This window comes from Schistocerca serialis, chromosome 3, assembly GCF_023864345.2.
Source record: "Schistocerca serialis cubense isolate TAMUIC-IGC-003099 chromosome 3, iqSchSeri2.2, whole genome shotgun sequence".
Taxonomy (NCBI): domain Eukaryota; kingdom Metazoa; phylum Arthropoda; class Insecta; order Orthoptera; family Acrididae; genus Schistocerca; species Schistocerca serialis.
Window position 1 is genome coordinate 458,457,541 of NC_064640.1, and position 288,358 is coordinate 458,745,898.

Sequence of the window (288,358 nt, forward strand, 5' to 3'; positions counted from 1 at the left end):
AGTGAAGTAGAGTTAAAAGCCTTTCTGAAATATGAATTTGCTCCTTACCCAATGTCCCTATTCTCAGAAAAAGGCATGCGAAAAAGAACAAAATCTTCATTCTACAATGCCTTCGTTCCAGTGGAAGATGTGAAGTCAGGTGGACCGAGTAAATTTTTTGTCATTGATGGATGGTACCTTATCCACAAAGTGACTTGGACTCGAAATTTTTGCTTCAAGTCAGTAGCCCAAAGCTATGTTTCTTACCTGCAACGTCATTTTGGATCTCAATTTGCTATTGTATTTGATGGGTATCCATGTGAAGGAGACAAATGTAGCACAAAGAGCGCTGAGAGGATTCATAGATCCAAACAACATTCTTCGGTTGACGTTGTGGTTGAATCAGAGATGGTGAACCAAGTCCCTCAGGACAAGTTCTTGTACAACGAACGAAACAAGATGCGTTTGATCACACTTCTTAAAATGGAATTTCTGGAGTGTAGCATTGAAGTGCACCAGGCATAAGAAGATGCTGACGTTATAATTGTAACATCTGCCATTTCAAGAACCAAAGATTTTGGAAGTGTTGTCATTGTAGGAGAAGATGTAGACCTGCTTGTGCTCATGACCGGTTTGTGGCAAGGAATTGAAAACTTATTTTTCTTAAAGCCAGGAAGAGGAAATGCAGAAGACAAGTGGTTTTCCACTGCATCTTACAAGTTTGACGGTGAATATATTCTGTTCACTCACGCCTTTAGCGGATGTGATACAACTTCTGCTTTTTTTGGTCAAGGAAAAACTAAGTGCTGCAATATTGTTGCGAAAAATGAACACCTAACCTCAGCGCTTTGCGCGTCCAATAAACAACATGCTACCCGTGAAGAAATAATAACTGCAGGAGAACAGGTTACTATCGCATTGTATAGTGGAGGTGTCAGCAGTTCCCACACACTAGACCATTTGCGGTACCAGCTATTCGCCAAGTCTGCCACAAAAAGCAAACTGAATCTTGCACGGTTGCCACCTACACAAGATGCTGCACAACATCATTCGTTGCGGACTTACCAACAACTCCAAAGTTGGATGGGAAACTGGGAACCTCCTGAGAAATAGGGCTGGGATCACAGTGACCACGGTCCAATACCCGTTATAATGAGCCAAGGCTGGCCGGTGTGGCCGTGCGGTTCTAAGCGCTTCAGTTTGGAACCGCGTGACCGCTACGGTCGCAGGTTCGAATCCTGCCTCGGGCATGGATGTGTGTGATGTCCTTAGGTTAGTTAGGTTTAAGTAGTTCTAAGTTCTAGGGGACTGATGACCTCAGAAGTTAAGTCCCATAGTGCTCAAAGCCATTTGAACCATTTGAATGAGCCAAGATCCAGCACCTGAGGCACTTCTTCACATTGTTTCATGCTCATGCAAGCTGAACTGTGGCGGAGCGTGCTCCTGCAGAAAAGTGGGTTTGAAATGTTCCTCATTTTGGAAGAAATCTATTGGGGTCACCTGTGAAAACGTACCAAAATTTTTATATGGAGACAATGAAGAAAATGTTATGGAGGATGTTGAGGAAACCGCTGACGAAACCAACGAAATTGCTGAGGCTGACTCGCTGTTTAAAGAAGAGGTCAATCTGGGATCAACTCTATGTACAGACCCTGAATCCGTAACTCAAGGTATTTCTGGTGACACTTAGGAACCTGGTCCATCAAAATGTTGGAAGTGATGCTCATATCTGTCTCAAGTGCGTTTAAGTGCGATATTACAAGTATTACACACCCAGAACTGTCAACATTTTTTAGTAACTGACAATACATTTTAATTGCAATAAAGCTACTTATTTTTAATGTCAACTGTGTGGCTTTTAAACACAAGACTAATTACCTACCTAATTAGGTTGCCTATTGCAGCTAATAATAGTTCAGTTTCCTGAGACAATTTATTTTGTGTGCGTGTGTATGTTTGTGTGTGTGTGTATGTGTCTGTGTATGTGTGTGTGTGTGTGTGTGTGTGTGTGTGTGTGTGTGCGTGTGTGTGTGTGTGTTTATGTCTCTTAATGATGTATTTTTATATTTATAGTTTTACACACACTATGGCTGAGGTGGCCCATAGTGAACTTCAGGTAGTGATGTAAGAATCACAATAGTTAGGTGCCCAGCAATCCTCATGTTGCATACAGAGAAATTGAATACCTGAAAGTGAGGTGGTAAATTCCAACTTATAACATGATGTATAATGTATTTATGCTACACAGACAGAAACTGAAAAAATAGTGTTCAAAAATAAGGTATCTTTTCACTATCTTCAAAATTTGAAAAATTGGTATTTTTTGAGGCGCTGTAGCGCCATAGATATTGGGAATAGAAAAAAATGGCAAGAATCAAATTTGTAGAGAATTTTGTGCTCTTTAAAAAAGAAACTAGACGTTAAAGTGATAGGAGCAAATGAAACTGAGATATTTTGAAAAAATTGAAAAAGTCCGAAATTTTTGAAGTTTTTTGACCGCAAAAAGTTTTCCCAAGCGAAATTTTGTTGGTAAAACTCGGTTTTCTAATCTTTCCAACCATATGAACGAGTTGAAAAAATAAACTCTTCTACCCCACCTTTTGCAAGGTATATCTACTATTTGACTGGACTAACAGCACAGTTGACGCTGCCTACCGTGAGAACTGCATAGCGTTAACATTCAGTCGATACGAAGATTCACACCCTCTATGAATCTAAACAATTCATATTAGTTATTATCCGATTTTGTTCAAATTTGGTACACAGCGTTTTGTTATTACTGGAATGATGCTGTCAAAATTTCAGATTTTTATTTATTATGGTTCTGGAGATAAAGAGGATTACCTAAAAGTCCTAAAACCTACGCTTGTTTCTTTAAACCAAGTTAGGAACAATAACAGATGGACTTTCATTATCATTTAAAGCCATTCCAATGTTATCAGTGCATAAAAATCAGTTAATTGGAATTTTCTTTACAAAACTTTAGTCACTCTGCATTATGTAATACAAAAATCGGTCAAAATTATTATTTGATTATATTTTGCCCTGTGAGTGCGTGAGAATAATTGAGAGGGTGTATGTGGGACATACGTTAAAATTTAATATTTCATTTTTCATAAAACCTTGTACAAACGAACCGTGGGAAAGTTATGTTGCAACCAAGATTCAGGTGACATACTCGTATGTCGGTGTCTGACTGCTTTCGTATAAAAGCAGCCAAAGTGGAAGTTAGAGGCGAGCAGCCGACCCGAGCGGAACGCTGCTCTCTGCACCTGGCGTAGCTGCCCGCTGATAGCTCCTCTGAGTGGTCTCTAACAAGCTGCAACTGGCGTAGCTGCCAGTGACGCTCTACTGAGCGGCACGAACCCGCGCAAGCCGCCTAACGCTTTCGGGCGCTAAGTGGCAAGAGCTTCGGCTCAACTTCCTGCAACTTCGGTTGCAAATCTCCCCAGCGGGACTCTCCCGTTCTTTGGTAGGGTTATCTCAGTGTCAGGGGCCCGTTCACGTCGGATAACCCCGCGCACTGTAGGTCGCTCTTTTCAACCCGCGCTCTCTTGCGCCGCGCATTGCACTCCGCGCAGATAGGTCGTAGGGACACCCTTCTTCTGTAGGAACACGATACACAGCGCTTTCGCTAAAAAGCAAATATTGTCGCTTCTTGAAAAAGAGCAAAATTGTCGTGCATCCATCCTTCCCTATCCAAATAAATAAATAATCCCGAAACAGCAAAGATGTCCGATCTTTCCTGTGCTTCCCCACCACTCACCCGCAGCAAAGCTGCAGCACAAGAGGCGGTAATGCCGGCTACTCCCGCCATCATTTCCGTCCCACTGTCCACCTTCCAAGAGCAGGTTGCCTTGAAGGACAAACAGATCGCGGAACAGCTGGAGCTGATCGCAGAGCTGATGGGCAGTGAAAACACACAAACAGAAACACCCACACCACACACACAGGCACCTGCTGAACAACAGAAGGAAATGCCCCCTATTTCACCTCTGGCGGCCCAGGCACCGACAGAACCGGATCCAGAGCCGACAGAGGACACAACAAACACAGATGAAGACGGGCCGTGGCAGCAGGTCGGCCCAAGGCGCAAACAGCAGCCAAATACGCAAACAAGTGAGCCCACAAACTCACGAGGCAACGGCCGAGCGCTGCTGCCAACACCATCTACATCACGTACAAACAACAATAACAACACAGGGACCAACACAAACAACCCTGCGACTGCAGCAACCACAAATATACAAGCAGCTACGCAGAACACAAACAACACCGCGACTGGCTTCCCACCGGTCATCATCCACAACTACGGAGACCTAAGTCTCCTAAACAAGGAATTTAACAATCAGCACAGCCCCACAACATACTACTCTAAGCTCACCGGGGAACACGCCGCACTGTACGTGGCGAACAACGCAGACTACACAAATCTACTGCACTTTCTCATAAAAAGGAAGGTAGAACACTTCACGTACAGGATAGTCCTGGAAAAAACACAGCAGTACGTGATAAAGGGGATAGACTCACGAACCCCGACCGACACAGTACACAATGAACTCTCTGCTCTCGGGTGGGAGTGCATTCGGGTAAACCGAATGTCAGAGTTCGGCACAGCGAGACCGTCTCATAACTACATGGCGGAGTTGGCCAACACGGCCAAATCCCGCGACCTGCTGAAGTTAAAGCTATTTCTTCACATGGTCGTAAATGTAGAAATTTACAACACGCCGCGCACCCCCCCAACAATGCCACAACTGCCAGCGCTATGCGCACGCGGGTATCAGATGCGGTCTCGCACCCCGCTGCCGCATTTGCGCTGGCGGTCACACAACCCAACGCTGCAAACTCCCCCATACAGCACCTCGCAAGTGCGCCAACTGTGGTGCTGCCCATCCGGCAAACTACAGAGGGTGCATTGCTTACAAAGCAGCTCTGAGGCGCAAAATCGCGAAACATGCGAAACCTACGGCCATCACAGTTCCAAAACAGCCCCCGCGCCCAGTAAGAAGTGGAATATCCTTCGCTGGAGTGGTCGCTGGCAGTCCCAGCAGCGCGGGACGGTCAGAGGAGCCCCAGAGCTCAGAACACGCTCAGCAAACACCCCCAGCAACAGACACACAACAGACAAGCACAACGCCAGACACCACACCCGCACCGGGCACACCACACGAAACAAGCAACAACAACACCCTACCCCCTCAGATCGCGAACTGCAGCCCACCACAGGCTACAGAAAACACACCTACACAGGGACAACCACAGCGCCAGAGGAGGAGGAGAAGGAGAAACAGCCGCAGCACGAGGAACACGACCACACCACAACAACTACACAGGCAACAGAACACCAACACCCACGAATACATCCCGGACACCAACTCAACACGCTCAACTGGACTAGCTTCCAAGCCACTATCACACCGCTTTTCACACTACTACATGGATAATACACCACACCAGCCCCGAAACGCAGACTTAAACACAATCACACAGATCCTGTTTTGGAATGCCAACGGGATCGCAAGCAAAAAAGCCGAGATGGCCGCGTTCATGGAGCGAAAGGATAGCCGAATCGCTCTTGTGAACGAAACACTGCTTACGCCTCGCAAACAACTAAACTTCCCAGGTTATTGCGTCTATCGTACCGACCGAGCGGATGGCAGGAGGGGAGGCGGCACGGCAATCATCATACACAGAGACATAGACCACACGAACATCGAGCTCCCAGCACTTGAAAGACTAGAGGCTACGGCCGTCAGGGTCAAGTTCAACGGAGCCAACACCACATTGGTATCGCTATACAATCCTCCTAATAACATAGTAACACGCGATATCAGCACAGTACTCAACATAGCACCGCGGGTAATAGCCGCCGGAGACCTCAACGCAAAACACCCTGATTGGAACTCACGAGTACGAAACTACATTATACTTGGACCGGACGTTCCCACGTTCGTGCCTACACAGGCCCGACATAGGCCAGACGTGTTAGACATAGCCCTCATAAAGGGCATCACATGTACACTCAACCTAACGGTTGAAAACGATCTGGACTCAGACCACATGCCTGTAATACTGCACATGGAAGAGACACTGCAGGACATCGAACCACGCAGGATGCTCAACTACAAGCGTGCGAATTGGGCACTGTTCAAGGAAACGCTTGATAGTCGCATTCCTGACACACACGAAATTAACAACACACAGCAAATCGATGAGGCTGTTGAGGCTCTCACAACTGCCGTCCAAGACGCAATGACTGACGCCATTCCATTCACAACACCAAGACAACACTCGACGGCCCTGCCCCAGGAAATCCTGGGCCTTATCTCAATGAGGAATCGCCTCAGGAGATACTGGCAGCGTACCAGGCGCCCGTTCTATAAACTGCACGTCAACAGACTCAAGGGCATAATACGGAATAAAATTCAAACATTCAGAAACGATCAATGGGGACAGAAACTCGCTGGGCTGGATACCACACGTCCTGGCGTGTGGCAGCTGGCCAGACACTTCACCAGGGAGAACCATTACATTCCCACGCTACAAGGACCAGACGGCCCAGCCTACTCCGTGACGGAGAAGGCAGAGCTTATGGCCACAACACTTGCAGCGTCTTTCATGCCGAATCTGGTTCCTTCAGACCCAGTATTCACACTTGAAACGGACCCGGAGGTTACACGACTTGTAGCCCAGCCCTCGCGAAACGAAATAAGACGTACTAGCACAAATGAAATCACATGGGCTATCAAGCACACCAACGCTAGAAAAGCCCCTGGGCCTGATGGCATTCAAAACCGTGTCCTCCAGGAGTTCACGGATAAAGCCGTAGAATACCTCACACACTTAACGAATGCCATCCTGACACACCAACACTTCCCTGACTTTTGGAAGGCGGCCAAGGTCCTGATGTTCAGGAAGCCAGGGAAAGACCACTCCCTCCCACAAAATTACCGACCTATCAGTCTGCTGTGCTCGCTCAGCAAGATTGTTGAGAAGGTAATACTAAAACGTATCACTAGGCATTGCATCGCCAACGACACCCTAAGACCGGAGCAATTCGGCTTTAGGAATCACCACTCGACAACACAACAACTCCTCCGCGTAGTTGAACATATAACACACGGCTACAACATGAACAAAGCCACAGGGGCCGTGTTCCTAGACATCGAAAAGACTTTCGATCGTCTCTGGCACAACGGACTCATACGCAAATTAAGCGAAGCTGGTTTCCCGGACGGACTCGTGCGTCTCATACACTCATATCTCACGAACAGATGTTTCAACACTGACGTGCAGGATAAACAATCAACACAACACGGTATCCAAGCTGGAGTACCCCAAGGAAGCATCCTAGGGCCCATCTTGTTTAACCTGTACATTAATGACTTCCCAGCGACACGAAACACGACGTTAGCCGTCTACGCGGATGACACAGCCATCCTCGCGCAAGACTGGAAACCGTCGAACATCAACTCACGAATACAGACAGCACTCAGAACAGCTGAGCCTTGGCTGGAGCGATGGCGTGTTAAAGTAAACGTCGACAAGTGCGAAGCAGTTCTGTTCACACGCAGACCGAAACTACTGCGCAAACACCAACACTGTAGACCGATAACACTACATACACGCCCAATACGTTTCCGAGAGAAAGTCAGATACCTTGGTGTCTGGCTGGACCGGAAACTTACATGGGGGGGACCACATCGAATACGTTGCCAACCGAGCGCACGCCAGGCTCAAACAGCTCTACCCAATGCTCAACAGGGCAAGCACACTGAATAGGAGGGTGTCGAGGTCCTTATACATGACACTGATTAGACCTCTGATGACGTACGCAGCTCCCGTCTGGGGATATGCAGCTCCCACACGACTGCGCCGCCTGCAGATCATACAGAACAAGGTGCTACGAATCATCAGCAATGCTCCACGCTACACACGCACCGTGGATCTTCACCATGAATACCGTCTTGATACCCTCAAGGAAGTATTCAAGAAACACGCCACACGACTATACAGGAACTCGAGACACTCGAACAATCCTTTCATCCTCACTCTGGGAAACTACGATCACAACCACAGGTGGAAACACAAGCGGCCAAAGACACTGCTAGCTAGGGCATAACCACCTATGGTAAACTAACATACGCAAACAGCGACAAACGCCGGTAAGCCCCTGCATATCAGCAACACTGACTGGCAACTACCAGCTGCTATTAGAGCCAACCAACAGGCCACAGCAGGGACACCGACGAGCTCGCCCACAGACGCACGAACAATCTGCCAACACTCCCTCACACTGTGCCTCCGGTATATGACCTATCGGACACAAGACCGATAATAAACCTAACTGTTGCAGGTTGCAGGACGCTGAACGAGGACTCTGTACCAGCACCCAGCGCCAGCCGCCGAGCAGCACAAACGCACAACGTCAAGGTATCGACATGCATGATACCCACTACTAACATAGCCTATCCTTGCACAACCTATCGCAGGCAGCAAGACAACCGCTATTGCTCTTGCCGCCCGACCTAACTTTCGCAGAGGTTTTTTTTCCCTTGGCTCTTGCTTTGGTACTTTTTTTCCTCTGCCCTTCAAACCGCTACCCTTCGTCAGATTTCGACCAATCTATCTCCAGATGAGCGCGTATTAATGGTTAATCATAACCAGACGTATGCAAACATCGCAGTACCCACATCCTGCGACACCTCACTTTAGTGAATACTAACCCTTATGCAGAGATGGCAGTAGACCTTTTGTGTTGGCCATCATGCCGGTGTGGGCGTGGAGGGGCTCCACCTGTTGTTAAAAAAAAAAAAAAGTTAGAGGCGGAATAAGTTTATTTATCAATTTGAAGAATATTTCGTACTTCATTTATTTTGATTAAACAAAATACAGCCGATCGGTGTGGCCGTGCGGTTCTAGGCACTTCATTCTGGAACCGCGTGACCGCTACGGTCACAGGTTCGAATCCTGCCTCGGGCATGGATGTGTGTGATGTTCTTAGGTTAGTTAGGTTTGAGTAGTTCTAAGTTCTAGGGGACTGATGACCACAGATGTTAAGTCCCATAGTGCTCAGAGCCATTTGAACCATTTTTGAACAAAATACAAGAATTTGAAGTTTTAAGGCTTAATTACTATCAAATTAGTGATTGGATAAGGTAAGATTTCCCGTGAAAATGATCTGGAAGGAACATTCTGATTGGTCGTTTAGATCAATAGCCAATCAGAATTAATCTGTTCCCATGCGAAAAGAGGAGTGGGCATATAGGCGAGTACCTCGAGAAGGGCTCTTGCTAGCCGATCTACGGATAACACGATGTCAGATCGCTCCTTAAAAATACTCTGTAAGATGAGGAAATAGTGAGCTAATTTCGGTTCGAACATATCGAGACTGAAGCGACTGGAGTTACGAACATTCTGATGAAAGTTTGGTGTTTCTAAGTTAAATAGTTTGAGAGATAGGAGCGTGTGAACTTTCTGGTCGTAGTAACAACTCTGCGTGTCGTGTTTCGTGCTCTGTACGGAGTATTTTGGCTAGCACCTCTTACGAAGAAGACCACTGAAACAACCGCATGTTTAACTCGCGAATAGTTGTGGGTCTGTGACTGGCAGAACGTGAAAATTAGTCGGATCGGACTTACTAAAATGTTGGCTGCTTTTTGAGTGAATGTTTGATATACAGACAGTGAACTTTGAATGATAACGTTTTACCATATTAAATACGGACTTGATAGACATTTCATGTGTTTCAATATGAATAATAAGCAGAGTTAATCTAATTTCAAACGCTTTTCTGCAAGTAGACTGAAGATCCCGATCGCCCGATTTTTTGATCATGAACTTTCAGGAGTTGACCTTCAACTAGAGTTACGCGGCTTCTGTGTGGTTGGTATTAGGTGGTGGTTTCATCAACGCTGCTTTACACTGCCTAGCACGTATCTGCCACCACAGAGTAAAGGGACATCGGCAAGAAGCCTATCGAGATAGGTGGACTGAACAATAGCATTAACAAAAACGTAGACGACCGACCCCTCCTCGTACACTGGCTAGAATCATGTGACCATTTTTGTTGATCAGTTCCATAACACAGTACAACATTTATTCCTCAGTGGTGATGCTCTGTGCAAAGACAGCAGGCCCCTGTTCACATAGCCTGCATTGTCCAAGATTGGTTTGGTGAGAACAAGGATGAATTGCTGCATCTCCATGGGCCACCAGTCACCAGATGTCAATATTATTGAGCCTCTAAAAAATGGCTCTGAGCACTATGGGACTTAACTTCTGAGCTCATCAGTCCCCTAGAACTTAGAACTTCTTAAACCTAACTAACCTAAGGACATCACACACAGCCATGCCTGAGGCAGGATTCGAACCTGAGACCGTACCGGTCGCGCGGTTGCAGACTGTAGCGCCTAGAACCGCTTGGCCACTCCGGCCGGCTGATTGAGCCTCTGTGATCTGGAGAGAAGGGTATGTGAATGCCATCCATCTCCGTCATCATTACCTGAATGTTCCATTATTTTATACAAAGAATTGTATAAAATTTCCTTGAAAACCATACAGGAAACTGTTTTGTATGGCAGCAGTTTTCCTACACCTTTTTAGGCATTGTAATCTATTGTGTTTTTGCTGTTTCCATATTTTTGTCCAGCCCTTACATGAGGTTGCTGTTAATGCTAGTATTGTTTGCCAGGTCATTAACGTCCAGCACAAATATCAGTACACTTCCCTGGGGCATCCTGAAGTCACTTCTACTTCTACCAATATCTCTTGATCCAAAATAAAGTGACATATCCTCCCTACCAAGAAATCCTCAATACTGTTGCACCACTGAACCTCCTTCCTTGGCAGCTGAAACCTGTGGCCAAGTTAACAGGAAATGTCAGTGAAGGTGGATGCAATATTCCATAGACAAATGAGACAGCCGGCCGGTGTGGCCGTGCAGTTCTAGGCGCTTCAGTCTGGAACCGCGTGACCGCTACGGTCACAGGTTCGAATCCTGCCTCGGACATGGATGTGTGTGATGTCCTTAGGTTAGTTAGGTTTAATTAGTTCTAAGTTCTAGGTGACTGATGACCTCAGAAGTTAAGTCGCATAGTGCTCAGAGATAGTTTAAGCATTTTTGAACAAATGAGACAGATGGGAGTCAACAAGATGTTCTTTTGCAGGAAACTACATGCAGGCTGTGTTGACGCAGCAATAATCACTGTGGGATCATACAGTAGCATAAGTTACCATACATTGAAGCCTCAACACTGGAGTCAGGACTGTAAAACCAATATTGCACCAAAAATACGGGAGCCAGTCTGCAGCACTGGTGACCTGTTTACCACAAGACCAAGCCTCGGACCACAACTCTGCTGTGGCCTATGTCATTCAGAATGATGTCCTGTCAAAATACGGGCGAGATGAGCCATAATAAATAACACCCATTTCAGCTATGCAGTATCCCTCTCTGCCCACAGCCAGCTATGAGAGGTACTCGTTGCTAGCGATTAACCTGAAGTGGGCCATCCAGTCTGCTATACTAGATGCCACTTCTGCTGGCTGCAAAACTATGAGCTGCGCCTAAATCCAGGTGCTACAGGAGCTGAAATAGTGCCTTCCAGCTGGTGGGCTACTTGCTGGTTCACTTCTATTGACTACAGAATGCCTACTTGGGCCTCCATGGTTCATGCTACCCAGATGTATGTGGCTGTTGAGCAGCCATTTGCCAAGCGGATGCACACTATGCTGCTGCTGATTTGCATTGTGTGGACACATACTATCTCTGCAGATCATTGTTGCAGCTACCTACACTGGGGTCTTTGATTCATTACTGTGCAGTTTAGTGTTTTCTGAACTGACCTGTGTGTCTGTGACAGTCAATGTGGCCAGCTTCTGCAGAGGCTAGCACAGTTGCCTGCACCGTGGCTCAAGTTCTGATGCTGTGCTCCTTCATTCATCAGGATGCCTACTGCCTGACTCTGCCCTACTGCAGTTTGCTTAGTGCTATGAGCTGGCTGAGTCATCAAAGGCTGTGCACTGAGTTCAGCACCCTCTCCACAATCCATGACTGGTGTTTGACCCTAGCTGCCAAATCTGACAGCACAATTGCTGTATTTGATGGAATAAATAAATGAATGTCTGTTCTACTGCTTTGATTTATCAGCAGACGTCCACCTGGATCCACAAGCTCGCCATCCCAGTAATCAACTTGCACCATCACTGCAACCTGTAGTGGAGTACCTAAGCCATACGAACCCCTGTTACAAATGGTGACAGAAATGCTGTCTAGAGTCAGAAAAAACTGACTCAATTTCGAATGACATTGACAGCTGCAACATAAAGAATCATCAGGACAGTAGCACATGTTGTGTTGGTATGTGTGGTGGCAACATGCCTGGATTGGCATATGGATTTGAGTGTTAAGTTTGTTAAACTAGATGAAAACTTATATTTGTCTCAGTTTAATGGAAAGACAAGAGAACACTATGCAAGCATTCATTTAGTGAGGTGTAAAAAAAATGTTCAGATGTGTGTGAAATCTTATGGGACTTAACTGCTAAGGTCATCAGTCCCTAAGCTTACACACTACTTAACCTAAATTATCCTAAGAACGACCACACACACCCATGCCCAAGGGAGGACTCGAACCTCCGCCGGGACCAGCCGCACAGTCCATGACTGTAGCGCCTGAGACTGCTCGGCCAATCCCGTGTGGCTTAGTGAGGTGTACACAGCAGTGGTATATCTATGCCAGTTCTAGACTACTTTGACCTTGGCCCATCAGGTTGCCTAAAAACCTAAGGAAATGAAGCCATCAATTGTCTTCAATGCATAATGTTATCAAGATGGCGGATTGTGGTAAATTTTAAAATTGAAGATGATGGAGGCAGGAAATTTAAAGTTAAAATTTGATGGATAGCAGGAAATTAAAAATATACAGGATGGCTGGAAATTTAGAAATCAAGGGTGGAAGTGGAAGCAAATATTTTTCAGGCAATCTTAGTGCTTCAAAATGCAAGATGGAATTGGCAGGAAGAAATTCTTTTACAGTCAATGACATAACAGTATTTTTTGCCAAAGCTCACCATATTCAAAAGTACCTAATTATACAACAATATTTCATACACAAATTTTATCAAAGAATTTCTTAAGCATGCACTCACATGGAAATGTTTATGTCACATAACTACAGCCTCATCAGTACATTTTGTTGCTTTTATGTTTCACTCACTCAGTGAGAAGTGTGTGTAGTATCACCTCAAGTGTTTCCAAATGGATGATTTTTTATATCAACGCCATAATGAGTCATCTTAATGATCATCTCCTATTAAACTGAAGGAACTTTCAGTATAATAAATAAAATTGATATACAATATCACACAATAAATCAAATTTAATGCTTTTACACTTTCACACCTACACAAAAATTACACTTAACATTCTCTTGCAGTACAATTCTCATTTTACATTTTCAAACATGCACAGTAAAATCAGTTATCACTTTCAAGTCAGTGGTGATCCTAAGCTATTGTAATCACTTTATCGGGAAGTATATGACATATTTATTGTCTTGTGTTGATAGACTTAGCTTTTCCAAAGTGTACTATATCATGTAAACAAGTTTTTATATTACTGTAGGCTACTGCAACACTGGTTTTTGCTCTCACAACAATGACCCCACACAACAGTCCCCCATTTATCATCTAGTTGGAAACATTAATCATTTTTAGCTGAAAAGAAGAAACTTTTTTAAAATTTATGAATAACAGTGCAAAAATGAAAAAACTCAAATGGTCAATGGAATTGATGGCTGGGTGTCCCCACGTGGAGAAGTTTGTCGAACGGAGTGCAAGTCTTTTCAATTGGTGCCACATTGGGCAACTTGCATGTCGATGACAATGAAAGGGTGATGAGGACAATGCAACACAGTCTCTGAGCAGAGAAAATCTCTGACCCAGCCAGGAACTGAAGCCAAGCAGGCTGTATGACAGTCATGCTGACTACCCAGCTAATGGGGTGGAATAATTATACAAAATGTTTGAAAGATGCAAGACATAAAACTAGCGACATTCCATGAAGGTAGATACAGAGAAGCTGCATTGATTGCAAAGCTAAATTTTGGAAATATTGTTATTTTTAATGAAAATTTGGTTAGTATTGAACTAAAAAAACTTAAAGTAGTGTTTGATAAGCTGATAGCAGTAGAAACGACTTACTTAGGTATTTAAAAGACCTATCTTATAGACTCTCATTATATATACATGGCTTCAACTGCTGCAGTGTTCTGCGGAGTCACAACTCGTTGTGCCTACCTGGACGAGGAGCATCTTCCACTTAAGTTACACCATTTGTGAAGTTTCTACTCCATTTGTAGACTTGCGGCTGTGACAAACATGCACTGCCATACTGAACCTTCATTCATAGATGAATTTCAATAGGTTTTGCACCTTCACTACACAAAAACCAAATAACAGAACGCTGTTCTTCCCTGGTGCAAGTCACAAGTGGGGGGCCATCTTTATACCGATACTGCGACAGTATGTGTGCATCTGCACTATTTTTTTTTTAGACAACATACAACATAGTTGTATGGAGATAAACAGCGATTAATTTACTTATGATCAATTATTCAAAATGATAGTCACAATCGCATTATTTATTATGCCACCAACCGGTTTCAACCCGCGATGGGTCATCTTCAGGGCAATTTACACTGTAAAGTTATAATAGCAGTAAGTAATCATGTATGTAATCTAAAAGCAATTAGTCAAAGTTACATAAGTAAACAGATTTTTGTACCCACTTGGTCGCTTGCTGGAGTCGTCACCCTGCCTGTGCATGGTTGGTAACTATGCATGGTTGGCTCTCTGCATGAGCTTAAATAACGGCCAACAACACGTGGGCAGACAGTAACACCCTCCACGGTGACCAATGGTAGTTACGTGCTTAACCCTCCCATTACCAAGCTTTTTCACACATCTGTTTTACCAAGCGGGGTATTTGGACTACCCCAAAAGAGTTTTGTGTTTTATTGCAATATTTGTTCTCAGATTTCGCAATTTCCATTGAATGGGTTTATTTAGCATTGAAAAACAGCTTTTCAGGTTATTAGCAGTATTTAACCAGATCACAGATACAAAGTACAAAAAAATTTAAAATCTTTCACTAAATTCAGTACTCAACGAACAGAAAATTAATAATCTATGTACCTCAACAGTCACTGCAGTAAAATAACACAAGACTTTTTTCAACTTTTCAGTCAAGTACATTTTACACTGCATGCACTTCATAGTAACAGTTTCTTCTCTGTATATATTACAAACAGGTTTCTTGCACTTTACACAACAAAATCTTGTTTTCCGGTCTTCGTTTCTCTTGCAATCTTGACGTCGTTGTGACGTTGGTAACTTTGAACACTGGGTCTGGATCACTGCTGTAGGAATTGCAATACCACAAGCTTTCAGTGCATCTTGTACATGTTTATGAAGACCATTGATATTTTTGGTTCTTTCTTCCATGTTGCCTTTGCTGAGTCCAAATGCCAGTTCAGTCATGAAGAGTTTACGTCGACTTCGGTTATTCTTCTCCCATTCAGGAAATCTTTGAATATACAGAATATATGCATTCAGTGCTGCAATATCTATCATTTCCATGAAGATTCTTAGTGGCCACCGCCTCGTTCCTCTAATGCAACTGTATTCTCTTGTCATTTTGTCCCCACTATCTACAGCACATTTGGTTTTGTTGTAGTGCAGTTTGATTTCAGGTTTGTGTTCACTTTCTTCACCACTCAGTTGTCTCTCATTATGCTGAGTAGAGAAAAGTATTACTGCCTTTCTCTTCTTTGGAACATAGGAAAGTAGGGTCAAGTCATTTGTGGAACCAAACATTGAAGAGTGAACTTCTCTCTTTCTGTTTGGTAAGAATTCCTTCGGAATCTCTTTCTTATTGGACAGCAAGATACCAACCAATGTCGTGTTTCGTTTTAGTAGTTCAGCAGCCAATGGAAAACTGGTAAAAAAATTATTAGTTGTTACACCATGACCATTATTCAGAAATGGTTCCTTCCATCAGATCCAAACCAACTCTCTGTCTTTGATTCACTTCCCGAGTATTGTCCACCATTCATGTGTAAATTTGGATCCGTAATAAGTAAGATGTCTTCAAATCAGCACAAACCCAAATTTTAATGGCATACTTGCCAGGCTTGCTCTTCATATAAACCCTAAAAGGGCAGTTTCCTTGGTACGTTGCTAATTGTTCATCAATAGTCACGTATTCGTAAGGATCGAAGTTCTTGCACAAGTTAGATTGAATTTTGTAGAAGACTACCCCGATGGCTTGTAGTTAGTCCTTGGTTTCTTCAATTCTCTGTGCTCTTGTGTCTCTGCTGTCAAATCTCAAGAGTTTCAGTATAGACAAAAATCAGTTTCTTGACATGGCAGTAGAAAAGAATGGTTGCCGAAAAGCAACATTACCGCCCCACAGATCAGAAGCATTTGTGCGATGTCCATGAATTTGACCAGCACCTATTAGAATTGATAATACAGCGTACACTTCAGTTGCATTTATATCTCTCCATGTCGTTTTGTTCGAAGAATGAGCTGCATTCCACAAAGAGATTACTTGTTTGGCTTCCCTGTTCATTTCTTCTACAATGATGCTCACGATTTCTGGTAAGATAAATAATAAAAATGACTCTGTTATTGTTTTGATTGTTTTTCCATCATTCACTGGGTCAGGTGTTACATTCAAAATGTTGCGACGTCGACACCGCCCACCTCTTGGTGGTTCACTAGAAAATTGTAGTCCACTTCTAGAAACAAACAAATCTCCAGTGTCTTTGTCATCTTCTTCTTCTTCTTCATCCTCTTCTTCTTCTTCTTCTTCTTCTTCTTCTTCTTCTTGTTCACATGAATGTGTAGTGCCTTCTGATATTTCATCGGCTTCATCTGATGCTATGATATGGTCTTTGGCAAGAGGTTCCAGGAATTCATTCAGTTCATTATCAATGTCCCCTTCATTTTCATCATCACTGACATCAGAATTGTATAGAATTTCCATCATCTCTTTGCTAGAAAGTCATTTAGGCATCCTTACTTGCAGATGAAATACTGAGTTGTGTAATGTCAGCTCAACAGTGAACGTCAAATTCAACTCAACAATAGTAACCAGCAACAATAACAAACATTGGATCTATGGCAAAACTCAACAAAGAAGATGAATAACAGATATATTTCCCAAAATCTTCTTTTTCTACAAATAAGAAAATAAGACGTTTCATACCAAGCGGGATAGTCTCACAACCCCACCAATAAATGACTTGAATAACCATGATAAAGCCAAAAAAATTAGTCAGTCGTGAGTGTGAATTCAACATCAATCATTTTAGTACAAAGTCATGAAACCACAGGCATGTGGCCCTTCAGAAAACATTGCTATAGGGAAAAAACAACATGGGTTAGTCAGAATACCCCACTTGGCAATGTGAGGGTTAAGCAAGAAATTGCATATTCTTAAGTTTGCTCCAGTTGCAATATAAAACATAATAAATAATAAATAAGAAATATAACTAATTAAACCTTGAGAAATTTACAATTATTTAAAATTCAGGTAACTGTTGTCTCATTCATTTGTCACATCATTTATGGATAGAGTAGAGCCCTCTATCTTTTGTGGTAGGGACACCGTTGCCATGGGCAATGGTATATATCAAGTGCCCCCTAGCCTGTGTGGTTGGAATGCTGTCATCATGGTAGCCACTTCGTATAAGTCGTCTGCTGTAATACCATCTTTGTGCAGCGCTCGTTGTTATGGTAATGGTGTACCATAACCATTCTTCCACCATGTTGTTGTCAATCCAAGTGGTCTTCTGCTGCAGCATTATCTTTGCACAGCATGTGTCGTCGTGATGTGTTTGCTAGTCCATAATACATATACAGTAGAAGAATATGCTTAATTTTACAGTCTTTAAAATGGGCAAGGAGAGGAGTAGGAGTTACATGTCTCCATGTTATACCATCTCAGTTTAGTCTTTACAGAATCATTATGACACAATTTTTATGAATAATACTTATGTACATGAGTGTGTGTTTCATAATCTTACAGCTAATTGATATCAATGGGATAGGTCCTATACCTATCCGGTGACTCTTCTTAAAGACTTGAATGGCATGTGCATTATTTCAGTCACATAGGATACTCCATTGTTTCAGAGACCTCCAATGACCTTATGTTAGAAAAGGATTAAGTTCTTCAGTATTTCTGCTGTAGAACCTAATGCAGAATGTGGAGCTTTTTTCAGTTCTGCACTCTTTTATTTCTTTATTTGTAATTTTTTGCACCCATGCAATGAGGTAAATAGAAACTGTGTTTTAATTTTCTTTGGTGAAACAATTAAAGAAGACTGATTCAGTATTTCTGCCAGTATTGCAGTCTTCTGTTAAACTCTGTTCTACACCTCTATAAATTTCTGTCATATCAGTGAATATCATTTCTGTTCTCTTCACTAACCATTTTTCCACTAGATGCAGCACCACAAGTATATTATGAACTTTTTTGTAAGAGTGCTTGACCTGAATGCAACAGCAGTTTACTTTTACAAAGTTTCTTTTATTACCATTATTATCTTCACAATAAATGAAATGCAAGCTCAGTAAGTTAATAAATGATGAATTTACTGCACAAAAATTGTGGCATTACAACCACTTACATGAATCTGACTGGTGGATGATGCATAGACACATTTAACAGTGCAGAGATGCCACTAACTCTTGAGCTTCCTATTTTTTCCCAGCTAAAGTATTGATTAAAAGAGTTTGTCACTTATGCAACAACATAAAAACAGCAATGTTAATTTTCATAAAAAAAATAATAAAAAGAAATATACAAAATGATATCAAATGAGAATGAAGCTATAGATTATTAGTTCATCCCAAACGATGAAAATCAGCTAACAAGTATTCAGGACATCATTTTTTTTTCATTTTCTTGTTAGACCAGTTTATGCTGAGAAAACCTGTTTCAACCTGTTGTCCTTGATCTTCAGACGGATCTTTATCCTCTGGAGGATTTTAATGTAGGTATTAACCTGAAACCCTTGTTTCTCACATGCATAGGGTATGCTTTTACATTTAAACATTTTCTGTATTTCTTTTCAGTTATTAGTCACATTGCTAGTTCTTCCATTATGAGGTCATTTCTGATTATATCTTACTCATTGCAAACTCTTACTTACATAAGAATATCCATTTCAGACCTTTGATTCTTGGAGTCCAGGAATCTGACACTCAAGATACATGGTACTTATCACTGGAATTCGCCTTGAAACCTATCAGCTTGAGTGTAATCTTGCCATTTATTTCATGACCTTCTCCTGTTATCTGCAGTAAACACTTCAGCACAAATAGTAAGTGACAGCTGTGGTGAAGCTTCATGTATGAAACAACAGTAAGAAGCGTTACTGTGTCAATAATACATCAGTGAAGTAAAATGCTGATTTACTTGGTGTATTTTGTTGTGGTTATTGTGTTTCTGCTTCTTTTACATCAAGTTGTGCCATACAAATTCAATACTCTTAGGACTCACATATTAATTGATAAAATTCCTGGACCTAAAGGTATTCCAATTTTAGGAAATGCATTACAGTTCAATGTTCCAACAGAAGGTGAGTTAAAAAATAATTATCTGTCACTATAAATTGATAAATATGGAAGCTTAATTGTCATTTGGGCATTCCACTGGAGGACATTAACAAACGTGTGCATTGCTGCTTGCTAGCAAGCTAATAGCCTATGGTGAAAGTAGATATATCTGATTTTTAACATATTTAACTGTTTATATGAGTTTGTACTACATCTATTTAATTTGTAAAGCTGTTATTTGGGTGTATTGAATGATGACATTTTACTTTACCTGAAGTGTGGATCTGGTTGTAATTCATGATTACAATTATAAATTAAATATAGAACATTTTCAAGTTTGTTGTTTTGCTTTGAATTTTAGATCAGATAATAATGTATTGCAGATATAAACACGTACATGAGTCATACAACTTTATAACATTTCTAACAGATATTTTCAATAATTAGAAAATATGCTTTTGTTTCTAAACTTTACCTCAGTATATATGACCATCAATAATGATTAGTATATAACTAGGACAAATGCGGAAAATTGCAAGTATATCAATTATTTTGTAAAGAATTTGGAGTGAGTCTTTATCACAATAAAACAACTTTTGGAAAAAAAAAATAGACACAGGGTATGAAATAGATCAGTTTGCAGAAGCACATTGTCTTGTGTAGGGTTTGTGTATTAGCAAAACATATGGTTTAAAACTATTTTAAGTACTGAGGCAAATACCTTACAGCTGTCAGCTCACCCAACAACATCTTGAGGAAGTCATTTTCCCAAACAACAGCATTTTGTAATTATCACTGAACTGTAAAGCATTCTACCGCCTATTCATAATGGATAAGAAAATGGAAGTGATGAATAAGTTTAAAACTGACTTTGGTTAGAAGATACTTGTATCCACACTAGGCATGACCAGAATGTATTGACTGTGAGCAAAAAGCTAACTGCACTGAAATGATGTTGATTCCTTGAAAAGTTTTTAGAAAAAAAATGAGCCTTAACTGATTTAGCTAATGATGAATGTGAGTGTGAAACAAATATTTTTAGAAGGCCTATACCACCTGAACTTATTTAATCTTCCAGGTGCTTCATTCTATGCATATTTCTCAAAGTTCCCATATTTTCAACAAAGACTATGATGGAATATTTGTGTTCTTCCGTATCACTATTTCTTGATTTTATTTCTTAATCATCTGTTATTACATCTTGTATATCTATATATCTACCTCTACATCTACATCTACATCCATACTCCGCAAGCCACCTGACGGTGTGTGGCGGAGGGTACCTTGAGTACCTCTATCGGTTCTCCCTTCTATTCCATTCTCGTATTGTTCGTGGAAAGAAGGATTGTCGGTATGCCTCTGTGTGGGCTCTAATCTCTTTGATTTTATCCTCATGGCCTCTTTGCGAGATATACGTAGGAGGAAGCAATATACTGCTTCACTCTTCGGTGAAGGTATGTTCTCGAAACTTTGACAAAAGCCCGTACCGAGCTACTGAGCGTCTCTCCTGCAGAGTCTTCCACTGGAGTTTATCTATCATCTTCGTAACGCTTTCGCGATTACTAAATGATCCTGTAACAAAGCGCGCTGCTCTCCGTTGGATCTTCTCTATATCTTCTATCAACCCTATCTGGTACGGATCCCACACTGCTGAGCAGTATTCAAGCAGTGGGCGAACAAGCGTACTGTAACCTACTTCCTTTGTTTTCAGATTGCATTTCCTTAGGATTCTTCCAATGAATCTCAGTCTGGCATCTGCTTTACCGACGATCAACATTATATGATCATTCCATTTTAAATCACTCCTAATGCGTACTCCCAGATAATTTATGGTATTAACTGCTTCCAGTTGCTGACCTGCTATTTTGTAGCTAAATGATAAAGGATCTATCTGTCTGTGTATTCACAGCACATTACACTTGTCTACATTGAGATTCAATTGCCATTCCCTGCACCATGTGTCAATTCGCTGCAGATCCTCCTGCATTTCAGTACAATTTTCCATTGTTACAACCTCTCGATACACCACAGCATCATCCGCAAAAAGCCTCAGTGAACTTCCGATGCCATCCACAAGGTCATTTATGTATATTGTGAATAGCAACGGTCCTATGACACTCCCCTGCGGCACACCTGAAATCACTCTTACTTCGGAAGACTTCTCTCCATTGAGAATGACATGCTGCGTCCTGTTATCTAGGAACTCCTCAATCCAATCACACAATTGGTCTGATAGTCCATATGCTCTTACTTTGTTCATTAAACGACTGTGGGGAACTGTATCGAACGCCTTGCGGAAGTCAAGAAACACGGCATCTACCTGGGAACCCGTATCTATGGCCCTCTGAGTCTCGTGGACGAATAGCGCGAGCTGGGTTTCACATGACCGTCTTTTTCGAAACCCATGCTGATTCCTACAGAGTAGATTTCTAGTCTCCAGAAAAGTCATTATACTCGAACACAATACGTGTTCCAAAATTCTACAACTGATCGACGTTAGAGATATAGGTCTATAGTTCTGCACATCTGCTCGATGTCCCTTCTTGAAAACGGGTATGACCTGTGCCCTTTTCCAATCCTTTGGAATGCTACGCTCTTCTAGAGACCTACGGTACACTGCTGCAAGAAGGGGGGCAAGTTCCTTCACGTACTCTGTGTAAAATTGAACTGGTATCCCATCAGGTCCAGAGGCCTTTAATCTTTTGAGCGATTTTAATTGTTTCTCTATCCCTCTGTCGTCTATTTTGATATCTACCATTTTGTCATCTGTGCGACAATCTAGAGAAGGAACTACAGTGCAATCTTCCTCTGTGAAACAACTTTGGAAAAAGACATTTAGTATTTCGGCCTTTAGTCTGTCATCCTCTGTTTCAGTACCATTTTGGTCACAGAGTGTCTGGACATTTTGTTTTGATCCACCTACCGCTTTGACATAAGACCAAAATTTCTTAGGATTTTCTGCCAAGTCAGTACATAGAACTTTACTTTCGAATTCATTGAACGCCTCTCGCATAGCCCTCCTCACACTACATTTCGCTTCGCGTAATTTTTGTTTGTCTGCAAGGCTTTGGCTATGTTTATGTTTGCTGTGAAGTTCCCTTCGCTTCCGCAGCAGTTTTCTAACTCGGTTGTTGTACCATGGTGGCTCTTTTCCATCTCTTACGATCTTGCTTGGCACATACGCATCTAACGCGTTATGTACGACGGTTTTGAACTTTGTCCACTGATCCTCAACACTATCTGTACTTGAGACAAAACTTCTGTGTTGAGCCAACAGGTACTCTGAAATCTGCTTTTTGTCACTTTTTTTTAACAGAAAAATCCTCCTACCCTTTTTAATATTGCTATTTATGGCTGAAATCATCGATGCTGTAACCGCTTTATGATCGCTGATTTCCTGTTCTGCGTTAACTTTTGCAAATAGTTCGGGTCTGTTTGTCACCAGAAGGTCTAATATGTTATCGCCATGAGTCGGTTCTCTGTTTAACTGCTCAAGGTAGTTTTCAGATAAAGCACTTAAAAAAATTTCACTGGATTCTTTGTCCCTGCCACCCGTTATGAACGTCTGAGTCTCCCAGTCTATATCCGGCAAATTAAAATCTCCACCCAGAACTATAACATGGTGGGGAAATCTACTCGAAATATTTTCCAAATTATCCTTCAGGTGCTCAGCCACAACAGCTGCTGAGCCAGGGGCCTATAGAGACATCCAATTACCATGTCTGAGCCTGCTTTAACCGTGACCTTCACCCAAATCATTTCACATTTCGGATCTCCGTCAATTTCCTTCGATACTATTGCACTTCTTATCGCTATAAACACGCCTCCCCCTTCACTGTCCAGCCTGTCTCTGCGGTATACATTCCAATCTGAGTTTAGGATTTCATTACTATTTACATCTGGTTTCAGCCAACTTTCTGTCCCTAGTACTATATGGGCGTTGTGACCGTTTATTAATGAGAGCAGTTCTGGGACCTTTCTGTAGACGCTCCTGTTGTTATTCCCTGTTGCATTTTGCCTACTCCTACCTTGCTGCGTCTCTTCGGTCCTAGGGAGGGGATTCTCTAACCTAAAAAACCCCCATGTGCACTCCACACGTACTCCGCTACCCTTGTAGCCGCTTCCGGCATGTAGTGCATGCCTGACCTATTCAGGGGGAACCTACATTTCTCCACCCGATAGCGGAGGTCGAGAAATTTGCACCCCAGATCTCCGCAGAATCGTCTGAGCCTCTGGTTTAAGCCTTCCACTCGGCTCCAAACCAGAGGACCGCGATCGGTTCTTGGAACGATACTACAAATAGTTAGCTCTGATTTCACCCCGCGAGCGAGGCTTTCCGCCTTCACCAATTCCGCCAACCGCCTGTACGAACTGAGGATGACCTCTGAACCCAGATGGCAGGAGTCATTGGTGCTGACATGAGCAACAATTTGCAGTCGGGTGCACATCATTTTGTTTGCAGAAGTCAGTATATATTCACTCACTGTTTTCCTTCCTTTTTTTTAAAATTCATATATGCTTATATACGTAAATATAGCTATTTCATGTTTAATATTTCACACTTCTCCCAATTGCTTTATTTTTGCTCATGTGTTAGGACAGAAGATTCTAACTGACAGTACTGGTAATCATCAAATTTATGCATAAAATTACTTCAGGTGCACAGATATTAATTTCTTAATTGTGGAAAAAATTCAATAAAAAATTCAGAATGTTAAATGCAAACAACACATATTTTGGAGAATGAGATTCTATAGTTGAGTTGCTGTAATGAACATAATGGAAAAGTGAAGCCAATACATGTTTGTGTTATTTACACAGCCAAATCAAAGAATTGTTTCTGCTTGTACCATGAATTTACTTTGGTGTTTATTTATCCTTATGTAGTTATCTTTATTCATCCAAGGATAATCCCACAGTGAATAGGATTTGCCAAGTTAATACAATGCCAATAAATAGGCCAAATATAATACACAATGTACATAACATGCTTTAAGAGGGTGGGGCAGATAGCCTACGGGGACAGGACAGAAAAGTTTTACCATCTGATGTTCTCCCTTATGAAACAAAAAGAAATGGATAAAGCGCTCGATCTTCTGGATTTATTATATGACAGGCCTGAAAATGATGTGTGAAGAAGCAAACAGATATCATAGAATGTATATTAATCTCTGGTTGTGATCTAAAGTTAAAATACTTCTAAATTGCACCAACATGTTATGAGAAATATTAGTTTCCAAGTCTTAAATATCAGACCTACTCTAAAACATCAGCTTAGAGTTTAAAAATTGGAAAAGACTTTGTTTATTTCCATAAAATGAGTACTACTGCAGCATGTTTAATACTGGTTCAGATGTAAGTTCACATCTTGTAAGTTCACATCGGGCCCTTCTGTAGCCTAATTACAGAAAGTTAGAGATATGTAAAGGGGTTTGTAATTAGTATGAAGCAAATAATTCAACTCCTAATCTTAAAAAAGTCATTCAGCTCATACTGCACATAAAAACAGTTCTTGCATTATTAACGTGCAAAAATAAATTCTAGGAAATGTTGAATATTCTCACTACCTGTTGTCTTATTTAGTGAGATTGTTGGATAATAAAATGATATTACAAATTAGAAGCATAACATACACCTGAGACTTAGCACCTCCATGTGAGTTTCAGAGTAGAGTTCTGAATTCTGATCCAAATTTTGTGATCAAGTTGTCACAGAGATGAGATGGAAGATTATGGCTGTCCATAATAACAATACGAAATAAAAGATTTTCTTTTTAGCATTACCTACTAAATTGTCATAATATCTGTGTTCTGAAATTATGTGTCCATGTTAATACTTACGGGATAATGTAGATAGTTAAATTAACATTCACATTGAAAGTGCTCAGGTATGTATTTTCCAGAAATTTATCAGCATGTTAACGTTAACATCAAGACTGCTGCATTAAGTAAAAAGAACTTGAACACTGTAAATGGAAAAGTAGCAGTATATCCAAATTATCATATTTCTGGATGACTGTAATATGTATTTGAAATAGTTGCACTATACTTGTACATTCATAACAAATAATATGTGTTAATGATAACATATGACACATGAAAAAAAAGGCTGTTGGCTGATAGTGTGCCATAAAGTTGATAGTTACTGTTTCTGTTTGCTAATGTATGTGAATCATTTCACATACTTTGAGCGTAAGAATAACACACAAAAACAAGTGACACATATCAGTGATAGGATGCCAGTTCATACCAGAAAGCTAGAATCCAAAAATAAATTAAAAGCAGAATTTAAAAAGTTCTGCACAAACAATGTTGATCAATAACATTTTTCTAATAATATTGCTACTAAACCAAAACTGAAAACATTATTTTCATGCTTTAACATTTAAGTTTATTTTCATATCAAGAGAACAGCTGTTATCTGATGCACAACCTTTGTGGAATCATTGTTGTGATTAATGGGATTTGTTGGTTAGGGATGCAAAAATAAGGGCCTACAAAGATCCAAATATGACTTTATAATAACAGGAGCTGACATAGCAAGGTGGAGTCACTTTACTTTCTGTCATTCTACTCCTTAACATATTTTTTTCTTGTCTTTCAACTGATTCTCCTTATACAAGCACTACACACTCATCAGTGAGAACATTATGACAAGAAAACTAACAACCGGAATGTCCACCTTTGGCATGGATAACAGTGGCAACACCTCATGGCATGGAAAAAATGAGGCCTTTAGTAGGTCACTGGAGAGTGTTGGCACCATATCTGCACACAAAAGTTACCTAATTCTTATAAATTCTGGGGAGGGGGCAATGAGCTCTGACACTACGTTCAGTGATATTTCAGATGTATTTAATCAGGTTCAGAGCTGGCAAGTTGGGGGGCCAGCACACTAACTGGAACTCATCACTGTATTCCTTGAACTATGCCAACACACTCCTGGCCTTGTGACATGTTGCCCTACCTTTCTGATAAATGCCACTGCCATCAGGAAACATGATCACCATGAAGGGGTGTTCATGGTCTGCAACCAGTATACGATACTCCTTGGCAGTCATGGTGCACATGTGAATGTTCCACACAATAGAGCCACCACGAGCTTGTCTCTGCCCCACATTACAGTTTCAAGGAGATACTCTTCTGGAAGATGATGGATTCATGCTCTTCCACTGGCATGATGAAGAAGTTATTAGGATTCATGTGACAATGCAATTTTCTGCCATTGCACCAATGTCCAATGCTGATGGTCATGTGCTCATTTCAGTCGTAATGGGTGACGACATGGTTTTAACATTGGCACATGTGTAGGTCATCAGCTGCAGAGGCCCATCGTTTGAAGTTTCCTATGCACTGTTTGTTAAGGTATGCTTGTACTCTGCCCATCACTAAAATCTGATATTAGTTCTACAACAGTTCACTGCCATTCCTGTTTTACCAGTCTGCCCAGCCTTCAAAGTATGAAATCCATAATGAGGGGTGGCTGTGTAACCCCATGATGTCTGTTTGTGGCCCCACTTTGGTTTCACCAAGTGTTGAAGGCATCCACCACAGCAGCTGTCAAACACCCAACAAGTCATGCAGTTTCTGAAATGCTCCTGCCAAGCCTCCCAAAAATCACAGTCTGCCTTTGGTCAAAATTAGATAGATTGTGCACCTTACCAATTCCACACACGGACAGCATGCTCACTGATACTACATGCGATGGTCACAACATTCTAGTTGATCAGTGTATATACTCAGTGTACAGATGGTTTCTAGAATATTATTCATGCAGTACATTGTGTAATGTTGCTGTCCTCAGCACAGTTGATAATTTGTTGATGCCAATGACCTTATTAATATTCCATAAAACAATTTCCTCTGAGATAAATCATTATTTGTAGTTACCTCATTAGCATATAATTATCAGAACAGTGTTAGCTAATAAAAGTTTCTTCACAAAAGGACCTAACTTAGTGGATAATCCCAATTTTGAACTTACCAGTAACCAATTAAATTTTTTCAAAAACTCATTGTTTTAGGAGGTATTCTTAATTAAAGTTTGGCCACACCCATAATTATCTTTGCCAGTTGAGCTCTTAAACTCATTTATTCCATGGTTATATGAGGCACAGGCAAATGAAAACTGAAGACCCATCACAACAGGACCATGAAATGGTTCCATTCAAAAGTATTCACCACACACATTAAGACACTTCACCTATTGGCGTATGAGATAATCAGTTCCTGTTTTATAGAATTCAGTCAGCCACTGACATGTCCACAACCACACCTACTCTTGCACTTTCTTATCTGACTGAAATAGATATCCACACATGTATTTCTTCACGATGCAAAAAGATGAAAATCACACCATGAAAGATTTGGGCCATATGGAGGCTGTTATCAACTGAATAGCATAGCCTTCATCTGATCAGCAGGGTAGGCATTATCATGTAACAGGCTGATTCCACCTGACTGCGTTCATGGGCATCTTTACTGTATGGCATGTGACAGTTTCTGCAACGTGTCTTCATAGTACTGCACATTGATTGTGGTTCCATGCCTGAGGAACCCAATTAGCAGAGAGCCTCGGCAGTCAAAGAAGAAGGTCATGATCCTGCCTGTCCTCACACTACCAATTTGCAAAGGCTACTCTTCAGCGATTTGGTTGGAAATACTGCAGCATCCTCCATAAAGGGTGGATCTTTCACTACATAACTTTAACAAATTTGGCAACATGTAGAAAGATGCATGGACATCAGTTTCTGCCAGACAAGGAAGTACAAGATGGTTCAAATGGATCTAAGCACTATTGGACTTAACATCTGAGGTCATCAGTCCCCTAGACTTAGAACTACTTAAACCTAACTAACCATAGGACAGCATACACATCCATGCCCAAGGCAGGATTCAAACCTGTGACCGTAGCAGCAGCATGGTTCCAGACTGAAACACCTAGAACTGCTCGGCCACAGTGGCTGGCGAAGTACAAGAGTGGGTGGATCCGTCAGTGGATGATCCTATTAAATGGGAATTGACTGTCATGTCTCCCAGTGGAATAAATGTCTTAAGGCATATGGTAATTACTTTTGAATGGAACCATTCCATGGTCCCATTGTGGCAGGTGTTTGGTTTTCATTTGACTGAACCTTATACTTTTGTTGCCTTAATTTTTCTTAACCTGGGTGTGCCTTTGGATATTCAGTTAAACCACTAATTAAAAAATGAATTATACTAGAAAAATTATGAACATGGGAATTATACACTTAAGCCAGTAATGCATCATGGAGGCATACAGTATGTCATTCAAATAGTACTTAAAACTTTAATATTTTTCTTTTCATCTTGCGCAGAGTCAAACCAAATCATTTCTTGGAATCAATAGATCAACAACACTGCTAAATATTTGTCTTGTAGTAAACATTTTAGTTTAATCATTAAATTCACAGAATATCATTATGACAGTCTTTTCACACCCCACACCAATCAACATCTTCAGCCCAGAATTAGCTAGTACAGTGTTAACACTTGTAGGAAAATACAGGTCCCACAGTCATCAAGTTAACATCATTCAGTAACTTATGTTTGATTAATTTCTTTGAGTCAGTCTGTGAGTAACTTTCTTGCTGTTGGCCAAAATATTTATATTTTATTGGAAGTGTCTACCTGTGATTGACATTCTATGTGAGATCTGATACTGTTCATTGAGTGGTCATGTGTGATAAAAATGTGGAAAATCAGTCAAGTTAAATAAATACTGTGTTGCATCAATTATTTAAAAGCACATTAATGTGACCACCTGCCATCATGGACATCCAGGAATAGAGTCAATGAGTTTCTGAAAGGTACCAATAGGGATGTGGAGCCATCTACTCTAGTGCCATGGCTAGATGCACTAGGTTGGAGATCCACGGTACAAACAGCCCCATCAAAGTGGTCCCATAGATTTTTGACTGAGCTTAAATCCGGGGAGTTTGGTGCCCAGGGGAGGATGGTAAATTCATTCTGGAGCTCTTTGAACTATGCACGTGCACTGTGTGCTGTGTAAAATGTTGCACTGTCCTACTTGCTGACACCATTCTGCCAAGGAAAATCAAACTGCATGTAGAGTTGAACATTGTCCTCAAGGACAGATGCATACTTGCATTGATCCATTGTGCCTTCCAGATGGTGGGATCACCCATGAAATGCCACAAAACATTCCCCAGACCATAATGCTCCCTTCTAGCCTTGAACCTTCCAATGATTGTTGCTTGGCCAAGTTCCAACTGCCATTTGTCTGACGGAGCACAAAACATGATACATATGAAAAGGCTACCTATCACTGCTCAGTGGTCACCCAGTTGTGGTACATGTGTGCAAATGCCAGTCTTCATCACCAATGGAAAGCAGTCAGCATCAAACATAGGCTGTGGTCCCATTAATGGGACTGGACCATGTATAACACTGACATATAGCAAAATAATGGACATTTGACAATGAACTACCGAGAGGAGTCATGAAATCAAAAGAAAGATATGTTCCAAAGCATAGACATACTTGCTGGAAAAAATGCAACAACCTCAAATAGAAAGTGATTTTACTGATATGTATAGTAAGAGGTAGTTCATCAATGTAGGAGTATATGATAACAAATTCAGACCAAATGAAACGTCACAGTGAAAGGTTCTTAAAAAGTTGCACCAATACACAATGCTTTCCCCACTGGTGGCAATGCAGGCGTGTATTTTCACATGAAAATGGTCACAAAGGTACTGAATGGCATCCTGAGGTAGACTGTCCCAAGCTACTTGTGTCTTTGTTGCAGTTCAGCACTGAGTCTTATAGGCCCTGTAGAACGAGTAAGTTTCCACTTCATCATGTCCCATTTGTGCTCAGTTGGTGAGAGATCTGGCAATCTTGGTGGCCAGGGTATATTGTGTCACAGCAGCCATCTGTAGATGTGCATTGTCCTACTGAAATCCATGTCACTTTCCTGTCATACCAATGGCAGTAGCACAGGGATAAAAGCCTGTGCAATGTAATGGGCAATGGTTACTTTACCTTGCAGTAACAACAAATGTGACTGTGAATTGTAATTGATAGCTCCGTAGACTGAGGCCTAGGACTGGACCTGGATGTCATGGGCAAATGCTCTCAGGAATAGGCAGTTCATCAGGTCTTCCCTAAACACCTGTCTATGTCCATCACTCACATACAGACAGAAGACAACTGAGTATCATTCCGCTCTCTAGTCATCTCATTCACAGCACCAAAGTAGCCATTCTTGATGGTGTCATTGTGCCAGTGGTAGCCTGGCCAGTGGCACAAATGATCTTAATCAGTGGTGGCTAGTGAGCATACATTCTGGGTGTCCACAAAGTTTTAGATTTTTAATGTGAAATTAATAGGGTCTGCTGTAGAACAGTTACACTTATCAGCAAGTTTATACAACTACAGGCACTGCCAATAATATTAACAACAGAAATAATAATAATAATCTCGTGGAGGCCCGGGAAAAGAATAGGCCTCCGGTATGTTCTGCCAGTCGTAAAAGACGACGAAAAGAACAAACCACTAAAAGGGCTAACCCCCCTTTTAGTGTGATTATTTGGTTCAGGACAGAACTAAAGAAGCCTCGGACAAGCGCCGTCATGGTCGGGGATGATGCTTGAACCCTGTGCCTGCCCACAATGGTAATGACACTGCTAGCCAACTGGAAAATGATTTAAATCCAAATAGAGGTGTTTTGCAGGATATGCTTCCTGCAACCACCCTAGAAGGAAAACAAAGACAGAGGATGAGATGGTCGGATGAAGTTAATCGACACCTCATGTTCTGTTATTACCAAGCAACAAACCTAGGAACCTACACAACTGGATACAGATCATAAGTATACACAACATTTATTGCCAGATACCCAGAATTAAAATTTTTAACAGAACAACGACTAGCTGATCAGATCCGTGTAATAATAAAAAATAACAGGATACCCCAGTCAGAATTAGAAAACATCAAACAACAAGTACAACAAATACTGGAACAAAATAATGTGCAATCAGAAGAAGAAGAAAATACAGTAATGGACTAAAACGTCCCAGAGAAAACAAATAAAGAACAAAACGCATCAATTAAACAATCAGAGGAAAACGAAATCTTAAGACAGCCACCAGAACAAGCACAAATAGAACATGAAGTGACACACATGTTAGATATAGAAGAAAAATTTCAGTTGACATATATAGAATACAAAGATACAAATACAGACATTAGACCATTCTTGCATAGACCACCAAATAACCCACAAGTCGGAACAACAATAAAAACTATCAACACAATCATACACAACAAAATAAATGAAAATACAACTATGGAAGAGTTACAACTGCTGGTTTATGTAGGAGCACTCACTACACTAAATATACACACTAGGCAGAGATCAGAACCAACCAACACACAGAAGAAACCCACAAAACCAGCATGGCAACACAGGCTACAGATCAGAATAGAAAAACTGAGAAAAGACATTGGACAGCTAACACAATTTATAAGAAATGAAATATAAGGCAAAAAACAAAAAAGGTTAGGTAAAATCTCACAACAAGAAGCGATAGAGCAATTAGATGAAAAGAAGCAGAAATTACAAGCATTGGCCAAACTACTTAGAAGATACAAAAAAAGTGAAAATAGAAGGAAACAAAACCAAACATTCAACACAAACCAAAAGAAATTTTACCAGACAATAGATAACACACACATTAAAATAGACAATCCACCAAACATAACAGACATGGAACACTTCTGGAGTAACATATGGTCAAACCTGGTACAACATAACAGGCATGCACGGTGGATACAAGCAGAAACAGACACATACAAGATGATACCACAAATGCCTGAAGTGATAATTTTGCAACATGAAGTCACCCAAGCAATTAATTCTACTCATAATTGGAAAGCCCCCGGAAAAGATAAAATAGCAAATTTCTGGCTAAAGAAGTTCACCTCAACACATTCACATCTAACTAAATTATTTAACAGTTACATTGCAGACACATACACATTCCCTGATACACTTACACATGGAATAACTTATCTGAAACCTTAAGATCAAGCAGACACAGCAAACCCAGCAAAATATCACCCATAACATGCCTAACAACAATATACAAAATATTAACTTCAGTCATTACACAGAAATTAATGACACATACAACACAGAACAAAATTGTAAATGAAGAACAAAAAGACTGCTGCAAAGGAGCACGAGGATGTAAAGAGCAACTGATAATAGATACTGAGGTGACATATCAAGCTAAAACCAAACAAAGGTCGCTACACTACGCATACATTGAGTACCAAAAAGCTTTTGATAGTGTACCCCACTCATGGTTACTACAGATATTGGAAATATACAAAGTAGATCCTAAATTGATACAGTTCCTAAACATTGTAATGAAAAACTGGAAAACCACACTTAATATCCAAACAAATTCAGATAATATCACATCACAGCCAATACAGATTAAGCGTGGAATATACCAAGGAGACTCATTAAGTCCTTTCTGGTTCTGTCTTGCTCTGAACCCACTATCTAACATGCTAAATAATACAAATTATGGATATAATATTACTGGAACATACCCACACAAAATCACTCATTTGCTATACATGGATGATCTAAAACTACTGGCAGCAACCAATCAACAACTCAACCAATTACTAAAGATAACAGAAGTATCCAGCAATGATATCAATATGGCTTTTGGAACAGACAAATGTAAGAAAAATAGCATAGTCAAGGGAAAACACACTAAACAAGAAGATTACATATTGAATAACCACAGTGACTCCATAGAAGCGATGGAAAAAACAGATGCCTATAAATATCTAGGATACAGACAAAAAATAGGAATAGACAATACAAACATTAAAGAAGAACTAAAAGAAAAATATAGACAAAGACTAACAAAGATACTGAAAACAGAATTGACAGCAAGAAACAAGACAAAAGCTATAAATACTTATGCTATACCAATATTGACCTACTCATTTGGAGTAGTGAAATGGAGTAACACAGACCTAGAAGCACTCAATACACTTACACGATCACAATGCCACAAATATAGAATACATCACATACATTCAGCAACAGAAAGATTCACATTAAGCAGAAAGGAGGGAGGAATGGGACTTATCGACATAAAAAACCTACATTATGGACAGGTAGACAATTTAAGAAAATTCTTTCTAGAACGAGCAGAAACTAGCAAAATACACAAAGCAATCACTTATATAAATACATAAATACACCACTGCAATTTCATAACCACTTCTACAACCCTTTAGATCATATAACATCAACAGATACGAAGAAAGTAAATTGGAAAAAAACGCATCCAACACATGGCTAAGAAAAGGCAATATATACAGTGAGATGGAAGGATTCATGATTGCAATACAGGATCAAACAATAAACACCAGATATTACAGCAAGCATATTATTAAAGATCCCAATACCACAATAGATAAATGCAGACTTTGCAAACAACAAATAGAAACAGTAGATCACATCACAAGCGGGTGTACAATACTAGCAAATACAGAATACCCCGGAAGACATGACAATGTAGCAAAAATAATACATCAACAGCTTGCCTTACAACATAAACTTATAAAACAACACGTTCCCACATACAAGTATGCACCACAGAATGTACTGGAGAATGATGAATACAAATTATACTGGAGCAGAACCATTATAACAGATAAAAAAACACCACATAACAAACCTGACACCATACTCACCAATAAAAAGAAGAAATTAACACAACTAATCGAAATATCCACACCCAATACAACAAATATACAAAAGGAAACAGGAGAAAAAATTGAAAAATACATCCAACTGGCTGAGGAAGTCAACGACATGTGGCATCAGGGTAAAGTTGACATTATACCGATTATACTATCAACTACAGGGGTCATACCACACAATATCCACCAGTACATCAATGCAATACAGCTACATCGAAACTTATATATACAACTACAGAAATCCGTAATTATTCATACATGTTCAATTACCCGAAAGTTCCTAAATGCAATATAACATATACCGTACAGTTAAAAGGAAGTGACGCTTGATCAAAGTCCGCATCACTTTCCATTTTTGACCAGACATAACATCTGAGAAAAGAAAGAAATAATAATAATAGTAAGATGCATAGCTTATCTGACAAAAGAAATTATTGTTTTTGTGGAATTTTGTTGTTTCATACATAATTAAGCACAGTTTAGGGCAATCACAAAATAATGTGTAAGCTTTCACAACTCTCCATTTTGCATTTTTGTGTAACTGTGAGTTTTCATGCTTTTACATTTTTTTGATAAATGTACAACATCCCTAACTGATGTATTAGTTCACGAATTTGCTTCTGGGCTCAAAATAAAACATTCTTATGCTGCACCCACACAACAACTGGTGCTAATTGTATACTTTCTTGTTAAATATTCACTTATAAACATGCTTATTTAATTTCATTACTCTCTCAATCAAATCAATCAAAGGATCTGTTCTCAGAAGCCCTAGTTCATTTGTGGCAAACTTTTCCTGGTAATTTACTTTTCTGTTCCCAGAATGCCTGCAGCAGAGTTTGCACTGATATGAAACTTTCTGGCAGATTAAAGCTGTGTACCAGACTGAGAGTTGAACTCACAGGTTTACTTTTCTGTTAGCATTTAAAATAGATTCAATGGGTTCATGTTTACACTGCTGATTCCCACACAGTAAACAACCAACTCCAAAACAACGTTCCATTTGTGGAAACGATTAAACTCAAGCAGTAATGTCTACCAACATGGTAACTTGATTAGAATACAAATGAGGCAATGACTTCCATAAGTCCCTAAAGGACACAACCATTGATCCTACATTTAAGTGAATATCAGAGAAACCACTGATATAGCTTTTTGTGAATTTTCATGTATACAGTGTGGGCCTATAGCACAGATAAACCTGACTCACCATAAAATCAACAGATTTCAGAAGCATGAATAAATGCTACAGTCTCACAGTTGACAGTGATGTGCTTTAGGACATTATGATACTCAGTGCCTCTAATGGCTGAAGTTATTAAACAAGAACATACGTATTGGTGATGCATTTTTCTTGTTATTTTTTGTTTATTCATGTTCTATTATCGTTATTTCCATCTTGAATATCCTGATTACATATGCAGAGTTAGTTGTTTTAAAAACTGTTTTCCACATGGGATTATCATTGACCTTATATATTTTGAGTCCTTAAATTACTTAAATTTGCCCACAATTTTGATTTCCTATTCATCTGTTGTGATTTTGTTTATGAGTGGTGGTCAGTTTAGATAATTTCTACATTTTTGAAGGATACTTGAAGACCAGATTTCTGTAATGTTTCCCGTAAAGAAAGGTATGAAAGCAAAGAACATTCATGCTGATTTCCAGAATACACTGGGGGACTCTGCTCCTTCATATTCAACTGTTTCCGAGTGGACAAACGAATTTCAATTTGGTTGGGAGAGATTAGATGATGATCTGTGCGGTGATCAGCCAAGATGTGTCACAACTCCAGAAATCATTGCAAAAGTGAACAAAATGGTCATGGAGGATCGACGACTGAAAGTGTGTGAAATTGCTCACACTTGCCAGATGTGATCTGAAAGGGAATATCATATTTTAACTGAAGAATTAGAAATGAATAAATTATCTACAAGATGGGTGCCACAACTCTTTATGCTGGATCAAAAATGCATGAGAATGGACACATCAGAACAATGTTTGGCCCGTTTTAGGAGAAATGAACTAGATTTTTTGTGCCAGTTTGTGACCACAGGTGAAACTTGGGTGCACTACTATACCCCAGAGACAAAACAACAGTGAAAGCAGTGGAAACATCCTGATTCTCCACCACCAAAGAAAGCAAAGACAATTCCTACGGTGGGAAAGGTCATGGCATCAGTGTTCTGGGATGTGAATGGGATTTTGCTTGTAGATTATCTCTCCACTGGGCAACTAATTACTGGATAGTACTATGCTAACCTCCTGGATAAATTGCAACAAAAGATACACACAATGGAAAAATTACATGAACTAAGGTATGAATTGTTGCCATGCCTCCCTTATTCAGCTGATATGGCTCCGTCAGACTTCCATCTCTCCCCAAAACCAAAAATGAAGATTCACTTCAAATGAAGAATTGATAGCTGGAGTTGACAACTATTTTGCAGGCCTGGAGGAAATTCATTTTCGAGATAGGATCAAGGCACTGGAACATCGTTGAAACAAATGCATTAATATACCAGAAGACTACATTGAAAAGTAAAGAAGTTTCAGTGATGTAAGTACGTTTTTTATATTCTGTTCCAAGAATGTTTCAAACCACCTTCGTATATTCAAAGCACAGTTGAGCAGCAGTGTTAAACCTGCTTTATGCAGAATGACTCAGAGAAATCTCCTCTGAACTTTATTTCAGATTTGGTTGGGGTCAGTTCTATCAATTTTACAAATTCTGGGTTTAAGATTTTATTGTATGGAAGGTCACAGACACATTCATATGCATTCTTGAAATACACAAAGATTACTGCCAGTGTCTTGTTTTGTTTCCTGTGATATTCCATTACTAATTTTAAAGTAATGATATGTTCTGTGCAGCTTCACCGGCATCTGATGTCTCCCTGGTATTCACCTACTTCTTCCTCTTCTTGTTGTTTAATCTTGCCATATAGAACCTTGTAAGTGCTGTCCAGGAGGAGTTTACTTCTGAAGTTATCTTGATTCCTCTTTTCATCTTTCCTGTAGATTGATAGATTATAGCTATGGTTCAGTCATTTTTCTGTTATCCAAATTTTAAATAGACTCAGGTGTAGGGAATGGACACTGTAGTCTAACTGGTAGGGCACTAGAATCTGGGCCTGGAGGTTCTGAGTTCATTCCTGTCTCTGGGGCGTGGGGATTTTTCCTCATTCCAGTCCTTCCAGGATGGCTTCAAGTTCACTCAGCCACCTATCAAATGATTACTGGTGATCTTTCCTGGGCACAACAGGTTGCTGGGCTCACCACTTACTCCCTCCTAGTTCCATGATGAGGAAAGGCTGTACTCTACCTACAATCAGGCCAATAGTCCAGTCCTATGCTTGTGTCACAGATTTGGCATTTTCCTTGTTACTACTTCTATTTTCCTCTCTTTTTTCTTCAGCAGGGCAGTTGAATTTTTGTAGTTCTTGCCATAGATATTGTCATAGCCTTTGTGATTGGTTTTGTGGTAGTTTTTTCTACTGATCTGATCAGATGTTTCTGATATTGCCTCTTGATTTGCTTGATAATTTGGTTGAATTTTTTTGATTTTTTTGAGGCCAATGACATTTTCTTCTGTTTTACTCAGTTTGAAATTTCAACCCTGTCTAATGTCTCTCCTCAAGAATTTTGTCATATTATGAAGTCCACCCTACATGTCTTTTCCAAGGGTTCAATGTGCCTAAAGTTTCAGCTTGTTATTTCACAACTGGTTTTCATTAAGAATGAAAACATGGTCCAGTCACGCTACTAGCTGATGTCAACCATTCATCATTTTCAAACACTTGTCACAAGCCTCAAGCTTCACACCATATTTGATTAAACAGCCAGTCCATATGTAATGGCAAACATCATTTCCATGAGAGTGTGCAGCACAAACACGATCACTATCAACATGGATGAGTTACAACTGAATGTAGCAGTAGTAGGCTAATGCATTACACATAAATAGCAGCAAGACAGAAAACATTCTATTTAGTTTAAATGCCCCAAAACTTGAAAACAAATCAGTGAAACTTCTTGGAATCAATATTGATCAAAGTCTTATCTGTGAGCACATATAGATAAATTATACTTCAGACTCACAAATGTGATATAGCTGCTGCATAAGCTGAGAGACCATGTTAGTGAAACTTCTCTGCTATATGTATACTTCACTTTTTTTAATTCCCATCTGATAAATAGAATTTAGCTATGGGGCAATTCAGCCTGATCTAAGACTGTATTTAAGTAGCAGAAAGGGGCTATCAGTTGGGTTGTGAGACTCACACCAAGACAGTCATATAGACATTACTTTAAGGAAATGAATACCATTTTCTTACATTAAACGATAAATTAGCTCTGGTTGATATTTTCTGTGATCTATCTAAAGCATATGACTGTGTGAATCACAGTATTCACCTAGATAAATTGAAGTATTATGGTACTGATGATATAGCCAACCAATGGATAATGCCGTATCTAACCAAAAGAATGCAGAAAGATGTACTTAGCAATTCAACCAGTATAGTTTGTGTATGTAATTTTGATGGGAGAGAGATAATGTATAGGGTTTCCCTAGGCTCAGTCTTAGATCCACTATTGTTCTTCATATATGTAAATGATCTTCTCATATACAACAAGCGGAATGAGTTCTTTTTGTAGATGACAAGAATATTGTAATCAACCTAAGCATACATACAGAAACCGAAGAACTGGCAAATAATATTCTTCAGAGTCTCATTGACTGGTTTTCTGCAAATGGCATCACCCTCATTTATGAAAAGACATAACATACTCTGTTCTGCACATATACGGGTACTACACCAATGATAAGTGTAAGACATGGCGAGAAAATAATAAATAGGTTGGTAGCTTCTAAACTGTTAGGTGTTCCTATTGATTAGAATTTAAACTGGAAAAAGAATATTTTCGAAACTCCTAAAACAACTTAGCCCAGCCACATTTGCATTTAGAATCTTTGCAAATCTTGGGGAGAGGCAAATCAGTAAGTTGATACATTTTGCATATTTTCATTCAATAATGTCATATGGTCTTCATTGTCCAAAAACATACTATAAGAATAATATGTGCCACTTACTCACAATGATCTTGTAGACATGTTTAAGAAGGTGGGAATTTTTACTGCTGCTTGATAGTATATTTATTCCCCCATGAAGTTTGTTGTAAATAATCCACTGCAGTTTGCAAGGAACATCAGTGGCATAATTACAACATCAGAAGGAAAAATGACATTTGTTACTCCTCATAAAGGTTGCCTTCAGCACAAAAAGGGGTGTACAATGCTGCAACTAAAATGTTTGAGCATTTAGCAGTTTGACTGACAGCAAACTAAAATCTTAAAACAAACTGAAAAATTTTCTCCATGACAACTGCTTCTATTCTGTAAAATAATTTCTGTTATTGTAATGTGTAAAAGATGGTGGGTAGAAATTAATAGCTCACATCTGTATTGTTAAACAAAATAAAATAAAAAACCTTATAAATATTCAGCATGTAGCCATATTTACAAATTAATTTGCAATGTGAATGTAAAATGACTCATTTGACATCATTACAATTTATTGCACAAAATGATTCATGTAGGAATACCATAATGTAGTAACTACATATATATATACAAGTTTTGTATATGGACACTGATTGCATGTAAACATTTAAAGGTGAATAAACATTGTGTTCTATTCTATAAATATTCTGTTCTGTTCTGTTCAGTAAGTTATTTGCTGGTGTTGCTCATTACATGATTTATAACAGCCTCTCTCAACAAAATTAATGCACACAAGCACTCAATCTTCAGGCCACAAGTGGCCCATCGGGACCATCTGACCACCGTGTCATCCTCAGCTGAGGATGCGGATAGGAGGGGTGTGTAGTCAGCACACTGCTCTCCTGGTCGTTAAGATGGTTTTCTTTGACTGGAACTGCTACTATTCGGTCGAGTAGCTCCTCAATTGGCATCATGAGGCTGAGTGCACCCCGAAAAATGGCAACAGTGCATGGCGGCTGGATGGTCACCCATCCAAGTACCGGCCACACCTGACAGCGCTTAACTTCAGTGATCTCACGGGAACCGGTGTATCCACTGTGGCAAGGCCGTTGCCAACAAAATCAATGAGTACATGAAAAAAGGGTCTGCAGTTCAAAAAGCAGGAATTATGGCTTTCCCTGATCTGATACTATCATGCCCTTATTTGAAACATTTTGTTAACTGATTATAGGATTTAGAATAAGGTATCTTAAAGTATTTTTTTTACAAGAAAAAAGAAAAAAAATTGTCTTCTTTAGAAATGTTAGGATTATACCTAGATGGATTTTATGGACATTAATCTCTCTGTGGCGTGCAAGCAGTGCAGATCATTTAGTTATTTATTCATTCATCCATGGACAATCCCTTAATGAAAAAAGGGTTAGCATTATAGCTGTATTATACAGAAACACAGAATATGTAAATATCTTTGTCAGGATAGAACAGGTGGTCGTCTGTGGCCTCACTGAAGGAACTATCATGGCATTTGACTGAAATGGTTTAGGAAAACCACAGACAAACCTAAATCAGGATGACCAGACAGAGCAAACTCCATCCTCTTGAGTATGAAGTCAGTATCTTAGCAAATGTATTGTCTCATTCGACTGATTCCCACTGTCCTACCTTCTCTTGATTGTTCACAATTTGCACCAAAAACATAGTTTTTGACTGCATTACTACACACAGTATATCTGCTCACTGGTGACTCCAGGACCATTAATTAACATGCATGGCTCAAATCTTCTCTTCACTCCATTTAAAACCGAGTCAGCATCCCCCTTGGTAAGTCAGATGTTGAGCTCAGGAGAATGACAGGACATTACTATCATGCACTGTAGATCTTGGCATCTTTGCTTATCAAAACATTGAATTGAATGAAATTTTATTGTCGTTTAGCTATTACAGCAATTTGACAAAGTCAAGTTACTTAAATACAAGTTATACAGCATATATACATGGGTTGAAGATCAATATGTCACTATTGGTTTTCCATATAATACAATATTTAAAATCAAATAATATGAAAAGCATTGCATCATAAATTACTCAGTTAAAGAAATTATACAAGTTATACAGCATATATACATGGGTTGAAGATCAATATGTCACTATTGGTTTTCCATATAATACAATATTTAAAATCAAATAATATGAAAAGCATTGCATCATAAATTACTCAGTTAAAGAAATTATGCTGAACTCTCCAAACTGGTACCACTTTGATATTTTACAGTCATAAAATTCCTGAAGTGAGTAGCAAGGATTTGCAGCTAACCAACTGAATAATTTGTCTTTAAATAAATCAAATGGAGCTTATACCCATTCTAGTGGCAGTTTGTTAAACATCTTCATACCCACCACTTCATAGCTGTTCAGTGATTTGGATAATCTGTAGTAAGGTATGTCAAGATGGCTACTATTTCTGGTTCCATGAGAGTGTACATCTCTTCTACACTGGTATTCTGATAAGTTGCTTTTACATGCAGTAGGGCAGTGTAAATATATATGTTTATAACAGTTAATATTTAAGATGATAAACAGTGGTTTGCAGTGGGCCAGTTTATCACTGTTTGTTGTAATTCAAATTACTTTCTTCTGAAGTACCAAAATGTCCTGAAGGTGTGAGCTATTGCCCCATATGAAAAGCCCACAAGATATAATGCTTTGAAAAAAAGCAAAGTAGGCTGGTCTTACATAGGCCGCAGGTACATGGTTTTTTAAATTCCATAACAAATACACCACTCTAGATAGCCTTGCACTAATGTATTTAATATGTGGCTCCCAAGTCAATTTACTGTCTATAACAATACCTAAGAACTTAACACTATCCATGAAGTCTGCTACTGGCAGATCTCTTAAACTAAATACAATCTTTTGAATTTTACTCTCATTAAGCAGGAACCCATTAGCTTGAAACCAGACTGATGCTTATGATCGTATACTATAATGTGACAGGGTGTTATAATTGTTCAAAATGCTACTTTTAGCCCTCTAAGTGATTTTTAATTGTGTAGCACATGTTACTGATGAAGATTACAGTGAAGCACCAAAGAAACTGGTAAAGGCATACACACTCCAACACAGAGATATGTAAACAGGTAGAATATGGTGCTGTGGTCAGCAATGTCTATACAAGACAACAAGTGTCTGGCACAGTTGTTAGATCAGTTACTTCTACTACATTGGTAGGTTATCAAGATTTAGGTGAGTCTGAATGCGGTGTTATAGTTGGCACATGAGTGATGAGACATTGCATCTCCAACATAGCAATGAAGTAGGGATTTTCCCATACAACCATTTCACGAGTGTACAATGAATATCAGGAATCCAGTAAAACGTCAAATCTCTGACATTGCTGCAGCCAGAAATACATACTGCAAGAATGGGACCAACAACGACTGACGAGAATTGTTCAGTGTGACAGAAGTGCAACCCTTGTGCAAATTTCTTCAGATTTAAGTGATGGGCCATCAACAAGTGTCAGTGTGTGAACCATTCAACAAAACATCATCAATATAGGCTTTCGTAGCTGAAGGTCCACTCGTGTACCCTTTATGACTGCATGACACAAAGCTTTATGCCTTGCCTCGGCACATCAACACTGATATTGGGCTCTTGAAGACAGAAAACATGTTGCATGGTTGAACAATTCTCCTTTCAAATTTTATCAAACAGATGGATGTGTATGGGTATGGAGACAACCTCACAAATCCGAGGACTCTGCATGTCAGCAGGGGACTGTTAGAGCTGGTGGAGGCTCTGTAATGGTGTGGGGCATATGTAGTTGGAGTGATATAGACCCCTGATATGTCTAGGTATGACTCCAACACATGCCACATACATAAGCATCCAGTCTGATGACCTGCATCCATTCTTGTCTATTGTGCTTTCCAAGGGACTTGAGCAATTCCAGAAGGTCAATGCAATACCCCACCCATTCAGAACTGTTACACGGTGACTCCAGGAACACTCTTACGAGTTTAAACACTTCCGCTGGCCACCAAGCTCCCCAGACATGGACATTATTGAGCATATCTGGGATGCCTTGCAATGTGCTGTTCAGAAGAGATCGCCACCCCCTCATATTCTTACAGCTTTATGCATAGCCCTGCAGGAGTCCTGGTGCAGTTCCCTCCAGTACTACTTCAGACATTAATCGTGTCCATGCCACATCATGCTGCGGCACTTCTGCATGCTTGCAGTGAACCTACAGGGTATTAGGCAGGTGTACCAGTTTCTTTGGCTCTTCAATGTATTTTAGCTGCCTTTTGAAATAGACATATTTTAGTAATCTTTCTCATTGCTTTGTGAAATCTGTTATACATTTTATCCACTGGTAGAACATTCTGTTTTAAATTTTTGATTTGATTTTGCTTGGAAAACACAGATCTGAACTAACTCTTGTTCCATGATTGTGTGTAGAACTATTAGTGAAATACTTATTAATTTTTTCCCTGATATGCAGAACAGAGTCATAGATGTATTCACTTGGTGCAGTAGGGATAACCAGTTTTTTAAGTAGTTCTTTATGATGAGTTCAGCTACTGTTTCAGTTATTATTCTTGTAGCCCATTTTAGCACTTTGAAAACTGTGTGCATGTTTTGCATCTTTGATCCCAAGAAAAGAATCCCACAGCTAAGAACTGGGCATAAGTGGGAATAATGTGTCACCTTAAGACATGGCTAGAACCCTAACAGCATAATATGCTGATGACATTCCTTTTGCCAGAGTTTTTGTGTGCCCATTCCATGTTCACTGACAATCAGTGTTCACCACTAAAAACGCTGTGTTTGTTACACAGTCTGTAGGTTTATCACATACACTCAATGATACAGAGTCGTTTTCCCTCTTTGTGCTGAAGTGCATGTTGTTTTTTTCTGAAATGTTAATTTGTTATACAGAGTGTTTCAAAAATACATCCTTACAACAAAACAAAAAAGTTATATAAACATATGTCAAAACCCTTTGTTTTTGAATTATAAACATGCATGTGTTCATCAAATCATGGACTACAGCAACCTTTCAAATATCCTCAAGGTTTTGAATGGTTTCACAGGCTTCCATGACACATCAAAGAAGAGTTTCTGCATCCAGATCATCTGCTTCATATGTCAATTATTTAAGGTGGCAAAAGAGGTAATAATCCTAAGTACTGATGTCACGGGAACATGTAGGCAATGGAACTGATCCTCTCCTACCTCTTCATCTGTTATGGTATATAACAACCAGTGCATCTTGAACACTGAGACTGAAAATGTGCTGGAGCTCCATCATGCATGAACCATGTCTCCTCTTATTTGTAGGGGCACACCCTCTTGTAGGTTTTAGAAGATGTTCTGAATAAGTCCCTGGAGGGGCAGCATATGTAAGATGGTAGAAAAACACTATAATAAATGAAAAGCACTATACTTCTGATATTCTACATAAGCAATACAGTGCTTTTCATTTGTCATTGGTATATATCAAGAATACAACTTGAGCCAATAGCTTCACCATTCTGAGGCACACCTAAGTTTATCTGTGTCTTGTCTGAGGATTTCTTTTCAAAATTTTATCATCAGCAGGTGTGTTTAGTGTCTCTACCTTTTGAATCCTATTTTCCATGTCAGATTGGAACCACTCATTTGCTATTCCTCTTACACCTAATATTTCTAGTTTCTTTAATAGTATTTTGTGGTCACCAGAATCAAAAGCCCTGGACAAGTGTAAGAATATGCATGTAATACAGTTATCTTTGTCAAGAGCTTCAAGTATCACTTTTATTAACTCTGTTATCATTGGTATTGTACTTCTCCCACTTAAGAAGCCAAACTGTGCTTTGTCAAAATATTTCTACTTATTCCTGTATATCATTAGTATATTTTTCATGACTGATTCAATAAATTTTTGAAATTGTTAACAGTAGCGAAACTATGTCTCTAGTTAAATATACACTCTGCATTAGATTTTTTTAGTAAGAGAACAACTCGTGTGTACTTTAGGGTCCCTAGAAAAGTACCTGAACTAGAAGACACATTTACTATGTTGGTTAAGAGGGCTTGTATACTGTCTATGCACACTTTTGGAACAAAGACTGGAACCTCACCTGTTCCTGCTTAATTGTCATTTATAATTTTCACTGTTTCTTTCTGACTTCAAGTTCTGTTGTGGGAAACAACATTGTGTTTGCAGTGTAATTCATTGTGGGTGATACATGTGTTTTAGTAAACTTTTGTTGCAACATCTCCACAATACCAGAAAAATAGTCATTAAGAAATTTTGCCAATTCTGAGGATTTTCTATTACTTAACTCCCATTTTTGATTTCTATGTTACTTTGTGTGTTTAACATTTCCAGTTTCATGTTTTATGACACCCAAAACTGATTTGCTTTCATTTTCTGTGTTATATATTATTTTGTCATTGAATGGTTTCTTTGCAGGAAGCAGCATCACACTATATTTATTTCCATAACCATGATAGTAATTTAGGAACTGTGGATTAGTGCAATGCTTTTGCAAAGAAAAGAGAAATTTAAGTGTCTGGGAGGACTTTTTAATTTTCTAATAGCAGCAGTTATTCTATTTTCCACAGCTGCTGTTGTTGTGATGGCTGCTTTTAGACATACCTCCTCAAAAATTTATTTAAACAGTGTGCAAAATTTAGAGAACTTACATCTGCATTGCTTACCATATACACTTCATCCCACGTTTGTTTTGCCAATGCCCTAGAAAAAGTATTTAATTTGAATTCCGAGAAGATCCATTTGTAGTCCCACAGTTTTGCAGGTCTTTTTCAAGCTTGTCTTTAGCATTATTACCTCACAGTAATGGTCAGAGAGGTCAAGATCTTTTATAAATACTATAGAATTTTCTGTGTCAATAACTGTAAGAATATGGTCTAAAATTGATGCTGAACTTATTGATAACCTAGTAGCAGTGTTTACTATGTGTGCCACGCCAAAATTCTTCAGAATGTTTAGGAAGTTATTATTAATTTCACCCTCAACACCTGTATTAATATTCATGTCTCCACATATTATTATGTTTGTTTTGGTGGCTGAGACTTTCCAGGACTTCAGTCAATTTGTTGAAGAAAGTGTTCACATTACGATTAGGTTAGTAGTACACACACAGAACGATTGACCTTTTATGGTTGCCTAGCTTTGTTAGGAAGGAGAAGGCCACATTTATCAGTCATAATCCCATTAATTTTTATTATTCTTGCATATCTAGATTCGGCTGTAAATAGCCATTTTTAGTGAATTTGAGCTACAGTCCAACGAACTCATGGCAATACATGTCATGATACATTCCCACTTGTGCTATGTATGCGCAAGGAAACTGTGGTGGCTGTTTACAGCAACTTGCTGTAAACAACTGCCTCAGTTTCCTTCTTTCTGCCTGTACACCAATAAGATTGTGGTGTCGATCCATGAATCAATAGGCCAAAACATCATATGAGTATTATGTCTTCGAGTTGATCTTTGTTTTTGTATACTTCCAGGACCTCAGTTCCTGCCTATTCCTCGACCTGAACGTTTGTCGTGCAATAAAAGTATTGATGATTAGAAGAGAGAACTGTGGTCATTACCTTACCACCTTGATATCTCCTTCAGTGGTGACCCCAAAGTTCGAATAATCCGTCGAACCAAGTACAAAGTGACTATCGCACCGGCTTCCGCGTGGACCTTTGTCCGCTACACAATGGCCTTCTACAACACGCCACCACCGCCCAGTTTTCACCAGCAATAGCAACTAAATTCAAGCACGCAAGTTGTAGTCAGTGCCCGACATGAATTTTCGCAGTCCTATAGCCTCGAACCAAAGGACCTCGCCAGGTGCAGAGGTTTTGAACATGACGCCAGCGATCTCCGACTCCGTCTTTGTTAGCCCTGAAGTGCTTCAGTTTTCGCCGCACAGCAGTACAAAAAACCACTACACACTGATACTGAACTTTAATGCAAGTACTGTAAATAGTGGGGAGCATATTTTTCATAATGTGCCACAACAGGACGCCTTTTTGAATATGCAAGCTCCACATGTGTATCACTCCGCACTGGTTGCAGGCTACATGAATGACATTCGCCAGCCTGTTACTTCGAGTGTTCATCAGTGAAGTAATTTGAGCATGTGAGGTTCCACCAAGCTCATCAGTGACTCTGTGATGGACAATTTTGCTGCAGATGTGGACGACCAATTGCATAATAACCTGTCGAGCAACTGCTGTAGCCACTTTGACCTTCCACCGCATCAACCGGTCCTGCTTCACTACATGCCAGGCTTCCTGCTAAAGGATTTCGCTTCCCCTCCAGCTACTATGAACACCGTCGGCATGTCAGCTTCCTCTCTACCGCCCTCATGATGCAGAGTTAACTTTGACTTGCCTACTCCTGCGTCCGCGAGTGGCTGCCTGCATTCTTCGACTGCCAGTTCGTCAAATCTATCGAAACTTCCGGCATTGAGACCTGCCCACCTGGAATTCTGGTTCAACCTGGTCGAGCAAACTTTCAGTGTATGTGCACTTGATGACAACGCCAGTTTCACATACCTCATGAGCCACCTCCACGACTGTGTCGACTCAATTTATGACCTGGTTAAGTCACCTCCTCCGAATGAGAAGAACGCTACAGCTAAACAAGCAACACTGGAACGTGTCTCCAAGACAAGAAGAGAAAACTTTCAACAGCTTGTCTATGAAGAACACCTCGTCCCAGCTGTGGCGATGCCTTCGACTTCTCGTCAGTGAATGCGACATGCCAAACCCCACGCTCACCGAAATTTGGATGGAAAAGCTGTCTCTGTCTGTCCAAACAGCCATCTCTGCCTACGAAGATAGACCAAATAGCGAACGCTTGCACGCCACCGACCGAGCTTACTCCGCTCTACTACGTGAATGCCAGTTTCCAACCACAACCAGGGCCCCAACGTGGACGCCCCACGTCTGTCAAGCTCGCCACACTACCGGCACCTTTACGTCTGCACAACAACAGCACATCTGACTCCGTGGAAGACTCTGGGCCGCCACTGTCTGACCACTCGCAGGAGCCGACGTCCACCCATAAATACTGTTTCTTCCATGCAAAATTCGGGGAACAAGCACGCAATTGTAAACTGCCATGCTCCTACCCAAACTTCAATCGCAGGTAGGCAGTGGCGCCACCTCCTGCAGCTTAAACAACAGGCGCCGTCCCACACTCCATTTGGTGTCCAACACTAATGCTTCAAATGGACAAGTCTACATCCGCGACTTGAACTCTGGCACAAACTTTCGCATCGACACGGGCGCAGATGTTTCCCTACTTCCATCTCGCCTTTCTACCAAAAAGATCCGACTACACAAAACAGTCCTACATGCTGTAAACTCATCTAGTTTGTCGTGCTTAGGTTTTACTTCATATGCAGTGTCCCTCTCGCCTGAGTACAACCTGAAGTGGTCCTTCCTGGTGGCTGACATCGACGATCCCATTTTGGGTTCAAAATGGTTCAAATGGCTCTGAGCACCATGGGACTTAACTTCTGAGGTCATCAGTCCTCTAAAACTTAGAACTACTTAAACCTAACTAACCTAAGGACATCACAAATATCCATGCCTGAGGCAGGATTTGAACCTGCGACCATAGCGGTCACGCGGTTCCAGACTGTAATGCCTAGAACCACTCGGCCACAGCGGCTGGCCCCATTTGGGGCATCTACTTTCTACGACACCACAAACTGTGGCCTGGCCTCATCAAGAATACAGTGTTCTACCACCCTACGCAGGAACACCTACCATGTGCTTCATCGAGTGTCAATAGTACTGCTCAACAGGTCCACCTGGCTAGGAAGTGTAATAACCCCTCCTCCGAGCTCTTGTCATGGACCAACAAGTGGCTCACGGAGCGTGTTGAGTCTAGCATTTGGAACAACTTGAGCTCAACGACTTAAGTAACAAGTTATCTTCGGCACGGCAGCAGCTTGCAGCAGACATCGCCATGGCAACACACAAGGTTAGTCAGTGCCACTACAGTGTTCTCGTGCCTGAGTGCATTTGTGACCATGTGCCACATAAACTGCACAGTGTCCACACTCCCACCACCTCTACCTGTGTTAATTCGAGTGCACATTCATCCTCCTCCTCGCTTGGGCAGCTAACTTCCCAGGCGGAGGTTAATGTTTTTGATTTACTGCCATCAGCTGCTCATTCGTGCCCACTACCGCCACCAAGCTCGACAGCGGCACCTTCAATTACTAATAAACAGTGTACCATCCTGGTTTCGCGTAGCTCACTTGTTTGCCACTTCCAGCCACCCAACAGGTGGCACTTATGCAAACTTTCGCCGTCTGCACCACAACCCAGCCTAGCGGCCGCTGTGCACACTATACCACACACAGTCGCCTCATGTACCGCGTCGTACGCTTCCATGGTTACAGACGGCACCGCCCACAAACTTCGCTTGCAAGACGGACCGCCTATCTCTTGCCGACCACACCGTCTCAAGCCAGAACTCATGAAAGTGGCTCGCGAACAAATAGATGATCTCTTAACTGCGGGCGTCATTGAACCATCTGCCGGTTGCTGGGCCTCGCCTATCCACTTCGTCACAAAAAGCGACGCACCTGGCGTATGCTTGGCAACTATACTAAGTTGAACTCTCGTACTATCATAGACAAGTACCCGGTACCTACCGTCGCGGATTTTAACCATGCTCTTGCAGGCACCAAATATTTCTCGGTAGTGGGTTGTAGGAGGGCCTATCATCAAATTCCGATGGCACCAGAGGATATTGAAAAGACAGCTGTTACAACACCTTTCGGTCTTTTCCAGTACCAGTTCATGCCCTTTGGACTCCACAACGCTGCACAAACTTGGCAGAGATTCATAAACAAGGTGTTGTTTCATCTGGATTTTTGTTTCGTTTACTTGTACGGTATTCTTATTTTCAGTCCTACTTTGCAAAAGAACAAGGAACATTTGCAGATTGTTAAAGACACTCTTATCGCTGCTGGTGTTGAACTGAATAATACGAAGCTCCAGTTACACCATACTTTGGTAAGATTCTTAGGCTACATCGTGTCAGCTAAGGGCCTCACTCCTCCCGAGGATAAAATCAAACCTGTTTTGGATTTGCCACGCCCTCACCCGTTTAAGGATTTGCACAGGTTCATCGGAACAGTTAACGATTATAGGAAGCACTTGCCTGCTGCAGATGAGGTTCAGGTTCCCCTAACAGACACCCTTGCTGGCAAAAATACGACCAGCATCCACCCGGTTCCCTGGACCCCTGCCATGGAACAAGCTTTTGACAAACTGAAGCACCTACTAGCAAACGCAGTGACTGTTGCCCACCCTCATCCGAACGCTATATTTTTTATTACCACGGATGCCAGTGATACCACAGTAAGTGCTGTCCTCAGCCAAAACGTCAGAGATACTACCTCTCCTTTGCAGTTCTTTTCTAAGCTCAACGGCACTAAAAAAAGTACGCAGCCTTTGATAGGGAGTTCTTGGCAGTTTATGAGGCTGGGAAACACTTTTGCGCCTAGTTTGAGGGCAGGGATATCTACATTTTAACTGACCATAAACCTTTGGTTGCTGCTGTAAAGAACCCCCCGACTGACCCTCCACCTAGACGCTTCCATCATTTGGACTTTATATTGCAATTTACCTCTGACATACGATACATCAAGGGTGCACATAATGTGGTCGCAGATTTTTTGTCTCGTGTCAGCACTCTCACAACTCTGATAGGCCTCTCTAACTTGCCTCAGCTGCAGTCTGGTGATACGGACACTATGGACCTTATTTCCGGACACAGCTTGTCACTCAAACCTGTGCGATCCACCTTTCCCGGTGTCATAGGCGAGGTTTGGTTAGTGTGACGAATCAACTGGTATGCTGTGTCCCTTCATACTCAAACCTCTACAGATACAAGTGTTCGACAGATTACACATCCTAGCTCATCCAGGTGTGAAAGCCTCTACCAGACTTATTTCAGGGCACTTCGTCTGGCGTGACATGCGTTGTGACTGCCAAGCCTGGGCTCGTGCCTGCATTCCGTGCCAGCCAAATAAAGTTTTGCGGCACTCATCGCCCCACTAGGCAGCTTCACCGCTTCTCCCAGTCGCTTCCAGCATGTTCACATCGACTTGGTGGACCCCCTCACCCCCTCCGAGGGTTACAGATATATGCTATCCACTATAGACAGAACCTCTCGTTGGGTGGAAGCTGCCCTACTACCCAATATTACATCCGAATCAGTGGCACAATCCTTCATAGATACTTTGATTTCACGCTTTGGCTGCCCTGTTTACCTGAGGACCGACCAAGGCCGTCAGTTTGAGTCTGCCTTGTTTTCTGAACTATGTAGGCTGTGCAGCATCAAGAAAATTCATTGAACAGCATACCACCCCCCAAAGCAATGGCCTTGTGGAACGTTGGCATAGGACGCTTAAGATGGCCCTACATTGCCATGGCCTCCCTTGGACAGAAGCCCTGCCATTCGTCTTACTCGGTTTGTGGACCACTTTCAAGGAAGACCTTAAAGGCTCAGTGGCCGAGTTCGTCTACGGCCAGTCCCTTACACTGCCAGGCGAACATGTTGCTCCTACTCCAGTCGCCAAACTGACCGAACTGCCATCCTTGGTAGAACAAGTGACATTACACTGGAACAAGCTTCAATCCCCGCCCCCTTACAGCCACACTCCGCTGCACAAATATGTTCCCAAGGCGCTTAACACTTGCGAATTTGTGTTCCTTCGTGATGACACTGTAAAAGCCTCATTACAGCCCCCTTACACAGGCCCGTACAGAGTTGTCAAATGAACCAGTAACACAATGAACATTGTAATCAAGCGCTCAGTAACTACTGTCTCCCTTAACAGGATTAAACCTGCTCACGTCGAGTTTTCACCTACCTCACCCACCGTTGAAGAGACCACGCTCTCTGGCCATCCTCGGCCTTCTTCCTCTGCTCATGATTCGAGTAAAGTCATGCCTACACCGGCCCTGTCAACGAGCCCACACTCATTCCAGGGTTTTCTGCCTCCCAGCTCCCATAGCAGAGGCCCCAGCTCCCAGGGCTCAAATATAACAGTTCCATCTTCGTGCAACAGCACACCGCACTGCTCTTCTAACCGGTGCAGCCCGCAGGTTCCTGCCACGCCCTCTCAGACCTCACCGTCTGACACTCACCCCTCTACTCGCAGCACACGGCCCTCACCGTGCTACGGCTTCCCCACCTCAGCATACCTCTCCGTTAGCAGGCGCCACTTACAAGCTCTCTACTCACGTTCATTCTAATGACATTTGTGGTTTATCTGTCGTCATTAGTGGTGATAACGCATTAGTGCTGCTTGCGTGTGACAATTTGTGTGACTCGTTAGGTGGTGGGTCACAACATGTAGTGAAGTGTTTCAAAATCTCTTGAAGTGCTACGTGTGGCAACCTATGTGCTTATGTTAGGCCAAGTGGAAAGGTGATCATTAGGTTCCATGCCGACGACACCCTTCCACACCAGCGCTCCCACACTGGCCGATGACTACGACCGTCGATGTCGCTTCAAGACATCAGCATCAGCATTCCAGGATTTGCTCCGCGCTCTCCTCCCACACGGCCCGTGCCGTTAGATGCGGAGGAACTCACTGTAACCACTTAAACTCTCGCCAACCCCCCCACCTTCGGGTACATACTCCATACTGCAGGGGGGGAGGGGGGGGGGGAATGTGGCATCAATCCATGGATCGATAGGCCAAAACATCATATGTGTATTATGTCTTCGAGTTGATCTTTGTTTTTGTATACTTCCGGGAACTCAGTTCCTGCCTAGTCTTCGACCTGTACATTTGTCGTGTAATAAAAGTATTGATGGTCAATACCTTACCACCTTGATAACTCCTTCAAGATCATGTGGTGACATGTACTGCCATAAATTTGTTAGATTGTAACTGAAAAGCACTGAAGATTTCCAGAATGAGATTTTCACTCTGCAGCGGAGTGTGCGCTGATATGAAACTTCCTGGCAGATTAAAACAGTGTGCCCGACTGAGACTCGAACTCGGGACCTTTGCCTTTTGCGGGCAAGTGCTCTACCAACTGAGCTACCGAAGCACGACACACGCCCGGTACTCACAGCTTTACTTCTGCCAGTACCTCGTCTCCTACCTTCCAAACTTTACAGAAGCTCTCCTGCGAACCTTGCAGAACTAGCACTCCTGAAAGAAGGGATATTGCGGAGACATGGCTTAGCCACAGCCTGGGGGATGTTTCCAGAATGAGATTTTCACTCTGCAGCGGAGTGTGCGCTGATATGAAACTTCCTGGCATATTAAAACTGTGTGTCCGACCGAGACTCGAACTCGGGACCTTTGCCTTTCGCGGGCAAGTGCTCTACCAACTGAGCTACCAAAGCACGGCTCACGCCCGGTACTCACAGCTTTACTTCTGCCAGTACCTCGTCTCCTACCTTCCAAACTTTACAGAAGCTCTCCTGCGTAGGAGACGAGGTACTGGCAGAAGTAAAGCTGTGAGTACCGGGCGTGAGTCGTGCTTCAGTAGCTCAGTTGGTAGAGCACTTGCCCGCGAAAGGCAAAGGTCCCGAGTTTGAGTCTCGGTCGGGCACACAGTTTTAATCTGCCAGGAAGTTTCAGCACTGAAGATGGCTATTTATAGCCAAAATCTAGATATGCAAGAGTAATAGAAATTGATGAGACTGCAACTGATTACTGTGTGCTTCTCCTTCCTTACAGTCTATGGTTGTTGTTCACAACAGTTCCTTAAGGAATCAATATACCATTCTTAGTTCAACAGGTGAAAATTTGAAATTTTTATCTACACTAGTTGGTACCATACTTTCTCTAGCTTTAAAGTGTGTGCCACTTTTAATACACACATCAACAAAGGATTTGCATCACCCTTTTATTTCAAAATTCATGGCACAAGAAACAAAACTTATGTCTGAGGCACATATATACATTTTAATTGTGTCAAAAAAGCAAATGTTTGTGTAATGGCACAATCATCTGTTTCCTATAGGAGTTTTGTCACAGCAATCCTGAGCAACATCAATATGTAGTTGAATGTCCCCTTGCTTGGATGTAGGCTTGACTCCATTGAGGCATATCATTGACGAGATCATAAAACTAGCCCTGATCCAAATTGTTCCAATCTTGAATGGCAATTCTGCATAAGTTGTGCAGAGTATGTAGTCTTTGTTGAGATTCAAAAATAGCTTGTTTCAGTAATGCCACACATGTTCAATTAAGCTCATATCTATGGAACAGACAGGTCAGCCCATTCTGGTGATCCTGGCATACTGAAGTAACATGTTCATCAGCACAACATAAGGAAAATGTTAGTTATCATCCATCAAGATGAAATTGTCACCAAAATGATAGCCAAACAATCCCACTATTGGTTGCAGAATGTCTTCCCTTTACTGTAGAGCAGTGAGTCTGCCCTCAAAAGCTGCAAAAAAATGTATGGTGACCCCATGTAATGCCACCCAAGGAATACCACCCCACCATTACCTTGTTGCACAAGAGGCATTTGAAAACAAAACCCAAGCCAGTCATGGGGTATCCATTCCTCATAATTTTTCACCCGTCCTTAACTGGGTCCATAGTATTGTGGTGTATGACATGCTGACTGTCATGGTCATCAGGAATTGAGAGCTGCATCATGCAATCACCTCACAACAGTTTGATAAAACACATTATGTCCCATAGCCTCTTCAAATGCTGAATTAAATCCTGAAGCACTCAGCCCATGGTTCCTTTTTACTCAAAAGTCACAGATCTTGACAATTTTATGCACCTGTCGAATGTGGTGGCCTGTGCCATGAAGTCCTCAACACTACCTGTCAACAGGAACCAATTCCATGTCCACACAACTTCACTTTGCCTCTGGTGCACATGCCTAATATCTTTCCAGGTTGACCATCCTTCTGTGCATAATGTGATGGTTTCAGACCCGACTGTTGGTCATGATTATTCTTCATGGCATGATGCACATTCACTCTACTGTTCCACAGATGTCTCCAATGCATGCCTACTAGTGTTTTACTTTCAAATGAAATGCTTAGATCCCTTTGAGTGCAGCATTCTACCCATAGGTAGTGCTCATGATAACTATGTATACGTTTACAAACTATGACAGGGATGACCTTCCAGTCAGTACAGGAACAGTCACAATAGCAACATACCTCTGTGACATATTTGGGTGATGCAGAACGTTTTTGGATGTGTGCATAAATACATGATCCCACATCCTTTAAGGGAGGTAGGACGTCAAACGGGCTGACTTGGAGCAGGAGAGGCATTTCCACTGTCTATACTTTTACAAATAAATTCATAAAACTTTCTATAGCATGACCAGGAAGGATTCAGAATTTACACTCACAGCAGTGGAAGTTCGAAAACATAAAATAATTTTTTTTTTACATGTGAAATTTCATCATTTTTTTCACTTACTAATAGCAGCATTTGTTCCTATAGGTACACTTTTCTTCATAAGTAAGAGAGATTCTTCGATGAATTTTGCCCAGCATACAAACCGTACTCAAAGGTGTATGAAACTCTACAATTTTACAAATATATTAAAAACTGTGGTAATAATTGATGTAACTAACTAGAAAATTTGGGTTTTTGCTAAACATGAAGTTTAAAATATAACAGCTCATTCGTTTTTTCATAAATTAAATAAATTCTAGAGTTTCATACACCTGTAAGTATGGTTTGTATGCTGTGCAAAATTCATCAAAGAATCTTTCTAACTTATGAAGAAAAGTGCATCTATAGCAACAAATGCAGCCATTAGTAAGTGAAAGAATGATGAAATTTCACATGTAAAAAAAAAATTTATTTTGTTATATTTTCGATCTTCCTCTGCAATGAGTGTGAATCCTGAATCCTTCCTGGTGATGCTGACAAAGTTTTATGAATTTATTTGTAAAAGTATAGACAGTGGAAATTAAAATCTCCTGTGATGCCTCTCCTGCTCCAAGTCGGCCCGTTTGACATCCTACCCCCCTTTAGGTAATTGATGTTAATATGATGACAGGTCTGTATGTTGTATTTCAGTGTCTCTGCAGCAGTGCTCTATAATGCATTTTATACATTAGTGTGTGAAATCATGTTATATTCCTGTTTATGTCAAACTCTTCACATTTTTTATCCTCTGCAAAAATAAAAATAGATGCTATCTAAGCAGGAAATGCAAATTACAGATATGTTTCTTGATATTTCATTGATTTTTTTCTTAGATCTAGCCATGTGGCAAATCCATCAGGCATGTGTTAAGAGTCATTTTTTCATGTAGACAGTGACTTCTTAGAAAACAGAAATTGTTCTGTGTCCACTGGCAGAATGATTCAACTACATAGTTCAACATTAAAATGGCGTATTTCTTGTAAAAATAATAATACATTGTCATTTAATTTCCATCATTTGGATGCTATATTTGTATGTATTAAAGCATGAACTAACATTTTGCGTTGAAGAAAGTTCAGGACTCACATTACAAAGGAGTGAAGTTCAATCCTGTTGTATTCGCTAAATCAAGTCTAGTGCCAAACATCCAAGGTAGCAGCAAGTGAATCTAATACCACAGAATGTTCATTGCTGAACAAGATTTCTGGCTTGCATGCTTTGCAACATATGTGATCACAAACAATTAACATGAGCAACACAATGTGAAACATGTCATAAACATTTATTTAAATAGTACATACATACAATACTCAACTTTTTGTGTTGATAGGTGCCTGACACTGAAGTTCCAAATTCTGTTCTCTAACTAATCTAACACACTGAAAGTGAACTATCTAATCCATGAAGTTCTGTTTTGACTGCTGTCTGTGGCAGGTATTAAGTTCCATCTCTGAATCTGAATTTCATTAGACATTTAGCATCGGATGAGCACTCATAAATAGTGACTGCAGACACAGAAAATCCTTAATTTTGTGAACATGATTTAAGTTTTTTTAGATTCCATCACTTACTTCACTAGCAAAATAAAATGCAAACTATGAACTTCTGCTCTCAGATATTTCTTGAAAAAGAAAAATGAAGGTACACTGTCTCTATTTAATTATTGTACTAGTTTAAAATTAAAAGACAGGGGTCAGTATGAGGTGTTATTGAAAATACCAAAGGCTTAAATTTCATCAGACTTAAGAACCTAATGTTTTATACAGATTAAAATGATCTTGAGTGGAACTGAGTTGTAAATAAAAAAATCCTATTAAAATGTTTTGTAAATTATGGAATAAATAAGAAATAAAATATAACTTTAGAAAGCTGTTATTGGATGAATTATAGAAATTAATACCAACTGATTGACATTTATTTTTGAAGAATGCTCTCTGTGCTACTCAGAACCCACAAGAGATTTCTACCCAGCATATGCATAAAATATGAGGGTGTAGAGAGAGAAGAGGTTGACAGTGCCAAATTGTTGGAATTATTAATTGACAATTACTTGTGTTGGAACATTAAAATAAATTTTTTTGTTTTGTGGTGTGAATATTGTCAAACAGAAGGTAATGTACAACTAAACAGGTGGAATATTTTGTCACTTTCATTGCAATATGTCATGAAGTATGATATTTGGGACAACTTCCCAAAAACCAAGCTAAAATCATCAAAGTCCAAAAGCATGAAACACAAATTATTTGTAGCATATTTGGAAACAGGCTACAGAGGTCTATTTGAAGAACTGAGATATATGCATAACTGTTTCTTATTTTATATCTGAACACAACTTATTTCTATTTCAAATCAACCACTGAGTTCTTGGAATCAATACTGAGAACAAGAAAATCTACACAAAGACATTAAATCCACTTAATTTGTTTAAAAAAGTGTCAATTTTCTAGGATCCCGTATATTCAGTAACTTGAAGGAACCCTGTAAAAAGTCTGCTTACTAATAAAGTATCATTTGAGAGGTTCTTAAAGGGTCTATTGGCTATGAACAGCTTCTACATCAATGCTGGATTTCTTAGGGGGCTAAAGTAATTGATGTACATATGGTAAACTGCCAAACTCTTTCAGCTAAAGTAACTTTTGATTCATTAAAGATAATTATGTTCTCTTTTCCTCTTGACAACTAGTGACTGACACCTCAAGAAGCAAAGATTAATGCACCTTACAACTTCATTTATTATTGAGATATAAGAATTAACTCTATTTGATGGAAGTATACTCCACTCTCCACAGAAACTTGCAATGAGCTGTTGTCATGCTAGAACATTAAATTTTACAAAGGTTTAAATATTTTTGTATCAAAGAAAACTTCATACTGCTCAAAATCATTCAGCCTGATTTATAGCATGATGATCTATCTCTCATGTATAAAACACAGGTCACTATTGAGGGTGATGTACAAATCACATTAACTTAGATTAATAATGCTAGTTTCCATGGAGAGTGGAGTAGACTTCCAGGCAGTGTATTATTCAAACAGCATAGGAAACAGCACAAAACTCCCCATATTAAACAAATTTTTACTTTGTAATTTCTTGTCAGATGTACAAATGAGTTATATCATTAAATTTTCCATATACTGATCTGCTATTGTGGTGCAAAAAGTACCATATACCCTTTTAAGAAAACGAAGTTAACACCCATATGTCAATAAGAAATGTAGTTGCAAAATGTGTTGACCTTTATTTGATGACCTCCTGTCATTTCATCATGGTGAAAGGAGATCACTAATATCTTTAATGATCCATAAGTATTTTGAAGTGAAAAAGCTAGGCATCGCTCCATATGTATTTAGCAGGTATCTCTGCTAAGAGTCACCAGACTCAGTTTCTCAGATATTTCAGCAAATAGTTACATCATGATTTATCAATGTTTTGGTAAGTCAGCCCAAACAAATATTGCTCATTGTGTATTTCGTGTGATGCCCAATGTCAACAGAAAAAATTGGTTTGTTTCTCATTTCAAGCAAAATGCTTTATGAAGGGGAATTTGATGTGCCCTTTGGACAGAGCATCTGCCTCCACAGCTCTGTGCTCAGTGTGGCTGGCTGCCATGTGCGGACCGAGATTCAACTCTCAGTATGGCCAGAAATTTTACCTTGGTGGGAGTAGTGGAACAGGATGTACTCAGCCTTGTGATACCAATTGAGAAGCTACTTGACTGAGTCATAGTGCCACTGGGTCTACTAAACTGACAATGGCTGGGAGTGTGGCCTGCTAATGTCCACCCCTTCATCCCACACTGAAACGATGCCATTGGCAGAAGATAACATGGCAGTCAGTTGGTCCCACCTGTGATGAGAATGATGGTGCTTATTATTATTATCATTATTATTTGATAGAGCAATGACAAATTAATTTAGTGGTCTATTTGGTTTACTTATGTATGGTAATGGGAATAGTAAAATCTAAAAGGTAACCAGCAGTCCAGGAGTGACTGAGTAGTGCTGATGCACTGTGGCAGGAGGATGACTTTGCAGTATGAGGCAGTACACAAGATAGGGCAATTCCTGCAAGGAAGATTTGATGAATAAACATTTAGCTTTATAACAAGTGGTATTCATTAAACTGAGTATCATGCTAGACCAGTATGAGACTGTTGTGCCAAATGAGAACATTTTGTTTGTGCACTGTTTCAGTACAATAATATGATTTACATAAAAAAGAATAGTGCATAGTTTTTCTGAGAATGTTTGGCTGCAATAGCTCACTAGCTGTCTTACATATTTAGATACGTGTGGTAAAATCTGTATTAGTCTGTGACTGTAAATATTATTAAAGTTTTTGACTTACTCCATATATTTAATGACCATTTCATTTAGGATCTGTGGAAATAATTGTGACTCATTAGTTCTATTGTAAGTATTATTTTGTATTTTTGTGTCTCTGATATGTTCCAACCTCCAAGCATTTCCTAGCTATGAGTTTATGCAGATAATGGTATACCTAATCTAAATCACATATATAATATGATAACAGTACAGAGCCCTACAACTGTCACACAGTAGTACTGACAAGGGGAATTCAGAAGAATCTCAGAAAACATTTTAATTTTAAAAAAATTTTGAAAAAATTATTTTATTGGTAATAAGCAAGGGTTATCATAAAATATCCATATGTATTATATAAGTGGATATATGTATGTTTGTACCTGTATGTATGCATGTATATACTTCTCTCATCTCCTCCTAAAGCACTGAAACAATTTCAACCAAACTTGTTACACATATTACTTACTGTTGGGGTAAGAACCATCTACTTCTCAAAGGGGTGTAGATGAAAGAGAAGTATAGCTCACACTGCACAAACAACCAGATTATATTCATCCAGTATTTGAGAATGAGAGCATTTAGTGACTTGCAATCAACTTTACACATAACATCAAACCTTTAAAACACTTTTCTTGCTGACTCCCTCCACAAAATGATGAAAGGAAAAAAAAAAGCGTACTACGTTTTCTCTGTTTATGCAGCAAAACTGCCACATCAGGCATACCTTTTAATTTATTAATTCTTTATTAATAACTTTATTTGCAACACATTTTGCAGGCACTATTCACATATGCCACTGAGTGTGTACTTGCAAAAATATACCATTTTATGATACATAGTTCAGGAGATATGACGCCATAAAAATTGAGCTGTGTGAAAATAAAACTGCAGGGTTAAAATCCCTAGGGATACAGGTGAAATATGTGTGCAAATATGTGTCAGATATGTTAAATATGTGTGAAATATATGAGAGATGTACGTACATGTGCAAAGGCTTGGGTAAAAAAATCCTTATAAGCCCCTGGATCAATTTCAGCTGAACTTGGTACACATATTACTTACTGCATGGAAGAAAATAATGTGGGAGGTAGAACCAGCAACCTCCTGTTGCGGTGAGAATGCTGTCATTTAATAAACAATTTTATGATTTTTGTTTTAATTTCTATTGATAATTTGTAGGAAAATGTGGAGAGAGAAGGGTGGAGGAGGAGATATACAGACAGAGAGGGGGAAGGAGGATATGGACACAGATAAGGGGATGTGGAGATGAACAGAGAGAGAGTGAGGGGGAAATGGACAGAAAGGGAAGAGGAGGACATGGCCAGAGAGAGGGGAGATGAGGAGACAGGGATGATGACGATGATTATTATTAATATTACTATATTTGGTTTTTGGGGCACTCAACTGCATGGTCATCAGCACCCATACAAATTCCTCACCTTATCACAGTCCAGACTCGCTACATGATAAAGAAATGATGAGGACACACAAAAACACAGTCCCTGGGTGGAAAAAATCCCTGACCCAGCAGGGAATCAAACCCAGGGCTCCACGATTCAGAGGCAGCAACACTAGACACTAGGCCATGAACAGGAGATGGAGACAAAGAGAGAGAGGAAAGGGGAGGAGATATACAGAGAGGGGGTAGGGGAGAAATGGACAGATAGAGAGGAAGGAGGAGATCAACAGAGATAGGGGGAAGAAGAAAAGGATAGTGAATGGGAAGATGAGAAAATGGACAGAGAGAGGGGAGAAGAGGAAGTAGATGGAGAAAGGAAAGGGGTGAAGATGGACAGAGAGGGAGGAAGAGGAGATGGACAGAGAGAGGGGAGGAGGAGATGGACAGAGAAAGGAAAGAGGTGAAGATGGACAGAGAGGGAGGAAGAGGAGATGGACAGAGAGAGGGGAGGAGGAGATGGACAGAGAAAGGAAAGCGGAGGAGATGGACCAGGTTTTTGGAAGGGGGGGGGGGCAGGAGAATATGGATGGAAGGAGGGGGAGAGTTGTTCACCAACTTTTGAAACCTTTAAGTTCAGCACTAGAATGAAGCACACTGATGGAATTGCATGTTGCAGGATCAGTGAATGAGCTGATGATTTTCAGGAAATTCCATAAATTCAGAATGGGAGTGGTCACAGCATACTGAAACATGTAAGGAAAGACAGACAGTAATGTTATAGATCTGTCATTAGCAATAATACTTCTTTAATCTTTCTTGATGAGAAGTTACACTCCTGGAAATGAAAAAAAGAACACATTGACACCGGTGTGTCAGACCCACCATACTTGCTCCGGACACTGCGAGAGGGCTGTACAAGCAATGATCACATGCACGGCACAGCGGACACACCAGGAACCGCGGTGTTGGCCGTTGAATGGCGCTAGCTGCACAGCATTTGTGCACCGCCGCCGTCAGTGTCAGCCAGTTTGCCGTGGCATACGGAGCTCCATCGCAGTCTTTAACACTGGTAGCATGCCGCGACAGCGTGGACGTGAACCGTATGTGCAGTTGACGGACTTTGAGCGAGGGCGTATAGTGGGCATGTGGGAGGCTGGGTGGACGTACCGCCGAATTGCTCAACACGTGGGGCGTGAGGTCTCCACAGTACATCGATGTTGTCGCCAGTGGTCGGCGGAAGGTGCACATGCCCGTCGACCTGGGACCGGACCGCAGCGACGCACGGATGCACGCCAAGACCGTAGGATCCTACGCAGTGCCATAGGGGACCGCACCGCCACTTCCCAGCAAATTAGGGACACTGTTGCTCCTGGGGTATCGGCGAGGACCATTCGCAACAGTCTCCATGAAGCTGGGCTGTGGTCCCGCACACCGTTAGGCCATCTTCCGCTCATGCCCCAACATCGTGCAGCCCGCCTCTAGTGGTGTCGCGACAGGCGTGAATGGAGGGACGAATGGAGATGTGTCGTCTTCAGCGATGAGAGTCGCTTCTGCCTTGGTGCCAATGATGGTCGTATGCGTGTTTGGCGCCGTGCAGGTGAGCGCCACAATCAGGACTGCATACGACCGAGGCACACAGGGCCAACACCCGGCATCATGGTGTGGGGAGCGATCTCCTACACTGGCCGTACGCCACTGGTGATCGTCGAGGGGACACTGAATAGTGCACGGTACATCCAAACCGTCATCGAACCCATCGTTCTACCATTCCTAGACCGGCAAGGGAACTTGCTGTTCCAACAGGACAATGCACGTCCGCATGTATCCCATGCCACCCAACGTGCTCTAGAAGGTGTAAGTCAACTACCCTGGCCAGCAAGATCTCCGGATCTGTCCCCCATTGAGCATGTTTGGGACTGGATGAAGCGTCGTCTCACGCGGTCTGCACGTCCAGCACGAACGCTGGTCCAACTGAGGCGCCAGGTGGAAATGGCATGGCAAGCCGTTCCACAGGACTACATCCAGCATCTCTACGATCATCTCCATGGGAGAATAGCAGCCTGCATTGCTGCGAAAGGTGGATATACACTGTACTAGTGCCGACATTGTGCATGCTCTGTTGCCTGTGTCTATGTGCCTGTGGTTCTGTCAGTGTGATCATGTGATGTATCTGACCCCAGGAATGTGTCAATAAAGTTTCCCCTTCCTGGGACAATGAATTCACGGTGTTCTTATTTCAATTTCCATGAGTGTATATTTTTGAAGATATTATCTGTTCTCAAAAGAACAGATACCATTGATGACCATGCAGCTTCTCTAGAATAAATGATAATTAATTGAAACCCTTAGCTGCCGACAGGTGTTGTTGATATACCTCAATAGGGACAGCTGAAAATGTGTGCCCTAACTGGGATTCGAACCCGAGATCTCCTGCTTACATGGCAGACACTCTATCCATCTGAGCCACCGAGGACACAGATGAATAGCGCTACTGCAGGGACTTATCCCTTGCACACTTCCCATGAGACCCACATTCCCGACTGTCTATTAGGAACATTACGTATGTAGATTGTGGACAGTTGGGAATGTGGGTCTCACGGGAAGCTTGCAAGGGATAAGTCCCTGCAGTCACGCTATTCATCTGTGTCCTCGGTGGCTCGGATGGACAGAGTGTCTGCCATGTAAGCAGGAGATCTCGGGTTCGAATCCCAGTTGGGGCACACATTTTCAGCTGTCCCCATCGAGGTATATCAACAACACCTGTTGACAGCTGAGGGTTTCAATTAATTATCAGCTATATTTTTGTTACTTTAAAAGAGTCAGGATATATTAAATACCCTCATTAAATGAGCTGTGGTAGATTGGAGACATAGGCACACTGATAAAGTAAGATCATTTTCAAAGTGAAAAATGGGAAAGCATGCCTAGCAAATTTTATTTCCTAACATCTTATATGAATAATATTCTCAAATTCTCAGGGTCCTGGTAGGATACCAATAGTGTATTTGTAGGGCTATTGCTGAGAGGATGCTGTCATTCAATAAGACGTTTTATGGTTTTTGTCTTATTACCTATTGATGATGTGTAGGAAAATATTCCAACACTTTCAACATCATTGTTTCAGAATTCATACCAGTCCTGAAGAAAATATATGATGATTATTATCCTATATACAAAATATGGTTCCTGGGTGTCGCCATAGTGTTTATTGGTGATCCAGATGGCGTTGAGGTATGGCATTTTAGCTTATCAGTTATCTCTGTTTATAAGAATTGCTATGTAAATTCTCTTAGAATTTTTTCATATTTACCATGTTATTGGCTGAGAAAATTTATGAGCAAATTCATTGTCACTATAAAGTTTACTCCAGCCAATGCTCAATAATTTATATTTTAATCAAAATTGTCTTTGTTTGGGTAGTAATTAATGATAGCCCTCCAAAAATAAATAAACCAATATTCATCAAAAAACAAAGATGATGTGACTTACCAAACGAAAACACTGGCAGGTCGAAAGTCGAAAGTCTTTCGACCTGCCAGCGCTTTCGTTTGGTAAGTCACATCATCTTTGTTTTTTGACAAATTTTTCCCACGTGGATTGTTTCCTTCTATTATATTAAACCAATATTCAAGTACATATACAATGACACTGCATTAACAAACCAAAAATATTTAATTTCAGTACATATTTAATAGCTTTTACAGCCACACCAGCCTATATAAGGACTTACAGTGGCAAGTCACCTCAATTGTCTAATAGGACTCTCAATGAAATGTTGAGCCCAAACATATTTTAGGGCAGTGACCAGCCAGCAATTTTTATGCTATAACTTTTAAATTTTATGTAGTTGGGTACTTTTAATTAGTTAATGTAATGCCATCATGTATTTACTTGGTTATTTTTTGATTTTTGTAGGGTTATTGACAATTTTCTTAGAAGTCTATTCAGTTCATTTGATTTTAAATCTTACAGTGAATTAAACAGAAATTGTGCACATCAGTTTTTAGTTACAAGTTAGAAATGGTTTTCTGTTCAGTATTACTGTTCTCTAAGGAATATTCTCTGAAGTAAGTTGTCCAAAAACTCATGTCACTTCTGATTCATGTGTCACTGAGGCTATAGAAATACGATAGTTAGTGAACATCTTGGATTTCAGTTTTCTGCTTTAACCAACTTTAACATTGATATATACACAAAAAACTAAAAACAGTCAGAATATGTTCGAAACATGAATTTGCTTCTTCTGCTGGAAAAGAAACTTACACAAACTGCATGGCTTTTATACTACATCTTACACAAGCAAACTGATTTCATTAACCGGCATATGATGTCAAGCACATAAAATAAACTAAAAGTTTTAGGGAAACACATTTACCAGCTTGGACACTGAATTCCATATAAATTATTCATCACATATGAATCATTGTAGTGTCTGAAAAATAGTATAAAATTCCTCAAGTATACCTTTCTTCTGCAGAAAATCCTAAGTAGTCAGCAGCATATTACAAAAAGTGATGATTACTTGATTCTGGAGCCATGGCTGTGCAAAGGACTGTTAACCAGCACAGGCAAGTTTTCTATACCTTCATGTACTTTGACATACTGATACAAATATTTCTTGAAATTAACTGACAAAATACTATGTTAATTATTGTTATTAATATGCATTAAACTGTTTTGGAACACTCTTATAATATACAGATTATCAATTAGTGACCATATTAATTCTGTTCCTCCATCACCTGTCTGAAGTCAGGAACCTACATCTACATCTACATCAATATTTCACAAGCCTTCTGATGGTGTTGTATTGTATTGTATTGTATTTTTATTGGTCCTGTTGTCTACATAACAACTTATGCATAAGACACAGGACACGTCAAGTTATAAATATACGGACAGGCTGAAAGTCATTTCATGGCATGCATATTTAGGGTTACAACAATACACTTTACACGTAAGTATTTATATAACACATTTCATTAATTTAAATATTCTTCAATGGAGTAAAAGCAGTGATGGTGTAAATATGATTTTAGAGATTTTCCAAATGGATTGACCTCAGTGATAGCTTTTATGTTTTCAGAAAGTTCATTACAAAGCTTAACTCCCATGTGAAAAGTACCTTTTTGGCACAGTGCTGTGCTGATTTGAGTCATATGTAAGTTTCTGTTTTGTCTGGTAAAGTGATCATGTACATCACAGTTTTTTTTGCAGTCTCCAGTCCTTGCCTATTACATTTAATTTAAAGAACAAAAGGGTTTCCATAATGTATACACATGGTAATGGAGGAATACCAGATTTCTTAAACAGGGGTTTACAAGAGTCTCTATGCTTGCACCCAAACAAGATTCTAATGGCTCTTTTTTATAGTTTAAAAGTGCTATTAGCTGTTTTAGAGTTTCCCCAGAAGGTGACCCCATATCTAAGACAAGAATGAAAGTACGCATGATATGCATTCAATACTGTTGGCTCACTACAGCATGATTTTAATGAACAAAGAAGGTAACATGTTTTGCTCAGTTCCGCATTGAGATATTCAATATGCCTATTCCATATGATGTTACTCTGCAGCCAAAGTCCTAAGAATTTGGTTTCAGTATTGTTACCAACTGGTTCGTCGTTGATAGAGACTGATGGGATAAATATGTCCTTGTTAGTAACATTGTGGAATTTTAGAGAAATGGTTTTCTTACTGTTTATTACAAGCTGATTACTCTGTGCCCAGCTGCTAAGTTGTTTCGTGGCCGTGTTTACTGTCTGCTGTAACTGTTCATCGTCGTCACCTTTTAGTACAATCGTGGTATCATCTGCAAATATGATTGTTTTGTGTGCACCTACATTTAAGCTTAGATCATTTATGTACAGAAGAAACAGGAGTTCCATTACTGATCCTTGGGGTAAACCACATTTAATTTGTTTATAGTCAGATAAGTGATTAGATACAGTTTTTAGTTCAATATTTGTGTCCTTGATGCTCACTGCCTGCTTACAATTAGTCAGGAAGGAACTGATCCACTTGTTGGGCAGACCTCAAATACCATATCTTTCAAGCTTTGATAGCAGAATTTTATGGTCCACCATGTCAAAAGCTTTTGACAAGCTTTCCTGTTTTTTGTCCATCAGGTATAGGATAGAATTGATGCACTCATAGACAGCAGTTGTTGTTGACCTCTTATTTCTGAATCCATATTGTTCATTACATAGGATGCTGTTTTTATTTATCAATTTCATAAGTTTCTCATGCATAACTTTTTCCAGTACTTTAGAGATGCAGGAGGAAATTGTGGTGGGTCTGTAGTTATTTTCATTGTCTTTATCCCCTTTTTTATATACAGGAATAACTTTTGATGTTTTCAACACATCGGGGAAAGTGCCTGCCTGAAGTGAGCAGTCACATAAGTGTGTGAGTACTTCAATTAAGTTTGATGCACTCTTCTTTAACATTGTTGCAGGTATACCATCAATACCTGCTGATTTGAAATTTTTTTAGTAATTTTGTTGCTTCAGCTACTTCATCTTCTGAAACAGAACTGTTAATAATACTGCCTTGTACTTTTATGCTTACTATTTGAGGAAGGTGGTCACTAAAGCCTGCATTGAAAATTTTTAGTGAGGTGTTGTGTAAACTCTTCTTGACTAGAAACTGATCAAGAGCTGTTTGGCAAGTTTCTGTTACTCGAGTAGCTGCTTTTACTTCAGCCTTTAAGTTGTAGGACGTTGCCAGGTTCAAAATGGTCTCCCTATTTCCACCATTCATGAGGAAATTGTGGAGGCTACTTCTAGTATCACTAACTGATAACTCCTTCCTATTCCACTCATGTATGGTGTATGGGAAAAATGATTGTTGGTAGGTCCCCGTATTAGCTCTAATTTCTCAAATTTTTGCATTGTGATCATTTCACAAGGTTTATTTGGGAGGAGGTAATATGTTGTCTGACTCTTCCTGGAAGGAACTCTCTAGAAATTTCCATAGTAAGCCTCTCTGTGATGCACAACCCTTCTCTTGTAACATCTGCCACTGGAGTTTGTTGAGTAAATATGTAATACTGCCACACTGACTAAATGATCCTGTGATGAAAGACACCACTCTTTGTTAGATATTATCTAGTTCTTCTATCAGTTATACATGGTAAAGTGGAGTTATACATGGTAAAGTGGGCAAATAACATTTTTCTTGAAAATCTTAGTGCTCTTGTTTGTACCTCCTCAATGCCTAAAATAAGATATGATTAGTATGAGCCTCACACGAAACTCAAATACTCCAGCTGAGACCTAGTCAAAGAACAGTGTATCCCTTGCTGCACCTTACTCCAAATTAGTCTCATTTTTTGGAAAAGGGCATTGTTTATTTCATATATTCTTTACCATTCAGACATGTTTGGTCATGCAGGAAGTCAGCTAAGCACTGTATATTGTGATGGTATACTGTTGCTGTTCACTTCCACCAACTCAGAACTCAGAACAGATTTTTGCAGTTTTGCTCCCCTTAAGAAGCTTGCAATGAATTACTGCACACCACCCCACTTTATCAATGAACTGCATCATGTTTCTAAACAAACAAAAAATTAATTAGAAAACTTTTTCCAGCTAATAATTAAAACTTTATGACTATCCCATGCAAATTTCAGGGGCTGCTACCCATGCAGATGACTGTCTGTGGATGAACAGAAGGTCTTTTTGGATTAGGTGACTCTCCATCCTGTGCAGATAATGGTAGCAATAAGACACCTTCAAATTATTACTGAAAGATCTACATAAATGCTCCAATCAGATTAAACTGTTAAAATTGTATTGATGAGTGGCCAAAGCCTTCAAAAGAAAGAAAAACACAACAGAATTTGAAGTGCCCTTAAAGAATAATGGAGATCATGTAATACTAGGTACAGACTTGAAATTTATAGCGGTGAAATTTTTTAGGTAAAATCAAAGTGTGTATTGAAATTATGGGCTAATGGGTGATGAAGGTAGTGTATTTGTTGCAGTAGAAATTGAAATCTACCAAGACCGAGATTGAAGCAGCAAACAAGATTGTTTGAGGAGGGCTCAGTATTAAGGGTGGGCATAAACTTTTAATTAGATCCCTATCAACCACCAGATACACACCCAGATGTATACAAAAACCTTGTGGAAAACTGCAGCTTGTTAGTAATGTCATCATCGTAGGAAACTTTAACCATCCAACAATCAGCTGCAAAAATTACAGTTTTGCAAGTGGTGGAAAAGGCAAGACATCATGCAAAATATATTAGATGCAATAGCAATGAATAGTTCAAAAATGGTTCAAATGGCTCTGAGCACTATCGGACTTAACTTCTTTGGTCATCAGTGCCCTAGAACTTAGAACTACTTAAACCTAACCAACCAAAGGACATCACACACATCCATGCCCGAGGCAGGATTTGAACCTGCGACCGTAGCGGTCGCGCGGTTCCAGGCTATAGCACTTAGAACTGCTCAGCCACTCCAGCCAGCAGCAATGAATAGACATGATATTTTTCAGGATGTCCATGTTGAAAGTGGTATCAGCAACCACGAGTAAACTGTAGCAACAACGATTACCAGATTACAAGGCATGGTTAAAACAAGTGGAAATATGGATGTGCTCAGTAAGCTGGATGAAAAGGTAATATGTCTTATCTCAAGGAGGAACTCAAAACATTTAGTTCTGGTAGGAACATGTACAGGAACTGTGTCTCAAGTTTAGAAGAGAAATTGACCAAGCACTGGGTTTACATTTGCCTAGTAGAAGAGTTTGTGATGGGAGGGCTCCTCTATGCTGTACAGTCTCTGTAAGGAAGCTTCTAAAGAAACAATGACTGCAGCACAGGAGGTGTAAAACAAAGCATGTGAGAATAGCTAGGTGGATTCCAAAGGAAGAATTTTTGGGTACAAAAAGGGCAATAAGTGAAAATTAACACAGTAGAATCTTATTAAAAGATCTCCCATAAAGCCCTAAAATTGCTGACCATATGTAAAGGCTTTCATTGGTATCAAAGACACTAGGAAATTATGACTGTGTGGTGACAGACTCTTGTGGTGTCTGTTGTGTAGCTCATGGGAAGGGGGAGGGGGGAAGTTGTTGGAACTGGCTGACTTCCTTAGTATCCCGCTTTCTTGTTTGTTGGCATCCCCATTTGGTGGGTGTACATACAATAATTCATTTATTTTATGAACATAAAAAGGGACCTGCAACTGCAGGGCCCAGATTTTAATGACCGAAAATACCTTGAAAATTACCACCAAAATGACATAAAATATTGATATAGTGACATGGAAATGATATAAAATATATGTAAAGTGAATTATAAAACAATCTAGAGTAACAAAAAACTTTATAAGTAGTCAGAACTGAAATTACCAAAAGGATAATTAATTTAAAATCAGTAAAGACTGAAAGATGAAGCTATAAAGACTAAATGTCAACTGCGACTTAACAAACATTTCAAAGCACTTAGTGAATGAGATGGCAGTGAAGACCCTGAACAAATATGGAGGGACATCAGGAACTTAACGACTGATGCCACAAAGGAAACAATGAAGAGAAACTCAGTTGACAAGATGGTCTGGTTTGGAAAGATATGCACTGATGCTTTGGAAGAGAGAAAGAAAGCCAGGAGAAAATGGCTGCAAGAGACAGATCTGGTGCAGGGTAAAGCACAATTTGAGGAGGTTCAAATAGCTACCCAAGCAACTCTAAGAAGAGTAAAGAGAAAGTATGTTAAGAACCTCATTGTTGAGTTGGAAGCAGACTTTAAAGAAAACAAGATGAGGGAAATATTCCAAAATGTGAAATTTTTTAATAGAGGGTACTAGGCCAGACAGAAATTTGTCAGACTCAGATGATAAAATTCTGATCAACAACAGTGAAATGACTGACAAGTGGTTCAACCAGTATCTCAACTGTAATGAATGCAAAATATGGCTATATTTACAGTCTCTAATCACAGCTGACACAGGCTGACCCCGACCCACATTGGATGAGTTCAAAATGCAAATCAAATGACTTAAGAATAAGAAGATGGAATACACGCTGGAATGAGCCAGACACAAGGTGAGAAACTTGCAGAAAGACTACACCACCAGATACAAATAATCAAGGCCAGAGAAGAATTATCAACAGAATGGAAACGGCTCTGATCTATCCAGTCCATAAGACATGTGACAAATGGAAATATGATGACTGCTTAGTGTATGCTACAAGATCCTGTATAACTGCCTTTCACATAGAACTAACCCTTGCAGAATCAATAATTGGTGAATATCAATGGGATTTTTGGCTAGGAAGGTCAACACTTAATCACATCTTCATTCTCTGAATGCTCACTGAAAAACTGAGAGAATACAGTACAGAACTACATGTTTTGTTTGTAGATTTCAAGAAGGCCTACACTGCAAGAGCCTATTAAGTTGTCTAAAAGAGTTTGGGATGCCACAGGAGCTCATCAGCACAGTAGAGATCTGCCTGAGCGAAACAAATGGTAAGGTGAACATGGAAAACTGAGTATCAGGTGACTTTGAAGTTGTGAAAGGTCTGAGACAAGGAGATGGTTTGTCTTATACTCTCTTCAGGTTTGTCCTTGAGAAGATCATACATGACACTTTGAAGCAGAACTTTGAAGTGATCTGAGTTGAAGGGAAGAACTTGTAATATCTAGCATATGCAGATGACTTCTGCTTAAACAACATCTCTGAAGAGGAACCAAAACAAATGACCATGGTACTAGAGATGGCTGCCAGCAAATTTGGGCTACTCATAAATAAAACCAAGATGGATTACCTCGTTATGACTCACCAATCACATCAGGATATGGAATAACAACAGTCACTGCATGTAGCAGACTGGTCCTATGAGAGGCTCCATGAATTTAAATAGCTAGGAGAACTTTCCACAGAGAAGTTGTCATAGAAAGTAGAGATCAGTGCCGGGATATAGGCAGGAAGCCAATAACACAACTGCTTCAGCCCAGGTGTCTGTTCCAGTTCAAGATTCAGCTATATAAAACCCTGATCTAACTTGTAATACCACATGGCTGTCAGACGTGGAGTATCTGACTGAAAACTGGACTTTCACAAATTCCTCATATTTGAGAAAAAACTGCTGCAGATGAGCTTTGGTCTGGTGTTTGACACAAACACCAATCAGACACAACCAAGAGCCAGATGAACTGTATCAAGATACCAATGTAGCAGGAATCATGAGATGCAAGCAACTATTGTGCGATGGACATGTTTCCCGAATGGAAGATGACAGGTGGACATTTAAGCTCCTGGATTTCAACCCTACAGGTTGGAGAGCTGTGCGAAGGCCAAGAAAGAGGTGAGGAGATGGCCTCCATGAAGACCTGCAACAGCCAATCATAGATGTGAATGGATGCTGGATGGCAGAGATGGATAGAAAACTATGGACAAGGAAACTTGTAGCAGCACATGGTCTGTTGGGCCTGATCATGGAAAAGTAAAATGTTTTTCTTTGAGAAATCTCATTCTTTGAAGATATATGAAATTTTTTTTATAACAATTGAAGACCCATTGCATTGTATGACAGTCACCATGCAGATGTTCTCAAAAGTCAGAGAATTTCTGTTGTCAGAAGCACAAGCTATTAGTTAGAAAAGCTTTCAATATTTGTGGAAACAACTGGAAGATGCACTTTGATATTTTGCTTTAATTCCAGAAAACAGTCTGAAAAACTAATGCATGAATATTGATATTTCACGAATGAACATTATATTTGGTACAATACCAATATTTTTCTGTTGGTACACATACCTGGTACATGTCAACAACCGTAAGTGACATGACAATGACAATAACCAGACGAAACATTGATTTACACTACCACGCAAAACTTAAGAATGAAAGTAAATTTTGCATCATGTGTCACTGAAAAGTAACTTTTTTTCCATCAGTCGTCTAACTGGTTTCGTTGGACATATTCCAGTCTCTATCTCCCTCTACAGTTTTTACCCTAAAGAACTCCCTCTAGTACCACAGAAGCTATTTCCTGAAGTCATACTGTCCCTTCTTCTTGTCAGTGTTTCCCTTATGGTCCTTTCTTCACTGATTCTGCAGAGGTCTTCCCCATTCCTTACCTGATTAGTCCACCTAATCTTCTGTAGCACCACATCTTAAACACTATCATTCTCTCCTGTTCCCATTTCCCAAAAATCCATGATTTAATACCACACAATGCTGTGTTTCAAATTTACATTCTCATTAATTTATTAGTCAGAGTAATGCCTGTGTTTGATAGTAACAGAAATATTATGACCAGAAAGACCCACTTTGCCTGTGATAGTCTGCTTTTACTGCCCTCTATGCTTCATCTGTCATGGGTTGTTGTGCTACCAAGGTAGCAGAATTCCTTAACTTCATCTACTTCATGATCACCAGTTTTGATGTTTAGCTTCCTGCTATTCTCATTTCTGCTTCTTCTCATTACTTCCAGTTTTCATCTCATTATTTCCATTTTTCTTCAATTTACTCTCTGTCACAGCTCTATACTCATTAGACTGTTCACTCTATTCAACAGATTCTATAATTCTACTTCTCCTTAACTGAGAATAGCTACATTATCTGTGAATATTATTACTGAAATATTTTCACTCTGGATTTTAATCACCTTCTTGAATCTTTTTATTTTATTTTATTTCCATCATTGCTTCATCTATGTGTAGATTGAACAATAGGTGCAAAAGATTTCATTCCTGTCATACACCCCTTTTAATCGGAACATTTACTTGGTTTTCCAGTCTTATTGTCTCTCCTTGGTTCTTGTACATATTGTATATTACCCATTGCTTCCTATAGCCTACTCTTATTTTTCTCAGAATTTCATACATCTTGCACCATTTTACAATGCTGAGCTGTTTTTCCAAGTCAACAAATTCTAAAAATGTGTCATGATTTTTCGTCAGTCTTGCTTCCATTATCAAGCGCAACATCAGGACTGCCTCTCTGATGCCTTTACCTTCCCTAAGCCAAGTTGATTATTATCAAATAGATCTTCAATTTTCTTTTCCATTCTTCTGTATATTATTCTTGTCAGTAACTTGGATACATGAGCTGTTAAGCTGATTGTGGATGATATTTTTCTGTTAGTATGTCACCTGTCTTAGAGATTCTACACACCAATTTGAATGGTCATATTGTTGCCACATCCATTAGCGATTTTAGAAATTCCAATTCAATATTATCTACCTCTTGTGCCTCATTTCATCTCAAGTCTTCCATAGCTCTTTTAAATTGTGTTTTTAATATTGGATCCCCTATCCATTTCATAACAATTCCAACACCTTCTTCTTCTATCATGTCATCAGGCAATTCCTTCCCCTCACATAGGTCTTCAATGTACTCTTTTCACCTGTTAGCTCTCTCTGCTGTGTTTAACAGTGGGATTCTCATTGAACTCTTGATTTGCCACCCTTGCTTTTAATTTCACAGAAGGTTGTTCTGACTTTTCCATATGCTAAAATAATCCTTCCCATGATCAAGAAATATAGGTCAATGAAATTTGGACCAAAGACAGAACTGCTGCAGTATAGTACAAAATGTAACTGAATGAAGTGCACAATGAGAGAGACAGAAAGGACACTTTTTCAAAGAGAATAATTACACTGAACTCACCACAATTCTTAATGGTGCCTCGGATGTTGCTAAAGGAGGGACATGGTTTTTAATAGAGTGTGTAATCACCCCAAACAGCAATGCATGCTCTGGGCTGCTGGCCACAAGGTCGGTAAGGAATTTTTGTAGTAGGGCTCTCTATTCCTCCACCAACACAGTTGAAAACTGTTGGATGATCACTGGAGCATGTGGTCATGCTGCAACATATCTCTTCAATGTATCCCACATGTGCTAGTGGGATTTAAACTTGGGCTATGGGCAGGGCAGTCCATTTGCTGAATATCCTCTCATTCCCAGAGCTCCTCTATCTGCACTGCTCAATGCAGTTGCACATTGTCGATCATAAAAATGAAGTCAGTGGGCAAATGCACCCCTGAAAAGAAGCACAGGGGGAAGGAGTACAGTGTCACAATAATGCTGACTGGTGAGTGTACCATTTTCAAAGATTTAGATGTCAGCAAATTCACGCAACATTGTGCCTTCTCACACCATAACACGTGAATCACCAAAACTACCAGTATTATGTTCGACAATATTCGTGGGTGCATTACATTCTCCCACCTGTCACCATATGGAGGTATGTCAAGAATCACTACTGAGACTGAATCTACTCTCATTCAAGAAGAGCAAATGACCTCACTGCTTGTTAGTCCAGTCACTATGTTCTTAGTACCATAAAAAATTTCACTGCATATTTCTTTCATTTACCTTCTATACTAGACTACACTGCAGCAGTAATTTCTACATATGGCCAAAGTTTCATTGAGCTGTGTTACTTGGCACTGACAAATCACTGGAAAGTTACTTTTATCTTTGAGTTTTGCACACTATTGTGTTTTCAACTTATAAATATATTTTTCACCAACATGGTTCGATTTTTTGTAGACGTATATGCATTGTATATGACCTTACCAACATTAAAAGGAAGTTGTGTACAAATGGTCATTAAACACAAACATGTAAAAATGAAGTAGTATCTTAAAAATAACATTATTCTTGAAAAATGAAATACAGACAGTACCTACATGAGGAAAAATGTGAAAGTAAATTTACGTTCATACAGCCTGATTATTTGGGATTTTATTACTTGTGAACAATGAGTAGTTCATAAAGATGGAAAGATTACATGCACAACAAACTCAAGGCATTACTAATAAACTACAATAAAATGAAATAAAGCTGCTGGTTGATTGGGTGATGAAACTACCATGTGTATTCATGGTCCCATTAAGAAGGATATCCATGGTGAGAGTTCTGTCTTGGAACTGTTTCCTTCTTAGGGAACAAAAGTCATCCTTCCAGTTCCGATGTCACTGGGTTTCCACATCTTCGTAAACCTCAAGTGGCTTTTGTCACTTACCATTTATTTTAGTATTGCACACAAAGGCATGACATTAATTTTCCTGGCACTGATCAATATGGCATGATTGTAATTGATTAGTGACTGATGCTTATCAAGATAGAATGAGGTGACAGAAGTCATGGGGTAGCAATATGCACATATACAGGTGGCAGTGGTATTATGTACACAAGGTATAAAAGGGCAGTGCACTGGCAGAGATGTCAGGTGACTTATATGAAAAAATTTCCAATCTGATAATGGCCACACGACAGGAATTAACAGACTATTCACGACTGGTTTGAAGAACATTCTGGACAGTTGTAGCAAATGATTTGGCCACCCAGATCACCCCACAGGAATCCCATCAAACATTTATGAGACATAATTGAGAGACCAGTTCATGCACAAAATCCTGGACCAGCAACACTTTTGCAATTATGGACAGCTATTAAGGCAGCCTGGCTCAGTATTTCTGCAGTGGCTCCTGATGATTTGTTGAGTCCATGTCATATCAAATTGCTGCAGTATGCCAGGCAGCAGGAAGTCTGGCATGATATTAAGAGGTATCTCATGAATTTTGTCACCTCAGTATAATGATGGCTTGGCTGTGATAGGTTGAAATGATAATGACTTGGAAATGAGTGGTCTGAATTCCTTAGCAGCCACAAATAGCACTTGAGCTCTGGGGCTTCATTACCATCATACACAACACGTTCCAGATGTGCCAGTTTCAAGATGCATGATTATAAAGATAGAAATTGGTTGCTAGTGTCTTGTATCATTGGAGGAAGGGTGGGATGCTCACTTCGAGGCCATTTCAGGAACCCCAATGAATTGAAATGAGTACCGGATAATTAGGTTTAAAAAAAAATTGTTTCAACTGTTGTTGAAGCTCAGCTTATGGAGGTATGGTTGGCTTGAAAATTGACATTAATGTTTGAAGCAGTCATCCAAGTAGTTTCTCTGATGGAGATTGTGCATCTTGTGTAGTTACCCTATACTGAGGGAGGAAGATCAATAATGCATTGTCTTTACTGTACCATCGAAACAGATTCATCATGTGTGACTTGAAAGTTAATACGAATCTTTCAGTAAGTCTATTGCCTCAAGATGACACAGTGCAGTTCTGAAGTGTTAAATGCCATTGGTTTCAGAAAATAGTTTAAGTCCCCGAGAAGAAAATTGTGTACGATTATCAGGGACAATAGATTTTGGCAAACCTTCAATAAAGATATTTGATAAAGCCTGAGTAGCTGTTGTTGAAGATATCAATGACATCAGTATCACAATTGGAAATTTGGAGAAAGCCTTGATGAGAATGAGCCAGTACCTTCTGAGAAATGGTCGTGCAAAATCAATATGCAGACATGAAGAGGGTTTTGATGCCTGTGGTCGTGGAATATATTGTCAAGGTGGAGATGAGTGGTATTTTTAACAAAAGCGCCATTCTGCTGACATCATTTCAGTGTCTTTGTCAATTTTTTCTGGTAGCAGTGCTCTCTCGGAATGTGTTTGGTATGAGTTATGCCCCAAAGCCATTGATGATACATCTGTGATACCTTAGATGTAAGCACTGTGGCATTAACCATTCCTGTCTTTCTGGATTCTGAATCAACAGTACCAGAATGACACCTTTGTTCACTGTAAGAACATGCCTCATATTCTAATACAAGTTAATTTTTGGTTGATTAGGTAACTTCTTATCATTAGGCCACTTTTTTTGATTGTACTGTGTGATGTCAGACAAAACAGCAAGTTTGGCATTTAAATTTGAGTTTACTGGGAAATTTTCCACAGTGTCTTGATTACTGATAGCAATTGAAAAAGAAACATCAGTTGATGAGCCAAATTTTTTGTCTTGCCCTGTTGGCAGATTTTGAAGCAGATCTGTATTTGTGTGCTTTGAGACCTGAATATAGTCTTAATTTGATAAAAGTAGTGCCCAGTGCTGCAAATGTTGAGCTGACTATGTAGGAACAACTTTTATGACCTCATGTTTATAAACATAATCATGAAATTTCTTCATTGCAAATATAACTACAAGAGCATCCTTCTTGATCTGATAGTAATTTATTTGTGCTACTGACAGAGTCTTGGAAGAAAATGCAATTAGTAATTCAGAACCATGATGTTGATGGAACAGAATAGCACTTATGCCACAATCTGAAGCACCTACAGCTACTGTGAGCATTTTGCTCAGATACTATGTCATAAGACATTTGGTATCAAGCAAACATTGTTTTAATTTGTTAAATGTGTGTTAGCATTCAATGGTCCAGTTCCATTTGGTGCCTCTTCATAGCAAGATGTTCAGTGGTTCTCTGATGGAAGATACATGAGGGAGAAACTTCTGATAATAGTTTATTTGTCCTTGGGAGACAGAAGATTTTTAATTGCATCACTATGTTGTAGTGTCAGCTTGATGTGGTGTGCAGACAGTATTTGTCCTGAGTTCCACACTTCGTGCTGACAGAAGATTCACTTATCTTTGCTGTCTGTGGGATTTTGAAAACAGATTTGAAATTCTGTAACACCTTCTATGATGTTGTGCCTGAGACAGTTGTGTCATCAAAGTAATTCACAACATTTGGAACTTTCCAAATCAATTGTTCAAACCTGGTGCACTGGCTATGCTAAAGAGTAAACTTTTGTAATGGTAGAGACTAAATGGGAGACTAAATGAAGTATTTATTACCATAAATCTCTGTGTGCCTTAGTCCAAAGGGATTTGCAAATATGCTTGTTTAAGTTGCAGTTTGACAAAGCACACACCACCAGCTAATTTTGACAACAGCTCTTCTGCCTTGGGAATAGAACATGAATCAACAATAGATTGAAAATTAACAGTCGTTTTGAAATCTTCACAGATGCAAAGTGAGCCATTCAGTTTCTGTACAACTTTGATCAACATTGCCCATTGTCTGTTGGCTATGGCTTCAGTAACCTCACTCTGTTCAAGATGGTAAAGTTCCTGTTTTACTTTATCTTTGACCACAAAATAAATGCTGTAAGTTTTGCAAAATTTCAGCACCATATTTGGCTTCAGCATAATGTGTGCCTTGTAACCTTCAGTGCTGCTTGTTGCTTGGGGAAAAATATTCATCATATTTTTGCAGCAACTGATTTAACTTTCCATTTGGAATATCACTTTGAATTGGAATCACTCCCTCATAATGGCAAAGCCCAAAGCACTGAAGAGATTCAGTACTAGTAAATTTGTTGCTTTGTTTGAATTTACAATCACAAATGTAGTGTGTTTCTTAATGTGTCTATACAAAACACCTGTTGAAAATTGTACTTTCACTGGAATCTCCTGATTGCTGTAACTGAACAGTGAACTTTGAAACTATGCTAACTCTGACATTCCTAATTTTAGGTATGCCTGCCAGTTAACAATTGAAATTGACAACCCTATGTCATTTTGAAAATTTGATTGGCGCTTTGTTAACTCAAAGAGTCACAGATAACAGACTGTTGTTGTGAGAAAAGATGGCATTCACAAGACATTTCTTCTGTGACAACTTTCAAACTTGCACATGTTTGTTGTGAACATTACTTGGCTGTTTATTATTATCCACTGCAGTGTGTTTGAGTGTCTTTTTTTTTTATTTGCTGTGATTCATTTTGCACACCTCAACCCTTTATCCAATCTTTTTACAATAATCACTGTTTGTGTTACAATAGAAACAGTAATCTCTTCTGTGGTTCACACCACAGTGTGAACGACTCAAATATATGCTCAGAACAGTTTACAAAATTCACAAACATTTACCTGGAAAGGAAGCAATTTAGCACTCTGAGAGGCTACTACGTGTAAAAATAGTTAAGCCACACAGTGTTGCCACAAAAATGAAAGTAAGGAACCATGCACTCTAAATCATGGAAAAGTAAAAAGTGTCCTGCTTCATTATTTTTCCCTTCACTCCAGTGCTGTTTCTTTCTACCCATTGCCCAATTCTGACAAAAATGTTGTGGGTTTGCTCCAACAAAATTCATTATTATCAAGTTCCTGTTTTTCTCATTACCAAAGTATTGGCAAAAAATCGTCAACAATTTTTAAAGTTTTATCCTTGCTGCCAAAATGTTGATACTTGGGAAAAAATCGTGAACAGTGTTGAAAGTTTTTCCTCATTGCCAAAATGTTGTGAATGCTGTCACTGAACGCTACTATCAATTAAGTCTGAACATCTACAGTAGCAGAAAAGTATTTGACTGCTATAGTTCAGTGAAGTTGACTGATAACATGTTTGCTAATCAAACACTTGTTTGACAGCGCAACACCATAACACAAATGTGGAAACACAGTAAGAAATCACCAATAATGTTAATTAAGAACATGCTACAACATGATACTTAACTTTGCCACAGTTTGGTGCATGATACTTTTTTTCCTAAGCCGAAAACACTCAGCTGGCGGCTACACGGGTAGCGGAGGTTGTGTGGCGAGGACTGGGCGGTTTTTTTAGGTTAGAAGGCCTCGGGAAAGTACGGGGTGGGCTGCAATCTCAAAGGGTGCATGGCAAATACAAGACATGCTTGGATAAAGGAACAGTCGGAATCGTAGTTGTAAATTGTTGTAGTTGTGCTGGGAAAGTCCCTGAGCTTCAAGCGCTAATAGGAAGCACAGAAGCTGAAATTGTTATAGGTACAGAAAGTCTGAAATAAGTTCTGTAGAAATTTTTACGAAGTCTCAGATGGTGTTCAGGAAAGACAGATTAGGCAGAATTGGTGGTGGAGTGTTTCTGTCTGTCAGTAGTGGTTTATCTTGTAGTGAAGTCGAAGTAGATACTCCGCGCGAATTGGTATGGGTGGAGGTTATACTTAACAGCTGAACTAAGTTAATAATTGGCTCCTTCTACCGACCCCAGACTCCGATGATATACTTGCTGAACAGTTCAGAAAAAATTTGAGTCTCGTAACAAATAAATACCCCACTCATACGGTTATAGTTGGTGGGGACTTCAACCTTCCCTCGATATGTTGGCAAAAATACTTGTTCAAAACTGGTGGTAGGCAGAAAACATCTTCCGAGATTGTCCTAAATGCTTTCTCCAAAAATTATTTCAAGCAGTTGGTCCACGAACCTACGCAAATTGTAAATGGTTGTGAAAACACACTTGACCTCTTAGCCAAAAACAATCCAGAGCTAATAGAGAGCAGCATGACTGATACAGGGATTAGTGATCATGAGGTTGTTGTAGCTAGGCTCAATACCATTTCTTCCAAATCCACTAGAAACAAATGCAAATGTAGACGAGATGTGGCTCAAATTCAAAGATATAGTAGCAACAGCAATTGAGAGATTCATACCTTATAAATTGGTAAGAGATGGAACTGATCCCTCATGGTACACAAAACAGGTCCGAACGCTGTTGCAGAGGCAACGGAAAAAGTATGCGAAGTTCAGAAGAACGCAAAATCCCGAACATTGGCTAAAATTTACAAACGCACAAAATTTGGCAAGGACTTCAATGCGAGATGCCTTTAATAGGTTCCACAACGAAAAATTGTCTCGAAATTTGGTAGAAAATCTGAAGAAATTCTGGTCATATGTGAAGTACACAAGCGGCAAGACGCAGTCAATAACTTCGCTGTGCACTGCCGATGGTACTGTTAGCGACGACTGTGCCGCTAAAGCGGAGTTATTGAACGCAGTTTTCCAAAATTCCTTCACCAGAGAAGATGAATGGAATATTCCAGAATTTGAAACACGAACAGGTGCTAGCATGAGTTTCTTAGAAGTAGATATCTTAGGGGTTGTGAAGCAACTCAAATCACTTGATACGGGCAAGTCTTCAGGTCCAGATTGTATACCGATTAGGTTCCTTTCAGATTACAATAGCTCCCTACTTAGCAATCATATACAACCACTCACTCACCGATAGATTTGTACCTACAGATTGGAAAATTGTGCAGGTCGCACCAGTGTTTAAGAAGGGTAGTAGGAGTAATCCATCAAACTACAGACCTATATCATTGATGTCAGTTTGCAGTAGGGTTTTGGAGCATATATTGTATTCAAATATTATGAATCACCTGGAAGGGAACGATCTATTGATACATAATCAGCATGGTTTCAGAAAACATCGTTCTTGTGCAACGCAGCTAGCTCTTTATTCGCATGAAGTAATGGCTGCTATCGACAGGGGATCTCAAGTTGATTCCATATTTCTAGATTTCCGGAAAGCTTTTGACACCGTTCCTCACAAGTGACTTCTAATCAAGCTGCGGGCCTATGGGGTATCGTCTCAGTTGTGCAACTGGATTCGTGATTTCCTGTCAGGAAGGTCGCAGTTCATAGTAATAGATGGCAAATCATCGAGTAAAACTGAAGTGATATCAGGTGTTCCCCAGGGAAGCGTCCTGGGACCTCTGCCATTCCTGATCTATATAAATGACCTGGGTGACAATCTGAGCAGTTCTCTTAGGTTGCACGCAGATGATGCTGTAATTTATCATCTAGTAAGGTCATCCGAAGACCAGTGTCAGTTGCAAAGTGATTTAGAAAAGATTGCTGTATGGTGAGGCAGGTGGCAGTTGACGCTAAATAATGAAAATTGTGAGGTGATCCACATGAGTTACAAAAGAAAGCCGTTGGTATTCGATTACTCAATAAATAGTACAATTCTCAATGCTGTCAATTCAACTAAGTACCTTGGTGTTAAAATTACGAACAACTTCTGTTGGAAAGACCACATAGATAATATTGTGGGGAAGGCGAGCCAAAGTTTGCATTTCATTGACAGGACACTTAGAAGATGCATCAAGTCCACTAAAGAGACAGCTTACACTACATTCGTTCGTCCTCTGTTAGAATATTGCTGTGCGGTGTGGGATCCTTACCAGGTGAGATTGACGGAGGACATCGAAAGAGTGCAAAAATGGGCAGCTTGTTTTGTATTATCATGTAATAGGGAAGAGAGTGTGGCAGATATGATACGCGAGTTGGGATGGAAGTAATTAAAGTAAAGATGTTTTTCGTCACGGCGAGATCTATTTACGAAATTTCAGTCACCAACTTTCTCTTCCAAATGCGAAAATATTTTTTTGAACCCAACCTACATAGGTAGGAATGATCATCAAAATAAAATAAGAGAAATCAGAGCTCAAACAGAAAGGTTTAGGTGTTTGTTTTTCCTGCGCGCTGTTCGGGAGTGGAATGGTAGAGAGATAGTATGATTGTGGTTCGATGAACCCTCTGCCAAGCACTTGAATGTGAATTGCAGAGTAATTATGTAGATGTAGATGTAGAAAACAATGATTTCTAAATAACTTTCTCTTGGCAGCCTATGATATTGTCATTACATTTTAACTGATGGTAATGAAGCAAACACTCTGGGGTTGTCCTATTACTCAGTTAATAGCGAATGCAAAATCATAATATAGTCTTCAGAGAGCTGTTTTGTGCTGACAGCAGGAAGCTGGTTGGGAACTGCAAGAATGTTTGCAGTGCATCATGTTTTGTGCCTATTGGTGGAAGAATTTCCATGTCTGCCAGTAAAAAGTGGAAAAATTGAGTCCCCAGTCAACAGTGTTACCTTTGGAGGCTGTCAAAACCATCAGTGAATGAGTACATTATGCTGAATGTCGTGGTGTGGAGGCATAAAGAGGTCTGGGTTTCTGAGTGCCATCTGGAGGCTGGTGCACAGAACTGAGAGGCACCAGGTGAGTGGTTGTTCCTTTGTGGTGGTAACCTCTCATGGTATCTGTTGTGTACCTCTTGCTTGGTACACAAGATATATCTTCTTTTCACTGCCCTTATCTCTTCACTTCATGGGGTTGGCTCATTGATCTGGAGTTGGGCATGTTAATGTTAGAGGGTGGCCAGATGCCCCTCCTGTCACCACCTCTTTCCTCCAGGATGGAATTCATGTTCCCCATCTAGTGTTATCACATGTGACAGTATAAAATGTTTTCATAATGCATATGAGTTTTATAACTGAGGTAGGGTGCAGGTTCCACCTGAGTTTTCAGCTAGTGAGATGCGGCAAACTGCCTAAGAATCGCATTCAGGCTGGCAGGCACACCGGGCCCTATCATTATGTAACTTTGTACATGTACACACCATAGGTAGAATTGTAAATGATTGGAAATTCAATTCTGTGTGACAACTAGAATCATAACTAGGGTGCATTAGTATTGTTTATGTTTAGTTCTGTTAACAGGTCTGATAGGTTCTATAAGGGTCATGGACAACATCAGGTGTTGAGGGGTCACTGTGAAGGACACAGAGATGAGAGACAGCATTATCAGCACCTGACAGAGTTTGAAAGTGGCCTCATTGTGGGTCTCCATTTGGTTGGCTTATTGAATCATGTAATATCCAGGTCTGTGGGTCATTTGGATGTGACAATGGCCAGATGTTGGACTGCACATAGAATGAGAGGTCAGTCACACTTGTCTTTAAGGTTCCAGTTGACCATGTCTGCCCACCACAAGGGAAGATTGCCAAATTATATACCAAGTACATTGTAACCTCCAAATATGCAACTGACATCCAAGAAAAAGTAATGGATTGCCTGTAACATTTTGAGTCATCTTGCACCAGTGATTGGAGACTATTAGCAGCCAAAGTAGGAAATTTTTGTGTCATGTATAGGCTGCCATTAACACCACCCACAAATAGATGCACTTAGATTGGTACCATGACTGGGAAGCATGGACTGCTGGTGAATGGCATTGCTTTTTGTTAAGAGTTCTGCATTACCCCAGATGGCCACCTTCGGCAAGTATGATGGTGACTGGAGGAGAGATTCAATTATTCCAATGTTATGGAGAGGAAAAACAGGATTACTCCTGCTGTCATGGCGCGGAGATCTTCAGGTCATGGCTGGTAATGACTGAGGGATCTCTGACAGCACAATGGTATGTTATGGTATCCTGCATCCTCATGTGTTACCTCTCATGCGACAGCCGACGATGCTCATCTGCATATGACACACTTCTCTATGAACTGTCTGAATTATGTTGAGGTAATCCTATGGCCAATAAGATCCCCAGATCTGTCAACAATAGAACATGTTTGGACCACCTTGGATGTTCAGTCCCTCCCAGTGCTAGTATCCAGGACATCAAGGACCAGCTACAACAATGAGGAGCAGCCTTTATGACACTCTTCCCAGCCAAATCAGTGCAAGCATTCAGGGCAGAGGAGTTGCAGCATTATACTGATAAATGGGCGCATACTGCCAAGCTCTTTGTAAATTTGTCTGAATTTTGTAATCATTGAAATAACATCACATACCATCTCAACCCATGACATTTCATTTCATTTCCTCCTTTTTCTTTTTTGGTTAGGCAGTATATTTACATTGAGAATAGTTGAAATTGTCAAAATCGAACAAAGCTCCAGGACCCAGAGGAATCCAGTCAGACCTTGAAAAGATTTCCGAGTTATAAAAGATTGGCAAGTTGCCTTAGAAGTTCAAAAATCTTAATTTTTGCACTTCAGAAAATCTACAGTTTTAATATACTATGACTACAGCATCAGTAAATCATGGTTGTAATCTATCAACTTATACAAATACTTGGGTGTAACAGTTTGTAGGGACGTGAAATGGGATGATCACATATGCTCAGTGGTAGGTAAAGCAGGTGGTACACTTCATAGCCAGTAGCAAGGTTCTGGAAGAATTCGGTAAGTCTACATGATTGCTTTCAAAGACTCATGTGATACATCCTAAAATATTGGTGAACTGTGTGAGACTTACACCAGAAAGGACTATCAGTGGATACTGAAAGCATACAAAGAAAGACAGCAGGAATGTTTTCAGGTTTTTTTGACCCAGGGGAGAGAATCTTAGAGATGCTGAAAAACCTGAACTGGCAGACATATAAAAATAAATTCCAAGTATCCTATAAGAGCCTACTCACAGAGGTTCATGAATCTAGGAATATATTTCAGTCCCCCAAGTGCTGCTCCGGCAGGGACCACAAAGACAATATTAGACTAATTACAGAATACACAATGGCATTTAAGCAATCATCCATCCCAAAGTTCATATGCAAATGAAACACAAAGAATCCTAATACTTGGTATAACAGGAAGTACCCTCTACTTTGCATTTCATAATGGCTTGCAGAGTATACATGTAGATGTAGACATAGACACACATGATTTCACTTTTGCTCAGTTGAAATACCAGAAGTCAGATTATATACGTAAAGAAACATGTGAAATGCACAGATTTTGCATTTTGCCAGTTTTGTGGCAGCTACTACACTACCGTATCAAAGATGAATAGTGTAGTTTAAGATGCCACAGAAACAGTGGAAACAGTCGAGGAGAACAAAGTGTGTTTCCTACATAAGACCACTAGCAATATTGTGTAAATAAATACTTCAGGAGCCTAGACTGAAGCAGCAACAGATATTTGACATATAAATATAAACACTGAAATACATACTGAACTCAAATATTACCTCTACCCACTACTGCACAGGCACTCAGCAAAATTGTTTGTAACAACAGGAAAACGGCCCCATCAGAATTTAGATGAAGTGCCAGTATGCATGCTGCAAGACTATACAAACGCTATAAAAACTCATATGATACTTCAAATAATGTTGTTTTTAGAGCTGGCCAGAGTGGCCAAGCGGTTCTTGGCGTTACAGTCTGGAACCGCGTGACCGATATGGTCGCAAGTTTGAATCCTGCCTTGGGCATGGATGTGTGTGATGTCCTTAGGTTAGTTAGGTTTAAGTAGTTCTAAGTTATAGGAGACTGATGACCTCAGCAGTTAAGTCCCATAGTGCTCAGAGCCATTTGAACCGTTTTTTGTTTTGTTTTTAGAGATCCTGAAACACGCAAAGTCCTGCCTGTCCAGAGGGAAGGTGTCCCAATGAATACATAAAATTATAAACCCATCTCATTACTTCCATCATTTTACAAAGGAACATAAATTATGAAGAAAAATAGTCACAGAGTACATTAAGATGTACATCTCATGAGTGAAGGTCAGTATGGTGAAAGATCTGGAATAAAACACATCACCAACAGTTCAAATCAAAAAACTTTTATGGAAGAGTTGAAAAAATGTGAATGTAATGATGATGATGATGATAATGTATTTTGGGCACTCAACAGTAAGAACTCCAGTGCCCATACTAAAATTCTATGACAGAAGTGTGTAGATAAATGTGGTCAAATAATAAAGAGAGAGAAATACAAAAATCATACATTTTGTCAGCAATAATCAAAAGTTTAAAAAAAGTTATAGTAGAAAGGGAAATTCATTGAAAATATTTAAAATGGTATAGCAGACAGCTGATTGCTGGAATAAAAAAGGATGAGTCAGCCACTGTGCAACACACTGAAATCTCCAGCCCAAAAGTTTAGGCATACTACACTTGTATTTTCATCATCTAAAATAGAGGTCAGATCATCATCTAAATTTGCTTCTGCCCTTGCATAACAATATCAAATGCATTCAGTGCCATATAGTGATTTGCACACCATAGACATTATGGAGAGGTGAGGAGGTGGGGGGTTATCTTGCTCTTAGTGGAGTGTGAAGCCAGGTGTTAGGGGAAAGTGCCCTATTCGCAAGTGGGTCAGGGTTACTTCATCTCGTTGATGTGACTGGTATACAGAATACCATGGTCAGATAAATGGCTTCATTGACCATAGCTTATTGTCCATCATGGAGAGTGAGTCTTCCTCCTGCAGTAGTATGGCTTTGTGACTCAACAATGAAATGACACTGTGCTGCGGATTGTCACATTGTGTTCCGAACAGGTGTCCATGGCTATCTTGTCTGCTTATTCATTTTTCCAGATTTCCATGTGCCCTGGTAACCAGCATAATTATTGCTACTTTTTCTGCTGTTGAAGACAGAGCAATTTCTCTTGCACTAACTGAATTATTTTCTCAGCTGGATACATTGGCCCCAATGCTTATAGGGCACTAAAGGGAATTGAGACAGGTGAGAAACTCTTTGCTCTGAAGACATCTTACCTGCTCCAGTGCTGTCAGGATTTCATTAAAATCTGTAGTAAGTGTAGTATATTCATTGGAAAGGTCAATCCTGAAAACATGACCGCACAGTCAAGGGATCCACCTCATTTTGGACCACCAGCATACACTGTTTTAAAACCGTGATACCTGTCTATAATGGTATAAGACAAAGATTGGCCGGTAAAAATCTGGAATACAGTCTTTTTTAGTATTTGTCAAATCTATAGTAATTCTGGACCTCTTTAGCAGCCAAGGTGAAGACCTGCTTCAATTTTCAAGATCAGCTACACTCATTTCTAAAAAGCAAATCCTATATGGCCTCACTGCTCACTGTGGATCATTAAAAAATTTTCCATTGGTGGCAAGCAACAAGGCATGCAGGTATGTTTGGTGTGGATGTTGTATATAGGCCATTGCACCACAATGAGTTGTTGACAGATGCTAAGCAGAAGCTCACCAGCAGGATCTAATGGCAGCAGTGGCCAGCTTAATTTCTTCATGATGCACCATGTCCAACATTTTTATAAAGGAAGATCTTGGAGACCCAAATACCATTCACCATTAATCAAGTGCAAATTTCACAAATACTCTGTAAAACTAGTTTTTTAAACCTGAATATCCCTCAACCTCAACTCACGAAAGTTAAAAACAGAATAAGATTGGTTAAAAAGGAGACACATAGACTTCTTCTTTGAGAAACTGGAACTTCTCTTCTCCACCCATTCCACCAACCTTACAGTAATCAGCAGCAACTGAAAAGTTATTATTGCTACACTGGAGGAGGAGATGAAGATGGAGAAGTTTCCATAAATAAATCTGGACAGGATTTATAATTGTCAATGTTACTCTGTTAATAACTATGTGACAGAGAGCCACACTTAAAGTTGTATCTTGAATAAGAAATTTAAAATTACCTAGCCAAAGGAAGGACTCTATAAAAATCTGAAGAAATCTTCAAAAGCCCCATTCATGGAGCTGTCTGAGGATATTGTGCCTCCAAATAGTTCAGTAGGCCTTTTTGATATATGCAGAGTGTCCCATTTGTCCTGACCACCCTAAATAGCTGTTTGTCCAAATGCAAATTATAAAATGTTTCAAGCAAATGTTCTTTAGTCATCAGGGGGACATCAATCAGCATGATTGCCTTTGTTGTAGCTTTGTTTTTTACAAAGATATGAACAGCTGTTTGACTTTTTAAAATGGTATCCTGTATTTTTTATTCAGTAATTCATTTCCTCTCCTAAAGACCTATTCAAAAATGTATCACAGTGTACCATCCACTGAAACACAACATTATTAATTACATAACACAACACTGACTTTGATCCTGGGGTCACAGACTCACCCACTTGCTGGAGTTGTCAGAAAACAAATGAAAACCAAGTAAAAACATAACACAAAATTGACTGTGACTCTCCTGTAACATTGCCCAGGAGTAGAACAGAGTGGTGGCTGTGGACACCAGTACACTGGTGCACTCATTAAATGAACGAATTATTTACTGCTTCCATTGTTGCCTGCTGAAGATAATTACAACCAAGCACAATACGTTCCTGCATGTCCTCTGGAGTTGTTGGAATATTACGATAGACAATGTCTTTAATGTATCCCCAAAGAAAAAGTCCAGAGGATTTAAATCAGGAGACCTAGCAGGCCAGGTAACTGTTCCTCCTCGACCAGTCCATTTAGCAGGATACCTTTGGTTCAGAAAATGATGTGCACACAAGGAATTATGTACTGGACATGCACCATGTTGATACTACGTAAGCATTCTGGTTCTTAGGGGCACTTCATTCAGAAGAGGAGGAAGAATTCATCTGAGGAAGTTGGCATATGCTGTGCTGTTTAGACTACCATTGATGAAATATGGGCCAATAATTGTAGTACCAAGCATCCCACACCAGACGTTAACTCTCCATTGATGCTGATGTTCCACCTGTCTAAGCCATTGTGGGTTGTCACTGGACCAATAACGCATGTTCCTTGTATTTACCTGTCCTTTGTTTGAAAAGGAACATTCATCGATAAGTAGAACATTGGAGAAGAAGTTCAAGTTGGTGAGAATATGCTACTGTGCCCACTGACTGAACTGTATGCGATTCTGGAAATCATTCCTATGCAATTCTTGAAGCAGGTGTACATGGTAAGGATGGAACTGGTGACATGTAAGAATACAATGTACACTGGTTTTAGGAATGCCAATCTTGTGTTCAAGCTGTATTGTGCTCACATGTGGATTCATAGCAATGGAAGCAAGAACAGTAACTTTGGCAGCTTTGTCAGTGTGAGTGCGTTGTCATGGGTTGAAACTTCCTGTTACCTGAAGTGTCGCAACAAGATGAGAAAACATCCATCAGGAAGGTGGGTTCTTGCCAGAATATCACTTTCTGTACAGTTCCTCTGTCTGCACAGCATTTTGCTTACCTTCAACAACAACCACAATAAAAGAGACATTATGTCAATGCTATTTGTAGGAAGGTCAGCCTTTACTGTATGCCTACTCTGCACAACAGTATTTAAAAGGACCACACTACTGTACTAAATGTACCTGTACATAAGAAAACAATATAGAAATTACTGTTCTGCTAACTTACATTCCCAATAGATAAGCAGCATTTCCACCTACTCTTTGTTAGTGTACATTCGACTGACACAACTCTTCAACTGATGATGGTTAATGGAATGATAGGTGTGCATTCTACTAATGTTTACATCTGTCCTCTGTCAATGTCAGCATGTGGATTTTTTCCATTACTCTGAGTACCTGCACTAAGTGCTGGAGCATCAACGTCAATGTTGTGTTATGTAATTAATAACATTGTGTTTCAGTGAATGGTACACTGTGGTACATTTTTTAATAGGTCTTTAGGAGAGGAAATGAATTACTGAACAAAAAATACAGGGTGGCATTTAAAAAAGTCATACCACTGTTCATATCTTTGTGAAAAGCAAAGCTACAATGAAGGCAATCATGCTGATTGATGTCAATTTCCAGATCCTGCAGGTGGGTCTGGAGTCTTCATTTCACATTAAGGCAGCCATTGGGTACCTCCCACCTCTCCCAGAAATACTGCTAATGATCTCCCATATGACTTAACTTTAGTGAAACAGTTTATGATATTCAGGAACTGTGGAACCATCACGAATAATTTAGTGACACTTTACCCTCACTACCTGAAAATCTGCGAGGTTCTCTGCAGTTGGCGAACACATGATGCTATGCAGAGATGCACTCCTACATGTGATTGTTGAGCAGTGTTTGTTACCCCACCTATGGAAGCGCAGTGTTTTTGACTGTCCTGAGGATTTTGGAATGACTGCTTCGGAGGCACAGTCCACATGTCTGATCTTTTGCGCTGAACTGTATCACGGAGTCACCGGAGGACATCTTCACAGTAGTCCTCTGTCACTGTTTGTCCTTCAGGTGCATTTTTGTGATGCACAATTCCACGGACATCAAAGAAGACAGTTAGCATCACCGTGATTTTGCTCCACACCTGCCACATTTTCTTCAGCCTTGGAAACTTGGGATGCTTCCATTGTGACAACTGTCTTTTTGTTTCTGGGTCATACCCACACACCAATGACTCATCTCCAGTTATCATGGTGTTCAGAAACCCAGGATCAGTGTTGGTGGTGTCCAGAAGGTCCTGTGCAATGTCAAAACGGAGGTCTTTTTGTTCCAGCAACAACAACTTGGGCAAGAATTTTGCAGCCACTCAGCACGTGTTCAGATCATCACACAAAATTGCATGTGCAGTATCTTTATTCACTCCAACCTCTTGGGCAATTTCCTGTATGGTCAAAAATGATCTGCCATCATCAAATTTTGCACCCTCTCAACAACAGCTGCACTGCAAGCAGTTTGGGGCCTGCCAGGAAACTGGTCACACTCTGCTGATGTGTGGCCATTTTTCAATTGGTTGAACCACTCCTTAATTTGTGTTACACCCATCACATCTTTTCCAACCACCTGCTGAATCTTAAAAATTGTTTCACTTTGAGAATCACCAAGCTTTTGACAAAATTTGATGCAGTATCTTTGTTCAATATGTTCAGTCATCTCGAGGGAATTGGTAGTCCAATGAACATGTTGTCTATTACCTCACTCAGTTACCGACAGGCAGTGACTGATGCGCTGGAAGGTGGGAACAAAATTCACGCATGTGCGTAAAGGTCTTCCTTGACAGTCTACAGTGGTGCTGTGCTATCATCTCTATTCTGCGCAGGAAAATCAAAGTTTGGATCCTTTTTAGACAGTCCTTGTATACAGTAACACAGTATGACACCTTTCCAGTCCAGTGTACGGCAACATAGAACTCTGTCAGCAGAGTGTTCTCAATATATATCTGTGATTTTCCCACAGAATTCAAGCATGGTTTTCATTCACCTGTATAAATGTCTGAAATACTGAGTGCTCCTTCAGCTTTGTCCATTAGTATGTGTGGTGATTCATCACTTATCTAAATGTTACTGTCATCAGCAATTAAAAATCTTTTTCCATGCTTTAAATTCTATTGAATATAATTGCTTTACAGGGTGTACCATTTACGTTAATCCCCCAAATAACATTTTGTGCAGAAGCAAAATGAAAATATATCAATAAGATGTTGTTTAACTACCAGTGGGACATTAACCAGCAAGATTGTGGCTAACTTGTAAATTGTTTATTAGAAAATATGAACAGCAGTATGTCCCTTTTAAATAGCACCTTATACTGTTTATTTGGTAATCAAGTTTGTCTCCGCAAGACTTGTTGAAAAATGTATCACAGTGTAGCATTCACATAAACAGTAGCTTTCACATAAACATGATGCTATTGGCAATGTAACACAAAACTAACTTTAAATCTCCTGTACTAGGACACATCCACTTACTGGAGTTGATAGTTAACAAATGGAATCACAAGGAAAATGAATACTGACATTCCCTACGGATGAATAGCTTTTCCACCTTCTCTTTGCATACACTGTACACGCACAAACTTTCAACTGAAGATGATTAACTGAATGACCAGTGTGCATTTTCATTGTGTACCCAGAGTAACATAACTCGTACATTGGCTGGAATTGACATTTGTTTACTGTCAACTGCAGCCAAGTATGAGTTACGTTACTCTAGGTACAAAGACATACTGCTGTTTGTGTCTCTGTAATGAAAGAAGTTAAAAGAAAGACAATTATTCTGGTTAATGTCTCACTAGTAATTAAACAACATTTGCTCTATTTTTTTACTTTGCTTCTCGACAAAAAGCTATTTCAGGTGGTCAAGACAAATGGGACAACACAAGTATTAGGAAAGTATTTGTTTCCAGATATTCAGGAAGCTGCAATAATATCAATCACATGGTGATAAATGTTGTTATGGAAAACATAACAAGCATACAATTTTTAGATTTCTTGCTGTCTCATATCTGCAGTGGGCCAAGTAGGGCCTATATTACAATACTGGTACTTGAAATGTGAATCACTGTAATATGATACACTCTCTGAGAAATAACCTCAGAATGTTCAAATGATCTTTAAACTCCCAAAAAGGTAACAAAAAAATAGCAAGACAGCTCAGTGCAGTGAGAATTTTGATAGTTCCATGTGAATATACCTGTCAAATAGTGATCTAACAAATTAATAAAATATGTGGGGAGAAGGTACAACCAGCATTTACATCTCAATAAGTAGAACAGACTTAAAGTCCAAACCATTGTACTCTAAAATGCAGGGAAATTGTATAACAAGGAAAACTGTGAAACATTATTTATTACAGAAATGTTACCTTACTGTCAATGATTACTTAAAATGGCATGCAAATTAATGACAAAAATGTTTGTCATAGATGTGTAATTGTCATAAACAAAAGGCATTTTACAATATGCTCTGTGGAATAGTTACAAAAGCCATATGAAAGTGTAACATAACATAATAAATACTTCATGAGCATCTGCAGTTAAACTACACATATTTCTTGATGATATCCATATCACACATATTGTCAACACATGGATAAATGAGTAAAAAATAAACTCTTTATTATAAATAGTACGGTCACAGCACACTACAGCATGATACTCCTGACAATATTTATTTATTTATTATATTTCCATTTTCTCTGTTATTTTCTTTATTATCCCTATCATATAGGCTTTGTAGTCTACATCTACATCTACATCTATACTCCGCGAGCCACCTTACGGTGTGTGGCGGAGGGTACTTATTGTACCACTATCTGATCCCCCCTTCCCTGTTCCATTCACGAATTGTGCGTGGAAAGAACGACTGCTTGTAAGTCTCCGTATTTGCTCTAATTTCTCGGATCTTTTCGTTGTGATCATTACGCGAGATATATGTGGGCGGTAGTAATATGTTGCCCATCTCTTCCCGGAATGTGCTCTCTCGTAATTTTGATAGTTCCATGTGAATGCAATGCTTTTACCCAAATGCCACTCAATTGTGATTTGTGTACTGAAATCCAGTTGCGAAATCTATAAATTGCTCTTTTGATGGGTCCAGAATGAGAACGAATCAATCAATGATGAATGAACAAATCAGACCAGTTGGGATTTATGTGACTGTTGTTCCTTGAAGCTATGACAAACTTCTTTAAGCATATTGGATGTTTACCTACCACATATTTAACTTACACAGTCTTTCTATTGTCTGACTGACTCCCAATGTGAGGTCAGGTGGTCTGTGTGATGTGTCCAATACGATGTAGATTATTTAGCAGCTGCAGATCACAGTGGGCAGCTCCTGCAAAGCAGGAGACATTGTCAAGTTCACCCATGTACTAAGTGCTACTGCCTCATAGTAGCTGTCCATATTTATCCATAAGGAAAGCTGTATTCATTTGTAATTGTAATGCGATGTCTCTCCTGCTGCCATAGAATCTTTACTGGTCTCATATTTTCTTTCACCCGTCATGTAAAGCCATCATCCCATACTAATGTGTTTAATATCTCTTATGATTAATGACCATCCAGCATCATTTAACACACAAGCGACTGTGACATCTCTGTCAAGAACACTCAGAAATGAAAACTGACTTTAAAATATTTTAATCATTGATTTATTGTTACAGAACTACAAGTAAAATAAAAAAAAATGGTGGAAATGAGATTAGTTAACACAAATAGGAAGACAATGTGTGGAAAGAAAAACATTTACCCAGAGAGTAAACTGATGATACAAGTTATAACTCTATTTACAGAAATGAAGTCCCATGCTTCTTGACAGAGCATAGGGGAACGATGCGGGAGACCTGCACTGCCATACTAGGCAAGGTCCTAATGAAGTGTTTTGCCATTGCCTTCGTCTGACCATCATGGGAATGAATTATGATGATGATGATGATGGTGGTAATGATGATGATGATGATGATGACGCAACAACACCCAGTCATCTCAGGGCAGGTGAAAATCCCTGACCCCACCAGGAATCGACCCTGGGACCCCGTGCTCGGGAAGCGAGAACACTACCACGAGATCACGAGTGGTGGACCACTCTATTTATAATAAAAGTAATTTAAATGATCAGCTGAGACTGAAGGCAATGGCTGAAATTGAAAGCAAAGAAATATATAAGAACAAGTAGTAGTAGTTAATGGGCAATCTAATAATGATGGTTTTAGACAGTTTCTACTTAGGAAATGAGGTAATGAAATAGCAGCTGGAGCTTTAAAGACACTGAGAATTATCTATGTAATGGACTGTATTCTCAGGCTGTTCAGTTTTCCTTGTGCCTGCCAATATTAACGTACCTAATACTTACCCATACCGACTTACAGAAATGAGAACGGAATCGGAATTGGATTCCTCAATCCCCCCCCCCCCCCCCTCTGCTCTGTTCCCATCTTCCACCAAGAGCTGCACCAGATACAAACAGAATGGATTGTAGAGGCTCCCAGAGTCATCAGTATGGGGACTATTTCTTTTGAACCTTCAGTCAGTCATGAAATCAAAACAAAAGTGAAAATCTAATGAATCTTGGCACAGATGTATTGCACTGTGTCTCAAGTGCACCCATAATTAATTTCAAGCTTTTATGTTATGAGAACACAATAAGCATGTAAAGATGCTTAGAACAACAGACTCTTGCACAAAGTGTGAAGTGCCTGCTGAGGGGTTCCACTTGATTTTATGCAACTCTCATAAAGTAACAGTCACATGTTTCCTTCTTCATGACAATGCTCAGACACACAGACACACACTGCAGGTGCAACAATGATGCTTCTGCAGCTATTTCAATGGGAACTGTCCGATAACCCACCATATTGCCCAGATTTGGCTCCCTCGTAAAAGTAGCAAATAAAACGTTTTTGATAATCACGGTGGTTTCGGTTTTGTGACTGAAATACGTCAACAAACTGCTAGAGTAGAATTATAGGCAGGAAACATGAATGCCCAGCAAACAGAGGAATCACAGAGGCTGTAATTATCTACACCAATTGTTAATTAATCAAAGAGGAGTTTCTGGAAATGTGATCTTAAGTAAAAGATGCTCTCCATCAGGAGAACCACAGGCTGTACATTTTCTGTGTTTCAGTGATATTCTAGCTGAAAAACTGTGTCATTGTAATGAAGTGTCTTTCTTGTTACCATAAAAACTTTACTGGTTTCACTGGACAGAGCAAATGTGAAGTGATGGAAACATACAGCTGCCATTAATAAAATCATTGACTGATAACCTACTAATTTAAAGTTAAGGAATTTAACACTTTACAGTAGAAGAGTTGCTCTGTTATTTCAGACAAAAAGTTTACTCAGACAGTTACAGCAGAGGTGCATAGTGGCTGCAGCAGTATTAGAAGCATGGATCCAGTTGAATAAACAATTTTTAGTCCCAGGCTGTACTACATATGGAGCTGCTTGATATGGTGGAGGAGGAGGAGGAGTAGCAATTCTGGTCAGAGACAATGTAATACACCACCCAACAGCCTTAACTTTGTATTCCGGCCAGTGACTACCAGGACTCAATTAGTCAATATCTTTAGTATCAGTGAACATTTATTCAAACAAGTTTCAGTGATTTCTTTAAAAAATAGGACCACTGTATACATTATGTGCAGACTATAATACTCACAACATCAGTTGGCACTGCATGTATGAATCTGTCCTCGCATTATTGGATAATAAATCTCTGACTGTTATGAGTGATGGCAGTCCAACAATGGTTATAGCTCCTGGGAGAAAAAAAATCTACATTAGACCTAACACTATTCTCCCCTTGAATTGCAGTAATGGCTAGGTGACAAGTACTGGAGGACTCTCTAAGATTGCATCATTATCCTATGCTAGTGGGAATGCCATCAGGCCCCAGATAGTTGACAATGACCTCCCTCAGGGAGCCATATTGAGTCCCTGCCTGTACATAGTGTATATGCAAGATGTTGAAAAATGTTACAATTCACTAGTGATCTTTCCTTGTACTTGACCACTTATTGCATTGAGACAGCAAAATAAATTAGATGGAAAGAGAATAATACTGGAAAAATCATCGATGATTGTTTTTGCACAAAGAGGAGTTCTGCACTGCCCAAATAGCATAAGGCATAGTGGAATAAACATCCCATTCAGGAATCAAGTTAACTTCTTTGAAGACAATTTTCCCCTGCATCTTTGCACCCTAGGATTTCTTGAGCAAGCTGAAGGATATAATTATTCTATGATGTCAGAATGTATGGGGTTTCTTTAAATGTGAGACTTGATGACAGTTTATTAGGCAATGTTTGTATTAAATTTTTGTTCAAGTTGTCTCTAGTCTCAGCTAGCCACATCCTTTATTGTTATGTTTTTCATTTTTTCTCTGATGAAACAGTCCTCTCTTTCAATTAGAAATTGTCAAAGCTTTTTTTCTGTTATTCCTCTTTAGATTTTGTAGCACACCTTGATCCATTTGTTACAAGATAGAAGTGACATTTCATGGTGTGTAGGGAACAGTTTTCATGTCTCCATTGACTAGCTTCATTTCTGAAGCCTGAGATGGAACATTGTCAGTCACAAGTAGAGCTTGAGGTGGCAAACAATTTTCTGTTTGAATCTTCTGACAGAGGAAACAAATTGTTCCTCAAAGCACTCATTAAACAGAGCACTGGTCATTGAATCTTTACTTTGATTTTCATAATAAACAGGGAGAGTGTTCATATTCATGTCGTTTATGGCATGTGGTATTGCAGACTTTCTAATTATTATGAGCAGTAATTTGTTTCTTGGCGCTGGCTGGTGTGCCCGTGCGGTTTAGACGCTTCAGTCTGGAACCGCGTGACCGCTATGGTCGCAGGTTCGAATCCTGCCTCGGGCATGGATGTGTGTGACGTCCTTAGGTTAGTTAGGCTTAATTAGTTCTAAGTTCTAGGCAACTGATGACCTCAGAAGTTAAGTCGCATAGTGCTCAGAACCATTTTTTTTTGTTTTTTGGCACAGCATTGCTACAGGCTAAAAGAGTAAAGTGTTGCTTATTCATTTTAAAATCTGGTGCAGATGAATTTTCTTTCAAAGCAAGAATTTTTGTTGGGAATACTTTGCAGTTCAGTCCAGTTTTGTCAGCGCTATACCCTAGCTGTGGTGAGTAGTTTTCTGACAACACTAAGTCTGGAAATTCATCTAAGAATGCATCTGTGATGGCAACACTGGCTGATAATTTTTGTTCACTTATTAACTGTCGTATCCCATGTCTCTTTTCCCAATGATATAACCAATACACGCAGCAGTAAATGTTAGATCACCATTCATAAATTTGTTCTGCTGCAATGCCTTTCTTGACTAAACCACAAGAAAGTTGCTTCATCAGTTCTGTCATACAGTGACATGGTGGAGTTGTGGCATTGTTTCAAAGTTTTTTCACTAGCTGTGTTGCAGAAGCTTTCAATTTTCCTCCAATTATTTTTCAGTAACTGATAGTGGCTTTCCCAGCACCAAATTCAATAGCCAATTTTGTAGCACTTCCCCTATTGCCAAGCCACTTAAGCACCTTCAGTTTTTCCTTTAATGTACAAGAAATATGTTTTCATTTGCTTCACATTGTACTATACAGTATAGCATCTGCTTTATATGTACAGCATTGACCTAATTTATGAATAAAAAGCATGAACACAGTACTGTATAAGTCAACCTAATTTATTCATTGTACTGTATGTATGGTATTTGTTAACAGCAGCCAAACAAACTGTGCTTTAACTCCTCTGAACACTCCTGCAGCAATCAGATACATAGTTGTATTGTTGTAAAGTGTTATGCATTGTATTTGCAACATTGTCACTTCCTCACATTGCAACATTGCCAGTTTCTCACAGTGGCAAACTATGTTGCCTTGTTGCTGGTAATCCAATACAGCAGCTGTATTTGTATATGTACAGTACATTTTCTTTGGATAAGCTGAACATTTTTGTTTCCAAACAGACCACACTCTCACTTAGTTTGGAATACTGGGGTTCTATTTGCATGCAGTGATAGTATCAAACACTGTTGAAATATTTATTTCAAGATTATGAGTAGAAGACAAAAAAATATGCAATAAAAATTAAACTTATCTATTCCATAAGTATCAGTATTCATTAGAGTATGAGTAAACAAAAGACAACTTAGAATGAATGTTTAATACTGATTATGAAAAATTTTTATTACAGGTACCAAATGGCATGAAAGACGGAAGTTACTGACACCAGCATTTCATTTCAAAATTTTGGAAGATTATGTACATGTATTCAATAAAAACAGTAGAATACTGGTGAATAAATTATCTGAAAATACTCCAGGTTCAACAGTGAATATTTTCAAATACATGACAACCTGCACACTGGATATTATATGTGGTGAGCTTACAACTTATATTCAGATTACTGACAAGTCACATATTTTGAAAAACTAAGCTTGATATACATGTTGTCAACCAATGAGGAGACCCAGATTTTTATATAGTTCTTAAAAGCCAGTTTCATCAAAATTACTCTTGGTGAACCTGGTTTTTAAGAATAATACAAGTTAAAGTTGACTTACATTTTCAATTTTTTTCAGTATTTTGAAAACCTATTTACTCATGGGTAATGATAACTTCTTGATCACTTGTTGCTCAGTTTCATTGTATTTTTAAATTATTAAAACTCTACTGAAGTATATCGTTTTGTGCAAAATAAAATCTTTCAAAGTTTTTGACCTGTAATTAAGAAATAGGAACTAAATAGAGTTAAATGAAAAGTAACAGATAGTACATAATATTTTGAACTGGACTGGTATAACTGACTCAAATTGTCTGCTGTACAAAGAAATGTAATGGGCAACTTTCACAATAGATTATTATGTGAGAAACATGAAGGACAGTGAATGTAAGCTGTGGGATTATAGCCACTCATTATCACTGACTTAACATTATCTGCTTGCCATTATTCAATGTTTTACCAAGTCATATTTTTCTTATATGTTCATTCTGTTAATTCCATGTGCTCTTTGCATGTGGTTATAACATTTCTATGTTTTGTCATTGTCTGCTTGTGATGCTTTGCCAGTATTGTGCCCAAATTAAATAGTTACTTTGGATCACAAAATTAATGTGCTATATTTTACTTCAGTTTTCAAATTTTACTTGAAACTCTATATTTGAGAGGTAAAGGAGCATAAATTCAATTTCAGCATTTTATGTTTAAGAACATACTTGGAACACTGACATACTGCATCATTTGTCAAGAAGGATGGTGATCAGTTGCAGCCCATTGCCAATTTAAGTTATCTTAAAAGAATATGCAGCTTCTTAACAAATCCTGAATCAGCCAGGGGTTGGTGCAGAATCAGTAGTGTATCCAGGATCTGAGATGGAAGGGAGGATCTTTGTGATGCAAGTGATGAAATAGTTCTGAAAGCGCACCATCAAGTTGCTTGGGGTGCATACAAAGTTGCTCTGGGTGTATGCACCACTAGCCAGTATCCATTACATGTTCTGGCTGTCTTCAAACAGATAATAAAATGATATGTATGTTTGTGTTGTGGAGCAAGATGTGAGTTTGGGTTTTGAGGATTTTTTCTGGTGGAGGGGAGGGGGCTGGACTATTGCCCTCTGTTGCCACTTGCTGGGTACATCGTTGAGCAGAACTACTACTCTTCTTCCACAAATGAAGTAGTGTGTGGGTATTATAAACATGGTCTTAAGGTTAAACTGCTGAAATTAGATTTATGCCCCTTTCCCTCTCAGGCACAAAATTTATGACAATATTTCAATAGTGTACAGTAATGTTTGAGAAATATTCTCATCAGTAAGTCAGGAACTTCAATGTTAATTTTGTGCCTCAGTACATACCATCACAGCTTACAGCTACATCAGGAGTTTATGGCTAAAATTAGAGTTACCATTTGTTATAACCTTTAATCACTAATAAATTGCATGGATATACAACGCAGAAACAATAGCTGGTTACATGCTACCAATTCCGTATCGGTCATTAGACTGCCGTGCCGTGACATGCAGCCGGCGCCATAGCTAGGTGGCGCTCCCACGCTCAGCCGAGTTGCAGAGCGCCTCTATCGCCTATTGCGCATACTGACGTGGCGGCACTCTTAAATGTCGTGGCACTGTCACAACACTTTTCCCCCCTTGAAAAAAAAACACACACTTCCTGGGAGACACGGACAGCGCGGAGACATCCATGGCCTCTTGGGAGGCCCCGGGAAGATCCCGCGGAGAAACACGAGAGTACGGTTGAAAATGTCCAGGACGGAAGCCCGTGCGTGGAACGTGCCTCCTGGACGAGATGATGGGTGAAAACTCTGGAGCAGCATCCATAGGTGTCATGGACCTGGGGGGTGTGCTCCAGCAAGATGGGTCGCGGAGAAGGTGGCGCCGCGACCGGGGCCGGGTCCGGCGTACTCGGAAGCGGTAGCGATGTCGGCTGCAGCAACACGCACAGGAGATCAGCAGCAGTGACAGGACTGGTTTCTCGGGCTGGTGGACGCAAAGGAAGGGGCAGTGGCACTGGCGTGGCCACCACTCATGGGCGCATCTGGTCGTAATGGCGAACAACCATGCCGTCGTCTGTATGTATTTCACAAAGCCGGCGGCCGCGAAGAGCCTTGACCACCCCTGGAATCCATTTAGGGCGAGATCCATACCCTCGTGCCCACACGTTGGCACCCATTGAGTATTTTCCCGCACGAGGGGACACAGTACAAGGCCTGACAGGGTGAAGCAGGTGGAGTAGAGTGCGCGGTTGGCGGCCATGCAAGAGTTCAACAGGGCTGCGATCACCCAGAGGCGTGAAGCGATAATGCAACAGAGCGTCATCTGTGGAAAAATCACTAAGGAATTTTTTCATCTGGCTTTTGAAAGTGCAGACAAGGCACTCGACCTCCACATTGGATTGTGGATGGAAGGGCGTTGCTGTAACTTGATGAATCCCGTGTCCAGTACAAAAATCATGGAAGGCCTGTGAAGAGAACTGAGGGCCATTGTCCGTGACGATCCTGGATGGAAGACCTTCTAGCGCAAAGATTTTGGACAGAGCCAGCGTTGTCACCGCAGTGGTGGGCGACGGACATCGAACAACAAACGGAAACTTCAAGAAGGCGTCAATCAACAGCAGCCAATAAGTGCCAAGAAAGAGGCTGGCAAAGTCAGCATGCACCCGTTCCCATGGCTGCGCCGGGTCAGGCCACGGAGAGGGCATTGTACGGGGTGCAGCCAGTTGTTGAGCACACTGACCACACGCAGCGACCATGTGGGCGATGTCCAAATCAATACCAGGCCAATAAACATGCCTGCGGGCCAGGGACTTAGTCCGAGAAACCCCCCAATGGCCTTCATGCAACAGTTTGAGAACATCCTTGCGAAGAGAGGCTGGCACCACGACCCGTGGAGGTGTGCCATCCGTAGCCAGAAGAACAACACCATCACGAACAGACAGACAAAGGCGCAAGGCATGGTAGTTGCAAAGGGGATCCGATGCCAGGCCCTTGGTCCTGTCCGGCCAACCCCGTTGAATAAAACCGATCACCTGACGCAGGACCAGGTCCCGCGCAGTAGCCGACGTGACCGGCGAACCTGTAAGCGGAAAACCCTCGACCGCACGACATTCTACCGCATCAATGTGGAAACAGTAGTTCATCTCGATCGAAAACTGGGTCAGGGCCCATCGGTAAATGCGACAACGCGTCAGCGTTGGCATGCTGGGCCATGGGGCGATAGTGAATCTCATAGTGAAAACGAGACAAGTATAAGGCCCAACGTTGCAGGCGGTGAGCTGCCTTATCCGGAAGCAACGCCGATGGGCTGAACAAAGAGACCAGCAGCTTGTGGTTGGTGATGAGGTGAAACTTAGAGCCATACAAAAAAACGCTGAACTTTTCTAGAACATAAATGATAGCGAGCGCCTCCTTTTCGATTTGAGAATAACGCCGTTGCGCATCATTGAGGGTCTTGGAAGCATAGGCGATGGGTTGTTCCAACCCATCCTCGTACCGATGGGCGAGAACAGCCCCTAGGCCATACTGGAATGCGTCAGTCGCCAGAACCAAGTGCTGACCCAGACGGAATGTAGCAAGACAAGGTGCCGACTGCAAATGAGCCTTCAGGCGGACAAAATCCTGCTCACACTCGTCGGACCAACAGAAAGGAACGTTTTTGCGTAACAGCTGATGCAGAGGATGAGCTACCGCCACCGCAGATGGAATGAATTTGTGATAATAAGCAATCTTGCCTAGAAACGCCTGAAGTTCTTTTACCGTAGACGGCCGGGGTAGAGTGGTAATGGCCGCAACATGCTGACGTAGAGGACGTATACCCTCACGGGACAAGTGGAAACCAAGATACACGATGGAGGGTTGGAAGAACTGTGACTTGTCCAGATTGCACTTCAACCCAGCCGAATGCAGAACCCGAAACAGTGAAAGTAAATTGCGAAGGTGCTCCTCAGTGGAGGCCCCCATGACAACAATGTCATCCAAATAGTTTATGCAGCCAGGAACGGAAGCCGTGAGCTGTTCCAAAAACCGCTGAAAAATGGCCGGCGCGCTTGCGACGCCAAACGGTTACCGCTGGTACTGATACAACCCACAAGGAGTGTTGATGACGAGAAATTCCTTGGAAGACACATCCAACGGCAACTGATGGTACGCCTCTGATAAGTCAAGTTTGGAAAAGAACTGGCCCCCAGTGAGCTTGGTAAATAACTCCTCAGGACAGGGAAGAGGATAAGTGTCAATGAGGCTCTGAGTGTTGACAGTGGCTTTAAAATCACCACACAATCACAGACTCCCATTTGGTTTAGAAACCACCACGATTGGCGATGCCCATTCGCTGGAGGTAACAGGAAGGAGAATCCCTGAAGCTGTTAACCTGTCTATCTCAGCCTTGACAGGTGCACGCAACGCCACCGGAATAGGGCGTGCCCAGAAAAACTTAGGGCGAGCTGTAGGTTTAAGAGTAATATGGGCTTCAAAATCCTTGGCACGACCCAGACCAGCAGAGAACACGGACGAGAATTCGGAACACAATCCATCCAGCTGTTGATACGGAATATCCTCAGATATGAGGTGCACGTCATCATCAATGGAGAATCCGAACAACTGGAAAGCATCATAATCGAACAGGTTTTCAGTGCCCGCATGATCCACCACATAAAACGTGAGGGGCCTAACAACAGACTTTTAGGCAGTGGAAGCATCAAACTGGCCAACAATAGGAATTTTCTGTTTATTATAAGTTTTCAGATTTCACGTAACGGGAGACAAGGGAGGGGAGCCCAACTCCAAATATGTGCGAGAATTAATGAGAGTTACTGCAGAGCCAGTGTCCACTTGCATGCGAATGTCTTTATCCAGAACACGTACAGTAACAAACAACTTATTTCTTTGAGAAAGCACACAGTTAACATCCATGTCCGATGCCTCATCCTCGTTGACAGGAACTTTAGGGGACTGACACACAGAAGCAACGTGGCCCTTCTTCCTACATGAATTACACGTGGCCCAACGTTTTGGGCACGCGGCCCTGTCATGCTGTATGAAACAACGTGGACAAGAAGGAAGTGCGGAACGAACCTGCTTCTGTGGTTGCTGTTTTCGCTGCGAGCGTGGCACCCAACGCGACGTTGTTGATGCGAGTGAACCGCCGCCACATCGTCGGTCCCCTGGGAAACAGGCAAATTGTCCGTGTCGAAAGTGGTCTGTATAGTGCCTACATGACACCACGCGTCTATTTGCGCACCAGCAGCGTGAGACACTTCAAAAGATTGAGCGATGCTTAGAACTTCCGACAACGACAGCTTTGGCAGTTGTAAGGCATGTTGCCGAACTTCTTTATCAGGAGCAAGCCGTAGAATAGTATCCCTAACCATTGAATCAGCATAAGACTCATGATGAGTGTCCATGACAAACTGACATTTCCTACTCAGACCGTGTAGTTCCGCCGCCCAAGCCCGGTAAGATTGATGAGGCTGCTTACGACACCGGTAGAACGCCACGCGCGCAGCAACGATGTGGGTGTTTTTTCGGTAATAGTTAGACAATAAGTCACACATTTCTTGGAAGGACAGAGAGGCAGGTTCCCGCAGCGGGGCTAACTGAAATAGCAGCTGATAGATCCGTGGGGGAATCCAAGACAGAAATAACGACTTACACATAGGAGCGTCGACAACGCCGAAAGCCAAGAAGTGTTGCCGCAAACGCTTCTCATAATCCTCCCAGTCTTCAGCGGCCTCGTCGTAAGGAGGGAACGGAGGCGGAGAAGAGGAAGACAGACGATGCGTAAGCGACGTCGACAACGCCTGAATAGCAGCTGTCAACTGTGTTTGTTGTTCAATGAGCGCTTGCATAAGATGTTCCATGTCTGCCCCGACACGAACACACAAATCCACAACGCAGGAACAAAAATATCCCATCCTCGTCGCCAAAAAGTGTTATAACCTTTAATCAAAAATAAATTGCGTGGATATACAACGTAGAAACAATAGCTGGTTACATGCTACCAATTCCATATCGGTCATTCAACTGCCGTGCCGTGACAAGCGGCTGGCGCCGTTCGTAGCTAGGTGGCGCTCCCACGCTCAGCCGAGTTGTGGAGCGCCTCTATCGCCATTTGCGCGTACTGACGTGGCGGCACTCTTAAATGTTGTGGCACTGTCACAACACTATTTGTTTTATTCTAGTGCAGTCAGTGAGTTGTCTCATTTATTTACACACACAGAATTTGTGTTCAGAAATATGTGTGGATTATGATACTACTTCCCTGACATGCTAAAATCTTGCACAAAACTTTAATATGTATTTGTTGTTAAGCAAGCTGTATATCTTCATGAACCTCTATTCATATTTTGTGCAAAAGAGAAATTGAAGAAAATATTACATTTCATAAAATATTTTTTTATGTCCACAAGTATTACCAGTGCTCGTGTTGACTGATTCTCATTGTGAACATTCAAAAATAACATCTTTAATGTTCACTCAATATTATTTGTGAATAACTTCACAGATGAGACCATGCAATTAAACATTTTACTTAAATGTAGGAACAGCTGGGTTAATAGGCCACTCAGGACATACTGATATAGATTGATCATAGTTTTCCTAAGCCATTATATTCTTACAAGTAATACATTGCTCTGCAGAGCTTTTGTGTAATGGAAACAGATTTTGCCATACAATAGTTCATGAAATTTAGCTACATTATGTTGCAATTTACATAATTCATCACGGCCATGGACATGAGATGGATAAATATTTCTCAGTTTTCTTGCTGCATCAGATTTTTTTGCATACACATGCTTTCAATGACTTCCTCTGTCATCATTGTCAGGAGTTAAATGACATACTAATATGACATCAGGTACTTTTATAAATAGTCAGCCAAATACTGTCATGAGTATGTCACAAAGTCATGGAACTTCCATATGCTATGTGATGGACATTAATAGTGGCATTGATTCTGTGAGATGGTGGATAACTTAGCTTATTTCCTTATTTCTCTGCAGCCTTTCATCATGTTCTTCTAAAAGAGGCATCAACATAACTTCTGGTAACATATGGAACTTTCATGACTTAGTCTGACTTCAGTGACATAATTGTGCCAACTACATAAGGAAGTACCACTCTGAAATCACCTATTTGTCTTTAATTTACCACTTACATGTGCATCACAGTAGTTCCATCATACTAATGTATAAGCAATGGTTGAATATAAAATATTCCTAAATGCAGGTTATTTTACCATTCCTGTTTTAATCTAGCAGCTTGCTTACTTGGCACACATCTCTGCCAATTTAATGTTACTCTCTTTTTTAATTTCATTGTGTAATATATTTTGTCAATGGTTATATTTAAATATTGTCTTAGTATATAAAATATTTAGAGGTGCATTGAGCGTTCTGAACTTTGAAATGACTTTCATATGCATGGACAGTTTTGAATTTGCATGAGAACCCTGTGTACCTTTAATGCAAAGGAGCAACCACAGCTAAACAAAGACCAGGCAGATGTCATGTACTGACAGACACGGTGGTTGTAAAAAATTGCATGAACCAACAGAAGGAATCACTCATGACTTCCAAGGTGTTACCAGCAGTCCAGCTAGTACAGTGAATGGGTGTACAGAGTTAAAGAAAATGCAGTACAATGGTTGAGCAGCTCCTCATAAGCCACACGTTTCTCTAGTCAGTGCTTAGAAACACTTGACGTGGTATAAAGAGTGATGCCATTGGATAGTTGATAGCTTGAAACAAGTGATTTGGAGTGATGAATCATGCTAAATCCTGTGTCAATCCAAAGGAAGAGTTTGGGTTTGACAAATTCCCAATGAACAGTACCTGCTGTCATGAGTATTGCCAACACTGAAGTACTGAGGAGGTTGTGTTATAGTATGTGGATTTCTTTAATGGTTAGGGTGTGGTCCCCTTATTATACATATAAAATACTACATAAAAAAGAATATGAAGACATTTTACAGCTGCATGGTGTGAGGCATCTTGTCAAGGTCCCCACAGCTCCCCCCCCCCCCCCCTCCCTCCCTCCGTCAGAGATTCAAGTCCCCCCTCGGGCATGCATGTGTGTGTCGTCCTTAGTGTAAGTTAGTTTAAGTTAGATTAAGTAGTGTGTAAACTTAGTAGGGACCGATGGCCTGAGCAGTTTGGTCCCCCAACTTCCAACATTTTACAGCATAGTGTACTGCCTACAGCTGGGAGGTGATGACTGTATCAGCATACGCTATGTCCTAAAACAGCATCTGTGAGGCAATGATCCATGAAAAATATATTCTTGAAATGTACTAGGACTGAACATAATTGAACATATCTGGGATGAGTTAGGACATCAATTTCACTCCAAACCCCAGGTTCCAGCATCACTACCTTCTCCAGTTTTGGCTCTTGAGGAAGAATGCGCTATCATTCCTCCACAGACTCCATTCAAAGTGTCCCCAGCAGAGTTCAATATGTCCTTAAGCTGAAGTCTGGATATACCTCACATTGATGTCCACTAATAGGCACCGAGCAAGGTGGCGCAGTGGCTAGCACACTAGACTCGCATTCGGGATGACGACGGTTCAATCCCGCGTCCGGCCATCCTGATTTAGGTTTTCCGTGATTTCCCAAAATCACTCCAGGCAAATGCCGGGATGGTTCCTTTGAAAGGGCACGGCCGACTTCCTTCTCCGTCCTTCCCTAACCCGATGAGACCGATGACCTCGCTGTTTGGTCTCTTCCCCCAAACCAACCAACCAACCAACCACTAATAGGCATCCAGGTACTTTTGATCAGATAGTTTATATGATCATTCTGCTTTGTGTAAAAACACAGTCACTCCTAAGTATTTGTTACTTGATTGACTTTGGTTGTAAATTATTAATCCTGTGGTTAAAGACTGCTGCATTTTTGCATTTCATGAAATGAGTGAGTTTGTTTTCTTACAGTAAGATGTAGTTGCCATATTTCCACTAGGCTGATGTTTTTCAAATATGAGAGAAAATAATATGACCTTGTAGGTAACTAAATACATGGTTCACTGAAAGTTTTGTGACATTTTGGGTGAATGTTGATTCCTCCATTTCCAAGAAGGTGACTGGTATTAACACCAGTTGTTAGTAAGTAATGAAAGTTTGACCTTGTTTGGCCTAATTGACAGGCTGCTAACAAACTCTGTCTGAACATGCCTCAGAAGTCCCAATGATACTGACTGACTGTCAAGTCATCCTCTGTTGAAAGGCATCGCTGGATGGAGATATGGAGGGGCATGTGGTTAGCACACCACTCTGCTGACCATTGTCAGTTTTTATAACTGGAGCTACTACTTTTCAATTTAGTAGCTCCTCAATTGGCCTCACAAGAGCTGAGTGCACCTCACTTGTCAACAGAACTTCAAAGACCTCAATGGTCACCCATCCAAGTGCTAGCCAAGCCCAACAGTGCTTAACTTCGGTGATATGACGGGAACTGGTTTTACCACTGTGTCAAGGCGATTGGAAATTAATAGTCTGTGAGTCCTTCATTTCTTTAGCTAAGCATGTTAGTTAGACAGAGGCATCAATGAAGCTGACATAGGAGTAATACTGTTATTAAGTTTTATGAACCTGATGTAGGAAATATGCAACAGGCTATTGGTGATTCTCCATCTTCCAAAGACATGCTCTATCATGTGTTAATTCATTCAATCAAGTGTGATACTCTCTCGAGTCAGTTTGGATGAATTGGTAAGAGCTGAAGTGTGTTGCTGCACTTAGCATCAAACTGAATACATGTTTGAAAGCAGATCAGTAGCTGTTTATGACATCCTGAATGACAATATTTGCATTAAAAAGAACTTTAATTGCTGCTTATCACATTTTCCAATGCCACAGAAAAAAATTCACAAGTGCAGATAATTCTTTAACTAAGCAATAACTCTGATCTAGCTTTGCATGATTTCTTCCTGTTTCCCAAAGCAAAAGAAATTATTTATGGCAGCCAACTTGTGCCTTCTGAAGCAGCAATACCTAGACGGAACGTACCGAAGGAACCTCCAAAAGAAATTTAGTGGGAAGATTTTCCCAATTAGTTTGGATGGATGCAGCAGTGCACAGGACAGCACATACAGTGCTTCAAAAATTTTGTAAAAGTATAACTAAGTGTAAACATGTGCACTTCAATAACAGTTTCAGAATTTTCAGAGTAATTTCATACTTCACATGCATAAAGTCTGAGACTGTATCTCAGAATAACCATAAAGTCTTTAAATAAATCATGAACAATAGTGGTCTTATAATGCTTCCAGTAGGCAAACAAAAAATCATTTCTGTGTGTGCTGATGAGTATCTAACATACATTCTTCCTGTTAAGAAGTTCTAAATTTCCAGAAGGCATTTGATACTGCACCACACATCAATTACTAAGTAATATACAATCATATAAAGTAAATATGTGACTTTCTCATTGAATATTTGACTAACAGAACCCAGTACATTATACTGGATGGCAAATATTCTACAGAAATGAAAATAATACCTCTTGTGGCTGAAGGAGGTGTAATAGGACCTCTAATGTTCTAAATATACATAAAAAAATCAGATAGGATCAGCAGTGCTGTAAAAGTCTTTATTGCTATGATACAGTTGTCTGCAAGAAATTATCACTGTTGGACAAATGCAAGGGAATACAGAAATCTTTGATCAAAATTTCAATTTGTTGTAATGAATGACAGTTTTCTTTAACTGTGAATAAAAGTAAGATACTGCCTATAATAAAGTGAAAGAACCCAATGGTTTCAGTTACAAGATTAGTGGTGGAAAATTAAAGTAAGTCACATGGTATAAATATTTAGGGATAATAGTAAGAAGTGATATGAAATGGATCTATCATTTATAATCAATATTAGAAAAGGCAAATGGAAAACTTCAGTTTCTTGTAAGGGTTCTGGAATAATACAATAATCCTGTAAAGGAAATCACATACAAGATACTAGTGTATCCAATTCTAGAACACCATTCCAATGTTGGGAATCCTTATCAAGCAGGCATGACAGTAAACATCTAACGGGTTCAGAGATACAGTGTCAGGAATATAATAGGGCAGTATAGCCCATACAGAAGTGTAACACTAGTGCTCAGGGAACCACCATAATTGCATGTCTTGCATAGGGATCATGAGTATAGTATAAGAGAGTTTAGGGGACATTCACATAAATATGGACAGTTCTGTTTCCCTTGCTCACTACAGGAATGCACAGGATAAAAAATTAATATTGGTATAATGTACCCTCCAGTACCCTGTACAGTAACATACCAGATATCTACACTCCTGGAAATTGAAATAAGAACACCGTGAATTCATTGTACCAGGAAGGGGAAACTTTATTGACACATTCCTGGGGTCAGATACATCACATGGTCACACTGACAGAACCACAGGCACATAGACACAGGCATCAGAGCATGCACAATGTCGGCACTAGTACAGTGTATATCCACCTTTCGCAGCAATGCAGCCTGCTATTCTCCCATGGAGACGATCGTAGAGATGCTGGATGTAGTCCTGTGGAATGGCTTGCCATGCCATTTCCACCTGGTGCCTCAGTTGGACCAGCGTTCGTGCTGGACGTGCAGACCGCGTGAGACGACACTTCATCCAGTCCCAAACATGCTCAATGGGGGACAGATCCGGAGATCTTGCTGGCCAGGGTAGTTGACTTACACCTTCTAGAGCACGTTGGGTGGCACGGGATACATGCGGACGTGCATTGTCCTGTTGCAACAGCAAGTTCCCTTGCCGGTCTAGGAATGGTAGAACGATGGGTTCGATGACGGTTTGGATGTACCGTGCACTATTCAGTGTCCCCTCGACGATCACCAGTGGTGTACGGCCAGTGTAGGAGATCGCTCCCCACACCATGATGCCGGGTGTTGGCCCTGTGTGCCTCGGTCGTATGCAGTCCTGATTGTGGCGCTCACCTGCACGGCGCCAAACACGCATACGACCATCATTGGCACCAAGGCAGAAGCGACTCTCATCGCTGAAGACGACACGTCTCCATTCGTCCCTCCATTCACGCCTGTCGCGACACCACTGGAGGCGGGCTGCACGATGTTGGGGCGTGAGCGGAAGACGGCCTAACGGTGTGCAGGACCGTAGCCCAGCTTCATGGAGACCGTTGCGAATGGTCCTCGCCGATACCCCAGGAGCAACAGTGTCCCTAATTTGCTGGGAAGTGGCGGTGCGGTCCCCTACGGCACTGCGTAGGATCCTACGGTCTTGGCGTGCATCCGTGCGTCGCTGCGGTCCGGTCCCAGGTCGACGGGCACGTGCACCTTCTGCCGACCACTGGCGACAACATCGATGTACTGTGGAGACCTCATGCCCCACGTGTTGAGCAATTCGGCGGTACGTCCACCCGGCCTCCCGCATGCCCACTATACGCCCTCACTCAAAGTCCGTCAACTGCACATACGGTTCACGTCCACGCTGTCGCGGCATGCTACCAGTGTTAAAGACTGCGATGGAGCTCCATATGCCACGGCAAACTGGCTGACACTGACGGCGGCGGTGCACAAATGCTGCGCAGCTAGCGCCATTCGACGGCCAACACCGCGGTTCCTGGTGTGTCCGCTGTGCCGTGCGTGTGATCATTGCTTGTACAGCCCTCTGACAGTGTCTGGAGCAAGTATGGTGGGTCTGACACACCGGTGTCAATGTGTTCTTTTTTCCATTTCCAGGAGTGTATATATAGATATAGATATTGAGTCACAAATATTGCTAGATATGTATACCTTCTGTTTTTGTGACACAATGACTGCTCCATAAAATTTCCAGCATACAGCCTTTAATGGAGCAGGCTAGATATGTTTTATAAACATTTGTCTTTAATATGTTTTGGTCCCATAGTGAAACTGAAGCTTTTTAAATATCCAGAAACGTCCACATTTACATATACACTCAGAAAGCCAATATGCACTACATGATAGAGACGACTTTGTACCAGTATCATCCAGTTCCTGTCCTGTCCATTCATGAATGGAATGTGAGATATTTTAATGACTTTTTTCACCCCATAATTTTTCTTATTTTACCCTCATGATCCCTATGTGAGACATACCATGGAGCCAATGTGAGTGTGGTACTGTCTACCATGAAAACCAGTTCTCTAAACTGACCAAAAGTATTTTGTGACTGCATCACTTTTATTGGAGAAATCTCATTTAAGTGTTGTTTGAGGCCTCCTGAGATGTTAATTGCTTGAATAGTTAATGGATGTAGCGTTAGATAGCAGCTGCTTCATGGAGATATTGTGCAGTTTCACACAACACCATCCAATGCAACACATGTTTACCATTCAAACACTCCTGTTTGAGTTTCCTAGGCATTTCTGTTACACTTTTGAATAGACTGTGTCATATGTATGGACCAGTTCAGGAGGTGTTTCTTTGTCCAAGAAATCTGTAAAAAAAGCTAAGATTAAGAGTGATGTTAATTTATATGAAATTTGTATTGAGCCTTACAGAGACAGAGTGTGCATCAAGCACAGAGGCAGTCTTGCAATTTAATCACAATGTGGTCTGTATGTTATGCCATTTCTGCTCAGTAAACACTTAGTGTCTCATCATTAATTTTAAAGTCTGGCCCACCCATCTCTTAATAGAGTAGACAAATGTTTTGACTGGAATCCACAATTACCTGGTTGAAGGGAAGCACTGAGTCACAGACAGATACAATTAAAAGTCTTCTAAACTTTTAGCTTGTACACAAAAAAGTCCTTCAGACATAAAAACACACACACACACACACACACACACACACACACAGAGAGAGAGAGAGAGAGAGAGAGAGAGAGAGAGAGAGAGAGAGAGATACACACTTGGCTGCTGTCTGTGGCTGATTGGGCCCAACTGTGGGCTGCACCTCACCTGAGTGGCCATAGACTGTAGCAAAGTGTGTGTGAATCATACTTGTGTGTGTGTGTGTGTGTGTGTGTGTGTGTGTGTGTGTGTGTGTGTTTTCTGCTTCTAAAGAAAGAGTTTTTTTTTTTTTTTTGTCTGAAAAATAAAAGTTTAGGAGTCTTTTCATTGTGTCTGTCTGCAGATCATGCTTCCATCATGTGGTGAAGAGCAATCTATCCTTTTCATGTTGTTATTCCATATTGAACTTTCCATTGTTTTATTTGATGGTTTACACTGTACTCACATGATACTGGCTACACAGCCAAAACTGTACAGTCTAAAATCCAAACTAAATGCACATTTTAATTTCACAGTCAATGAAGAAGATGTTGCCTTTTTTGCCTTTTTGTGTTATTGTACTTTTAGCTTCCTTTCGTTGTTGCAGATATGCACAGTATTTTTAGTTGTTTGCCAACTGAGTGCAACAATAGTCTGTGTTTTCCCTTATTTATATGTCTTTTTCATTTTGCTTTATCCAATAGTTCTTTCATAACATTCCAGTTTTCATCAAAATGTCTATATTTACAAGTGCAATGAAGACTAGCTTGAAGCTGCACTGTGATCTATTTTGAGTGTGTTTATGAGAATAGTATTTTTAAAATCTGAAATTTGTATCAGAAGTTTTGCCATGATTGTGATACCAAGAATCTGAAATTTTTTTAAATTTAGTGTGATGCAACTTAAACATGGATTAAATCATAAATTAACAGTTGTAGTCTTCTCAGTGGAAGAAATCCTTACAGGACTGGAGGCCCAGCATATTTAATATGCCTGGATGAAACACCATCTCTCTATATCTTCCTTATTTCTCCATATTCCTTTTCCCAACTTTTCATAATGTTTCTCCATGTTCTCTTTGCAGTCTGTTGATAATTTAAGGTCAGCAGTATGAATGCAGGCTTATTTAGTCAGTCAGCTAAGCCTTACAAAACTGGAAAACATTCATGCCATACTGGCACAAATCAGCCTATATTTTAAAACAAAGATGGCATCTTATTTTACACTTTTCAGTTTTCACTCTCGTTAATCACTAGATGGTGTGTTACCTGAGTTCATTAAACAATGAGGAAGGAAAGCATCATAATGGCTACTAGTTTTACAATAAAACTGAGCCGAAAAATTTCTCAGCATTTTAAAACTATGGCTATTTCAAGCCAGGAAAACCTAAAGAAGACCTAATGAACTATCATCTAATCACACTACCAAGCATCTGTAACAGGATGCTGGAAACATTCTGTATTATGGAATATATATATATATATATATATATATATATATATATATATATATATATATATATATATATATATATATATATATGGGCATGGGATCAGTAATTGGGATACAGAAAACTTAATTCCATATATGTTGTAGCTCCTATATATTTACACTTGATACTGCACCTGTACAAAATGAAGTATAACAAAGAACTGACTAAAGTAAAGTTAAGATGGAGGCTTGACAGAGCACTTAGAGTTCACAGATATTACGTTTCTGATCGATACAAACCTTCAATGCCACACAGCCCCTCCCCCCCACCTCCCCCAACCTCCCCCCCACCCCTGCAGCATGGAGTACTACAGATGTCCAAGGGTGAGGGCGTGAGGGTGTCGACGTCGATAGAAATCGTGCGCGTAGGCAGGTGCACCACAGGTGCTTCCATCTCGAACGACGTGGGTTGTGCTGGCGGAGCGGCGAGAGGCATGTCCAATTCATAGTCAGTAAACCACCATGACCAGATGAGATGGCGGCCGGCCCGGGAGTAAGGTGTGGGGCAGTCGACGGCGTGGTGGAGGCATGTGTGGCCCTTAAGTGGATTGAGCCGTCCATAGAAATGAAAGCACATAGAGATACTCGGTCACACTCACTCGGGAGTGTGAGGTTGTGTGCAATGTTGATGTGTAAGGGACTGTCCGATGGCAGGACCTCAGTATCTGTCAAAAGAATGAGCACTATAGAAACGTTGTTCCCTCAGTGCGGCAGCACACTACAGGACAAACTGTTAGTAGGTGTGTGTGTGTCTTCAATCTTGGAGGTGAGGGCGCAAAAATTGCGCAGAGTGAAAGAGGGGGCGAGGTCAGGAAACCAGCAACAGTGGTGAACAATCTTCAGTGGAAGAGGTGTGCGGTGATGTTGATATGATCACATCTTCATTCTCGATCAAGGATGGATCATCTGTAGAGTCCTACTGCGGTAGTGTGAGACCATCACGGTAGACGAAAGCCGGTGTGCGCTCTTTAATCATGATATCAAAAGACATGTCCCCCCCCCCCCCCTGTCACAGGACCTTGTAGGGGCCAAGATAAGGAGGTTGAAGAGGTTGCCTAACCGCGTCATCACGCAGCATGACGTCGGAGCAGTCGGAGAGTGTGGTGGGAACATAAGTCTCAGGCGGTGAGAGGAAATGGCCCAATCAGATCAATATGTACATGACACAATCGTCCTGCGGGAATGTCGAACGTGCTCAGAGGCGGGGAGGTGTGGCTGCTGATCTCGTTGCGCTGGCAAGCGATGCAGCTGCGTGCCCAGGTTTGACAGTCCCGTTTGATATTCTTCCAAACAAAACATTCTGACACGAGACATGTGGTGGCTCGAACGCCCAGGTGGGTTAAGTTATGCAGGCATCGAAAACCTGTCGGCGCAGCTCGGGTGGGAGCAAAGGGTGTAAGGTGCCGGTCGAAGAATCACACACACCTCGTCGGAAACGCCAGGAAATTTAGACTTTGTGAAAACAAGTGATGTTTGAGGGTCTCGTAGGAGAGCCTGAGAATCTTCAAAAAAATGGCTCAAATGGCTTTGAGCACTATGGGACTTAACATCTGACGTCATCAGTCCCCTAGAACTTAGAACTACTTAAACCTAACTAACCTAAGGACATCACACACATCCATGCCCGAGGTAGGATTCGAACCTGCGACCGTAGCGGTCGCGCGGTTCCAGACTGTAGCGCTTAGAACCGCTCGGCCACAACGACCGGCCTGAGAATCTTCGTCAGAAGCTTGGAGGAGGGCAAGATCGGAAAGATCAATGATATGGGAAACAGCAAGAAATCCGCAGCGACGTTATCTGCACCCCTGATGTAACGGACGTCGGTTGTGAATTGAGAAACCAGGTCAAAGTGGCGGTAACGTCGAGGGCGTGGGTCCTCAGGTGGGTTGCAGAACGCTTCTGCCAGTGGTTTGTAATCGGTGAGGACGAAAAACGAACGTCTCTCGACGTCGGGGCGGAAATGTTTGATTGCCTCATAAACAGCAAGGAGCTTTCTATCGAATGCGGAATATTTTCTATGAGCTGTAGATAGTTTCTTGGAGAAGAAATGAAGCGGAGAAATCATGCCACTCTTGCGTTGTTGCAACACTGCTCCCACCGCGATGTCGCTGGCGTCAGTAGTGATGAATAACTCAGCCGAGGGGTCGGGGTAGGCGAGCGTCACAACGTGAGCTAAAGAAGTCTTCAGAGCCTTGAAGGCCTCTAGCATCGGAGCAGTCCAAGAGACGGGTTTTATACCGGAAGTTTGTTTGCCTGATAGCGAGTCCATCAGGGGTGCCTGAACAGCGGAGGCGGAAGGCAGACGGCGACGGTAGTAATTGATGGTGCCGAGGAAACGGCGTAGCTCTTTGTAAGTAGCTGGGGGCGGCAGAGACGTGATGGCCTGCACACGAGATTTGAGAGGCTGTATTTCGTCAGCGGAGACGGTGTAACCTAGGAAGGAGACTGACGCCTGGGGCAACTGAAACTAGTCTTTGTTGACCTCGACACCGTTGGAGTTCAAGGTCTGGAGGACCATAGACAGATGATTTTCATGTTCCTCCGCTAAGCTGCTTAAAACGGCTATGTCGTCCAGATAAGCAAAGCAAAACTCGAACTGTCACAAGATAGAGTCAATGAAATGTTGCCACGTTTGCGCCGCATTCTTTAGGCCGAACAGCATGAAGTGATATTGGAATAAACTGAGTGGCGTGATAATAGCCGTCTTAGGAATGTCTTCCGGCGCCACGGGAATCTGGTGGTAGACGTGTTTACAGTCAATAACAATGAACATTGTGGCGTCCGATAACATATGAGTGAAGTCATTGATGTTCGGCACCGGATAATTGTCCATGATGGTACGAGCGTTTAAGCATCTGTAATCGCCGCACATGCGAAAAGCTCCGTCGTGTTTGGGTACGAGGTGGATTGGTGAAAACCAGTTGTTGTCTGAAGGTTGCAGAACATCTGCCGCCAAAAGTTCATTAATCTGCTGCCGGGCCGCGCGCAACTTGATAGGGTGGAGGCGTCGGACCTTATGCCTAATAGGAGGGCCGGCAGTGTTAACTATCTTGTGTGTCATTCCATCAGTGATGGAAGAAACTGAGAACTGCACATGACATTGGTTAACGTCCTGGTGCTGAGTCTTCGGACGAGTAGGGCACGACGAGGTGTAGCCGTTAGCATGAGTGGGGAAAGATAGCATGAAAGTCACATGTCTCTTATGCAAGCGTGGCGTGCACTTGTGTGGAGGGGGAGGATGCGCGCGCAGCGCCGAGCGAAGGGGAACGTGTAGCGACTGTCCACTGTTAACCTTGCACTGGACAAGTGGTGCGGGCGAGAGCAGCGCTGGCGACGCACATGGGGCCACAATGGCCGCTGGGTCACGTGGCCGGTGAGTGAGAGAGGGGGAATGCTTATCAACATGCGCAGTAGCTGTCCGAGAGGTGGGTGTGGTCGAAACGCGCGTGCAACTGTCATTAGCACCACTGTTTGAAACACACGGCACTGGATGAGGCGAGCGAGATGGGGGGGTTGGAACGTCACATCCAAGTAAAGTTTGTGGACTAACCTGGTGAGCCGGCCGGTGTGGCCGAGCAGTTCTAGGCACCTCAGTCTGGAACCGCGCGACTGCTACGGTCACAGGTTCGAATCCTGCCTCGGGCATGGATGTGTGTGATGTCCTTAGGTTAGTTAGGTTTAAGTAGTTCTGAGTCTAGGCGACTGATGACCTCAGATGTTAAGTGCGATAGTGCTCAGAGCCATTTGAACCAACTAACCAGGTGAGAGTTCGAGCTACGCTCGGCTGAGCAATCTTGTTTAGGTGGTGGCGCCATGGATTGCAGTTGCAGAAGCGAGGTACGAGCCACAACAAGCTTGCTATACGTGGATACGATGCATTGTTTCAGCTTCTTGTTGCCCTGGCGGAGTTGCGTCGCTGAGTCGTATTCTGAGAGTAGGTCGGTAACGTAGGTCACAATGTTGTGGTGGAAACAGAGTGTTGGAAATAGATGCGGGTGCACAGTATGAGAGTGTTCGTAGGATGGTGGAGCACTGAACCCTGTACAGCATTCGCAGATAGTTCATAATGAGACAGAAAATCCATACCAAGGATCAGTTCATCGATGTCGGCAACGGAGAACATCCACGGAAAATGTAGAGAAGGAGATGGAGTCACCGTAACCTTTATTGTGCCTGATGTAGGTAATGTTGACATGTTGACAGCTCATAGAAGTGACTTCATCTGTGAAGGAGTGGGTGGAGCCATCGAAGTAGGTATGATCGATATGTCAGCACCAGTGTCGACCAGATGCAATGTCAGTCACATGGAGACGACCACTCGGCCTGGCGGACAAGTGAATGGAGTGTTATATAAGAGGACACCTGTTAGGTTCGCCGCAGAACTCGGCGTCTCTTAGTTCCTGTGGTTGGCGTTTGGGTGTTGGCATGGCAAGAGGTGGAGACTGTGACAGTGGGGGCAGCTTGTCTTTGTTGATATGTTCTGGTAAATAGACCAGTACGTAAGGTGCGTGGGCGATCCTGAAGTGCTCGGACAGCGGAGAGAGTGAGCGGACACTGCCAGGAGAAGTAGATGAGGTGATGGTGGAGCACGCCCTGCCTCTGTTAGCTGAAGGTCGGTATGCGGGGGTGGCTGTGCCGACGAATGGTGTGGAATGAACCAGCTGATGTTGCTGCAGCAGTGAATACAACTGGTCAGCGATGCATAGGCGAGAGCCGATGGACTCGAACGAGTGTGGTAACAGATGGATCTGTAGATTGGTAGGTAGTTCGGCAGACCACACAGCCTGTAGTGTGGCGTCAGGCATGGTATGCTCGTTCACGAGCAATCGAAGGCGGCGCCAGAGTTGTGAGGGGGTGTGTTCCCCCAGGTGCTCCTCGTAGAGAATCTTCATTATTAATTCTTGTGGCGAGCAGGCAAGTCGTTCCATTGTAGTCTTCTTTGCAATTCGTATTTTGATGCAGGCAGCGTCATAAGGAGCAGGTCACAAATCAAATCCGACTGGTCGTGGAGGTGTGTGACGAGGCAGAGAAACTTTGAGTTGTCGTCAGACACATGATGTAACTCGAACAGATGCTCGGCGAGTGCGAACCGCGATGCTGGGTTGTCTTTGCATAAGGGCGGTAGCTTCGGCAGGCTGCCAGGAGGGGGTGACGATGGTGGCTTCGGTGTCTCCTGGGGTAGTGGCTGAACTGAGGTTAAGTCAGAGGCTGGCGCAATAGGTCTGGGTTTAAACCAGGCAAGCGAATCCGTAGTAGCGGCAGCTGGCATAGTTGACTGTGTGTCACGAAAACACGGAGCAGCAGGCACGGACGGAACCGTGGAAACAGGTGGATGGACGACACATGAGGGGGGCCCAGAAACTGGACCGTGAGTGATGAGTGCTGGTTGGAAACGACCCGCTTCCGGAACAGGGTGAGAGACCGGCGCGGCAGACACAGGTGGTGCTGTGGGAGTGGCAGGCGGTTGAGCGACCGGAAATGGGGACCCCTGAAAATGAGGGGGGGGGGGGGGCTCGGGGGTTGAGAACGCCACCCATGTGGAAACTATCTGATGCATAACATGCCCGTAGTGCATGTGGAAGGGCCCTGAGGCTAGGTAAGGGGTCCATGTTACGCAAAATACTGAATTGTGCATGTAAATTAGACACAACTGGAACACCACGTGTGTGGAACAGATACGGCGTGGCTTGTAGTAATGGCGGCGTAGCACACGGCCCGACAGTAACTGCTGCAGCATGCTGGTGGGTGGCCAAACACATGTTCGAATAGAGATCACTTTGTTCTTGAAACACTCGATTAGAAGAGACACAAGTCGAAATATTTTGCAGTTCACATTTCACTGTCGGATGGGCATAATCTGGTGACATGAAGCCTGAGTCCATTGTTTGCTCTAACAGTGTAGTTGTCGACCGTTGAAAATTAATGAGGTTAGCACACGGCATTGGTTGAGAACGCGAATTTCTGTGCGTAAATAATGAATACGCTGTTGGTGAAGAAACGACGAAACTCGGTGAGCGGGGTTGTGCTTCCACATTTTCGAGTAAGGCATTGTTTGGCATGGTCATTGTGTAGTGCATATAAACTTTTGCATAAACACTGGCGTGGAAGACGAGAAACACGAATGAACTGCGGGGTTACCACTATGGGAATGGGATTGGTAATCGGGATATAGAAAACTTAATCCCCATATATGTCGTAGCTCGTATATATTTACACTTGATACTGCATCCATACAGAATGAAGTATAACAAAGAACTGACTAAAGTAAAGATGGATGCTCGACAGAGCACTTACAGTTTACAGATATTAAGCTGCTGGTTGATACAAACTATTGATGACACATATACAGCAACTGATGCCGTAACCAACATACACCAAGTAGGATTTCATGCGAATCATAGCTGCTGTGAGTAAGTTCTCACACTAACATCATACATGGAAGCAGGATTTCAAAAGAAAAAGAAAACCTCAGTGGCATTTATTAACTTCGCAACAGCATATACACCATATGGTTGGATGGAGTAATGTATTATCTAAATCACACCCTTTCAAGCTCGAAGATCACAGCACTAATGCAAAACCTGTTTAAAAACTGCACTTTTAAAGTTAAAAATGGATAAACTACAAGTGAATCCTGTTCCATAAAGAATAGTTTCCCATAGGACTCAGATTTGGTCCCACTTTTATTTAATTTGTACACCAACAAGATAGTCACCACTAAGCCTGTAAAGTTTAGCTACGCTGATGATGTAGTAATAGCAACTCAGAACAACATATTCAAAGAAGATGAACAAATACTTACTAGTGATCTACGGAAGCTTGACCAATATTACAAAAATCAAAGACTTTGCCAGAAGCCTAATAAACCAGAAGTCAGCTCATTACAAATAACTGAAAAAGAACTGAATGTAATCTTCAACAACAAAAACGTACAGCATAGTTGACAACCTAAATATTTGGGTGTGCCTCTGAAATTATCAGGACAAAAGCTAAAATCAGAAAATAATATGTTTAAGAAACTGGCTGGTGCTAGCTGGGGGTCTACTGCTGACACGTTGAGAACTACAGCACAAGCACCCAATTATCCTGTACTGATATCCTGTTCTCTTGTATGGAATAGAAATAGCTATGTCAGTAAAATGTATATCCAATTAAACAACAAAATGCGGACCATGACAGGAACTCTTAAATCCACACCAATAACCAAATTTCTGGTGACCTCGAGGAATACCACATGAATGGACAAAACTCAAGAGATCCACAGATCAGTTCATGAAACAGAGAACAATTTACTTGAGACTGACAAAAATCTAGAAACCAGTCTGGGTCAAAAATGGCCAAATCACCCCACAAAGCTTTGTTCCAAGAAAAGAATGGAGAAATCACTGGACATCATTTCGTTGTCATAAGAAGTTAAATAAAACACATTCAACCTTTAAACCCTCATGAGTGAACCAACTGAGGAAGATACAGAGCACTCTCAACCATGTCAGAGCTGGTCATACTGTGACCAAAGCAACACAATGTAAGTGGGGAATGAGTGACTACGAACAACGCAACTGTGGAACAACAGAACAAACATTGGACCATACTTTGCATGATTCCCCAAAACGATCATCTGTGAGCACCTGGAAAGCGTGCAGATGAAACACCTGCAATATTCACTGTTTTGAACTGTCTTCTTGTACCTTGCATCAACTTGTGAGGATTTTTCCCTACCTAATTCACTAAAACTGAATATAATGTAGCATAGTGTGGCACGATAGATGCTGTATAAAGAACTATTCCACATGTGCTTGGAAAAAAGTGACATTTTTATTTAAAACCGAATTTCTACATAAAAGGAACATGAATTAGTGAATTAGACTCACGGATTAATGGGTTCATTGCGCAAAGTTACCACCTTGACCCAGCGTATCCACCAGTGCTACACGGAATTCCTACCAACACGAGATGCAGGATCAATCATCTCTCACAGGAAATATCAGTGGCAAGGTCAAGAACGGAGTCTATATGGCTATCACACATGAATTGACAGCGATGATGTGCAGACTTTTATGGTACACATGTGGGCGCAAAATGCTGGCTTTTGGAATGTTTTGCAGTGTGAACTTTCAGTTACTCATTGGGTTACATAGCAGCTGTAGAGATTGCATGCAAAGGAGGAACATTAAGCATGATGGTAAGTGTCTCAGTCTCAAACATGTTATCATGTGGCATGTCTGTTGAGCCTTGGGCGTTTGACTGAATTGATGCTGACAGCACAAGGATAAGAGCCAAACTGAGGGAAGCTAAGATAGCGGACGCCTCACCAGATCCCAAGCTACCTCCTTCAAGCTGGTAGCCAGCGACCATAGTATCTAGTCACTTGGCAGAAATGACAGCTTGTGGCGGAAGTTGGTGTGCAAAGAAAAAAATTTGCTGCGTTAGCAGATGGCCACAGCAGTCTAGGAATGTGTGCAGATGGTAGGGGTGATGAGCGGCTAAGAGCCACCACAAAGTCCCCCCCTCCCCCCCCCCCCCCCCCCAACACTCTCCTCCTCGCCATGAGAGCGGAACTCAGATAATGGGTGAGGTGACGATTATGAAAGCTTGTAATAGTTAAATGATGTTGTCCAGTAGTTAGGCAGTGGTTGGTGGTGTCGACACTCCAGATACCAGTCATGCAACAGAAGCAAGCACCAGACGTTCCAGTGCTACATGTGAGGTGAGTGGGGCGGCCAGCTGTCAGTAGTGTCGGCCAGCTGTGAGACAGTGTGCTCCAGTGTAGTGCCAATGGTGAGCACGAGTGATGAGTAAGCTGGTGGTATGGGGAGGAGGGACGGGAGAGATCAGACCTGTTCAGCCTGGTGCTGTATCCTGTGCTGTGCACACAGGTTTGAGGAGGCGCTGGGCATGGTTTGAGCATGGGTGGAGGAGGCAGGGTCATGGTGGCATTGCTGTGGGCTACGAGTAGGGGCTGACGACTGGTTGACCAATTTTGAGAGATGAAGACACACATGCCATATGCTGTGGGCATACACAGCTGGTGTTTCCACAGTGAGGATGGGTGGTTGCAAGTCTGGGACATGGCATTGCTGGCATGTGAACTAATGCTGCTGTGGGACAGAAAGGGTTGGCAATGTGACATTAGGTTGCAATTGGCTGCTGGCGGTGGCAGAGGGTTCTCGGCTCAATTTCGGTAGAAGCAGTATTGGTGGCAGAGGTGCTGACCGCATTGGTGGGTCTAGTGTCATCAGCAGCACTGGCTTCAGCTGTGGCATGCACCTGCATGGTTCCGATGAACATGGTAGGTGGGCTGTGCGGCGTGAGATCTGACAGTATATACGCAGGCTTCAGCCTATTGATTGAAATGCTCTTAGTGGTGCTGCAGATTTGTCTTGGAGTTCCGCTTCAGGACCTGGTGGAGACAGGAGTAGTGCAGACAATGCGGGAGCTGGTGAACATCAATACACAGCACAAAATGAGTGCATCAGGTGAGGTCGCCATGAATCAGTGTCCAGCATTTTCCGTGGCACTGGGGATGGGTGGGCCGCAGGTGGGTCATATGGTCCTGCAAGATGGCGATGAATTAAGGCTGGATGTTGTCTGTGGACAGGTCAGCGGGCTCTAGGATGTCACTCAGCATGACGAGCAGCATGCCATAAACAAGGTCAGAGGCTGATATCCCAAATGTGTCTTGTGAGCGATGTGGCGCCTTGGAAGTACTAGCAGCAGGGCAGTGATCCACCTGCTGTTGTGGCAGGCGAGAGCAGACTTCAAGGTATGGTGGAGCCATTCCACTATGCCATTGGCAGCAGGGTGTAGCTCGATGTCAGATGCAGGTCGACACTGCAAAGGTCTGTCAGTGCCCAAAAATGGCTGATTTAAATTGGTACCTGCAGTCCATTGTGATACGGTGGTGGCAGCAGAAATGGGCAATCCTGGGAAGACGGAAGCAGTGGCTACCATGGCAGCGGTGACATTGAGTATCGGCGTTGCCTGAGGCCAGTGGGTGAATCTGTTCACTATGGTAAGGAGGTAGTGAGCCGATTATATCCATGTGAGCATGAGTGAAGCGATGCCTGACGTCTGGGAAGGTGGAGATTGGTGCGTGTATGTGGTGGCTGTCCTTCATGCACTGACAAGAGAGGCAGGTGCGGAGCCAGGTCCTGCAGTCCCTCTGAATACCTGACTATAGGAAACGTTGCATTACCAGAGGAGTTGACGTGCACATGCCAGAGTGTGTCAAGCTGTGCAACAGATCAAATGTGACCTTACAGAAGGCAGTGGACCAGAATAGGCATGGTGAGCTGGTGGACACATCACATGAGATACTGCTGTTTGAGCTAGGAGCCGACATATGTTGATGGTGGAGCCTGGAAGCAGCACCCAGCGGTTGCTGGGGGAGTTCCAGATCATGTTCCTGGGCGGTGCTAAGTGTGTCGTAATCCAAAGAAAATGCAAAGGCGGAAGTGTGGATGAGGCGGCTGGTGACAATGTTGTCAATTCCAGCGACATGACATACGCCGGTAGTAAATTCAGAGATGAACGACAGCTGCTGGAATTGACGTGGGGAGCACTGGTCATAGTCTTTTGTGAGGGCAAACGTGGTAGACTTGTGGTCAGTGAAGACTGTGAAATGATGAGCCTCCACCAATGGCCGAAAGTATTTGATTGCCTCATAGATGGCGATGAGCTCTCTGTTGTATGTGCTCCAGGGTTGCTGAATGGCAGAGAGGTTTCTGGAGAAGAAGGTGAGCAGCTGCCATGTGTCGCTGAGATGTTGCTGCAGGAAAGCGTTAATCGTTGTCTGGCTTACACTGATGGCAAACGGGGTGATGGGGAGAGGGTGGGTGAGCAAGGTAGCATCCGCCAAGGCACAACAGGCACCAGAGAAACTGCTTTCCATTTGTGGCGTCCACAGGACTGACTCGTTGCCCTTTGCTTTGATGGCATGAAGGGCAGTGGTGAGTGGCTCCTGCATAGCAGCTGCATTCCTCAGATGCTGGCAGAAAAAGTTAAGTGTTCCAAGGAAGCAGCAGAGATCCTTGAATGTCTCTGGTCGAGATATTTCGAGGATGGCTTGCACCTTGTCGGGCAGGGGATGTGAACTTGTTGGAGAAGATGATATGGTCCAGGAATACCGCCTCGCTGGCACCAAGAGTGCAATTTCCTGTGTTGATGATGAAGCCAGCGTTCTGGAGGCGTTAAAAATATTTTGGTTATTGTGGACGTGCTCACAGTGTTCCTTAGGCATTACGGAAAAAAAGAGTACATGGTTCATGTAGGCGACACAGTAGGGCAAGCCTCGCTAAACACTGTCCAAGAAACGCTGCCATGTTTGGACAGCATTATGGAGGTGGAAGGTCATGAAGGTGCTCTCTTAGAGACCAAATGGCGCGATGATGGCGAACTTCTGGATGTCCTTGGATGCGACTGAAATCTGTATGACAGCCTTGGTGGAGTCAATTGTGCTGAAAATTGTACCCCAGCCAGTGTGTTGTTGCAGCTGTATAATAGTGGCATCGAATAACAGTCAGGGGTGCTATGGGCCTCTAACTTCCGGTAATCACTGCATGGGCGCCAGGGGCCATGCTTCTTCTTGGAAAGTTGAAGAGTGGGCACCCACGGGCTCTTCAAAGGATGCAGCATGCCAGTGGCAAGCAGCTCGCTAAACGTGGCCTAGGTGATCTTGAGTTCGTGCGGTGCAAGAGACCATGGCTGGTAGAAGATGTGTAGTCCAGGGGTGGTGTCAGTGTAGTGGACACTTGAATGACAGACCTTCTGAGGCGAGCTTGACAGGATTGTGAGTGCAGGAAATTGCGCCGGGAGGTGAGCGTATGGGCTGGATTTATGGCACCTGTTTCACTTCGAAGAAAACAGTGAAAAAATGGTGCACCTTATTAACCTCATCTCCCTGTATTGCTGTAAGCGCCAGCTGACAACATCCAGAAGCAGATGGCGGTGCCTGATGAAGCCCACTCTGATAATAGTGTCATGACTTCGGTGGCTTCTGAGACAAGTTACTCACAACTTTCTTATTACCCGTGACAAACCTGTATTTACTCCGCAACATAATTTTAATGGCGACCTCTTATCATCTGTATAGTGACTACATATGAGCTCAATAAAATTTTGCACCTAAAATCAGTGTAATAACAATATCAATAAAAATAATAATAACAAATGTTGCCATAATCTTTATTCTTTGTTGTTTTCCTTTATTTTTTTTCATGGACCAAACGAGTTATATTTCACGAAAAATGTATTGAAATATGGGCTATATTAGGTGAATTATGCTATGAAAATATATTAAGTATCAAAAACTGTAGTATTGTGGATAACAGTAGATACTTCATACTGATCTGAAAGTGCCATTCATTTAAGAACTAAAGTTGACATAGTTTACATAGCCTGTTTTTCTGTTATACTTTAAAAAGAAAAAAATTTAGCACATGAAATCTGTAGTACTCATTTAACTTCTTTTACAGAGACTGCTATGGGAACATCAGTTAATGCACAAAATGGAGGTGAGGCTGAATATGTTGCAGCTGTCAAAAGGTGAGTTAAGACAAGAAAATATCTGACATGCCAGTCTTTGAAAAGTAATCATTATTCCATCCATTTACAGGACACGATTTCATTTCAGGAACTGTATTGCTAGAACCTAATTTCTTTCCTGCGCCATTTTAAAATACCATTATTACAAAGACCTTTTCTCGAATGCACCAGATTCTGATGAAATGAGTTATATGTGCAACAGAAACCTCACCAGCAGACTTTATGTTATGAATATACCCTGCCGAAAATGACATACACAATGCCTGATTAAAAGTATCTGGACATCTGGCTGAAAATGACTTACATGTTCGTGGCCCCCTCCATTGGTAATGCTGGAATTCAATATGGTTTTGGCCCACCCGTAGCCTCGATGACAGTTTCCACTCTCGCAAGCATACGTTCAATCAGGCGCTGGAAAGTTTCTTGGGGAATGTCAACTCATTCTTCACTGAGCGCTGCACAGAGGAGAGGTAAAGATGTCGGTCGGTGAGGCCTGGCACGAAGTTGGCGTTGAAAAACATCCCAAAGGTGTTCTATAAGATTTAGGTCAGGACTCTGTGCAGTCCAGTCCATTACAAGGATGTTATTGTCGTGTAACCACTGCGCCACAGGCCGCGTATTATGAACAGGTGCTCAATTGTGTTGAAAGATGTAATCACCATCCCTGAATTGCTCTTCAACAGTAGGAAGCAAGAAGGTGCTTAAAACATCAATGTAGGTTGGCCTGTGCTGTGATAGTGCCACGCAAAACAACAAGGGGTGCAACCCCCTCCATGAAAAACACGACCACACCATAACACCACCGCCTCCAAATTTTACTGTTGGCACTACACACGCTGGCAGACGACGTTCACCGGGCATTTGCCATACCCACACCCTCCTATCGGATCGCCACATTGTGTACCGTGATTCGTCACTCCACACAACGTTTTTCCATTGTTCAATCGTCCAATGTTTACGCTCCTTACACCAAGTGAGGTGTCGTTTGTCATTTATGGGCGTGATGTGTGGCTTATGATCAGCCGCTCAACCATGAAATCCAAGTTTTCTCACCTCCCGCCTAACTGTCGTAGTAGTTCAGTGGATCCTGATGAAGTTTGGAATTTCTGTGTACTGGTTTAGATAGGTGTCTACCTGTTACACATTACGACACTCTTCAACTGTCGGTGGTCTCTGTCAGTCAACAGACGATGTCGACCTGTACACTTTTGTGCTGTATGTGTCACTTCTCGTTTCCACTTCACTATCACATCGGAAACTGTGGACCTAGGGATGTTTAGGAGTGTGGAAATCACGTGACACCGTGTCACCTGACCATGTTCGAAGTCTGTGAGTCCCATGGAGCGCCGCATTGTGCTCTCTCACGATGTCTAATGACTACTGAGATCACTGGAGATCAATGATATGGAGTTCCTGGGAGTAGGTGGCAGCACAAGGCACCTAATATGAAAAACGTATGTTTTTAGGGGTGTCTGGATACTTTTGACCACATAGTTAACAGAAAAGGACAAACAGTGACTTCTGAGCCACATGTGATTGAAGTACCTACAGTAAGATTAATAGCATATCCTACCTAATCTCTCCAGATGTGATGGGAACCCAACGCAAATCTCTGTTTGCCAAACGTTAAAAAATTATAAAATATATGCTCTGCAGACGCTTGCCTTTATTTTCATTCCGTCTTTGAGAAAGCATAACATATCTCAGCAACATTTAACGTCTGTTCAAGCCCTGTCTGAACTTATCTTATTCAATGTATGATTTTATAAAGATTTCCTTCATAGAGGTTTCCTTATGATCTTCTTATTCCTCCATTTTTGAAGGTTAATTATGATTATCTAAAGTTGTGATAATAGGAAGTTCTCAGATCGGTATACATCTATAAAGTAGCAGAATTTACAAAATACTATGTACTGAGAGCTTGCTGAATACAGGGATACGTTGTGAGATCTTTGGAACAAAACGTATAATGAATAACTTGGTTAATTAGAAATATGTGTGATATGTATAAAGATCATCAATCTTCTACCACAGGCAGTGGAACTATGCTCTGAGAGTGTGATATAAATGAATAAATGAAGTAAACTCTTGTAGGTTATGAGGCTACGCTATTTTTTCTTCTTCATATTTTTCATCTCAACATTTTGGTACTACTTCTGGGATCTTCTTCAGGAGGCTGAACTTTGCTTTACAAGAATGTTCAGTCTTTTGAAGAAATCTGATCATCTGGACTGCAATGTTGAGTCAAAGAAGAAAAAGACAAGCAAAATTATGTGGCCCAAAACTTAAAAAAAATTATTTATTCATAATGGCCACAAAGGCATGTAGGCAGCTGTTTTTTTGACGGAGTACCTCAAAAAAGTGTTGTCTGGACCTAGGTTGAAGGTTTTTCAGAATGTAACATGGAAGAGATTGCTGTGAAATTTGTGATACTTATACTGCGCCTTTCCAGGAGAGCCTCTGTTAATACCGAGAAGTAGTATGCTTATGTGGTTGAAGTCATCAGCCTCATCTTGACATTGATCTAGGAAACTTATTAAACCTAATCAATTGGGCCATCTTATCTAGCAGTTCCTGCATTTAATTCACAGGGTGGGGAGAGGTGACACTGTTGATAGATCCATCTCATCATCATCATCATCAACATAAACGACTCAAATATCACAGTACATTGCACACACACTCGTCACTTTTACCAATGGTAAACGGTTACATTTATGATATTTGACATTCTAGTAAGCAGAAAGGGTTGTAATCATCAGAAACATAAATAAATAAGCATTCTTCTCCCACTAATTACAGTTAAACGTGTGGTAGAGGACCCTGAAGAGACCATGTGTGAAGCATCTACGAACTATTGTTAAGTGCATGGCCAGCTGTACATCCCACATCCCATTGTACCAATTATTAGCGGTTTTTCCCATTCCATTTACATATGGAGCATGGGAAAAATGATTGTTTAAATGCGTCTGTGCATGCTGTAATCAATCTAATCTCGTCCTCAGGATTCCTATGTGAGTGAGACACAGGGGTAGCAGTATATTCCTAGAGTCGTCATTTAAAGCCGGTTCTTGAAACTTTGTATGTAGGCTGTCCTGGAATAGTTTACATCTCTCTTCAAGAGTCTTACAGTTCAGTTCTTTCAACGTCTCTGTGACACTCTCCCGTGGGTCAAACAAACCTGTCACTATTTGTGTTGCCCTTCTCTGTACATGTGTAGTATTCCTGTTAGTTTTATTTGGTATGGGTCCCACCCATTTGAGCAAAATTCTAGGATGGCTCGCATGAGTGAGGTTTTAGCAGTCTCTTTTGTACACTGATTGCATTTTCGTAATATTTTACCAACAAATAAAGTCTGTCATCTACTTCATCCACAACTGAGCCTATGTGATCTATCCGTTTCAAGCCCCTATGAAGTATTACACCCACATATTTGTATGAGTTTTCCGACTCTAGCTGTGATTCACTGACTTTATAGTCATACGATACAACGATTTTTGGTTTTGTGAAGCTCACAGTTTTACATTTCTGAACATTTAAAGACAGTTGCCATTTATTGCGCAATTAAATATTATCAAGATCTGACTGAATATTTGCACAGCTTCTTTCCAACTGTACTTTCTTGTAGATGTCTGTATCATCTACAAAAAGTCTGAGGCTACTGTTAATATTACCTGCAAGGTCGTTATTATACAACATGAACAGCAAGGAACCCATCACACTTCTCTGGGGTACCGATACTCCCTAAGTTACTTCTACGTCTGTCAATGATTCTGTATCCAAGATAACTCTCTGCTTTCTCCTTACCAAAAAATTCTTAGCCAAGTCACAGATTGCACTTGTTACCACATACGATCGCACTTTTGATAATGAAGCATGACACCTGTTATAATTCTGCAGAGTAATTTATTTAATTATTTTCTATATAAATCTCTTTTTCAGTACATATATTGTACACAGGATATTGGACAGAAAAACTTTTTAGCTATTGGTTTTACAAACATAAAACATACATGATTCAAATTTTTATAACAAATTGGATCTATACAGTTAATAATTATAAATTTTATTAACTACTGTATATTTTAAACTTATTTCTACAATTAATGACATGAGTTACATTTTTTTTTTGCATAGGAGCACAGAGTGATCAATCACATCAAAAGCTTTTGTTAGGTGCAAGAATAAACCTTAGGAGATTTTCCTGTGGTTGTCCACTGCATTTAGGATATGGTATATCAGATTGAAAGTGGCTGTTTCAGTTGATCACTGTGATCTGAGGCCATGCTGACATCCAGAAAGAATATTATTCTTGTTGAAGAATGTAGTCATTTGTGAAAGGAACACTTTTTCAGTAATTTTTGAAAACTCTGACAGTAGTGACAAAGGCCTATAGTTACCCATACATTGCTGATCACCTTTTTTATGTACTGGTATTTATTTTGCCATTTTCAGTTGCTGTGGGAAGACACCATATGATGAATTGCATATGTATAATGAAGGAGAGAGTACGTGTCTTGCTGTTATTTTTATAATATAACTGGAATATCATCAATACCAGATGAATAATTACTCTTCTGTGAATTAATGGTATTTAGGAGTCCTGTTGAGTCTATTGGGCTGAGTAACATTAATATATTATTTATTTAAATAAATGAAAGCCCTTACAATGTTGTATTAGCTGGGTTACCAAATTTTTCCTTCACTAATTTTCCAGAAACAGTTGCACAATAAGAATTGAAGTTGTTTGCAAGTGACCTAGGATCAGTGACATTCTTGCCATCATGCGATATCACAATATTTTTGTAAGTTGTCTTCTTCCCCATTGATCCTGAACAGCTTTCCACATGGACTTAGTTTTATTGGATGACTTCAAAATATGTTTGTCATTTTCCTAAATTTTTGCGTCTCTTATGTATTTTTTGAAATAATTAAGAAAATTTGGACTGCCGTTAGTTTTTTAGTGCAGAAAAAGTTCCTGCTGGCTTTTACAAGATACTGCAATGTCTGATACAATCCAGTTTTTTAAATCTGTCTGTGCTTCTGGAAATCACTTTCCTTTTGTGGAAAAGCTATGTCAAAGTTATGCTTCAAAATGTTAAAAAATTTCCATTTTTTCATTGGTAACAGAGGTATCATATACTTCTGTCCAAGATTGTTCGCTGATACTGGAAGTCATAATCTGCCCCCTCCTTACTACTTTCGTATATTGTCCCCATTAAACAAAGTCCAGTCTAAGTAATTAATAAGCTAAGTCTTTTATGAAGATCTGAGAGGAGCATAGATTACAATAAACTTTCTAGCTAACTTGGCTTGTCATGTTGGGATGGCTCCAGTTCTTCTTCTGTAGGGATCTGATTCTTGAAGGTGAAAATCTCATATCAGGTCCTCATGGTTGGTTTGAACTAAATAAATCTAAAAATTGTTGTTGCAGCATTATTTTTTACGTAAATATGTTTTCTCACATTTGTTATATCATACAGTACTTTGATTTTTCACATTAACAAAGCCGAAACTACATTGCTCACTACATTGCTCGCACAGAAATGCAAAAATACGTCTGATCACATCAGAAACAAGCTTACGACTCCCACAGCTATACCACATTTTTATTTTATTTTATTTTTGTTTGTTTCCTAAGGAACCTGAGAGGTATATGAGGTATATACTATCATGTTGTCATGTTGTTAAACTGCATCGTCAGGATTCGCTTGCAAATTACATGTAAATTGATGATTAATGCTTCGTTCTAGGAGTAGAAAACGGCTAGTGAATGGCAGACGAGAATATCTTATGAGAAAAGACCCTGTTTACCTTTATCACAATGCTAAGTTTTGTTCACTACATGTCGAACAAAACCAGTTCATGAATGCAGACATAATAAACTCGTGTGGAATGCAGTTAATCACATTGTTTGACATTCCAAATACGTCACCTCAACTGACGATGAAGAGGAGACACCCACAAACGTTCGACAATCCGCCTAAAGCTGTGAAACACTCCTATGGCGCAAAAGCAGCCAGTTCAACTCTTCAGTGCCAGATTCATTAGAATCGTCAACACAGACCTGCTTTGACGATGAAGTGGTAAAATTAAGTGTAGATATTCATGTTTAGAAGAAGTGCCTGTAGTATCAGAATGTGCAGATCGCTAGACTAAGTGCAAAACTGTTATGGGACAAGCAAAATGCCCATAATTTGAAGTACAGACAGCAACAGAATCTGTATCAGGAGGGTCAAGTGAAGACTGACAAACAAATTTTGAAGACTATAGGATCCCAATATTTAAAAAAAAGATGTGCTTGGCTTGTTGTTAAACCAGATTAGCATGCCATCTGTAAGATGGAAAGACATAACTAAACTGCTTGCTCTAAATTTATTATATTACAGCACTCAGGCATACAGGTTTTATCAGAATGTTTTATGTTTCCATCAATGTGTAAATTACAGAGGTACGTAGAAGGCACAAGAATAAAATGTGAGATAAGTGACAATTTGTTCCACCTTTTAAAGGAGAAGGTACGGTACAGCATTTCTCCAATACCGATAAACTAGTGCATATGTCACTGGATGAAAAGTCTCTAATGCCAGATTTAACATATGACAGCATTTCTAACAGAGTTATTGGCTTTGAGGACTTGGGTTTACACTCACAGTATATTTCTCCCACTATTTGGCAGTTGCTTGTCCACTTAGAATAATATAAAGATGAGGGTCTAACTTGCGGCAACAGGCGACAATGACTAAAACACAGTAGGCGACAAATGGGGTGTAGATCCCTTTTGCATGTAGGGGTACATGTCTGTGCTGCTTATGTGGGAATCTATGAATCTATGTGTTTATATTCCATTGATATCAACGTGGTAAGCTGCAGTTCTATCCCAATGCCACAAGTGTTTCTTCGCGAATGTATTGTAACTTGCCACTGGATTCATGAGTTTTATGCCTACTTCCGCTCATTTTAGAATCATTTTTAGAAATATCTATGTCTTCTGATATTACACAAACTCCTGGAGGCAAAAAAATAATTCAAATATTTCATAAATCACGTAGGAAAGGGACGCAAAACAAACACTACGCTTACGACGCATCTGAAGTTCTCCTTTCTCTCCGCGTGGAGCGCTAGTGTCGCTCCAGCTGTCAAACGATAACAGCTTTTGCATCAGTAAGTGTCGCGACTGTTATGTTCATGGAGGTAAGAATAAGGGGAGATGGCGCTACGTATCCCAGCCGTACTACGTTTTGAAGTCATGGGGCCGTAGCTCGCTGCCATGACACTCTGACCAAAACATTGCCAGTGTGCTATAGCGCTGCGTGTATTACAGTCGCTAATTGCACCATATACGCATGTAACGTCATCAGATTGGTTGTTTCAAAGTTTTTGTTTGAAATAAAATCTCGTAAAGGCGAAATTCCGCGTTTCTTCTGATTAAAAATAGTTTTTAATGTAATATTACGAATAGTTAGTCTTCAATGTAAACGATAGAATTTTGTTAGTTCAGTAATAAACGTGTATCACAAACTAAATAATAGAAACTGAAAACTAAGTTAGCTATACCCTCCCTCCAAAGCCCCCTAAATACATCTTGTTTGTAATACGTACTGGGACATTTCAGTTACGTTACACTACTGGGAAACACTGTTCATTACCACCAATATTTACTGAAATACGGTACATGGAATGGCAAATCTACACAGTGTCCTGTTTAGGCCTATACTTTACGCCAGTTAATGTAGTGTTAGCTTTTAATTTGGTACATGATGAAGACAAAGTGAGTTACTCAACACTTCGATTATCGACGATATGTACGTATTATACTGAAACGTGAACTTGAAAACTAAGAATTTAATTCTTTGAATTAACATACCTTTTGCAAATGTTTTGGCTGTGTAGGGAAAACTGATGGTACAGAATTTTCTCGGAGCCTTACTGTTGAAAGGGAAGTTCGGTCTATGTCCTCTTCTCGGAAATGCTGAGAACATATAGTGCTCCATTTAGACGCACGCCAATTCTTCCTCCTCACGGCATTCTCCCACAGAGCTTTCCGACTTGCATTTTTAGGAAATCTAAAATCATACAGGAGAAAAACACGCTATAGTACATGTACCGATGTAGCACACGTTCATTCACAGTGAAGTTGTAAAATCACACTTAACGCGACAACTTACACATGAAATGTTATTCCCTCCGATTTGGCATCACAATCAGAACTATTCGTACATCCGAACACCACACAAGTCACCATAATAGCGCAAAATCCTTCCAAAAGCGAGCTACAAGCCTATAAGCTTACAGCAGCAATGTTTTAGTCGGATTGAGATGGCTACCCTCGGCTTCACATAGCTTCGCAGCTGTGACGTCACGGCGTCTCCCTCTATTCTTACCTCCATGGTTATGTTAGACTGTGCCCACACTCTGCGGGAATAACAAAATTACGAAAAAATTGCAAGTAAAAAAATAGAAAAATGCATCTGATAAAATTCAGTCTATTTTTTTCAGTCCGAAGTCTTTTACATAAAAAAATACCCCGACGACCAACTTTCTCCGGCGTGCTGTTGATTTGGATAATGTCTTCTGCAGTATATTGTAGGACATCTTCTTTCTTGAGCCACTTCCATTTGTTTCCACATTAGCCATGGTGGACCCCATATAAACTGTCGTTCTTTTAGTGACTCATCCTGGATATAGTTTACTTTCGTATGTGAAAATTACATACATTCTCTCACACACGTTCTCTGTTTGGTCCTCACGGGACGTAACAAAGGGGGTTGGACCAGGCTTATCAGTGTCCTCGGATCCATCTTCTTCATCCAGAACACCCATGGTTAGACTATCATCTGATTCCGCATAAGGCACAGACGACGAGCTCTCGTCGGTGTCACTGTCTGTATCCTCTTTTTTTACTGTTGTCTTCGTTAGGTGACGAGCACTCTGTGCAGTTTTAGTTCTTTCTCTTGAAGTGGATGAATCGTTCATCCTAGAGGCAAGAACGTCTTCTGCAGAAATGCTCTTTCCTGCAGGAACATTTACTCTTCTATGTCTCACCGTTTGATGCTTCTGAGTTACTTGATTTCTCTTCTGCACAAGGTGTTTCATAAAGTTGTCACTGATGACTGAAGTGAGGTCACGCATTTCCACAGCTTCTTAAGCAATGTTGGGAATTGGGTCTTGGGTACAAAGCTGCCGGCTGCCGCCTCTTTCCATTTCCCAAGGATCTTCTGCCATTCTACTTTTAAAGCTCGAAAGTAGTGGCAATGCAATGAATTTTATGTTGTACTCTTTACACGACCGGAGCACTTCACGACTGATTTGCGAGCTCAGGCTGTCACCTGTAATAAGCTTAACACCATCTTGTCGTTTCAAAATAGGCGGGTATAATTGGATAAACCAGTCCTCAAAGCACTCACTGTCAAACCATCCACTGTTGGTTCTGTTACACTAGCTCCCGGTGGCCCATTTTCCGTCCATGTGTCCCACAATTTTTCGTTATTGTAATTTACGTAAAGGGAGGCAAGTGTTCCCGCTGTATGAGCACATACCATTAAGGAGGTACATGCTTTAGTTCCGTTTTTGTTCTGGATACTTTGGGCTCCTTTTAGTAATTATTTTTGAACATCCTGGATTATCAAGTAAGTTAGCTTCGTCATAGTTCCACACATTCTCAGGGTAACACCTTCAATCTCTTTCTCCAAATTGTCAAAGAATGCATTCAAGATTTCTTCACTGTTTGCTGCTGTTGCATGCGAGATCTTTTTTGCAGTCCCGTGTGTCAAAATAGCACTGTTCCTTTGCACAGATTGCCTTGCCCAGTCAATTCCACGAAAGTTATTTTTAAACCTGGCTTCCTTCCTGCGGCATCTGTCAAGGTGTGCCTTTACCGTACAGCGGAGGTCGAATGTCCGTATCAGGAATCCAAAACGTGATAAAGCTACTGCATAGAGACAAATCGCTCCTCTTCTGACTCTGTAAATACACTATGCCTGCCAACTGTTCCCCCATGCCTTTCTTTAACTTTTAGTACTAGGGTGTCCTTTCGAATACCATACTTTTGAGACGCCTTCCGGTACGTATTGGTTTTCGTTTTAATTGCATTAATAGCATCTTGGAGACTTTCCTCTTTATAGTTTATGTATAGCCTTTACCTAAGGGACTGTTTATATTTCCGTACCATACTTTGACGGTTCCTAAAACAAAAGAGATAATCAAAATCAGTTAAAACGTATGTGTGGGTTAACTTCGGGGCAGTCCCAGTACCCGCCTGCGTATGTGAAAGTTTGCAGTGAACTTATAACAAGTCAACAATGACACGAATATTAAAATGGATGCCGCAGGGCACAGGTTGTAACTGGAAATTTTGGAGACGGCCAGTAGATAACAGCAATGAGCCAAGATTGCAGAGACCTCAGAAGCAACAATGTATCTCGCAAGTTGCGGCAGCGGGAAATTTAAAACGGACTTAAGTGACACTGTACTAATTTTACCCCACCAGTTCCAAAGTAGCCCCAGTTTACGATACACTCTTATGATCTACATTTTCTTTTACATACACTCCTGGAAATTGAAATAAGAACACCGAGAATTCATTGTCCCAGGAAGGGGAACCTTTATTGACACATTCCTGGGGTCAGATACATCACATGATCACACTGACAGAACCACAGGCACATAGACACAGGCAACAGAGCATGCACAATGTCGGCACTAGTACAGTGTATATCCACCTTTCGCAGCAATGCAGGCTGCTAATCTCCCATGGAGACGATCGTAGAGATGCTGGATGTAGTCCTGTGGAACGGCTTGCCATGCCATTTCCACCTGGCGCCTCAGTTGGACCAGCGTTCGTGCTGGATGTGCAGACCGCGTGAGACGACGCTTCATCCAGTCCCAAACATGCTCAATGGGGGACAGATCCGGAGATCTTGCTGGCCAGGGTAGTTGACTTACACCTTCTAGAGCACGTTGGGTGGCACGGGATACATGCGGACGTGCATTGTCCTGTTGGAACAGCAAGTTCCCTTGCCAGTCTAGGAATGGTAGAACGATGGGTTCGATGACGGTTTGGATGTACCGTGCACTATTCAGTGTCCCCTCGACGATCACCAATGGTGTACGGCCAGTGTAGGAGATCGCTCCCCACACCATGATGCCGGGTGTTGGCCCTGTGTGCCTCGGTCGTATGCAGTCCTGATTGTGGCGCTCACCTGCACGGCGCCAAACACGCATACGACCATCATTGGCACCAAGGCAGAAGCGACTCTCATCGCTGAAGACGACACGTCTCCATTCGTCCCTCCATTCACGCCTGTCGCGACACCACTGGAGGCGGGCTGCACGATGTTGGGGCGTGAGCGGAAGACGGCCTAACGGTGTGCGGGACCGTAGCCCAGCTTCATGGAGACGGTTGCGAATGGTCCTCGCCGATACCCCAGGAGCAACAGTGTCCCTAATTTGCTGGGAAGTGGCGGTGCGGTCCCCTACGGCACTGCGTAGGATCCTACGGTCTTGGCGTGCATCCGTGCGTCGCTGCGGTCCGGTCCCAGGTCGACGGGCACGTGCACCTTCCGCCGACCACTGGCGACAACATCGATGTATTGTGGAGACCTCACGCCCCACGTGTTGAGCAATTCGGCGGTACGTCCACCCGGCCTTCCCGCATGCCCACTATACGCCCTCGCTCAAAGTCCGTCAACTGCACATACGGTTCACGTCCACGCTGTCGCGGCATGCTACCAGTGTTAAAGACTGCGATGGAGCTCCGTATGCCACGGCAAACTGGCTGACACTGACGGCGGCGGTGCACAAATGCTGCGCAGCTAGCGCCATTCGACGGTCAACACCGCGGTTCCTGGTGTGTCCGCTGTGCCGTGCGTGTGATCATTGCTTGTACAGCCCTCTCGCAGTGTCCGGAGCAAGTATGGTGGGTCTGACATACCGGTGTCAATGTGTTCTTTTTTCCATTTCCAGGAGTGTATATATAAGTTCCCCCATGTTTTGATTCCATTCTACAAATGCAGTTTGCAAGGCTAAAATGCAACACCGGTATTTTTTTGTTGAAAATCCTGATTTTGTAATCAATGTTCACAAAAACGTAAAACTGACACATCTCTCATTCTCTGTTGAGAAGTATATTTATTTCATCAACTTTTTTTTTTTAAGGACCGTATATTCTGGTGTATAATTTTTAGTGTGTACTTGCAATTTAGTTCTGCATCACATTTTTTGTGATACAGTATTCATCCCAAAAAATGTCTTTTGCCCTTTCCATATGACATCGGATCTTTCTTTATGACCCATTTGTCCAAAGTAATTTGAACAGTTTCTACGTATACTATGCCTCTAGTGACTCAAATTTACCAGAAATTGTTTCCCACTGTGATTTAAATGAATTCCGTGGCTGGTATGCATGGATCTGTCAACGTGATTACATTATTAAGTGCACATACAGAAATTTTTTGCATACTTCAGTTGTCTCTTTGTTTACTCTTCGTATTAATTTATTTACACGTGACCAAGGATGTAGGTTGTATCTGTGTGGTTGATTTACAACAGATACATAGGTGTTGCCTAATTTTAGTAGCACACTTTCAAGAACTGTGATGAGTTCACTACCCTTACCTCTGGCAACATCATTTGCACCTGCACAAATTACGGCACAGCCTTCAGAGCCAAGGTTTCCACACGATTTCAGTACTGTGACTCCAACGCCTGCTCCTGGCTTGACAAAAGCCTGGACACTTACGTTAGTTTTTTATATCTGCCACATTTTCTGCTATCCGACGTCCATGATTATCGGAAAAAATTAGGACTTTTCGTCCTTTTTTGTGCACTTGCGGCCAGTCGACTGTTGTTTTAATCAAATTTCTTTGTTTACGATGCGACAAGCGCGAAAAATTTACAGTCCTCCGCCGTTGTTGGTAATTATTATCTGGACTTATATGTTACTGAGCGACATTGTATGTACAACCACTTATGTCATTATAGCTATTTGATGCACTTACTTTTACGTTTCCAAGTTTTGTGCTGGTTTCCACTGTGGTTCTTGTTTTGTTTCCATCACTGGTAGACGATTATTTCTTTGAGGTTGGGACGATGCTCCGTTTGTTGGGTTTTAAAACAAGGGTTTTGCAGCTGTTTCTCCAATAAGGCTACAGTCCTTTTAACTCCATCGATTTCACTGTTTTTTGTAGTTAAAACGAGACGAAAGCCGTCGTAATGTTCATACATGGATGTCACCGAACTTACATTTGCCACAGTTTTTTCACTAGATTTTGATCTTGCAATGATTTCATTTGCGTTTTTGCTTTAAATTCACAGCAGTAACATTTTCCAGGTCGAACCACGATACTTTTTTGCACTGAATACATAAAGACTGACTGTTTTTTAAGTTTCTCGCAGAACTCGATTTTCGCGCGCCTTTTCTCACCGCCATCTAGTTTACACTCAAGTTGACTACCTAATTAATGGAAAAGGACACCATAAACAAACGTAAAATATTCCGCATAACCAGGCCAAGAGATCCACTACTGTTCAATTATGCTATAGGCGCTAAATCACTGGAAACAGTAACAAGCATAACACAGCTAGGACTAACCGTCCCGAATGACCGGAAGCAGAATGGTTTCAATAAAATTGACTGTAGGAAAAGCAGATGCCAGGCTGTGATTCACTGGAGAAATCTTACGGAAATACAAGGTGAATCATCTAAAACTTACACCGCAAATACTGCGAAATTGGAAAGTGCTATTGAAGTGCAGTTTTCACAGAATGGATTGGTAATCGAGGGCTCCTATTGTTAGACAATAAAATGATTGTAGTAATAACACTTAGAAAGTGTATTTTTTGTGCAAACATACACTTTTTGACGGAACAATGCCTGTTGACATCAACAGACTAAAAGTAGGGTACATTAGAATGTCAGGATTCTAGTGCAAGACGCTCACGGGATATCGTATTCTGAAAAGTTTCCACAACGACACTTGTTCCTGCCATTACACCTTCGTAGTTCCTAGGTACGACGTTATTATGTTTGCTTACAGTGTGCTTGTGTGTTCCTTTAGGGCACTGTGACTTGATGGTCAGTCAATGTGTGCCAGTCCAAACGATAGATCGTGAGCGGACGATGAATTCACCAACACACAATAAGTCGACTTGCTCATGGTGTACAAAATGTGTAGAAAGTATGCAGTTAGTTCTCCTACAGTGTGTGCGGCAAGATATCCCAAAATATGTCAACAATCTCGGCAATTGTTTATCAGCCTCTTCAACCAGTTACCTAGACAATGACACAGAAGGAAACAAGTGACGACAGAAGAGGGAGAAATTGATGTTCTTGCTGGTAGTGCAATTCATCGGCAACTTAGCTCCCTCGCAGTCGCAAGAGGAAGTGGCATTAGTTAGGCAAGAGTCCAACACATTCTACATCGACATAGATTCCATCCCTATCGCATCTCCCTCAATCAAGAGTTGCACGGGAACGGTTATGAAAAACGTGTTTCTGCCATCATCAGTGGAGGGCGACGGGAAACCACCACTGGAATCACTTCCCTAGACGCTCATGCGGTGGACCAGCACCTGAAGTCAGTCCATCTGAGAGTTCATAACAAAGAAAAAGAAACAAAAAAAGCGAACAAACGAAAAAGATCTCCAGGAATACTAATAAACTCTCCAGTGTAAGATGCGTGACAATGCAAACAAGAAGCCTTCACAGACAGAAAAGAAAACACTGTTAAGGGGAAATATGGATGGTCTGCGTAAAGACCTATTTCCTAAGGTCAAGCTAAGTCACACGATAAAACAAAGAAAGGAAGGGGCCATTCGTAAGAAGGTTCTTCAGTATGAAGAAAAGAGGATGCCCTGTGTCTTGTGTCTTAGATCTACATCTACATCTACATCTGCATGGCTACTCTGCAATTCACACTTCAGTTCCTGGCAGAGGGTTCATAGAACCATTTTCATACTACTTCTCTACCATTCCACTCTCGAATGGCGCGTTGGAAAAAGGAACACTAAATCTTTCCGTTCGAGCTCTGATTTCTCTTATTTTATTGTGATAGTAATTTCTCCCTACATAGGTGGGTGACAACAAAATATTTTCGTATTCGGAAGAGAAAGTTGGTGTTTGAAATTTCGTAAATAGATCTCGCCGCAAAGAAAACCGCGTTGTTTCAGTGACTGCCGCCCCAACTCGCGTATCATATCTCCGACACTCTCACGCCTATTGCGCGATAACACGAAACGAGCTGCCCTTCTTTGCACTTTTTCGATGTCCTCCGTCAATCCTATCTGGCAAGGATCCCACACCTCGCAGTAATATTCCAGCAGAGGACGGACAAGCGTAATGTAGGCTGTCTCTTTAGTGGGTTTGTCGCATCTTCTAAGTGTTCTGCTAACAAAGTGCAGTCTTTGTTTCGTCTTCCCCACAATATTATCTATGTGGTCTTTCCTATTTACGTTGCTCGTAATTGTAATTCCTAGGTATTTAGTCGAACTGACAGCCCTTAACCATTTTCTCACAGCAATCCAAGTGAGAAATGGATTCAGTGTACATGTTGTAAGCGGTGGGTACATCTGTGAGGTGTTCAGAATTACGTGACATCACGGTTTTGATGAATTTTGGAATTGCGAAGAGTCTGTCGGGTATTCGAACAACAACTAATACATACGATATTGCAGTGCATGTGTTATTCTGATTACGATGCATAGTTCCTTTGGACATACCTGCATGACCAAAGGAACAGGCACTGCGGCCACTACAGTCGTTATGAAATACATTAAATGAATTCGCAATTGCGAATAAGGGCAACCATCAGCTGTAGAATGGAATGATAATAAAAATTTCTACCGGACAGGGACTCGAACTCGGCTTTCCAGCTTATCGCGAGCGGTCGCTTTAAAGAATAAAAAAAAGTTGGTAGGCGGTCCGGGGTAAATTCCTGGGCGATGCATCTGTTTTTAATTTACTGTTTTTAATTTACTGTTCCGTTTCCTTGTACAAGAGTTAGAAAAAAATAAAAGAACGAAATAAAAAAAGGTAAGGCGATCGCTCGCGTCAAGCGGTCCGTCGCAAATTTTCATTGTCGTCATTCCATTCTACAGCTGATGGTTGTCCTTATTCTGAATTGGGTGTTCATTTAATGTAAAACTGATACAAGTTTTGGGCATAATTTTCTGACAAACTGTTATTATAACAATGATAACACAGTTTATGATTGTAGCTTTATCATAAAACTTTATGAATTTGTATTAAAATAAACTGTATTTTAGTCTATATGGTTCAGTTAAATATGCAACGAAATGGTGACTTATGGGGCAACTTGCCCTAGCAGCTGGGCCAACTCGCCTCATGGTTGGGTACGTTGGCTCAGATGGTATTACTTTACTAATTTTTTATGAATAGATAAGCGCTGAGAGGCCTGTAGTTGACGTATTAACTGCAGCGGGTATGGGGCGGGGGGAGGGAGGGGCTGTGAGATTTATAGGTGGGGAGGGCGAGGAGGGCGCAGACAGCTCAGAAGAAAGCAGAAACGTGCGGTGTCAAAAAATTTATATTCTTATTACAGTCAGCGAGTTCTTGACTTGCCGGCAACAGTTTTGCGTCGCGCGTCACAGAGTTCCTGCTGACCCAAAACATTTGTTAGTCTGCGCTCAGCGTTCTTAGCTCAGTATTACGCCTGCTGTGCTCTGCGGAAGTAAACTGTATTTTTATTGATTTTGTACGATGAGTAAAATTGTCGGCTAAAAGAAGATTTTGTAATGAAGAATATGTTAGTATGGGTTTACGTTTATTGAAAAAACAATATCCAACTGCCACAGCGTGTTGTGTATCATAACGTCATCAGTAACAACGTACGGCAGTCTGTGTGTCTGGAAGGTCATCTAACAACAGTTCACCCGGCGTTGGAAAATAAGCCAAAAGAATTTTTTGTTGGAAAATGAAATTCTTTACATCGCTTGAAACTGGACTCCACTGGGATCTCTCACCAGGAAAATGAGAAAGTTATTGAATCATTATATGAAATCTCTCTCTTAATATAAAAAAAAAAACAAGCAAACCCGCATACTACTGGTGAAATGTTAATCAGATCTTCCAATCTTATAGCAACCAGAGATGTTTTTGGAGAAGATAGCAAAAAATGGACAAGATATCTCTGTCAAACAATAGAGTGCAACATAGGATCGAGGAAATAGTCCCGAATAGGAAAGAACAGGTAGTTAAAAGACTGAAAATGTTTTTATTTTTTGCGTTGGAATGTGACGATCCTCTTGATGCAGCTCAACAATGTCGATTAATAGTATATTGCTGATTTATGACGAGAAGAAAATAATGGAAGAACTATTGTTTGCTAAAAACATGAAAGCAACGTTAAAAGATTATGATGTATTTCCTGCCGTAAATGAATGTATGGTTAAAAATGATTTGTCTTGGGACAGACTTATGGCAATTTGTACTGATGGAGCACCAGCTACACTACTGGCCATCAAAATTGCTACTCCACGAAGATGACGTGCTACAGACGCGAAATTTAACCGACAGAAATGAAGATGCTGTGATATGCAAATGATTATCTTTTCAGAGCATTCACACAAGGACCGAGCGAGGTGGCGCAGTGGTTAGACACTGGAATCGCATTCGGGAGGACGACGGTTCAATCCCGCGTCCGGCCATCCTGATTTAGGTTTTCCGTGATTTCCCTAAATCACTCCAGGCCAATGCCTGGATGGTTCCTCTGAAAGGGCACGGCCGACTTCCTTCCCCATCCTTCCCTAATCCGATGAGACCGATGACCAAGCTGTCTGTGGTCTCCTTCCCCAAACCAACCAATCAACCATTCACACAAGGTTAGCGCCGGTGGCGAGACCCACAACGTGCTGACATGAGAGTTTCTAACCGATTTCTCATATACAAACAGCAGTTGACCGGCGTCGCCTGGTGAAACGTTGTTGTGATGCCTCGTGTCAGGAGGAGAAACGCGTACCATCACGTTTCCTACTTTGATAAAGGTCGGATTATAGCTATCGCGATTGCGGTTTATCGTATCGCGACATTGCTGCTCGCGTTGGTCGAGATCCAATGACTGTTTGCAGAATATGGAATCGGTGGGTTCAGAAGGGTAATACGGAACGCCGTGCTGGATCCCAATGGCCTTGTATCACTAGCAGTCGAGATGACAGGTATCTTATCCACATGGCAGTGACGGATCGTGCAGCCACGTCTCGATCCCTGAGTCAACAGATGGGGACGTTTGCAGGAGAACAACCATCTGCACGAACAGTTCGACGACGTTTGCAGCAGCATGGACTGTCAGCTCGGAGACCATGCCTGCGGTTACCCTTGACGCCGCATCACAGACAGGAGCGTTTGCGATGGTGTACTCAAGGACGAACCTGGGTGCACGAATGGCAAAACGTCATTTTTTTCGGATGAATCCAGGTCCTGTTTACAGCACCATGATGGTCGCATCCGTGTTTGGCGACATCGCAGTGAACGCACTTTGGAAGCGTGTATTCGTCATCGCCATACTGGCGTTATCACCCGGCGTCATGATATGGGGTGCCACTGGTTACACGTCTCGGTCACCTCTTGTTCGCATTGACGGCACTTTGAACAGTGGACGTTACATTTCAGATGTATTACAACCCGTGGCTCTACCCTTCATTCAGTCCCTGCGAAACCCCACATTTCAGTTGGATAATGCACGACCGCATGTTGCAGGTCCTGTACGGGCCTTTCTGGATACAGAAAACGTTCAACTGCTGCCCTGGCCAGCACATTCTCCAGATCTTTCCCCAATTGAAAACGTCTGGTCAATGGTGGCCGAGCAACTGGCTCGTCACAATACGCCAATCACTACTCTTGATGAACTGTGGTATCGTGTTGAAGCTGCATGGGCAGCTGTACCTGTACACGCCATCCAAGCTCTGTTTGACTCAATGTCCAAACGTATCAAGGCCGTTATTATGGCCAGAGGTGGTTGTTCTGGGTACTGATTTCTCAGGATCTATGCACCCAAACTGCGCGAAAATGTAATCACGTGTCATTTCTAGTGTAATATATTTGTGAAATGAATACCCCTTTATCATCTGCATTTCTTCTTGGTGTAGCAATTTTAATGGCCAGTAGTGTATGTTAGTTTCACGTTCTGGCTTTCTAAGTCTTGCCAAAGAAAAGAATCATAATCTTATTAGCTCTCACTGTACGATCTGCAGACAAGCCCTAGCGTCTAAAGCTTTACCCCAGAAACTGAACAATGCATTGAAAGTGGCTATCAGTGTAGTTAATAAAATTAAGTCAAATGTTACGAACACACGTTTTTTCCGTGTCCTATGCAGTGATCTAATTGCTCAACACTAATCTTTACTCTTTCATAGACAAGTCCGGTAGCTATCGAACGGGAACATACTTAGCAGGCTATATGAAATAAAATCAGAGGTAGAACTATTTCTTTTGAGTCAAGAGATAGCTGAGCTTAATCATTCATTCAACTTTATATCTTCCCTAGCATACCTTGCAGGTTTCTTTGAAACCCCAAATGATATAAATTTGAAACCACAAGGCAGAAACACCACTATAATGGATGCCATTGATGCCATAAGGGCCTTTCTGGAAAAGACACAATCATGGAAGCGTCACTTGGGTGTTCCCTTTACTAACTTTTCATCACTCGCTCGATTCAGTGAATTTCCGGATAGGCAACAGTACAATGTCAACGAGTGAAGAGTTATCATCAGTAAACACCTGGGACTCGTATACTCGCACAGATGCTGTTGTGTCCTGTACAGGGAAAGACTCAGAGTATCTATGCGAATATAGAGTATAGATGAACGGCGTGACATGCGGAATTTTGGGAGGGTCCAGGGAGCGTACTCTGGTGGCCGAGGCACAATACAATTCACATGACGGATACGCCACTGTGTTCACAGTGCAGTGTTATAGACACAGACGAACATCGCCTGATATGCGGGCTTTCGACGACAGTGTGGTGTTTGGTCCATAAAATGATCACCTTCCTCCTTCGGATGGTGTAGCATGCAGTAGCACCACGGATACTATTTCTCCCAGATATGACATGTTTTCTCCGAACGAAGACCAATGCAGTGACTTGGGTTCGGGGTCTGACTGCACTTTACCTTTTCCGAGAGGCCAGTAAGAATATGCTATACGTTTGGGCCTTGCGACAAGAACGTCACTCATTGATTATGCAAAATCCGACATATCGAACATATTACGCTAATCTTTTAGGGAGAGTCTTGCTTGATTCCCCACCCAGTTGGGGCGTGGAGAGTGTAATTATTGCATATAATTATACTGAGCAAGAAAGGACCAGGACATTGGAGAGGATTCACCACCATACGTGAAAACGAAACCGGCACCAACACCAGGTGCAACGGAATCGGCGAGGAACGTGCCCACGGAGACGGACGTGGTCCATTATTGTTTTGTACTGAACGAAGAATATTATGTTTATTATTTTTACACCATTTACGTAAAAAAGTGATGTTGAAAAAAAGTCCACTTATGTACGCTTTTCCAAAAATAGTTTACACCATTTACGCAACAAAGTGATGTTGAAAAAGTCCACTTATGTACGGTTTTCCACAAATATTTTATTTAGTAAAGAACGTCGTCTTGTTTTCACAAAAAAGGCGGTGAAAGCTACCTCTCGTGTCAAGTGGAAGATGACGTTCGCGTCCCGGCAGGTGAACAAATTTTTGTCACCAGTGCATAGTGCAGCCAAAGTTTAGCAATGTTAACAAATGCGATTATGGTTCTCGAACTGAAACGAGATTTGAGTGCTAAAGAACAGTGTCAATAAACTGGATTGAAAGAATTCTGGGCCAGTTTCCTTCCTCTTTATCCATGAGAGGCAAAGGAAGCCTTCAAAGTCCTCGTATAGCTCTCATCTACATATCTATGTGAGACCGAATTCTCGACAAAAGTCGTCGTGAAAACAAAACGCCGCAGTCGCCTGAACGTGTGCTTTAGCTACTTTGAACCAAAAAATTCAGGATCTGCTTAAATAAAAGCTATTTCAACCTTCTCATAGATGTTCTGAATTTTTCTTGTGCCTTTGATAGCATAAAAAATTCTAAATATGGTTGTTCAGGTGAAAACAATATCATTAGGTATCAATTAAGACGAAAAGACATTTCTATTTCGTCTACCAAGTCCTTTGAAACAGTATAGTTCTATGTTGCTCTACATTTGATAATCCTCTTCTACTAAAGTGAGTATTGCAGATTATTGTAAAATATTTTTTTTCGAAATAAACGAACAATAAATAAATAAAATGAACATAGTGGGGCAAAGACATTCAGGGATTGCAAAAGGGAGCACCGATCTACACCTTTAGACTGATATTTTGTCAAAGGATGTACACGGCGTGGAGCACTGATTGTATATACGTTGTTGCAAACATGTCCCACAGCTCAATGAATTTTCATACGTCGTGTTTCACTCACTTACTCGTGGTTTCTATCTCACACACGACACAATTCCTACTTTCTTTAACTTTTTCTCTCTCCTACAGACACACACACAGACTGTAGAACGATTGTCACGAAAAATTTACGAACACGGTCGTCGGGTACTGCAGCACCTAGATGTTCGAAGAACTATCTCATTTTTACATTGTTTGCACAGGTACAATATGTAAATTTGTACAGGATGCGTACAATGCAGTAGTTCGGAGTTGCCCTTACCGAACGTTGCTGGGTGACATCCATTTCTCAGGCACAAGCTAACTCGGCTATAATATTTCTGTGATAGGAAATGGTCCTTCAGCGTGTTTGGAAGCTCTGCAATCTCACAGGAATGTGAGGGAGAGTGAAGTATTGAATCTAGAGCTGGTTCTGATGAGAACGAGAACGTTAAGTACTGTTAAGTTTTTAAAACAAAATTGTTTAAGTCAGTGACAAATAAGGTGAGCCAGTGTAGTCGATCAGACGAAAAAAAAAAAAATAGTATTTACCGCTTTTCCGTAGGTAGCCAAACTAACTGTTCATCGCAAGTGTACCACCCACGAGCGTGCATCACCAACTCCAGCAAGCATGAGTTGGTGTGAAACATCTCCTAGAATTACGCAATAATAACCAAGAATTTAAAATATTGGGCGCTAAGCCTAAGGTCGAGTAGGTTTTGGCGTTTCTTTAAACGCACGCTGAGATGGTGATATTCTTTTACGAATTGTTATTTCTTTAAACGTACGCTGAGATGGTGATATTTTACGAATTGCAGCTGTGTGCTTAGTTCAGGTGAGAAAGCCACATAAGTCGTAATTTACACATCTGATGGCTGTTCTCAGTTTTATTTGGTTGGTTGGTTGATTCGGGGAAGGGAACCAAACAGCGAGGTTATCGGCCCCATCGGGTATCGAAGGATGGGGAAGGAAGTTGGCCGTGCCCTTTCAAAGGAAAAGGAACCATCCCGGAATTTGCCAGAAGCGATTTAGGAAAATCACGCGAAAATTAAATCAGGATGGCCGGGCGTGGGTTTGAATCGTCGTCCTCCCGAATGCGAGCCTAGTGAACCAACCACTGCGCTACCTCGCTCGGCAGTTTTATTTGTGTTGCATCTAGGTGCAGAGGAAGGTCACCAATGTATAAGTAATCTGACAATGGAGCAGAATAGTTGACACGTTGTTAACGTACAGCTACATCAATATTGGAGCGTATACTTGCGATATATAGGCTATGAACAAAAGAATTTTATAACAACTGGAGGATAGCTGAATCTGAAGAGTTAGGGAAACAGAATGTCAAAGTCAGAAGCGTCGCATGCTTTTAAAATTTTAGAAAGCATTCTGTAATTGGAGGACATCGATCGGTTTGAAATGCTAAAAATCAAATAAAACCGTCTCGATCACGTTTTCAGATTTTTTATTTACTAGCAACCGATTTCGGCCTTTTCCTCAGACCATCTTCAGGCTTTTTACCGCCATTATGGTTGCTGGTGGTGGCAGACGGAGCGAGATCTGTAGAAGTACGGTTGTCACTCAGTGACAACCCTACTTCTACAGATCTCGCTCCGTCTCTCACCACCAGCAGCCATAATGGCGATGAAAAGCCTGAAGATGGCCTGTTTTTATTTGATTTGTATCACAAGCTTTCCTGAGATCTACAAGTAAAACGCGCGGAATTGTGTAGCTAATTTCAAATTGTCCGTCATTTTATCACTGATCGATATACAGGGCGGTTATAATTAAACTTTCGCTACTTGAGCCAGTGCAGGCGGAAAATTATTTACCGTATTGGTACCCAACTTTATAGGAATGATGTTCAAACTGTGGGCTGCAGGATTTGCGTTATTAGTTTTGTTAGTGTCATGACTAACCGTTAGGTGCAGGTGCTGGTGCGGTGACGTAGTGCTGAAACACATGCATTAGTGTGCAATAGAGTTGTAGACAGTCAGCATGGGTCTGGACAAGGTGAGCAGATATTTACTCGTAAAACTGTTTTATCAAAACAATAGCAGTAGCTCTGCTACTCTTCACAAGTATCGGCGCAGCGAAGGAATACAGACAGATCCTATTTCTGCATCGAGGTTGAAGAACATGATTTGGAAGTTCGAATTACCTGGCAATTTGGGAATTGCTCGTGGGAGAGGCGGACGGTTAGTTGCGCCAAAAATTGTTGACGCAGTTACTGTTGCCATGTCTGAGAATCCTGGACGCAATGTGCTATCTTCAAGCAGTGCACGAGCTGCGTCACGACATTTGAACATTCCAAGTTCCACTGTTCGAAAAGTGCTGCGAATAGCTGTGAAATGATGTCTCTAATGCAGTTCCAGGGTATTGTTGGTGCAGTTGACCGTCACACTGAGCAAAGTTTGTAGCCTGGAACGTAAAAAAGGTACGCAATTAACAAATTTACCATCTCATGTGGAAATTAAAATGGGTTTCTTTCAATGATGTATTCATTACTTCTCTTCTGCATGCTCTTCCAAATGTTTCTGCACAGTTTAATCGTCCTACGATCTTGGTGGCTGTCTCACGTAGCGAAAGTTAAATTATAGCCATTCTGTATATCATCATTTCTTACCACTTTGTCTCTGAAAAGAATGAGGAGAAACTCCTATTGCTAGCGCTGCAACTAGCTTCTGCACTGCACTTCACACTGATTTGTTTGACGTAAATTGCTGTAGATATGAATGAATGTAACTAAGAGAGGGTACATCTTATTTCCAATTCTATATGTGTCTTCTAGAAAATCAATGTTTAGGGCACACATGTGCTTCCCATATGACATTGCCTGTAATTGAACGCTGTCTTTTATCTTTAGTCACTTAAAACCAAATAATAAATAATATTACAGAGTATACAACTCGTTTATCTCTGATATTCCTCTTCCACAGAATGAGTGAGCTGTTCCTGTACCGTCAGCTTCGATTCTGGGTGCACATGCCTCTGACGTTCAGACTCTGTCCCGTATATCACGAACAGAATCACGTGTTAAACATATTACACGGTTTCACAGAACGGGTAAGCAAAGCTTGTTACTTGACTTAGTAGCGTACACTGACAAGTAAAGTGTCGAAATATTTTATTTTTCTTTGTTCTATGTGTGGTGTAGTTGTAAGTTTGCGTTTCATGGCTCTTGCATTTGTTAGTGAGTTAAATATTCCAAATATGGTACTGTGTTTAACGAGTCGTTTCTACAACAGTTAGACACCTCTCACTTATGTTTTTCACAGCCTGGCTCATGATAGGACGCTATATACGTAATTATTTACTACAGTTAAGGACCCATCTATCGTAAAAAAAACCGACTTCAGTCTCAGTTTAAATATATTTGCGTTATTCACCAAATATTTTGTTTCGCTCGGTAGGTGGTCAGAACCAGATTCATTAGAGAACAATTAAGATCTATTTTCATTTAATAATAACAGATATTCCAACTTCATACTTTCATGCGTAAAAGAATTTTATTGTAATTAGTCTGCGGGGAATAAAATAAATATCCATTAGCATAGCATAGTGGAAAATTGCAACATCTGTAGCTTTATCGCATAAGTAATAATAATAATAAGAAGAAGAAGGAGAAGAATAGGCATCCGGTATGTTCTGCCAGTCGTAAAAGGCGACGAAAAGAACAAACCACTAACAGGGCTAACCCGCCTTTTAGTGTGATTAGTTGGTTCAGGACAGAACTAATGAAGCCTCGGACAAGCGCTATCATGGTCGGGGACGACGCTTGAACCCTATGCCCGTCAACAATGGTAACGTCACTACTAGCCACACGGAAAATGATTTAAATCCAAATAGAGGTGTTTTGCAGGATATGCTTCCTGCAACCACTCTAGAAGGAAAACAAAGACAGAGGATGAGATGGTCAGATGAAGTTAACCGACACCTCATGTTCTGTTATTACCAAGTAACAAATTTAGGAACCAACACAACTGGATACAGATCACAAATATACACAACATTTATTACCAGATACCCAGAATTAAAATTTTCAACAGAACAACGACTAGCTGATCAGATCCGTGTAATAATCAAAAATAACAGGATACCCCAGTCAGAATTAGAAAACATCAAACAACAAGTACAACACATAGTGGAACAAAATAATGTGCAATCAGAAGAAGAAGAAAATACAGTAATGGACTCAAACACCCCAGAGCAAACAAACAAAGAACAACACGCATCAATTAAACAATCAGTGGAAAACGAAATCTTAAGACAGCCACCAGAACAAGCACAAATAGAACACGAAGTGACACACATGTTAGATATAGAAGAAAAATTTCAGCTGACATATATAGAATACAAAGACACAAATACAGACATTAGACCATTCTTGCATAGACCACCAAATAACACACAAGTCGAAACAACAATAACAACTATCAACACAATCATACACAACAACATAAATGAAAATACAACTATGGAAGAGTTAAAACTACTGGTTTATATAGGAGCACGCACTACACTAAATATACACACAAGGCAGAGATCAGAACCAACCAACACACAGAAGAAACCCACAAAACCAGCATGGCAACACAGGATACAGATCAGAATAGAAAAACTGAGAAAATACATCGGACAGCTAACACAATTTATAAGAAATGAAATATCAGACAAAAAACGAAAAAGGTTAGGGAAAATCTCACAACAAGAAGCGATAGAGCAATTAGATGAAAAGAAGCAGAAATTACAAGCATTGGCCAAACGACTTAGAAGATACAAAGAAAAGTGAAAATAGAAGGAAACAAAACCACACATTCAACACAAACCAAAAGAAATTTTATCAGACAATAGATAACACACACATTAAAATAGACAATCCACCAAACATAACAGACATGGAACACTTCTGGAGCAACATATGGTCAAACCTGGTACAACATAACAGACATGCACGGTGGCTGCAAGCAGAAACAGACACATACAAGATGATACCACAAATGCCTGAAGTGATAATTTTGCAACATGAAGTCACCCGAGCAATTAATTCTACGTACAATTGGAGAGCCCCTGGAAAAGATAAAATAGTAAATTTCTGGCTAAAGAACTTCACCTCAACAGATTTACATCTAACTACATTATTTAACAGTTACATTACAGACCCATACACAGTCCCTGATACACTTACACAAGGAATAACTTATCTGAAACCTAAAGATCAAGCAGACCCAGCAAACCCAGCAAAATATCGCCCCATAACATGCCTACCTACAATATACAAAATATTAACTTCAGTCATTACACAGAAATTAATGACACATACAACACAGAACAAAATTATAAATGAAGAACAAAAAGGCTGTTGCGAAGGAGCACGAGGATGTGAAGAGCAACTGATAATAGATGCAGAGGTGACATATCAAGCTAAAAGTAAACAAAGGTCGCTATACTACGTATACATCGATTACCAAAAAGCTTTTGATAGTGTACCCCACTCATGGTTACTACAGATATTGGAAATATACAAAGTAGATCCTAAATTGGTACAGTTCCTAAACATAGTAATGAAAAATTGGAAAACCACAATTAATATCCAAACAAATTCAAATAATATCACATCACAGCCAATACAGATTAAGCGTGGAATATACCAAGGAGACTCATTAAGTCCTTTCTGGTTCTGCCTTGCTCTGAACCCACTATCCAACATGCTAAATAATACAAATTATGGATATAATATTACTGGAACATACCAACACAAAATCACACATTTGCTATACATGGATGATCTAAAACTACTGGCAGCAACAAATCAACAACTCAACCTATTACTAAAGATAACAGAAGTATTCAGCAATGATATAAATATGGCTTTCGGAACAGACAAATGTAAGAAAAGTAGCATAGTCAAGGGAAAACACACTAAACAAGAAGATTACTTATTGGATAACCACAGCGACTGTATAGAAACGATGCAAAAAACAGATACCTATAAATATCTAGGATACAGGCAAAAAATAGGAATAGATAATACAAATATTAAAGAAGAACTAAAAGAAAAATGTAGACAAAGACAAACAAAAATACTGAAAACAGAAACGAGATAAAAGCTATGAATACTTATGCTATGCCAATATTGACCTCTTCATTTGCAGTAGTGAAATGGAGTAACACAGAACTAGAAGCACTCAATACACTTACACGATCTCAATGCCACAAATATAGAATACATCACATACATTCAACAACAGAAAGATTCACATTAAGCAGAAAGGCAGGAGGAAGAGGATTTATCGACATAAAAAACCTACATTATGGACAGGTAGACAATTTAAGAAAATTCTTTCTAGAACGAGCAGAAACTAGCAAAATACACAAAGAAATCACTCATATAAATACATCGCCTACACCATTGCAATTTCATAACCACTTCTACAACCCTTTAGATCACATAACATCAACAAATACGAAGAAAGTAAATTGTAAAAAGGAAACACTACATGGCAAGCACCCGTATCATCTAACACAGCCACACATCGATCAAGACGCATCCAACACATGGCTAAGAAAGAAAAGGCAATATATACAGTGAGACGGAAGGATTCATGATTGCAATACAGGATCAAACAATAAACACCAGATATTACAGCAAGCATATTATTAAAGATCCCAATACCACAACAGATAAATGCAGACTTTGCAAACAGCAAATAGAAACAGTAGATCACATCACAAGCGGATATACACTACTAGCAAATACAGAATACACCAGAAGACATGACAATGTAGCAAAAATAATACATCAACAACTTGCCATACAACATAAACTAATAAAACTACACGTTCCCACACACAAGTATGCACCACAAAATGTACTGGAGAATGATGAATACAAATTATACTGGAACAGGACCATTATAACAGATAAAACAACTCCACATAACAAACCTGACATCATACTCACCAATAAAAAGAAGAAATTAACATAACTAATCGAAATATCCATACCCAATACAACAAATGTACAGAAGAAAACAGTAGAAAAAATTGAAAAATACATCCAACTGGTTGAGGAAGTCAAGGACATATGGCATCAGGATAAAGTTGACATTATACCAATTATACTATCAACTACAGGAGTCATACCACACAATATCCACCACTACATCAACGCAATACAGCTACATCCATACGTATACATACAACTACAGATATCTGTAATTATTGATACATGTTCAATTACCCGAAAGTTCCTAAATGCAGTGACCTTTCTTCCCGATCAGCATCACCTACGGCTGTGCGGCCTTGGTCAGACTGATGGCACCATATCACTACGGCTGGAGGCGACATTGCATTTGGTCCATATATTACCAAAATTTCACGGTGAAACTGAATATAATTTAGACGTTTTGTTCACAAGAACTATCGCGGGTACTCCAATTTTGGTGTTATGTTTCCAGTTGCTACGCCATTTCGCTGCCACACTGTGATGTAGGTCTGTGTCTGCAGGAAACCTTCAACATGTTCTCTCTTCTGGCAACGTGCCACTCTAGTTGTGCAATGGTCCTAGCGTGGGTTAGATACGTGTATCTTACTTTTTAAAGTCTCCTCGTATTTTCATTCAAATCTGGTGAATGTAGCTTTAGAAACTCTCGTTTCTTTATGAACTGCACGTAAGTGTCAACGGTAATTATCTAATAACTTTGCAGTCCATTCGGTTTACTTCGATATTCAGCTTCTTTCTGCTAACTGGCTGAAAGAAAACCACTAAGATGATGAAAATATACTGTCTTCTGCATTTTCCATTAAGATGTTTCAGTGCTATTGGAAAATAATAAGTAATTCCTTTCTGTCTCCTACTGCAGAACGAAATAGGAGGTAGATACCTAAGCCAAAATTTCATTTTTCATCGCTAAGCTTTTCTGTTGTTCAGCACAGTAACTGGTGTGTTTGCAGTTAATTTGATGCATTAGAAAACATTTTGAATTATAATGCAATTTTATTGTTCTTTTCAGATAATAAAAGAGCGTAAAGAGGAATTTAGGTCAAGAAATGCTAATGAAAGGAAAAATCTGAAATGTAAGTTATTTTTCTTATTAGTTTATTGTTACTATATTTTTCTTGGTCCATTTGTCATAACTGGGTACCTCATACTGTAAATAGCATGCACGTATCGATAAAACTATTTCGACTTTTAGAGCGCGTCATATTATAAAGAGAACGAACGTTTCAGCCATTATGAAAGTGAGATTGGTTAGGGACTGCAATAAAGAACTTTATAGAAACTGACTCTGACTGTGAAAGCCTGCACACATGAAACATAGAAGTAATCAAATAAAGAACAAAAAATGTAAAAAATGCTTGGTCTTCGTGCGAAATGAGTAAGATCAGAAAACTTTCATATTAGATTTCATGCGTCAGTCACAATTTATTTGGAAAGTGAGATTTCTGCCACAGAGACTCACATTTCTAGCTGAAACGTAGTAAATCCATTAATTCGTACCCATATACGTGTATTGCAGGCGCAGTTTTGACAACACTAACTTTGAAAGACTAGGTCCAAAAACTTTGTATACATCATCGCTAGACTAGCAACACAAGTACTATCCAGAAGTTAACACTGGGTACCTAAGACAACATTACATTTTATTTAAATCCGAAACATAAGTTTTCATGATGCATGACTTCGACCTGTTACAGTGTTGTCATAAAAAACATTTACTATTGATCGAAATAGCACTAGCAAAAGTTAGAGGACAGTTTATACCGAAAGTGTGGAGTGCAGTTGCCCTGCCCTTTACCTGTGACAACTCTTCTCAAGATGTCGGGAGGGAGGACTGAGGTTTCACGGAAGACGAATTACACTGACGTGGAAAACTTAAAGAAGAAAGTAACTTTCGCATGAAAGTAACAAAGCTCGATGTAACTTGGACCGTACGCAGAAAGAACATTTATGGTATAGAGCGGAAGATAAGTGAATGAAATGCGCAAGGAGACAATCAGAATTGCCCCTTTAGTTCAAAGACAGTAAATACACTGAAGTCAGCACGATTTATGATGGTTCCCAGGACAGTATAAAAGGGGAGACATGGTTCTTTATATAGTGTGTGATCACCACGGATAATAGTGCACGCTCTGAAACGTGCTCCCATGCTAGCCTCAGGGTTGGGTAGGAGTTCATGTGGTAGGGCATTCCATTCCTCCACCAGCGAGATAGACAACTGCTGGTTGATCGTTGGTGCATTTGGATGTGCTGCAGTACGTCTAACCACCGCATCCCTCACGTGCTCGATGCGATTTAAGTCGGGGGTACGGGCAGGCCAGTCAATTCGCCGAATGTCCTCTAGTTGAAAGAGCTCCCCCACGCGCGCTGTTCGATGCGGTCGCGCACTGTCATCCATAACAATGAAATCAGGACTGAATGCACCCACGAAACGACACACATCGGAAATGAGTATAGCACCACAATAACGTTGACTGGTGAGTGTACCGTATTCAAAGATGTCGAGATCCGTACGCCCATGTAACCGTATGCCTCCCCATGCCATATTACCTGAACCACCAAACCGACCATGTTCGGCGATACTGAACGTATTCTCATGTGGGGGGAGGCGGGGACATGTAATACACCCAGGAACATTGCGAACATGGTCGTTTTGGTGGTCTAGGTGTTATGGTGTGGGGAGGTATAATACCGCATGGACGTACTGACCTCCAAATCTTTGAACACGGTACACGTCTAAGTCAATGTTATTGTGACACTGTACTCATTCCCCAGGTGATCCTTTTCCGTGGTGCATTCAGAACTGATTTCATTGTTATGGACGGCAATGCGAGACCACATAGAGCAGGGCAGGTGGAGGAGCTCTTGGAGAGAGAGAGGATGTTCGGTGAATGAACTGGCCTGGCAGTTCCCCACTTAAATCCCATCGAGGACTTGTAGTGTGCGCTGTGGAGACGTATTTCAGCACTTTCACATCCACCATCATCCATCCAGCAGCTGTCAACTGTGCTGGTGGAGGAATGGAACGCCCTACAACAGGAACTCCATACGAACCCTGTGGCCAGCATGGGTGCACGTTGCTGAGTATGAACTGTTATCCGTGGTGATCACACACCGCTTTTGTAATGTCCAGGGGACCATCGTAAATTGCGGAAACTTCATTGTACGAGGGTCACTCGAAAAGAAATGCATACTATTTTTGTGAAAATACAGTTTTCATTCTGCATGTGTGAAAGTTTTACAATGTGTAGATACATCCTTCCCGCTTGTTTTCAAACTTAGTTCAACCTGTTCCCGTGAGTGGCGCCGTCACAGCATGTCTTCAAGATGGCTGATACACTTGATGTTCGTCAGGAGCAACGTGTTGTCATAGAATTCCTGTGCTTTGAAAACGAGACAGTGGGAAACATCCACAACAGGTGGAAAAAGGTGTACAGAGATGTTGCTGTCGATCGCAGTACAGTTAGTCGGTGGGCAAGCAGGTTACGTGATGAAAGCGGGCACACACTCCAGACAATGTGCAGAGAGTTAACGAATTGGTGACTGCTGACAGACGCATCACAGTGAACGAACTGTCACGCTACGTTGGGATGGGGGAAGGAAGTGTTTGCAGAATACTAAAAGAGTTGGCGTTAAAGAAGGTTTGTGCCAGGTGGGTTCCCAGGATGTTGACAGTGGCTCACAAAGAAACAAGAAAAACGGTATGCAGCGAACTTTTGGAGCAGTACGAGAATGGTGGAGATGAATTTCTTGGAAGAATTGTGACAGGTGATGAAACATGGTTCCATCATTTTTCACCAGAGTCGAAGAGGCAATCAATGGAGTGGCATCATGCAAATTCATCCAAGAAAAACAAATTCAAAACCACACCTTCTGCTGGAAAAGTTATGGCTATGGTGTTTTTCGATTCCGAAGGACTCTTGCTTGTGGACATCATGCCAAGTGGAACCACCATAAATTCTGATGCATATGTGACGACACTTACGAAACTTCAAGCTCCACTGAGTCGTGTTCGACCACATCGGCAAAAGCAGGATGTTTTGCTGTTGCACGACAATGCACGGCCACATGTCGGTCAAAAAACCATGGAAGCGATCACAAAACTCGGATTGACACCACTGAAACATCCACCTTACAGTCGTGACATGGGTCCATGTGACTATCATCTCTTTGGGAAACTGAAATACTCTCTTCGCGGAACAAGGTTTGAAGGTGATGATTCCCTTGTGCATGCTGCCAAACAGTGTCTCCAACAGGTTGGTCCACAATTTTACCGTGCGGGTATACAGGCGCTGGTTCCAAGATGGCGTAAGGCAGTTGAGAGGGATGGAAATTATGTGGAGAAATGAAAATATTGTTCCTAAAGGATGTATCTACACACTGTAAAACTTTCAAACATGTAGCATAAAAGATGTGCATTTCTTTTGGAGTGACCCTCGTAGTTATTGTCTTTGAATAAAAGTGTCATTTCTGTTCGTCTTATTGCGTATGTGTTCCAGTGACTATCTGAACTGTACAGTAGCAGTTCTTTCTATGTATTGTCCAAGTTTCACCAAGCTTTGTTAATCTGCAGTAACACGTCACGCCAAAGTTGCTTTCGTCCTTAAGTTTTGCACACCAATGTGTTTCGCCATTTTACAAACAGTGTGCAACCTTTGTGACGAAACGTAAAACAAGTGTTGCAAAAAAGAGGAAATCTCTTTCAGTCGTGTGGCACCAGAATAAGTTTTAGTCACTTGGTTGATTTAAACTGGCGACCGCTGATAATTTTTCCACGTTTCTCCAACTTTATTAAAAACCATATAAACTCACGAGTATCTGATTTACTGATAATCACACCTTACAAAAATTAATCGTCCCGTTGATTCTTCACGCTAATACAGTGCGTTCACCGCCTCTAGCATTGATAACGGACTAAATTTAGTGAGGAAGAGCGTCCGCATGTTTCTTCAGGTATGCCATATCCAGATGCAGCCACTTATTGATGAGTAGATCTCATAAAGCTATCACATTTCGGGGAAGCTGACTGCTGCACTTCGCCCGTTATTCCAAATAGTCCTGGACGTTTTCTGTGAGATTAAGATCGGGTGATTAAGCGGGGCAGTCGAGGTGCAGTAGGATGCCTGAGTGTACGTCGAAACAGGAACGTATGAGTGCAGCCCTGTGAACACGGTTGTTGTCATTGTGGAAGACGGGAATGTCCACAGCAGACTCATTATGAAGACGAAGAAGAAATGGCATCACTCGGTCACCAAGAATATTATTTTAACATAACACGGATCCAGTGATCATAAGGCCGTTATAGCAGAGGCTGTAAATAGAAATGAAAAGAAACGTAGGAAAATATTGCTGTTTAGTAAGTACCAAACAAATTTCAGATTAACTGAGTGGTCAACATGAAACATTCATCTCTGAGACTGAAAATGTTCAGAATAAATGGACAAAGTTTACGAGCATTGTACAATAAACCTTAGGCAGGTATGTGGCGAGCAAAGTTGTGAGGGATGAGAAAGACCCATCGTGGCTTAACAGCCGTGTTAGGAAGCTGTTCTGAAAGCAAACTAGGCTTCATTGTCGATTTATACGTCACCAAAGCCTCACAGACGAACTAAACTCGAACGAAGCTAAGCTTCCCTTCCGTGAAAAGTTTCAACGAATTCGGAAGTCAAATTCTATCTACCGATATGACAGAAAATCCTCTGTAGCTTTAGCCTCATGTTAAATTAGCAAACAGATCAAAAACATCTGTCCAGACACTCTGTGTCCATAAAGTGTCAACAATGGCACTGAAATGGAGGACGACGGAGAGAAGACGAAATACTAAATTTCTTTTTCCAAAGTAGTTTCACTGAGAAAGGCTGTACTGTGGTTCCCCCTTAAAATAGTTGAACGACATCAAAACGTAAGGTCTCTAATTTATGGCGGTATAGAAAATCACCTGAAATAGTTTAACAGAAGGAAAGCGAATGAACCTCATGGGAAACCTACACGATTGTACGTAGGGTATGTGAAACAACTTGCTCCTTTTCTAGCGCTAATGCTCCTTAGTGAAGCATTGCCAGTGACTGGAAAAATGTGAAGGTCATTCCCGCTTTTTGAAAGCCTACGTCGCAGACGTCAGTCTGCCACCCCGAGGGAGGGGTGCAGTGGTTAACACAATGGGCTCGCATCCCGGAGGATGATACATTGCGTTCGCGTCTGACTATCCTGATTTAGAGTTTCCGTGATTGCTCTCAATCACTCCAGGCGAATGCCGAGATGATTCCTTTGAAAAGGGCACTGCCGATTTCCTTCCCCATCCTTGAACAATATCATAATGTTGAGTTCTATTAAAAAATCTAAAATTTTATGTTCAAATATTATATGTTATTTTCATATACACCAATTCATTTACGACGCTGTACCTAGATAACAGACTAAAAGAAAATAAGAAATAAAGAAATAGTCGTAAACACTTTGCCAGAGGAATTCATGAGCAAGCAGGGCCGTTATCTTTAATGTCGTGCCTCGCGAGACTGATGACTTCAGAACATAAAAGCAACTGGCTTGATGTTTCGTTGTCGTTGGATTTATAGCGCTCTGGTGGGTATCTGCAACGAACGTGTCACATGTTTGCGGCGTCGTTCTCGCGTCGCCAGAGTATTGAATCTCTTCGACAGCAGGATGGTCTTTGACCTGCTGTAAAAGAAGATAAGTAGCGACACTAAACATATACCAAAATAATCGAGGGAGGAATTCCTTGTGTTTCAAACAAGGAAGTTCAGAGATACAGTTTCAACTTTTGTCACAACGTGCAAATTTTGACGGATAATCGTAAGTCAACGGAAACGTAGACGCACATTGCAAAGGGGCACATGTGCCGTGACGTATTTCAGCAGCGAATCTAAAGCTAGACTGCACAGTTTTTCTGTGATTCGCACAATAGAGCACTACTTGTGAATTATTACTGCTCGACTTTTCTAACGGTTATGGTTATCATTTTGCAATCAAGTACACAAAATTTGTAATTTGTCAGAGGCACATGACACATGATCTTACCACTCTTAAAGGTGCGTTGTTTTGCTCAGGTCGCTGAAGACGTTTGGACGAAATATATCCCAAGTCTTTCCTCAGAACGCGGGCACAGCCACTAAGACCACGACTGCAAAAATTCCAGATCGCTGAAGTCAAATTATACCGGAGAAAACAAGAAGAAGAACAATTATTTCGTCCTTTTGCGAGATATAATGTGCACAGAAACAAAAGGAAAACGTCGACAACGCTTGGGACTACAAACCAATCATTTTTCATGAGGGAACACATGTCCAAAAATACATAGTTTAGGATCTGCGGATCATCGACGTTTGAGAATGGTGGTGTCAAAGTTTCTTCTGATTTTACTTGGTATCTGAATTAGCCGCCCCCCCCCCCCATGCCAGACAAACGTGTGGTTCCTGAAGAGGGGCAGCAGCCTTTTCAGTAGCTGCTGGAGCAACAGTCTGGATGATTGACTGATCTGGCCCTGTAACACTAATCAAAACGGCCTTGCTGTTTTGGTACTGCGAACGGCTGAAAGCAAGGGGAAACTACAGCCGTAATTTTTTCCGAGGGCATGCAGCTTTACTCTATGATTAAATGATGATGGCGTCCTCTTGGGTAAAATATTCCAGAGGTAAAATAGTCCCCCATTCGGATCTCCGGGCGGGGACTACTCAAGAGGACATCGTTATCGGGAGAAAGAAAACTGGCGTTCTACGGATCAGAGCGTGGAATGTCAGATCCCTTAATCGGGCAGGTCGGTTAGAAAATTTAAAAACGGAAATGGATAGGTTAAAGTTAGATATAGTGGGAATTAGTGAAGTTCGGTGGCAGGAGGAACAAGACTTTTGGTCAGGTGAGTACAGGGTTATAAATACAAAATGAAATAGGGGTAATGCAGAAGTATGTTTAATAATGAATAAAAAAGTAGGAATGTGGGTAAGCTACTACCAACAGCATAGTGAACTCATTACTGTGGCCAAGATAGACACGAAGGCCACGCCTACTACAGTAGTACAAGTTTATAGGCCAACTAGCTCTGCAGATGATGAAGAAATTGATGAAATGTATGACGAGATAAAAGAAATTATTGAGGTAGTGAAGGGAGACGAAAATTTAATAGTCATGGGTGACAGGAATTCGACAGTAGGAAAAGGAAGAGAAGGAAACGTAGTAGGTGAATATGGATTGGTGCTAAGAAATGAAAGAGGAAGCCACATGGTAGAATTTTGCACAGAGCATGACTTCATCATAGCTAACACTTGGTTAAAAAATCATGAAAGAAGGTTGTATACATGGAAGAACCCTGGAGATACTAAAAGGTTTCAGATAGATTATATAATGGTAAGACAGAGATTTAGGAACCAGATTTTAAATTGTAAGACATTTCCAGGGGCAGATGTGGACTCTGACCACACTCTATTGGTTATGAACTGTAGATTAAAACTGAAGAAACTGCAAAAAGGTGGGAATTTAAGGAGATGGGACCTGGATAAACTGACTAAACCAAAGGTTGTGCAGAGTTTCAGGGAGAGCATAAGGGAACAATTGACAGGAATGGGGGAAAGAAATACAGTAGAAGAAGAATGGGTAGCTTTGAGGAATGAAATAGTGAAGGCAGCAGAGGATCAAGTAGGTAAAAAGACGAGGGCTAGTAGAAATCCTTGGGTAACAGAAGAGATACTGAATTTGATTGATGAAAGGAGAAAATACAAAAATGCAGCAAGTGAAGCAGGCAAAAAGGAATACTAACGTCTCAAAAATGAGATCGACAGGAAGTGCAGAATGGCCAAGCAGGGATGGCTAGAGGCCAAACGTAAGGATGTAGAGGCTTATCACATGAGGGGTAAGATAGATACTGACTACGGGAAAATTAACCCAGTTCTGGGGAAACCCAGTTCTAATCAAAGAAGGGAAAGCAGAAAGGTGGAAGGAGTATATAGAGGGTCTATACAGGGGCGATGTTCTTGGGGACAATATTATGGAAATAGAAGAGGAGGTAGATGAAGATGAAATGGAAGATATGATACTGCGTGAAGAGTTTGACAGAGCACTGAAAGACCTAAGCCGAAACAAGGCCCCGGCAGTAGACAACATTCCATTAGAACTACTGACAGGCTTGGGAGAACCAGTCCTGACAAAACTCTACCATCTGGTGAGCAAGATGTATGAGACATGCGAAATTCCCTCAGACTTCAAGAACAATATAATAATTCCAATCCCAAAGAAAGCAGGTGCTGACAGATGTGAAAATTACCGAACTATCAGTTTACTAAGCCACAGCTGCAAAATACTAACGCGAATTCTTTACAGACGAATGGAAAAACTGGTAGAAGCCGACCTCGGGGAAGATCAGTTTGGGTTTCGTAGAAATGTTGGAACACGTGAGGCAATACTAACCCTACGACTTATCTTAGAAGAAAGATTAAGGAAAGGCAAACATACGTTTCTAGCATTTGTAGACTTAGAGAAAGCTTTTGACAATGTTGACTGGAATACTTTCTTTCAAATTATGAAGGTGGCAGGGGTAAAATACAGGGAGCGAAAAGCTATTTACAATTTGTACAGAAACCAGATGGCAGTTATAAGAGTCGAGGGACATGAAAGGGAAGCAGTGGTTGGGAAGGGAGTGAGACAGGTTTGTAGCCTCTCCCCGATGCTATTCAATCTGTATATTGAGCAAGCAGTAAAGGAAACGAAAGAAAAGTTCGGAGTAGGTATTAAAATCCAGTGGCGTAGAGTGAGGGGAGACTTTGAGACTTAGTCTCCCCCGCATTCGTGCTAAAAAAAGATGGAATAGTAATTCAAAACAAAAAATAAATAACTTTCTACTAAGAGCACTAAATGTGCGAAGACATCGCCGCACCCTGAGTATTGGTGTGTCTGCCTGCTTGAGACTCGACTGCACTGCCTCTGCCTCCCTTCCCTTACCTGGCTGTGTGCGCTTGAGCGTTCTCGGTTCCCCTCCCCTTCACCTCTTCAGCGATGGTCGTGCGCTGCACTTGCTGGCAGGTATCGAGACTAGTCTTTGCCGCTTCTATGCTGGCTTTTAACACGTAAGTGAACAGTCGCGCGGTTTGTGTTCATAGTCATTCTTGTTTGATTTTAGTGCATATTTTCGTTGTGTCGCCAACATGAGTGAGCCAGCAACTGAACACCTTATAGAATTTTTATTAAAAACTCCTTTTTCTACATTAACGAACGAAAAAAGTGGGAATTGAAGGCTGAACGACCTACTCCTATACTCAGTGTAGTTTTAAGTGAAGTCAAAGAAAAACGCACTTTTCAGACAGCCTGGTACGAAAAGTGTTCTAGGCTGACTGCGAATGCAGTTAATAACAGATTGTATTGTTATATATGTCTTCTATTTGATGGTGGAAAGGAATGATGCAATGAGGGCATTTGTACAATAAAGAACTTTGACAGGAAAGCACAAAAGCATCAGATATCAAAACGTCACCTGCAGAACAAAGAATCATTTCAGTTATTGGGCAAATCTGAATTGAGCACGCCCTTTCTGAAGCCGCTCGTCTGACAGCAATATAATACAACAAACAAGTTGCATCCAGCAGGAGAGTATTGGCTCGTCTTATTCACGCAACTGTATTTCTTTGTAAACAAGAACTAGTCTTTCGCGGCCATCGAGAAGACGAATCCTCCAGCAACAAAGGTAACTATCTGGAATTGTTGGATATACTAGCTCAAGGAGAGCAGTTAATCCGAGACCATCTGTCATCATCTTCAATTTTTAAAGGAACTTCTCCAGATATACAGAGTGATGTAATAGAAATGATAACTCTGGCAGTTAACGATAAAATAAAATCTGAAATTCATAACTGCAATTTCATTTCGATTCAGGCTGATGAAACATTAGACGCGTCATGCAAGAGTCAAATGAGTATAATATTTAGGTACTGTATTGCAGACAAAATTGAGGAAAGATTCGTTGGATTTTACGATATTTCTGGAGATAAAACTGCTGAAGGTTTGTCAAACATTATTCACGCAGTATTGGAAGAATGGAATGTGGAAGGAAAAGTGGTTAGTCAAACATATGAAGGCGCTTCAGTAATGGCGAGCATAGAAAGAGGACTACAACAATTGGTGAAGCAGTTCTGTCACTATGTGCTGTTTATTCATTGTTACGCACACCAACTGAATTTGGTACTGTTACATGCCTCCAAAATCATACGACAAGTACGCATGTTAGTAAGTGATCTTACTGCATTCCATTCGTTTTTTAGCAAATCATCAAAACGAACTGTATTGCTGACTGAGAAAGGATTTTAACTGCCACATGCAAGCAGCACTCGCTGGTACTTTCGTTCCAGGGCAGTTTCAAAAACATCTAGTCATTTCTCAGGGCTATAGAGTGTTTTTAATTATACACTCCTGGAAATGGAAAAAAGAACACATTGACATCGGTGTGTCAGACCCACCATACTTGCTCCGGACACTGCGAGAGGGCTGTACAAGCAATGATCACACGCACGGCACAGCGGACACACCAGGAACCGCGGTGTTGGCCGTCGAATGGCGCTAGCTGCGCAGCATTTGTGCACCGCCGCCGTCAGTGTCGGCCAGTTTGCCGTGGCATACGGAGCTCCATCGCAGTCTTTAACACTGGTAGCATGCCGCGACAGCGTGGACGTGAACCGTATGTGCAGTTGACGGACTTTGAGCGAGGGCGTATAGTGGGCATGTGGGAGGCCGGGTGGACGTACCGCCGAATTGCTCAACACGTGGGGCGTGAGGTCTCCACAGTACATCGATGTTGTCGCCAGTGGTCGGCGGAAGGTGCACGTGCCCGTCGACCTGGGACCGGACCGCAGCGACGCACGGATGCACGCCAAGACCGTAGGATCCTACGCAGTGCCGTAGGGGACCGCACCGCCACTTCCCAGCAAATTAGGGACACTGTTGCTCCTGGGGTATCGGCGAGGACCATTCACAACCGTCTCCATGAAGCTGGGCTATGGTCCCACACACCGTTAGGCCGTCTTCCGCTCACGCCCCAACATGGTGCAGCCCGCCTCCAGTGGTGTCGCGACAGGCGTGAATGGAGGGACGAATGGAGACGTGTCGTCTTCAGCGATGAGAGTCGCTTCTGCCTTGGTGCCAATGATGGTCGTATGCGTGTTTGGCGCCGTGCAGGTGAGCGCCACAATCAGGACTGCATACGACCGAGGCACACAGGGCCAACACCCGGCATCATGGTGTGGGGAGCGATCTCCTACACTGGCCGTACACCACTGGTGATCGTCGAGGGGACACTGAATAGTGCACGGTACATCCAAACCGTCATCGAACCCATCGTTCTACCATTCCTAGACCGGCAAGGGAACTTGCTGTTCCAACAGGACAATGCACGTCCGCATGTATCCCGTGCCACCCAACGTGCTCTAGAAGGTGTAAGTCAACTACCCTGGCCAGCAAGATCTCTGGATCTGTCCTCCATTGAGCATGTTTGGGACTGGATGAAGCGTCGTCTCACGCGGTCTGCACGTCCAGCACGAACGCTGGTCCAACTGAGGCGCCAGGTGGAAATGGCATGGCAAGCCGTTCCACAGGACTACATCCAGTATCTCTACGATCGTCTCCATGGGAGAATAGCAGCCTGCATTGCTGCGAAAGGTGGATATACACTGTACTAGTGCCGACATTGTGCATGCTCTGATGCCTGTGTCTATGTGCCTGTGGTTCTGTCAGTGTGATCATGTGATGTATCTGACCCCAGGAATGAGTCAATAAAGTTTCCCCTTCCTGGGACAATGAATTCACGGTGTTCTTATTTCAATTTCCAGGAGTGTATATTCATGATACAGACTCTCAGTGAGATCCAGAATCTTTGAGCTGTGCTGTGGGAATGAAACAATGGATGGATGATCTTACGTTTGTCTACTTCCTTTGCTTCTACCGACGGTGCTTTGTTTATGTTGATCACCTCTTTAGTGTTCTTCAGTCAAAATCTGCCAGTATAACTGCTTGCTACGACGAAATAAGATATGTTTTGAGAAACTTACAACAGTTAAGAACGGAAACATTCGTTGATGAATGCATTAAACGCAGCTTGTGTTTGAATGGCAACTTATCATTCTGTGACAGTCAAAAGACATCTCTCAGGGCATTAACTTACGAGATACTGGATTTGCAAATTGTTCAGATGGAAATAAGGTTTCAAGACTTTCCCCAAATTCAGTTTGTTGAACCTTTGAACGAAAAGTATTTCCCGAACTATCAAAAAGAATTCCCAAAGTTGAAACTACTTCATTTATTAGAACAGTACCCTTTTTTCAAACAAGAACAACTTGAAAATGAACTGTGTAACATAAACGCTTGTGAGAAAAAACACTCAACTATAAGAATCCTCTTAAAGTACATTGTCAACAATGATTTAGACTCCGTTTATGAAGAAACAACGAAGTTCCTGCGTTTGGTTTTGACCCTACCCACAACTACAGCAAGCAGTGAACGAAGCGGGCTCTTGAACGAGTGAAGAATTATTTAAGAAATTCAATGTCCAACATCCGGCTGTCGTGTTTGAGCACGTTAGCAACAGAAAGGACACTACTTGGAGATCTATCCAGTGATCAGATCTTTGTAGACCGAGTTATGGACTTATTCGTGGAAAGAAAAGACAGGCGCATTGCACTTGTGTAAAAGAAAATGTAAGTGCTTCTCCTCTTGCTGCTGGAGTTCTACAAATTTGTCATCGTTTCTTGAACAAGTTAGTTATTATTATTATTAGTGGCGGTGGTAGTGGTAATGGTAGTAACGGTAGTAGTAGTAGTAGTGGTAGTAGTAGTACGAGAGTGGCTGTTGTTGTTTTATTTGATGCATTTTGTTTCATTTGTTTAAATTATTGTTTATTGTACTATTTTGTCTCCATATAATAGCTACAGTCTCTCCAACCTTTACAACCACGCTATGCCACTGTTAAAATCCATGGAGAAGAAATAAAAACTTTGAGGTTCGCCGATGACATTGTAATTCTGTCAGAGACAGCAAAGGACTTGGAAGAGCAGTTGAACGGAATGGACAGTGTCTTGAAAGGAGGGTATAAGATGAACATCAAAAAAAGCAAAACGAGAATAATGGAATGTAGTCGAATTAAGTCGGGTGATGCTGCGGGAATTACATTAGGAAATGAGACACTTAAATTAGTAAAGGAGTTTTGCTATTTGGGGGGCAAAATAACTGACGATGGTCGAAGTAGAGAGGATACAAAATGGCGACTGGCAATGGCAAAGAAAGCATTTCTGAAGAAGAGAAATTTGTTACCATCGAGTATTGATTTAAGTGTCAGGAAGTCGTTTCTGAAAGTATTTGTATGGAGTGTAGCCTTGTATGGAAGTGAAACATGGACGATAAATAGTTTAGACAAGAAGAGAATAGAAACTTTTGAAATGTGGTGCTACAGAAGAATGCTGAAGATTAGATGGGTAGATCACATAACTAATGAGGAGGTATTGAATAGAATTGGGGAGAAGAGGAGTTTGTGGCACAACTTGACAAGAAGAAGGGACCGGTTGGTAGGACATGTTCTGAGGCATCAAGGGATCACCAATTTTGTATTAGAGGGCAGCGTGGAGGATAAAACTCATAGAGGGAGGCCAAGAGATGAATACACTAAGCAGATTCAGAAGGATGTAGGCTGCAGTAGGTACTGGGAGATGAAGAAGCTTGCACAGGATGGAGTAGCTTGGAGAGCTGCATCAAACCAGTCTCAGGACTGAAGACCACAAGAACAGCAACAACATCTGAATTAGCTATACAAACGATTAGCCATCAGTGTAAGATGGAGTCACAGACCGGCCGTAGAGCGTTCCCGTATGTGCCCTGAATCTTTTCGCAGTCTTTTGCTCTCATTATAATTGTGTAACTGTATTGTGTACTAGTGCAGTGATGTCCTAGACACATTGTGACGGGCACCAGTATCGAAATGGCTAATACATTGTTTGTATATGCCAAGCCGCGCAGCGGTGGAGCTGCTGCAGATTGTATGTGGGAAGATCTCAAAACAGAAATCTTCCTCACAATTTGATGTTTGAAGCAGTTGTTGAAAGAGGACTAAGAGAGATCAAAAAGTTACAAGAGGGTACTGTGTTTTCTGCCTGGGTTGTTTCCAAAAAGTTATAATGTACATACAGCAAAGTGCGTTTTCTGTATTACGTTTTATTGTACATACCATAGTACTGTGTCGTATTGAGATACTTTCTAAATACCGTATCAAATTTTCCACATTTAAGTATAATATTATTTCTCAAAAACGGATGCCGAATGTCCACCCTAAGTTCGGACAGTTGCCGTTGAAGAGGACGTTTCCAAACACTTCATAAGAACCATCTACCAGCATCTCCCAGTGCACCCACTTCATATTAACATTTAGAGTGTTGTCTATAACCAACAGCTGCATTCATACCATTTACAGAATGTCCAGGCAACAGTAGTGAGGAACTACATAATTATGACAAGTACATTTTGTGAAGTGGTATTTACGGCACTGCATACTCCAGCTATAAATCCAGACTTCAGGGCTGTTCAGTGACTAATGCACGCTCGCTCGAGACCACGTTATGAACTCGCACAACACTGATTTGGGCTGCCGAACATGGTCAAAGGTAATCAACACAGGTTCATTGTTAGCATATGGGCTGGAATAATCTGTGATCCTTTCATTGTGCCATATCTAATGTTAACAAGAGTAAGAGGACCGAGCTACCTCAGTTTACTCAGAGTTGTTCTTCCTGTTTCACTGGATGAATGCCAGTGTGGGTTTGTCAGGTAACTTGGTAGCAAAAATACTATGGTACAATTGAGCGTGATGTGAATGTGCGGAGACATCTGGACGTCACATACCCACATGTTAGGATTAGTGGAGGGGAAGCTCTTCTACGACCATCCCGGCCACCAAGTATTACACCTTTTGACTATTTTCTGTGAGGTAGCATGAAGTCTATGGTGTATGCTATTGCTGTAAAACTACAGGAGAATTTTATCACACAAATCCACGTAGCGACGGAATAGTGCGCATAGCTGGACTTATTTCACCAAGTGCGTCAATCTCTATAAAACGGATCTTCAGTCTGAAATTGAGATACAATCTAAATTTTGATCCCTTTTTGTACTTTACTGCGTTATATGATGCTCTTGTTGAGTTTCCGAATGAAATGTTGAACGCACACCCATCGCTATATACCAAACATTCTCAGACTCTATCAATTTCAAAATGCTGCCAACAACTAACACGAAGAAATGACGTTTTCTGTACGAATTTGTCACGTTCAAACTTTGTTCCAGCCAAACGAATATCACTTCTGGATCTCCTTGTTGAGGTAGCGGAGCAAACGGGAGAACTAACAGACCTCGATATTAGGGAAGAAGTGGACACCTTCATGTTTGAGGTCAGTATATAACAATAGCGTGTCTAATTTACTCAAGAAAGTGTGAATCATGCGGTTCCATTAAAAAAAAGTAGTTTAATGTTGGCATGTAAGGTTAAAATTGATTATATGACTGCAGGGACATGATACAACGGCAGCGTCCCTCACCTGGACTATCTTCTTAATTGGATTGCATCCTCACGTACAGGTAAGTAAAAATACGTTGCTTCACGAAACTTCTTAATTCAATAAATAAAAATACAGTTCTCATCTAAGAATTCATGGGAAGGAGGGTACATTATTCTAAATATATTCCGCTGTAGCTTCTGATGTTATTTGCAACGCTGTTCGGTGTGAAAATGACTGTATCAAAATATTTTTCTTCACTTTTTTCGCATTTTAGCCACACATGAAAGCTATTTGTTACAAGAAATACGCATTTGTTCTTTGCCAACTGGTATGATAGTAACAATCCCGCGAAAACTGTACTCGACTCCACTATATGCTCAATGCAATCTGTTCAATAAGGAAACTGGTTTCCTAATTTCATTGCTGGGCAGCATTAGTTTAAATTCCTAGATGAGAGGCGGAAAATAGGCCGGACTCACCGACGGAGACAACAACCACTTTCGTCCTTAGACTTACGTCAGCAACAACTTTGGGTAAGTAGCGTGCAATGTGTGAAACGTGTAAAAAAATTCTATTTAAAGGCTTATCTCTACTGTCAAACCCAGAGGTGTTTGTTAACATGACCATGCTTGCCTGTTAGCCAGGCAGGCAAGCTGTTGCACGTTTTCAAGAACGGGCAGGCTGCTTTGCTACCATTGAAGCCAAGCTATGCCCAAACAAAGCACGCTACGGGAGTCTTGCTTGCCTGCCCGTCTTCCCGCTGTGCTACGCAACGTAGTAGTCTATTCTGTACGCTTTGGTTCAAATGGCTCTGAGCATTATGGGACTTAACATCTGAGGTCATCAGTCCCCTAGAACTTAGAACTATTTAAACCTAACTAACCTAAGGACATCACACACATCCATATCCGAGGTAGGATTCGAACCTGCGACCGTAGCAGTCGCGCGGTTCCGGACTGAAGCGCCTAGAACCGCTCGGCCAACACGGCCGGCTCTGTATGCTTTCATTGTAGTGTTATGTGTAGTGTTTGGTAGCTGATAAAAATACACGAATGTCACAAGATGAGACTCAATGAAATATGTATTCGTTCTAGGTCATTGCAGGCCAGCAAATGGAAGATTTTATTTGTTCTTTTCTTTTTCGGCAAGTTTCGGGCTTATTTATTTCGATATGAACGGTTTTCTCTGCAACTTCATCCTTTTTCCAATCATCATAAAGTCACCTCTCATACATGTTTTCTGCAGTAATGAGAACCTTTTCTGAAATTTGAGATTCTTTGCACGTAAGAGCCTGAAATTTCTGATATGCTGCAACGCCAACCATAGTAATGTTTTGGAGACTAGTTTCTGTAGTTTTAGTGTATTCCAGCCAAATATGATCCCTGTTACACTAATTTTAAATATTTTCTTCCAGGATTTATGTTGCAGAATGGCTGAATTCATTCTAAGCAGCGCAAATATTTCATTTTGAATCACCCAAATGCTTTTTAGCGCGCATAAAGTTCGTTTTTCTTAATATGTTAGTCTAAAAAGTACATGTCTGAAAGAAAAAGTTTTTCTTTCATACTAAGCTTTCTTCGCAATACGCTGCGTACTACCAGAATGTGGTTTTTAATTTCCACTGCGCCATATTTTTTGTTTCTATTACAGTCAAAGTTTACCCTAAATTTAAAAAGCCTATATACTGCTAAATGGTCTCAAGTCCTTATTGCACACACTTTCACACAAGTATCAGCCACTAAGAGTTTGTCCTCCTTCAAAATATTTATAGAGTGACGAAACTGCTGGTAAAATTTACAGACAAGTCGTAACATACTCGAGGCTGGCGAATGAGGGTTTAGTAACTTCTTACACTACTTGCATTGCGAGGCACCAACCGATTTATTTTAAGCTGCTTCGCAACCATACGACAACTTTCCCCTGCTGGTTTTGCGCTCTGTTTAATGACTGGTGTATATTCCTCAATTCTTAATTTATCATGAATTTCCTTTAAGTGTAGTTTGTTAATGTTGCTGCTTCCATCGTTATGATAAATGAGCTGCAACAAAACTTGCGTAAACATATACCTGGCGCGTCAAGTTGGATTGACAGCGCAACCCAACCCGTTTCAGGTGCAGCATGCTGAGCAGGTCTCGTCAAGCTTGCCAAGCTATCGGAAACCGAAGCCGGTCTGCTTTAACCGCTGTGCTTTAGTAACATGTACTCTTGTGTCAAGGTTGAGTTGCTTTAATGGTTGCGGCAGAGATAGGGACAGGCAGGCTGGAAGAATAATTCGTACACATCTCGTTAAACCTGAATAGAAATGCACCACCTAGTGTTACTAACCCATATTTTCAAGTGAGTTTCACACATCAGAAATGTGATTAATATGTAAATGGTTGAATTCACTTTACAGTATAATGTTAAACTCGCACCTTGTGGGATGAAAACCGCAAACAGCTGTATGTAAAATCTTTTATTTGGGGCCACAAACGGTTTCGTAGCTTAGAGTCACATCTTCCAATGATTATATAAATTACGTCATATGATACCCAAATGTGAGTATGGATAGAAGACCCAGCATTCAGTGTCCAGATAATAGTAATCCTCCAAGTGAGCGTACAGACAAATTGTTCAAAATGGTTCAAATGGCTCTGAGCACTATGGGACTTAACTTTTGAGGTCATGAGTCCCCTAGAACTTTTTTTTTTTTTTTTAAAAAAAAATCTTTATTGATAACTATAATAATTATACAAATTTAACCCCCTACCTAAAACTCATTAGTGGGTCCTAAATAATATACATTTATGTTGAATTGTGCAGCTTTTTCTTAATTTAATAGTGAGCTACAGTTACATTAACAACAATGGGCATTTAATTTCTATATCTACTGTTTATTCTAGTTCCTATAACTAATTTAATTTATGTATTTCCTGCAGCGTCACATGTGTGCCAGTAAGAATATAAACCTACTTAATATGCCTTGTTCTTCGAGCTAAACCCGAAGAACATGCCCCTGGCACTGGGCAGGCCACGACGTTATTAATCGCTGCAGTACCTAATCTAATTTCCTATAACTAATTCCTACAAACTAACTTATCCTACGTCACATTCGGTGTGTCATAGTCGGTGGTTGGTCCCTGCTCCCCCTAGTCCTGTACATGGCGGATTCCAACTCGGGTGGAGTTGGCCAGTCCACGCACAGGCGGTATGGGACCAGGGCTCTAGGTCACAATCGGTAATAATTATTTCCTTGCTCTTACTGTATCTCTCTTAGATATTCGGTTAAGACCTTTCGAGATACCTCGTTTGCCAAGGTGTTTAGTGTCTGAAAGGTTTCCTCACGTCTAAGCAGTTGATACGTGTCACGGTTAGGAAGTCTGTCTCGTAGTGTATTTGCAACATCATTGAAGAGAGGGCATTCGTAAACAACATGTTCGGGTGTTCCCTCCGGATCGCCACAGTCGCACGCTGGTGTCGCCCTTTTCCCAAATCGACATAAGTATGTCGGGTAGGGTCCATGGCCAGTGAGGAAGTGAATCAGACCTCGTGTAGGCTCGAAATACCTCATACCCAGACGTTCCCTCACATCAGGTAGGAACTGGAAGGTTCGTCGTCCAGCCTCTTCTACAGCCCAGGTCTCCTGCCATAGTTCTTCCCCTCTTATCCTTATATCTCTTTTGTCGCCCAATCTGATACCCATAATATCTACAATCTTTTCATAATTCTCCCTTTTGGCCCAGTACCAGGCCGCTTGTTCCCTTATTTTGATGTCCAGGGGGCAGAGCCCCATTATGACTAACAGGGCCCCCCCTGGAGATATTCTGTAGGCACCCACAGCTCTTAGTAGCATGCTTCTCTGGACCCTTCTCACTGCCATGGCGGGCACCACCCTCGTGAGCCTGTGTGCCCAGTCTCCCGAGCCGTAACCCACGACTGAAGTTAAGATGCTGTTGTGGTATAGTCTAATTAAGTGTGACGGAAGGTGGAATCTTTTGTGACCTATTGAGATGAGATTGTTTAGTATCTGAAGGGCTCTCTGGGTGACGGTATCAATGTGCTTGCCGAAACTCCACCTTTCATCAATGATGACTCCTAAGTAGCGTGTCTCACGTCGTCTAAGAACTGGTGAACCGTCTATTCTGACAGTCGGATTTCTAATGAGATGTCCTTTTAACAGGAGGTAAGTAGATTTGCTGGGCGATATCGTCATTTTTGTCGCGTGGCACCACTGTTGGAGTTTGTCTAGTGCTGTCTCTATCTTTGGTTCTATGTCTTCGCGGCTGCGGCCGCCAACCAACAGGAGGAGGTCATCCGCATAGGCTATCACCTCTAGCACCTCTTCACTCTGTTGTAAGCTATCTAGCAAAGGCTCCATATGGATGTCCCAGAAGAGGGGTCGTAAGACGGAGCCTTGGGGACATCCTTTGGTGATTGTCTTGCTAACTCTTTCGCTAGAGGATGATAGCCAGACCTCCCGATCCTCGCAATAGCTCCTCAGGCAACCATATAGCGGCCCTGGACACTCTTTCTCCCGCAAGCAGGAGAAGAGCGAAGGCCACCACAGGTTGTCGAAGGCGCCACTGATGTCAACCATGATGCCAACCACGTATTTGTGCGGGGTCGAGCCACAGACCTCGGCCGCCAGGGCGATTGCATCAGATGCCGACCGCCCCGGCCTGAACCCGAACTGCCTGTCACTCATCCCGCACAACACCCGGTGTGCTGTCAGTCTGTCAGCCAGCAATTTTTCCAATAATTTGCCAAATATATCCAGCAGGCAAATCGGCCTGTAGGATTTCGTTTCTGCGGGATCCTTGTCTGGTCCTTTCTTTATGATGACTACATGTGCCTTTTTCCATAACTTAGGGAACTTACGCTGTCTGAGGCATTCATTGTACAGATGTGTTAGTGGTGCAGTCAGCTGGGGCGCCAGAAACTGCACCACCTCCGCCACAATGCCGTCTGGCCCAGGTGCTTTTCCTCTTTGCAGAGATCTTATGTGGGTTGCTACCTCCTCTTCTGAGAAGGGGTAGACCGCCGTCTCATTGGTGTATATTTCGCGGTCTTGATCTCTGAGTTGCTGCTGCCTCTCTGTTTCCCCATCCGCATTGTCGTCAGGCAGCAGGGAGTGGAGGAGGACCCCCGCAGTCTCCTGCCAGGACTCCGTCATCCTATCCCCGTACCTGACTGTGGATAATTCCAGAGGAGAGCGGATTTTTTCTCTAACTAACTTATAAGGGAGTCCCCATGGGTCCGTGACTAGTTGGTTGAGCACGAAGTTTTCACAGCTTCTCATTCTGACTTCCCATAGTTCCTTTTGGAACTTTCGCTTTTCCTCCCTGTACAGCAGCTGCCACCTTTGTCGTTCCTGCCAGACGACACTGCGCTGATAGTACCTCCTCAGCCTTCTGACAGACTGACGCAGTTCACTTAGTTCGGCAGACCATGGTGACGGTGAGGCCGCCATGGCCCTCCTCCTAGTAGGTACGGCTGCCCTCACCGCTCTTGTCACTGCATTCACCAGTTCCCCCGCCCTCTGATCCACGTCCATGTCTAAGTGCATGTCGTCTTCCGGTAATGGAGGAATGTCACACTCCCTCGCTAGGCGTTCCCAATCGGTTCTTTTGTAATTTAATTGTGTTTCCCACCCCGTGGCCCAGTGTCACTCTCTTTCTCCTATGGTAAAAGTTATCAGATTGTGGTCGCTTGTGGTGGCATTCTCTACAACTCTCCAATTTTGAAGGTTATTGGCTGTATTCGGAGTTACAAGAGTGATGTCTATGTTTGTGCCCTGTCCTCCACCTGCAGCGTAGGTGGGAGGATTGCCGGGTCTGTTGGCTACCACAAGTTGCGATGCCATAATAAATTCTTCAACCTTCTCACCATTCGCATCTCTTGTGCCACTGTACCACAGGGGGGATTTTGCATTAATGTCGGCAGTTATTATGACTTTTCTTCCCCGCAACGCCGTGGTAACTCTCGCTAGGTGGTCTATATGAGTTTCTATATTATCCCCATACTGAAAATACATATTAATGAGAGTTATAATTCCTGTAGGGGATTGAAGATCCACGACGTTGCAATGGCTAGTTGTGAACTGTGAGAGTGTTGTGACTCTCAAGAGTTTGTTGGTGATTATAATTGCTGCCTTCGGGTCATCCCCTCTACTGACTATTTGCCAGCTTGCAGCAGCAAAAGCTATTTTCCCAGCTAGGGAGTATGGCTCCTGTAGACAGAGTACATCAAGTCTCCTCTCCTCCACCTCCCTTCGGAGCTCTTGCATTACGAGTCTACTGTTGTGTGTGTTAAGCTGTCCTATAGTAATTTTTGTCATTATGGGTAGTATGTATGTATTCGGTCATGTGGCCAGGTCTTGCTCCAGTCGAATGCAATTCGTCCATATGCCACTACTGACTGTCGATAAATGTCGTCAAGGTCGAATTTCTCTCCTCGTCTTTCGAATGCTTTTTTGAGCAGGTCTCGCAAGACTCCAAAGTCGGTGGGGAGATTCACCGATTTTAGCTGGATTCTGTCGACAGCCTCCATAACCGGAAAGGTTATTTTTTTGCCGTCCTCATGTCCTACTCGGACCACATGTCGTAAGGCAGTGGTCAGGGTAGCCGGCTGCTCCAATCTGGATAGCTGCATGGTGTACTCCAAGTTGGGGTACACCCTGACTGGATCGACCGGTGGTAATCTAACTATTGGTGTGCACTGAGTGCTGGGGCTCGTACTAGAGCTCGTCACTACATTTTCCTGTATTGGTTGGTTGTTAGTGTTGCTGTCCTTATGAGTTGCTGGAGCCGCAGGATGCCCTTGCCGCTGTAGGTGTAGTTTCGGCTTTGTTTCCCGGCTTCCAGAGGAGAGAGTTTCTGCCATGGGGAGATTTGTTTGTATTCCTATATCCATTGTTGGAAAATCAGTTTGTATAGCCATGTCCTTTGTTTCAGTTTTGATGATTCCCGTAAGCGACCTCAAAAAGTCCTTGAATCTATTTGCCTGCATGGCATCTCTCCTCCTTTTGCTCGGGGACTTTCGCTTTGGCATCCTGTTCGGTATACTGGGCTCAGCCATAATCAGTCCTGGAGATCAGTCTTTGCTCCAGCATTCTGTATGTGGGGCAGTTTCTACCGGTGGTTCCACAAGACTTTTTTCCTCGGATCTTACACGGTATGCAAACTGTTGCCGCCTTGCAGTCTTTGCGGCTATGACCTTTCTCCCCGCACTTGGTGCACGCCGGCTCCCTGGTGCACAGCCTTAGGATGTGATCCAGGTCACCACAGTTGTGGCAACGAGGTACCACGACATAGTCTCTTGTATTGATGGCATGGAAACCAACATACAGTCTGCCCATTGTTGTTATATTTTTCCACATTGGCGCCGATACTTCGGCGACGTGATGAACGACATCACGACCCCGCGGACCAGTCTTAAATTTTAACTTAAAGTTGTTCTTGAATTCATCTTCTGTCATTTTGTCAAAGTTCTGTAATCTAATTGTTTCTTCTAATTCTTCATTCGTCATAATTGCAGGTACGTCATATAATATGACGAGAGGGTTTCTTTTTCTCGGTGGTTCACATTTGACCACCGAGTTCAATTTCTGGTTATTTAGCAGCTTTTCCTTATCTTCTTCCGAGGCAACTTCAACGATCACGGAGTTTCTGCTTGGTTTTACCTTCTTGATTTTGATCTTGTCTTTAATGGGGTCAACAGCTTTTGTGAAAAGTTCCTGTATTTTCTTGACACTAGTGTCTTGCCCAGGTAGTGTCCTGAGGAAGACAGCTGTGTCTGTCCTTTTCGTGACCCTGTCAATGGTGTCTCTAGTCATGCTTTGTGGGCTCTTGGTGGGCGCTTGCGCAGCCACCGCTGCCCACGTCTTTACTGGTTGCCTTCTTAACCTGTCATTTTCTTTTTCAAGTTCTTCTACTCTTCCTTCAAGTTTGGCGTGGGCAATAGCCCATGCAGCCAGCTCATTTTTTATGATGGCAAGTCCTGCTTGACTGATTTTGCCATTCTTTATCTGTTGCTCCATGAGCAACGAGATTCTCGAGTACCTCTCCATAATTGTCTCATTTTCTGCCTGTCCCTGCTCGTCCTGGGGAGAGGGATCAGGCGCAGCGGAAGACATTCGAGGCGCACACGAATCACTCGCTTCAATTGTGGCCATGATTTACGAGTGATCAAAAAGGGGTTGGGAGCCCGTCTCTTGCCCCGGACCGGCTCCTCTGGCATGGGGGGGGGGGGGGGGGACTATTGCAGCTCGCCCACCGACCTCGCCCCTAGGTCAAGGGCACTCCAGAGCTGCAGGGTTCAACGCGCCGTTGCCAGCGCACTGGTCCCCGTCGAAGGCCTCGTCGTCGACGATTTCACTCGACGCTCCTCGGCAAGTGCACCCCGCACTCCGGAGAGGTGGATGCACCCCTCGCCCTTCGCCGCCTTCTAGCCCGAGTTTCCACCTGAAGGCCAAGGACCCACTCCTACTCAGGTGGTGGGTCGGTCCCCCAGTCGTTCGGCGGTCTGGGCCCATCTAACCTAGCCCAGGCGATGTCACCACCTCCTGGGTTTGGCAGAACACGCCCCGGTTACCCAGGGGCGCGGCGAAGCACCCTTGCCGACTCGCGCCGCGATCCCACGCCGACAAACGAGGTCGCCGGCATGCAGAGCACCTGCTGGTTTGTGCCCTGCGAACAAAAAGGGACTGGTGTTAGGTCCCTTGACACAGCTCCCCCTGTGCCACGCACCCTTCGCTTTCGCATCGGGTTGGGTCGCAGCTCTCCCTTTTGTCGCAAGGCAGAACGCCAAGCTTAACATCTGGCACCACGGGAAGGCGGAAAGAGCCACTTGGGAAGGAGAGGCTATGAGAGACGCTTCACTTCCCCTGTGAGGACTGCCGCGGCACACCCGACTGAAAAGCGATACGCCCCAGTGCGAGCTTCCGTGCCCTACGGCGCGCCGGCAGCGGGCGGGCCCACCCCGAAACGCGCCGTCAAACGACTGACCTCACGCCAGAACTTAGAACTACTTAAACCTAACTAACCTAAGCACTTCACACACATCCATGCCCGAGGCAGGCTTCGAACCTGCGACCGTAGCGGTCTCGCGGTTCCAGAATGTAGATCCTAGAACCGCTCGGCCACCCCTGCTGGCAGACAAATTGTAAATAGCCTGAATGATTCCATCAACATTCCTCGAAAATTGAGCCGGATCAATAATTCAGGATCGAGATCTCTTTGCACTATATGATCACCAGCTCAGAGGGTGTTGACGGCAACATGTTAGTACTAACATGTTGCTGGATGTCATATGGTGCGGCTAAATCTTGTTCCTGAATTTTGTTTCTGGCTCGATTTTTGGGGAATGTTGATGGCAACATTTAGCCCATTTACAATTTGACATTACGATCACTTGGCGAATTACTATAGTTTGTACAGTGAATGATGGGTCTTCCATCCATCCCGACATTTGGTTATCATATAATTTATATATCCAATGGGGCACTGTTAAGTGGGGCGTTCCCCAAGGGTCGGTGCTGGGGCCACTGCTGTTTCTTATTTATATAAATGATATGCCTTCTAGTATTACAGGTGATTCAAAAATATTTCTGTTTGCTGATGACACCAGCTTGATAGTGAAGGATCTTATGTGTAATATTGAAACAGTAACAAATAATGTAGTTCATGAAATAAGTTCGTGGCTTGTGGGAAATAATTTGATGCTAAATCACAGTAAGACTCAGTTTTTACAGTTTCTAACTCACGATTCAACAAGAACCGATATTTTGATCAGACAGAATAGGCATATTATAAGCGAGACGGAACAGTTCAAGTTCCTAGGCGTTCGGATAGATAGTAAGCTGTTGTGGAAAGCCCATCTCCAGGATCTTGTTCAGAATCTAAATGCTGCTTTATTTACCATTAGAACAGTATCTGAAATAAGTGACACTTCAACACGAAAAGTAGTCTACTTCGCATATTTTCATACGCTTATGTTGTATGGTATTATTTTTTGTGGTAATTCTTCTGATTCAAAAAGGGTATTTTTGGCTCAAAAACGGGGTGTTCGAGCTATATGTGGTGTAAGTTCGAGAACCTCTTGTCGACCCCTATTCAAAAATCTGGGAATTCTGACATTGCCCTCACAGTATATATTTTCTTTAATGTCGTTTGTTGTTAGCAATATTAGCCTATTCCCAAGAGTTAGCAGCTTTCGCTCAGTTAATACTAGGCAGAAATCAAATCTGCATGTAGAATGCACTTCCTTGACTCTTGTGCAGAAAGGAGTGTAGTATTCCGCTGCATCCATTTTCAATAAGCTACCACAAGAACTCAAAAATCTTAGCAGTAGCCCAAACACTTTTAAGTCTAAACTGAAGAGTTTCCTCATGGCTCACTTCTTCTATTCTGTCGTGGAGCTCCTGGAAGAGCTAAAAAATTAAGCAAATTCCAGTGTTACATTCTTGATTTTCTTCATTTAAACTTACGACTTGTCACCTGAATATGTTTTTTTATATTTCATTTTATCTGTTTCTAATATCGTGTTATAATTTCATGTATTGACTCATTCCATGACCATGGAGACTTCTCCTTAATTTGGTCCCACGGATCAATAAATAAATAAATAAATAAATAAATCCAACTGAAGGTGTGGCTCTAAGCTAAGTAACCGTTTGTTTTCCTTATAAAATATCTTACATACAACTCTTTGCGGTTTTCATTCCACAAGGAATATATTCACAGCTGCGATTGCACTCAACACAAAGTTGTTTGTAAAATTCGCAATATCATATACAGGGTGAACAGTAATAAATCCGACAAACAGCAGGGACGGATTCCTGACTGGAACTGGAAGAAAGAAGTTCCTATGAACATGTGTCTGGAAATGGAGGGTTGCGTGCAACGATAACAAATCGTCCCGGAACGCAGTATAGAGCTTCGTCGCATCCACGTCACAATAGATGGGCAAGTGGTCTCCCTGGGATGCAGTACACGCGTTCACATGTCGTATCGTAGATTGCCGCACTCTTTCGCACGTTCCGGCCTCTCTCTGAATGGCGTCACTGGCATCGTGACACGCTGTTGAATGATCTGCACGTCAGGAGCTGGTTCAGCATGCACAACGCTTTCCAGATGCCCCCAGAGGTAAAAGTCCAGGGGGTTTAAGTCCGGAGATCTAGCAGGCCATGCTACGCGGCCTCCTTGTCCTATCCAACATCCGGGGAAGAAGTTGTTGAGGTGTCGGCGAACTGTGATGCGGAAGTGGGGTGGTGGTCCGTCATGCAGGAACCACATAACTTACCGTATTGCTAAAGGCGCGGTCTAAAGCAACCGAAGCAGAGTATTCCGCAGCAAATCCAGGTGACTTCCTGTCCACACATTGATGCTAAGCCGATGCTGATGAGATGCCTCAACATTCCTCGAGGGTTTTCTGTAGCCCCCAGATGACGATTATGCCGACTGGTGATGCCAGTTCCGGTGAAGGTTGCTTCGTCGGTACAGAGGACTGATGACGAAAATTCTACAACTGTTGCAAAAACCATCGACAAAATCTTTCCCGTCGAGGGAAATCCGCTGCTGATAATCACTGCACTCGTTGCAGGTGATAGGGATAGTAGCGGTTGTCATGTAGGATACATATAATCGTACTTTGTCTTACACCATGTTGGCGGATCGCTTTCCTAGAGCTTGTACTAGGACTCGACTTAATATTCTGTAGAACCCGGTCCTCCAAATCTGGTGTACGCACAGTCCTCTATCTCTCTCCACGTTCGTCTGTCTGGAAGGACCCATGATCACACAAACGCCAAAAAGAGCTTGAAATGTTGTGTGATGCGGCTGGTGTCTGTGAATGTGTTTTAGTATAGTCGTGCTGCCTCTCGACCGTTTCCATCCGCCAGGTCGTACACAAACACCATCTCCGCTTGTTCCCGACGTGAAAACCGGACAGTTCTGCTGCTTACAGTACACTGCGTCAATCACACAGCCTACAACACAGAAAGAACACACAGAACGTTGTCAGAGGAACTTTCATTCGTCAGCGCTATCTACCATCGCAACGATGCATTTCCCGACACACGTTCATAGGACATTTTTTCCTCCATTTCCAGTAAGGAATCCGTCCCTGCAGTTTGCCGGTTTTATTAATGTTCACACTGTATGGAAAAATAATTTATTACACTATGGTATGCCAGTATAGACGAAACATAAATAATCACTACGTATGATAAATGAGATTGTACTCGTGCGTACTATTTTATTTATTTAATTGAACGTATCCAATACAATAATTCTTTTAGATCAACTGGATATAGGAAATAAAATAAAGTGTGACACAAGCTGTTACAACGTGAAGAAAGACGGGTTATCACAGAATGCGTCCACGCACGGCAGCGGTTACCAAAGGTCTTTGCATAATTTTTCTAACTAACGTTCTGATTGAGGTATCCGTGCTTTTATTGCTGAATACGCTGTGTCATTACCCAACACAACGTACATGCAACCTCAGCTTGTGAAGTATTCAACCATTAAATTTAAAAACAAGCTATCAGCGTGCCTTGACCTATGATTAGCAGAAATTCTCTCCTTTGTCTCAAGCAAGTATTTCTCATTACATTTTGCTCTTTGCATACCGTTTAGAAAAGCATACATCAGCTATGTTTCAGCGTCTGTAAAGTGCCTCTGACCACGCCGAATACCTCTAAGAAAATCAACAACCAGAAATGGCATTGCAGGTTGTTTTTTGTGGTCCCTACTCCTTCATCTAACCACCCATCTCTAACTTTTCTACGTGAGTAATGAGAGAAGTGGACCTCTAAGGGAAACCGCTGAAGGGCGAAATTTCAAGGACCCGTCAGTTATCATCAGGCAGTATCATCTATCATCTTTTTGCCGTACTAGTGTATGCATCATCCAAATAGCTCTTGAACTGTCAATTTATTGTTAGAGAATTGTGAAAATGTCTACATTTTTGTCTTCCTATTGCTTAGGTTACTAATTACTGAAGGCAGCATCCGATTATCGTCATCATTTTGCAGAAAAGTAGATGTTTCCCAATATTGATCTGCGGGGCTTATGTAATTTTTTGTTATGCTCATAACATGTTCGAACAGGTAAACACCTAGAACAGTCAGAGAGGCATTTCGCACACCACCTCTCTGTGCTATACCTACAATATTCTGATTAAAGCACAAAAGGTGTATCTAGACCGACGTGTAATCAAAATTACAGAAAGCAGTTGTGTGGCTATGATGTTGCATATTTTCATATTCTACCATTTCAAAGAGTGAGTTCTGGCCCTTACTGAAACCAAAGGAATTTAACAAAACTTTTGTTCCTATCTCTTCATTGGACGTTCTATATCCTGTCATCCAGTGTGGTTAAAATACAGGGTGTTTATAAATGAATAGCGGGGTTTTAACGCTTTATAATATTTATTATATTAAACTTACAGTTACAAATCATATGTCAAATGGAAGAGGAACTCAGACAGTTTTACCAAGAGCCTTATAAATGTTCAATGTGAGCACCAATTGTCACACGGCACACATCAAGTCTATAGCCGAGTTCTTCCCAAACGTTGATTGGGCTTGCTTTGCATGGCCTCCACGTTCACCCGACCTAACACTATGCGATTTTTTCCTTTGGGGTTTCATCAGGGATCGTGTGTACGTGCCTCCGCTATCAGAAGACCTCCCTGAATTAAGAAACCGGATTGAAGCAGCTGTTGCTACAATCACTGAAGAGACACTTATCAACGTTTGGGAAGAACTCGGCTACAAACTTTACGTGTGCCGTGTGACAGATGGTGCATTGAACATTTATAAGGTTCTTGGTAAAACTGTTTGAGTTGCTCGTTCAATTGATGTATCATTTGTAGCTGTAAGTTTAATATAACAAATATTATAAAGTGTTAAAACCCCGAAATTCATTTACAAACACCCTGTATAATGCTTGACATGGCAGGTGCTTATGTGGCATCCTTTTGATGTGATCATATAATTTTTGAAGGTAGTGCCTAGTCTTTCCCGTCGTCGCCATTTTTATGTCTATTTGCTGTCTTATGTCTCCACTTCACACTCTGTATCTTAATGTTAATTCAAGAAGTGATCTCAGAGACCTCATCTCAGTTGGTTCAACTCTTTGTTCTTATCCTTTTCTTACAATCCAGTTTTCACTATTATAGATAGCTTAGCCACCATGTTGTGCAATCTTAGTGTTATCGCCTTTCTCTTAGTTCTGCCAAGAACTCTTCTTATACAATCATTTATAGCGTTACATTTCTGTGTACTTTGAATCATATCTGAAGTAGTTTTGTACACTGATATACTTGTCTGGAGATATTTAAACGAAGTTACCTGTTCTATTGCTTTCCATTGCCATTACTTTTGTTTTATTCACAGTTATAACCATTCGATAAGTTTGTAAAACGTATTTCAATTTAACCACATTCTCTTGTACAGCGCTTACACTGCCTACTTGGAGAACCTAGTCATCTACAAATAAAATAGTGTTAGTAAATTTGTTAGTTCCCAGGTCAATCCTCTCGGGGATTTTAGAATGTCATTCTTCTAAAACTTTGTTGATATATTAGGTGGCTGTAATTAAAATGAAACTACTCACTGAGGTCCGATCTGGGACCGAGGGAGGTGGCACAGTGATTAGCACAATGGACTCGCATTCGTCAGGACTACAGTTCACATCCGCGTACGACCATTCTGATTTAGGTTTCCCGTGATTGTCCCAAATTGCTTCAGGCAAATGCCTAGATGGTCCCTTTGAAAGGGCACGGCCGATTACCTTCCCCAACTTTCCCTAATCCGAGCTTGTGCTCTGTCTCTAATGATCTCGTTGCTGACGAGACGTTAACAATAATCTCCTCCTTCTCCTTCTCCTCCTCCTCCTCCTCCTCCTCCTCCACCGGTGAGGGCTGTAACTATCGCATGGCAGCGAAACTTGGTAGAAATGTTAATCTGTTAATGCAGAACCGATTTATCCCGAAAAAAAAGTTCCAGTTTTGCCCACCAGGTGCATATCTGCCGCTGTACACTGTTTCTATGATGGTATGACATCCATGCTATGATTTCACAAGGCATAACATGAGTGAACAGTATGGGTATCGAGAAGAGACTGGGTGCTGTTAGTGAAACTGTTTTATGTGAACGGCAGCAGTTACAGTGCTGCATCGAGGGAGTCCCGTTGTTATTAAATGGTTTAAAGATGATGATGGTGAAATTTGAGAACAGGGGTGAACTTGGTTGGCGCCTAGAAGAGGAAGGCGTCCGATCCCAAGTTACTGATGGGGTTGCAGAGGTCGCTATTGTTGTAACTGATCACGCAGCACATGCCCTGGGTGGTATCTCATTCGGTGTCACGAGTATTGTCTATCCCATGGTCAACAGTACAGTTTAGTTTGAACTGGTATCTGTACAAAATCCAGACGGTGAAACAACTGAAATCTCAACTGCGGCAACGTTCTGAATTGGCTCTTAGAATTCTGGCATGGAAGGATGTTGGTGACATGTGGTTGGGCAATATTCTATGGAGTGAAGAGGCACATTTTGCGCTACAGAGTGCAAAACTGCCGAATCTGGGGTACTGTTAGACAACGTGTTGTGCACGAAGAGCTGTTGACCTCGCCGTATGTGACTGTGTGGTGTGGATTCAGCAAGCAATTTTATACTCGGTCCGTTCTTCCTTGAAGAGAATACACCCAGAGGGCCCGTCAGCCGTATCATGACGTCTTCACGTTACCGATACCTCCTTGCACAGCATGTGATTCCTGCTTTGAAAGAGTGCAAGCGCGTGGAAACCGTTGTTTTCATGCAAGATAGGGCAACACCCCATCTCGCTGGCCCAGTGAAAGATCTGCTTAAAGCAATCTTCCACTTCTAAAAAAAAAAAAAAAAAAAAAAAAAAACAACGATGCTCAGATTCCACCAGAAGTGCTGTGAGCTACTGTAGATCTCGTCATTTTACGGATGCAGCATCTTGTCGACGTCTCTGATGGTCATATTGGACGAATATTCTAAGTGGCAGTTAACAGTAAAATCAACATTGTACCTTTGACTTTAGATGCTCAAGTCCCGTTCTTAATCCATTACAAACGGAAATATATCTATACGTCATTCCAGCATTCACAGCGCCTGATTTGCTCCGGGTAGCCAAAACAGGAACTAATATTTTTACAGCGTAAATCGCGTCCGCATTAACACATTAGAATATCTAACAAATTCGCTGCCATACGAAAATTACAGCCCACGCTGGACCTCTGTGAGTCGCTGCACTTTAATTACGCTGAAGAGCCAAAGAAACCCGTACACCTGCGTCATATCGTGTAGGGCCCCTGCGAGCACGCAGAACTGCTGCAACTTGACGTGCTTTGTACTCGCTAATGTCTGAAGTAGTGCTGGAGGGAACATATACCATGAATCCTGCAGAGCTGTCCATAAATCAGTAAGAGTACGTGGGGGCGGAGATCTCGTCTGAGCACGTTTCAAGGCATCCCAGATATGCTCAACAATGTTCGTGTCTGGGGAGTTTGATGGTCAGCGGAAGCGTTTAAACTTAGAAGAGTGTTAATGGAGCCACTCTGTATCAATTCTGGACGTGTGGGGTGTCGCATTGTCCTGCTGGAATTGCTCAATTACGCATTGGGATTGCACATTAATGGATGCTGGTATCAGACAGGATGCTTACGTACGTGTCACCTGTCTGAGTCGTATGTAGACGTATCAGGAGTCCCATATCACTCCTACTGCGCACTCCCCACATCATTACAGGGCCTCCACCAGCTAGGACGTGCAGGGTCCATGGATTCATGAGGTTGTCTCCATACCCGTATACGTCAATCCGCTCGATACAATTTGAAACGAGACTCGTCCGACCAGGCAACATGTTTCCAGTCATCAATGTCGGTGTTAACGGGCCCAGGCGAGGCGTAAAGCTTTGTGTCGTGCAGTCATCAGGGGTACACGAGGGGGCCTTCGGCTCCGAAAGCCCATATCGATGATGTTTCGTTGAATGGCTCTAACGCTGACGCTTGTTGATGTCCCAGTACTGAAATCTGCAGCAATTTGCAGAACGGTTGCTCTACTATCACGTTGAACGATTCTTTTCGGTCGTCGTTGGTAAGCGATGTGGGAGATCTGATGTTTCACTGGGTTCCTGATATTCACAGTACACTAGTGAAATTGTCGTACGGGAAAATCCCCATTCCATCGCTACCTCGGAGATGCTGTGTCCCATCGCTTGTGCGCCGACTATAGCACCACGTTCAAATTCATTTAAATCTTGATAACTTGCCACTGTAACGGCAGTAACTGATATAACAAGTGCGTCAGACACTTGTTGCCTAATATAGGAGCTGCCGACTGCAGCGCCGTATTCTGCCTGTTTACGTATCTCTGTGTTTGAACACTCATGCCTATACCAGTTTCTTTAGCGCTTCAGCGTAATTATACGTATGGTTTCACTATAATATGTCCATATTGTAAATTGCTCTAAGGATAACCTATCCTCTGGGATACATCATGAACGAAGATCATCGGGAGATTCAAATTAACTTGTCTTGTTTTGTCTCTAGTACAATAATATTTTATCTTTGCTTTCAGGAAAAGATAGAAGAAGAGTTAGAGAAGATCTTCGGAGAGTCTGACCGTGAAGTAAAGATGGAGGATCTTAATGCAATGAAATACCTGGAACAAGTTATCAAGGAAAGCCTTCGTCTTTATCCTAGTGTTCCCCAATTCGGTAGGAAACTTGATGTGGACCACGAAATACGTACGTACTTGAACAACAATACTGGTATTCCACTGATTATATTTTACATTAATTCACGGGTACTAAAAGAAAAGACAGCGACAGAAACGAGTATTGAATACGGAGAGTTACATCTACCCAGTACATCACTCACATTTAATGAACTTTTTATCCGATTCTAGTCAAATTTTACGCACCTTTGCTTTTTTTTCCAATTCTACACTTGAAAACTAAATCGGTATTTCCAGTAGCATGGCTCATGTACATAATCGTTGACTATGTTGCTTGTTAGCTTAAGTTTGAAACCTTCAGAAACAAAGCAATCCAAACAAAACAAGAAATGTGAAAAGTATTCCTTTCACAATGGAGAAATTTCCACTTCATTGCAAGAAAGCCGTAAACGTATTATAATAAAAGAAATAATTTAATAAAAAGGTAATAGTTATCAACTACTAAAACGATAAGAGTCTAACAAGTTTGATGTAGCAGTCTTTGCATTCGACGTCATCGTTATATTCATTATTTTCTTCCACATGTTCCTTCTAGTGTTAGGCTTTCATCGTATTATAGTTTCATAATTCTCTCTATCCCTTGCATGGTTCTCAGCACTTCTCTTTTTCTATCTTCATTAAAAAGATGTTAGTTGGAGGGCTGAGTCCATACGAGGACAGTTTGTGTTGTTGCTAGATTTCCCTCTCCCCCTACCTCCTCCGCTTTGACGTCATCAACCAGTTTTGCATTGTTGCTATATATCTTCCCCACTCCTTTCCCATTCAAATGGCGTCACTGTGAAGTGAGGCCAATTGTACTATTACAAAACGACGGAAAATTCGAAATAGCCTAGTTGTGGTAAGTGGCGGATATAGTCCAATTGGCCTAAGCATAAAATCCAAGAAGGTAGACCTGAGGACAACCTCTATAATGTCAGAATCCAAGATGGAGATCTGAGAATGCAGACCTAGGCATATGAGGACAGCCTCTACGACATCAGAATCATAGATGGCGATCCTGGGCATACGAGGACAGCCTCTATAACGTCATAATCCGAGATGGTAGACATGGACCTACAGGATAGTCTACATAGTTGCGGGTTTAGTTGTTCTAAGAACAGAATCCAAGACGGCATGCCTGAGGAATTCATTCATAGTATCAACGCCGCATGTTATAAGTATAACATCGAAGAAGGTCACTTGTAAAAATCGAAGAAGGCCACTGGATTTTCCCTTATGTCATCGTGGAACTAGGCCGCTTGTCATAAGTATAAAATCCAACAGCTCAGTTTTAAATGATGGTAACCCAGTTGTCATAACTTTAAACAATGTTCGCCACACCTCTGACATCAAAGTTCACTGACACAGCTTGGATGTTTAAACAATTTATGCCTATCCCAGCTGTAAGTTCAACCTATGCGCTGTTGAAACATTTATGGTGTGTGTAGTAGGTTATGATGGGAACCACTACACTTTTTATTTACGTAAATGCCGCAGCAGGAGAGACTGTTACGTGCCGCCTTCACAGCCCCTATGCCACCCCTGCTGCCACTCCCAGTGTCAGTCAGCATACTGTTCGGGCCTCTGACATAGCACCACGCTGTCTAGGGCCGAGCTGGGTGTCAACACACACCGCCAGGGTAGACAAAATGCATCAACACTTTGACACTTTGTACAACGCAGTGCCACAGCTGTGTGGCATCAAACAGGCTGCGTCAACACAGTGCACCGTACCTCATCTGTCCCCACATTGCTGTAGATACCTAAGCTACTCTCACGTAGCCATAGACCGCAGGCAGCGCCTCCCAAGTTTTCAATCCAAGAGCCTCCGCATCCTAAATTAAAAATTGTGGGAAATTAAAAACCTAAGATGGTGAAACTAGTGCAGATGTCCTCCACTTCCGTGCTACACTCTGCACTCTCCCTGCAGACCACTGACACCAAGTATCAAGTTTCGAATCCCAAAGTCCTCTTACCGTAAGTTAAAAATTGTTTGAAAATAGCCGGCCGGAATGGCCGAGCGGTTCTAGGCGCTTCGGTCTGGAACCGCGCGACCGCTACGGTCGCAGGTTCGAATCCTGCCTCGGGCATGGACGTGTGTGCTGTCCTTAGATTAGTTAGGTTTAAGTAGTTCTAAGTTCTAGGGGACTGATGACTTCAGATGTTAAGTCCCATAGTGCTCAGAGACATTTGAACCATTTTTTTTGTGTGAAAATAAAAAATCCGATATCGTAGTTCCGATTAACATTAATAGTATATTCTTTGTGATGGTACTACAGTCACCCCTGTGGTATCACAGCCCATATGACATAAGTTGAAACTGCATGACAATTTCAGATTACAAGAAGAACCTCCTTATGCTTTAGAACATGTTCTCACCATTTCACCCAACAGTTTACCATTATTAGGCATCTTCCCATCACATTTCTGCATTTGAAGTAGGAGTGTACGTCACACATGAGGGAAGATTTTCTGACAAGGTCGCGAGATAATTTTTGAGATTCTAAGAAAAATAAGCATAGGCTACAGGGAAAGGTTGGAATAAACAACCTGTTGGTTCAAATGGTTCAAATGGCTCTGACCACTATGGGACTTAACTTCTGTGGTCATCAGTCCCCTAGAACTTAGAACTACTTAAACCTAACTAACCTAAGGACATCACACACATCCATGCCCGAGGCACGATTCGAACCTGCGACCGTAGCAGTCCCGCGATTCCGGACTGCGCGCCTAGAACCACTAGACCACCGCGGCCGGCAAACAACCTGTAGAAGAACCTATATGGAGTCATAAGAATGTAAGTATAAGAAAAAAGTGTTCGAATTGAAAATGGGTAAGACAGGGATGCAGTACGACTACCCTATATCTGAACCTGTATATCGGAGAAATAAATGCTACTGTCACATTCCAGGCACTTGTTCCATCAGAACACCAACTTTAACGTCAGTCAGTTCCATTTTATATGGTATAGTTACAGGATTTTTAGATGCTCTCTTGCCAGTTTTACCCAGTGTTAGTTACTCTTGGTATCACATTGTCATTCCTGTGTAGGAGAAATGGTATTTCTGCTAGCATCCTGTCTTCCACGTAGATGACCTTGGGGAACTTATCATGTAGATAACTGTTAAATGGACCACATAAATTTTCTTTTTTAATATCATAGACAATTCCTTCTCTAATTTTTGATGACAGTCCACTTTAAAAATGTTTTAACCTCCATAATATCGTCATAAAACATATGCACATTTACATTGTGCTAAGCAACACACAGTTTAAGCGTCACTTATGCTGTTAATGTCAGTAACAAGACTGCCCATGTTCTCCAACAACAAACACAAATCAAACCGTTTATTAGTTCGTCTCATCTTCACTCAAGAAGTTGAATGATGTTAAACACTTTAGGGCAGGATATAGCGGTACTTTGGACTACCACACAGTTGAAGCTGTCTCTGAAATAGGCAGACAGATATAATGTGACTGCTCAAAAATTAAAGTGTGTATGGATGAAGTTCTCTGTTCGACGGAGACTGCCCCCTGCGAGTACTGCTCTTATATGTGTTTAGTGTGACACGTTATCTGACTCACTATGTGTATTATACAGTGTATGGCACGATAGTTCGAATGTTTTACGTGGACTATAGGGCACGTGGCATGGTACCTGAGCGCAATGCTCAGACTACCTGGGATGGTATGACATTCTATCCTACAGACATGATGTATGCTTCACCCACAATGCTTAAATTTAGAGCAGACACGCACATTCTTGCAGTGAGTGCAGGCTGGCTTTTCTGCTGCAATGTGGTACGGGAAATCACTTAGAAAAAACAGGAATAACAAAAGGGTCCAGCACACAGCCTTGAGGTACTCTGTAATTAAACTTTGTGTGTCATGAAAAGAAACCTCCATTATTGCGACATATTTCTACCTTGTGTTGCCCCCCAAAAAGATGCAACTTATACCAGATACAGTGAACTCTATGAATAACATTCTGTATGACTAGCTATGGCAAGGAAAGCGTTTCTGAAGAAAAGAAATTTGTTAACATCGATTATAGATTTAAGTGTCAGGAAGTCCTTTCCGAAATCATTCGTATGAAGTGTAGCTATGCATGGAAGTGAAACACGGACGATAAATAGTTCAGACAAGAAGAGAATAGAAGCTTTAGAAACGTGGTGCTAGAGAAGAATGCTGGAGATTAGATGGGTAGATCACGTAACTAATGAGCAGGTACTGAAAAGAATTGGGGAAATGAGGAATTTGTGGCACAACTTGACCAGAAGAAGGATCGGTAGGTAGGACGCGTTGTGAGGCATCAAGGGATCACCAGGTTGATATTTGAGGGAAGCATGGAGGGTAAAAATCATAGATGGAGACCAAGAGATGAATACACTAAGCTGATTGAGAAGGTTGTAGGTTGCAGTAGTTACTCGGAGATGAAAAGGCTTGAAAAGGATAGAGTAGCGTGGAGAGCTGCATCAAACCAGTCTCCGGACTGAAGACCATAACAACAAACAACAACATGACTGATTAAGAAGCAGATCATGATTGATCATATCAAAGGCTTTGCATAGGTCTAGAAACAGCTGATAGTTTTACTCATATTCGTCTAAGCCGTTCAGGACTGTGTCTCTTTTCTGATATATGTCTTGTACGTTCTGATGAAAAGCAGCAACTCTGAAATAGATGCTGGGTGAATGGGGTGGTAGTCAGATGGTCAATAATGCTGCATTGGCAGAGCAGCCGACATGCAGGTGAGGTGAAGTGGGCACTACTGTTTACCACGATAGTGCCGGGAGCACCCTCAGTTGCAAGGGTTGCCATAGGGACACAGATGGTAGCATCTACAGTTGTTGTAGACATCCATGCCACGTAATGGAAATTCTAGAGTGCATCCACTACCAGCAACTGCATTGCTGCCTAAAATTATCTGGCAAAATCCACATGCACACACTTCAAAGGGTTTTCTATCATTGGCCATGGGGAGAATCTGTGAGCTGGGAACACCTGATTTTTTGAGAGACAAAGTGTCAGTGTTCGCAGGTTGGGCAGTGGGACGATAACACATTTAATAATTGTAATTGCTTACAAATAGTGCCCACCACAGCAGTTGCAGCGCTGTTTTATCTGGGAGCTTGTTATGAGGACCAAAAAGTGAAATCAGCGACTAACACTCCATTAGCGGATGGAATTTTCTGCCGTACTGGGATATAAGATACTTTTTGTACTAAATTATTGCTAACGTCCTCTTTCTGTTCTGAGAACAGTTCGTCTGTGCTACTGTTAATGTTTTAGGCACAAACACGTTTGTATGTTCGTGCCATCAGAAAGCTTGGACAGCGCAACACCAGTATCATATTGAGACGAGCCAGTAGCTGAAGTTAGTCACATACCTGGTGATGTTTCCCGGAAGGGGACAAATTTAAGACTTTTCTTTAGTTTATTCAAAATTTACACCCTTTTTTCATAGTCTGGTTAAAGTTTATATAATTTGAGATGCTTTAGCTATAAATTTATGAAAATAGTTTACTTTTCCCAAAAAAGATTGAAGCTCTTCTAGATACAGATAATTGAGTTACAGCTTTCTTGTCGTGTAACACAAGCTTAAGACGTCTCTCGCTCAAAAAGTGACCTAGATACTTAACCCTGGACTCACAAAGTACTGCATTTCTTGAGCCAGCAATGCAAACCATTGTTCTGTAAGCAGCTAAACTTCATGTGAACAGCCTCCATGTACTGCTTCCATGTGACTCAACCAGGTAGTTTCCACAGTTAGAAATATCTTGTATTAACCGCTGTAAATGATGCAGGAATATGGCTGGCACACTAGCAAGCTTTCCCAACCGTCCACTGACTGCGCTGCGTGTGGCCGCAGGTTATCCGTTCGTAGCGTAAGCCTACACTGGGGAGCCAAAACAAGATGATCATTGCCATGACGAGAATTAATGTCGCCTGGTGGCGCTACGGGCATGTGATGCGGTAAGGAAAGTATATAAGTTAGGCATAGACGAATGGGGATCCTTTCACAAAGGGCACATTTTCTTTTTGCCCACTGATGCCTGCATATATGTCCGACGGAGCATTGCATTGTACTTCTTCACAGCACAGGCGCAGCAATTCCATATCTATGGAAAGTGATTGAATAATGGTGAAATAACGAGCAAGTGAGAAGGAGCTTGACGTTCAAGCCTCATCAAATCACACAAAGCTGGGATAGGAGGCTCTCATGCTGTGTAAGGCAGGATAGAAGGCGATATGTGTACATTGTTGAACACAGGGTTCTACAGCAGTCGACTCAGATGTGCACCCATATTGAGCCAATTACAAATGCAGTGGGCACGGAAACTGTCACCTGGTCGGGTAAATCACGTTTGTTGATACACCAGGTTGGTGGTCGTCTCTGGATACACCATCATCCAAACAAAGAGCTGCTCAAAACATGCACGCCATGGAGGGACGGTAGGGGCAATTATTACGCTGTGGTGGACATTCAGCAGGACTTTCAAGGAACCCTTGGTAATACTCGAAGGCATGATGGCAGCTATGGAACATTTTTCCATACGTGAACATTTTTGCAGACCACCTGCATCCATTTATGTTTGATGTCTTCTCTAACAGCTATGGTATCTTCCATCAGCATAACAGTCCGTGTCAGATTGCCAGTATTTCTCTGCAGTGATCTGAGGAGTATAATAGTGAACTCATGTTGATATCTTGGCCACCAAATTCGCCTGATCTGAACTCCGTCGAACTCATATGGGATGCAACTGGGTGCTAACTCTGCGCTCACAAACCACAAGCCCGTAATTTACGGTAACTGAGCAACCTGTGCATACATATCTGATACTATACAACTCTGGAAACATACCAACGACTAGACTAGTGCATGCCACGCAGAATCCTCGTTGTATTGAAATCCAAGGGTATACAAAAGCACCATGAAGCACCTGGTCATAATGTTTTGGCTCAACAATATAAACAAAGGTGTAAACAAAAAACTGTTGGGCACCGCTGTGTTATGTTACTTGACAACAGTGATAACTAAAGGAATAATTGATTGGTATTAGATTTGGAAAGCGTTTACAACGACGAATTGGGTTAATTAGAGTTATTCGAGTAAAATTTAGGACTATAGCCAAGCCTTTCGTAGTTACAGTTCAGACGAAATATTTCTCGTATTTTCCTCGCAAAAAGCACATTCGTTGTGCTAAATGTACAGATACTAATACTTGTATACACAACGAATAATTGAAGTAGTAGGCAATTGCCGCTATTAAAATAATTCATTTCTGTGCATGAAATAGTCTTATATTTTACACGTTGGCCATTTTATAATGCTACTTATAGCTGATTAAACCACAATATGGAGCGATATCAGCATTCACTAGGTTTGTTTCTACTATTAACGAGCATTGATTATTACGTGAATATTATCCCAGTCTCAGTGATAGTGTAAAACTGAGTATACTTTCCCCTCCCTCAACAAGCACAAGCAGTCGCGCCGCTAAAGATATAGTTAGATCAGATGAGTGATAATGATAACGAATCAGCACAATGAGCACGCAGTTGGAATAAGACCACACAACGGGTGGGATGACTCATAAAAGTGGGGCAGAATGGAAACCTTATCTTGCGTGGACTGTCACGACGAAGATTATTTCCTTGCTTCATTTTAATAATTTATTTTAAGCAGAAGGCAACTTTGCCATTTATTTCACAGGAGGTTCGGGATTCAAGAAGAAACAGTTTACTTACCAGCATTCATATGTCTCCACACCACATCATCACCTCTTTTACAAACAGCCAGAAAAACACAAACTCAATCTATATCTCGTCACTTCTATGCATGGGCTTACACACTCACAGACACCAACATAAAAATCCACACAAGACAGACACCCAACGTAAAATCTCATGCGGTCGTCCATGGCAGGCACGCCCAAGCTCTCTCTTTCTTTCTCCCTCTTTCCCTCTCTCCCTGTCTCCCTGTCTCCCTGTCGCCCTATCTCCCATTCTCACTATCTCACTCTATCTCACTATCTCACTCTATCTCTCGTCCACGCACGCACGCCTCCCCCCCCCCCACCTCCGGCCGCTACTCCCCCCCCCCCCCCCCACACACACACACACTAACGTGCACTAAAGCAAGCACACTGAAATACACACCACCAAGAAATCATGCATAAACGAGAACATACACACAAATTCTACCAAAACATCGCTCTCACGAATACGCAATCCTATACCCACATGCAACCACGAACACACAAACTCAGTACGCAAGTTGTTAAGATGGTAACAGGTCGTCATAGTGGAAACGAGCAATCGAACGGGAATTCACCACACCTATGGTCTTTCCAGCCACGTGCAATGGGCAGCTGTTGAACACCTCTAGGCAGAAAGAATACAGAATTTATAGGTTTCAAGTCGTATAACACCGAAGGAAATATCATTTATATTGCAACTTACAAGGGGTGATCAAGAAGTTTCCGTTCGAAGGCCCTGGAGTCCAGAATCGGTATGCAAATCAGACAGAATTTCCATGAGCATTGAGGTAATCATAACACCGACGCACCAGGTTCAAGATACCCGTTCGGTATAACACCGTGTCCTGCTGCCTGTAGAAGCCCGTAACTGTCGGATGAGGATGTGCATCCTCATCCGACAGGAATCGTCGAACCTTCAAGGTTGGGGCACCATCCCACAATCGTGATTTTCGGCAGACATGCTGCCCCGTACACATTCTTCATTCTCCGACGGATGTCTACCAGTGTTTGTCCTCCGGTAGCCAAGAAAAGAGTAACAGGACATTGGCCCTGTTTGGATGTATTTGGTACTAACGTCGCTGCAGTTCACGTTTCCGCATTTACCGCACACTCGTTTAAAAGACACATATGCCACACGAATCCTTTTCCTACATATCGGTGCTTATACACTCGCATCCTAGTCACGTTACGTTGTATGCTGCAGCACCACTCTCAAACGAAATCTTTTCGCTCGTCCTTCATAGTTCTGCCTTGACTGACGGCATTTTCTAAAAACATTCCTACTTTCATATACCTCTACCTGCTGAAATGACCAAGCGATTTAATTTGCACTTGTGACCAATGGTATCAGAGAATAAACAGCACGAAAAAGCAATAGAAAATGGCTCTGAGCACTATGGGACTTAACTGCTCAGGTCATCAGTCCCCTTGAACTTAGAACTACTTAAACCTAACTAACCTAAGGACATCACACACATCCATGCCCGAGGCAGGATTCGAACCTGCGACCGTAGCGGTCGCGCGGTTCCAGACTGAAGCGCCTAGAACCGCTCGGCTACTCCGGCCGGCGAAAAAGCAATAGAATTTCAACTCATCTTCACCAGGTCCACCCAACAGAAGTTACAGCAGCGTGCGCTGCTACTCAATGCAAAACATATTTAGCTGTTGACACATATTTTTCAATCTTCGCTTGACTTGTTGCGAGACTTACGGACAATACCGTTGAACATTTCTGTACGTCTCATGCCATTGCGTTCCATTTTATCTCATCTGTTTTAGACCTGTTATTGCGTTTTTAAGCATCCACCTCATTGTGTTTTGGAGACGTGCGTGAATACTGCAACGGAAGTGAGGCATTTCCAACAGTTCCCAGCGCATTTTCTCTAGTTCAGATTCAGATGTTTTATGCAAGCATACAAGTGTATTCCACAGTACTGAATGACTGGAGAGGCAACATCAAGACAACGTACCAGCACTGCAGCACTAACATCCGTGCTATGCACTCCGATTCCCTACTAGCAAACGAGACGTATGGAAATGTTAGTACCATGTGTCATACCCTTCTACCATCACGCACAATGTGACAGATTTGTTATTGACTCCTCCTAAACTTAATATTTAGCCAAGTATTTCACATCTCAGTCCAATGCTGTTTTCAACTGAGACTTCCAGCAATTCAGACTCACTACAGGGACATACAACAATTGGTAGAAACCTCACAGTTCCGTGTACCATAAAACTACAGGTAGTCACAATGTTCAGAGTTCTTCTGCATTCAGTATTATCCTCAGAATACTAGCCCCTGCACATGGGTGATACATAAAGTGTGACTAAAAATATCGGTGGTAGGAACCAGGCATTCAATATTCATCACATACGTAACAGGCCTGACAAAAAAGTGAAGCACCCAGAACGTGTGGTCGGATATCAGTGTAACATCTTACACATACAGCCCATCGGCTGGTATGTATACAGTTAGAGTTGCATTTCTCTGTGACAGGTAGAACGGCCACTGGAGTGCATTAGTGTTGGTCTCGTTTATGTAGTCATCAGTCTTCAAGCTTCCGGTAAACCACGCCTGACCTCCACAAGGAAGGATCGTCATACTGTGCACCAAGCACATGTTAACCCCTTTACAGTTGCACCTGCCATCCGAGAACAAGTAACGGACTTCCTGCAACATTCTCTGTCATTCCTCACCATTGGTCAGAGACTAGCAGCACACGGACTTGGGAATTACTGTCCCATGCGTTGGTTGCCGTCAACACTACAGTGCAAATGACTGTGTGTGGAGTGATGCCATGATCGGGAAAGATGACTGTTGATGAAAGACATCATCGATGAATCACGTTCTGCACTACCCTAGACGACCATCGTCAGCGGAAACGATGGAGTGCTTCGGAGAGGCACAGCGGTGTTACTCCTAGAGTAGGTGTGGGAGCCATTGGTTATGATTTCGAGTCGCGGTTTGTAGTAACTGAGGGGACGACGGTACATCGTGGATATCCTACGTCCTCAAGTGTTACCTCTCATGGGACAGTATTGCGGTGCATTTTCTTTTACAAGACATTGCTCTTTTACACATAGCACATGCCTCTATGAACTGTCTGCGTAATGTTGAGGTGCTCCATTGGCCTGCAAGATTCTCAGATCTGTCTCTGACAGAACATGTGTGGGGCCAGCTTTGACGTCAACTCCATCCCAGTGACAGTATCCAGGACATCAATGACCAGTTACAACAGTTGTGAGCCAGTTTGCCTCAGGAGAGGATACAACGGCTTTATGACACGCTTCCGAACCGAATCAGTACATGCATCAAGGCCGTAGGAAATGCAGCATCATAGCGATAAGTGGACGCGTACTCCCAGGTACTTTGTAAATACGCTCAGTTTTGTAGTCACTGGAGTAACATCACTTACCCTCTTAACTCGTGAAGTTTTATTTCGTTTCCTCCTCTCCTTGTAGGTGTTGCTGTTGCATTGCGTTCTCATCATAGTTCTGAGTATAGTTGCAAAACTACCGTGGGCTACTAAAGATTATCGTTAGTAAGCGTAGACTACGGTAGTTTTCGTAGTAGCCTTCGTTAATTAAGATCCTAACCAAGTTACTTGTACGTTAGGTTTGCTGCACACCTACCCGGCGTTACCTCATTTCGATCCCTTTGTTCGCGTATGCGATAAATGTCTTACTGGATTCCTCTAAAAACCAGAAACGGTGAACTGTCTAGAAACTGACTGAGGATGTATAAAGGACCGCTTAACTTACGGAACGTTTCTTTTCTACAAAGTTATCATCCTGTCTGTAACTTAAAAATATACAGCACTTATAGCAAAATTGAAACTGTCAATGTTAAATTCAAGTTTTATGGAAAAATTGTTGATTTGTAATGTGTAACAGAGGAATGTTGTAGTAAAAATAAGAAAACGAAACCAGACTAGTTATACGGCGCTAAAAACGCAATTTCCTCAAATAAAGGTTATGTAATAGAGCCACAAAAGAGAAACATGTCCAACTTCGCTTCATTGCTTTGCCGAGCTTACATAAAACACGTTCACGTTACTTATAAACTATTTTCGCACTTATCAATAATACGAGGAAACTCTTGTCTTTGATCATGATGGAGAACTTTCTGTTGAGTACAAAGTAACAACAGTAATTATATACATTTTTTAATGTTCGTGCACGTAAATTTTTCTTGCATCAAAAGTAATTGCTTTCCTTACATGAAAGCGCAGAAGGTACACCATCAACTGATTGTTGTTACCTATAAAGTACAGCTTATATTTTGTAAGGATACAAAATAGATAATCGGCTAAAGCTGTACGATGTGTGGCTCTAATTATGTGCAGAACAAACAAACAAGAAACAAGGAGAAGTGGTTGACTCCCAGTTTCTCTCTCACACATTTGTTTATGTTTGTTTCCCTACCAGTGCTACCAATACTTCTGGTAATCCCTCCAATTACTACGTCATTGATGTACTGTGCCAAAACTACCCACCGAGCGGGGTGGCGCAGTGGTTAGACACTGGACTCGCATTCGGGAGGACGACGGTTCAATCCCGCGTCCGGCCATGCTGATTTAGGTTTTCCGTGATTTCCCTAAATCACTCCAGGCAAATGCCGGGATGGTTCCTCTGAAAGGGCACGGCCGACTTCCTTCCCAATCCTTCCCTAATCTGATGAGACCGATAACCACACTGTCTGGTCTCCTTCCCCAAACCAACCAACCAACCTACCAAAACTACCGAACAATAGTTTTGGTTGACTGCAACTCTAGTTCTGAGTATGAAGTTCATACTTGGTCAGTGATAAATGTTTATTATCTCTGGAAAGTTCCTTGGATGGCAAGCTACTTAAATTTTGTTGGGTGGATCATGGGATGTTAGGCAATGAATGAAAGGTTTTTTTCTTTAATTCGGAACAACTGCGTATGAAAAACTACAGAAGGTGTAGAGGAGAAACAGGAAACATTTTCCTACATGACGAAAATGTAATAGGTGCACCGTTTCCCCGGTAGGGGTTCACGAAGGTGTTGCCATGGGTGGTGTTCAAAGACGGCGTTGAAACTACCGTGTGATGACTATTGTTTTAGAAGTATTGCTGAAAATGTCCTCTGATTCATCCGTTTAAATTAATGCACAACTGGCATCTGCGTGATAATGATTGTCTAACACACTTAGTGATTCACAAATAATGGCTGCAGCTTCAGGAAAACGGGAGGTCAGCTCTTCTGCAGTATCAATCGGGGTGTTGTACACCAAATGTTTCATCACTCCCACAAAAAGAGATCCGTAGGAGTGAGGCCGAAAGAACGTGATGATCACCGCATTGGCCCACCTCTAACGATCCAACAACTGGTGAAAACATTGTCTAAATGTTCTCTGACGTCCACGACAAAGTGTGGTGGGGCCCGTTCATGCTGGAACTGTAAAGGTTTTTTATACTAAACCGCAGAGAAAGATAAGGTAAATCCCTCCACAAAGAGCGTAAGTTAGTAGATAATGCCCAATCAGATGGTCGTGAACAATACCAGACCACAATTTTATGGTAAATCTTTGTTGAAGCGGGAACATATGAACTGCCTCAGGATTTTCTAATTCAAAACGTTTCACCGTCATGTCTGACCTTTTCTGAAGATCATTTGTTTGAAGACCTGCATAGATCTCTAGCGGGGAAGCGGTGCACGTGCGACATTTCTGGCAGGAATGGAATTATTTCTTTTTATCTTTTCTAAATACTGCAAATTTTTTATTAATAATTGTTTTGCAACCCGTGTACAACCATCATCTTGGAGTTTAATTACAGCAGTTTGGCAATGTATTCCTTCAAAATATCATTTGCAGGTGTCGTTTCTGTGCCGGTGCCCGTAAGTTAACGGTTAGACTTTTTCCTAGACTCATTCTGGAAAACAGATGATTGTTTCTGGAACCATCATCAGTAGCTAGCCGATGACGTGGCATACAACCAAACCTCTCAGTGGTATACTTAATAATTAATTAATTGCTAATTTATATTTTATACTTATGTGCAAATCATTAGATTTAGAGCTCTGGTATATCTTAGTGTTGTGGACTGGCAAGACAGCCAATCCACTAGGAGGAAGCCGAAAGGCACGCGTTTAAGCTCACGCAGGCTGGCGTGAGGTCTGGAACAGGAATTTATAGTAGCAAAGAACGTACGTAACTACTGGAATACTTAACTTTAATCCATAATAGGTGAACATCGCTCTTGACGGTACATGTTTTACAGCATCAATAGTAACTGGTAATTGCGCCTTACTAGGTCGTAGCAAATGACGTAGCTGAAGGCTATGCTAACAATCGTCTCGGCAAATGAGAGCGTAATTTGTCAGTGAACCATCGCTAGCAAAGTCGGCTGTACAACTGGGGCGAGTGCTAGGAAGTCTCTCTAGACCTGCCGTGTGGTGGCGCTCGGTCTGCAATCACTGATAGTGGCGACACGCGGGTCCGACGTATACTAACGGACCGCGGCCGATTTAAAGGCTACCACCTAGCAAGTGTGGTGTCTGGCGGTGACACCACATTTAGCATATGTGAAGAAATTTGGTGAAACCTCTTGTGTACCTGTCCTCTGTCAAATGTGTATCGTCAAGATGTGGGAAGCCATAATTCTTTGGTTTTCGATGCTCAAACAGCAAGCGTGTTAGGAGAACAAATTATAGGATTGACATCCGGCTGCTATTGCTAATCAGACATTTTTCTTAAGCTAATTTTGTTACCCGACTATGTTTCAGCATATCTGTGCTATCGGCAACTGTGTATAATAATTTATTGAAATCTGAAAATACAAAATTTTCATTCTAACACTTGTGAGTGAAAATAAAGCCTAAATATTGTTTTGCATTTTGTGGTCTTTTGCATTGATTAATGGTTAGGCTTGGAATTTCATTAATTGCTGGGATAAAATGCCATTTCCTACAACATGATTTCTTCTGGTGTAGATAATTGGAAAAGTTAACAAAACCTAAATTCCCGCTGTAATTTTGTTGCGTAAAAATATTTCGTGAGTAATTACGGTTTGTGCCGACATTCTTATCTATATGTTCATGGTCCGCCTATGAAGGTGGATTTGTAAAAACACTCAACAAGCATTTTTTAGTAATAGCACGTATGTTTCTTATGTACGAACTTCAAATACAATGTTTATACTCGTTCTTATCCGCAGCTACGGTCGATTTTCGATGTTTTCCTGCTACGTCTTGATTTTTGATATTTTCCTGCTACGACCATCATCAGTTATTTTGCTCCCCAAATAGCAAAACTCCTTTAAAACTCACATGATACTTCCAAATAATGTTGTTTTTAGAGCTGGCCAGAGTGGCCGTGCGGTTCTAGGCGCTTCAGTCCGGAACCGCGGGACTGCTACGGTCGCAGGTTCGAATCCTGCCTCGGGCATGGATGTATGTGATGTCCTTAGGTTAGTTAGGTTTAAGTAGTTCTAAGTTCTAGGGGGACTGATGACCTGAGATGTTATGTCCCAGAGTGTTCAGAGCCATTTGAACCATTTTTTGAACTTCAGTCTTCCTCTTGTTTTCTTAAACGTTCTCTCCCTCCCTCCCTCTCTCTCTCTCTCTCTCTGTATGTGTGTATGTTTGTGTGCCTGTGTGTGTGTTTGTAAACGTATCCAAATGGGGCGACATCGAGATGTCACGCATCTTCGTACACACCGCACAGAAACGCCAAACAACAAACATGATCGCCCTTCGACATCGTTTATAAATATTACAACCTCTGCTCGCTCTCCTAAACAGTCAGCAAACAAGCAATTTGATTTAACACAACGATCGTCATCATCGCTCTTAACGTTTAGTTGAGCTTTGTACGATAATAAAACATCTGTGGTATTTGAACACAGCAGATACATGGTCGTGAACAATACCAGACCACAATTTTCTGGCAAATCTTTGTTGAAGGGGGAATATATTCCGTCGCCGTCCTCGTCACACTCTTCACACTGTTTCTGAAATTATAATAGTCACAAGCACACACACGGGAACTCATGTACTCGCACACACAAATCAATTTAACCTCATAACAAATATAAATGTATATATATGAAAGACTGATTAACGATGAAGTCATTGTAGGTGTAAGTACTTGATGTGAATCAGCTACCTTCGTTATGAGCTTAAATCGTTTTGAGTGTGTGAGTACATAAGTGCCCGTGTGTATGCTTGTGACTGTTATAATTTCAGAATCCGTGTGAAAAGTGGGACGAGGATGGCGACGGAATATGCATCAAGCAAATGGGTCTGCAGTGTTCAAATACTGCATCATCGTGGAAAGCTCAAATGAACGTTACAAGCGATGATGACGATATTGCTACAGGTCTTTAGTCGTCAGCGGTCAGTATATTATGCAATACTTTCAGTATAATGTACAACAAAGAATATTCTGCAATAAAAGTCTGTAATGCTATGACTGGGCTACTAGGAAATGGATTAATGCGTTTAGTCCATGCACTTGATTTACCTCAGTGCTTCACAAAACTTTTGAGCTATTAACTGTCCATTTTAAACAAATTAGTGAGTTAATCAGTGTTATCACTTCTTTTCAGATGGATATAAACTTCCGGCCGGCACACACTGTGTCGTTATGCCTTTATTCATGCACTTGAATCCAGAACTATATCCAGAACCATACAAGTTTGATCCAGACCGTTTTACTCCTGACAAAATTCAGGGACGCCATCCATTTGCTTACTTGCCATTTAGTGCAGGTCCTAGAAATTGCATAGGTAAGAAATTAATCGAGTTCACTTCAGTACTGTCAACCGTTTTTAATTATTCGTATATAACTGTTTTACTTCTCTCATTCCAGGTCAGAAATTTGCAATAATGGAGGAGAAGATTGTGCTATCAACTGTTTTAAGATCTTTCAGAATAGAGTCTCTTGAGAAACCTGAGGACATTAAGCTTACAGGAGAACTTATCCTACGGCCGAAAGATGGAATCCGTGTAAAACTTACTAGGAAGCAAAGAAACAGTTCCTGAAAGAGCATGTCCATGATTTATTCATAAAAAGTATTTTTTTATAGAACTCATTTTTACACTTATCCGCTGTGGATATATTTAATCACTGACGGTGGATGTGTATGTAATCTGGCTGAAGTATAAGCATGTTCTGTTAACCTTTTTTAAAAAAGGTGAAAAGTATATACTGTGTTTATTTATTAAAAGTATTACATCTTGGAAGACTAACATACTAACTCCCATACTTGCAGTGATATCTAAACTTGTACTAATGTTGTCAGGTGTTTTTCGCACTCATACCATTGACACACATCTTCATAGTTTTAACAGAATATTATTCAGTAATGATCTGTTTACACAAGAAAAATACGAAGAGTAGTTAAATCCTTAACTCTTGGTTATTCTGACATGGCAGAAAGAGCGTCCGAAAGGTGAAGGTATGAAATTCTGAAGCGTCTAATACAGCTGAGCGAACAAGAAGAGCGGGGCGAATGATGTAATAGCCACCTCATTGTAGCAGAGCACATGAGCCCATCCTGCATAAATACAGCGTCTGTTCTGAAGACGTTCTGTTCAATTTGCAGCCATTCTGTCGAGAGGCGAGGCATACGTCGGTTGATCCTCTCCTTGTATAGTCGCTTTTGATCTACCACGGAGCAGCAAGTCCTGTCTGGACCGACACGTTCACTGTGAGCTGCAGCGCCAACTACAAGGTCAAGGGTGATGGGGAGCTGTGGCCATCACCATCTGGCAAGTCTTCTGGAAGTCTAACTAGCAGGGCTTGGGAGCAGATCATGACTTGTCATCATGTGACACTGCCTCGGTTCCTGTGGCGGACTTGGATGGTGACAGTCTCTCTCTGTTGACAGGACTCTTCTGCATGGCTTCAGGTACTCTGAGAAGAGCTGGTAGATGCCTTTCCTGTTTGCACTCTACAGAAACCCTGACCATCTTCTCTGGGAAGCTTTTGACCACCTGGGGCAGTGGGTGCGGCGATGCAGGCTAACGTAGTGGGGAACGGCCTCGTGACGACATTGGTGCTGACAGCACCAGCTCTGCCACCACTGCTATGGCTATGGGCCACACTCTAGTCAGCACATACTCGTCGGGTGCTTACACCTTGTGTTCCCACCAGCGCTGGCTGCGTGAAAATTGGTACATTAACTATTGTATTTTGTGGAGAAGAAATGCTAACTGCTGTAATACTGTTTTAATAGTGCCTTCAGTCGTCAGACAGGTATCTATCCTCAGAGTCCGCATGCCTGTGTCTCTTGAGTGGTCAACCATTGACCTCCTGACCTGGATGATACACCACCCACCATAGCTCTTACCTCTCCCCCATCCCCACAGACCACCAACACCGCCACCTCCCAAAGGCGCTACATATTGTGTCAGAAATTTCACTGTAAGAGGGCATTAGACATCAGAGGTGTACCTGGTTCCAGCGTCGCAACTGCAGCTTCACCTTCCAGTCGAGCACTATATATTGGTAAGTGCATCTTCGGTTGACCTTGGTTTTGTGTGCTGCTGCCGTGGACAAAAGACAGACTAACCGAAATGTGAAAGTTACGTATGTACAACTGCAAGACACTGCTGACCTGTCACAATTCAGGGTCAACTCCAGGTTGTGGTACTTATGCCCTGTTATATGCCAATATTGTTTTATCTGGGCATGAGTTGCCATTTATGAAGGCAGTGAAAGTTACATATGATAACTGTAGAACAGTTGTCCATGAAACAAAGCTGTGTACTGATTCTCACTGGGCCATGATAAGGTGTAAAGATTGGTATTTTAGTGTCTCTGGCTTTGTGCTTGCACCAGTAGTCCCTAATAATTCGTGTATTTGTCGAATGCCAGAAAAACATACGGCAGTGATACACAAAGCAATCGAGGTTTTGAAGAACCAAATAGTCACATTGTTAGAAGGCTGTGCCATGTTACAGAAACAGGTAGATCCCTTATAATTCAGTTGTGTTCAAATACAGTCAGAGTCAGTGGAGACAAAAACGCTGTTGAATGTACCTATCCCTTCTATGGATTCTGTAGCACCTAGTCTAGTGACTCCTTTTTTGGGAAAAACAACTGAGGATGTGTCTGTATTTATCAATTATATGAATGTTGCCATTAAATTAGGACATTTGATAATCGAGGCAGGCTTATTTACAGCTCAGTTATCGCTGGCTGATAATGTGAAAATGTATGTCATGTACCACGAAGGATTAAATAAAGCGCAGATATTTGAACAGCTGGATAATGAGCTTTACCAGAGGTACCGCAAGTGGAATAGTGCGAGGCTTTTTATGGAGCAGCTTAGTGATCTGTTGCAGAAGTGTAGTGAATCAGTAGAAACATTTCCAGATAGGATTAGAAAAATTAGCGTGCAAACCTATGAACTGATGCTGCATGCGGAAACAGAGTTATTCTGTAGGAGGCAGGAAACAGGGCATTAGATGTGTTTTTACGGGGACTTCCAGGTAGCATGTGAAGAACGTTCAGAATAGAAAACCTGAGTGATTTAGCCGCTGCTATTAGAGTTGCCACGCAGCTTGAGGAAAATGACTGTTCCACCAGAGGACAAAATTACTGAAGTGTGTTCTCCTCAGAGACAAAATTTTCTACAGGGTGCTTCAGTAAGAGCGTGCAACAATTTGACAGGACATGGAGGATGCTCCACTGAACAATTTGAGGTACGGGACCTGGATTCGGAGAAGCCAGCATAAGGAGATAATGGAACTAAAATCACATTATGTGTCCTTTTTATTTACATTAGTTACAGTTAACTGCAAATACCATCACTGGCACAATGAACGCACCTGAACGCACCATTTGTGCTGTATCTTACAAAATCTGCTGAAACTGACAGCCATAAACCTCAATGCAAGCATGACATCGGCGAACAAGATTCTGACGCACCCTGACAAATATCCCTTGTGTGTTTCGAATCACATCACAGGCAGCTACAATTCTGGCAACTCATTTAATCTCCGTATCCGCTGGGGTCTCATACAAAAGTGACTTTCGATATCCCCACAGGAAATAATCAAGGGGTTTCAGGTTTGATGACCTCGCAGGCCATGGAATCGGACCTTCCCTACGAATCCAGGAAAGACAGCGTTGAGATCGTTGCGGACATCCACACTGAAGTGAGGCAGTGCACTGTCATGTTGTATCCACATCCTCTCACGAACACCCAAGGGCACGTTCTCCAACAGCTCAGGTAGAACTCTTTACACCAACATCAAGTACAGGTGGCCATTCGGACGGCTAGATAGAAGATATGGCCCAATGAGATTGTCGCCTACAATGCCGGCCCTGATATTCACAGACTCTACTCTAGCGTGAGGGTTTTCCTCATCCCACTCATGGTCGTTCCTGCTGCTCGAAATACCACCACGATTAAATGAGACCTCGTTAGTAAGCAGGACGATCAGGGGAAATCTGGTCAATCAATCCTTTGTTAGAGCAACCACTGACACAATGCGACTCTTGGTGCAAAGTCCGTCAGAAGCATTGCATGGCCTCCTTGTGTGTGATATAGGTGTAACTGTTGTTCGTGGAGCACTGGCCACACGCTAGTATGTGCAGCGCCTATTTCACGTACAATACGACCAGTACTTGCAGCCGGCCGCTGTGGCCGAGCGGTTCTAGGCACTTCAGTCTGGAACCGCGCTGCTGCTACCGTCACAGGCTTGAATCCTGCCTCGGGCATGGATAGGAGTAATGTCATTATGTTAGTTAGGTTTAAGTTGTTCTAATTATAGGGGATTGATGACCTCTGATGTTAAGTCCCATAGTGCTTAGAGCCATTTGAACCATTTTGAAGTACTTGTAGTGGGGTCGGCTGCATCAAGTTCCAGCACCACCGCTTCAACATCGGGTGTGCGAGTGGTCCTCATGTCGCCAGGAACCTCGTTTCTTCTTTCCAGTGAACCAGTCTCCCACATTCGTCGATCAATAGAAACAAACACTCGTCGTGGCGGAAGACACCTTTTAGGAAGTAGTTCCATGTACAGCATTTCAGCAGCGAGAGCATTGCAGCGTACTTCCCCATACACAAGGTGTATATCGGTGAGTTCTGGGAAACATTACCGGTACTGCTCCATCGTATTGTGCTATATACCTCTGAGTAGCACTGAGTAATGAATGGGTCTGTCGTTGATTCATAGCATGTTCTGTCATGGGACAATGTAAATACGATACAACAGAGCCACCTTATGAATAAGTAAACAAAACCTGCATCATGACTTCCTAATAATCAGGCTCATCCTCCTTCCTTCCTCGCAGGAAATAAAGAATGTACATCTAAATAAAGAGCACTGTACGTGTAAACTTGTACGAATGTTAGTTGTAATTAAGCTGGAAAACAGTAATGCTAGACAAAGCGGTAGACAAGTTTACTTTCATATCTGCTTAAGCTGGCTTTTCCGGGCCCAGATTCCCTACCTCAAGTTATTCAGTGGAGCATTCTCTATGTCCCGTTACATTTTTGCATGCTGTTACGGAAACACCCTGCAGATGCGGATGCACAGGTGACGTTAAGGAGCTATGCCGCCAACCCAAATATTACGAAAGAGTGCACGTGATTGTTTGCAGATGGCGCTGTCGTTTATCGAGTAATAAAGTCATCAAAAGATCAAAACAAATTGCAAAACGATTTAGAAAATATATCAGCGTTGTGTACATAGTTCCGCGTAGTCAGCGCGCACACAACTTTCCCAATAGAGCGCGCCCCGCTAAGCACAACAGAGCAGGCGCAGCGCTCGTCCGTCTCCGCACTACGAGATGGCGCTGTCATAGCGACGGACCAGATTCTGCTTCCGCCGATCCGCGTATTAATATGTAATGCAGCCAATGAGATTGCTGCTAACGTAGAACCTTTTCTCCTCGCGGATCACACTCGCGCAGTGATACCTGAACGCGCGAGGTATTATAACGAGTGTACAGATCTCCGATTAGTCAGTCTGCATTAGTCTGCATTAGTCTGCGTAAGTCTGTAGTCAAGTTTCAGTCTGCGCCTAATAAGATTATCATATTCCTGTACATAGCCATGAAGAGAAATGTATAGACACTTTGTCAAATATCAGAGATATGTGAGAATGAGATTAACGTACCAAGACCAAAGGAACTTCAGATTGTCAATTGTAAACAGCATCCAGAATCAAGTTACGTAATGTCTGTTATTTATTATTTTAATAAATGTGTGTGAAAATTAATCAAGTTCTGTTTAAAGTTGGTCACCGTCAATCTGCTACTCTAAGCGTGCAAGTGGCATTTCTATCGTCTGACCTAACGGCAAAAGATAAACACGCCACGATAAGACCACGAGACATATTGCTGACACTCGCCTACTTCGTTAGAGCGACAAGTCAAATAATCTGATGGCGTGTGTACCGAAGGTCCTACAGAACGCACACCACAATCTGAATGGTGTGAAAACAGGCAGTTGACCCTAAATAACGAAAAGTATGAGGTCATCCACATGAGTGCTAAAAGGAATTCGTTAAACTTCGGTTACACGATAAATCAGTCAAATCTAAAGGTCGTGAATTCAACTAAATACCAAGGAATTACAATGACGAACAACTTAAATTGGAAGGAAAACATAGAAAATGTTGTGGGGAAGACTAATCAAAGACTGCGTTTTATTGGCAGGACACTTAGAAAGAAAATGTAACATATCTATAAGGAGACTGCCTACACTACGCTTATCCGTCCTCTTTTTAGAATACTGTTGAGCGGTGTGGGATCCTTACCAGATAGGATTGACGGAGTACATCGAAAAAGTTCAAAGAAGGGTAGCACGTTTTGTATTATCGCGAAATATGAGAGTGAGTGTCACTGAAATGATACAGGATTTGGGCTGGACATCATTAAAAGAAAGGCGTTTCTCGTTGCGACGGAATCTTCTCACGAAATTCCAATCACCAACTTTCTCCTCCGAATGCGAAAATATTTTATGACACCGACCTACATAGGAAAAAACGATCACCACGATAAAATAAGGGAAATCAGAGCTCGTACGGAAAGATATAGATGTTCGTTCTTTCCGCGCGCTATACGAGACTGGAATAAAAGTGAATTGTGAAGGTGGTTCGATGAACCCTCTGCCAGGAACTTAAATGCGATTTGCAGAGTATCGATGTAGATGTAGATGTCGGAAAGAGGATAGACAGCGCCAGGAAAACCGTCCGTTAAACGCCAACCATCAGATGGCGACCCCAGTAACACGAAATGCTGTAAAAACGTAACCAGATATGGAGTGGAGATTACTGAGCACAGTGAATGAAACGCAACGAAAATTTTTGCTCGCACAGTAGCTCACGAGTCGGTCTGGACCTCTTATGTAGAAAGAGACTAAATTCGCTGTGCTATAGGTTACGTGGGGTAGGTGAGAATGACATGATGTCATTAGGGACAACATTACTCAGTTTTATCATCGGAACAAGAAGATTTTAGAGGTATATGGAAGTGTAGCACGTGTTTGCGGGTGGTACTGTGTGATCGTAGGACTTGACTTTTTGGATAAGTGTCACGCAAAAATTGACCTTCCACAGTGTACAATCCTATCCAGTGGAACATTGTTTCCATGACTACTGCAAGTGCTACACCGCCGCGGAATTCACCAGTTATTGTGGTGGTAGCAAATAAACTGCAGAGAAGAGCATTAAAGATCAGTGTGCATGATAAAGTTTCAAGAGGTGCAGGAGTGTTAGTCGGGGGAGGTTGAGAACTGGCCTGCTAAGTGAAGTATTATGTGTTGTAGAGCCAGTGGAATGCAGTGATGCACTAGATAGTCACACTGTTTTTTACGTCGAAGTGTAGTATGCTTATAGGAAATTGACGATTATTATATGTTCCGGTGAGCATAGACAATTTTGGCACGTCAAAAGTTACACTAATTGCCAACTTAGATATCCTAGAAAAGGATGATCTTGTCAGGTCTGGTGAAGGACTTAGTCACAAGCAAAGAGTTAATGCATCTACATCACGTGTAAAGGAAGGGAGTGCAGCAATGGAAGCATTGTTACTACGATTTACAGATCTGTTTAATCCAAGTGGGCCATTGCCAGTGTTACAAGTCACACAACATAGAATAACAACGGGAAATAACGGTCCAGTATACAGGAAACCATACAGAGCTGCAAAAAACCTGCCACTAGGGTGACAAATCTTCCATACTTCCCGGAATCTCCTGAATTACATTTTTTTAAAATCCTCTTGGCTTCCTTAGTGACTGTCTATTTCTCCCATATATAATCACTGATATTAGGATCAATATTTATTATTTCTTAATGGCAGCAAGAATATCAAAACGTAGCAGGTAAGCTAGCAATAGTTTTTCATATTGTCAAACATAACATCAGCTACAGAAGTATGGATTGTGGAAATACATATTTTTTCCATAACTCTAATTTGTAAACAAGTATCTGTAGATTACACATAATATATAAGTGCAAATTCGTTAAATTTTATTGTGATTATATTTGTGTATTACATGCCATGAAAACAATTTTTTTTGTTCAGATTAGATTAGAATCATTTTTCATTCCATAGACCAAAAATGAGGGGAGCCTCACAGGTGTGGAACTTGTCAGAAAATATATTATAACAAACATATTTAGAACACTTGAGTGTGATACTCATTTATGACTTTACATCACAATGAATCTTATTACGCACTTAAACACTCTAAAAACTTTTTCTCAGTTTGTGAAGTTATCTCAAAATATGATACCGTACTGTATGACACAGTGGAGTAAAAGTAAGCAAAGTATGGCAGTTTTTTTGCTTTTATATTTCCATTGTCACCCGTTCCCATAAAATGCTATGCAGTTATGTGTTTGAAATTTATTGCGACCAAATCTCCCTTAAAATAACTTTAAAATCGTGGTCATATGATGGTCATCACCATTAAAACCATGATCACATCCTACTTGCAACCGATATTGGAGGAATTTGTCCACCAGCAGTTGGCTAATAGCATTACTGAACATAGTGATAGCCCATTGGGTACACCGGTCGTAATTGTCCCCAAAATATCACCAGACAGTACCTGGAAGTATAGAGTTTGCTGTGGTCACAGGTATCTGAATGCGAGAACTATCACTGATGCATATCGTATACCAAACATAACGGAGACTTTGGACAATGTAAGTCAGTGCAAATACTTTCCAAATACGGATTTAAAAAGTGGGTGTCACTAGTTGGAAATAGTCCCAGAAGACCCAGCTTTAAATGATGGCTCTAGGAATGTACTAAAACCCCCTATGCATCTCTCCCATAGGGATGAGGAGGACAATATTAGATTAGCTACAGAATGCATGGAGGTATTTAAACAATCATTCCTCCTGCGATCCATATGTGAATGGAATGGGAGAAAAGTGGAATGGGGACTATCATCTGTCATGCAGTTCACAGTGATTTGCTGAGTAGAGATGTAGATGTAGAAGACTGGCCCAATATCGTGTTTGCAGTCCCCTGGGGTTACTACAAATATTGTAGAATGCCATTTGGTTTCAAAAATGTGGTAGCCAGTTTGAAAATGTTGTTGAATGGAGTAATTAGAGGATTCAAACCAAAATAGTGCATTATTTATCATGTTGACATAATTGGGTTATCTAAAAACATGGGGGGGGGGGGGGGAGGGGGGGGGACGTGTACAACGATTGGAGGAGATCTTCAAGAGGCTCTATATAGCACATTTGATGCTGATGTTGGATGAATGCCACTTTGTAATGACTTACGTGTATTATCTGGAGTGCGTAATTAGTCAAGAAGGTGTGCAAACTGGTCCGTATTTAATTTCTACAGAACGTGATTTATTGCTGCCACAGACAGCAAAACAGCTTGAGTCATTCCTCCGCTTTTCAATTATCATCGCAAATTTCATTAAAGGTTTTGCCGAAATTGTTGAGTCATAAATGCGTTTGTTAAAGAAAGGAGCGACGTTCCACTGGTCCAGATGGTAAGTTAAAACAAAAGTTAAGGTCGAGTCCAGTATTGGTGTTTACAAACTTTTGTCATGTGATGCAAGCAGTTTGGCGATTGGATGTGTTCTAAGCCAAAGTGAGAATTGTATCGAACACCCAGTGGTGTACCCTTAAACATGGCTAAATAAAGCAGAACAAAAGTATTCTGCTGTGAATAAAGATGTATTGGCTGTCATCTACAGTATTGTATAGTTTTGCTGTTACACCAACACAAGAAAATTTAAGGTAGTAACAGATTATGCAGCATTGAAGTGATTACTGGAGTTGAAAGTGCAGTCAAGTAGACTGACCTATTGGGCCCAGAAATTGAGTTTAAATAAGAGATAGTGCATAACCCAGGTAGAGAGCACGCCAATGTTGATGGCTTAAGTAGAAAAGTTAAGAGCATTATAAGCACCATGTAAGAGTGTAGCTGTGTGGCAGAATGCACAGACTATCTGTAAAGTATTTAGGACACTGCCGGCCGAAGTGGCCGAGCGGTTCTAGGCGTTTCAGTCTGGAACCACGCGACCGCTGCGGTCGCAGGTTCGAATCCTGCCTTGGGCATGGATGTGTGTGATATCCTTAGGTTAGTTAGGTTTAATTAATTCTAAGTTCTAGGGGACTGATGACCACATCAGTTAAGTCCCATAGTGCTCAGAGCCGTTTGAACCATTTAGGACACTGCCGCAGTTGGCAGTACATGAAGGCTTGCTGCGCAGACCGACAAAGTGCAGACCATAGATGATGGTGCTTGCAGCTGTTGAGGACAGGTTACTGAGGCAAGAAGATGACCATGTTTTGTTAGGCTATGGGGGATGGAGACGTTTGGCGTGAAGTTAAATAATTTTGATGCAAAACATGGAAACAAGACGTGGACCAAAATACACTCCTGGAAATGGAAAAAAGAACACATTGACACCGGTGTGTCAGACCCACCATACTTGCTCCGGACACTGCGAGAGGGCTGTACAAGCAATGATCACACGCACGGCACAGCGGACACACCAGGAACCGCGGTGTTGGCCGTCGAATGGCGCTAGCTGCGCAACATTTGTGCACCGCCGCCGCCAGTGTCAGCCAGTTTGCCGTGGCATACGGAGCTCCATCGCAGTCTTTAACACTGGTAGCATGCCGCGACAGCGTGGACGTCAACCGTATGTGCAGTTGACGGACTTTGAGCGAGGGCGTATAGTGGGCATGCGGGAGGCCGGGTGGACGTACCGCCGAATTGCTCAACACGTGGGGCGTGAGGTCTCCACAGTACATCGATGTTGTCGCCAGTGGTCGGCGGAAGGTGCACGTGCCCGTCGACCTGCGACCGGACCGCAGCGACGCACGGATGCATGCCAAGACCGTAGGATCCTACGCAGTGCCGTAGGGGACCGCACCGCCGCTTCCCAGCAAATTAGGGACACTGTTGCTCCTGGGGTATCGGCGAGGACCATTCGCAACCGTCTCCATGAAGCTGGGCTACGGTCCCGCACACCGTTAGGCCGTCTTCCGCTCACGCCCCAACATCGTGCAGCCCGCCTCCAGTGGTGACGCGACAGGCGTGAATGGAGGGACGAATGGAGACGTGTCGTCTTCAGCGATGAGAGTCGCTTCTGCCTTGGTGCCAATGATGGTCGTATGCGTGTTTGGCGCCGTGTAGGTGAGCGCCACAATCAGGACTGCATACGACCGAGGCACACAGGGCCAACACCCGGCATCATGGTGTGGGGAGCGATCTCCTACACTGGCCGTACACCACTGGTGATCGTCGAGGGGACACTGAATAGTGCACGGTACATGGTACATCCAAACCGTCATCGAACCCATCGTTCTACCATTCCTAGACCGGCAAGGGAACTTGCTGTTCCAACAGGACAATGCACGTCCGCATGTATCCCGTGCCACCCAACGTGCTCTAGAAGGTGTAAGTCAACTACCCTGGCCAGCAAGATCTCCGGATCTGTCCCCCATTGAGCATGTTTGGGACTGGATGAAGCGTCGTCTCACGCGGTCTGCACGTCCAGCACGAACGCTGGTCCAACTGAGGCGCCAGGTGGAAATGGCATGGCAAGCCGTTCCACAGGACTACATCCAGCATCTCTACGATCGTCTCCATGCGAGAATAGCAGCCTGCATTGCTGCGAAAGGTGGGTATACACCGTACTAGTGCCGACATTGTGCATGCTCTGTTGCCTGTGTCTACGTGCCTGTGATTCTGTCAGTGTGATCATGTGATGTATCTGACCCCAGGAATGTGTCAATAAAGTTTCCCCTTCCTGGGACAACGAATTCACGGTGTTCTTATTTCAATTTCCAGGAGTGTATTAGAAACTGTATATCATGCACACAGCGTGCATACCTCAGCCATCAATAGGTTCCACTACAGGGATTACTAGAAACATCCAAACCATTTGAAATGATGGGCCTTGATATTCTCAAACGATTCAGCTGAAAGCCAGGGGGTAACCGTTATATACTGACTATGATAGATCACTTCACACTATTCTGCAATGACTGCAAACACAAATCAAAAGGTGAATACAATAGCTCAGGTCATAGTGAAAAAAGGCTCTAAAATTTGTTGTTACTGGAACAATAATCACAGGTCAGGGCACTAATTTTATGTCCAGTCTAATGAAACAGCTATGCCATTTACAATGCATTTGTAAGCTAGCCCTGCCCACACTCAATTGAATGGAAGAACAGAACACATTCATCATACAATTCCAAATACGTTGAGTGCCAGGAATGCACACACTTCTTGAAATAGAAAGTTTTATTGTCTGTCGGACTAGGATGGTTCCAACTAGTGTGCAGGTATAGGGAGGTACAACTGTTTTGAGGTAAGACAGAAGTAGCCGAATGTCAGAGGTAAGTGTTGTAACCATACCTTTATTTTATGAAAGTGGGAGTGCATTGGGTTTACTCACTATTCGCACTGGAAGTGGTGATAGCAAACTGATATGAGCAAGGGCAGCCCAGAGGCATGGTAAGGATGGAGTTACGAAATAATGGGATGCTAATCAATGATAAGAACTGTGGCATTCTAGGTGCAATGCTGCGTCTCCCTGTTACTGTCACTGGAACGACTTGTAAATCCGACACAACCTACATGGCATTGGCCAGGAAAGCAGCTAGATGCGTTGCCAGCCTAGAACCTAATTTTCCTAAATGTGACCTTAAAACCACACCTCCTAAATTCCATAGACGAATTCATACCATTGCAAAAATGATGAATCACTGCGGAGCAGATATTTCAAAACATACAATAGTATTGCGAGAAACAGCGAAAGAGAATATTGATCATAGGTGTCACAGTTTGTAGCGCAGTGGTTGTTCTGGTGATTCTTTGTGTGGCCTACATCTGTCATAAGCAAAAAAGTGTACTCCCTCCTGAACCACCTATGCACCAAATACCTATAGAATAGTTCATTAATAAAAGTAAGAACAGTTAAGAAACGGTTAGAGTAATGAATGGCTTGTAGCCCCACAAAAAGGAGCCACATGTGCTGACATCCAGAGAATATGGCGGCCAATCGAGGCACATAATAGTGGCCTCTGAGTACCCCAGAGCCAGAATGCGGTCCACAAAGTGCTTCTTCACAACATAAAACACTCCCCTGCAACGATGGGGTCGAGTCCCGTCTTCCATGAACCACATCTTGTCGAAATCAATACATACTAATTCCCATCATGCCCCTCAGCCAACTGTGCAGTTTGAACGGCCTAGCGCAAAACGTTCAGAAGTTATGACGATTTTATTTTATATACACACATCAAAAAAAGTTTTGCATCACCTCGGTTCAGAGAGTTCCAGAACCTGTACAGAAAATTGGAATAGAGATCAAGATAAAAATCATTTCCGCTCTCTTTACTGCTCTTGAAAACCACATATTGCATGTTGTACTCCCATACAGCGAGACCTTCAGAGGTGGTGGTCCAGACTGCTGTATACACCAGTACCTCTAATATTCAGAAGCACATATTCTTGCATGGATGCAAGCCTGGATGGGCGTTGTGGCACAGTATCCACAAGTTCATCAAGGCACTGTTGGTCCAGATTGTCCCACTCCTCAACGGTGATTAGGCGTAGATACATAAGAGTGGTTTGTGGGTCACGTCGTCCATAAACAACCCTTTTCAACCTCTCCCAGGAGTGTTCGATAGGCTTCATGTCTGGAGAATAAGCTCTAGTCAAGCGATGTCGATATCCTGAAGGAAGTCAGTTACAAGATGTGCACGATGGGGGCGCGAATTGTCGTCCACGAAGACAAATGCCTCGCCAATATGCTGCCGATATGGTTACACTATCGGTCGGAGGATGGCATTCACGTATCGTACAGCCGTTACGGCGCCTTCCATGACCACCAGCGGCATACGTCGGCCCCACATGATGCCACCCCAAAACAGCAGGGAACCTCCACGTTGCTGCACTCGCTGGACAGTGTTTCTAAGGCGTTCAGCCTGACCGGGTCGCCTCCAAACATGTCTCCGATGATTGTCTGGTTGAAGCCATATGTGACACTCATCGGTGAAGAGAACGTGATAGCAATCATGAGTGGTCCATTCGGCTAGTTTTTGGGCTCATCTGTGCCACTTTGCACGGTGTCATTTTTACAAACATGGCTCTCGCCATGGACGTCGGGAGTGAAGTTGTGCATCATGCAGCCTATTGTGCACAGTTTGAGCTGTAGCACGACGTCCATCGTCTGCAGGAAAAGCATTATTCAACATGGTGGCGTTGCTGTCAGGGCTCTTCCGAGCCATAATCCGTAGATATCGGTCATCCACCGCAGTAGTAGCCTGAGCGAGGCATGCCTTCGACAGTTCCCGTCTCTCTGTAACTCCTCCATGTCCGAACAATATCGCTTTAGTTCACTCCGAGACGCCTGGACACTTCACTTGTTGAGAGCCCTTCCTGGCCCAAAGTAACAATGCGGACGCGGTCGAACCACAGTATCGACCGTCTAGGCATGGTTGAACTACAGACAACACGAGCCGTGTATCTCCTTCGTGGTGGAATGACTGGAACTGATCGACTGTCAGACCCTGTCAGTCTCATAGAGGCTGCTCATTCATGGTTGATTACATCTTTGGGCGGGTTTAGTGAGATCTCTAAACAGTCAAAGGGACCGTGTCTGTGATACAATATCGACAGTTAACGTCTATCTTCAGGAGTTCTGGGAACTTGGGTGATGCAGTTTTTTTTTTTTGATGTGTGTAGTTCATTAATTGTCACCCTGTATAATTACCGTACATCAGGAGTCATAATTACCAATGTTGGTAATCGATTGTCCATTTTTGCAGCTGTATCCGATTGATCTAAAAGCATATATTATTACAACAATGAATGAGAGTCGTATGGTACCATATTAAGGTCTATATTAACCCATATGACTCAAGGAGGAATGGTCAGTACTCAGGAATATAGCAGGAACGATCACTCTGAACATACCTAAACAGCGAAGAGCACTTTTTCATCTTCAATACTGTGAAACAAAGCCCTTCTACTGCAAGTTCTTTGCTTTCCATATTTCTGAGGGGTCATAGTATGGATCGAAACACGAAAAAAATGTGCAGCAAGCATTGACTACACTTTAAGAGCTATGGGGATTAGTTCGTCTTCGCTACTGTACAACACATGTCTACTACTGACCGAGTGATCATAGACCTTTTAGTATGCATTTTAGATTACGTTTCGACTATATAGTTTTTTCTTCTTTTGGTCAGTACTACCTCCACCGAAACCGAGTGATCATAGATTTTTAGTAGGCATTTTAGAGTTAGTTTTGACTATATAGTTTTTTCTTCTTTTGGTCAGTACTATCTCCACCGAAAATATGGGAAATCAAGAGCTTGCAGCAGAAGAGATTTGTTTCATAGTGCAGAAGATGAAGAAGGGGTAATGGCTCTTGGGGAATGCATTTTAGAGCCAATGTTTACTACATTTCCTTGATTCTGGTGATCTACATCTACATCTACATCTACGTGATTACTCTGCTATTCACAATAAAGTGCCTGGCAGAAGGTTCAATGAACCACCTTCAAGCTGTCTCTCTACCGTTCCACTCTCGAACGGCACGCGGAAAAAATGAGCGCTTAAATTTTTCTGTGCGAGCCCTGATTTCTCTTATTTTATCGTGATGATCTTTCCGCCCTACGTAGGTGGGTGCTAACAGAATGTTTTCGCAATCGGAGGAGAAAACTGGTGATTGAAATTTCACGAGAAGATCCCGTCGCAACGTAAAACGCCTTTGTTTTAATGATTGCCACTCCAATTCACGTATTATGTCTGAGACACTATCTCCTCTATTTCGCGATAATACAAAACGAGCTGCCCTTCTTTGTACTTTCTTGATGTTATCCGTCAGTCCCACTTGATGCTGATCCCACACCGCACAGCAATACTCCAGAATAGGTCGGACAACCGTGGTGTAAGCAGTCTCTTTAGTAGACCTGTTGCACCTTCTAAGTGTTCTACCAATAAATCGCAGTCTTTGATTTGCTCTACCCACAATATCATCTATGTGATCGTTCCAGTTTAGGTTATTTGTAATTGTAATCGTTCCTGTCGTATCTCTCAGAATCAACCATTGCTTCTGGGACGCCCTGTGTATGCTTCTCACTATATTTTTGCCATCACAAAGGAAAACGCGTATGTATTTTTTACAACAGGGGAGACGGTACCAGCTGACGGCCATGTGCGTGTGACCTGTTGTGACTTTAGAAGCGGCCGCGGCCGAGCCGGTTTTGACAGCTGAGGAGGCAGGTAGGCCGAACCGGGCAGGACCCAGTAGCCGCACTATTAGTGACAGAACAGCGCAAAGTAGTGTTTACTTGGACCAAAATCATTATTTGTGAAATAGTCATTTAAGATAGAGAAAAACTAAGACCAACAATAGAATGGCGAGGAAATTTACGTGCAAATTCATATATCATGTATGTATTTAACATTAAATTTAAGGTTTCAGTATGTTTCGGAAGTTGTGATGTGTGAGTTTGAACCACGTCAAAGCAAGGGTTTAAATGATGGCGGCCATTTTTGGGAAGCCTTTTTGACACTTTCGACTCCTTACGTTTGTTTCGGGTGGCTGTCGGTGTGATATCTGGAACAGACAGGACATATGAGTGGCATTAGGTCACATTCCAAGTGAGTCGAAATACTTTTAAGTATTGAATCATCGACTTGTGACAATCGCATGTAACACTGTAATATTTTTGAACTTAGAATACACTCCTGGAAATTGAAATAAGAACACCTTGAATTCATTGTCCCAGGAAGGGGAAACTTTATTGACACATTCCTGGGGTCAGATACATCACATGATCACACTGACAGAACCACAGGCACATAGACACAGGCAACAGAGCATGCAAAATGTCGGCACTAGTACAGTGTATATCCACCTTTCGCAGCAATGCAGGCTGCTATTCTCCCATGGAGACGATCGTAGAGATGCTGGATGTAGTCCTGTGGAACGGCTTGCCATGCCATTTCCACCTAGCGCCTCAGTTGGACCAGCGTTCGTGCTGGACGTGCAGACCGCGTGAGACGACGCTTCATCCAGTCCCAAACATGCTCAATGGGGGACAGATCCGGAGATCTTGCTGGCCAGGGTAGTTGACTTACACCTTCTAGAGCACGTTGGGTGGCACGGGATACATGCGGACGTGCATTGTCCTGTTGGAACAGCAAGTTCCCTTGCCGGTCTAGGAATGGTAGAACGATGGGTTCGATGACGGTTTGGATGTACCATGTACCGTGCACTATTCAGTGTCCCCTCGACGATCACCAGTGGTGTACGGCCAGTGTAGGAGATCGCTCCCCACACCATGATGCCGGGTGTTGGCCCTGTGTGCCTCGGTCGTATGCAGTCCTGATTGTGGCGCTCACCTGCACGGCGCCAAACACGCATACGACCATCATTGGCACCAAGGCAGAAGCGACTCTCATCGCTGAAGACGACACGTCTCCATTCGTCCTTCCATTCACGCCTATCGTGACACCTCTGGAGGCGGGCTGCACGATGTTGGGGCGTGAGCGGAAGACGGCCTAACGGTGTGCGGGACCGTAGCCCAGCTTCATGGAGACGGTTGCGAATGGTCCTCGTCGATACCCCAGGAGCAACAGTGTCCCTGATTTGCTGGGAAGTGGCGGTGCGGTCCCCTACGGCACTGCGTAGGATCCTACGGTCTTGGCATGCATCCGTGCGTCGCTGCGGTCCGGTCCCAGGTCGACGGGGACGTGCACCTTCCGCCGACCACTGGCGACAACATCGATGTACTGTGGAGACCTCACGCCCCACGTGTTGAGCAATTCGGCGGTACGTCCACCCGGCCTCCCGCATGCCCACTATACGCCCTCGCTCAAAGTCCGTCAACTGCACATACGGTTCACGTCCACGCTGTCGCGGCATGCTACCAGTTTTAAAGACTGCGATGGAACTCCGTATGCAACGGCCAACTGGCTGACACTGACGGCGGCGGTGCACAAATGCTGCGCAGCTAGCGCCATTCGACGGCCAACACCACGGTTCCTGGTGTGTCCGCTGTGCCGTGCGTGTGATCATAGCTTGTACAGCCCTCTCGCAGTGTCCGGAGCAAGTATGGTGGGTCTGACACACCGGTGTCAATGTGTTCTTCTTTCCATTTCCAGGAGTGTATTTCGTGTCAGGCAGAGTGGTTGAGTCGTGGACTTGTGATACTCGTGTGTGTAGCTGGTGAATACTCTAAAATATTTCAACATGCGGACTTTGAAAATTTCGCATTAGGCGATCTAGGCTGATCGCTAAAATTTTTCTGCAGTTATTGTTTAGAGTGACCTGCACTCGTAATTTCGTTACATCGTAATTATGGAACTTTAACTTTAGACTTGTATTAAAGAAACTTTAATTATGTTCCCATGACTTTTTTCGGAAATTTGCATAAGTATGAGATTTAGTTGGGTTTCATTTAAGCCCTCGCTTAGACGATCATTATTTCAGTGATGAACGATTATTGACTGTGACATGAACTACTTTATTTTAAATAGACTCAGTTTTGTTAAAATTTAAAGCACCGTGAGTAGTAAACATTATTTTCACCGCAAATTCCTGCCTGCATTTCTTTGTACTTGTCACTTAATTTTTTTGGGTTAATCCAGCAGATGCGTTGGTTGGTTTGTCTCTAGATTGTACCTTAGTCATCACTTAAAAATCTAACAACACATTTCGGAGGTCCTGTCAACAGTGACTTTGTGATTTACAATTTATTATTCATGTAGTTGTTCCTGGGGGCTCACGAAATGTTCAATGTGGAAGTGTCGAGTTTTAGCTTCTCTATTCACTATGTACTATCCTTATTATTATTTCATTATGTTGGTCTCGTCTCAGAATATTTCATTCTCATTGAATTATTATCGGCGATGTCACATATGTGGACTCGGTCAGGAATAGTTCAGAATTAACTGGTTCAGCAAGACAGTCCAGCATTGTGTGTGAAGCCAGTTCGGTTATTTGCAAGGAACTTACCGCCGATTGACCAGCAGTATCAGTGCGAGGCGACTGTCTGAGTGCCGACTTGCCAGTCGGAGTTGTAACTGATTACGCCAATCTGTACGCCGTATATCGCCATGCCGTATTTCACTGGAACATGAAAAGGAGCAGCACAACAGTAGCAGTCGTCAGCAGCAGCGGAGTCACAGGCATAACAGATAAGCTAGGTGTAGCAGCAGGCGCTTTATTTTAGACATTTTCAGCTCTCTTGCTAACAACTGAAATGGAGCAGGAAGGGAAAACATCGCCCAATGATTTCAAATCTGTAGCTAGTGTGACTGAGCCTGAGCCCGCACATGCAGGAAAAGGTAGTGTGACCACAAAAGAACCGTTTAGTTTGTTGATGAGTGGGTTGCGGTCTATGAAAACTATTTTCCAAAGTTCCATATGGAGTTTAAGAAATGATAAAGGGTGCACAGACAGAATATCCGGTAGTATTAGCATTGCAGTGGAAACTTGTAGAACCATACTGTAAAGTGGTTTCAGAGATAAACCTAGGACAAAAGGTTTCAAATCAGGAGATTTTATTTCGAATCTACACTCAAGCGCCAAAGAAACTGGTATAGGCACGCGCATTCAAATACAGAGATACGTAAACAGGCAGGGTATGGCGCTGCGGTGGGCAAAACCTATATAAGACAAGTGTCTTGGAAAGTTGTTAGATCGGTTACTGCTGCTACAACGGCAGATTATCAAGAGTTAAGTGAGTTTGAACGAGGTGTTATTGTCGGCGCAGAGCGATAGGACACAGCATCTCCGAGGTAGTGATGGAGTGGGGATTTTCCCCTACGACCATTTCACGAGTGTACCGTGAATATCAGGAATCTGACAGAACATCAAATCTGCGACATCCCTGGGACCGGAAAAAGATCCTGCAAGAACGGGATGAACGACGACTGAAGAGAATCGTTCAACGTGACAGAACTGCAACCCTTCCACAAATTGCTGCAGATTTCAATTCTGGGCCATCAACAAGTGTCAGCGTATGAGCCATTCAACGAAACATCATCGATATGAGCTTTCGGAGCCGAAGGTCCACTCGTGTACCCTTGATAACCGCACGACGCGAAGCTTTACGCCTGGTTTGTTGATCACTGGAAACATGTTGCCTGGGTGGACAAGTCCCGTTTGAAATTGTATCAATTTGATGGACGTGTACTGGTATGGAGACAACCTCATGAATCCACAGACCCTGCATGTCAGCAGGGGACTGTTCAAGCTTGTGGAGGCTCTGTAATGATGTGGGGCGTGTGCAGTTGGAGTGATATGGGACTCCTGATACGTCTACATACGGCTCTGACAGGTGACACGTACGTAAGCATCCTGTCTGATCACCTGCAGTCATTCATGTCCATTGTGCATTCCGACGGATTTGGGCAATTCCAGCAGGACAATGCGACACCCCAAACATCCATAATTGCTACAGACTGGCTCCAGGAACACTCTTCTGAGTTTAAACACTTCCGATGGCCACCAGACTTCCCAGACATGAACATTATTGAACATATGTGGGATCCCTTGCGACGTGTTGTTCAGAAAAGATCTCCAGCCCCTGGTACTCTTACGGATTTATGGACAGCCCTGCAGGATTCATGGTGTATATTCCCTCCAGCACTACTTTAGACGTTTTTCGAGTCCATGCCATATCTTGTTAAGGCAGTTCTGCGTGCTCGTGGGGGCCCTACACGATATTAGGCAGGTGTACCCATTTCTTTGGCTCTCCAGTTGTAGACAAGGTAGAACAAAATTTACCTTTAGAAATTGATGCAGGTGGGACTGAATTACTGGGGGAAGCGGATTCAAGTGGGAAGAAGTGTCATGGTGAGAATTCTGAGATGGAGCAGGCTCTGACTTAGGTAAATAAAGAGATTTTGGCTGGCAATGAGGAATCGAAATCTTGAGTGAGAGATGATGTGGTGGTTGAAGGGATCAGTTAGAAAATGTTGTCGAGGTTAATTATGAGATGTTTTCAATAGTAGTGAAGTCAGTGTTGTATGTGAGGAGACAATACAGCCTGAAATTAGTGTTCTTGTAGGTGGGGATTTACAAGAAGTTGTATGCTGCAGTGATATGGTTGAAATTAATCATGAGTAATGAGTGATCCTGTTTCAGAAGTTTGTATTGGTTAGACAGTGGTTCCTGTATCAAATGTTTTTGGTGGTTATGTCCGTAATGTGCAGAATATAGCTGCAAATAATTTTGCTTTTGTGGGAGAAACTGTGCGTGGTAGACTGAGTACTAATGAAATATTGTCTGTTGCAGTGAATAGAGAAGTTAGCCAGACGACCAGTGGAACAAATAATTTAAAGTCATGTAGTGTTTCTGCAATCCGGAAACGAGGATGATGCAGACACACAGTGGTAAATCATTCACAGGTTTAAGCGAATGCCATGCTGTAAATTTTCAAGATGCACGAATTGAATGTTTTGAGGAAGGTATGCGTGAGGAGTGGAAAGACTGATGGAGGGTTTTAGTCATTCCTCAGGGAAGTCATTGTCCTGTTCCGATCAGACCTAGGAAAAGAAAAGTGCACATCAAACTTTTTCTTAGGTAGTGTTTGGAAAAATCTTTGTGAATAGTGATTAGTGGGGGAGGGAAGGGGGGGGGGAGCCTAAACTAGTTAGGTTTAATGATGGAGTTTTGAATGGACCGTTGTATGTAGGAGAAAGATTTACAATGAGGGAGTTTTGGGAGGAACAGTTGAAAAAATTTGGACATATGTTAAGGCCCTGTAATTCTGATATGAAGAAGGGCCATCATCTTAGGCAGAACACGGAAAACTGAAATTTTTTTCACCTGGATGTAAACTGGGGAACTGACTCAGGAAATAAATAGGTATAAGAGATGGGGTACTGATAACCAGGATAATGATAAGGGGAAGTTAAGAAATAATATATTTTGTAAGGAAGCAGAGTGATAGGAAGAAATTAATACTAGGGGTTATTTTATGAAGGTAATAGTGAGATTGTGTGTAATTGTTGAAGAAACGGTGCGGATTTGGTATAATTAATGTACAGCAAGGGAGTCAGAATCAGAATTCAGCTGTGGTACCTGAGAGGATAAATGTGTGGTGTGATGGAACAAATCTATTTGTGAAAGACAAAATTAATAAATTGATTTAGCATACATTGAGCGGCAATGAAGTGAAACTGTGTCGATAATTGTGTGAGTGAAGAGGTTGTGCTGGCACATTTATTTATTGATGGTGTTCAGCAGTTAAATGATAATAAATAAATATTTGTTGGGGACAGCGATTTTAACATTTTATAGGGAAGAATAAATGTGTTTGGTGACAAAACTTTGTATGTGGATAGGACAGTGGGTAATGTAAGTGAGGTTCACGATATTAATCATAGTGCCATTGGTCATGATGAAAGTAAGGTGATAATTTTTCGAACGATTAACGGTGAGCAGCAAATGATTATGGGTGACAGTGAATTGAGCAGTTATTGAATGTGTAGGGGCGCCGAGAGGAGACAGCTTTACATTGTCAGGATGGTGTTTGGAGCCTGCAGAACGTCTTTCAGCACTAATAAAACGTGTTTAGCAAGTTAATATTTATTCATTTACAGTTATTTATCTTCTCATCAGACTTGGTTGATACCTTGGGCCAGTGACACAGTGTAATTCTGAAGACTACTGTTGGTGGCTCAGCTGGCAAGGCTGCTGCTCCAGCAATTCACCTGAGATCTTGCAGATGGACGTCTGCAGTCTGCAGGCGAAGCCGTTGCGTGAGATTATGCTCTCACACAGAGTTAAAGAGTGTCGTCAGTCACATCCCGGAAGATGACAATCACCTGCGGTAACTCGTCAGGATGTACCAATTTGTCTGAAGTGTGGTCGGGTGATCCTGGCCTCTCTGGAAATGTAGGCTTTTGGCACCCAGAAGTGCTTGTAGCGAGAATCAGGAACAGAGGCACCAAATGGCCCTCTCAGCCACCAGTGACAATAGTGTTAGTGAGACAAGCACTATGACATGTACTGTGTTGGAAGACCCTCAGTCTGACCATCAGTTACGTGATGGGAAGCTAATGTGGAGACCCACAAATGGCAGGTGGTGGTTACTGAGATACTATCGTCTTGGGAAGGGCAAGCAGCATGTTGACGAGAAGTGCTGGAAAATCTAATACATGGATGTTATTAGACTGTATTAACCATTTAATCAAGTGCTTCAGCACGAATGCCTTCAATCCTAACGACGAACTGCATTCAGAGCTGGAGAACTGCAGTATTTATGGAGATGGGTGGGAGGCAGTGATGTGAGGCTCTGTTTGCTATGACTGATTGTGGCCTGCTTCCATACTAGTGGTCAGCGGTCCTTATTCCACTATGTTTTCTTAACAGTTCGTTACAGGCTATTAACTGCACTGTCAAGTCTCTGATAAGTGTTATTGTGTCCGAGGTACAGCTTGTTGCTCCATGTAACAGGAGCTAACGAATATATCTCTGTCTTTCTCTCTCAGTGGATGTTCTCCTGGAAGTGTAACTTTTGCCTGGTGATGGGTATCAATGTAGCAACGTGTGCTCATGTTCAAGACCGACTTATAGTGTTGATTGTTTCTTTTGCTGCATAGCTACGTCACCACCTCTACCTGGTGTCTCCTGGACTGTGCTGGTGAGAACTTGCGAAAAATCTTAATTTCTTCCCCTTTCCCACTCTGTGGTGTAACATTCCCCTTTTCTTAAAGAAATTCGTCCAGAATTTTACTTTCTCTATCCACTGCTAAACTAATTTGTACATGTTTTTTATTTTCAATTTAATACAACTCTGTGTCCAATCTCTTTGTTACTTCTTGATTTGAGCTGTGAGGCTCTTAATCTCAGTCTGTGTTAACATAACTAACGAACTCATCATTGTTTTTCTGGTCTGTTTTTCTACTACTATAAACTTTACAGTTTTTAGTAGTAATTCTTATCACTACTATGTATCCATTTGATGGGTGTTTGATGGATTGGTGATTCGTTTGAGTGGGACATTTTGCATTTTAAGCAGAAGTAAATTGCAGAAATAAGTAATAGAATCAGAATAACACTTCTTGTAGACACACTAACTGTTAATATACCATGTCTGTTTTACTGATGATAATGATTTACAAGCTGTAGCATTTCGTCAACCGAAATTCTTCCATTTTCTGGTATTACTGGTTCATCTAAAGAGTGTAACAGACGGGTATCCAAGGTTTTGTTGAGGACGGTTAGGTTTTGTACAGGTAATGTGTGTAATGACTATTCTAGCCAATACAACATTGGCCGAGAAAAATAATTGATGTTGTTCTTGTGATAGTACCTGGCAGATGAAACACTGTTCTGGTTTTTTCACACTTGGTTCAGATTTTTCATCCTTGTTGATTATCCGTTTCTGTAAAAGTCGACAATCACAGTTTCTGGTGAAAGTGTAGAGTAAATCCTGTGGTCTCCAGTTTTTTGTAAATACAGTTGTGGGGCTAGCTCTGCCTTTTACACTCTGTTGCTTCCATTTTCCCAAGAAATAGTAGCATTTTATGTGCCTGTCTTTTAGTCTGAATTACCATGGCTGGAAAAATGGTAACACTGTCCCTGATACAGATGTTTAGATCTGGTATGGATATTAGCATGCCCTTTTGGGCATAAGGGTTTTCTAGCAATACTTACTGCCCTTTCCTGTATTGCAGTAGGTCATCAGCACATTGCCCAGTATTTTCCTGATTTTTCCAAAGCCTTAGTGTTGGCACAATTAGCCTCTGCCAATCTCGTCTTAACCGTTCTGCGAATTATTTTACCGGTTCACCCTGCGTTCCTAATTTTGATTGACTTATATCAAAAAGTAACAGCATCTTCTCTCATACAGTCCTTTGTATAGCGAAAGATCTGCTCCTGTGTGAACTTATTGAATTATATACACTGATTACAAAACTTATATAGGTATCCCAGTCTGTATGTTGGCTATTCATATAATGGCTTATCATTTTTGATACGCAGTGAATTTTTTCTGTCCATCCATTTGCTTCCGAGCGGAACCGTCTGGTACATAACTTTGTGATTCGCAGTAAATGACACAACTGTTTCATCAGAACATAAAAAAGTTAGTCCCTTGATCTGTGATATGCTTCTGGTATGCTAAATTTTAATAATCAGTTGTTTACCATTGCCTGTGTGATGCTGCTAGCTTTCTGATCCACAGTCGCGACCATTACTAGGTATCTCGAAAAGTGATCTATCACTGTGAGTACACATTTGTTACCAACTGGAATTGTGTTGAAATATCGTAACACATCAAATCCTACCATTTTAAACGGTTTTTCAGCTTCTGGTAACCTCTGTAACTTTATTTTCTGATGACTACATCTGCTCTTCGTGCAGATGATATGCAGATTTTGACACACTGTTATACATAACTGTATTGTGTTTTCCATTAAAATCTCTCTGCAGCTCGTTTATCTGTCGTCCTCCCACCCTCATGACTTGATAATACAGGTTCATATTCCTGTTGTAATACTTAAGTTCTGAGAACCCGCGAGAATCTTGATGTGTGGACTGCACTTTGTGGACTTGCACAGAAAACCCTTGTGTGTTACAAACTGAGGTTGTCTTTTAAACAGTTGATTTTTTCTGTCAGCTTCTTGTGCCTCTCTCCACTCTGCTTGACTCTCATCTAATGCCTGTTGGGACTATGTGTTCATATGGTTTTCTCCTGGCTTGTGAACCGCTTCATAATCAAACTCACTCGGTTTGAGTGCCCATCTTGTTAACTGACTTGAAGGATATTTTAGGTCTAACAAGCACTTCAAGGATTCATGATCTATTATTACTTTAAATTTACAACCATACAAATAAAAACGAAAATAAGAAATTCCATATATTACTGCAAACATCACTTTTTCATCTGCTGAGTAATTTCGTTCAGCCTTGTTCAACTGTCTATATGCATATGCCACAGGGCATCTCATTCAATTAAAATTCTGACTCAGGATGCAGCGTAACACGCTGTTATTAGCAACACAGGAAAGTATGAATTGCTTCTCGAAATAATCGGATATTAACACAGGATCTGCTATCAGTATTATCATCAATTTCTGAAAATCTTCCTGACACTCTGCTGTCAATTGAAACTTAACTCCTTTCTGAAGTAACTGAGTTAATGGTTGTGCAAATTCAGCTAATCCCGGTACAAATTTTCGAAAATAGTTATGTAAGCCAAGAAATGATTGCAACTGTTTTGTTTTTTGTGATGTTGCAAACTCATACACAGCCGATGTGAGATGAGAATCCATATTTACTCTCTCTTGACTGATAATATTTTTGGTTGAGCAAAATGATACTGTCTTATTCTAAGAGTAAGATGTGCTGGCAAAATGATACTGTCTTATTCTAAGAGTAAGATGTGCTGTTCTCAGTCTGCTGGAGACTTCGTCCAAGCTTTTAACACGCTCTTCTAAATTTCTTATATAAACTACTACATCGTCGTCAAGATACGCCGTACATATATTTGGTTTCAACTCACAAATTATTGCGTCTAAGAAGCATTAGATGGTAGCAGGAGCATTTTTTAATCCAAGTGACATCCAGCAGTATTGATAAAGACCTGAGGGTGCTGTCAGTATTGTTTTAGGTCTATATTGATGATAATCATTTCCAAGGTCGAGTGTCGAAAAATATTTACATTACACCAAATTGTCTAAGATTCGTGTGATGTTCGGGATTGGATATGCATCTGTTATAGTGTGTGGATTCAGAAAATGTTTGTGACAACAGAATCTGTACTTCTTGGTTCTATCCAATGACTTTTTCGGAACAATGACAATATTGGATGGATCAGGAACTATCACCATGTTCGATAATGCCTTCAGTTAGCAAATTTATCTATCAGTGGTTTTAGGTGTTTTACTATTCTATGTTGCTTCTTGTAGACTGGTGTACTATCGTCTGTTGGAATTTGATGTTGTGTTACAGGTATTGCTGGCTAGAGGCCATCTCATCTGAGGTAAATAGCTCTGAGTATTTCAGCAACAATGTTCGCATGACTTCCCATTCACTGTGCTTCAAAGGACAAACTTTGGCACATAGTGCAGACGCATTGGTGGTTTGTTTGAGGTTATGATCATCTATTGATGTATCGGTATCATCCACATGGACTATCTCAAAATTTGCTATTACTAATCCCTTCAGGAGACTTACGTCATCGATCCGAAAAATATCCAGGCTTACCAGAACTGTTTATGTTGCATACATGTGCTACACTTCTGCATGCAAAACAACGCTTTTCATCTTATGCTTCGCTGTTCTGCAGAGGCCCAATCACACATAATACTGGTTGTGAAATTTCGATATCCACAGTTATCCAAATCAACTTCCTTGTTCAAAAAAATTTTCAAATGTGTGTGAAATCTTATGGGACTTAACTGCGAAGGTCATCAGTCCCTAAGCTTACACACTACTTAATCTAAATTATCCTAAGGAAAAACACACACACACCCATGCCCGAGGGAGGACTCGAACCTCCGCCGGGACTAGCCACGTAGTCCGTGACTGCAGCGCCTAAGACCGCTCGGCTAATCCCGCGCGGCCAACTTCCTTGTACTCGCCAGGATTTTATCATACGAAACTATCTTTAAAGCTGGTGTTCAATGTTCAGTTGTGACACATTAGCCAATAGGTGTACGATGCGACACAGAAACATTTGCAGCTGTAGCACCCACTGGAAATGAATTCCCACTAAGTTCACGGTACACCGGCAAAGATCATTGGCAGTGAACCTATCCAGGAAGTCGAGTTCGAGAATCGCTGAATATCCCTGTCCCACAGTTGGTAACACTTCCATGTGCTCACGAAACCCTTTAGTTCACATCTTAAAGCGAAGCTGTGCTGCCCTGAATGATTCCACGTCATTATTTCATACTCTACATAATCTGCGCCTTTGAGTGTATAGTCTCCTCCTGCCCACGAGGTCCAGACTACCCAAAGACACATGTGCACCATTGTCTACCAAGAATTTATGTCGATGCCGATAGAACATTCCTATTTTAGTTTAACGACTGCTTCTGTTTGTTTCATTTAACCTTCTTCTTATTTGAACATTCGTTGCCTCGTGGCCAAAACGATCAGAACTACTCTGAAGCGCCAAAGAAACTAGTATAGCCATGCGTATTTAAACACTGAGATATGTAAACGGGCAGAATACGGCGCTGCGGTCGGCAACGCCTATACAGTATAAGACAAGTTAAAATGGTTAAAATGGCTCTGAGCACTATGTGACTTAACTTCTGAGGTCATCAGTCGCCTAGAACTTAGAACTACTTAAAACTAACTAACCTAAGGACATAACACACATCCATGCCCGAGGCAGGATTCGAACCTGCGACCGTAGCGGTCGCTCGGCTCCAGACTGTAGCGCCTAGAACCGCACGGCCCCTCCGGCCGGCTATAAGACAAGTCTCTAGGGCAGTTGTTAGATCGGTTACTGCTGGTACAGTGGCGGGTTATCAAGATTTAAGTGAATTTGAAAGTGCTGTTATAGTCGGCGCACGAGCGGTGGGGCACAGCGTCTCCGAGGTAGCTATAAATTGGAGATTTTCTCCTACGACCATTTCACGAGTGTAGCGTGCATACCAGGAAACAGGTAAAACATCAAATCTCCGACATCGCTGTGGCCGGGAAAAGATCCTGGAAGAACTGGACCTACGACGAGTGAAGAGAATCGTTCAACGTGACAGAAGTGCAACCCTTGCACAAATTGCTGCAGATTTGAATGCTGGGCCATCAACAAGTGTCACCGTGTGAACCATTCAACGAAACATCATCGATATTGGCTTTCGGAGCCGAAGGCCCACTCTTGCATCCTTGATGACTGCACAACACAAATCCTCGCCTGGGCCCGTCAACACCGACATTGGACTGTTGATGACTGGAAACATGTTGCCTGGTCAGACTGTATCGAGGGGATAGACGCGTACGGCTATAGAGACAACTTCATGAATCCATGGGCCCTCCATGTCAGCAGGGGACTGTTCAAGCTGGTGGAGGCTCTGTAATAGTGTAGGGCGTGTACAGTTGGAGTAATATGGGACCCCTGACACGTCTACATACGGCTCTGACAAGTGACACGTACGTAAGCATCCTGTCTGACCACCTGCAGTCATTCATGTCCATTGTGCATTCCGACGGACTTGGGCAATTCCAGCAGGACAATGCGACACCCCACACATCCAGAACTGCTACAGGGTGGCTCCAGGAACACTCTTCTGAGTTTAAACACTTCCGCTGGCCACCAAAGTCCCCAGACATGAACATTATTGGGAATATCTGGGATGCGTTGCAACGTGCTGTTCAGAAGATATCTCCACCCCTTGTACTCTTACAAATGTATGGACAGCCCTTTAGGATTCATGGCATATATTCCCTCCAGCACTACGTCAGACATTAGTAGAGTCCATGCCACGTAGTTGTAGCGGCAGTTCTGCGTGTTCGTGGAGGCCTACACCATATTAGGCAGGTGTACCAGTCTCTTTGGCTCTTCAGTTTATAACACTGTGGTTGGCGGCATTGTGCCTGCAAATGTCTTCTTTTCTCACACCGATAACGTTCTTTATCGGATGCAAAGGTTTGCCGATTTTTGAGTACTTTTGTAGCAATATCGAGTTTCTGTAAGTGCATGGCAATGCGAAGCGCTGTAGCTAAGTGATACGGATTATCCGTACAAACTGTGAGTCAATGTTATGCAGGAATTCCCATAGAAAGACGTCTGGAGTCCTATTTCCGCGTCTCTGAGCATGAATCGACCCGTTTTTGGATTTTGTGTTAACTCGTACATCTGTACGTTCACATTTAGAATTTTCTCAGCAAAAGCTTCAACGGTTTCATTGGTTTTCTGCTCAAATTCACTCACCTTCTCTGTAAAATGTTTAGCACTGTTATATTTCCGGTATCTTTGCTGTAAACCATCTGCAGATTGTTCTAACGTGCGAGCTTTGCTAAGCGTATTCCGATACATCACATACGATGTAGTATCACTCGTCAGATGTACACTCCTGGAAATTGAAATAAGAACACCGTGAATTCATTGTCCCAGGAAGGGGAAACTTTATTGACACATTCCTGGGGTCAGATACATCACATGATCACACTGACAGAACCACAGGCACATAGACACAGGCAACAGAGCATGCAAAATGTCGGCACTAGTACAGTGTATATCCACCTTTCGCAGCAATGCAGGCTGCTATTCTCCCATGGAAACGATCGTAGAGATGCTGGATGTAGTCCTGTGGAACGGCTTGCCATGCCATTTCCACCTGGCGCCTCAGTTGGACCAGCGTTCGTGCTGGACGTGCAGACCGCGTGAGACGACGCTTCATCCAGTCCCAAACATGCTCAATGGGGGACAGATCCGGAGATCTTGCTGGCCAGGGTAGTTGACTTACACCTTCTAGAGCACGTTGGGTGGCACGGGATACATGCGGACGTGCATTGTCCTGTTGGAACAGCAAGTTCCCTTGCCGGTCTAGGAGTGGTAGAACGATGGGTTCGATGATGGTTTGGATGTACCGTGCACTATTCAGTGTCCCCTCGACGATCACCAGTGGTGTACGGCCAGTGTAGGAGATCGCTCCCCACACCATGATGCCGGGTGTTGGCTCTGTGTGCCTCGGTCGTATGCAGTCCTGATTGTGGCGCTCACCTGCACGGCGCCAAACACTCATACGACCATCATTGGCACCAAGGCAGAAGCGACTCTCATCGCTGAAGACGACACGTCTCCATTCGTCCCTCCGTTCACGCCTGTCGCGACACCACTGGAGGCGGGCTGCATGATGTTGGGGCGTGAGCGGAAGACGGCCTAACGGTGTGCGGGACCGTAGCCCAGCTTCTTGGAGACGGTTGCGAATGGTTCTCGCCGATACCCCAGGAGCAACAGTGTCCCTAATTTGCTGGAAAGTGGCGGTGCGGTCCCCTACGGCACTGCGTAGGATCCTACGGTCTTGGCGTGCATCCGTGCGTCGCTGCGGTCCGGTCCCAGGTCGACGGGCACGTGCACCTTCCGCCGACCACTGGTGACAACATCGATGTACTGTGGAGACCTCACGCCCCACGTGTTGAGCAATTCGGCGGTACGTCCACCCGGCCTCCCACATGCCCACTATACGCCCTCGCTCAAAGTCCGTCAACTGCACATACGGTTGACGTCCACGCTGTCGCGGCATGCTACCAGTGTTAAAGACTGCGATGGAGCTCCGTATGCCACGGCAAACTGGCTGACACTGACGGCGGCGGTGCACAAATGCTGCGCAGCTAGCGCCATTTGACGGCCAACACCGCGGTTCCTGGTGTGTCCGCTGTGCCGTGCGTGTGATCATTGCTTGTACAGCCCTCTCGCAGTGTCCGGAGCAAGTATGGTGGGTCTGACACACCGGTGTCAATGTGTTCTTTTTTCCATTTCCAGGAGTGTAGATTGGTCATCTGCAAACTCATTTCATCTGACCAGTTGTTCAGCGGTGGCTAAAATATCATTTATGAATACTGTCACGTCCTCTGTTGTTTTACAGGAGAAGGTCGTTTCTAGGTTAGCTGCTGAAGGATCTACGGAAGAAGAGGTACACTCACTACTGCCTTAACATCATTTGAAGCCAACTGTCACTGTTTTACTGCTTGCAAAGCTTCTAGTTGCTTATTTAACTCATCATTAAACAATTTCTGCTGGCCATTATCCTCTAAAAATTCAGATATCTGTTCCATAAGAGCAGCTACTGCATCACCCGTATTCTGATCGTGTTTCTGGCATCTTTGTAGAATTTGTTACTGCTTTTACATTGAAAGACTAATAAGAACGAAACTCTTCCTTTTCTTAAAATAAATAGAACTCAACAGACACAATTGCACCCGAAACTTATACGAACAATCTTGACTGATCTTCGCATCTGATCATTGTCCAGCAACACCCGTTACAGTCGTGTGCACAACGATAACGCCTACATGTGGTGCAAATTACTGGTACCGTTATAGTACTTGGTACATTATGTCCAGTTAAATAAATGGTACCAAATAAGTTTCCGTATAATTCCCTTTCTAAATTGTGAAAGATCTACAGGTTTTTCAGGTCTGACAAAAGCCACTTTCCACATTATATTCCACTCTCTACATCAAATCCTGGTCGCAACAAAACAAAAAATAAAAGAACTAGTAGAAAATGTTCTTTGGACTCACCGCATTGCGGTCGTAGCTGGGGCGTGTGGACATTATTCGAGACGTCAGAAGGCTGTTGTTGACGGCAGGTCGTGGTTGCTCCTATGTTGTCATCTCTGGAACGGCAAGCAGTGTGTTCACTAAAAGTGTTGGAACACCTAATGCATGGCTGTAACAACACAGTAATAATCATTAAAATGATTGCTTCGGTACGAATGCTATCGATTCTAATGACCGAATGCGTTCAGAACTGGAGAACTGGAGAACTGCGGTATTTATGGAGACAGGAGGGAGGCAATGACGTGGGGCTCCGTTTTTTATAACCGAATATGGCCCGCTTCTTCACAAGTGGCCAGCGGTCCTCGTTCCGCTGTGTTTGCGTAACAATTTGTCACAGGCTAGTAACTGCACTGCCATGTCTCTGATATGAGCTATAGCGTTTCTTTTCACTTTTTAATGGAAGTGATGAGTATTTTTAAAGGTTTTGATGAAGCAATGAAGTAGGAACGTCACAGTATGCAAGCAGCAGATGTTTAGAGACAATAAGTTGCTGAACAAAAATGGTATATTTGAAGTGTCTGTTACTTTTATTTAAAATTTGTTGGAGGGTCAGTTTGCTGTGTGTTATGCTAGTAAATGTTTTCGTGCTGTGTTTGATATTTTTGGGGTCATATTGTCATGGATATGTGCGCTAAGTTAATGTTTTGAGGGTCTACATGTTGAGTGTATATATGTCTAGTTTAGAAGTTCTCCCAGGGTATTTTGTTATGGTGGTGTGTTTGTTTTGGGGATGCATTTATTGGTTCAAAAATGGCTCTGAGCACTATGGGACTTAACATCTTAGGTCATCAGTCCCCTAGAACTTAGAACTACTTAAACCTAACTAACCTAAGGACATCACACACATCCATGCCCGAGGCAGGATTCGAACCTACGACCGTAGCAGTCCCGCGGTTCCGGACTGCAGCGCCTAGAACCGCACGGCCACCGCGCCCGGCGATATATTTATTATAGAATTTTTAGATTTAAGTATTTTGTATGGATCTCAAAATATATTTTGGTTATCTGTGGGTGTTGAATTATGAGCTACAAAGCAAGGAAAAAGTAAAGTAGTTGTTCAATAGCTGCAACAGCAGAAATTACTGTATAGTATCTGATTATGTTTAATTTTAATATGCAGAGGGGATGGACTGAAATGATAAAAATATATCTATCTGCTGTAGTTACATGAATGGTGGTTTTGTCTGGTCACAAAATGAAATGAAGTGGTATAAAGTTAATGATATGTGATGTCAGAATTGCTTTAGTTTCGCATATTATTTTGGTCTGTGGGCGTTGTTTATTAATTAGGGTTTGATTAGGTTCTAGTACAGTGTTGTGTCAGTTTTGTTTACTATGTGTATGTAATTCATGGCAGTAAGCTTGAGTTGAAGTAATAAGATACACTAGTCATTTTGGTTTTGTCTAAATGAAGGATTAGTTTGTTTGCTGATTCTTGTTCATGACGCGAGTCCTCTGTTTAAAATTCTGAGTATCTTGATTTCATTTCTGGTTGGAGAAACTTCGTCTCAGTGTACCGTAGTACAGTTGCAATGGATTGGGCCATTCTGACCTTGAATGGAAGAAGTTGATGCTACAGAAATGAATTCCTTGCAAGCACTTCTGTCTCTCTGTTTCAGGTTTTAGTCTAAAATTAAGTTTTGACTGTGTCGAGTCTGTATAGCAGAGTAAGTGAGCTTTGATGCGACCGGTCCTTGGTATAGAGACGCATATAAGTAACATGTGAGTAATAAGGTGTTCTGAAAAGCTACGTAAGATTCATTATAGTTTCTAAGAGCCTTGCAACTTCATTACTTTGATATATGCAAGTAGATAAATATTTAGAACTGCTGATGTACTGGAAACTAATTTCTGGAAGTATTATAACTTTATATGGAAATATTTCCATGGTAGTAGGTAGGCTGACACTGACGTAATTTTTAGCATAGTATGGTGATGTATGTGTAAGCAAACTTAACATGATACATAATTAATTACCGATATATCTCACACACAGACGATATGTATACGAAACAAGCTAATAATAACACAACTTGACTATCCGTCATGCACAAGGTGGAACAATATCCTAGTTTTCACCTCTGACCTCAATTATGAGTTTCAAATTTTTTTTGGCGCAATGTGTGTGTTAACTTCTTTTTCTACGCGCGTGTGTAATTTCAATGAGTCACCATGAGGCTACAACAATATTTCGGAGACCGTCGTGTACTGAAGTTTATTTTTAACGTAGAGAAAAATAGAAATGCACCTTTCCCTCTTTGTTGTATTCAGAAGCTTCCAGAAGAAAAACGGCATCCTCAAAAACCCATGAAACATCTGTAGACGAAGATCGTTTCTAAAAGATGTAGTAGATCCATCCTAGACGATAATTTAGAAATAGTGAAAAGATCGTGAGATTCTGGCAGTACTGTTCTGAACAACTGTGTGATTAAATGTATTATCACCCGTTAGTAATTCTCTAAAGTCACGTGATCCCTGGCATAACAAGTGTGAAACTTTATGTTTAGGGAACTTAAACAGGAATTAACGTATTACAGACAAACGACTTTATCATGAAATACTGTAGAATAAATAGAGACATCGATTAATCGATAAAGACACTAGACTGTGTCAAATATTACAAACTTATATTTTAAATACCGTCTCAAGAACCATACAAGGTAAGTTCGTACGGGCACGATTCTTCATAGCTACTAATAACAGCACCATGTATCTTCCCGCGTAAACTATGCATTTATCTGCAGAGTATGCACATAAGTGAATAAATGGGGATTGCGGTACATCCTTTGTGCTGGTGGGCATGTAGCCGGCAAGCTGGGGCAATTAAATATTAATTAAATTTTGAGACTGTGAAATGATTGAAAGGTATAAATCAACCGTGAACCACTAAAATGTGGCAACACATCTGGTCAACGTACGTTTCATCTTCATATGACAGTGACAAGTTACCTTATTTTTATCTTTGTGTATCTGCACCAACACTTTGCACCTAGATGGACTGTACTCTTTCTTTTTATAAACCCACTGCGTCAACCGTGCAGAATGCTCATGCGAGTATTGGTTTATGTAGAGCACCGTGAACATCAATCACGAACAACAAATTCTATGATTGATGCATGCATATAGTTACTAGCTAATGGACAGGGAATAGATTCTACCTTTAACGATTGCCTAGGCCTGTCGCTGAGCAAACAGCAGAGATATTGTGAATTTATAGATACCATCAATCAACTCTTAATTACAGGGTACATAGTCTTATCCTTGCTTCGACAGTTTCCTTCCACAGCAAAACAGTGCCACGCCATGTGCAGTCAGTAACGTCCAAATGATTGTGACAACAGAGGAGTTACAGTAGTATGGCTACTAACTCTTGGGCCCACACTGTTTACATTTGTGACGTCATATGACCTAGCTCATTGACTTTCAGTGCTATCACCCTTATCAGTGACGTCATCAGTGACGGAATCGCTGTCATCAGTGATTCTGGCTCTAGCCAATCACGGTGCAGTATTATAAATCCCAAATGGCGGAAATATTCCAATTGCGTAAGTGGAAAACTTAAAACTCCCTCCCCTTCCTCTATCACCAACCAATCAACATTGTAGTCCTCCTTGTCTCCTGCCAACCACATTACTGGAAAAATCCAAGATGGCGGAAATGGGCAATTGTGTTAATGGAAGATTTTAGAAACACTCAACTCTCCTAATTTGAAAACAGGGATCAGCTGTGTACTTTATACCCCTTCTCAGTTCCAGCTAGTCAGAATAGAGTATTCAAAAATCGTGCCAAATTATATTATTTTTGAAGTACACATCGAGTCAAATCCCTTCCCTTTCCTCCTTATCTCCAAAAAATCCTAGTGCAGTATTGAAAAATAAAAGATGGCGAAAATATCGCAGTTGTATTAATGGAAAAACTCTCACCTTTTTGTATGGAAACAGACCAATTGTGTGCTCCCCCTCCTCTTTTCCAACCAATGAGAGCATAGGTCAGATATGTAGTAAAAAAATAACGTAGCCTCCACTAGAAAGCCATAGATATTCTTTATTTGCTTGAAAGTCAAAGACATTTAACTTTAAAGTCTCATTATTTCCTTGAAGGTCAATGATATTCATTATTTTCAGCATAAAATGGCGTCAAGTTAAATTATTTACGATCAGACCAGCTGTGTGCATTATAACTCCTCTTCTCTCCTCTCTCAAACGCAGTATTAAAAATTCAAGTGTGTTTTATACCTCGACGGCCCCCTCCGGTGAACACTAATGCTTAATGCTAAATGGTAATCACTAAACTGCATACACTAAACGGTAAACGTATAATGGTAAATGCTGACCGATAAATACTTAACGCTAAGAAGTAAATGCTAAACGCCTTGTGGCTAATGCATATTGCCTATTGATTACTGACCATCATTGGTCTTTGGCGATCATTGATCACTGATCATCACTGATCAGTGACCATCACTGACCATTGAAAGTATAATTAACATTTATGATGGTGTCAAATTAGTTCTGTGAAAGTCTGCAAGAGGTCACTCGCTTTATCATAAATATATGTTCCAGTGATGATAAATGTTATTATCTTTACATATAGAAAAGTATTATCTTCTCAGCAATCTTTAAATCGTGAGCTACTACACCCTTAATTTTTATATACGAAATTAGTGAATTTACTCATGGCACTTTTGTTGCCTAAGTCTGCAGTCACTTTCAGAACTAATATGGATCATGAAATTAACTAATTTAGTACGACTGCATTTTGCATTCCTGGTGTATCCATGTACCACCACAGTAAAATAAAAAATAGTGAATGGCTGGGGGAGTATGAATAACAAGAGCGGCGTATTTAAGTTTACAAAAATAGTGGCAAATTTTTATTCATCCTTTTATACCTACAAACGAGCCGATAAATATTACAAAAAAAAGGGTAGCAAGCCTCTGCTTTTCGTATCGTGAGGGGAGCCAATCAGTGACTCAAATCTCTCTTGTCTGAAAAAACAAGATTTTAGAGGAAGGAGGCGTCGTTTTCATGGTAAACAAGTCCATGTTTCAGCAAAACACGTCTACCTACACGGAACCACAGTCCCTCATTTACTAAGAGATATAAGCTTTCCAGACTGACCATTTCCAGTTTCTGAAAGAAGGCTGTTAAGCTTCCCAGACAGTCGTTCCTGTGAAACAAATCTTTTTTTTTTTGTTTTCGCTAGCTAAAAGAACCTGACGACTTCCTGGATTCAGAGGTGTTACAGTCTTGCCTCCCCTAAACACATGCATGAGGCGCTCTGATCGTATCGTTCCAGCTTCCAACATGAGAAAGCTTATAGTTTTATGACCATCATACTGTTTGCTCATAAGCTCAGATTAGAGCAGTCTCTTTTAAATGGCTTCCTCCACCCATTGTCCGCCACGTAGCTGCCTTCGTGATGGACTGTCGCCTGGCCCAGGTAAAACGTTTTGCGACCTGGTGCCCTTCGTCTCTGACCCTAAGTGGAAAGAGTGGGGTTCCACAGCCTGAGGTCCCTCTGCAGGTACAATTCACAGAGCGCTGTTTCCCGGAATCACTCGCACAGCCAGGTAGCTGGACACAACATTTATGCCCCACAGTCCATCTTTCTTCCCGTTATCCATCACCTCCATTACAGCCCCTTGGGTACAAGGTCTCTACAGGCTACACCTGCTTACAATTTCCTCGTGTAAAAAAGCCATAAGCCACATATACCAAATGTATTATTGGGGAACACGGAGAGCATGACCTAAAATATGAATATTAACTAACGACAGAGTAGTTAAAATGAGAGAGTGGCTTGCCACCTTTCCAAGTCAAAAGCGATTGTGTACAGAAGCATACCTCTGCCATAATATTAAACAAATAATCCCAAGGTCAAAAGTTAAGCGTCATTTATGTACACACATATCTCTGTATTTTTGCACCAAAAGTACCTTACACTTTTTGCCGCACACAGAGCTGTATCAAAATTACCTTACTGTATCACTCCTTCGAATGTTACTATGTAATTGTACACCACACGTGGTTTAAATTCAAAGAAATAGTATCGTCAGCAATTGAGAGATACATGCCAAATAAACTGATAAGAGATGGTGCTGATCCCCCATGGTACATTAAACAGGTCAGAACACTGTTGCAGGAGCAAGGAAAATGGAGTGCCAAATTTCAAAGAACACAAAGCCCCCAAGAGTAGCAAATTTTCACAGAAGCTTGAAACTTACCGCGAACTTCAATGTGACATGCTTTTAATAGCTTCTGCTACGAAACTTTGTCTCGAAATCTGGCAGAAAGTCCAAAGTATGCAAAGTAAACTAGGGGAAAAACACAATCAATACCCTCACTGCGCAATAACAATAGCGATATTCCGGTTGACAGTGCCACTGAAGAAGAGTTTCTAACCACAGTTTTCAGAAAATCCTTCACCAAAGAAGAAGAAGTCAATATTTCTGAATTCGAATCAGAACAACTACAACATCAATAACTTAGAAGTAGATATCCTAGGTGCTGCGACGCATCTTAAGTCACTTAATAAAGGTCCTCTGGTCCTGACTGTATACCAGTCAGGTTCCTTTCAGAGTATGCTGATAAAATAGCTCCTTAGCTAAAAATTATATGCAACCGTTCACTCATCGAAGGATCCGTATCTAAAAACTGGAAAGTTGGACAAGTAACACCAACACCAAAGAAAGGAAGTAGGAGTAATCCGCTGATTGCAGACCCACATCGCTAATGTCGATTTGCAGATGGATTCTGGAACATATACTGTGTTCGGACACTATGATTTACCTCGAAGAAAACGATTTATTGACAAACAGTCAACGCGGATTCAGAAAATATCGTTCTTGTGAAACTCGACAAGCTTTTTATTCTCACGAAGTAATGAGCGCTGTGGACAGAGGATGTTAAACTGATTCCATATTTTTACGTTTCCAGAAGGCCTTTGACACCAAGTCATCGAGTAAAACAGAAGTAGTATCTGCCATTCCACATGGAAGTTTTACACGCTCTCTGCTCTTCCTAATGTATGTAAACGATTTAGGAGACAGTCTGAGCAGCCCTCTTAGATTGTTTTCAGATTATGCTATCACTTACCGTCTTATAAAGTCATCAGATCATCTAAACAACCTGCAAAAGGATTTAGACAAAATATTTGTACTGTGGGAAAAGAGGCAATTGACTAAAATAATGAAAAGTGTAAAATCATCCACGTGAGTACTAAAAGAAATCCGTTACATTTCGGTTACAGGATAAAACACACCAGTGTAAAGGCTGTAAATTCAACTAAAAACTTCGTGATAACAATTACGAATAGTTTATATTGGAACGATCACATAGATATTGTTGTAGGGAAAGTAAACCCAAGACTGCGATTTATTGGTGAAAACTTAGAAAAGTAACAGGTCTACTAAAGAGACTGCTTACACTACGATTGTCCGTACTCTTCTGGAGCACTGCTGTGCGGTGTGGGATCAGCATCAGATAGGATTACCGATGTACATCGAAAAAGTTCAAAGAAGGGCAGCTCATTTCGTATTGTCACGAAATAGGAGAGAGAGTGCTACAGAAATGATACACGAAATGGGGTGACAAGCATTAAAGCATAGGCGATTGTAGTTGCTACAGGATAATCTCATGAAATTTCAATCACCAAATTTGTCCTCAGAGTGTGAAAATATTTTGTTGTCGCTCACCTAAATGGGAAGAAATGATCATAATATTAAAATCAGTTCTTTTACGGAGAGTTTAAGTGTTCATTTTTGTCCGGAAGTGTTCGAGAGTTCAAAGGTGGATAAATAGCTTGAAGGTGGTTCGATGAACCCTCTGCCAGGCACTTAATTGTGAAATGCAGCGTAATCATGCATAGGTACAGGTAGATGCAAACTATATTAACGAGGTATAAAAGGAAAAATAATTAACATATAATAATTTTATTTTATAAAACTTCTAACAGAAAACTACACTGATAAAAAAAAAACCACCGCAACACCAAGAAGAAGATGTGCGACAAACGAAAGTTGGTAGGCGTGTTTCTACGTGCGAAAGATCATGTCTATTCATATTTCGTGCCAGTCGCATAAGAATGGCGCTAGTAGCGTCAATATAAGGCTGCAAATTAGGTTTGCTTAAGAAAAAACGCTGTAACGGTCGTGAGAGTTAGTTACCCTTGAGACTAAAAGTGGTGGGTTGTGGTTCCTCAAGAATTCCTGTAAATGAACAAAGACGCCATTATGAACGCCTTACTGAGTTTGAACGAGGTCGTGTAATAGGGCTACGAGAAGCTGGATGTTCCTTTTGCGATACTGCAGAATTACTTGTCAGGAATGTAGCCACTGTACGTGATTGCTAGCAGCGGTGGGCACGAGGAGATATTGTCGCAAGGAAATCGGACTACGGACGACCACGTGGCACAACCAATTGGGGAAACCAACATGTTCGGCGTATGGCTCTGGCGCATCTACAGCAGCTATTTGAACATCAGTTGGTACCATAGATACACAACGAACTATCAGTTTGTGGGATAGAGTTCCATGTCTGTTGCACTTGGTCCGACGGTACAGAGACGGTTGATGCTGTTTTTGGCCGACAATGAAGTTGTCATCCGATGATGTCCCATGCATGCTCGCCCAGAGAGAGATCTGATAATCGAGGCATGTTGGGTTCCAACAGCGGAGTGTGAGCGAGCGATCTGCGGTTAATTCAAGGGGAGCTTCGAGAAAGACGCCCAGTATCGTGCGTTCTACTGACCCATAACCGCCGCCGTTTACGACTTCGGTGTGACAAACCAGAGCTCACTGGAGGGAAAGATGGAGGTCGGCTGTGTTTTGTGATGAAAGCTGGTTCTGCCTCGATGCCAGTGATGGCTGTGTGTCGGTTAGAAGGTGAGTTGAGGGTCTGCAACCAAGCTGTTTGCGTATTAGACACTCTTGACGTACACCTGGAGTTATGGTCTGGAGTGTGATTTAGTACGACAGCAGGTACGCTCTCGTGCTTATTCCATGCGCCCTGACTACAAATGAGTACGCCAGTCTGGTCATTCGACCTGTTGTGGTGACATTCATGAATAGCATTCCAGGGGGTGTTTTCCACAGGATAACGCTCGCCCACAAGCCGCTGTTGTAACACAACATGCTTCGATCATCAGATCTATCTCTGAGCGAGCACGCAAAGGGACATCATCTTATGAGAACTCCAGTGTAGGCCAAAAACAGCATTAGCCGTCCCTGTACCGACCGACCAAGTGCAAAAGGCATGGAACTCCATCCCACAAACTGACATCCGGCACCTGCACAACGCAATGCAAGTACATTTGCATGTTTACGTTCAACATTCAGGTAATTACACAGATATGAATGTACAGGCATTTGAAATTTGCAACGGCTCATCTCGCGCTTGCATTTACTTTTGATCTTGCAGTGAGCCGGAGTGGCCGAGCGGTTCTAGGCGCTACAGTCTGGAACCGCGCGACGGCTACAGTCGCAGGTTCGAATCCTGCCTCGGGCATGGATGTGTGTGATGTCCTTAGGTTGGTTAGGTTTAAGTAGTTCTAAGTTCTAAGTTCTAGGGGACTGATGACCTCAGCAGTTAAGTCCCATAGTGCTCAGAGCCATTTGAACCTTTTTTTTCGGATCTTGCAATCTTGCAATGTTAATCACTTACATGTGGTACCTAGACAAATTTCTTCCCGAAATTTCATTGCTTTGCACTGACTTTTTGCATTTGATGCTTCACAGGCAGTGGAAATATACGAATTTAAAGCACATTCTACATCATAATCTACATTTCTTACAGTGTTGTCTATTACAAACAGTAATTTCTTCAATTTAAGTAATTGTTTGAAACAACTCCATTACACAACTAAGATTCCACTGCAGTATCTGGTTTAATGAAGTAGAAATGCACTGAATAGCATTTTGTGGGCGAAATGTGTACGTTAAGAATAATGTATTTCTGATGTAGCTCTCTACCAGCCTCTTATAATGGAAAAGAAACAGTTGTGTTTAGTAAGTGCTCTCATAACTGTCGTACACTTCAAAAGAAACGTATTGTTCGAAACCAATAAAACACGTTCTCTGAAGCGTCTGTGTTACTCCCTCATTGACTTGTGATGAAAGCTTTCAGGTTGCCTATGACTTATATTTGAGAACTAAGCATCCTTGCGAATAAAGCAAGGAGTCACAACAGTCTTCTTTTAGAGATCTAATATTAACATACCTTATTCTTCTACTGCATGATACTTTGTGAACAGAAATTGATATTTTTACGTACGCAAACTATTACTTATCAATAATTTCGATATCGACTGTGTCTGTGTTAATTTCTCTTGCACAATATATTACGCACATTTTACCACTGTTTAGGAAACAAGTTCGATGGGACTAATTGTCGAGAATCTTGACGGTAGATATATCTTCCAGACCTTCAGATGAACCAGCTCCGTTGGGCAGATTTGATGGTCATGCGTTCTGCGCTCAGTATCGGATGGTGCCACTCTTTTTCCAACATTGACAGTCTTATGGTGTATACTGCACCAACGTTTGTAACAGGGAACCCCTCCTTTCATGTATTACAGCAAGTAACTGATATGAAAAGTATACGTATATGTATTGATACTTATGACATTCTGCATTGTGCTTACATTTTTCTTTGAAGACAGCAACTGGAATGTTGATTATCCATCAACTGAAAGCGTCATAGTGAGTTTTTCCAGCATTTATAATATGCCTCCGTGATGAATCAGATGAAATTTCTTATCTCGTGTGCTGAACTGGGGACTGCATCCTCACATTCCCCGGAAACGCTTGTTTTCCACCGAGCGTGGTGGCGCAGTGGTTAGACACTGGACGCGCATTCGGGAGGACGACGGTTCAATCCCGCGTCCGGCCATCCTGATTTAGGTTTTCCGTGATTTCCCTAAATCGCTTCAGGCAAATGCCGGGATGGTTCCTTTCAAAGGGCACGGCTGACTTCCTTCCCTAATCCGATGAGACCGATGACCTCGCTGTCTGGTCTCCTTCCCCAAACAACCCAACCCAACGCTTGTTTTCCACGAGCACCAAGAGTGAGGAAACGGATATACCTGAGAAAAGTGAGACAATTTTTTCTTTTTTTCCAGAGACGGACGAGAAAAAAGAGCGTGCTGAAACTCTCAAAGGCTTATCGCACTCAGTTTCTTCTTCACCCGGCTGTAGGGCTCTAGGGAGAACTAGATGAGACGTTTTGCGTTAAAAAATAGCTGTTGCACCAACCATATCAATATTTATTTGTATTACTGAGAGAGAATTCACCCTCATGTAATGATTCACCACAGAAGCTCGTGTCTCAGCAGCGACGTGAGGCCTGCAAAATCCATGCAAGACTGTGCACCTGTTATTTTACAGCGTGTCAACTAGAGCGCACTTGTCTCCATACATTAGGTAATACTTGTTCTATAGTAATACTTACCCATAGTCCAGCGCGCGCAGTAATTATGAGGACTGTTTTTTAAATTTAGTATTTTCGTCAGACATCGTTCAACTTCAAGGCAATAATCATTGCTTCGTGAAGTTCTTCTTCAATAGATATTGTTTCATTATTGTGCGAATTATAGCCGTCTACTTTCGAAGCTAACAAGAAAACTAATCGCTCCAGCAGTCTATTAGAATTATTTCAGTGAAAATAATCGACGTGTGTTGACGATTCGCTGGAGATTATCTCCCAGTCGCGGACTTCCAAGCGCATTTGTATTCTCCCTCTTTTATACAGGATGTTGTGATGTCTCGTTATTGATCCACCAGTTCTGTTTAACGCAGGCTTAACGATGTGAGTGCATTTACAGCCTCGATTTGAATTTGATGGTTTTGTGAGAGAGGTAGCTTGGCCTATGGTCATTGCTAGTCTTGAGACTTTTGGGAGGTCTCGTACTGTGTAACTCGTTTTAGGAGGTCTAACATTAAGCAATAGATTATAAACTCCTTTGGTTCCTGGGTATCTTAAATTCCGAATTATTAAATGGTGACCAGTGGTGAATCACTAATCATCCACATTCTTGCTGCTGGTTCAAAGCTAAGGCCGTATACAGTATCACACGTTCCGCCTAATGGTTTAGTAAAAAACGACGTTGCCAGTCTACCTCATGCTTCTGGCGTTATTTTCTGTCGAGACTCAACTTCATCAGCATTCCGCATGTCATAATCATCATCTTGTTATGCTCTTATAAGTACTTTAGACCCATGTCCTTCATCTAGATGTGTCTCACCTTCCTGTCGGAATAGTGTTCCCCATTTCTCTAGCTGGTTGAGAAAGTGGTCTAAATGCTCTTTAAAATACAGAGTCAGGAGCCTCAGTTTACCTTTTTCTCGGCAAGGCCAGTTGTACTGCGAATATTTCAACGCCTGGCTCTTAAGAAAACTCTTTCGTCCAATTGAACCCAGAGAAACATATTGACAACTGCAGTGGTCAATCATAACAATTTATAAAACTTTTTCACAGCATTAGGACTCTTAAACAATATTCTAACACCAGGTAGATGTTAGTTTCTAGAGAAGGAAAGTTGTATTCCCTCTGCATTACACAATAGACACTGTAAGACAAAAAAAGAAGCCGACGCACCACGAAGGAATCATCCGAACTGGATGGAAATCGGTAGATGCTACGTACATGTACAGACAAACAAATTGTTAAAATCTCAGAAAAATTGGATGATTTATTCAAGAGAAAGAGCTTCGCAAATTGAGAAAGTCAGTAACGTGTTCCAACTCTGGCCCTAATGCAAGCAGTTATTCGGTTTGGCATTATGTGACGGGGTTGTTGGATGTCCTCGTGAGGCTATGAAAAGAAATGGCAGCCCAGACCATCAGTCCTGGTTGTCGGACCTTATGGCGAGCGACTATCAGGTAGATATTCTACCACTGACTGGGGCGTCTCCGGACACACCTTCACTGGTCATCGGGGCTCAATTCGAAGCGGAACTAATTACTCAAGGCAATTCTACTTCAGCCGATGAGATCCCAGGTCGAAGACATGTCTGGAGATGCCACAGACAGCAGTGGATACCAGCCTGACTGTCGCCCGCCATATGGCCCGATAATCAGGAGTGGTCGTCTGGGGTGCCATTTCTTTTGACCGACTGGGAAACTGAGTACGGAGAAATTCCACCGTCAGAGAGATGTCCTCAAAAAGTTCATTCCACTGATTCAGGAACAATCAACATATTTATTGATTTAGATCAAACAGCACGCTTTGGTTTATGAAAAGAAATGGGGAGAAATCGTATCCACTTCCGCAGAAGACTTGGAAACATTAACCAAATAACTGAGCCAGTTTAACGTCAACAGTTCATGCTGCGAGATGAGCGAGCAAGTATGGTCAACAGTCTGTAAGAGATAACGCCGCAGCCTTATCTGTCACAAGGCTGCAGCCAGTGTCGTGAGGGCCCACTGTGCCGTTGAACGTGAGACAAGCGTACTACCGCTTTAATTATCATGCTGCGCTCGTTAAAAAGTACTTCCTACCACAATTCTCTTTTTTTAAAACAAAGCTTTGATGTGGGGAAGCGAGGTCTGTCAGCTTAATATATTTTGTGAAGGGATCCTGTTTCTTTGGGAAATGTGTGTTGTAAAGAAGATATGAAAAAAATTTTTGCCTGCTGGCTCAGCAGGGAGGCATAAACTGACTGAAATAAGATTTGTAACATCAACAAGGAGGTGTGCGACAAAGGAAAGTTGGTACGCGTGTTTCTAGGTGTGGAAGATGCTGTCTATTCAGATTTATGTGTGGTGCTAGTAGAGCCACTATGAAGATGCAAATGAGATTTGCTTTAAATACAAGCTGTAGCAGTCCTCAGCGTTAGTTACCTCTGAGACTGGACGTGGTGAAGAGCCGTTAGTCAAGAATGTCTTTAAGGCGACAAAAACACCATTATCAGCATCTCACTGAAATTGAACGAGGTCGTGTGATAGGACTACGAGAAGTTGGAGGTTCCTTCTGCGATACTGTTGAAAGATTTGGCGGGAATGTAGCCACTGTATATGATTAATGGTAGCGGTGGTCACGAGAACGTACGGTCCCAAGAAGACGGGACTCCGGACGGCCACGTGGCACTACAGAGAGGGTAGGCCACCGTGTTGGGCATATGGCTCTGGCGATTCGTACTGCATCTGCAGCAGCAATTTGAGCATCAATTGGCACCACAGTGATACAACGTACCGTTACAAATCGGTTACTTCAAGGACAGCACCGAGCCAAACTCCCTATAGCATGCGTTTCATTGACCTCAAACCAGCGCCGTTTGCGACTTGAGTGGTGTCAAGCGAGAGCACATTGGAGGGTAACGTGTTTTCTAACGAAAGCTGGTTCTGCCTCAGGGCAGTGATGACCGTGTATTGATTAGAAGGATGCCAGTTGAGGGCCTGAAGCCAACCTTTCTGCATGCTAGACACACTGGACCTTCAAGTGGAGTTATTGTTTGTGGTGCGATTTCATATGATAGCGGAAGCACTCTCGTCATTATCCCACGCACCTTTACTGCAAAACTGTACGTCAGTCGGTTGATTCTATGTGTTACGCTGCCGTTCATGAATAGCATTCCAAGGAGTATTTTCCAGCAGGACAACGCTGGCCCACAAATCGCTTTTATAACCCAACATGTTCTACAGAGTGTCAACACGTTTCCTTGTCCTACTCAATCACCAAATCTATCTACAATCGAGCGCATACTGACGTCTGGCTCCTGTGCAACGCAATGCATGCAAGTTTGCATGCTTGCTTTCAACATTCTGACGATTACGCTGGTTATTAATGTAGCAACATTTCATATTTGCAATGGCTTACGTCAAGCTTACATTAAACCGCTATATTTCAATTTTAATCATTTAAATATGCTACCTAGAACAACGTAGTTCCAAAATTTCATTACTCTGCATTAATAATTTTTTGGCGTTACGATTTTTTCCGTCTGTGTATTACACAAGCTGGAAAAAGCTCGCTAGGAAGTTTTAAGGTGATGTACAACCTACGGGAAGACAACATTGCAGTTGCTGACTTCGAAAAAATATGTAAGTACAAAGAAGCATATGATACGAACAATACATATACGGAGTGTATCACTTAAACCTTGCACCGTAAACATTGCAGAAATTGAAAGTGCTATTGATATGCGGTTTTCACACAACGAACTGGTAGTCAGGGGTTCGTATTATTAGTCAATCAACAGAATGAAATAACATTTAGAAAATTAATTTTTGTGCAAACATATACTTTGTAGATGAAAAAGTGCCTATTGATATTAAGATTACAAGTAAGGTAAGTCAGAATGTCAGTGGCGTTTGTCGCAAGATTCTAGTGCGAGTCGTTTACGAGATACCGTGTTTCGAAGAGTTCCCACACCGACACTAGCACAATACCTGAGGTAACACACACTAAAGAACAACACAAGTGGATACACTAGTTGACCAATAACGAGACAGCTGTCCATCACAGGTTGTGTTCAAAATGACCACCGGCAGCGGCAGTATACGCTTACAGTCTGCTACAGAACGACTACTGCACATCTGCTAACATTTCAGTGGAGATGTCCTAGCAGACTGTAGTAATACGTCGTTGCGTATCATCGGGTGTATTTGGTATATCCTTGTAGACAGTGTCTTTCAGCTTTACCCACAGAAAAAAAAGTCTACAGGTGTCAAATCCGGGGAAGGGGCCGGCCAAGGTACAGGTGCTCTGTGTCCAATCCAGCTATTTGGAAACAATCTGTGAACACATGCTGTAGTATTTCGTGTACTATGGGCTAGACGGCCATCGTGTTGGTACTACAGGTTCCACCTAGTCTCCAGAGGAACGTCTTCTAACATCCGTGAAAGATGGTCTGTTAGGAGGCTGCAGTACTTTTGCACATTCAATGTTCAGTCTGCGGAAAACGGGCCCATGAGCTGATCTTTCACTATCCCATGCCACACGTTTACACTCCATGGACGCTGGCGCTCTGCCTGACGAAGCCAATGGGGACTACCAACAGACCAATACTGCATGTTTCGGTGGTTTAACTGGTCATGACTTGTAAGTGTGGATTCATCACTAAACAAGATACATGATACATCTGTAGCATGCTGTCTTCATATCAACGTACGGAAGCAAACACGATTCTCATAATCATTTCCATGCAGCTCTTGGTGGAGAGATATGTGGTAGGGATGGAATCTACGTCGATGGAGAATGCGTAGGACACTTGTCTGACACATGTCACTTCCTGTGCGATTGCCCTGCAGCTAACGTGCGGATCCACTGCAACAGAAGCAAGAACATTATCCCCCCCCTCCCCTTCTATCGTCCCTTGTTCTTCTTCTGTTACGTTGTCTAGGTGTTACACTACCACTGAACTGGCTGAAGAGGTTGATAAATAATTGCCGAGAAGGTTGACGTCTGTTGGGATATCTTGTAGTATACACCGTAAAAGGACGAACTGCATTCTTCCTACATTTTCCGTAGACAATGAGGATGGCGACTTTTTCTGCACTGGTAAATACCACCGTCCACTACTATTTGGACTGTCAAACACTAACTGACTAGGAAGTCGCAATGCACTCAAGGAACACACTGAAAGGAAACATAACGACATCGTACCTAGCAACAATGCAGGTTGAATGGCACAAACAAGTGTCGGCGTGTAAACTTTTCGAAATACGATATCTCGTAAACGACTCGCACTAGAATCCTGCAACAATCACCACTGACGTCCTAATTTACCGTACTTTCAGTTTGTTAGTGTCAATAGGCATTATTCCATTTAAAATTGTATGTTTACACAAAAATACACTTTCCAAGCATTATTAAAATATGTTGATTGGCTAACAATATGAGCTCCTGACTACCAAATCATTCTATAAAAATCGCACATCAATATCCAAAAGACTGTCAACGTTGGAAAAAGCGTGGCACCATCCGATACTGTCAAGATTTTCGACCCTCAGTTCGACCGTAGCCGACTTCCTCAACAGCGGTAAAGTGTGCGTAATATATAGTGGAAAATAGATTAACACAGACACAATGGATTTTGAAATTATTGATACGTAATTGTTTGCGTATGTAAAAATATCAGCTCCTGCTCACAAAGCATCACGCAGTGGAAGAATAAGGGATTTTAATATCAGATCTCTAAGAGAAAACTGTTTTGACTCCTTGTTTTAATCGCAAGAGCGTTTAGCTCTCACGTGTAAAGTCACAGATATATAGAAATGGCTCTGAGCACTATGGGACTTAAATTCTGAGGTCATCAGTCCCCTAGAACTTAGAACTACTTAAACCTAACAAACCTAAGGACATCACACACATCCCTGCCCGAGGCAGGATTCGAACCTGCGACCGTAGGCTGAACCTGCGTTCGAGACTGAAGCGCCTAGAACCGCCCGGCCACTCCGGCGGGCTAGATATATAGAAGTTTACCGATTCCGAACACTACGATTTTTTGAGGTATACGACAGTTATGAGTGTATTTGCTACACAGAACTGTTTCTTTTCGATTATGAGGAGCTGATAGACAGCTACATTACAAATATATTATTCGTAATGTACATAGTTTGCCCAAAAAATGCATTCAGTGCCGTTTCGATTTCATTAAAGCAGATACAGCAGTGAAATCTTAGTTGTGTAATGGAGTTGTTTCAAATATCTACTCAGGTTTCAAGAAACTACTGTTTTTAATAGACAATGCTGTAAGACGTGTGGACGATTATGTAGCACGTTCTTTAAATTCGTGTATTTCCCCTGCATGTGAAGTTTAAAATGTAGTAGCTGTCACTGAAAATTTTTGTACGATAAAATTATTACATACCGTTTGTTTTTCCGTGTATTCTTCAGTAATATATTAAAACAATAAGATGATTTGGATCCAGTTGTGTGTGAGGCAAGAAATGATTTCTAGACAGCAAAGGTATGTACGGTATTTTTGGTGGAAGAAATACAGAGATAGGTGTGTACGTAAACGATGCAAAACTTCTCGACCTTGGGATCATTTTTTCTAATATTGTGTCAGAGGTATGCTTATGTACTCAATCATCTTTCATTTTCACAGAAATAACTACCTTGACACCATCATAAATGTTCAAAGGTATCTTTAATTATAATTGCAGTAATCAATGATTGTCAGCGATCAGTGATAATCAGTGGTCAACGATGGTCAGTGATCAATGATGATCAGTAATCAAAAGCATTATGCATTAGGCCTTAGAAGTTGACCCTTTAGTGTTTATCGTTTAGCTTTCGTCGTTAAGCGTATTCCATACTGCGTTTACTGTTTTAGCATTTACCATCAAGCGTTTAGCTTTAACCATTTACCGTTTAGTGTTTATCATTTAACATTTACCACTAGGCATTACCATTTACCGTTTAGCGTTAAGCGTTTATCGTTTACCGTGTACCGCACACAATTGGTCTCTACAAAAGTAATGTAACTTTGCTCCAGTTTTGTGCTGGAAATAATAAATATCTTTGACTTTCAAGAACATCGTAAGACTTTCATGTCGATTATCTTTGATTTTCAAGGAATTAATGAATATCTTTGATTTTCAGGTGGAGGTTATGTAATTTTTTACTGCTTATCTGGCATATCATTTAAGTACTATGCTCTGATTGGTTGAAAAAAAAAGGAGGGGTGCACACAGTGGGATTGTTTCTTTATAAGAAGGTGAGACATTTTCCATTAACAAAATTTCCTTATTTCCCACGATATGGGGAGAAGAGGGGATTTTAAATTTTCCACATACGCAAATGGACAGTTTCCGTCATCTATGATTTATAATATTGCGCCATGATAGGCTAGTGATAAGGAGGGGTTGGAGGAGGAGGAAGTGGGGTATAGCCTTCCACTGATAATGATGATGACATCACTGATAACATTGAAGATGTCATCGATGACATAGCTGATAAGGATGATGATGTAATAGTCAATTACCTAGATCACATGACGTCACAAATGGAAACAAAGTGGGCCAAAGGATTGGTAGCCATACTGCTTCCCGAGCTCTTGATTCGCCAGGTAACTACTAGAAGACATTTTGCTGTGAAATGTAGCATAATATGACTCAGAACATGGTACAATGACTGGCAGCACACCTAAAACACACATCATATATCGCTGACTGCATGTTATCAGAATAATCTGCTGTTATAGACTGGTGATGCAAAACTGTCTACCGTGAGATTCAGTGACGCCTGGTGAAGTTGCGGTCACGTGACACGGTAAGGAAATTATATAAGCAAAACAGAGTCGAAAAGGTACTCATCCTATTGATGACACACTCCTCAAATGGGAAGTACACTGACACGAGCGACTTTGGAAATGGGAACAGTGTTGTGGACTGGTGCCTAGGAACGAGCATCTAGGAAACAAAGAAGCTGGTCGGCTGTTCACGTGCTGCTGGCGTAGGCATCACTGGAAAATGGCGGAAGGGGTCTGAAACCAGGACTAGGTGATGAGGCGTGGAACGTGTACGTCTTATCAAAGAATATGGAAGTAGGATTGGAATCTTCTCCATTGTGTAAAGCAGGATGGGTGGCGATCGGTTGTCATGTACTGACGACTTATTGAGTTACGTTTGAGTCTGTTGGAAGTCAGTTAGAGCACTGCAAGACCGGAAACCAGGGACATATGCCAGTTTGTAGGCGTTGACAGTAGCGTTTAACTTACACGAGATAAACAATAATGGGAAGATCTCCTCGAACAGTCCACGGGTGTACTGCCGATCAATAGTGTCCAACGGGCACAATATTTCGGCGATCAGACATGTCGGCATCGTCAGGTGCGCTGACGAACTGAGCTAAGGGCAGGCTGCAGTATTAAATCCCTACCATCGCGAGACGTTCTCTCCGCGGTCCGCGCCCACACGCCAGCGGTCGCTGAGATGCTGGCGTCGGCGTCTGTGGTGGCGTCGGTGTAATTGCCTTGTCCACCCTAGTCGTCCGTTCGTTTCCTTTGCTGAGCGTCTTTTTAATTAGACTCAATGCCGTTTTCCATGTCCTGCTCAGACTGTAGCCACAATCTCGGTTGATGAGTGCGTCCCTGGTATGAATTTCGATAGCTTCTCTAACGACACTGTCCCAGTATTTAGATGTCTGTGCCAAGACCCTGATATGTTGGTAATCCATTTCGTGATTTTCGGACAAACAGTGCTCTGTGACCGCCGACTTGTTGGGGTACCCATGTCGAGTGTGCCTCTGATGTTCTCGGCAACGATCTGACCAATATAAGTCTTCCCACACTGACACGGAATCTGGTATATGCCGGCCTTCTGCAAATCAAGATCGTTCTTGATACTTCCCAATAATGGTCGTATTTTATTTGGTGGGCAAAACACAGTTCCTACTCGATGTTTCCTCAATATTCGTCCTATTTTCCCCGATAGAGCGCCAGTATACGGTATATAGGCAGTGGCTATCTCTATCGCCGTGACTTCTTCCATCTCCACATGCTGTACTGTAGAGGTGGGGCGGAGAGAGCGTCTGATCTGCCATTCCGAGTACCTCGGAATACAGTTTTGAGGTGTTCTAGCTCTTGGGGCAGACTCTCTGTGCCAGAGATGGTCAACACCCTGTGCACCAGTATTTTTAGCACCCCATTCCTCTGCGCAGGGTGATGGCAGCTATCCGCATGCAAATACAGGTCGCTGTGCGTTCTCTTCCTGTATACCCCGTGGCGCAAGGTGCCATCTGCTCTTCTTTTGACCATGACGTCCAGGAATGGTAATCTACCTTCTGCTTCGGTCTCCATAGCGAATTTAATGTTTGGATGTATGGAGTTCAGGTGTGTAAGGAAGTCTAGGAGCTTGTCCCTTCCATGGGGCCAGGTCACGAACGTGTCATCCACATAAGGTAGAAAACAAGTAAGTTTCCATTTGGATGACGCCAAAGCTTCCCCCTCGATTGCGGCTACAACCTGAGCAGGGCATGGGAACCAGTATTGAGTCTAATTAAAAAGACGCTCAGCAAAGGAAACGAACGGGCGACTAGGGTGGACGAGGCAATTACACCGACGCCACCACAGACGCCGACGCCAGCGTCTCAGCGACCGCTGATGCGTGGGCGCGGACAGTGGAGAGAACGTCTCGCGAGTGGAGGGGATTTAATATGGCCGCCCGTCCTCAGGAGCTCAGTTCGCGTACGCGGAAGCGGAAGCAACTTGTCGTGTTCCTGTACCTGTTGGTTGTGCTGTGCTTTCTTCAGGAATAAAACACTGCGCACCTAGGGACCGATAGTGAGGGATTTTGCGAGTCAGAGCCCCCTTCGCATGGGACAAGCCCGCGCTCGCAGAGGCCAAGCCTAGCTTTCCTTCCTATGTGTGTAAATCTCTTCGCCTTTATTGGCACTACGTCTGACACGCGAAAGGCGCCCCGCTCGTCCGAGGCTTCGAAGAAGAAGCAAGAACTCGACGCCAAGAGAGATACTGACTTGCATCACACTGGCAATGCAACGTCCAGTCAAGCCGAGCAAGATCCAAATGAAAGCTTGAAGCTTCTTACCGACTTGATGCCAACGACTATCATGTGTTCTACGCCAACAAAAAAACTTCCTGGACCTGCCAAGAGGAAAAAGACGGACGGGACGACACCGAACTCGTCATCTAGCGAAAACCGACACAAGAAGTCCCGCCCCATCGCCGATGAGGAGGGATTCATTCCAGCCACTCGGACGGCTCCTGCCCGAAAGATTACGAGTGCTGCTCCTATATCGACAAACAACTCTTTCGCGGCTATGGACGCCGAACCAACCGACCAAAGTGACACCTTGGCCACCACGGCCCAGACTTCTACAAAAGCACAGAAACCTCCTCCCATCATCATTGAATTCAAGGAGGCGTATAAAATACTATTGCAAACTATTAAGGGCCTTCTTAGCAACCCCTTCTAATTCAGAACAGCTGGTAAAGACCTCTATAAGCTTCAAACCGCAACTACTACGGATTTTATGAAAGTCACAGAGGAAATCTCAAAAAGGCAATGGGGATTTTATACCTATCGCCTGACAAGCCCACCAAAAAAGTCATTCGTGGGTTTCCCTTCAGTTTCTCGTGCGATGATCTGAGGGAAGAACTGGAAGCCATCGGAATTGTCCCCAGGTCAATCTCCAGAGTACAATCGCCTAGACCTCATAAAGACACCCCCCCCCCCCCTCTTTATGGTAGTGCTCACCAACACACCAGATAACCGAAAAGTACTGCCGATGAAGATCATAGCCAACACAGACGTCACAATTGAGGAACCTCGGGGCAAACGTGGCCCCACCATCTGCTATCGATGCCAAGGCATTGGCCATGTAGCCAGACACTGTGCAATACCCTTCAAGTGAGTGAAGTGCGGGCAAGAACACACTTCCAAAGATTGCCCTAAGGACAAAGACACTCCTCCCACATGTGTCCGTTGCAACAAAGCTCATCCTGCTAGCTACCTTGGCTGTGAAGTCATTAAAGCCTATAGGACTAGACAAAAGGCAACCACTCACCAGGGTCTCACTTATGCTGCTATTGCAGCTGCCAGGAGAAATACCAATGTAGCAACAACCAACACCAATAATGCTTCATCCTCCAAGGCCAATGCCTCCACTGCAGGCATACAGAGAATCAACCTACACCACCATAGGCGTACTCAGTTTACTCCCCATCGCCCAGCTCCACCTCCTCCGACCATTGCTGCACCTCAGCAGCACATAATCAGTGCCGGACCGCCAACAACTCAGGCACAACACAACACTTCCCGCCAAGAGTTTAATCTGACCTCAGTCATGCAAGTCATGACGAAAGCTATCACTGATGCCCTTCAGGCTATCATGGCTACTATTCCGCAACAGATTTCAGCTGCAGTTCAAGTTGCCCTACAGGCCATTCCAAAGCGAACCTCCACCACCCAATATGGCAGCTAGATATGGGCTAACTGTGTGCACATGGAACGCCAATGGAATTCGCAATCAAGTAGGAGAGTTCCGTCAATTCCTCCAAGATGAAAGAATCGACGTGTGCCTGGTCACCGAGACACACTTGAAACCCGACATCCAAGTACGAGTCGCCAACTACAGCTGTTTCCGGACGGACCGGCTGACTGCTGGTGGAGGAACAGCAGTATATGTTAGAAACTCCTTGATGCATCACCAACTGCCACTTCCAGCATTAGCCACAGTAGAAGCCACATCGGTTGCAGTCCAGACATCAAGAGGCCGCATACAATTCATTGCAGTGTACAGCCCCCCGCCCGGCCATCTGGAAGAAGCAGACTTTGAGGTGCTACTGTCACAACAAGGAAATCTTTTTCTTGCTGGTGACCTTAATGCCAAAAATACTAACTGGAGTAGCCGCATCACTAACATCAGCGGACGTCGTCTCCTGCGAGTTGCAGAAAGAAACAACGCCATCATCGTGGGACCATACGACCCCACTTGCTTTCCGAACAGAGGCCAGAGTGATGTGCTGGATATAGCCATCATTAAGGGATTTCCCAATGGTGTACTGCCACTACCTGAAGGGCCCTTACATCTGATCATGAACCTGTCATTTTTGATGTCGACCTCGTCGGCATCAATAAACCGCCTAGACACTATCTTGATATTCGAGTAATCAGTTGGGAAATATATCGTCAACTGCTTGAAAGAGACCTTCTGGATACACCAGACCCAGAGATGGCAGGAGCAGAAGCCACTCTATTATACCTAACATCTGAAGCATTAGACGCTGCAACAGAAGCTACACCTCCGAGACGGCCTATACCACCAAAAACTCACCAACTGCCTCCACCTATCATAGCAGCCATCAGGGAAAAAACCGAGCATTCAGAGAATGGCAGGTAATCCAGCCACAAAGCGCCTAGTAAATCGAATGCAACGAGAAATTAAGGCAGAAGTAGAAAAACACAGGAATCAAGTCTGGGCAGATAAGGTTGCACTGCTACAATTACAAGACCAATCGGCCTGGAAGATGAGGAAGTCTCTACTAAGAAGCGGACAGAAGTTACCCCCACTACATGTGGGCAACCATATAATTAGTGAAGCAGATGCCAAAGCAAATGCTGTGGCAGATGTATTCGCAAAAACTTCACACTGATGAATGACCCTGCCGACGCAGACCACATTGGCCTAGTCAACGAGAGACTTCCAAGATTCCTCGCCAATCGAGCCGAAGATGACCATATTCAACTGATCACGACAGCAGAAGTTACAAAACAGCTCGAAGAATTAAACGGAAAGAAGGCTGGAGGACCAGACCTTCTAACAAATGAGCTGTTGAAGCAATTACCACCTACTGCAGTACCAATAATAGCGGCCGCGTTCAATGAGTTCCTGGCAACTGGCGACTTCCCCCTCATATGGGAACATGCAGTGGTCATCGCCATACCGAAGGCAGGAAAGGACCCTCGATCACCTGCTAGTTACAGACCAATCAGTCTTTTACCTGCCATATCGAAACTTTTTGAACGTTTATACATAAAGAGACTTCAAGAGCATGTGGAAGCAGAGCATCTCATACTAGACGTCCAGTTCGGCTTTCGCCAAGGCCTTTCCACCACCCAGCAGCTACTACGCCTAGTTGAGGAAGCATTCAGCGCCATGGAAAGAAAAGAATTCTTCGGGGCTGTATTTCTGGATGTTTCTCGTGCCTTTGATTGCGTGTGGCACGAGGGACTCCTGTATAAACTCCTAGATATAGGGGTCCCCGTGTCACACGCAACACTCCTGAAGAGTTATCTAGAAAACCGGACTTTTCATGTCCGCACTCAAAATGGTATATTGTCCACCAGACCAATAAAAGCAGAAGTAGCTCAGGGCAGTGTTCTGGGACCACTGTTATACATCTTGTATACATCCGACCTACCATCGACGGCCAGAACACACCTATCTTTATATGCCGATGATACAGCCATTTACTCCCGAAGTATGAATGCTGCACACCTCCAGGCAAGACTGCAACAAGCACGTAATAAGCTGAGTGAATGGGCAACGAAATGGTGACTGTCTTTCAACGCCACAAAGACGCAGGCAATAGCAATCTTTAGAAGACCACTTCCACCTAACATCCAGCCCATTGAGATAAGGGGCGCCCCAGTCACGTGGTCAAAAACAGCAAAATACTTGAGTGTGACCCTTGATAGGCGATTGACATGGCAACCTCATATAGAAGATATTCGAGAGAAAGCCAGGAGAAGGATGGTACAGCTCTACCCATTATTAAATCCAGCGTCAACACTACCATCAAGACTGGGGGTGATATTGTATCTTACACTGGTGCGACCAATCTTAGACTACGCTGCTGTCGTGTGGGGCAATGCTGCTCCAACCCACATGCAACGGCTACAAAGAATTCAGAATCGTGCTCTGAAAAGAGCACTCCATCTGCCATACCGGTTCCCAACGAATGAACTTCACCAACTCGCAGGGGTACCCTATTTGAAAGACCGATTCAGAACCACTGCAAAAACCTTCTATGAAAACACGCAACAGTCAGATAACGAACTTGTACGACAACTTGGACACAGGGTGCACTACCTGGCTTCCACCAGATGGCCCGATGACCTACGCGAATAACAAGACTACACATCTTGTGTATATATTTTTATATAATTTTAATAATTTAATATTTTAACAATTTTAATAATTTTACCTTTAATTTTAATCTTTATTTTATTTTAACTTAAAATTTACTTTATTGTAATTATATTTTAATCTTATTTTATTGTATTTATCATTTACTTATTTATTATTATTATTTTATCAAAAAGTGAATGAATGAGTGTGAGAATGTGTTAACTGTAATATGTATGTGTGAGTACAATGTATATATTGTGTGAATTTGTGAACGAATGGGAGGAAAAAAAAGAAAATAAAAAAAATAAAAAAATTACCACAAAGCTATTGTATTTTTAAATCATTTAAAAGGAGAAAAAATATGACAACCAAAAAGCTATTGTTTCAATGTCAATTTTTATTATTGAAGGCGTAGCCGCATGGCTGGAACTTCTATTCTCAGACTGGGCAATCCTTGATGCCCCAATATATTCTGCAGCGCGGCCCCAGGTGCTCAGTTCGTCAGCGCACCTGACGATGGCGACATGTCTGATCGCTGAAATATTGTGCCCGTTGGACACTATGGACCGGCAGTGCACCCATGGACTGTTTGAGCAGGAAATACGCCGGGAGAAACTGAAGAATCGCAATAATGGGAGGAGCTTGCCAATTGTAAGTGCGGAGTACCTTAACCATCAACACCTCCTAAATACACTACAAATGTCAGTGACTGCATATCATCTGTATAAGCTACTGTTATATACTGATGAGCCAAAACTGTCCACCGCGAGACTGCATGCCAGCTCCTCAGGGCAATTGTCCTAGGGTAGAAGTTCAGTTCAGAGAATTAGCTGGTAACTCCATACACAGTCTAGACGCTGTTTTGAGGTGCCGCAGTATACGTCAGTCGCAACCAAGCATGTCTTAGTATATGCAGCAAGTATGACCTTTGCTGCTGAGAACAGCAGTGTTAGTGGATTTACGTATGTTAGAGTGAGATGGGATATGAACTAAACTGCTGTAACGCTGGTTCCCCTCTCCGAAGGAAGAAGTATCCACCAGTAGTAAAGCGACGTAAAACACAGTTCTTACTAGCCGTTCTACAAAGGGCAGTGACGTTTGGTTCTCAGCTTAATGCTGTTGCTACGAAGCATTGAGTTTCTTAGTTTAAAGATCAGGATCATCCGTACCTATAGATTAGGAGACAGGAAAGAACCTGGACATGGTTGGCCACGGGCGTCATGGAGGTGCAGAGCTACACGAGACATTCGCCGATGCCTATAATGTAACATTAGGCTACCGATAGGCAGAAACATCGCATCGTCAGGATCCTTTAAAAACCAGTGGCACAGTATAGGGGTTGCGGGATGGTGGGGGGGGGGGGGGGGGGGAGGATGCGGGCCGCACTGGATACCAGCCCCATGGAGGTGACAAAACTTACTAGGTTCTGTGGCACGAATTCTCAAAATATTTTTTTTTCGGCGATTTACTCCTGGCACACGGGAGTGGGCGGGCAAATAGAAAGCTTGTGGACTGGTCCTGAGCTTGCATGCATGCATTTTACCGCTAAAACAGCGTGTCAACAAAGCAGTGTATTTTCTTATATCGTCTACAATTCTGGAATAGTGTAATCGATGTCATCGTTGGAATTATTATTGTCTACATGTCTGGAATAGTGTAATCGAAGTCGTCGTTGGAATTATTATTTCACGTTAACCTGTAATTATTGTGCGTCTGACCCGACACGACTGTTAGTAATATTCTATTACCGTGCGTGACCGGTTGCGAGTAATACAACTTATAGAAGATCGAATAAAGTAATTATTCAGCTTATGTAATTAAATGGAACTCTTTATGAATATTTTTGTACATAATATTTTATTCTCTCAGTTGCACGGAAAGATACAAGAGGTTATTGTTTTCTTGACGCAAAAAGCCTGAAAATTCTTGCGCTATTACTTCGCTACGATGATGAAGAATCTGTGAGATGTCTCTCTGAGCTTAAATATGATAAGGTTTAAAAGGGGAATACGATACTTATTCAGATACTACAGCCACATTTGGTGTTGAAACACCACAGAAAAAAGCACTGAAAGTAGCAGTAATGTTTTATTTTATCACGTCTCTCAGTTACCTTTCCCTGTTCCAGAACACCTAAGAGTTTACTTAATTACGAAAAGGGAGTGAATCATTGCAAGACAAAGATCGACCACTTGTCTCTGTTAGCAGACAAGGTCATAAGGATAAGCCCAAAGGTGCTAATCGAAGTTGAGGTCTAACTGGTTTCATAATAATCGATAGCCAAATAGCGAAAAAATTCTGAGAACGTGGGCGGCATAATCCACTAAAAACCACACTGTGTACTGTTTTTGTTGTAGGATGTTTAGCACAGATACAAGATGGAACAATATATAAGGAAAATATTTTAAATAATACAGAAAATTCATAGTACCTTAGTATCATCTTCGGCAGTACGCCAGACATCTTACATAGATCAAATCAATGAAATCATTCGTTAAGTCACAGAGAAATACAAAAGGTGGATGTAAAGGAGTCATTTCCAGGTTATTTTCACCAAACTCGGGAAGAGAGCCGTTAATAATGGAAGATAATTTTCAAGTTACTGAACGGGTTGATCTAATTATAACAATGTGACGAGGACAAAGATACAATAGACAATGCTGGAGTGCATTTAGTAGTTGAAGCAATAATTTGTGAACTACATCCTAGGGCATTGTTTGTACCCTATTCAAACCACTCTCTCAATTCTTCTGGATTACACACTTTTTCAACAGTTTCATTATGTGTGACATTTTTTCGAATCTTCGAAAGTTTGTACGTATTTTACTCAGTTTCTACCCACAAATGGACGATCTTCTGAAAACCCCAGAGTATCAGATACACGATAGAATGGTGACTTCAGAGCTGTTAAACTTGTGTTTAAGTGCTTTAAAAAGTTTATCGACGCCACTGAGGAACTGTTTGATTCTTGGGAAACCACAGAAACTAGAGGAGATAGTCCAACTCTGTGCCTGCATTGTGTGGGTTCTCTTTTTTGTGTTTATGGAATAGTGTGTTAGAAGAAGTCAGCCGTGCTCGGAAGTATTTACAGATTCTTGAAGTCAGCTTCAGAATATGTATTACTATGCCGAGAAGCCTGAACCTGTTTTTGAAACATAAGAGAAATTATCTTGCTGACGAAGTACATCGATAACAAAGGACAAATGTGATGATATGGCCAATTCTGTGGAAAGATGTAGACATATCAGGAAGGTGGAACTTATGCCCGGAAGGAAAGCTCCAGAAGAGAAGATAACTTTGCACAAGAAACTGAGAAGGTCAATGTTACAGTGCATCAACAGGCTTCTACAAGAAGTCGACAAACATTTAGTTCCCAGTAATGTGATTAAAACCTAAGAAACGGAATTTCTCAAATTGTAAAAAGTTTAGTTGACAATTGTGAAGAGATTTATGAAGATGGTATCCCTGCAGAAATTCCATGCCTGAGGATTTCTGCAAACTACAAGAACCAAAAGAAGAATTTGTTGGTTGGACATCTTTAAGACTCTTACAGTTGGCCTTTGAATATGAATTTCCCGATCTTCATTTTGGCGTTAAGATTTTTCTTAACTCCACGTGCTTAGGCAGTGCCACATCATAAGAGTTTCTTAAAACTCAAACTAATTAATAATTAAATATACATGGTGTCTGTTCTGTCCGAAAGGACAGACATCACTTTGATCCTACAGCCACAATGAATTAAAACACAAAGGAATTACAGACATTAACTGCAAGTGGGCATTGATTTAAATCAATGGGGAAAGTTGAAAATTTGTGCCAGACCAGGAGTCGAACCCAGGTCTCCTGCTTATTTCGCAGATGCGCTCACCACTGGGCCATCGAGACACAAGGGCCAGTGCAGCTGCAAAGACTACCCTACCATGCCTCTTGTAGTGTGTGACTATTTTCAAACAACTTACGGGTATTCATCCAGGTAATATTTTCAGCGACCGCCGATATTTCGGCAAACTGCAACGGACAGGCGATGTACAGGCAAATTAAAAAGCTTGGCTCTTACACTGATGCAGGAAAGATAACACACACTGAAGACTAGAGCCACCAAATGTGACAAAAGTCAGAGATATCGATAGTGAGACTATGAACTAGCAGGTGAGGTAACACTGACTCTATCCCTCTGGTTTTTGACAAGGGAGAGAGCAGGATTCCAAACAGAGTTTAAACAAAAACCTCCATCCTGTTTACAAGGTTGCTCGCTAATTTAATCTCAACTGACTCCTTAATTAATCTGTCCCAACAGCAGGACGTGCATGCCAATATCTCGGTGTTGTTATATAGCTTGAGGTATACAGCAGTATCCAACCAATGTTCGGCAATAGCAGATCTACTTGGCTGCTGTAATCATGTGTGCCGTTTATGCTCAGCACATTGGTCCTCCACGGTCCTGATAGTTTGAACAGTATATGCCATGCCACAGTTACAAGGAATGCGATATACACCCGCCTTACGCAAACCTAGATCATCCTTAACAGAACCCAAAAGCATTTTAATTTTAGATGGAGGGCGGAAAACACATTTCACATCGTATTTCCGTAAAACACGACCGATCTTGTTGGAAGTGCTTCCTACGTAAGGCATAAAGGCAGTAGACTTAGGTGTCGACTCAGAATTGTCATCAATCACCCGAAGCAAAGTTGGTCGATAGCGCAACGCACGTTCAATCTGTCTATCACTATAACCATTTTGACGAAACGTAACTTCAAGATGGGACAGCTCAGGTGGCAAAGTCTCGGCGTCGGAAACGACTTGTGCCCTGTGTAACAAGGCACGAAGTACTCCTTCACTCTGAGCCTGATGGTGACAACTATTGGCCTGTGAATACAAGTCGGTGTGAGTTCGGTTCCTGTAAACTGCATGTACCAATGATCCATCATCCTTCCTCCTAACCAAAACGTCAAGAAAGGGAAGACAACCATTCTTTTCCACCTCCATGTTCGGGTGGATCGAGTTCAGATGTTCTAGAAAGGTATTCAAATTCTCCCTACCATGAGGCTAAACAACAAAAGTATCGTCAACATATCTGAAGAAACAGGCGGGTTTCAATGTTGCCGACTCCAATGCACCTTCCTCGAAGTCTTTCATAAACAAATTTGCACTCACAGGGGACAACGGACTACCCATCGCAACTCCATCTGTCTGCTCGTAATACTGGTCATTGAAAAAAAGTAAGTGGATGTCAACACATGCCGAAAGAGATTAGTTAATTCAGCACCAAACCTAACTTCAATTAACCGCTACGAATCAGACAGAGGAACACGAGTGAAGAGAGAGACCACATCGAAACTTACTAAAATATCAGAGTCATTCAACCGCAGTCCCTCCAAACGACGAAAAAAATCAGCTGAGTTCCTGATATGATCTTCACACCGACCAAGCTGTGGACTCAACAGAGAAGCAAGATGCTTGGCTACACGATAAGTCGGAGAGCCGATATTACTCATTACAGGACGGAAAGGCTCCCCTTCCTTGTGTACCTTTGGAAGGCCATATAACTTAGGGGGAACAACACTATAGGTGTTAAGACTCTTGATAGTGTCCTGCGACAAACCACTTTTCTTCAGGAGGCTGTTGGTCTTTCTCAACGCAGAGTCAGATAGTAAACGTTGCACCTTTTGTACATGATCCTGTTTGCTTAAAACAACGGTGACATTGCCCTTGTCTGCAGGTAAAATAACAACATCAGGATCAACTTTGAGAGAGCGTAAAGCAGCCCTCTCTGCTACTCTCTTGGATGGACGAGCCCCAGTCAACACACGGCATGCCTCCCTCCTAACCTCCTCTGCAGAGTCAGGAGGTAGTTTGCAAACTGCCTGTTCAATTGAACTAATAAAATCAACTACCGGCAAACTCTTTGGTGTGGGTGCAAAATTTAAACCCTTCCCAAGCACGGATAAGGTTGCGTCGTCAAAAGATTTCTCTGTGAGATTTATCACAGAACGCCGCGATAACTCAGGTCTCACAGTGTGTGACTATGTTGAGAATTGGGTATGATGGATGAGGTGCTAGGTTAGTCATTGTAGTTGCAATGACCACTGTGTCTGAATGGCACAGTGATCAGCGCATCTGCCTTGTAAGCAGGAGACCTCGGTTCGACTCACAGTCTGGCAGAAATTTTCAACCTTCCCTTGTGATTTAAATCAGTGCCCACTCGCAGCCGATGTCTTTAATTCCTTTGAGTCTTCATTAAGAATTGTTTTAGGTCCACTATGAGTCAAGCATGACTCTCTAGCTTGGCACTTTCGTCAATCGAAGATAGTATAACTAAAGGTATAAGTTTTGATGAGGCAGTTTCAAAATTTGCATCAGAATAAGTTCGAAAGAAGAGATTCCAAGCGGCAATGCTTAAGTGACCTGTCATTAAGAAAATCTTTTATTATTTGTGCCATTTCATTAATAATCAATTAAATTGTGTTATTTATAAAAATGAGTTTTATTCGTTTCCATTCATAAAAAAACTAAAACTAAATTCTTTCCGAACTGGTCTCAAAAGTCCCAAACTGATGTGTTATCTTCAGCCAATAGGAGGGGCTTATAATCAGCGTACTACTCTCCCGGCCGTTGTCAGCTTTCGTGACCAGTGGCATCATTTCTCAGTCAAGTAGTTCAGCTAGTCTCACAAAGGCTAGATGCACCTCATTTGCCAACAACGCTCGGCAGACCTGGACGATCACCTATCCAAGCGCTAGCCAAGCCCAACTGCGCTTAACTTCAGAGATCTGTTGGGAACTGGTGTTACTACTGCAGCAAGGCTGTTGGCCTTCACAAAGCATGTTTACTCACTTCCTTAACCATTGGTATCAACCCCCACCACAAAAAATTATTCAGTCCTTTTGTGGGATTGATGCAATGATATCACCGGTTCGCGTCGGATCACCGAAGTTATACGCTGTCGGGTTTGGCTAGCTATTGGATAGGTCATCTCTAGGTCTGCTGAGTGCTGTTGGAAAGCGGGCTGCACTCAGCCTTGTTAGGCCAATTGAGGTGCTACCTGTTGAGAAGTAGCGGCACCGGTCATGAAAACTGACAATGGCTGGGAGAGCGGTGTGCTGACCACATTCCCCTCCGTACCTGCATCCAGTAACGCCTAGGGCTGAGGATGACACCGCGGTCAGTCGGTACCGTTTGGCATTCAAGGCCTGTTCGGACGGTGTTTTTTTTGTGGACTGTGTTTTTTTATGTGGGGCTGATGGTGGTGGGGGTGACAAGATAAAGCAAAGCTCCAGGTGCCAAACTACCTAGCTACGCCACAGTTAAAAACACCGGGTTTTCGTATTCAGACGACTCCTCAGTGAGAACGTTTCGACGCCAACTTTGTATTTTTTGACGCTACTCTCAGGTAAGCTCCAATTTAATACTGTTTTGTCACTTGGATTAATGCTTAAATATTTGTACTTTACAATGTTGCTAGTGATTGCTACTTTTGTTACCTCTCACACCTCGGACTCAGACACTGAGCTCAATTTTGCAAACAGCCTATCCCTTTGCTTTTCTAATGTTTAGAAACATCCTTCAGAATATTACTTTAATCTGGCACATCTGGCTAACGAATACAACCCTGGTGCAGGCACAAGTGTTTCGGAGCACACCTTTCAGCGTACGTTGTTGAACATTGTGCTCTGGAGGGAACGCCCCTACGAGTTTCCATCTTGACCCAATGACATCGTCAGTTACGATTACCATTGGCACAGAATCATCCAGGTTGACCGTTGTGAAATAGAAACGTGACGCCTGGTGGGATGAATCACGTTTCTTGTTACTAAAATCCGATATTGGCGTCCATATATGCCGCCATCCAAGTTAACGGCTCCTCGAAACATGCACCGCCAAGATCGCAGGCTGATGGGAACAGTGTTATGCTATGGTACTATTCATCTGAGCTTACATGGCGTTTGTGGTACTAACTGAAGGCACCTCGACAGTTGTGGACTATATGAACAATATTGTGGATCACCTGTATCGCTTCATGCTTAATGTCTTCCCCGACGACGATGGCATCATCCAGCAGGATAACTGTTCGTGTGACAAGGTAAGAATCGCATTACATTGCTTTTAGAAGAATGATAGTGAACTCATGCTGATGTGTTGTCACCAAACTCCCCTGATCTGAACCTGATAGAACACATCTGGGTTGCTGTCGGGCGCCAACTCCGCGCCAACAAACCACTGGGTGGTAATTTGTGGAAGTTCTGTGATATCTGCCTACAAATATTCCAGAATTCTACCAAGGGCTTGTGGAATACATACCACGCAGAATACATCCCAAAGGCGGCCCAACAAGCTTTTAAGTAAGTAATTAAAACGTTTTGGTCCAGCGGTCGATTCAACAAATACTTATTTTGTGCTTATACAGGGTGGTCAGAAACAGTCTGAAGAGCTCATAAGGTTGTTACAGGGTTGATTGTGCTGAGAAGTAATTGTTAAACAAAAATTCGATACGTTGCGCAGTTTCTGAATTAATTAGCATTGAAGTTAGCGAATCCGACAGGTGCGCAGACGTAGCTTTTGTTCACATAGCTTATATTTGTCACTTCCCAAAAAGGCACATTTTAAGTGGTAATCAGCATTTGAACAAGCGGTAACTCACTGACCCATAGAAGTCTGTGCGTTAACGCATTTGAGCGCGTCCAAGTGCTTGAATTGGTGCGCCCCACGACCTGATTGGCTGAAGTCAATCTTAATTAAATCAGAAACGGCACAACGTATCGAAGTTTTTTCTTAGCAATTATTTCTCAGCACAGCCTACCCTGAGACGCCCTTACAAGCTTTTCATACTGTTTGTGACGACCTTCTATATACGAGTGGTAGATCTGAAAATGATTTGCGCCAAGAATAAACTAATGTGCAATTAATACATCAAAAATAAAATGATACATGTAAACGTTTAAGTAAAAACATTTGTTACAACGGTGACGGTATCAGTTTATTTGTAGACCATCTTCAGATCACACTCCATTGGTGGCAGTCGGAGGTGGTGAACGGATCACGTACCGCCTGGTGAAAGACGAATGTCAACTACAACATTGGAGAATGATCTGAAGACGGTTTACAAACGTATTGAAACCGGTCGCCACTGTACTAAATATTTTACGTGGTGTAGACTATTTTAATTTGTATTTTTTTTTTAAATTGCCTTCAAGATCGCTGTTCTTCCTGTGATGTTTGCAAAAACCATAAACGATTAAGTCACAGAGCTAGGTGATGAGTTCAAATATTTAGTGTAATCGACATTAATAATTGTACAGCAAAAGAAATAAATTAAAAAGTAAAAGTAGCCTGAAGTGATTTTTGTAAGCTATAGCTTAGAGGTTTCAGAAACAAGCTACCAATGTGTCTGAAACGAAATGATTACAATATGTATATATTACTAGTTTTGACTTATCGCAGTGAGAGAAGTGTTCGAAAAAAAAAAATGGTTCAAATGGCTCTGAGCACTATGGGACTTAACAGCTATGGTCATCAGTCCCCTAGGACTTAGAACTACTTAAACCTAACTAACCTAAGGACATCACACAACACCCAGTCATCACGAGGCAGAGAAAGAAGTGTTCGAAATCTGTTCAGTGAGCAATGTAGTGGTTCATGGTTGTAACAGAAACAAAGTGGAAGTCATTAGCACAAGCAGGTGACAATGGATGATAGATGGACCAAGAATGTTCTTTACTAGATGCCAAGAGGGATCAAGATGACGATAAACTGGACGTTGGGCAGATGAAATAAGAAAACAAAGAGGAGCAGCGTTGTTGCCTATAACCGAAGACTGTAATACATGGGAAAGTCTGGAGGAGACTTGTGGATGTCAAATGGTGGATGCTGGAGAGGATAATGGATAGCTTGTGATACTCTGAAACTCTGTATTAATAGCTCCCATTTGTTGCATGTATTTCCTTTTCTTTCTGATGATACTTTCATACTGTTGCAATGTGCTCATACATTAATGCATACCGCAGTAACACTTGGTTCGGTAGTAGGTCTGATGTTACACTGCCCGCCAAAGAAAGCGAAGGACCCAGAAGTAGCAACGCTAGAAGGCGGTATCGCTTTGCAGAATGATCTGCAGAGGATTGATGAATGGTGCAGGTTCTGCCAGTTGACCCTGAACGTAAATAAATGTAACATATTGCGCATACGTAAAAGAAGGCAACAACTAAACAATTACACTGTTGATGAGAAACTGCTGGAAACAGTATCTACCATAAAGTTAAGTGGAATGACCACATAAAACAAATAGTAAGAAAAGCAGATGCCCCACTGAGATTCTCAGGAAGAACCTTAAGGTTGGTCTGTTGATTCAGGGGAGGGGACTAAACAGCGAGGTCAACGGTCCCATCGGATAAGGGAAAGATGTAGAAGGAAATTGGCAGTGCCCTTTCAAAGGAACCAGCCCGGCATTTGGCTGAAGCGATTTAGGGAAATCAAGGAACCGTCGTCCTCCCGAAGGTGAGTCCATTCTGCTAACCACTGCGCCGCCTCGCTCAGTGAAAAATCTTAAGGAAATATAAGTCATCCAATGAAGGAAGTAGCCTATAAGGTGCTTGTTCGATCGATTATTGAGTGTTATTCGTCAATACGGGAACCTTACCAGGTAGAACCGACAGAAGAAACAGAGAAGATCCAACAAAGAACGGCGCGTGTCGTCAAGGGATCTTTTGCCCTTTGAAGTGACGGCGCTTATGAGCGCTCGACGACAAGGTTATCAACGTTTGAACTGACTTACCTAGCTAGTTACAGTAAGACCTGCAGCTCAACACGAACACCGAACCACGGGGTAACTAAACATATACGAACCATTGCCGGTTGTGAAAGAAGTGATAAGTGATCATAGAATCAATAGAACCAAGGAAAATACGAATTTATAGCGACACTTAACTACCAAGCCGTTCCCTTGTCAGTTTACGTAAATAAAATAACGCCACTAACATTGGGCATTCTCATTAGCAACACAGTTTTTTTATTCACTTAGGCGTTGCTCGTATACCATATAATTTTTGTTATTCACGTATAGATAACCATGTCTTCAGAAGAAAACAAACTTCAGTAGGGAGCTAGCTATTGCTGTTAACCTAATTCAAGTAAACAAGAGAACAGTTTAACCAACAGCTACTTATTTATTTAATCACCTGATTAAGATGGACATCATTCACCTGGTGTTGTAGGAGCAGAAAGGTAATATCTTATTTAAATAGTTTGTCTTACACAGGAGACACTTATATAAACGCTGTAAATATACAGGAACTTCTCAGTGAATTAGATACGTAGAAGGTGACGAGAAAGAGTTCAGGAAAAGGACTGTCAATGAAAGGAAGCGAGGCAGGAGGTGAACACTCTGTCTCCAAGGGCATGAGACCCAGCTTACTGGCTTGCGGCAGACGTGGCAAATTATCAAAGGCTCGCCGCCCTGGGGGAGTGAGATGGTCATTTTATTGAATTGGCCCCCACTGAAAATTACAGCCGCTCTCTGGTCCCGGATGCTAAAGAGAGCGCCCGTCTCTCAGCTCTATAGAGCTTGATGTCACCACACAGTCTCAGGTTAAGGAATAGATATCCCACTATCAATAACAGAACACGGTGTCATTTAGTCAATTCCGGACTGTATGAGGAAAACCATGTAAGACTTAGTTCAGGTATGGCTGTCGCAGTGCTGTCACCGTGACTATTTTCCTAGACAATTTAAAATCAAAGTTTTCCACCTATTAAGGGAAAAAAAGCCAAACGCTGCGATAAAAGCGGCGATTATGTTTACTGAATTTGATTAATAGTGTGGACACGTCATAAACAGATCACAGAAACAGTGTTCCAGACAAAGAATTTATGTTCGAAGTTGGAACATATCTGCAGCATATAGAAAGGTTATGCCAATTTACTACACTCCAAGTAACGTCAATATGGAGATTACTTTGCATCCAGCATCGACACAATCCACTCACTGGTGTGTGAAGCAGTTGATCGTTGTGTCTATAATATTAATAGAAAGTGAGTCACACATTCTTATTCTGCAGTTGCTCTCAGTGCGGTTAGTTTATGAAAAAGAGAAATTTCGAGCTGAAACACTACTTTTGATGCCATCCTACAGATACTCTGTGGGACTGAGTTAAGCAGAACGAGCCTCTTCCCGCAACTGAACTGTTTACTGTTGAAGATACTCGTCTTCGAGATGTGACAAGAACTAGTGATCGTTATTTCGCTAAAGAGCCATTTTCACCTACACAACGACGTCCTAAGAATAAAGAATTTCATCTCAACAGCCATTCGCGATCACAGTTACGCGTGCAAGGACATAGCCGCATGAGTATATATCCAAACATTCACCACTCTGCTAACACACAGTCTACTTTGAAGGTAACCCTTTGACAGAAGTATGAAGTATGATATTAGGATCAGTTTTCTCAAGAAATCATAACACTGATCCTTTTTTCTCATTTGGTAAGCATAATTAGGCTAGCCTCTGAAGAGATTGGTTCATTAACTGATCTGCATTTCAAGCAGTATGTTAGCGAGCAACTGCTCCCGGCTTTGACTATTAAAAAATTGTTCAAATGGCTCTGAGCACTATGGGACTTAACGTCTATGGACATCAGTCCCCTAGGACTTAGAACTACTTAAACCTAACTAACCTAAGGACATCACACAACACCCAGTCATCACGAGGCAGAGAAAATCCCTGACCCCGCCGGGAATCGAACCCGGGAACCCGGGCGTGGGAACTTTGACTATTACTAAGCAGTATTACACATAACTGATCAATTCGCGTACACGCCAACTTAGTGAAATATGTACACGCAATACTGAAAAATCAGCTTACTGACGGATGTAGGAGCGGAATAAAACAATTACTGGTCATCACTGAGAGTCGTGCCCCATAACTTACTTCTAGAAGTTTTGGGTGCCAAAACTGGTGGTTAGAAATTATTGCAATCTGTGAGCAACCACCTGTCCGCTTTTCGCTACGTATACACCGTGCACGGTGCCATTGAGTTTTATAGAATTGAACTAGTTGACACTGAAATTACACAGAAAATTGTCATGATGAAACTACCCTCATTTATTTCTGAATATAGAGCTGTAAAAATAATATCATGACGAATCTGACTACCTTTCAGGAAGAACTTAACACAGACACATATACTGTGCAAAGGTCAAGTCGGGTATCTGAACTACTTATTTCTGTGAAATGACTACATTTCCTATCACAGACATTAACACTTATTCATATACATATTTCCTATGTTGCTATTTACAGGCAAAACATGTGTCATGAGCATGCTGGGTTCCCGACTGCAATTCAGAACACCTTGCTTTCTATAAAGAAACCGATAACACTGAATTTCCGTTGAACATTGAATGGAACGTGGCACAATGAGCGTTGATCCGAAGTCCTTGAAGGAAACTTACTTTCTGCAATCTAAAAGATGTTTACTAGAATAACGCAAGCAATCGCACACTGTCGAAAGACCTGTACGACCTGAAAAGTGATTCTCACGGAAGTAATGATCGTGCTGAAAGTACGAGATAACAGCACTGAACCATGAATCAGTGTGTAGCCTCCTGGCTCCTCGAAGACAATGGTTATAAAAATATGTATATAATGTTTCATGATGGGACGATATGCAAATAAATGCAAAAGATTTTGTATCAATTGATAATTGTTGAAATCCAAAAGATACGGTTAATTTACATGAAACACCATTATTGATGTTCTAAGAGGCACCTAAGACAAAGACTTCGTTTACAAGCTATTCGTGGAACCAACGAAAAATCCAAAAAACATTAGGCGATTGAAGAACTTGTTCACTATGCTCGATTATGATTCAAATGTATCTCATAGAGAGAATGGACTCTGGAGCGCATTAATTGAAAATGTAAGTCTCCTTTTATTACTCATACCGCCTCAGTGCAGACAAAAACTCATCATTTCAGTATAACTTGCCAAGCCACATTTACAGAAAAAAGTTGCCTTGTTTTCCAGTGCAGGTGCACAGAGAAATGCTGTTCATTGTTATCTCACGTATACAAACCAGACTGCAGCTACATATCACTCTCTTTCCTTCTCAGTACATTGCAGAGAAGTCACGTTTCTTACCACACTATAAAACAAGAAGCGAACAGATCGGAAGACAGAACAGAATAGGAATCTTAGTCTGTCTTAAAACCAACAGGCCAGCCCTCAGATCTCATTGGCTGAGCCGCAATGATCCAAAGACCTCAATTAAGGTAAAAAAAGCATAGCAGAAACAGTAGTGACTACTTAGATATCACAGTAAAAGAGTGCTCGCAAGTCACAAGCATGTAAAACATACAGGGTAGTTTGCGATAATAACAGACAAATTTCATCAGACTACTTCAATATAGGAAAGCAGAATTGGAATGGTATCTGATGAGAGATCAGCAGAGCACATTCCAGGCTACTTTAGTGCAAAAGCTATACGAAAATTACATAAGTGGTTCAATATGGGAAAATACTGAAATACGGCTTCACTATGGTCTCAGTGAACATGCATCTGGGCGTAAACATCCTTATGTTACATATCAAATACTCTGGCAAGGTATAATCTAATCATGTGGCTGTGATACAGTCCATAAGAGTGTAACTTTAAAATCAGTTTTCCTCGTTATTACTATAAATGCACAGATATAGAAAAACTGCTTAATTATGGCCGCACTTTAGCATCAATGAAAATGAGTTGTTGTTATTGTGGTCTTCCGTCAGAGACTGGTTTAATGCAGTTCTCCATGCTACTCTATCCTGTGCAAGCCTCTTCATCTCCGAATAACTACTGCAACCTACATCCTTCTGAATCTGCTTAATGTATTCATCTCTAGGTCTCCCTCTACGATTTTTACCCTCCACACTTCCCTCCAATACTAAATTGGAGATCCCTTGATGCCTCAGAGCCTGTCCTGCCAACCGATCACTTCTTCTAGTCAAGTTGTGCCACAAATTCCTCTTCTTCCCAATTCTATTCAGTACCTCCTCATCAGTTACGTTGATATGCCCATCTAATCTTCAGCATTCTTCTGTAGTACCACATTTCGAAAGCTTCTATTCTCTTCTTGTCTAATCTATTTATCGTCCATGTTTCACTTCCACACATGGCTACACTCCATACAAATACTTTCAGAAAAGACTACCTAACACTTACATGAATACTCGATGTTAACAAATTTCTCTTCTTAAGAAACGCTTTCCTTGCCATAGTCAGCCTACATTTTGTATTCTCCCTACTTCGACAGTCATCAGTTATTTTGCTTCCCAAACAGCATAACTCATTTACTAATTTAAGTGTCACATTTCCTAATCTAATTTCCTAAGCATCACCTAATTTAATTCGACTATATTCCATTATCCTCGTTTTTCTTTTGTTGGTGTTCGTCTTATACCCTCCTTTCAAGACACTATCCATTCCGTTCAGCTGCCCTTCCAGGTCCTTTGCTGTCTCTGACAGAATTACAATGACGTCGGCAAACCTCTGAGTTTTTAGTTCTGCTCCGTGCATTTTAATTCCTATTCCAAATTTTTCTGATGTTTCTTTCACTGCTTGCTCAATATACAGATTGAATAACATCGGTGATAGGCTACAACCCTGTCTCACTTCCCTCTTAAACACTACTTCCCTTTCATGCCCCTCGACTCTTCTAACTGCCATCTGGATTCTGTACAAATTGTAAATAACCTTTCGCTCCCTGTATTTTACCCTTGCCACCTTCAGAATTTGAAAGATAGTATTTCAGTCAACATTGTCAAAAGCTTTCTTTCAGTCTACCCCAAGTGCTAGAAACGTAGGTTTGCCTCTCCTTAACCTGTCTTCTAAGATAAGTCGTAGAGTCAGTATTGCCTCACGTGTTCCAACATTTTTACGGAATCCAAATTGATCTTTCCCGAGGTCGGCTTCTGCCAAGTTTTCTAATCGTCTGTACATAATTAGTGTTAGTATTTTGCAACCGTGTCTTATTAAACTCTTAGTTCGGTAAATTTCCACTTGTCAGTACTTGCTTTCTTCTGGATTGGAATTATTATATTCTTCCTGAAGTCTGAGGGTATTTCGCCTGTCTCATTCATCTTGCTCACTAGATGGAAGAGTTTTGCCACGGCTGGCTCTCCCAAGGCTATCAGTAGTTGTAATGGAATGTTGTCTACTCCCGGGGCCTTGTTTCGACTTAGGTCTTTTAGTGCTGTCTCTAATTCTTCACCCAGTATCATGTCTCCAATTTCATCTTCATCTTCGTCCTCTTCCGTTCCCATAATATTGCCCTCAAGAAGATCGCCCTTGTATAGACCCTCTGTACACTTCTTCCACCTTCCTGCTTTCCCTTCTTTACTTAGGACTGGTTTTCCATCTGAGCTCTTGATATTCATACAGGTGGTTCTCTTTTCCCAACTGTCTCTTTAATTTTCCTGTATGCAGTATCTATCTTACCCTTAGTGATACATGCTTCTACATCCTTTCATTTGTCCTCTAGCCACCCTGCTTAGCCATTTTGTATTTCCTGCTGATCTCATTTTTACGACGTTTGTATTCCTTTTCGCCTGCTTCAGTTACTGCGTTTTTATATTTTCTCCTTTCATCAATTAAATTCAGTATCTCTTCTGTTACCCATGGATTTCTACTAGCCCTCGTCTTTTTGTCTACTTGATCCTCTGCTGCCTTCACTACTTCATCTCTCAAAGCTACCCATTCATCTTCTACTGTATCTCTTTCCCCGGTTCTTGTCAATAGTTCCCTAACGCTCTCTCTGAAACTATCTACAGCCTTTGGTTCTTTCAGTTTATCCAGGTCCCATCTTCTTAAATTTCTACCTTTTTGCAGGTTCTTTAGTTTTAGTCTGCAGCTCATGTGGTCAGAGTCCACATCTGCCCCTGGAAACGTCTTACAATTTAAAACCTGGTTCCTAAATCTCTGTCTTACCATTGAATAATCTGTCTGAAGCCTTCCAGTGTCTCCAGGTCACTTCTACGTATACAACCTTCTTTCATGATTCTTAAACTAAGCGTTTGCTATGATTAAGTAATGCTCTGTGCAAAATTCTACCATGTGTCTTCCTCTTTAATTCCTTACACCTAGTCCATATTCACCAAAGTTACATAAACATAGAAGAATTGCTCAATTATGGCCTTTCTGTGACCTCATTGAAAGTTAGTAAAAATCAACAACAACTTCATAGAATTATGCACATATTCACAGAACGAAACAAAATAAATATATATGGTCTATGATAAGGGACTAAAATGATTTTGGACAACACAGGCAAATTGCTTTTGATAAAGTACAGTACGACAATAAAATTCAGAGGTGCTGCTGTCCCACGCCTTACTAGCTAACAAGGGAGCCTGTACACAATAGTACTTTATTATAATAATTATTATTATTAATAGTAGTAGCAGTTTTGTTTATCTGTATATTTCTCTTACAGACATATTGGATATGTCTTGAAATTACGGTTTAACGATAACAAAAATGGTGTAATTCAGATATGCAGACATCTACAGACTAACAGGTCTAGAATGACGAGGATGCAACAGGACTTTTAGTAGGATTCATCGCGGCATTTGCCTGAAATAATTTAGGGAGAGCACCGAAAATCTAAAGCACCATGGATTGTTGAAGACTGGGGCCTCCACTCTCCCAAATATAAGGCCACTCTGTTTAAAACAGTGCTACCTCACTTGGTTTAACACTATTCTACAATACAGTTTTATAAATAAGTTATAAATTGTGTCACCACTCTTATATAACGAGTGAGAAGCCGAGCTCAGAAAGAGGACACGATGTTAGTATTGTACATTGCATAGCTTTGGGAGTAAGTCTTTCCAGAAAATAGAAAAAAGAAGGAAATAATATAGTGTGAAAGTTTTACGTGGAATGTTAGATGTCGTATTATCGTCATAATTATTTGTGTAACACTTTTTACCAAACAACGACTTTATGTTATCTAAGTAATCCTTCAACGTATAGAATGTTTGGGGTAACAGGCACTTTTTAACTATCTTTTTAAATAAGTTTGTTTTAGCAATTTGTTTAATCAGACAACCCTGCGCCAGGCGAGAAACCGGGTTTTTGCGCTCTCGTAATAAACTGTAATAACAGTTTGTTTAGCATAAATTACTCATTAAATACGTATATCAGTGCGCTTTTTATGCTAAAAGTTAAAGGTATCACTTTCCTTTACGTATTAGTCTAGAAAAGGCGAAAAGATCATAAGGTCGGAATGTAGTAGTATATTTGTTTACGTTTTGGCACAATTAACATAGAGAATCCCGTATAATTATTCTGGTTTTTTTTCCAACATCGTAATCTGAGCCTGTCCATTCACTGATAAGTTCATATTTCCAGAAAGTAGCGTAAATCTTAATTTGGTTGATTTAGAATCTTCCGCACTAGTCGATTGCTTACGTGCAGTTTGCGTGCAATAAAATTACTTTCTATTATGATTAAGACAATTTAAGGGATACTGCCGTTGAATGAGTGCTAAGCTCTTGTTGTAAGCGGAAATACATAACTTTTTACGTTATGTCATACACCTGAAGCGCTAACCTGTAGACCTAATTTTTGCTGATCATAAGTAGCGGAAATTAGTGTAGTGTAAAGTATGTTAAGTGGTTTAATCCCATTTCTAAGGGTGTAATCTGTGTTGCAATGCGTGATAAGTGTGGATGTTGCCGTAAGAAAGTCAAAGATAGAGTGGTATGTGTAGGCTGTGGTTTGAAATTGCACTGGGATGACTATAGCGGGGAACTGAATGGGGAACTCAACGAGGCTCTCCCATGGAACTGTAGGCTTTGAAAAAAATACGGGAGACTCGCTGAGCAGGAGGCAAAAATTTATGCCCTTCACGCTGAATAAGATCACCCGAAATTTGAACTATGTAGGTTGAAGGCGGAGAAAGATCATGGGAACTGGGCAAAGGTGACACGCAATGGGCGAAAGAAGAACAGCTCTTCAGCTTTATCACATCTGACCTAACAGTATCTAATAAACTTGGTTTGTTGCCTGAAGTAGGAGGGGAAGAGCCTCGTCCAGCTGTAGGTCACAGTAGTGTGCAGCAGACTTCTAGCAAAGAAACTCAATATAGATCAGGTACCAAAAGAGGGTAGGAAGAAAAGAGTGTTGTTGCTGGGTACTAGTCATGGGAGGGGTGTAGGCCAGATGTCACGGGGCAGATTGGGCAAGGTAGCAGACCACAAGTATAGCCTTAGCCAGGTGGCAGAGCACATAGGGAATTTGTGCAAAGGTTTTGGCAAAGCGGATCAAGTTATTATAGTTGGTGGAGCAAGGAGCAGCGTGCATAAGAGCAGTAATTGCATTAGGGGTGACCTGGATGAAATAAGGCAACGGACGTGCCGCAGTGGTAACACCGGTTCCCATCAGAACACCGAAATTATGCGCTGTTGGGCTGGGCTTGCACTTGGATGGGTGACCATCCAGTCTGCCGAGCGCTGTTGGGAAGCGGGGCGCTCTCAGCGCTAGTCATGGGAGGGGTGTAGGCCAGATGTCACGGGGCAGATTGGGCAAGGTAGCAGACCACAAGTATAGCCTTAGCCAGGTGGCAGAGCACATAGGGAATTTGTGCAAAGGTTTTGGCAAAGCGGATCAAGTTATTATAGTTGGTGGAGCAAGGAGCAGCGTGCATAAGAGCAGTAATTGCATTAGGGGTGACCTGGATGAAATAAGGCAACGGACGTGCCGCAGTGGTAACACCGGTTCCCATCAGAACACCGAAATTATGCGCTGTTGGGCTGGGCTTGCACTTGGATGGGTGACCATCCAGTCTGCTGAGCGCTGTTGGGAAGCGGGGCGCTCTCAGCGCTAGTCATGGGAGGGGTGTAGGCCAGATGTCACGGGGCAGATTGGGCAAGGTAGCAGACCACAAGTATAGCCTTAGCCAGGTGGCAGAGCACCTAGGGAATTTGTGCAAAGGTTTTGGCAAAGCAGATCAAGTTATTATAGTTGGTGGAGCAAGGAGCAGCGTGCATAAGAGCAGTAATTGCATTAGGGGTGACCTGGATGAAATAAGGCAACGGACGTGCCGCAGTGGTAACACCGGTTCCCATCAGAACACCGAAATTATGCGCTGTTGGGCTGGGCTTGCACTTGGATGGGTGACCATCCAGTCTGCCGAGCGCTGTTGGGAAGCGGGGCGCTCTCAGCGCTAGTCATGGGAGGGGTGTAGGCCAGATGTCACGGGGCAGATTGGGCAAGGTAGCAGACCACAAGTATAGCCTTAGCCAGGTGGCAGAGCACCTAGGGAATTTGTGCAAAGGTTTTGGCAAAGCGGATCAAGTTATTATAGTTGGTGGAGCAAGGAGCAGCGTGCATAAGAGCAGTAATTGCATTAGGGGTGACCTGGATGAAATAAGGCAACGGACGTGCCGCAGTGGTAACACCGGTTCCCATCAGAACACCGAAATTATGCGCTGTTGGGCTGGGCTTGCACTTGGATGGGTGACCATCCAGTCTGCCGAGCGCTGTTGGGAAGCGGGGCGCTCTCAGCCCTTGTGAGGCAAACGGAGGAGCTACTTTATTGAGAAGCAGCAGCTCCGGTCTCGTAAACTGACTTATGGCCGGGAGAGCGGTGTGTTGACCACATGCCCCTCCGTATCCGCATCCAGTGACGCCTGTGGGCTAAGGATGACACGGCGGCCGGTTGATACCGTTGGGCGTTAATGGCCTGTTCGGATGGAGTCTAGTTTTTATTTTAGTTTTTTTTTTTACCTGCATGAAATAGGAGTGGCAACTACTCACACAAGTGTGAGTTTTTTGGAAGTCCTGCATTTCCCTGACCAGCCCTTGGTAAACATTGCCTTGTGCTGTGTAACCAATGAGTCGAGCAGGCTGCTGCTAACTGAAACGAAATCTCATGTGAGTGCAATGCCAATTGCTACAACTGGGAGATGGAAACGTACTAGACATGGCCTACAACTGAATAGGAGGGGGAATGATAGGTTGGCTGAGCTTATTGCAGATAATATCACACATAGCAAGATCGCTGTGGTTACTGGTATCAGAGGGGCACCTTTTTTAAGTTAGAATCAGGATTCAGGTACCCTGTTTCGAAAGAAGTGAAAATAACACAGGAGCCTCACAAAATGCTTAATAAGGTGCAGAAAGTAAGGTTAGCTTATTTCATCAGAATATTAGAGGATTGAGTAATAAGGTAAAAGAGCTTCTTGTCTGTTTGGAAAATTTAGAGAGCTCTGGAAAGATAGACATCTTGTGGTTGTTTGAACACCACATAACCACAGGGTTAGATAAGTTACAAATAAATGATTACACTTTTGCAGCTTGTGAGGTAATGGGCGAGTTGTGGCGCCCTGGAAATATTCTGGCGTGGCCGCGCGGGGCCACTCGGCGGGCCGCGGCCAGGCAACAACCACGTGGTGCCGAACGGTAGCTGAGCATTAGGGGTAGCCCCAGCGCGTGATCCAGCTGCGTGGCTGGGAATTCCATACTGACGCAGTGTCGATGAAGGAGACACGCCGGGAGTACCAAAGATGGCGGACTTTGTGAAACTTCAATGGCAGACATTTCACAGTTCGTATAGACATTAATAGTAGTCATATGAATGATGATACCTCAAAAAGAAGCAAGTACATTACCATTATTTGCACGATGATTCTGTTGGTGTAATCAGATTTTCAATATCTTTATTAGTTTAATGTTTAGTATCTGGCTGTAAATTATACAAGTAATATGCAGCAACGAATTTCCAAAATCTAAACGGGCCATCCAAATTCGTCGATCGACGTGTCTTTAGGAAGCTATTAGTGTAAATCTAAATTGGTATAAATTACTGGTATGTAACTTGAATAGTACATGAGTTATTGGAGGTCAAAGTGGCCGATTACTATCGTTCACGTCAGGCCGCAAGTACTCCACAGTTACACGAAAAAACGGTAGCGACATCCTTATAAATATATTTATTCATCTATGTCTTTGTTTATATCCGATGTATACTATTCATGAAGAAATTAGTCAAATATTTACTGTGTTTTAGAAAGCACAGAGACATTAGGCTACTGGCCTACTTTTGCTTGGTTTTCTTTTGATATATTTTTTATATAATTTGTTTATGTATTTAATAATGTACGATAGAGCGTGTTTATGGTCCATCTGTAGGAATATTTATTTACTTTCAAGTTATTTAACTGTAAATCCAGTATTTCGAATGTGTTTCATTATGCTTATGAGTGAGAGTTGGCTTGAAGACAGGGTAGGAACGCTCTAGCCAATCACAGCGATCGTTCCAAAAAGGACATGTAGAGAGACTGTATGGAAGTGGGGAGGAGCACCGTTACCGGAGAGGACAAGGGAGTGCTGAACAGGGCGGCGTGGGACAATACGGCACAGGACACGGGATGTGCTGGACGCGAGGACGCGACGGCGCGACGGACGCACCGTCGCGGCAGAGACTTTGAGAGTGTGGAGCGGTTTGCACGTGGTCGCGAGAGATAGAAATACTTCGGAGTGGCGAATTGTAAACTTGTTAGATTTCCGTGGTTTCTACAGTGAAGATGTAGTATGCGTTTGGAAGTGAATATCTCGGGAGCTATGTTGTCGTTCATAACTAATTACGTGCAGTAGAAATCTATTGTTTCCCTGTTATTTAACTTATATTTTATTTAATTGCTGGACCATCGACACCAGTAAGTGTTTTGTAGAAATATACCGCATTCTCAAAAGTACTTCTACTATCGTACTCATCATTTAAAGTCGTTAAGATAGTATCTGCGCCGGCCGGGGTGGCCAAGCGGTTCTAGGCGCTACAGTCTGGAACTGCGCGACCGCTACGGTCGCAGGTTCGAATCCTGCCTCGGGCACGGATGTGTGTGATGTCCTTAGTTTAGTTAGGTTTCAGTAGTTCTAAGTTCTAGGGGACTGATGACCTCAGAACTTAAGTCCCATAGTGCTCGGAGCCATTTTTGATAGTACCTGCAGATTTTATTTAATTGCAGTCTTTCACTTACAAATTTCTACGTTACATTCGCAATTTCCGAGTGATAGGAACCTTCGACCATTCGATTCATGTGTATATTCATATTGTATACTGTAGACTCAGCAGTATTTGGCTTGTAATGCGACAACCACGTATCCCAGCCCCTGGACAACCAGACCAGCCAAAACTTTTAACATTTCAACTCTGAGTCAGAGGGTACGTAGTTGAGGGCCACACCACACCATCACATCGTATCATTTCTATTTGAAAGCCCGCAAGCTTACTCATACAGAAACAACATAGGGAAAAGGAGGACTTGTTACATATATGAAGATAGAGCACAAGTTCAGAAGCAATGAGGAAAGTAGATTTTGTAGTGAAGAGCTCATATCTACATCTACATTTACATTTGCATAGATACTCCACAGGCCACCGTACAGTACGTGGCGAAGGGCACCCTATACCAGTGCTCGTCATTTCCTTTCCTACTCCACTCGCAAATAGAGGGGAAACGACTATCTATATGCCTCCGTATGAGAACTAATTTCTCGTA

The 288,358-nt window shown here is 42.0% G+C and overlaps 1 protein-coding gene across 1 annotated transcript; it reads left to right on the forward strand.

Moving 5' to 3' along the window:
• The first annotated feature begins 19,384 nt into the window (after positions 1–19,384).
• On the forward strand, positions 19,385–207,757 carry LOC126470357 (cytochrome P450 4c3-like). The gene is made up of 12 exons (XM_050098153.1): positions 19,385–19,636; positions 64,672–64,778; positions 66,025–66,115; positions 100,091–100,276; positions 128,079–128,148; positions 152,498–152,624; positions 157,574–157,637; positions 172,879–172,982; positions 173,101–173,169; positions 190,681–190,849; positions 207,160–207,339; positions 207,423–207,757. Exons 1-12 carry the CDS (start codon positions 19,462–19,464, stop codon positions 207,593–207,595), a joined length of 1,515 nt encoding a protein of 504 aa, XP_049954110.1. The 5' UTR covers positions 19,385–19,461; the 3' UTR covers positions 207,596–207,757.
• The last annotated feature ends 80,601 nt before the right edge of the window (positions 207,758–288,358 follow it).

Excerpts from the sequence above, each read along its gene's own strand:
- LOC126470357 (XM_050098153.1), top strand. The coding sequence starts at position 19,462 with ATGCTGATTTACTTGGTGTATTTTGTTGTGGTTATTGTGTTTCTGCTT. Across the intron at positions 19,637-64,671 it reads GTTCAATGTTCCAACAGAAG|AATTCATACCAGTCCTGAAG; the intron begins GTGAGTTAAAAA and ends TCATTGTTTCAG. Across the intron at positions 152,625-157,573 it reads TACACGGTTTCACAGAACGG|ATAATAAAAGAGCGTAAAGA; the intron begins GTAAGCAAAGCT and ends TGTTCTTTTCAG.